This window comes from Ursus arctos, unplaced genomic scaffold (genome assembly GCF_023065955.2).
Source record: "Ursus arctos isolate Adak ecotype North America unplaced genomic scaffold, UrsArc2.0 scaffold_2, whole genome shotgun sequence".
Taxonomy (NCBI): Eukaryota; Metazoa; Chordata; class Mammalia; order Carnivora; family Ursidae; genus Ursus; species Ursus arctos.
The window spans coordinates 23,748,957-24,037,314 of NW_026622874.1; the positions used below are offsets into that span (position 1 = coordinate 23,748,957).

The 288,358-nt window shown below is 44.9% G+C and overlaps 4 protein-coding genes across 17 annotated transcripts; 3 read left to right on the plus strand and 1 right to left on the minus strand.

The window, feature by feature from the left end:
• Nucleotides 1-24,591: 24,591 nt before the first annotated feature.
• Nucleotides 24,592-65,138, minus strand: NPL (N-acetylneuraminate pyruvate lyase). Of its 12 annotated transcripts, none has more exons than XR_008960318.1 (18): nucleotides 64,847-64,983; nucleotides 62,823-62,877; nucleotides 60,806-60,891; nucleotides 51,682-51,755; nucleotides 49,887-49,974; nucleotides 46,399-46,456; nucleotides 41,627-41,702; nucleotides 39,963-40,055; nucleotides 39,096-39,244; nucleotides 38,917-38,963; nucleotides 36,560-36,644; nucleotides 33,846-33,885; nucleotides 28,841-29,006; nucleotides 27,059-27,183; nucleotides 26,514-26,864; nucleotides 25,875-25,941; nucleotides 25,556-25,716; nucleotides 24,592-25,457 (listed from the first exon to the last, which is right to left on the minus strand). XR_008960318.1 is itself a non-coding variant. In XM_026509190.4 (13 exons), exons 3-13 carry the CDS (start codon nucleotides 60,871-60,873, stop codon nucleotides 30,884-30,886), a joined length of 963 nt encoding a protein of 320 aa, XP_026364975.1. In that variant the 5' UTR covers nucleotides 60,874-60,993; nucleotides 62,823-62,877; nucleotides 65,123-65,138; the 3' UTR covers nucleotides 30,474-30,883. The 12 variants fall into 12 exon arrangements, 3 of the variants coding, with proteins under 3 accessions (XP_026364975.1, XP_026364973.1, XP_026364972.1); XR_008960317.1 differs by having other exon boundaries at nucleotides 24,592-25,460; XR_008960316.1 differs by having other exon boundaries at nucleotides 24,592-25,460; nucleotides 25,875-26,864.
• An 88-nt stretch (nucleotides 65,139-65,226) lies between these two features.
• Nucleotides 65,227-195,361, plus strand: RGS8 (regulator of G protein signaling 8). 2 transcript variants are annotated; one of them, XM_044387866.3, is made up of 7 exons: nucleotides 65,227-65,322; nucleotides 70,566-70,681; nucleotides 167,664-167,737; nucleotides 172,459-172,560; nucleotides 173,406-173,470; nucleotides 188,989-189,155; nucleotides 190,370-195,361. In XM_044387866.3, exons 2-7 carry the CDS (start codon nucleotides 70,580-70,582, stop codon nucleotides 190,550-190,552), a joined length of 693 nt encoding a protein of 230 aa, XP_044243801.1. In that variant the 5' UTR covers nucleotides 65,227-65,322; nucleotides 70,566-70,579; the 3' UTR covers nucleotides 190,553-195,361. The 2 variants fall into 2 exon arrangements, with proteins under 2 accessions (XP_044243801.1, XP_026364977.1); XM_026509192.4 differs by lacking the exons at nucleotides 65,227-65,322; nucleotides 70,566-70,681 and adding an exon at nucleotides 169,635-169,763 and having other exon boundaries at nucleotides 167,662-167,737.
• Nucleotides 195,362-230,511: 35,150 nt separating this feature from the next.
• On the plus strand, nucleotides 230,512-236,317 carry RGS16 (regulator of G protein signaling 16). Of its 2 annotated transcripts, none has more exons than XM_026509185.4 (5): nucleotides 230,512-230,699; nucleotides 231,611-231,721; nucleotides 232,496-232,560; nucleotides 232,844-233,010; nucleotides 234,468-236,317. In XM_026509185.4, exons 1-5 carry the CDS (start codon nucleotides 230,656-230,658, stop codon nucleotides 234,687-234,689), a joined length of 609 nt encoding a protein of 202 aa, XP_026364970.1. In that variant the 5' UTR covers nucleotides 230,512-230,655; the 3' UTR covers nucleotides 234,690-236,317. The 2 variants fall into 2 exon arrangements, with proteins under 2 accessions (XP_026364970.1, XP_026364971.1); XM_026509186.4 differs by having other exon boundaries at nucleotides 230,520-230,699; nucleotides 232,499-232,560.
• A 7,227-nt stretch (nucleotides 236,318-243,544) lies between these two features.
• Nucleotides 243,545-265,658, plus strand: RNASEL (ribonuclease L). The gene is given in 8 exon segments (XM_026509184.4): nucleotides 243,545-243,647; nucleotides 246,235-247,900; nucleotides 256,865-256,950; nucleotides 258,379-258,584; nucleotides 259,822-259,954; nucleotides 262,733-262,866; nucleotides 263,542-263,650; nucleotides 263,652-265,658. Coding segments are annotated over 7 exon segments (2,193 nt in total). The 5' UTR covers nucleotides 243,545-243,647; nucleotides 246,235-246,426; the 3' UTR covers nucleotides 263,703-265,658.
• Nucleotides 265,659-288,358: the final 22,700 nt, after the last annotated feature.

Below are 288,358 nucleotides of genomic sequence, written 5' to 3' on the forward strand. Positions count from 1 at the left end.
GACAACACTAGCTAGAAGGTATTGTATTAAAAGTGGACATAGAGTTTTAAGATCCTCAGTGTGAAATAATAGTCTGGTGTCACCCAGTTAAGATTCATATCCTGGTCTGCCACAGACCATGCATGACCGTAAGATACTCAACATTTCTTAGCCACAGAGTTACTTCATTTTTAAAATGGGAAGATGCTAAGTTGTAGCGATTCTAAAATACACTTTAAAAAACATTTTGCTATCTCTAGACTGAGATGGCATGTTCTAGATAAGGAATCCAGGGTGAGCTGCAGTGATCAGTATGTCCCAGAGCACAAAAAGTGATGTGCCACCTTTTAGGGACAAAATGTACCAACCCGGGATATCCCAGTAAGGATGCATATTTTGCCCACTGGACTAGTTTTGTTAACAAAATGACAAGTCACAGAATCTTATCTTCTAAGACTTAGTTTTAAATGTATGACTACAGTAACCCATGGCTCAAAAGCCGGGGAAGCTTAGGCCTAACATTAAGTTCAAACCTAATGCTATAGATCCAGAGAGAGATGCTGCTGAGTGTAACTGGGCATCCCCACTACCTGAGCTCACGGTAAGGAGCTGGACACCGTGAGGACAGGGCCTGGGAGATGCTAGACACAGCAAGTACAACACAACAAGATGAAAGCTCAATTTATTAAAAGTGGAATTAATAACGCTACTCAGAACAGCTTGAGATTTAAAGGACTGCTGACTTGTTTAGTGTGGTGAATGTCACAGATAAAGTTCATCATCTGGATTCCAGCAGAAAGGATTGTCTATTTTGACGATGAAAAATGTTACATATCACATATCTGATACCTTTAAAATTATTCTCTTCCTTGTTATATAGTCACCGTATTCATTGAAATGCCAATTGCTATCAGAATTCATTTTTTGTGGCTTGCTGTGCATATCGACCAGTAAAGAATTTGCTTTTTTTTTTGTAAGCAAACATGACATTGGAAATCATTCACATGTTATTTTTCTGTATCTGTTGTACCAATTTCTACCAAGCCATTTGTTTATTTACAAGTTTATTCAAGTTCATTCGATTTTGCAACTTGCTTCGTTCCGCTTTTACAATTATATTTGCTTTCTCTGCCTTTATTCTATAGGAATTCGTTTAAATTTCGTTTACAGTTTGGCTTGCTTCTTACTTAGGTAACCACTGAAAAGCCATATTCACGTTTGCTTTAATGGTTCCCATATTAAGGTGTGGGGTTTAATCTTCCCATGCATTTGTATATTGGAGCATTTTGTTGCCTGCTTATACCAGCTTTCATGGATACTAATACATTTCTATAAGATAATGAGATTTCACCTTTTTTCAGTATTAGTTTCATATATTCACAATTTATAATTTCCTATTGGATACTAGTACAGTATGTACTGTATTTTCATGAACAAAATAATATGGTTCCCTTTTCAAACTACTTTTTAAAAACTTTTTTTCTTTTCTTCTTCTTCTTTCTTTAAATGGGCTCCACGCCCAAAATGGAGCCCAAAGTAGGCCTTGAACTGCGACTGTGAGATCAAGAGTCATTCACCAGGGCACGTGGCTCAGTGGGTTAAGCACCTACTTTCAGCTCAGGTCATGATCCCAGGGTCCTGGTATCGAGCCCTGGGATTGAGCCCTCTGCTCAGCAGGGAGCCTGCTTCTCCCTCTCCCTCTGTCTGCCACTCTGCCTATTTCTGCGTTCTCTCTTCATCTCTATCAAATAATCTTGTATAAAAAAAAAAGTCAGACACTTAACTGAGCCATGAAGGTGCCCCACTTTACAAACTTTCAATGAAAATAAATGGGATATACTCACCTATTAAGAGAAAATGACTCACAGATTGGAACACATAGCAAAATACAAATTTACTCTATTTATTTATTTATTTAAAAGATTTTATTTATTTATTTGACAGAGATAGAGACAGCCAGCGAGAGAGGGAACACAAGCAGGGGGAGTGGGAGAGGAAGAAGCAGGCTCATAGTGGAGGAGCCTGATGTGGGGCCTGATCCCTTAACACCGGGACCACGCCCTGAGCCAATGGCAGAAGCTTAACCGCTGTGCCACCCAGGCGCCCCAAATTTACTCTATTTAAAAGAGGCATCTACAGTGAAAGATTCCAACAACTTGAAAAAAATGGAGCTCTAAATAAACCTACTAATGAAAAAAAATTTTTTTAAATGTTGAATACAGCGACTGCCCCACCAGAAGTGCCGTAGTGGGCGCTGTGGAAGGCCAGGAGGGCTAATGAGCCTCAATGAGGAGCACCTGGGGTGGGGGCTGGGGGGGTGGGGTGGGGTGTCGCGTGGGCAGGGGCAGGTCACGTGCCCCCCGCGGATTTCGTGACCGCTGAACCGGAAGTGCCGTTGCCGGCGCCATATTGGGTCCGGGTCCTAATGAGCCTAATTAGCAGCACCTGGGGAGGCCAGGGGCGGTTCACGTGGGCGGCGGAGGTGAGTGTGTCATGGGGTGGCACTCTGGGCTTCTGCTTCCATCTCTGGAGCCTGGATGCTGTCTCGCCTCCCTGGGGAGGGCTGGGCTGACCCTTGTGACAGTCTAGGAAGGTTGACTTAACCCGACGACCTTGCGGATGGAGGACGTGAGGCCTAGGGGTAGGTGACTCATTTAGCAGGCATGGCACAACCCCTGTGGCCAATGAGAAAATTTTCACTGTGGCCTAGGGCACTCCTGCAGGGCTTCACCATGTGGATTTGGAAGAATGTCCTGGTGTTAGGGAGGCTCACAACCCTGGGCCCTTCCTGCCCACAGGCTCCCTGTTCTCACCTCTGGGGCAGCCAGACAGCAGCACCCTTGTGGCTGTGCCCATCTTTCTGCTGCTTCCCAGCCTGACCTACCTGCCTTGTGTTCAAGCTTTCGCCAGGGTTGGTAGCCAAGGGGCGCCTGTGCCTGTGTATGAAAGTGTTCGTGTGTGCATGTTGGGGTGTGCGGTAGGTGGGGTATCTGGGCCAAACCCGCCTCCCTCCCCATCATCTGGTCCTGGATGGGGTGGGGGATTTGAAGCCTCTGCCCTGGACCTGTGGAGAGTTCCCCGGTTGTCAGGTGTGTTGGGGGCAGTAGGGCCCCAAAGAGGCTCAGAGGGATCCGGATTCTCCGGGACCGATCCACCCAAGATCCTCTCTCCTGCTTCTTGAGGTGCTCTGTGGTTTGCTGATTTTTAAACACCTTTTGTGAAAATATAGTTTGGGGTCTCTGCTGTGCTCAGGACCCCGGTGAGCGCCACAGAAAGCAAAACAGACGCAGGGCCCATTTGGAGTAAATCATCACCCATGTCAGGTTGTAGGAGGGGGCCCAGAGGAGACTGACCAAGTGTGGACTGGCAGCAGAAAGGATGAGAGGAAGTTGCACTGAGAGAGCGGGGTGGGGTGTGGGTGGGGATTTTGGGAGGGGTGGGGAGGTGAGGGAGGAGATGCTGGGCACACTTGACACGGAGCATGTGAATCAGGGTGTAGCAAGATCTGGTTTGTGTTTGGAGGATAGATTTTGGTGGTACGAGGGGACGGGGAGGACCCACCGGGAGGCCAGTGGTGGTGTCCAGAGGGTGGCGATTTGGTTGGAGTGGGTGGGAGAAGCAGAGAGAGAGCAAAGTGGAGGGAACTGCCAGGCCTTAGGAAGAGAAGCCGAGGGGGCAGATGAGACAGGACCTGGGGAACTGGAGGGGCCGCTTCCTCCCGTGGGAAGCTGGTGAGGCTGATTGGGACCCGTTGTGTTGGAGCCCTGGGCCACATCCTCGTGGGAGGGCCTGTGGGTCTGTTGTTCAGGGAGGAGTCGGGTGGGGCGGGGAGCTGCCTCCCATCTGCCAGTGGCACAAGTGTGGTTCCTGGAAGTGCCAGCTCCCTCTGTGGGACGGGGACACAACGGTCATCCTGTAGCCTTAAACCCACCATCACAGCTCACCCTGTAAAGGACGCCTGTCTCGGTGGAAGTGAGTTCTATGGGATCATTAGCCCGGGAGGCCGCAGGGGCAGGTGCTGGCTGCCCCGAGAACAGGTTTGGATCCAACAAGAGGCGAGAAGGCAGGCAGCACAGATGAGGCAGGGCGGCCTCTGGCTGGACGGGAGTGAAGCTTCCATAGGGAGCTCATGCTTCCTGGAGCTGGGCCTCCGAGGACCCTCCTTGGGTGTGCGGAGGCCCCAGCTGTCCTCTCCTGGCCTCAGGGTGAGGAGGAGCTTCTCTCAGAACGTGCCCTTTCCAGTGGCATTCTTCCCGTCCCTCTACAGTGTGCACAACGGGGACTTCCAGGTGCGTGCACAGCCCGCGGCAGGGGTTGGGGGCAGGGCTGGGGTCACCCACCTGTCTGGCCTGCCCAGGATGTGGGCTTCGGGTGAGAGTTGGGGGCTAGTATGGGGGCCTTCGTCAGTGCTTTGAGCTTTTTTGGTGTACGTAGTGGGTTTAATTGGACACGTTGTGTCTCAAATGCGTCAAAACAAGTTGCTTTATTCTCTCTGGCGGGTTTCTTTTTGTTTTGGGGTAGCAGCCCCTGTGAGGTCAAGGGTCATGTTATAGTGCAAACTACGGCGGCGTCTGCAGCTGCCGCGTGTCTCGTCCCGGCTTCTTCTCTGAGGGTGTCTGTGGGGAGGGTCTGGTGCTTGTGCTGTCCTCAGGGCCCTCCGTGGTCTGTGGGCTACTGCTCTGGTGGCACTGTGGAGTGCCTGGCCCCTCCTGGTTCCCATGGGTGGCATGCTGGCACCTGTGGCCACTGAGCCCAGTCCACATTTCCCCCTTTGTGGTGCCCTGGTGAACACCACCTGGAGGGTCTTTGCATCAGAGCCCTCCGTTCCCACTGGCCTGATGGCTCCTGCCCCCTGGGTGGGGAGAAGCTCCAGTGGGCGGTCTCGGGTTCTCCACTGCCGGCGGAGGATGGGACAGGATGCTTCCTGGGATCCTTCCCGGATCTCCCTGCCATTGCTGGGTTTCCCTCCGCCTCCCCCAGGTGTCTCTCAAAAGGGAGCCCAGAAAAAAAATTGAAAAAGGGGGGCCAGGTTTCAAGATTGTTGTCCAAAAGTATAACTCAAAGCTTAAAGCTGAGCATTTTGTCCTTGGTGGAGGCCACCTCCTTCTCCCAGGGAGTCACTGTCAGAACCCCTAGGCGATCGTCCTGGAGTGCTCATCGGGGCCACAGGCACCCAGCGCTCCTCTGTAGACCCACGTCACCGGCTGGGTTATTTAGAGCCCCCGGTGGTGGTTTGTTAGCCATGGGTCAGCTCTCCAGGGATCAGGGCAGACACAGAGGGTGAGATACGTGTGGTCCACTTGGTGGTGTTTCCTGGTCCCACCTAGGAAATCCTTTCCTTTCGGAGGTGGGAACCTCCTGTGGCTCCACGGAGAGGTCCGGGTCTGCTACCCTCAGCCCAAAGGTGCCGTTCCCAGCAGCGTCTCCCAGGGTGCGTGCTTGTGTTTGCCCAGTCTCTGTAGCTGATGGGAGTGTGTGGAGCAGCAACCAGGGATTTTCTCTGTCCCTGGCACCTGTCAGCACCTGTACCCTGTTTCAGGCTGCTGTGAGCACCAGGCAGGAAGGTAGGGGATTGCTGAGGGTCCTGAAGGGACTCGGGGTCCTGGGCTGAGGGTGGGCTGGCACATGGGGGGAAAGATAGAAGGTTGCAAGCACAGTCGTTGCTTGGACTCTGGGAGAGGATGTCAGGAGAGCTTCCTGGAGGAGGAAGGGAGGCTGCTTCCAGGGAGAATCTTGAACATGCTGCCTGAACCTTTCCCACCCCCTCCTGCCATGCTCTCTGTTCTAGACCTGGCTAGGGGCCCACAGAACTGGTCTGCTGCCGAGCCAGGACTGTGCCGGTTCCCCACGAAGAGCCTCGGAGTCTAGTGTCCGGGAGGCCATTGCGTGGCTGACCTAGGACCCAGTGGATCCCTAGCAGTCAGTGGTCCTGGAGGAAGAGTGGGCGGGCCCTGGCGCCAGCCTCCCAGAGTCTGTGCTGTTAGGGGGGCATGTGGTCCAGGGAGGGCAGCCACTTGCCTACCTGCCACAGGAGGTCTGGGTCCCCGTGAACCCCACCTGCCAGTTCCCCCATGCTCAGATTGCAGCAGTGGTGACTACTGGGCCCTGGGCTGCCCTGGGGGTGGCACCCCTCCACCTTCCCAGGAAACACACGGAGCTCTGGGCCCAGCCCAGCTTTGGCCTGTGACCTTTCTTGGGACCAGCAGAGCCTTGATGCCTGGCAAGAAAGTTGGCCTGTGAAAGTCGGTCACAGTGAGAGGCAGGTCCCCGCTGCACGGATCCTGTGAGGACCTCAGGGCCTTTTCTTCGCTCCTACCCTTTGCAGTCACCAGGTTAGATCTAGAACCCTGACTTGGCCAGCTGCAGGTTCTCTGAGAATGGAGACCCTGCACAGACATCCTGACTGGATGGAGGCAGGCAGGCAGGTGACCCCTCCTGCCTCCCTTCCCCTCCCCTCAGCAATCCACTGCCCAGCCCCCACTCCCTGGCCCACCACTTCCCTCCCTGCTGTCTGGCTCCATCCAGGCCCCTCAGAGAAGGGGGGTGTTAGCCCCACAGCCTGTTCTGCCCTCACCCCCTTAAAGGGCCAGCTTACTCCTGGCAGACACAGATGAGGTGGTGCTGTGACCTCTTTCCGTGCCTTCCTGGGGTTGTCTCTTCTACTGAGGTGACAAGAACTGGCTGCTGGCTGGGAGAGGGGCCCAGAGGAGGTGCAGGGGGATGGGATCTGTCTATTCTTGGGCTTTCGGAGGTGGGAGGTGTGGATGTTGGGTTTGAGCAGAGGCAGAAGAAGGGAACCCTGGCCAAATTTCCTCGCATGGCTCCGAGCTGCTGGTGACCCACCCTGCTCTTTCAGATTTTATCTGTTGTTTGATCTCTCTCCTCTGTGTTTTCAGGTTTTGTGAATATTTTATGTGTCTTGTTCGATTTATACTTAAGAACCTTCATTTTTGTACTGTGATTTTTTTTTTCGTTTCACATCCCAATTGTCCTACACATCATTGCTGATCACCTCAGTCCATCAAGGATACTATCAAAATATCACAGACCAGGTGGCTTATAAACAATAGAAATCTATTTCTCACAGTTCTGGAGGGTGCATGTCTGGTCTCTGGTGGCAGACTGCTTGTTTTACCCTCACTTGGAGGAAAGGCACTGGGGTCTCGTTTACAAGGAGACCTCACCCTCATGACCCAATCACCTGTTCTAACACCATCCCATTTTTCATGAGGATTCCAACACATGAATTTGGGGGGAACACAAACATTCACACCATCGTCCCGATATCCACTGACTTGTGTACATTTACCTTCTAGTTCGCTTTTTGTCATCTTTCCCTTTTCCTACCAAGGGACAGGACTGGTGGGCTGCGTTTCAGTTGGAATTTCCAAATGATGACACTAGAAACGCAGAACTCTAAATTTCAGAGATTCCCCAGACCCTTCCTGAGTGGGTGAACTGGTCACAGCTAAACTGTGAGTGGGTGGTGGGGATGTCCGCGGCTTCCAGACCATTTGGGGTTGTGCGAACAAAGTAGAGAGACGGTCCTCAGGCTGCAGGAGGGAGATCCATGGCGGATTCCCCAGAGATGTGTCATCTGAGGCGAGCACAGAACCCTAGGTGTTCGACTTACTCACAGGTTTATTTTTGCTTTCTCCTGTAGCATTTCAGCAGGACGTATCTTACACAAATGTCCCTTCGTCGGGGCTCTGGCCCTTCATAACCATGGCCATATGTCATAGTGCTTTTCACAGATTCTGTTTCTTGGAGAGGAGAAGCACCGAGAACATCCGCTGTAAGTGTGCATGGGGCTGGAGCAGGTGCGCGTGGGGCCGGTGGCCTGGCCACCCTGGGCCCAATGCAAGGTCCTCTCCGCTCCGTGTTGACAGGTGGATGCGCGTGGAGAAGTAGGTGTGTTAAAGACGGCAACGTGATTTATGTTTAATGAAATTCTTTACACCAAGCCTGAATTGTTGAAAAATTAACTTTTCTTTTTTGAATGGAAGGAAACTCATCAACCATTTTTTTTAATGTTTTTTAATTATATTATGTTAGTCACCATACAGTACATCCCTGGTTTCTGATGTAAAGTTCCATGATTCATTAGTTGCGTATAACACCCAGTGCACCATGCAATACGTACCCTCCTTACTACCCATCTCCAGTCTATCCCATTCCCCCACCCTCCTCCCCTCTGAAGCCCTCAGTTTGTTTTTCAGAGTCCATAGAACCATTTTTTTTTTCTTTTGTTCAGAAAGTCATGGTTAAATTGGCAGCACATTTCACTGGAATCCTCCATTCGAAGAACTCTATAAATACATCAAGCTTTGATAGGATCATCAGAACACTCAGGTGTTTCCTATGAACCCATCTGTTTCTGGGGAGTTTTCCAATGGGACATTTCTAAGCCTTACCGGTGATCTTTTCATGCTCCTTGGTCTGTTTCTATTTTCTTTCTATTAGGGTCCATTTTGTTTATGTGCATTTTTATTTAGAAATTACTCATTTCCTCTAGGCTTCCAGTGTTCTCTTATTTGATTTTTAGAATTTTTAAAGATGTTATTTGAAGTAAAATTGGCAATGCAGGGCTTAAACTCAGGACCCTCAGATCAAGACCTTAGCTGAGATCAAGAGTCCGACGCTTAACCTGTTGAGCCACCCAGGTGTCCCACTCTTATTTGACTTTGAATCTCTATTCTGTTTCTATTTTTTCCAGAAATATCACAGTTAATGAACCAAGATTGATAACTTATTACTAACTGAAGTTCAGATTGTGTCCGGTTTCCCTCTGTTCTGCCTTTGCTGCTCTAGGGTCCCATGTGGGACAGCACATGACAGGTGGTCATCGCGTTTCTTCAGGCTATTCTTATAGACTCTGACAGTTTCTGAGATGTGCCTTGTTTCAGTGACCTTGACGGTGTTGAGGAGGAAAGGTCAGATGTTTTGTGGATTTAGCTCCACCTCTGAGATGGGTGGCTGAGTGTCTACATCAAGCGTTTGGAATTCTTGTGCGTTGTTTTCTACTCATTACAAAAAAAAAAAGTCTATGTAATAAGTTATTTTTACCACCGTGAACCCTGGGTAGTTACTATAGGCTTTGGTTTTATTCCAGCAGTAGGCTGTGTATTTGATCAGTTTAGTCCTGCTGTTAATTAGAAACGATGACACTTCATGTGAGTACAAATATCAATTAGAAAAAGAAAAGGTAGGAAGAGTCCTGAATGTTGAAGTCATTGATGAATTAGACTAACGACAGGTTGTGCGTGCATGTGTGTGTGTGTGATTGATTGATTTTCAGGGAATGGTTCAGCTTTTTGTAGGGCCTCTGAGAGAACCCAGGTGAGCCTTTCAAGTAGTTGGTACCTGTTCTCAGAACTCGGGAATCTTTTAGTCCAACAGTCAATCCGGTAAACTTTGAGGTCTCGAAGAGTTTCAGTCCTCGGAGACCATGTCGCAAACCCTTGTGAATATAGGCATTCTAGGGTATGCTCAGAGCCCTCATTGGCTGGTACTACCATGTGACGATTTCAGACAGCATTTCTCAAAGAAGTACCTCTTGGGTCTGTGTCCATGTCAGTTCCCTACACTTCCTTACACTAGTTATGTGACCAGTGGGTTTCAGGATAATCCCCACATGTGATTTCTGCTCTTTCCTACCAGTCCTGTCTGTTTCTGATCTTCTTCCTTTATGGTAGGGGTTGGGAAGCAACCTGTGTGGTGTAGGAAGGGGTGTGGTAGGTGTCTGCCTTCAGAGGACCGGATGATGCCTAGAAATTGTACTGTAGTTTGAGATCCTCAGCCCTAACTTAGGTCAATTATCCATCCTCTGAGCGTCAGGAATTCCATCACTTGACTTGGATGCTCATCTGTTCTCCAAGTTGTCCTCAGAAATAAGGATGTCATCCATCTAGGGAATACTGGTTTATGCGTATGTTTTTGTTTTAGGAAAGGCCTGGATGTTCCTGAAAATAACACTGTGGAGCACCCTTTCCTGTGCTTGTTGGCCATCAGTAAATCTTTTGTGAAATATTCGTTTTTAAATAGACGGTCTTTTTATGGTTCATGAATAGGAATTCTTTCTTGACAAATCTTTGTCAGTGTGTGTATTGCAAATCTTTACTTCCCAGTCTGCGGCTCACCTTTTCATTTTCTTAGTGGTCAAAAGATAGGGAGAGATGTCACATTTTTAAGGGGAGTGTGAGAGGGAGAAGCAGCTTCCTGCCGAGCAGGAAGCCCAATGCGGGGTTCCATCGCAGGACCCTGGGATCACCAGAGCCAAAGGCAGATGCTTAACAGCTGAGCCATCCAGGCGCCCCCTGAATTCTTTTAAGTGGTTAGTACACTCTGTGGCCTACCCTAAGATCGACATGTTCTACATTTTCTTCCAGAAACTGTCTAATGTGAAGCTACAATCCATCTCAAATTTCTCAGTTTCATGTTTCATTCTAATAGGGTATTTATAGACTCTCTTGGATTTTCTATGGACACAATCCTATCTGAGTAGTCACAATTATCACCTCCATTCTTATACTTTTGGTATACACTGGGTAGATTCTCCAATGCAATGTTGAATAGAGTCTCATTGTTTGGAAATTTTAATATACCTTTCTCAATATCTGTTAGAAAAAGCAGACAAAACATTGGTAACAAATGTGACCTAATTGACGTCTATGGAACATTCCATAATAAGTGCAGAATACATTATTTTCCAGTGGTCATAGACTATTTACCCAAACAGATGTTACGTTGGGCCATGAATCATGTCTACGTTTCAAAATCCTGAAATTAACTAGATTATATTCTTAGGCCACCAAGGAATGGATCCCTAGTCCTAATGAAAAGAAAACCAGGTAGTCCCTCCATGTTTAAAAATTCAATGTAACTTTGCTGCATATCCTAAGGGTCAGAGAGGGAATCGCAGTGGATATTCTCAACCTTTTCTACGTCAGGGCTCACACACAATGGCCCTTTGTCTGTGAAGAGCACTCCCTATCCTAAGGTAGACAGGAGTTAAGCCTCCTATCAGAGTTCTGCGTGTCCCAGACACACCTGGCAGCCTTTGCCTGTGTCCCCCCCAGCTGTCCTTTCTGGTGTCCCTGAGTTAAGGGGGTCAACATAGCTATATGGAGATGGGAAGCTCCCCACTCCTAGTGATGATGGTGCTATTGTCCCCACCAGTCTAACAACATGATTTCTGAGAGAAATACGACACAATAGCAGCTTCTTGACCTTCCTTAAGATTTGAAAATTATCTTGTGAGTCATCTTTTAGAAAAACGGTTTCAACTTGTGTTCTTTTCTCTGGAAAAGAAATAGACCCAATGGTAATTATGGCTTCCTGAGCACCTGCTCTTGGGAGACACCATCCTGGCTCTGTGTAGCATTCTCCCTCTTAAACTTCTAAACCAGGGTGTAGATAGAATGAGTCCCATTTTCTAGATGGTTAGACAAGGGCTCAGAGACGATATGAATTACAGAGGATTTTAGTGTCAGAAACCTAAGTGGGATCTCCAAACTGACTCCAAATCCCTTGTTCTTCCATACAGGGTACCATTTCCCTCTTACTTCTGGTCTTCTCGATCTGGAAACCTAGGAAGTTTTAGGATTTTCTTGTTGTGTGGCCAACTGGAATGAATTTGGCTGCCCTTTTAACCTCTGCCCATCATGATCATGAAGATAATTATCTCAGTGGAGGACCTTCGAGTAAGAGACTTAAAGATCCCTAGGAGTAGAGATACTATAATATTTTTCTGATATTAAAGTAACTGAAAGAACTATCCTTTTTTAATTGATGGAGGCTCTGGTCTCTTCAGAGTGTGCTGTAAGGTCGGAAATAGTGTTTTAAAACACTCAGCCTCTTCTACAGAGTGAGACAATGCTTCTAAAGATGGCTAAAATATTCCCTTACCTCCGGTTATTTACTTCCCAACCATCATAGTGTTTCTGTGTTAGGACTATGATTTCCATGAGGCTAAAGTTGCAGAGAAAGAACTTAGTGTATCCAGGGACACTTTCGTGTTGTGACAGTGAGCTATTCTGTTGTATTCTGTAGTCCAAGGGAATGGTGCCAGACATCTCTAAGATGTCTAAAATTCTGACTGTAAATGATCTCTATGCTTCAGAGATTTGGGCAGGACCTGTGTTGACCATGGAACAGGTAACCTTCTGTAGGGGTCCTTTGAATTTCTTTGTACTATGTGAAAGGTGCTTTCCTCTCAAGTTCCTCCATTTGGTAGTGATGATAAGGATAAGAGTAATTTTTATTTCATACCATCTGTGGGCCCTGATCTTGGCCTCCCAGGGAAGCTATCCTTTAACATTTTACCCAGCTCAAAATGACTGGGCAAAACCTCATAGCATAGGCCCTATTTCTGCCCCCAGCACATATTGTCCATCTGCTTCGAAAAGAAAAAGAGAACCAAAAAATGCCTTTGCCAACATCAAGGTAAGAACACAAAAGAACCTCTCTGGCTCCCGTAAGATGAAAGTCATACTGACTTGTACATACTGAAAACATAAGAAAAAGTCTGTCACTTTCTGGAATCTTCTTCCTCATCGTGATGTGTAACTGTATGTAACACAAAACAGAACAAATATATAACCCTGCCCCAAATGTTCCTTCCCCGGAGCACTCCCTTCTTTGTGAAGATTGTGTCTCCCAGGCAGCTGTCCTGACTTGGGTTTGAATAAAACTCTCTTCCTTTCTCTCTAAAATGTTTTAAAAGGTTCATTCATTTAGTGTCAACAATAACAGTATGTTTTCTTTTTAAGTGAAAAATAAATATTCCTGGTTCATGACTGCAACAGCACAGAAGGCCTGTGTCCTCCTGGCTCCTTCCCTGCAGAACCAAGCATGTGTATATAGATTCCAGCACAAATGGGCTCATCCTAGAAGGATGCTTTGAAGGTCTGAGAAGCACTAGCCACTCCATGGGTGAGACAAGAAGGCGAAGCTACTCTCACTTGGAGCATTCCTTTTTGGGCTTAAAATTGCCTTGGAAATGCATGAAAGCATTGCGTTTCCTAAAGCCCAAGGCTGGAACAGTCTGAGAGTAGCTGACCTTGCCAGGAACCAGGCACACCCCTGCAGGGAGGGTTGGTGCAGAAGGGAAGGGGCAGGTCTCTGAGGGTGGTCTGCAGCTAGAGGGGTCTGCGGAAGGGGCCGTGTGTGTGTGTGTGTGTGTGTGTGTGTGTGCGTGTGTGTGTGTGTGTGTTTGGGGCCCTGCCCACGATCCCACTCACGCCTGCACAGAGCACTGCGCTAAGGAGGCACCTCCTGGACCCCCGGGGATCCCAGAATTGCGAGTCATGGGGGTGGGTTGCCCGGCATCCAAGGGGCTGGAAGCACCACACTCCTCAACCAATCACCGTGTGGGGGTGGAGCTACGTTTCTGTGGGCGGCCCGGAGCAGCCTGAGGTCGCAGACTGGGAGCCAGAGAAGGGGAGCTCTGAGAGAGTCGACCTGTGGAGTTCCTGGCCGAGTGAGTGCGTGCTGTGTGCCAGGGTGGGGGTCCGGGAGTAGGGGGCACCCCGGGTGGGACGCAGGGTTCTGGAAGGGCGTGTGGAGAGAGTTCATCGTGGAGACTCAGGTGAGTTTTCTTTTTCCCTTGAAAGTCTCTTCTACCCAGTCTCGGTCAACTGGCTGTATGCCCCAGACCCAGGAACTCCAGGGCGCCCGCTCAGCAGAGCTTTTGTGGGATGGGTCACAGACATTCCAGGGTTTCCCGTGTTCCCCAGTAAGAGCGAGAGTAAGGACCACACAGTCCCCAACTTCAGTGGGGTGCACTTTGTCCCCCGACACAGTGCAGGTAATGGACCTTGAGCAGTACCCCGAGTTCAGCAGGGTGTTCCCTGTTCCCTCAGGCACAGGTGTGGCGGTAAGAAGCCCCAGAGCCATTTGGGGGCTTCAGCATTGTGCGTCCTATCCCCCGGGACGGTGGGAATGGGCTGTGAAGATAATGACTACTAAAAGACAAGTCTGTGTTTCCCCTTCGCCCAGAAACCGCAGCAGGTGTGCAGGCTTTAGGTCCGAGGAGCCGCCTTCTCCCCGGCTGACAGCACTTCTCTGCTCTGGCTCCACGAAACCCGAGGTTTTGAACGTCTGCGTCAGTGAGGCCGCTTGACACAGGACGCCAGCGTTCAGAGAGAGCCGCAGGTCCGTTTGGCGAAATGTCATCTCCACGTCAGGACTGGAGGTAAAACCTCTCATTAACCGACCATCTCCGGGGCTTTTCTCTTTGCTCTAGTTGAGCCATGAAGTAAAACTTAAGTAGTACTTGTCAGCGTTCTGGGTTTGGTGAAAGAGGTACTTAGTTTCTGAGCAGGGAGAACTTTGCAGGGCATCCCATTTTCCCTGTTCATTTATTGCTTATGAATGTATTTTGAACAGCTGTTTCCTAGAAACACTCTTTTATTAGAAAGGGAAGGTGAGATTTACTCTTTGTGTATTTTTAAGATATACTTTGTTCCTCCATCTAACAGTTGGGCCTAAGATATGGTTGAGTGGCCACCATTTGGAGTTAGATGGCTTTTGTCATCAGATACAGACTTAGATGATGTCTTGTCATTTGTCAAAGGTGATGTTTCATCACTGATTAGTCTTTTCATCCAAAGAGTTACAATTAGGGTCGAGGGACAATTCAAAATTATTCAAAGCAGCCTTTCCTGTTTAAAAGTTGAGCTTGACTATCTAGCTTTACTAGATGTATCATCTCGATATTTTGAGGTGCCATATTCTCTCTGTCGTTTCTTTGGTGGTAGAGTCAGAAGGAGAGTCTTTGGGAATTCCTTTGGATAGAGGCATGGTAGTGGCTTCAAAGGGCTTGGTGTCAGGAGCCCTGGGCTGAGTTCTGGAACTGCTTGCCTGACGCTGGGTTAGTCAGGTTATCCCATAGAGTTTGTTTCCTCCTTATGAGACTGCTGGAAGGTGAAATAAGTCAAGCAGAGAAAGGCAATTATCATATGGTTTCACTCATTTATGGAACATAAAAAATAGCAGGGAGATCAGTAGGAGAAGGAAGGGAAGAATGAATGGGGGGAGGTTAACAGAAGGGGGAATGAACCACGAAAGACTATGGACTCTGGGAAACAAACTGAGGGCTTCAGAGGGGAGGGGGGTGGTTGATTGGGATAGGCCAGTGATGGGTATTAAGGAGGGCACGTATTGCATGGAGCCCTGGGTGTTATACGCAAACAATGAACCATGGAACACTACATCAAAAACTAATGATGTAGTGTATGGTGACTAACATAACATAGTAAAAAATTAAAAAAAAAAAAGAAATTGCTGGAAGGTCATCTCTATGGAAAGGCTTTTTACGCAGAAACTGTCCTGCCTAATGAAGAGCAACTAAAAACGAGGTGATTTGGGCTATATTATTCTGTAAATAATCATTTTAAAACTCCCTGTCCTAGGGATACGGTATGTTATTGCACAAGGAGGTCTGAGAAGGCTGCAATGAAAGATTGAGATCTCAGAGCACGTTCATGTTCCATGGATATGTCACTTAACAGTTTGCACATGAAGGAAGGTAAGTGGAGAGAATATGACAGAAGGGGATAGAAGGTGTGAACCATTCATTAGGTAGCCTTCTCCCCTTCTCAGGAAAGCCTTGGGCCAGTGTAATTTTGGAAGAAGAGGGGGAATCCTGGAGCTTTGCAGCAGACAGAGGAGTTCCAGGTCTGGGTAGAGGTGACAGGGGTCCCAGAGGAGATCTGAGTGCATTCTGCAGCAGGGTGGGCTCCAGGGGTGGCTGTGAGTCTCCCGTGTGACAGTTGTGACAGGTGAGGACTGCGAGAAGGTTCCTGGCTGAGGACAGGTGAGGCACAGGTGGAGAGCTGGCCGAGCCCCTTCTTCAGGGCCACCAGCCTCACCAAACACACACAGCCTCATCGTCTGTCCCTGTCACTCCAATTCAGACTGTCAGAGTTGCCAGGCCGAGAAGTTTGGTGGTGCTTCTTTCCTTGCATGCGTGAGAAGTTTCAAACCTGAGGTGATGGACATGATGGGTCCTCAGAACATCTGTTACTCTTTTATTTCCTGCTCTACTTTCAATCAGTGAAGTGAATCAGACCTGCTAGTGGAAGGGGCTATCTGTGCATTTTTATTTCCTGGTTTAATTAAACAATGGAAAAACAGTCTTCTGAAATATTAAAGGAATCCTTTGTGGGTGTTCATGTTTTTCTCTTCTGCGAGCCATATTCCGATATTAGAAATTATTTGTTAAAGGAAAACAGCCTCAGAGCTGTCCCGGGGTTTGGTGGCCTTTGTGAGAGGGAGAAAGGGAGAAGGAGTGTAGGTTCTTTAGGAGCTCGGGGAGTGCCATGTTGTGCTCCCAAAGGAAATGGAGCCTCCTGTCAGCCTTCCCGGGGCGGGGGCCGGTGCTGCTTACCTGGAGACTCCTCCTGGGCTCTGGAAGCCTGACCTGGTGAGTCATTTGCTACTTGAGCTGGGGAATTGATGAAGAAAACAGAATGAATGCTGGGGTTGCCTGTATCCTGTGGACTCAGACAACTCCATGTAGCAAAGGAACTCTTCACCCGTGAGGCGTGTCGGGATCCCTGAGGGTGTGGGGTTTGCTTCATGGGCTGAGGTTGTGTCTTCATCCTTATCTGGACCAGAGCCATGTTGTCTGGCTGTGGAGATCCAGACCCTTAGGTGACCATGTCATCATTATCATTATCATTATCATTATCATTATCATTATTATTATTTTAACAAAGCAATAGAGACATTGACTTTGAGATAAAAATACTGAAAGGAACAACACAAGGTTAAATATATACGTGATGATTGAACTTGTGGTATCTCTCATTGGTGTGGGTCTTGTAGGGCTGCCCGAATGAGAAAGACCAAGGAATTCTATGTGGATAGAAGTGTGCTGTGCACAGGGAGTGTTTTATTCCATCATTTGACTTCTCTCTCTGAAGGGAAAATAGAGTGGTGTCTGGAGCTTGGTTTCTGATTGGAAGGATTGTGAGGCCAGTGAATTGAAAGAGCAGTGTTCACGCTGACATGGTGCTCAGTGCCCAGTGAGTGAAGGTTGGAAGCTTGGACTCAGAAGCGTTGGTGTCCAGGGAGGATGTTTTCCGAGTTTGCAGCACATCGAGTCACTTGGCTGGTCTGCCTAAATAGGGCCAGTTTCTGCATTTCTAAGGGCAGCTTGAAAGTGGCTTGCAACCCTAGGGCATTTGCAGAGTGGTCTGCATGGGACCCCTGTGTGGGCCAGTGTAGACACAACCCAAGGAATTCCAGAGCTAACGATGAGCACGTTTGTGAGGCTGGAGTTTGCTTCTCTGTGAGAAGAATTGAGCTGGAGTGCAAAGAAGTCTCTGGGCCTTAGGACTCACTGAGAGGGTCCGAGCCTGGCAGGGTGGTCGGATCAGATGTCTGTTTCCCAGGACCTTGGCCAGAGGGAGATTTGGACCCTGGGAAGCATCTCTGCTCAGCTTTCTCAGATGAGCACCTCAGGCAAGGGGAGGAAATGTGTGTGCTCACCTGTCATCAAGGAAGGTGTCTGGTTTCAGATTTCGTGTGCAGGTGGTTTCCTCGTATGGCTCCCTTTCCTGATGGTGTTCAGGGTGCAGGAGGTGGGTGGACCCCTTGTCCTGGGCATCGCGGCTGTACAAGAGCCCTGGGGCACCTTTTCCCCTGGGGATTTGGAGCACGACATTGGCGGGGGGGTGTTGGTGAAGCCATCAGTTTATGCCTCAGTTTCTTCCCTGCCGAGATGGAGTGGAGACTCTAAGTGCTATGGAAATATAAAGCAAGAGACAGGGCTGGGGGTGCTGAAGGGAAGGTGGGGGTGGTGTTTGCTATTCACATAGGGGCCAGGTGGTACTTCACTAGGAGGGTGATACTTGAGTCAAGATCTAAAGAAGGTGAGTGATATCACATCAAGAGCATTGTAAACAGAAGGGAAAGCATGTGCAAAGGCCGCAGGCAGGAGCATACCAGGTGTACGCAGGAGCAGCAAGAAGGCCCTGTGGCCACAGCAGACAGCATAGGACATGACCTCAGGGAGGTGACAGAGTGTGACAGAAAGCCATGGCAGGGCTGTGACCCCATGGGACCCTGTTTCACTGGGCCATCCTTTCTGCAGGGTTGAGAACAGATGACAGAGGGTTGAGGATGGGCAAGGGAGGTCAATGATGATGCTTTTCCAGGAACTCAGGCAAGAGATGGGCTCCAGTGTGGACCAGACAGGTGGCCTTGGAAGGAGTGATTAGTCCTATTGTGGGTACATCTTGAAGATGGAGCTCACAGGATTTGCCAACGGCTTAGATATTGGGGATTGGAGAAAGGAGGAACTGGGGTAACTCCCAGCTGTTGTGGGTTGTCCTGAGCAAGGGGAAGGAGAAGGTTTCTGGGGGTAGGTGGTAGGAGGTAGCCCGTGTTCGCATGCTGAGGAAGGTGCCTTTCCCGGTGGATCTGCTGAGGTTTGTGTCTGGGAGAACCTTTCACATCTCCTCCCTCAGCAACATTCAAGTATTCCCCACTTTTTAAAAGTTCATGGGAGGACACTTGGCTTTTTGGAAAGATCTCCATTATTACCTGGTTTCAGTAATGGGAAGAAACCTGAAGAGGATTTTCCTCTTATGAAAAAAGCTGAACAGCGAGCATCGCGTTCAGCATCTGTTTTGGGGAGAAGCACGACAGAGACGGCGTGCACCCTAACCCGCTCCTTCCTGGGAACCGCTCTCCACGTCCAGCCACCAGCGCTTTGAATTGTGTCTGTGAGCTTTATCTCCATTTATTTTCGGCATCCGTTAGGAGTTGTGTCCTGAGGCCTAAGAAAAGCCAAAGAGAAGTCATTTTTGGAGTCTGAGCGTGCTCACTCATTTTTCCATATAAATTAATGGTCATTCCTTCTTTGCACCATTTCTGCTGTGAAAGGTTTCTTAGGAGCACCGTACTTTCAAAGAGCGGGGGAACCTGTACCTCATCCTGCAGGGTTAGCTTTAGTCTCCATGCTGCACAGAACATTCCATGACTGTCGGATTTTCTCACTCAGACACTGCGTCGTTGACCACCTTCACCCGTCCCCCCCGCCCTGTTCCCCAAATCAGGTACCCACCCATCTGTTCTCCATATCTATGCATTCAGTATTTGTTTATTCCACGTGGAATACACATGAGAGCATCTGGTATTTGTCTTTCTGTGTCTGAGTTACTTAGCATAAGGCTCCCAAGGTCTGTGTTTCTATGTCTGTTTATTGGGAATAATGCTGCAGTGAACATGGGAGTGCATCTGTCTTTTTAAGGTACTGTTTTTGTGCTCTCCAAATCAATACTACTCAGTAGAGCCATTACTGGGTCGTGTGGTAGTTGTATTTATTTTTCAGGAACCTCCATACCGTTTGTCACAGTGGCTGCACCCATTTCCATTCCCACCAACAGTGCACAGGGTCCCGTCATCTGCACACCCTTGACCACACCTGGTGTCTGTCTCTGGGACGATTGCTGTTGCAACAGATGTGAGGTGATAGCCGATTGTGGTTTTGACTTATGTCTCCCTGACAATGATTATGATGTTGAACAACTTTTTCTGTCTCTTTTGGCCACCTGTATACCATCTTTGGAAAGTATCTATGCACACATTCTCCCCGTGTTTTATACTGTTTGTGTGTGTGTGTGTGTGTGTGTGTGTGTGTGTGTGTGTGTGTGTTTATTTGAGTGTCTTGTGTATTTTGGATATTAGCCTCTTCTCACACATATGATTTGCAGATACTTTTTCTCATTGAGTCCTCTGCCTTTTTAAGTTTTTGATGGTTTCTTTGGCTTTGTGGAAGATTTCCATTTGATGTCGTTCTACTTGTTTATTTTTGCATCTGTTGCCTTTGCATTTGGTGTCCGATCCAAAGACTCTTTGCCAAGACCAAAGTCGAGAAATTTAGTACCTGTGTCTTCTTGGAGGTTTATGGATTCAGGTCTTATGTTCAAGTCATTCATCCATTAAAATATTTTGTGTGCAGTGTAAGAAAGTGATCCAGTTACATTCTTCTGCATTTAGTGTCCAGTTTTCCTGTTACCGTTCACTGAAGAGACGGTCCTTTCCCCATGGCATATCTTCTGCTGTTTCGTAAGTTAGGATCATCTAGGTGTGGGTTAGTTTCTGAGCTTTACTATTCTGTTCCACTGACCTGTGTATGTGTGTGTTTATGCCAGTACCATACTGCTTTGATGACTATGGCTTTGTAATCTAGCTTGAAATTTGGGAGTGTGGTGACCGCAGCTTGCTTTCTCCAGATCACTCTGGGTATTTGGGGTCTTTCGTGATTCCATAGGAACTTTAGGCTGTCTTCTGTGTCTTTGAATAATACCATTGGAATTCAGGTAGGGATTTCATCACATCTGTCCATTGATTGCTTTGGGCACGATGGACATGTTCACATAATTAACTCTTCCAGTTAATGAGCATGGCATACACTTCCATTTATTTGTGTTGCCTTCCAAATCTTTGACCCATACATCCCCCACCCACACACGTTTTTCCTTTCTTTTCTGCCATGTGTTGAGTGTACCAGGTCTTTCTCATTCTTGGTTCCTTTTATGCCTAGATTTTTTCTCGATGCAGTTGTAAATGGCATTGCTTTCTTAATTTCTCTTTGCAAAAGTGTGTCATCAGTATCTAGAAATGCAACAAGTTGGGGCACCTGGGTGGCTCCATCAGTGAAGCGTCTGCCTTCAGCTCAGGTCATGGTCCCAGAGTGCTGGGATCGAGCCCCACACTGGGCTCCCTGCTTAGCGGGTAGTCTGCTTCTCCCTCTGCCTGCCACTCCCCCTGCTTCTGCTCTTTCTCTCTCTCTGTCAAATAAATCCATAAAATCTAAAATGAATAAATAAATTAAATGCATGAATGCATGCATGCAACAGGTCTCTGTATGTTGACTTTCTATCCTGCAGGTTTACTGAATTTGTTTATTCCAACAGTTTTTTGGTGGAATCTTGAGGGATTTCTATATATAGCATCATTTCATTTGCAAATAGTGACAGTTTTCCTGTATGGAGTTCTATCTTTCTCTTTTTTTTCAATGATGTTATGATAGTCACCCTACAGTACTTCATTAGTTTTTGATGTAGTGTTCCATGATTCATTGTTCACATAGAACACCCAGTGCTCATCACAACACATGCCTTGCTTAATACCCATTACCGGGATAACCCGTCTCCCTACCCCCTCCCTTTCTGCAACCATCAGTTTGTTTCCCAGAGTCTCTCATGGTTCATCTGCCCCTCTGATTCCCCCCCTTCCTTTTTCCCTTCTTTCTCCTCATGTCCTCCATGCTATTCCTTCCATTCCACATGGGAGTGAAACCATATGATAATTGTCTTTCTCTGCTTGACTTATGTCACTTAGCATAATCCCCTCCTGGTCCATCCATGTCCAGCAAATGGTGGGTATTCATCCTTTCTGATGGCTGAGTAATATTCCATTGTACGTATGAACCACATCTTCTTTATCCACTCCTCTGTTGAAGGACATCTTGGCTCCTTCCAAGTTTGGCTGTTGTGGACATTGCTGCTGTGAACATGGGAATACAGGTGCCCCTTCTTTTCACTACTTCTGGGTCAATGGGGTAAGTACCAAGTAGTGCAATTGCTGGGTCGTAGAGTCACTCTGTGTTTGTTTTGAGGAACCTCCATATTGTTTTCCAGAGTTTCCAGAGTTGCATTCTCACCAACAGTGCAAGGGGGTTCCCCTTTCTCCACATCCTCACCAACATTTGTGGTTCCCTGCCGTGTTCATTTTAGCCATTCTTTTTTTTTTTTCAATATATTTTGCTTTATTATAAAGCAAATATATATTGTTTGTTTGGGATATATTGTTTGTTTGTTTTTTATAATAATTTTTTATTATGTTATATTAGTCACCATACAGTACATTCCAAGTTTTTGATGTAAAGTTCCATGATTCATTACTTGCGTACAACACCCAGTGCACCATGCAATACGTGCCCTCCTTTTTAGCCATTCTGACTGGTGTCAGGTGGTGTCTCAATGTGGTTTTGATTTGTACTTCCCTGATGGCAAGTGATGTGGAGCATGTTTTCACGTGTCTGTTGCCCATTTGTATGTCTTCTTGGGAGAAGTGTCTGTTCATGTCTTCTGCCCATTTCTTGACCAGATTATTTGTGTTTTGGGTGTTGAGTTTGAGAAGCTCTTTATAGATCGTGGATACCAGCCGTTTCTCTGTAATGTCGTTTGCAAATATCTTCTTTGTTTCTGTAGGTTGCCTTTTAGTATTGTCTATCGTTTCCTTTGCTGGGCGGAAACTTTTTATCTGGATGAAGTCCCAGGAGTTCATTTTTGGTTTTGTTTCCCTTGCCTTTAGAGACTTGTTTTGAAAGAAGTTGCTGTGTCCAAGGTGGAAGAGGTTGCTGCCTGTGTTCTTTTGATTTGGATGGGAGACAGGAATCCATTATCTTTCATTCCTGATTGTATTTGAGCCCTCTCTCTTTCTCGGTGAGTCTATGTTTTTGTTTATCTTTCCAAAAAAGGAAGCTCTTATTTTCATTGATTTTTTTTTTTTTTTTTGGTCCTTTTAGTCTCCATTGGATTTATTTCCATATTCCTTTTTGTTATTTCCTTATGTCTACTAATTGGGGGCTTTGCTTTTTTCCCCCTACTTCTTTACCATTTAAAATTAGGTTGTCTATGGAGAGCTTTCTTGTGGATTGAGGAAGACCTGAATTTCTGAGAACGTCCACCTTAGAGCCACTTTTGCTGCCTCCGGTAAGTTTTTGTAGGTTCTCTTTTTCATTTGTGTCAAGGTACTTGTAAAATTTCTTTTGATTTCTTCTTTGTTGGTTGTTCAGTAGCATGTTGTGAAATCGCCACCTATTTTTGACTGTCCCATTTTCTTCTTGAGATGGATTTCTCGTTTCATATGATTGTGGTTGGACAAGATTTGAAGCAGAAGGTGAAGGGAGCATTCAGATTAAAGGTTTGTTTCCTCGGGATTTTTCTGAGGGTAGACCATGAGTTGCATGGGGACAGAAGAAGGTTTTGTGAGATGGGGGAGGGGTCAGCCCTTGTTAGAATTACTGACTCCTAGCATGTTGGCCACGTACCACTGTTCACACCGTAGTCCTGATGGACTTGTACTTCATTAGAAATATTTTCTAGGAGGTGCAGGGGTAGCTTTCTCTAAAAGAAAGGTGCCATGTGGGCTCATGGCATGACCCCAGGTCAACAACCAGCAACCATGGCCTCCAGGGTATTGTCTTCTCTCCCATCTAGCTCTCCTCCTCTGTCCTGTGCAACCCGATGCCAGGGTAGCCTTCTCGAGAGGCAGCCCTGTCAGTCACCTGATGGAACACTTCCATGGATCCCCTGTGAGGGGAGGATGATGCCCTGCCCCAGAGGGGAGCTGCGTGTCCCCATCAGGAGCCACATCTCTCTTTCCAGCGTTCTCAGAATGGATCTCTCAGAACCAAAACTAGGGTTAGGGGTTAGGCCTAGGAGAATGGGAGTTCCAATAGGCTGGCTGTGTGGCTAATTACCCGAGGGGGGTGTTGATGGCATGGGTTGGGGTGAGTGTCAAGCATTGGGTTTGTGGCCTGGGGACCGGTGAATGTGGGGATCGTGGGGATTGACGCAGGCAGACATTCAGATTTCTCCTCCTCTGCATCCGTTCTGGAGTCCCAAATGATACCGTTTCCTTCTCTGTCAGCCTGAGTCCTTTGGTATTGCTAATGGATGCCCAGTCTCTGGATTTTATGGCCAGGCCTCTGGGAATGGAACCCTCAGAACCCAACTTGGGGTAAGGTTAGGGCCGAGGCCCATGGGAGATCTGATATGCCAGCTGCATACACACAAACCTGGATGCCTGAATCGAGGGCGTGGTTTGGGGGTAAGCGTCAGGCTCAGGGTTTTTGGTAAGTAGTGTGGTGAAAGTGGGGGTTCGCTGGGATCGGCTCAGGTGGGCATTCCAATTTCTCATGCTCTGGATTCTGTCTACAGCTCCCAAATGGCACGGTTTCCTTCTTGTGTCATGCTGATTCCCAGGTATGGCTCAGGTTTCCCCAAGCCCTCTGTCTTAGAGATAGGCCACTGGGAATGACCTCTAAGAACCCCACCTAGCGTGTGGGTTGGGGCCTAGGAGCATGGGAGGTCCAATCTACCAGCTTTGTGCTGATCGTCCCGGGGCCTGATTTGAGTCGGTGGGTTGTGGTGAATGTCAGCTCAGGATTTTTGTCCAAGGGTCCCCTGAATGTGGGAGTTGTCTGGGATCGACTCAGTGGGACATGCAGATTTCTCCTGCACTGAATAGTTTCTGGAGTCCCAAATGGCATGGTTTCATTCTGTGTGGCATGCCGAGGATCAGCTATGGCTCAGGGTTCCCAAATCCCTTTGTCTTTGGATTCAGGCCTCTGGGGGTGAACTTCTGAAACCCAAACTATGGTTAGTGTCAATGCCTAGGAGAATGGAAATTCTGATAGACCATTCTGTGGGCAGTCCGGGGCTAAGTGGAGAGAATGGGTTGGGGTGAGTGTGGGTCTCAGGATTTTGGTCCAAGTGCCCCATGAATGTGGGAATTCGCTGGGATTGCTCAATTGGACATACAGATTTCTCCAGCTCCTGATAGCTTCTGGAGTCACAGATGGTACGCTTTCTTTTTTTTTTCTTTTTTAATTTTTATTGTCATGTTAGTCACCGTACAGTACATCCTTAGTTTTTGATGCAAAGTTCCATGATTCATTACTTGCGTATAACACCCAGTGCTCCATGCAATACGTGCCCTCCTTAATACCCATTACTGGTCTACCCCAATCCCCCACCCCCTCCCCTCTGAAGCCCTCCGTTTGCTTCCCAGAGTCCATAGTCTCTCATGGTTCATTCCCCCTTCTGTTTATCCCCGCTTCATTCTTCCCTTATTTCTCCTACCGATCTCCCTGCTATTCCTTATGTTCCATAAGTGAGCGAAACCATAGGATCATTGTCTTTCTCTGCTTGACTTATTTCACTTAGCATAATCTCCTCCAGTCCCATCCATGTTGCTGCAAATGTTGGGTAATCATTCTCTCTGATGGCTGAGTAATATTCCATTGTATATATGGACCACATCTTCTTTATCCAGTCATCTGTTGAAGGACACCTCAGCTCCTTCCAGAATTTAGCTGTCGTGGACAATGCTGCTATGAAGATCGGGGTGCCTATGGCCCTTCTCCTCACTACCTCTGTATCGTTGGGGTAAATACCCAGTAGTGCAATTGCTGGGTCATAGGGTAGTTCTATTTGGCTGGGGGGGGGGGTACCTAACGAGCCTAAGGAGCAGCATCTGGAGCGGCGGTGTGTGTGTGTGTGTGTGTGTGTGTGTGTGTGTGTGTGTGTGAGTGACATGCCTCCCCCGGGGCGGGTCACGTGACCGCCCCACTGGACGTGCGGTAGCGGTGCCGTAGAGGGCCGGGAGGGCTAATGAGCATCATGAGGAGCACCTGGGGCGGCCGGGGGCGGGTCAAAAAACGCATTGCTGTGCTGCTGCCAACAAAGTAAAAATATGGGTTAAAGGTAAACAAAAGTGAAAGGGAAAAATGAATCCAAAGAGGCAAGAGAACTCTGATGTAAGCACCTACCCTGCCAGAGTCTACTGATCCCTGATGGACTGGAGCTTCCTTTCACTGAAAGCTGCATGGGGCTTAGGAGAAAGGAGACAAGGCCTGAAGACAAAGCCTGCAGACAAAGCTGCCCACAGTGCAGAGGCTGAGACGCACCTATAAGTCAGAAGGCCTTATACCTGCAGTGAAAAGGGAACAGCAATAGCAATAATAAAACAAAATCAAAAAACAAACAAAAAACAAAAATAGCAAAAAGCAAACCCGGAGGAGGAGCATATTAAGGAAGGTTGTCCGTTACAAACTAGATGCTGGGTAAGGGGAAGAAAGATTCACTTACTGTGACGCTCCCAAAAATCTCAAGTCAGTTAATTTAAAGCGGTCACTTGTCAGCAGGGATAAATCACCTGGAGGAATTAAAATCATATCCTCTTTGGTAGAATGCATTTTCCATCCAAACTTGAAATAATTACTACATATAAGGGTCCACTGTACATAAACACAGTTAAAAATCATAAAATGTGAGGATAAAAGGTACCATGAGCATCAACAGAAAAAAAAAAAACATAGCCAGCAAAATTGTTCATATTTTAAGTGTTAGAATTATCTGATACAGAATATGAGTGTATCTATCATTCCTTCACGTTTAATTCACCCGACTGCTAAATAAAAAGCCACTAAAAAAATATTTTAATTTTAACCAGAAAAATCATGCATACTACCCGAACCCAAGAAAACAAAAAATTCCAGACAGAAAAATATATCAATTTTTTCCCCACAAAATGAGTTTATGTAATAATAACTTGTAACAACATACATAGTTGTACATAAGCTGCAATGTAGTGAAGCCTTATTGTAAACTTTTCTTCTGCACCTTTTCCTTAACCCATTTTTCAATCTGCTGGTCGACTTATAGTTATATTACACTCAGAGTTAAAGCAGAGAGTAACATTTTTAGTTTAAAATTCCTATGACTTACAAGGCCTTCCAGCACCTGGCTCCTTCCTGTCCCTTTAAACTCTTTCCTTCCTATTCTTTCCTTGGTGTCTGAACTCTGGCCCACTGAGTTCTGCTCAGATCTTCACACTCCACAGACTCTGTTGTGGCTCAGAATTGTCAGATCTTTGGCTCCTGCCATCTGGAATGCACCCTCTGCTTCTCTTGTCTGGCTCCTTCCCAGGATTCTAATCTCGGATGAAGTCTAAGGGACACAGAGACACTTCCCTCACTGTTTTGTGGGAGTTAGTCTCTCTTCTGCACCGCCATCCTCCAGCACTTTCTTCTGGCCAGACCCAGTGATCTTGATGGAAGACCCACAGATACTGGAATTCTGCATAGACAAGTGAAAGAGCAAAAGGTAGAGAACACCCAGTGGAATGATTCAGGAGGGCTGCTCATATTGGGACCTCAAAGCTGACTGAGGTTACTTCCTTAGGGAAAGGACAAGGATGATACTCATTGGGTCAATGTTTTGGGGAGTCCAGATAGTGCAACCTGCAGACCGCTCAGACTTGGGAATATTACCTGCAGCTCTGAGCAAGAGATGGTTTAGATGTGCGCATTCCCTCGAGTCCTGAGGTGGATCACTTTTGTGCACGCAGTCCAAGGATTCCCGGGAATGTGGTGTGCAGTCCTTGTGCCACTTCCTCCTACCCAAGGCAGGGGACCTTCAATGGGGCAAACTGGACTTGGACTATATACAGATCACTCTCGGCCCCTGACGTGCTTGCCCTTCAGTGGGAGCCCACTCCCAGGCCCTCAAAGATGACTTTGTTATGTGTGCTTGTTGGTGGGCGAGAAGCCTGTCCCTCACACCAAAGGTTGATATTTGAAAAAATTTTCTGTGCCTACAGGGCCTCATCCCATTTTTGGCTCAAGTCTGGGAACTGGCACTGATGAAGGTCATTCTAGCTACCGTGTAAAAAATATTTTGGAGGTGAACATGATGTCCAAGCTCCTAGGTGGTCCATGTGGCATAGACCTCGAACACTCCCTATAACTGGTATACAGATACAGGTAACAGGCCCTGCTGGATACAGCTTCTACATATATTTTGTGGAATCCATTGATTATGTTTACTAATTCCATGATTAAGATTTAGGAAATTTCTGTAGGTTTTTCTTTTGATTGTCTAACTTAAATGAAGAAGTGTCCTATGTATCAAATGACCTCTCAAGAGTCACCAAAGGGGTTGGCAGAGAAAACATGATTTGGGTTAGTTATTTTGTCCACCAAGTGGCCATTTTTCAGCCCCGGAAACCCAAAGTGCACGGCGGTGCCCCACTTCTACCTAAGGCTTAGCTCTGCTGTCTGTGTGACTTTGATTCCAGATTCCTTCTCCATGTGACTGAAGGAAATTGGGGTTGAGTGAGCCTGTGATAAGGACAGCGGTTAAATGGGTTAGACCCATTCTTTGCTCTTCTTGCTTTGAGAGGCATGTAAGTCCCACTCCATTCTTCCTTATGTGAAAAGCCCCGGTGAGCCGAGGTGGGTGCCTGGTCTTGGACTGAAGTCATCTTAGAATGTCCTTATTTAGCCCAGCCCAACCCAGCCTTCCCTCAGGCTCAGATCCCTGACAGAAGGGATTTTATGTGCCCTTCAGGTGATCATAAAGAGGAAATTTCTCTCAAGTTGTAGCAAACAGCCTTTCTGGGGAAGAACATGCATTACCTATTCCCTACCTCACCAGTGCCCCACACACCATAGGATTTTCCTACACCTGTGAATAACTCAAGAGAGCCTAAGTAAAACCCGTCCCTGGAATCACCTTGTCCTTCCACCATCCCCAATGAATTAATCTCAGAATTCCATCTTGAAATAAACAGAGGTTGGGGCACCTGGGTGGCTCAGTTGTTAAGTGTCTGCTCAGGGCGCGATCCTGGCATTCTGGGATAGAGCCCCACATCAGGCTCCTCTGCTATGAGCCTGCTTCTTCCTCTCCCACTCCCCCTGCTTGTGTTCCCTCTCTTGCTGGCTGTCTCTCTGTCAAATAAATAAATAAAATCTTAAAAAAAAAAAAAGGTTAAAAATTCACTTTTGGGGCACCTGGGGGGCTCAGTTGGTTAAGCATCTGCCTTGGGCTTGGGTCATGATCCCAGGGTCCTGGGATTAAGCCCCGCATCAGGCTCCCTGCTCAGTGGGGAGTCTGCTTCTCCCTCTGCCTGCTGTTCCTCCTGCTTGTGCTCTCTCGCTCTGTCAAATAAATAAATAAAATCTTAAAAAAAAAAAAAATTCTAAAAAAAATCTGCTTTTAGTATTGTGCTGAGTGAAGTATTCACATCATTATTTTAGTTTTAAAATTAAAACCTAAATTCAGGGGCGCCTGGGTAGCGCAGTCGTTAAGCGTCTGCCTTCGGCTCAGGGCGTGATCCCGGCGTTCCGGGATCGAGTCCCGCATCGGGCTTCTCCGCTGGGAGTCTGCTTCTTCCTCTCCCACTCCCCTGCTGTGTTCCCTCTCTTGCTGGCTGTCTCTCTGTCAAATAAATAAATAAAATCTTTAAAAAAAAATAAATAAAATTAAAACCCAAATTCAAAGGTAACAGTAAATTCATAATACTCCAAAAATTTACTTTTGATAAAAGACATTAGTAACTACTGCTATATATAACACATTCATTTCCAAGGAGTTGGATGTTAGAACACACAGAGCTAAACTTAACCCTGGTCACTGAAAAAAAATCATCTTGTTTCTCTTTGTGTTTACAAGATCTTATTAGTCATCTTCAGAGTTCTCTAAGCACCGACTTCAGAAAAACAAAAACAGAAAAAAAAACCATCTTGGCTAGTGGATAGCCAAGATTAATCTTCATAGAAAAAATTAATTTGGCTTTAATATACTTAAGTAAGGATATGACCTCCTCAGAACCAAAAACCTCCCTTTTCTTCCTTTGTAAAGAAAAGTTTCAATGAGAGAATATAAGCTCACATAAACCACTGCAGTTCAATTTCTTATTCCGACACCTTACTCCTGAAGGAGACAGAAATATGAGACATAGCACGTGTGCACGTGTCATTCCTGAGCAAAAAGAGGAGTGAGGAGTCATAAACGTAACAACCCTTAACTAGCTGATCAGTTGGCAATGGTGACTGAATCCACAGATAATTTCAAATTCTCATTTTGAAAAAGTTCTTTTAAGAGATAAAATATAAAGAGTAAAACTGATAAGAATTTCAAATATTTTCCTTTTGTCAATGAGCAGACTCAGTAGAGAAGAAACAAGGACAAAATCCTAGGTAACGGATAGACTGGATAGTCAGGTTTCCAATCACCAAGGGTTGACTGGCAATAAACTTTGTTACTAGGAAGCGCTCACCAGTGTCTGTTGGAAAGGAGACTAAATAGCCATATTACCGAGAAAGAAAAGAATAAATAAGGTATGGAGGGAGACAAGAGTGAAATTGTTGGGTCCTCCCCAAATCTTCCTTCACTGAAGAAATGTGCTGGCAGCATGACCAGGAAATAACAGTTAGCCCCTGGGTTCACCATAGAGCGGACATTGGCCTTCACTTGCAGTCATTCAGGGTGCTGTGGGGGAGCCACGTTCTTCCTGTGGGGAAGCCATTCACTTCCTGTGGGGAAAGGGGAATGTGTCGTGCCCAGAGGAGAGCTCTTCTGTTCTTTAAGATTTTGAGCTTTGAAAAGTTCTATGTATAGCAAGAAATGGAAACTTGAGTTCATCTTTGGGGAGGGCCTTTTCTTTGTTCTGTGAAAAGCTACTCTAATGGGCCCTTGAGTGGTAAGAACTGAAGCAAGTCTTCACCTAATGCAGTGTTTTGGGGGGAAACTGACATCACAGTTAATCTGAAAGCAGATATTCTAGAATTAGACTGAGTAGCCAAGTGAGTTATAGTTGTGTGTGTTAATAGTTGTGTAAAGTTGAGTCATGTTGTAATTTGGCATTAAAGTAAGTGTACCAGCCAAAATGAAGTAGCTCAGTTGTCCTAGATTCCAAATGAATATTTATTAAAATGAAAGTACATTATAGTGGTTTAAAATTTAAAAAAAATTTTAAATATGATTAAGAATCAGAAATCAAGATAATGGGAGCTCCTAAAGGCAGATGGAATGAATCATTATAATTTTCCTCTTGATTCCATTTCATCCATATAAGCAGAAATTTCTCCACAAAAATTTTGTGAAATATTGAATGACTCAGGGCTCATGACTCCTTTTAGAATTTTTGCTCCTTCACAAAATAAAACATTTTTAGGATCTTAGAAGGTATTTAAATACTTGTTGATTGGGGTGAGATTTCATTTGCTAGAAAAGAGTTTAGTCCAAGTTCATCTAAAAAGTCCTTGAGAAATGAAGGCACCATTCAAGGTACACACTGATTTGACAGAGAGGCACTAGCTATAGGATTCCAAGTTTCCATCCTTTAAATCAGTGGAAGAAAGGAAACCCAGGCTCTTCAGCTTAGCTTTTGCATCATCAATAAACTCCCTGGAGGCTTTCTGCAGTGGAGGCCGGGGTGGGCCCATTGGAATCCCAGAGACCAGAGTCATGATGGCTTTGGTCTGCGATACTCCAAAACCTAGATGGGAAAAATAAATAAGGAAATGTGACTGGGACCGCCCACTTTGCCACAAACATCCTAAAGAAGAGATTATATTCTAGAGACTTCTATAATAGGATAAGGTGGAAGTAAAAGAGGGGAACATTTCTTATCACTATGGCAGACTGAGCAGACATAGGAAATCTCTCTTCCTGCCTCAAACATATAGAAGAGGTGGAAAATTTTTAACAAATTGACAAACTAAAACAAAACAAAGTAAGACTTGAAGTCAACCTCAAAAGCAAGAAGGAGGGACCAAAGGTACCAGGAATAAAGAGGTCAGTGTGGTGAGTTGCTAAAGCCAAGTGGTCCATGAGTATAATCTGAATCAATGACAGAATTTAGTTCAATCACATCTAAGAAGTCCCTGAGAAATGCACTACTTAAGATGCTGCTGTTTTAGGGCTCGTGTTATAAAGCTGGGGCAGGAATGCAAGATGAAGGCTTGGGTCTATGCAAAGCAGGGGGCTGAAATTAAATGCCCTGTGTAAAACTGGTAGTCAGCCTTCTATGAAAGGCAATAGGAGAAAACCTGGCCTGCTGGCCTGGGGATAGAGGCACAGAAGCTTGACTTCTGCCAGACTGTGGATGGAAAAAGATCATATGAAAGAAATCGCAAGCCTGTGCCATCTATGAATGCTGGGCCCTTATTTGCATCAGGCACTTGGTGTAAAAACTGGACTAAGAAATTAACCTAAAAACTGGTTAGAACTGGTGAAACTCTAGTGTCCAACAGAGGCAAATGTAAAACCACTTGTTAGGACACCTTATAACCTAGAGCACGATGGATTCTCCAGAAAACAACAGTTTCTGAAGACAAGTTCAAAGTTAAAAATGACAAAAACACACGAGAAAAAGAAGCTGCACAAGAGCTAGCAAACGCACAACTGACAAATCCCACATCCTGAGAATAGATGATACAGAATTCTGAAAAAGACCTCACAGAGATGACAGGAGGAATAGAAGCCATAGGCTAAATGAAGGGCATATAAATAAAGAAGAGGAGAATCTGGAAAAAGAAATACTAGAAATGAAAAAATATATATTCAGTGAAATGAAAGCGTAGAAAACAGAGCTGAAGATAGAGTGTTGAAGGTAGATCTAAGGGAACACTACAGCACAAAGAGAAAGGTATTTGTTTTAACTGGCTGTGGCTTTTGGATTCAAGGCGTGAGAAGTAACTTTCTTTTGCTAAGCTAACTAATAGTAACAATTGAGCATCTGGAAGGAAAATACTAGCATGACCAAAAATACACGGTATAGTTTGATGCATGCGAAATGGCCCTTCCAGACTTATTACAAATGGCAGAATAGAGAGCTACCCTCACAATAAGACTACAAGTTTATTACGATAAGTCTCTCCTTGCCTAAACCATGAAAGCTCCAACCTGCCAAAGAAGTCTGAAATGGTTTCTTTAAAGATATGTTCTTTTAAATCATAAAAATTATCTTGAAGAGTCTACTTTATCTATCTATCTATCTATCTATCTATCTATCTATCTATCTATCTATCTATCTATCTATCTGTCATCTATCTATGGGGGGGCAGAGAGAGAATCTTAAGCAGACTCTAGGCCCAACATGGAGCCCAACACAAGACTCGATCTCTTGACACTGAGATCATGACCGAAGCTGAAATCAAGTTGGATCCTTAAACAACTGAGCCACCCTGGCTCCCCGAGTCCACTTTAAAAATGCAGATATTTTGGCAAAAGAGTAAATTCTTTCAGCTAATATCTTAGAACTATATTTGGCAAAAATGTTGCCGTCTCACTGCTGGTATACAGAATGATCTTTTATATACACAGGTAAACTTTTAGTTGTAATTTTAATAGTTCAATATTTATTTAAATGCACCTTAGGAACATACATAACTATCATATCAAACCCACAATTTTGTGAAAAGTATTGCTTAGGACAAGGGAATAATAATAGGTAATTAATGATACTTGCGGCACGTAAATATGACAGAAATCATGAGAGTGAAAAGCAGATGGGAAACAGTGTCTTGGAAGGATTAAGAGAGCTAGCAGAGAACCCTGCAAGAATTCGGGCCATACCACATAATAGGTGCTTGGGGCTCGGGAGGAGTTGCCAGGATAAGGCAGAAAGGCTCTGAAAGGCAGGTGGGAGGTCTGCCAAGAATAAACCTAAAACTTTTTCTGGACTTGACCCAGGTTCTCAGGAAGGGCCAATCTCCTTAGAAGTGGAGTGAATGGTGGCATTTGTCATTTGTGATGGGATAATATTTAGGAGACTCTGAGAAGGTTTCTCTATGCAAATTCACTATTATTTCCCTCAAATTTTACTTTGTCATATTATCCAAACCTTCATCCATTTGAGCTTACTTATGTTAATAAACTCTTTTTACATTGCAAATACTCTTGGTAGAGCTGTCAGTCATTCACAATTTAGTAAGATCTATATTCAGACTGCCTTCCTCTAAGCACTCAGGCTGAAATCAGCCACAGATTTTTAATGAGCAGAGGCAAGTGCGGAGAGCGAGTGCTGAGAAGGATCAAAAGATGGTGTGCAGAGTGGGGAGGCGAGTAAAGTGCTAAGATGGAGGAACGAGATTCGTTGAAGGGTGCCAACTAGATTTACTTCAGCACATTATAGGGTTGGCCCTGAAGCTAGTATTGGAAATAAAACTCTGCTTGCAACAGAACATTAAAAGGTGTCTTTGTTGAACCCTCACGGAAAGTGACGGTGTACCATTTCCTTAAAACTCACAGCAGGCAAAGCACAAAACTTACCGAGTTTGAGCACAAAGTTGATAAATCTCTGAATACAAAACTGGAAAGGAGAAAAAAACAAATCTACAGTCAGTATTACTAAGCTGTGATAACAATTTAGAAATTTTGGAGGTCAAAGGACAGAAACCCCAAATGAAAAAGCCCACACACCTTAGTTTTCCGAAGGCCTGTCAGAGTGGAGAAAAACAGCCAAGGGAGGATGGGTGAGATCCATCCGGTATGAGGAAAGATCTTTTCATACATGTAAGCTTTATAAAAAGGGGCCATGCAGAAAAGAAGTGCCAAAGACAGAATTGCACAATAGAGTTAAGATGGGGGTAGGCACCCTTTATCCATCTAGCTGACCTTTACCATCTAAACTTATCAGATAGTGTGGTTGTTTTCAAACTGGGGTACGCTAACTTCTGGGGTACTCTCTAAGATATCTAGGGGGCACTTAGCAAGGCTAAGATTTATGGGAATAAAAAATTTCTAGATCCTAACTTCTGTAAGTGCTATTTTCTAAAACTGATGAGACTAAGGATTTGCATGGAGGTACAGGTCGTTCTTTTAGATTTCCTTTTCCTAAGTGCTTCTTTTCCCACTTTTGAAAAAAAATAGACATATCTCCTATATCACTGCCTTGGGACACCTCTGGGAACCAAATAAAGGAGCAGATCAAAATATTGGTATTGGCATCGACAAAGTGACAAAGCGGTTCCTCTCATTAATGGGTAACACGTCCTCCAAAAAATCACAGGGCTTTCAACTTTTTGCTTTCAACATTGCTTTCAATGTTGCTACTGAGGCTGTCAGCTGAAAATCACTAAAGCATTCTGCGATTTTTAACACAACTCAAAAAAACTGTTCAAAGAATTGAGTGACATTGCTGTAACAAAATTTCTTCTATTCTTACTACAAATTCATAGGAACAGGGTTTCATAGCATTTATTTCTCTAAAAATAAACAACAGAAATAGTACCGATGCTGAAATTTAACTCATCCTAGCATTAAGTAATATTTATCCATGAAATCATGAACTAATGCATAAAAACAGACTCCCATCCATTTCATTAAGAGATGCATTTTTAATAACATTTTACTCCTATGTTGTTTTAACCAATTATATACAGTCTGGTAACAAAAAACTCAGTGTAGAATGAAATTTTAACACCCAGAGCCTTAAAACCATATATGTGTATGTTCTTTTTCCCCCTCACACACAAGCTGTAGTACATTACATTCACAACTCTTTGTATACTTAATAGATCATGGAATCTTTCCAGATCCGTACATAGAAAATGATCTCACCCTTTTAAGGGCTGCATATAATTCCATTGCATAACGCAAACATAATGTTTTTAACCATTTCCTTATGGATGGGTATGTGGGTTGTTTCTGTCTTTTGCTCTTATGAACGTAGTATGGAACATCTCTGTACATGTGTCATTTCGCTTATGTAAATACAACAGATGGTATTTAAGTCCATGAGAATGAATAAATTCTGCCCCGACCTTTTGCTGGCCTGCTTCTTCACTTAACTGCAAATTCCTTTAAGCAGAGACCAGCTTGACTGAAGTTACGCACTTGGCTCAGCCCTCGGCATACGAATAAAGGAGTCAATGAGACCCACTCACACTAGCCTTCTGTAAGGAAAGCCAGAGAATGTGGTAAACTACATTCCTTACCAATACCATTTTGAGGGGGATGACTTATTTGAGTGGGACTCATGGGGGGAAGAGATGGAAACTGGACTAGTCAATAAAAGAAGTTGCTGAACGAAAGGGCTCCTCTCACGGCTGTGTTACTGTCTACTCTGTCCTGTGGTTGTCCTGTCCTACAACTCAGAACAGGTTGGAAGTTTCAGAAATAATTTTCCCTGGGAACCTAACTTATTGGGACTGAGCACCTGCTCCGATCTTGCTTATGCCTTTCACTCCCACTTATTTCCGTGGGGTACTCCACTCAGTTACTTTTACTATCTTGAAAATCCCTGTGCCTCTTGGTGTCCCAAAAGTCCTTCTCTTACTGTGGCTATGCTGTTTCTTTCCACCTCATTCCCTTTACCTCATGCACACGTATTACCCAGCTGCAAGACTGGTTCTGCCCTTCGTGAGGCTCTTCATTCTCTGGACAGCTAGCCTGCCCTCAGTGTAACATTAATGGCAGCCAGCCACCATTTCCCCTCGGGTCTCCCCTGTAACACACCAGCTCCCGCAGCTTTTCTCTTCCTCTTTCCAAGCTAGTGTCGCCTTTTAGATCACTCACTTGGCTCTTGTTTCTGCCTGGTAGATGCCTCCAGTTCCCAGCACATGGCAGGTGAAGATGACTGACCTGCTCTGACTCTGGATTAAGTCTCCCCATTTTGGGTTACCAGCTTCACAGCTTCTTCATATTCTCTGGAGACTTGGCTGTGAAGTCCTCAAGGGAATGGCATGTGGTCATTTCCCCAGAAATCTCTATTATTTTATAGTCACAAAAATACTTTGAACATAGAGTAAAAATAAGATCATTTCTAGGAGGAACACAGAGAGAGGTCATTCCCCTATGGGGCCTGTCCTGATTAGACATGGTGGGGACACAGACAATCGGGACAGGTTTGGCTTTAAACAAGAACAGGTAAGAGCAGGAGGAAAGTAAAGAAAGAGGCAGCGAGGCAATTTTAACGAGGGCAGGTATGCTAGGAGTGCTGATGAGAGAGAATAAGAATTATCCAGCAGGAAAGAAAAGTTAACCTGATGGTTCAGGGCTGAAGAGAAGTCCTTTCGCTCGAAAGCCTCCAACATCTGGTTTGTCTTTTTTCCCAGGTAGTTATAGGTACTGGAAAGAAAATGGTACACACTGTAGGATCAGTAACTCAGCGGGAGAGGTCTAGATCTTCAAATCCCTTTGATGCCCTAAAAGGGAAAAATATACCAGGCCTTCCAGAAGTCTGTTTTTTGGCCCTAATCTATTAGAGATCAGGTGTTTTCACTTCTGAGTTATCCAGCAACAGTAAGCCGTGCCAAGAGGAGGCACAGAATACCAAAGGGGATAAAGAAAAGAAAGAAAAGTCAGAAAAGGATAAAGTTATAAAAAAGGGAAAAGAGCTAGAGATGGAGGTGTATTTGGTAGGGACTGACTGAGGCCAACACCTGCCCCAGGGCACATGTGCAGGCACAAAGCTAGAGTCTAATTGTGGATAAAATGTAGTATCCGAGGTGAGGCCTAAAAGCCTTATGCTGAGGAACTGGGTGAATCCCAGGGCAAATCCCAGCAGATTATCTGAATTCTGTGCCAATTTATATATTACCTGTAATATATATGCTTCTACAATTTATGTTACCTAGAGACTACTTTCTAATAATAATATTAGTGAAGATGGTAAAATGAGAGAGCATTTATTGTCCATTGTGTTCCATAAGTCATATCTAATCCTCTTAAAGTGCTGGCTTCTGTTTGGTTGTGAAGAAACTATGACTTAAGGAAGGCTTCACAATTGTGGCAAAGGCTTTCATCACTTCATGCCACCATCTCCTACAATTCAGCAAAAATGAAAGTGAGAATAAGTTATTTGATCTGATAAAATGTGGACTTAAAAAAAAAAAACTCCAACCCTCCCAGTAAAGACAAATACCTCAGGCTAATCACTGAATTCTTAGAGAAATCAGCAAGGTGCAAGTTTACAGAAATTCTCAACAAGGATGTTTCCCCAGTTTCTAGCAATTTCTCAAATAGTAAGTCAGTCTCAGAAAAATATATTTATCTTGATGTACCAAGAACGGAATGTTGTTGGTATTTCATATATGGAGACCCTCGAGTGAACAGCAAGGGATTCCAAGAATGTGAAGTTCCCATTATCTTCTGGTAATAAAGTAAGGAAAACTAAAATATGATAGCTGAGATAAGTCAGTTACCGACGTGAAACACTCCTGAGTCACAATATGTCTGAGGAGTTTCAGAATACTAAAATTCAAATCCCAGGAGTCTTAGGCATATTTACTTAGGAATGTAATTATAATTAAGAAGAAATAAAGTCTAACGAAATGTACTTTGCTTACAGATTATGTTGACAGAATTAAAATGTCCTGTCTGGAGGCCAAAAAACAAAAGTCAAGAAAGTAAGAATTTCTGGGAGAAGAAAAAGAAGAATTTCGGGTCAGCAGATCCAGGCATTCAGGTTCCCGTGGTAGAAATGTCCCTGTAGTGACAGTGGATGTCGCAGGCCATCCTGGGTGGTGAATAAGCCACTGAGATTATCCAATTTACTAATTCTTCATCAAAGCCATGCTCACCAAGACATGTTATCAACATTCTTTGCCTCTCCTACACTTTTCCCATTGAGAGCAAATGCATCTTCAGTTACCATGAATATTTCCCTCAATCCCTTGCAGGCACGTTTCTAATGAATTAGGTAAACATGTGCAGTGGACATACTAATCGGATTGCCTGCCTTCCCTAAGCCTCTGCTGAGTAGGCGTCAGGCCACATAATTCTACTTTTCTGGCTGCAGCTGATTGGACTTAGGTGAGCCGAACAGGCAGGGCTGTCTAGTGATATCCTGAGGTGCCATGACCGGGCAGCCACGATTGGCCATGGCACGCTGAAGCATGGAGAGCGCACCTGGAGAGCAAGAGAGGGAAAGAGAGGTGTGCAGAGACACGCAGGGGTGAGAGTCTCCAGGACCACAGATGAACCATCTGTCCTGGCTGTTGAGAGCTTTGCAGTCCTAGGTTCTCATCTTCTCTGAGGCCTGGCTACACTTCCTCCTCTTGAGTTTTACCCAACTTCCCAGTAGTTTATAATGATGTATCTTATTCCACATTAGCTATTTTCAGTGGGTTTCTGTTATTAGTGACTAAGTAATTTCTGACATTCTGTGCATGCTCTTAGCTCAGGCACCTCACCTCTAATTGCAACAGATGCTTCTAATAACAGTGACGGAGTTGCTAACAAGCTGCTAAGCTCTACTTAATTCCTTTTTACTGCGGGAGAGAAAAGGCAGCTTTTATTAGAAAAGGTGTCCATGCAAGAAGTATAACCACATAGGTAGCGAATGCCTCCATGGGGGGACTTTACATTTATAACTGTGGGGAAAATGAGTCAGGCTTACCTGCCCACTGCTCCAGTTGCTCCCATCACCAGGGCGCTCAATAGTTGCTAAGCAAAAACAGACACAGAGCATGCACTTTTAAGAAAAAGAGTAAGAGAAAAGATGCTGCTATCCAAACAGCTTTACAAATTGTTCTGGAGGGCAAGTAACCTGCTGGGACAGGCCAGTGGGTGACTCACCTCATCCACCCCAAAAAGGAAAGCAAACTGTCGCTGGCGATTCTGATCAACACACTGCCCGAAGTCTAAGAGATCGGTATCACTGAACTTCAGCCCTTGGAAGGTGGGGATCTTATCCTGAATCCCGTCCAACAATTCCTCAGCACGAACTGCTCGAAACAGAAAATGCCTCACGAATCTGCACAGCTCCAGAAAATGTCAAGTCCCGTCCTGTAGAGGCCCTCACATCTGCGCTCAGTGCCAGGGGCTGTTCTCAGCTGGACGTCACTTGCCCTCACTTAGTAGTTCCTATGTACTTGTCAAGTTTCAGCCCCCACGCCTCCACTCCCCGAAGACAATAGATGAATCTTTCCAAAGCACAACTTCTATTTTTTTTTTCTTTTAAGTAGGAAGGAATAAAATCTGAAAAATAATCTCCTAAGAAATCTCATCTAATGCTTCTGGAGAAGCATAGTAACAATAAAAGAAAAGCCAAAAGAAAAGTGAGGAGGGATCAGAGCACCTTCCTATGTGCCAGGCGCTGAGAATACAGTGGAGTACAAGGCAGACGGTCTTTGTCCTTACGGGGCTTATAGGCTTGCGTCTTCTCATATAAGAAGTGGGTGTGTGGGGGACAGACCCAAGGTGTCTGCTAGAAATGCATCTTTCACACTTAAAAACTTTCATTATAAGGTAGTGTCAATGATTGATAAGAGTGACTTATTTTTGATAAGATTGACTTATTGTACAGACAACTGGAACCATCTGGTCAACAGTTTTATGCTTTTGTGACACGGAGTGGAGCGCGATGGAGTGGGAGTTCCTTAGCGAAACAGGGTAAGATGTGAGAGATGGAGGGAAAGACACATTGAAAGAAGCAATACTTACTCTTTACCCCTGTCAGGGCTGGAATGTGATAGTAATAAAATGGCAGTGCTGGGGCGGCGGCAGCCACCTCCTTTAGGAAATTAATCAAGACATCTGAAAGAACAGCAGGGAAAGCCATGGTGCGAACAAGTATAAAACACCGGCTTTCCCTGGTGTAAAAAAAAAAAAAAAAATTAACCATCTATTGAAATGCAACCATCCCTCTCAGAAGCTGAAAATTCTCAATCACTCTTACCATCCCTAAGATTGTTACTGCAACGTCTTTGCAACCTACTTCATTCAAAGGTTTACTTTCCTTTCCGTAGAAAAGCCAAAATAAGACGATCACTTTCCTGCTGTATTAAAATACTATTAAACAACTGATGCAAACCTTCCCAAATATTAACAGTAGCTCATGAAATACTCTTATCAAAGCCAGAAGCCTGTTGGTAGGACTCTTGTACTCTTACGCTACAAGGGTCAGTGAACAAGGAATTTGCATTAGGATCAGAATCGTCAAGTTGTAACAGAAAATTCTACAACAAAAAGGTAAACATTTGCTCAAAGAGGGAAGTTACAAGAATAGTGGCATATCTCACAATAGATCAACCAGAGGTTGGCACTTTTCCCATTTTGGGAGAAATCCAGATCTAGCAGAAGAGAATCCATTCTAGTTTATTGAGGATTTGCAATTTCCTGCATCATCCTCTATGAGCTTTCACTGCGACACTGCTGCAGAGGAGAAATAAATCCAGCAGACTTGCTTACACTGGATACTGGGAGAGAGAATCTTATGTACTTCATCTGAACACTGTGATGCTGTACTCTGTCCATGATAAATATTTGACAAAATTATTATGTATAACTCATGATCTTTCCTTTGTCTTTTGAGAAACATATTCATGTAAAATTTTTATAATCATGTGAAAAAAACTTTTAAAATGTTCATTCTCAATTCCCAAAATGGCAGCATTTAAATTACTTATCCTATATTAACAATTATTTTCTCTCTACCAATAATAGATGATATTTCATGATAATTTTGACCCACTTACATTTAGCTAAGAATTTATTTAATCATGCATGCAATCATGGATTGTCTGTTTTCAATCCTTCCAAAATCTGTATTTCTTTGTTTGCTAATCAGAAGGATTAAAAAGACTCGGTAGACTTGGAAACCACAAATAGGTTCCGTAGAGAAAGCAGAGAAGAAGGAGAAAGCAATTAACTTGGTATTTTGGAAGATAATGGATCTTTCTCTGAAATCTCCCTCAAATTCATTACTTACTCAACCCTGAATTGAACATGTAGTGTCAAGATGCCCATCACCTATATTCCTCTTTTTTTGAGAAAAATGATCCCATGCGTTGCCATGTGACTCTGATACCCTACACAACCGACTGGACTAGGAGTGGACACCTGACTCAAACCTGTAGGTTTGACCTGGGTTTTGGTGGACGATGACCCAATCAGATTACTTGGCAAAAGAGTTGAAGCCCTTCTTAAAGGAGACTTTTCTTTTATGGATCCAGGGAGACCAAACATTCTGGACAGGTGTCATACCGCTGCAGCTTCAGGCCATCAGTCCACACAACTTTACTTTCAGGAGTTCAGTGTGACCATTTTGAATGAAGGCAAAAAGAAGTGGACCACGTGAGGCACTGTGTGTTTAGACATCTGCTTACCTTTGTTCCATGGCTTGAGAAAGAAAGGGGCAATGACAGCGATGCCATCAGCTCCTATTTCTGCTGCGTGTCGGGCCTGTAAAAGAAGAAAGAAGACCATTATGGGTCTGGTCACAATTCCAGTGTCTGTGGGTTGGGGGGTGGTTTCCCCACATCAACAAGCAATTCTCTGATACCAGCTACATGTCCTGCAATTCTACTCAACTCTGATACTGTCTACCTGGAGACCGAATCAGATTGCACAGGTTCAGGGCTCAGTCCTACAAGACTACCTGCTTCCCTGAACTTTAGATGCTAGTCACAAGCCCAGGTCATCACCTGTGCTTCTGACGGACTGGCTACAGACTTGGAGGTTCTAATGATCTCCTCCTTGGGTCAATTAATTTGCTAGAGTGGCTCCCAGAGGATATAACTCAGGAACAGATGTGTAAGACAAGGTATGGAGAGAGGGCTTGTAGTTTCCATGTCGTCTCCAAGAGCGAGTGTGCCACTGTCCCCAAATTTTCACATGTTCATCAACCTGGAAGCTCTCTGAAACCTGCCCTTCAGGGTTTCAATGGAGGCCTCACTACCTATGCATGGTTGATTAGATCACTGGCCACTGGTGACTGATTCAGCCTCCAGTCCCTCCTCTCTCCCCAGAGGTAGAGGTCGAGTAGGACTGAAAGTTCCAACCCTCTGATCACATGGTTGGTTCTCCTGGCCACCAGCCCCCATCCTTAGCTGCTTTCTAAAAATCACCTCATTCATATTACAAGAGACACGTTTATTGCTCTCATCACGGAAAACAGCAAGAGTGTTAGGAACTCTGTGCCAGAAACTGGACAGAGAACAAATACATATTTATTATAAATCACAATACCACAACTATCTTGGAATAAGTGATTTGCTACATTCACCTATAGCTTAGATACTGACAGTAGCAACAAACTTCACATTTGCCAACTGATGCACCACTGGAGAGCAGAAAATAAGCCAAATTTAAGGATGAATGTCATTACCAGGAAAAATCCCAAACTGCAAAGTAGAGACCCCGGGTGGAGGTGGCCTATGCATTTAATCCTATTCTTCTTCAGACTTTGTCAGCACAAAAAAAACCTTGCTAATGGAGACATGAGTGTTTCACTGTGATAATTATAACTAGTAATAGAGAAACTTGCAAGTGTAATTTCTCCTCTAGTGTTCAGCCCATTGGATGATGCTGTCTTTCCTGTCCAATGATATAAGAGTCATATTTTAAAGTTTATTCTAAATTTATTAAAAAATTTTAAGTTATGGATTGGGAAAGCAGTTGAGAAAATTTGAGAAGAAAAAGATTATGCACATAAAGGAAAATACAGTGCACCACTATTCTGAGGTTTTCTCAAATTCTTCCAGAAAAAAACAATCATTTCCTTCTGCTGGGCCCTCAAAACATTCCTATCTATTTCAAGTAGAGTATCTAAAATCTACTACGTTGCAAGACAGTGTGTACAGTGACTGTTCTCAAATTGAATAAGTTCCCGAGGGCAGGGGTCAGATCTTACTCACTCTTGTGTACGGTTAGTTAATCATGGTGCTGAGCACACAGCGGGGACTTGCTGACTGCTTCAGAACATGTCCCCCTACTTAAAAGAGAAAAACGCTTTTCTCTGAGACTTTAACTAATAATATCTATCTCTAATAGATGTGATTAGCTTCCTGCAAAATAAGAGAGCCAAAGAGAAGACTGGGATATAGTCCAAAGACCAATCATGACATTGGGTATAATTTCATTAACACCGGTTGTATGTTATATATTTGAATCATTTGTTTAGCATGCTGTTTAAGACAAGAGTAGAAGGATAACCTTAGCTGAAAATAAGGAAAAAGGAAACAGCTAAGAGACAGTCGATGGCAGTACCCATTCAAACATCATCCAATGGAGTTATGGCTAAGCAGATGCCAAATTACAGTCTCGTTGGCAAGATTATCCCCATGGTAGGGGTTTATTCCTATAGCAGCGGATTTTCTCTACACTAAGATTATCTCTACACTATTTTAGGGTTCAGCCCGATGGATGACAATCTTTCATGTCATGACAATATTTTAAAATTTATATCATACATAGGAAAAGAAAACAATTAAAAAGAGATGAAAACAAATTTCCTATATCACACTACCTTAATTGAAAGCCCTACTGTAAGAAAAACAAATCATGCATAAGAAGGATAAATCAAGTCTCCAAGTTCTGATTCTAGGCTTATTTTTTTTTTAAAGATTTTATTTATTTATTCGACAGGATAGAGACAGTCAGCGAGAGAGGGAACACAAGCAGGGGGAGTGGGAGAGGAAGAAGCAGGCTCATAGTGGAGGAGCCTGATGTGGGGCTCGATCCCATAACGCCAGGATCACGCCCTAAGCCGAAGGCAGACGCTTAACCGCTGTGCCACCCAGGCGCCCCTGATTCTAGGCTTATTAAGCAACCACCTAGTAATACGCCTTCCCTTCTGGCTTACCTAAGAGTATTGAGTTGCAGTTTTGCAAATATATATAATACATCCCCTTTCTAAATTCAGTAATAGGAAAAACAAATAAAACCCATCAAGAAGATGTTGGGGTTAGATCAAGTCATTGTAATCTTTGGAATCAGAATATATAAATTCTGAAAACATGGTTAATTTAGTAGTGGTCCAGGTCCTGGGCTTTCTGGTAAATACCTCAATACTTCCGAGCTTTCTTTTTTTACCCAATTCACAAAGTCCTCAAAACCACTAGGTCATGTACTTTTCTACCAGAAACTTTAACTCCTTCCATTCCTGCCTTTTGCTCCACCTAATCAGCTAACCCCTAAACCTGGTGCAATCCAATTGTTGTGTTCTTGAACCTATGTTCTGCTTGAGGACTGTACTTAGAAATTTTCGTAACTTAGTTGAATGACGGTAAGACAAATTTATGACTTACAACTTCAGTTGGTTTTTAGCACCACTGGGCAATCCTTTTTTTAAAAATTAACTAATTAGGGGTGCCTGGCTGGCTCATTTGGTAGAGCATGTGACTCCTGATGTCAGGGTCGTGAGTTCAAGCCCCATTTTGGGCGTAGAAATTACTTAAAAAAAATTTTTTTTTTAATTGGGATGAAACCACATAAAATTTAGCACCTTAATTATTTTTAAGTGTACAGTTCAGTAGTTTTAAGTATATTCACATTATTATAAAACAGATCTCTAGAACTTTTCATCTTGCAAATCTGAAACTCTATACCCATTAAATAATTCTCTCTTCCTCTAGCCCCTGGTAACCACCATTTTACTTTCTGTTTTTATGAATTTGACTACTTTAGACACCTCATTTCAGAGGAATCATAGTATTTGTCTTTTAGCAACTGGCTTATTTTATTTAACATAATGTCCTCAAAGAGGTTCCCCTATATTACAGCATGTGACAGGATGGATTCCCTTCCTTTTTAAGGCTGAATAATATTCCATTGTATTGTTAAAAAGAAAAGCACAGGACCCAAATGGAGTCACTTATGTTAAGGCCCCATGTCAGCAAACCAAGACTTAATACCTAACCTGACCGCAGTTTCAATCCTCTGGGAATGTAACCTTTAAACTGTCAACATGGAATTTCCCGGTCAGCCCTAGGAAACTCACTGCCAGACCCCTACCATTCCCCTTAGGAGGGTGATCTTGCTTAAAATAATGTGTTCTTTGCTAATAATTTCCTTTTTCTTGCTCCCTCTCTGTCTTTAAAAACCTTTCCTTTTCCACAGCTTGATAGAGCTCCTTTCTATTTGCTAGATTGGATGCTGCTGGATTCATTCAATAAAGCCAATTTGATCTTTTAAATTACTCAGTTGTATTTTTGTCCTTTAATAGTATGTATATACCACATTTTGTTTATTTATTTATCCATTGATGGGCATTTGGGTTGCTTCCACCTCCTTCTATTGTAAATAATGCTGATATGAACCTGGGTGGGGACAATCTTCCTGTGTTTCAGTTTTCCCTCCCATTCCCCCTGGGCAGCGATTCTCAATTTTTACTGCTCTTCACGTCTCAACCCCACCTTCCATCTCCTTCATGGCCAGCAGATGGCTTTGCCTTTTGCTTCCTAGAGAAACTGAGGTTGGCTCAAGTTCTCCCTACTTGCAAACTGAGCTACATCTATACCCACCCTTACTTTGCTCCGAGGAAGAGGGGCCTCTGTCTTCTATTTAAGACTCTGCTACAGGAGTTACCACCTCGGGCTGCTCTCATTATGGCTCTGTGTCTGCTTCTGGATGGTGAGCTCTGAGGTCCCACATCTCATATCCCCCAATGACAGCATCCAATATATAGCAAAAATGGTATTGAGTTTAACTTCAGCATAAAAAAGGAGCCCCTTCCCTTATGCGGAATCTAAAAAAAAAAAAAAAAAAAACAAAACCCAAAACAAATGAACAAATAAAAAGTGGAAACAGACTCGTAAATACAGAGAACAAGCTGGTAGTTTCCAAGGGGGGGGTGGAGGGATGGGCAAAATAGGTGAAGGGGATTAAGAGGTACAAACTTTTAGTTATAAAATAAACAAGTCACAGAGATGGAAAGTACAGCATAAGGAATGTAGTCAATAATATTGTAATAACGTTATATGGTGACAGATGGCGACTACACTTAACCTGGTGAGCACTGAGAAATGCACAGAATTATTGATTCATTATGTCGTATACCTAAAAATGAATTAACATTGTATATGTCAACCAAACTCTAATAATAAAAGGAAAAGGAGGCCCCTTGAGTGGTCTCTCCCAAATGGACCTACATACATACCAGTTCTTGTGACTCTTTCAAGCTCAGGGCTCCTACGTGAATTACTACCTGATCCAACCTGCAAAAGAGAAAACGCTTTTGCATCTCTTGGAAGTTTACAGTAACACGGAAGGCCTGCCCTACCCTGGTTTGTGCTGGTTTTGGCTGTTAGCTAATGTCCGGCTAATCTCAACCTCACAACTCTTAAATTCTATAGTGGTCTATTTAAAATTAGTCTAACAAGGGATTTAAAAAAAAAAGAATGTCCAGGGAGCAAAAATTAAGGTCCAACCAAGCAGAATTTTGAAACCAAGAATTGATGAATCAGTATTTGAACACATACTTTGACGAAGGACTGTTTTAGATGGTGTATCTGATGGTGATATGTGCCTGGAGATCGGTGTAACATGGAGGTATTTTCAGTTGGAGATAAAAATAAAGAGGTTCTTCAAAGAGTACAGCCAGGAACAAACCATATGAGAAATGAATTTACTGTAAAAAACTTTTTCCTATCTCGTAAGTCCTCAGAATTTGGCCTCCTATGAGAGGTTTCCTCTAAGACCCCAATATTCATCTTTGGGGGTGCTCCATGTGGCCCCATGGGCGGAGGCCACAGTGAGCCTGTTGTTCTCAGAGGAGGATTAATAAAACTCAGTTGTGAGTCTGGTCACCCCAGCCACTCTTCCAAGGGACCCTGAATAATGCACATGTCATCTTCAAGGAATGGAGACACCACATTCTTGTTTAGGCCCCAGTGACTCTTGACTTGTCATGTCTCAGGTGAAATGGGGTCTCACTAAGGAAGTGATGTGATCAGGGTTGTATTTTTAAAGATTTTATTTATTTGAGAGAGAGAGAGTGAATGGAGGGGTGGGGAGGAGCAGAGGGAGAGGGAGAAGCAGACTCCCCCTCCACCCAACTGATCAAGGAGCCTGATGTGGGGCTCAATCCCATGACCCTGAGATCATGACCTGAGCTGGAGGCAGATGCCTAATCAACTGAGTCACCCAGGTGCCCCAGGGTTGCATTTTTTAAGGATAAGACCTCTGAATGGAGAAAGGAAGGCTGACTGATAGGCTCTACTCTTATCAACAGCTTTTCTGCACAACCTCCTTAAACCTTTCACACCCCGTCTCCTGGCTTAGGCTAAAAGAAGCCATCCATTCCGTCTTCTCTTCCACCCTGCTGCTAGAGAAAACCACCCTATGGCTTTCATCCCAACTTGTCCTTTACCAATTCAGGAGAACGAGGCTCCAAAAAGCTTTCTGGTCATCATGACTGACTTCCCTGCAGTGGCTAAATCTGGACTATTCTCAAGCTAATTCCGACCCAACTGCTTGTTCCTGCCAGATATGCTCACTTCCAACACACCAGAAATATACAGACTCTTCATACACAGACTGCCCGGCTTTTCCTCTTCTGCACCTCCATGCTTAGCCACACCCTCATCTATCCCTTCCTCCCAGCTCCCGGGCTGTCCTCTAAAGTCACACTATCTACTTTTGGTTTTGTTTCAATCCCCCCACCCCCAGACCTTCGCATCAAAAGTATCAGCTGTCTCCTCTCTCTCTCTTTTTTAAAAAAGATTTTATTTATTTATTTGACAGAGAGAGAGATAGGCAGTGAGAGAGGGAACACAAGCAGAGGGAGTGGGAGAGGAAAAAGCAGGCTTCCAGCAGAGGAGCCTGATGCGGGTCTCTATCCCGTAACACCGGGATCACGCCCTGAGCTGAAGGCAGCGGCTTAACGACTGAGCCACCCAGGCGCCTCTGTCTACTCTCTCTTAATCTCTTCTCCCGTAACAGTGTCTTTTCAGCAGAGAAACGTGCTCAAGACTTCCCCACTTTAAAACAAACGACCCTTCTTTTCATCTTGCTTCCTCCTCCCTCAACTACTCCTCCATCTCTCCTTCCCTTCACCAGAAAATGTTCTGAGAATGAGCTACGCTCATGGCCCCCACCCCTCGCACAACAGCATCGAACCACCCAACCCACAGTTCACTCCAGGCTGCTTCTGTTTCAACAACCCGACTGGCTCTGCTCTCTCTGAGGTCATCGGTCACGGTCACTTCAAACCAAGCGGACTTCCCAGTCCTCCATCTACTGACTTTTTCAACATCTAATGTTTATGACAAATGTGATGACGAACACAGCATCCACTGCGAACAATTACAATGAATTCCTGTATAAGACTTACTACTACGTGCCAGGCACTGTTCGAATCCTTACCACCACCTTATAAGATATGAACTTTTATTCCAATTTTATAGGTGAATCACAGGCAAGTTAAGTGACTTGTCTGAGTTCAGAAGGCTCGTAAGAGCCAGAGCCAGAACCCAAACTCAGGCAGTCTGGCTGTACAGTCCCTGCTCATAATTACCATGCTACATTGCACACTCTGAAACATTCTTCCTTAGGTGGCAGAATTCACCCCCGACCTCCTGCCCTTGAGGGCTTTCTGTCTTTGCCCTCTTCACTATCTCTGCATTTCTGGTGCTTTTTTTGTATGTTGATCCTTAACCTTCCTCGTTTCTCTGTCCACGGTCTTTAACCTTTTTGGGCCCACAGTCTGACTGGAAATGAGCTGAAAGCTGATGGATCAGCAGAAACGGCTTCCACGGACATGCACGCAGCCGTGGCATACACTTTCAGAGTACTCAAGGTGCTCTGAAGCCACTTAAGGATCCCCAAGGAGGTCATGGGCTTCACACTGACAACCTCCGCTCCAGGCTCACTGGGGACTTACCTCCAATGTTCACCTCCACCCAAGGCAACGTCAGTCATTGCCTTCTCTGATCCGTGTTTATGCTATTTATCAGAAGAATCAGTGTTAAATTTCATGATCTGACATCTCCATTGGATGGCAAGCAAGCTGGAGGCAGAGACCCTATTTCCTCTCCCCGGTGCCAGCACAGTGCATAACACACAGCAGAACAGACAACAAATAAAGCTTGGTTAATTGAGTGTGCATATTGAACTGATCCTGTCCTATTTGTCTACCACGGCATGAACTGAGCGTTACCATTACACTGAAAGGATGCCGAAATTCCCTACGACTACAAAAGGAAGCGCCATAGAGGGCGTGCTGAGTCGTAGGCACAGAGATGTAGGGAAGCAAGGGCTGATACAAGCATCAGGTACCCATCCTGAGAGGAGTTGTTCAGAAGAGCCAGGGGACAGCAGAGTCTGTCACCAGCCCCTCCCCCTCTCATCCCCTCGGCCCAAGGACAGGTAACCGGAGGGGACTGGCTTTGTAGATAGATAAGGGGCAGCTTTCAGCTTCCAGATGGACCCTCTGGGAGCCAGACGGGCCTCTCACTCTGGCTGCCCTTCCACCCAGAAAGGAGGGGCGCTTCTCTGCCTCAGCTCCTTGCCAGGGTGCCAGGATCCCCATGCCTCAAGCCTGACCTCTGACCAGAAGGGGGGAGGCTGTGCCATTGGAAAAGAGCCATACTCTATAGTCTACGCAGCTCTCTCGAAGAGTGCCTTTATCCTGGTGACGCCACTCACTTGTTCCGCCCTCTTGTCACCCACTCCTCTGCAACCTGGCGACGCTCTGAGACGCTCAGGGACAGGCCTTCGCCCGTGGTGCCATTCACTGTTCCAAACAGAGAGTCAGTTAGCAGGGCCAACCAATTCCTTTTGCTCCTCCAACACCAACACTGGAAGTACCGGGTCAGCACTCCCTGCTTCAGGGGAAGGGATGGGGGGAAAATCAGAGGATGGAATCTGGAGGGGAAATGCCAGGTTTCCATTTTTATCTAAGACACTGTCTTTTTTCCATCTTCACCTTGTTCAAAGCAGCGGGAAGGTTAATTATGACTTATAATGACAAATCTGTCCTTGCTATCAGGGACAGAAAGCGAGTATTTGAATGCAGACTGAGATAACTGCCCTCATTTTAGGCAAATATCCAATCACACCACGCTGTTCTATTATTTGGGCTTGAATGGCAGGAAAATCAACACCACCCAGTACTGGGCTTTCAAAGGGATCATAAGTGGGAGTTACTTATGAGGGCAGAAGTGCATACTACAGATTACAATGACCTCAGTCTATAGTTTAACATGATGGTAGCACTCCAGGACAATTTCTTCATGTAATTCATAAAAAAACACCAAGGATATTAATATTTCTTGTTTAAGCACCCTTACATAGTCACTTATTCTCACAGCAACTCTGCAAAGTACAAAGGATTCTTCTCATTTACAGATGAAAAGATGAGGTTCTGAATGACTAAATAAGTTTGAATCCAGAGGTCTGTGTTTCCAAAACTTTCCCTTCTAATACAATAATCTTTTAATGGATCACAGAAAGAATGCAAATGACCCTAGGATACATTACAGAGGCCTAATGCATATGGCAGCACTTTGGATCTCCAAATATGAGCACTCAGTTGGGGTAGAGAAGGGGGGATGAGAATAGGAAAGAGTGTTTTTGTCACTCCTTTGGGGTCTTGAGACACTTCCAGTATGCTCTATGAGTAGGGATGTTCCTACTTCTTCCCTATACCCAGGAGAGATCGGTGGCCCTTTGAAGAGTAAGAATCAGTCTTCCCCAACCATGGCTTGGAGCTGTAGGGGGACACCAAGTGGTTCTGTAATAGGTTCTGGTTTTGACATGTGCCCTGACCCCCTTTTCACAGAGGTTTTAACCTGCCTCGATTATGACCTTGTGCTTCCAGTTCTTGAGGGACCCCTGTTGGTAGAGCAGGAGCTTGGGAAAAAGCTGTAGGGTCCAGTCTAAGGGGCCAAGCACCCAGAACATCACACAAGGGGCAACTCAATCACAGGTAAGTATAGTTCTCAGGCCTAAAATGTTAAGGGTCTGATTTTTTAATATCCGTCTCTGAAATCAATGAGGGTAACTGCTGGACTCGTGATTCTTTTGTGTGCTGCATTTAGTCTTTCTACATTTACCATATGAAAGGTCTGGGTGAAGACACAATAAAGCCCATTCTTAAGAGAGAGAAGTCTGGATTTTGCTGTTATTTGACCATTTTTGGTTAAGTGCCTTTAGATACCCTAAATAATATATTTGAGCTATAGATTTTCTTCTTTACATTGGGATAAAAATAATACTTTATCTGTTTTGAAGGTATACCACCAAATTAAGTAATCTCTTGAGGTGCTTTCCAGGTCTAAAATTGATGAGTCTACAGATTCACAAATTTTACTTAGCTTAGTCAGGCTCAATCATAAGCTATGACACAAGACACTGTGATTTCCTAACTAGTAACCACGTGAGAGCTGCTTTCTAAGGACCGGGCTAGAGATGTGAAGAGAAATCTTTAAAGATGACTCACCAAAAATATTCTTCACTCCCTGTTCTTCCACAAGATAATCCACGTATTGACCAATGACTGAAAAGTTGATTTCTCTGAAGGACACAGGGAAAAAAATGAAACATATTTAGTCTTTAGATTATTTTTCAACCAATCCTCAAGTCTATAAACTGCTCTCTTTTGTTAATATTTACTAAAAGTCCACCCAGCCATATCATGCTAAGTGAAATAAGTCAGTCAGAGAAAGACAAATACCATTCGATTCACTCACATGTAGAATTAAGAAATAAAATAAATAAAATAATTAAGAAATAAAATTAAATTAAAATTAAATACATAATAAAATAATTAAGAAATAAAACAGATGAACATAGGAGAAGGGAAAGAAAACATAAAAACAGAGAGAGAGAGACAAACCATAAGAGACTCTTAACTATAGGAAACTGAGGGTTGCTGGACGGGAGGGGGTGGGGGGATGAGGTACTGGGTGATGGGCATCAAGGAGGGCACTGGATATAATGAGTACTGGGTGTTGTATGCAACTGATAAATCACTAAATTCTATCTCTGGAACTAACAATACACTACATGTTAACTAAATTGAATTAAAAAAAAAAGTCCACCTAGCCAATTTGTAAAATTCTTGCTCTAAATAATGTCTGGATTTTTCCTTGTATTTTGAGTCTGGTGATTTAATACTTAAAAAGTAAGCAATCATTTTTTAGGCTTACAAGATAGAAAAGTTTGATCTTAATAATTTAAGAATTTTAGCACTTCATATTTATGACAGCAAATGAAAGCTTCAATTGTATATGCTAGTTTTAAATCAAAGAGGATTAACACTGGAGAGGAACTTTGCTTTCACTGCCTCTCAAAGCATGGTCTGTGAAAAGCAGCATAGCCGTCTGGGGAGTCTGTAAGAAATGCAGAGTCCCAGGCCCCACAGAGTCCTACCCAGTCAGAACCTGCATTGTAACAAGATCCCCTTGTGATCTGCATGCACTCAGCAGCTGGAAGAGCAAAGACCTTGTAAGGATCTGACACTTGAGGCAATAAGGGCTCTTTTCCCTTAAAATCACGTTGATTTTAAAATCTAGAAACTGACTCACACACATCATATAAAGTGACATGTTCTCAATCAAAATGCAGGTGATGATGATGGGGGATGGAGAATGAAAATCCAAAGGAAAACTGTGGCTACAAGCAGCTAGCAGGTGTTAAATGTCATCAAAGCCATGGTTACATGGCCAAGAACAAAAAGTACTAGTTAGCTTCCATTTACATTTTTGTCAATGGGGGTCAGAGAATCTTAGTTTAATTTCAACCTTATTAACATCCTTTTCATCTTTACGTATTGTATTCCTTAACAAACAAATACAAAACAAAAAAATCTGATGCATATACAAAACAAGGACATCAAAAGGTAGTTGTCAAAGGTAATAGGAACACATGAGATAAAAGCAAAGAATGCACAGGTGATCCCTGTCCACAACATGCAAATGACATCAGAGCCAGCCACTTGGGAAGAGTGTGCATTAAGGCGGTTGTAAGGCCTTCAAGGGGAGCAGACTCCCTCCGTAACGGCTCGTGGTATTGTAACATTGCCCTCCCTGCCCGCCTTGCTCAAATGCCAAATCCTGGCCTCTGTCTTGCTGAGCAGGGAGGCTCCCTGAACGCACAACAGGAACAAACTTAGGTTGTTCTCACCTAAAGAAAGGACAGCCAAGTTATATGCCTAGACAATCTATTTCAACACCTCATTTAGGTCAGCTTGACCTGCTCAACTTGAAATGTCTAAGCCTCAGACATTCCTGACCATTTGGAATTCCTGGCTGCTTCCATCAGCCCTTCACCACTTGGGATAAGCTCTGAGATTCAGAGACAATCAGCAGCGCCTTTGTTCGCAGGACACAAACTCAGGTTTTGACCTATGATGCCCATCTACGAACGCAACCAGGAAATAGCTCGTGATCACGCTTCCAGATCACAGACTGGAGACAGGAAATAAACCCAGTGGGCAACACATCGGCTCCCAGGCCCTGTCACTGAAGTCTGGGTACCTCTCCAACCCCATCCCAACCATGTACTCAAGATCTCCTAGAGTAGGCCTGGCTTTTTCACTAAAGAGGAACGTGCGGAGCTCTGGATGGTCAAGGGCTGGGAGGTAGTGTAGTCCCTTGCTGTGTGTTCTTTTGGTTTAATCCAAAGCTTCATCATTTGGAAGGGAAGCTAGAGAGCTTGTTTCCATTTTCAGAAATTTACGTAAGGAGAGAAACCGTTTCTGTTAGGGGATGTATGTGTATATCCCCAAAGTGGACTCTCAACTCAGCAGGGACCCACACCGCCAGTCTCCTACCCGTGCTCAGCGCTCTCCCTGGCGCCAATAAAACACTCAATCATTACTGCCGTTAACTGCTCACCATCGTGAAACCCAGAAATACCTCACACCTCTATTACTGTGTCAGCAAAGTTCAGATCTCTATTATTACAAAGATCATTTTGTAAATTGTTTATGCCCACCCTCCAGGCTAGAGCGAGGACTTCCTGAAGCCAGGCACTGTGCCTTTTCTACCTGACAATCCTTAGTCTGCATCTGGCACAGTGCAGAAGCTCAAGGAAGATGGAACACCCATGATCTTTGCCTTCGGAGCAGCTTATCCCCACCTGCAGGATACACGTAAACTTCACTATTAACTGAGGAAAGGAGATGGCAGAGCATACGAGTAACTAGAATATTAAGGAATGTATGTGGAGGGCTAGGACTGTGTTAGGAAGTGTACAGGGGTTCAGAAGAGGGACTAATCATTCCAGTTAGGGAGGCTGGGAAAGGAGACTTCACGGAGGAGGTGGGTCTGGAATAGATAGGATGAAACCCTGTGCTCTTCCTTCCCTCTGATATTTTCGAGTTGCTGTCTACCTGGCCCTGTTCTGGTCCCTTCTCTTTCCAGGGAGTTGGCTGCACCCTCAGGCAGATCTAGGCTAGTATATGAAATTCAAGTTTTTTCTCCTTCCTCAGGGAACTCCACACTTCACTCTACGGCTTCAGTGGGTCGTGCTTCCATCTACACTGACCCCCTTCTTTAGGCTTTGCTGGATGACAGCTACCGTTTCCCTTGGGTTGGGGGTGATACATTATCTATCCTTTCAAGAAAGCAGTTTGTTGCTTCTTATAAAACGCCCCAAGCCTACAGGAGTGACACTAATGGTAGAATTTGGTGGCAGAGTCACCCCAAAATGTCCTTGGACAGATAGTCTTTTGGAACAACCAAATCCTCTTTAAGAGAGAAAAAGGTTGAAAAGAGATGGCTCCTACACGTGTTTTGAGTTTCACAATGTTAAAAATTTGTTTTCTTGTTATAAAATAATGACCGAAAAGCCAGAAGATCTAACACTTCTGTACAGCACCGAATGGCGGGGAGGAGCCGTGGCTGCCCCCGTCGGAGGCACAGAAGGCCCCCAGACCACCTCGGGATTGCAGGTCTCTGGCTGACTAGAGGGGCAAGTTTGCCGCCCTCGGCATTGTTGCTCAGGGGCTACAGTCACAAGAGAGCCCGGGGACACCACCCAGAGCTGTTACCCTAGTTGTCAGAAAAGTACCCAACAGCAGGGCCAGGGTGGGAGCAGGAGGATAATTCTCTCTGGGGACGTTGCTCCCTTCCCTGTTTTCCCACTGTAATCTACCTCTCCACGGTATGTGGGTTTATGGTGATCGCCGCAGGCTCTGTTTCAAGTATCTGGAAGGCACTAGCGATAATGCAAATGGTAAGACTGGATTCTTCTCCACCCCGCTGGATGGCCATCTGGGGCTCATCGCTCATGGAAGTGAGAGGTGGCACGAGCCAGTTCTCTTCCAAAGGTGGGACTGGCTCTTCATGGCATGTCTCTTCCTTTGTGAGCCCCAGCAACACGTCTAAGTACTGGCCACCTCGGGGCTGAACGACTCAGAACGAAATCCCATGCTTGCTGAAGTCATTCCCCTACTTAACTCCAATTTATTATCTTAATTTCAGTTCCAATGGGTTCAGATTCTTTGCCTTAGGTCAATGATTTTCTTTTAATTTTTCATACTATAGAAGCTATGTTGTTTATTTTTGACAATAAAAAAGGAGTGAAAACCCCACTCATTGTCGCCTTAGAGATTATCACTCTTATCAGTTTGATATTTTTCTATTCACAAACACACAATGCACCATTTTCTTAAATGAATATGCTCATATTGTACAAAGTACTGTAATATTTTTTCACTTAGCATGCCAAATTGAGTATTTCCCCACATCTTCAGATACTGTTCCTATACTGGCTATTCAGCATTTCATTGTATGAATGAACAGAATTTAGGTAATCCTCTACCCTTGGACATTTAGTTTACTTCCAAACCATGTAAGAGGAGAAAATGTTTATCCAATTATTTTTGCAACAAATTGAAGCCCTGAGTGAATACAATTTGAAACAGCATGTAGGCTGTATCTCTTCTCTTAGGACAGAAGGATAACAGAATTTTCTGAAGTGGCGTTTCAGAGAAAAATCTCTCTTGCTGTTCATTTCCTCTCCTGGTGTATGACACAAAGTGAAAGACTTTCACTTTATTTGAGAATACAGAATCACTAGGGAGGTCTTTTTATAACTGGCACAAATGTCAGAAAATCTGACGTTCCTTTTTTTTTTTTTTTTTTTTTTTGCCTTTTACATATGACTCTCAGCATTCAAAATCAGATGAAATTTATGTGTGCTTTTGGCAAAATAACTACTTGGCTACTTTAAACCTCCTTCGGCAGAGAAGTATTTGGGGACCATAACTGCCCTGCCTTGCCAGAAAACATTCTGTTCTGGGAATCTGGGTCATGTAGTCTCCCAACACAGTAGAAAAGACAATACACAGCTCCGACTCCAGCAGTCCAGGCCCCTTCTGACTGGGATAACCAGTCTGTTTTAGAGGCTGTTGTGAGGATTCCCATGCTGAAGCCAAAGGCATTTGAGGGAGAAAACTTTTTTTTTTTTTTTTTTTGACATTTTGGCCAATCTGAAATGGACTGACTTCCTTCCTTCCTTCCCTTTTTAAGATTTTATTTATTTGACAGAGAGAGAGAGACAAAGAGAGCATAAACAAGGTGAGTGGCAGGCAGAGGGAGAAACAGGCTCCCCGCTGAGCAAGGAGCCCTATGTGGGGCTCGATCCCAGGACCCTGGGATCATGACCTGAGCTGAAGGCAGACACTTAACCGACTGAGCCATCCACACGCCCATGAAATGGACTTTCTGTTTGAATGATTGTACTTTCCCAAGGGAAGAAGTGACTTCTTGAAACCACTAAGGAAAGCAAACATCTTCTCTAGTGTAAAAGACAAGAGCTGAGATGGGAAGAGAAAGACCCTTCTCCCCGGCTCCATGGCTAGGCGCAGTGTGATAATGTCTAGGATCTTAATCTCATCAACTCCAGAAACCAAGGTTGAGGTTCTCTCTCCGAGTTGTCATGGAGATGAATTCGGGAATACGCACATTAAAATGCCAGCACGATGACTGACACATAGTGTTTAGCCAATCAGTGTTAGCTTCTTTTCCTCATGAAATAACAAAAGTTACCATTCACTGTGCTACATGCTGAAGAAACAAAGATGAATAAGAAACAGGCTCAGTCCTTGTATGTGGCCTGGTATTCAATAAATATCTGTGGAATAAGGTGAAGCAGCTCAAAGCCTGTTGGGAGAGACAGGCATGTAACAGTTATTACAGTAATTTTCACTAGCAAATACTTCTGATGTAATGTGAAAAGGTATGCACAGGCTGCTATGGGAGCACAGGGGGAAGGACTCTGTCTTTTTTTTTGTTTAAAGATTTTATTTATTTATTCAACAGAGATAGAGACAGCCAGCGAGAGAGGGAACACAAGCAGGGGAAGTGGGAGAGGAAGAAGCAGGCTCACAGCGGAAGAGCCTGATGTGGGGCTCGATCCCACAACGCCGGGATCACGCCCTGAGCCGAAGGCAGACGCTTAACCGCTGTGCCACCCAGGCGCCCCGACTCTGTAATTCTTTATAGGAAATGAGGAAGAAGCACCAGAGACGGCTTTGATGAGTGAGCAGAAGTGTTCATGTGGAGTAGAGAGAGGAGAGGATGGTGGCAGAAAAAGGCAGAGGAAACAGGATGTGTGAAGGGAAGAAAGAACATGAGGTGCCTGGGGCAACAGAAATGTAGCAGGAGAGGTATCCCAGATAGTCTGGGCTTTAACTTTAGATCGGTTCATCTCAGACTTTAATGTGCTAAAGAATCATGCAAGGATAGTTAAAATGCGGGTTCTGATTTAGTGGTATGTAGGAGGACCCGAGATTCTGCCTTTCTAGCAGGTTCCTATGTGATATGGAGCAAACAGTCCATGGGCTACTTGATGAGCAGTAAGGCTTAGACAAAAGGGGGTCGGCAGAGAGTCTTAAAGAGGGAAGTGACACAATTAGATTATTTATGAGGATGCTCACTGGGCTGCAGTGTGCAGGTTGGAATGGGGCTATAGGTACTTTATACATTTTTCCTGGGTTCACTACAACATCCCTCATGACATAACACCAGAGGGCTGCACTCCAAATTCAAACGGGCCTTGGAGATGATATAGCTGAACCCTTTACAGAATATGAAAGAGAACTTTTAACAGATGACAAGACCTCCCCAGGGTCGGACAGCTTATTGGTGGTAAAGCTGGGGGTCAAGAACTCAGATACTCTAACTAAAGTCCATTTGACCATGTTCTTCCTGCCAACTTCCCCACTTCAGAACACCAACTTATATTCAAAATTGAATCTGGGTATTTCTTAGAATTATAAAGAAAAAAGGATCCAGGGGAGTAGTTCTTGTTCAGCCATTCTCAATCATAGAGACTGTGACTTACTTTATAAGCCAGGTTGGGAAAACTCCCATGATGGCAGGGCACCAGGCAGAATTTCCAGTTATTCAATTTCATGTGACCCTTCTTTCTGTCTCCTGGAAACGTGTCAGAAGTTCACATTCTTCTGTGGGCAAGTAGGCAAATGCCCACCTGCTCTCGGTGGGTGCTCCAATCTTGCTTGGTACCCACAGTAATGTTTGGATGGGGCAGGTGGTAGGAGAAAGGGGAGCTAATGTTACATGCCTATGCCTACTATGTGCTCTGTAGTGACATACATTTTAATTTAATTCTTAAGGCCATTGCAAAAAAAAAAAAAAGCATTCTTATTTTGATTGCAACAGAAATGTAGCAGGAGAGGTATCCCAGATAGTCCGGGCTTTAACACATCAGGAAAATGAAGGTCCTAGAAAGTCCTAGAAGGGGAAAGAATTGATGAAAAAAAGAAGAAACAGAGAAATAGAGGAAGCAGGGCCAGAGGTATTGGGGAATGGAGAAGGATCCAGAAAAGCAGAGTCATTTATCTCCATACATGGGGCCTGACATCCCTGGAAAACAGCAGAATAGGGAAGAAGAACACACCAACACTCTCAGTGAGTCCCAAATGAACAAACAAGACTGTTCAAGAAGTCTCTTCGAGGGGCGCCTGGGTGGCTTAGTCGTTAAGTGTCTGCCTTTGGCTCAGGCGTGATCCCGGTGTTCTGGAATCGAGCCCCACATCGGGCTCCTCCGCTGGGAGCCTGCCTCTTCCTCTCCCACTCTCTGTGTTGTATTCCCTCTCTTGCTGGCTGTCTGTATCAAAATAAATAAATAAAATCTTTAAAAAAAAAAAAAGTCTCTTCGAGGCTGAGGGGTCTGATTAAAAAGGTTAAAGCAGCATCAACCAGATGTAGCCTTGTGAGTCTGCAAACAGGATCCTTCTCAATAACAGGAAGTGAATCCTGCCTGCTCAGGCAATCACATGATTTATCTGTTTTATTGGCCCAACGAGTGGCTAACACATCGACAAAGAGCTGACATCAGTCTTTCTTTGGACTTCTGAAAATGGAGAAGCAACAGAAAAAAACAAAACAAAACTGCTACAAATCACTGAGTAATCTAAATGCCACCTCAGCAAGAATTTGATTTAGACCTAGTCAAGATGGGATTTTTCATGAAATTTAGAAGCTGGAGGTCTTAAACTCCAGTGATCTAAGGGTAAACTGTGATATGGCCAACTCTGAATGACAATACTAAGTCATAAGAAATTTCACCTATTGTAAAGGGGGTAGGGTTAAGGTTTACAAATTCAGGAGCAAAAGACCAAAAAAACAAAAGCCTTTCTTAAAGATCTCTTAAATGCCTCATCTTCCTTTTATCCCCATCTGATGCTACAATCGTGGCTCAAAGGAACATACTGACCAAAGTGCATCCTGACCCTGCGCTAAGCACAATTATATGGATTATTTCACTTTAACACTCAGAACTCACCACGCAAGTTAATTATCATTGTATTTTATAGAGGAAAAAAAAGGAGAAAGTTAAAGAAGCCAGAATTCTGACTGTTTTGGCAGACTGACCCCTCCAACGGGTCAAAAGCGTTTAGATCCAGGTGGATAAATCCCCTTTTTGTCCAGGGCAACGTCCAGAGAGGGGTTACACTCCTGTGGCACCTGTTAGCTGATAGTACGAGCGAAGGGGCTGCCATAACGTTCACTTGGGGGTGCTTGTCTGGGTAATGAGTTCTCTCCTCTGTTGTGACCTCCCACTCCTGCAGGCCCCCAACGTTTAACCCATGTTGAAAGGAGACTATAAACATACTAAGGGGTCCACCTTGCAGCTAACTTCCCCTCTTTCCATAGGGGAGGACATTTCATCGCATCTATGAATAGCCTGAGATGGAATCATGCAGCTATCTAGAGATAGGACCTAGAGGGGCCAGGCCAGGGTGTAGTTGCAAATCCTGCTAAAATGAGATTCTGCTCATCCAACTCTACTGGCCATATTTGGGAAAGCCAGGCAGGCCTCTGCTGACGTCCAAAGAGAATTTGTTTTGTGGAGCTATGGACACTGGGAGAAAGGCAAGATGTCATATCTTACCTTCTCTCTTTCTGCACTGTTTGTGATACAGAGACTTCTCTGACTTGGGATCAGAGACAGTACGGGCAGGGATGAGAAGCAGCCATTTGGCAACTGTACTACAGAGGTGCAGAATCTAAGTGACCGCTATTATAGAGAACTTCTGTCCATTTTGGTAGAGTGAGAACAGATCCCCTTAGGTCCCCAATGATAGTTACCCATGCTCAGTCATTGGTGTGATGGTTGCAGCAACGAGACCTTGAAGCTGCTTCTTCGGGGAGGCCATTGAGCTGCTGAAAAAAGTCTGCAAAACATACGATATAATTCCTCTCCTTCTTCAAGGAATGTCCATTAATGATAAAACTCCCAGGCAAAGTCCATTCCCAGTTTAGAATAGTGAAGAATGCTGACAAGTACAGAAACACACAGAGCAAATGAAAAGAATGTAAAATGTAGAGCTTAATTCCGCAGAGGAGGAGACTGTTTTTAAAGACAGGAGAAGGGGGGAGACAAGAAGGGAGCAGTGTTCGGGAAATGACTATCAGAAAGGCCTCCCACTTTATCTCTACAGGTGATTCAGGCAGTCTGAAACCTCAAAGGGCAGGGGTAAACAACAGCAGACCCAAGAAAGAACATGAATCTAACTCAGGGAGGTCAAATATATAAAAAAGACGACCATTACTGAAATTGTAATGTGGTCAGGGGAAAGGGGACATTCCTTTCTTTTTCTGTATCTTCATTCTTTTCAGCAAGAATCTCACCTAAAACCAGCACTAACAATTGTAAGGCTTCAGTGTGATCTACTTAACTATCTTCAGATTCCCCTAACTATCCTTTCATATTCTGATTTTGACCAGTTTTGCCCTGTTTTCCGACCTCTAGGGAACCATGTAAACTGTATCATGATTGTTTACTCACCTCTCCCACACTAGACCAAGCTCCCCAGGACAGGGAGTACATTTAATTTGCCTTTGCTTTTCCTGCACTGAGTTACCTGCTGGACACCTTGTGTTCAATTAAAAAGTGATGAATATGTGGGTAATTGAGTGAGGTATTCAGATTGTAGTTGGATGATGACTTCCACAGGCAGGGAGATCACTGCTGGCAGACTCAACCTGACCCCACTCATTTGGGGCAAAAGGATCCCTCACCATCTGACAGAGAGTACGCCTGTCATGCCAGTGGAAAAAAGTCTAGAGGCTGAAGAAAACAAGCATGAGAGGCAACAGAGTATCCTAGTCAATAGCCTGGATTCCACAGGCCGAGTTCTGGTTCAGCTCTCAGCTTTGCCACTTACTAGTTACAGAGGTGTTATTATTTTTTGAGCTGTAAGACATAAAAATTCAAAGCCACGAATGCAAAGTCTAACGACTTCAGAAAAAATAAAATATAACCAGAGTATATTTGGTGACAATTAGACAAAAGATGGTTGGCTTAGAGCAAGCACGGTGATGTCCACAGGTAACAGACAAGATGGGGTGTATTACAGTTTAGAGGTCCCTGGCATATTTAAAAACCCAATGCCCACTACACTTAAATTCGACCTACATAATGTAATAATTTTGAACTATCTCATTTTGTTTGCTTTTTATAACTGTTCATCTCAACTCCCTAAATGGGAGTATAAACTTACAGAGTACATTCATTGTATCTTCTACTTTTTCCGTATCCCTCAAGAGTTCTGGCTCAGGTGAGCCCCTGAAGCCAGGAACAGGACAAAACAAGGACAAAGACATGAAAGGGCACAATATGGCAAAACTTCCTGCTTTTGTAGAAAGCCAGCATGATACCTCCTCTGACAAACAGATATGTCCCCTAGCAAAACTTGCTCCTGAAATTAAGCCCAAATCTGTTGAGTAGCTTTGCTCTGCATGGAAGGGCAATAAAGGGGAACCTTACCTGATATATGGGATTCTAGGATTTCTCTGACTTTTCCTAGTTTGAAGATGAGACTAAAATCCTGTGGGAGGCTTTGAGAGATAAGTGGGTGTTCATCGGGAAAACACAAGGCCATGACACAGGCCCTGTCTATCCCAGAGGAATGTCTGTGCATGAACTGAGATGAACGCTATGCCTGCTGCATATCTTCACCAAGCACTCCTGCGAGCATCTGAACTCAAGATACCCGCCAACCTGTCCCCTAAGATTTCTTCCTTTGTTCCTTATAGTGGAGGGGTTGGAGCACTAGCTGTGGAGTCAGACATCACGGGTCTGCATCCTGGCTCCACCACTTACCAGCGGGGCGACCGTGGAACTGTTATTCACCTTCTCTGTGAGTCAGTTTTCTCTCCTGTAAATAATAGTCATCATATTTCATTGGTTGGTGAGAGTAAAATGAATGAATTCTTGTAGAATGATTAACAAGAGTGCCAGACACATAGGAAGTACAACTATGAAGTCTTGTCAGATGGCTACAGGACGTTAGCAAGTATTATTATTTTTACCAGCACCTTCTTTCCTGTCATCTCAGCTTTACTAGTATTGCTTCTCTGACCCTCACTACTCTGGTCCATTCAGGGACTAAGTCGTTTCAACGCTCTTATCTTCCTTCCCTGCAATCCTTCCCTCCCCTGTTACTAACCCTCTCAGAATTCACCCTTTGTTACCTCTTATCTAGAGCAATGGGCACAACCTCAGGTCCAAGGGGCCCAAAGGGGCTCAAGAAGGCATAAATGATAAAACGCTCAAGAGCTAGGTTCAGCACTAAAAGTCTAATTCAAACCCTACCCGGCTGTTCACTCTAGACTTCTGTATTCTGACCTTTTAGCTGTATTTATTTCACATTTAGCGCAACTACACTTATATTCTTAGGACTGTCAGAAGCTTGGATGGGTAGTTTTACATATGCTTTTGAGCGAAAGAAATAAAATTAAGTGCACGTAAATGCAATTTGGTTTAAAAAAATTTCAAAAACATAGAGCCTGTAGGGGTGTGGGGTCAGAGTTGGGAATTATTGCCCTAATCCCCACTCTCCTCCTCCAATCCACATAGGCTGCCAGGTTAATCTCCTGGTAGCACAGACATTTCTGGTCCTGCCTTTGCCCTGCTCAGAAAGTGCCAATAACTTCCCCCTGGCTTCCACAGGAGAAATACCAAACTCCCTGGTGTAGGTCTCTTTATAGATCTCTTCGTTTGATCTCAACTGATCTCTGTTGCTCCTCCCTACCATGTCTGGCCTGCTTCCTCTCTCCTGAGGCTCTCCCATCTGGAATGACAATTATCTCCCACTTCAGCCAACTTTTAAAACTCACTGAAAAGCTAGAAAACATGCTCTGTCCCCCAAGAGGAAGATAATTTCTTACTCCTCAAAATTCCCTCCAACACTTGCTTTTCCTTAAAAATTTTACCTCAGTTTTTAAGGTAGTTTTGGCTCTCTTCTACAGTGCAAGCCACCGGGGGGCAGAAACGGCTTCAAAAAAATTTATCTTTCTGCAAAGAGCAATACGCTATGAGCAAAATTTGCTGACTGTGAACACTGAAACTCCAGGAAGAGATGGCACAAAGGATCAAAACAAGGGTAACAGATAATGGTTGGTATTTCGTAAATTTGAATTTGAAATAAACTTGGTAATGTCTAGCTTTGGCATTCTTTATAGCTTGTATCAGAAGCAAATGGTTAGAATGTTCTCCAGCCTAACTAATAACTAAGGCTTAATGTAAATTCAGAATGTTAACACTGACACGCTGGGGAGGGGATATTACTCTTGAAATCTTGTACCTCTGTTCACAGACAACAGTACAAAGAATTCAAGTTGCCTAAGTCCATTCTCTTAAAAACGACAAAGTTTTTAAAAAAATCTCTGGGGGAGAAGGATGCAGCTCTGGGCATGGTGAATGACTCGAGAAATACATGGAAAAGAAAGGGAGAAACTAAAGAAATAAACACAAAAACAAAACGCGGAAATGTAACCAAGTTCCCATAAATAGAAGGGACTGGATCAAATGCCATCGCTAAAGTCTGTTTCGCTCCACCGCTACCTCGGGTCACTTTGAGGAAAGAAGCCTTACTGAAAGCTACGCGGTCCTGAAAACGTCCAGGGCAGGGATGCCTCTGCCCTCGGCGGTGCGGACGCCCAGGCGGAAGGGTGTCGCGTTCACACTTCCTCTAGCCCCACGGTCCCAGCTTTTCTGCCCTCCCCTCTCCTCCGGGCCGTCCCCGTCCCCCTCCCAGCCCGGAGTCTCGTCCCCACGTCCTTCTGTCCCCATCCCCTGGTGGGCTAGTGGTGTCCGTCCGTCCGCCCCGTGCCAGCCGCGCTCACCGGGTGCGCCCGGGTCCGCCTCGCTCGCGGTGGTAGCCGCCGCCGCGCCTCGCCCCGCGCCCCCGCCACGGCTTTTGTTGCCTCCGCGGCCGCGCGGCCCCACACCACGTGCCCCTATGTCTGGGGCCCGGGGCCGCGGCGCCCGCGCCTGGACGCGCGGCGCGCGGACAGGCGCGCCCCCGTAGAGCCGCGCTCGCTTCGCTCGCCCCGCGCCCCCGAGACGCTGCGCAAGCGTGCGGTTCCCTCCCCCCGCCCCTGCCGCGCTCTCGGCGTTACCTGGGCGGCGTGGGTGAGGCGCCGGGACTGCGAGCACCTGAGCTTGCGCCTCGGGACCCGCCGTGCGCGCTGCCGGCCGTGCGCCTGGATCCCGCGGGGCAGCCTCTCCCTTCCTCTTCTGCTCAGCCGGTCCTTCCGCCTGCGGACGCCTCCTGGGTTCTCTTTCGCCTTAACGTCTGTCCAGGGCCCTGCAGCAACAGGTACTTCGTGGTTGTGCGCTTTGCAGTTTGGGCTGCTGTTTCAGAAGCTTGCTGAGGACACCGCCTGCCAGTCGGGGATTCGGTGCTTTTCAGGCTGGGGCTACCGCCCCAACCCCGCCTCTCTCGTGTTCAAAGGAGATGACGGATATTAAAAGCGGATTAGTTACTAAAGGGGCAGCTTTCCTGCATATTCTGGAGAACAGTTGAGTTTTGAAAGGGAGAAATAATATTAAACAAAATATCTCTAATTAAAGGAATGTCAAGAGTTTATTTTCTAATATGTACTGTGCTAATAAATCAGAAACACAGCCATAAACAAGTCCTCAGCTCCCTCTTGCTTAGGTGAATTAACCTCAATTTTCCATAAAAGGCAGTGACCGATGCTTACTTCATGTAGGGAAAATGAATTTCCCAAAGGCTTTCTAGTTTGCACCGTGCTTTTCCATTATAGAAGTTCTTCCGTTTCACACAGCTCCAGAAACTAATTCATTAATCAATTCATAAAACAACCCTATGTGGTGGGTACTGTTTTTTACGTTCATATTTTACAGTTGAGGAAGCATCATCCCATTCAGCGATGTAGAGTTTAAGTGATTTGTCAAAGGCCATCGTGCCCTTGAGTAGTTGAGCGGTGATTTGGATTCAAGTCGCCTGGAAGGTGATACTTTTAATCACTACTCTGTTATCCTGCAGAAAAGGAAAGGGAAAATCCTAGGTTTGTCTTGTAGTATCGACAAGAATATTATATCCTAATGGGACAGTGTTAGTAATATTTTTTCAAAGTCACATTTTAATATATGGAAAATGAAATATTTCAGTACCCAAAAGGTATAGGACATTAGGTTTAATATTGTCAACCAATAAACCAATATGCTAAATGAATGAACTACTCTTTAAATAAATATGGTAATAGAAAGCAATGCCTTCTAGTAATGTGCTAAGAAACAGATGCCAACATGGGATTTGATGTGCAGAAAATTTATTGAGGGAGGGACTCGAAGAAGGCAGGGAGAACTTTGATTGTCATTCAGGGCTGACACCTGTGGAAGAAACTATGGAAAGAAGAGGGTGGGGAAGGAAGAGTCTCACTGGAATGGGGGAGGGGGCTCATCACAGTCTCCACTATATGCCCTGAAGAAACTCCCCGCTCCTCCAATGAATTGTGGGGAAGATGTTTATCTTTAAAAATATGTATGCCTGTGCAAAGAAATGAAACACTGAGGGAGGGGAAGACTTTAATCTGGGCAGAGGGGTGAGTGTGTAGGTATGTATGTATGTTTGTATATGATGAAGCAGGATGGTGTTTCTGAAACGTCTTCCTGGGCGAGGTGATGCCTGAGCTGTCTTAGAAAAGGAGTAGGTCTTAGGAGAAGGAAGAGGAGCAGAAGGCTCACTGCTGGCCAGAAGTCCTCTAACACTTGTCTGATAAGTGGCATGGGCTTTGTGACCTTTCTTCTGTTGTTATACAGTATCATTTAATCATCATTCCTTTTCATGCTTTTATTTCTTACCCCATAACTCCACTGTGAGGTGCTCGAGGCAGGTGCCACATCCTATTTCTTTGTTTTTCCCACAGTGCAGACCGCAGTGCTTGTCCTGCTGCAGGCCAAGAGGGTGGGATTTGGAGGCATTTACTCCCTTCAACTCTCCTTTGTTTTAAAAAAATATATTGGGGTTCCACATCATATTGTGTTCACGAAATTCAAGTTTGAAACTCAGTGATATGGGGAAAGAGCTTGGGGGATACAGTGCACTGTAATTGATCAGACTGGCCACATGTTCCATCCTTGGAGTGGGCAGTGGAGCCTTATCACAGCCTCCTGAACTGATGTGGGGAAAGGGTGATTCCCCAGAAGGGTTCCCTTCACCTTCTTGTAATGATGCTGAAATGCTCTAGTACCAATCCCGGTGTGTGGGTGGTGTTCCCCACACTAAGGAGGAAAAGTTCTCTGACACCAGCTGGATGTCCTACAACTTAACTCAATTCTGATACTATCTACTTGGAGATAGCATCAGATTCCACAGATTAAGGTTTCAGTCCTACAAGTCTGCCCTCCCCAACCCACCCTCACTTGAGACGCCACATCAGACCCAGCCTCCTACCTGTGCTTTTGACCCACTGGCTGTAAAGCAGACCCCTTCTTTGATTAATTTGCTGCAGCAGCTCACAGAACTCAAACATTTTACTTACTAGATCACTGGCTTTTTTAAAGGGTTATAAGTCGGCAGTAGCCAGGTGGAAGAGATGCCTAGGGCAAGGGATGGGGAAAGGGCTCATAGTTTCCATGTTTTCTTTGAGTATGAGTGCACCACTCTCCTAAAATCTCCATGTTCACCAACTGGAAGCAGTCTGAAAAAACCTCTGGGTTTTTATGGAGGCTTCATTACATAGGCATGATTGATTAAATCACTGGCCATTGGTGATTAATTCAACTTTGGAGAAGGTTGTGGGGGGACCTGAAAGTTTCAACCTTCTAATCACATGGTTGGTTCTCCTGGCAACCAGCCCCCATCCTAAGGTACTTTCCCAAAGTCACCTTATTAACATAACAGAAGACATTTATTGCTCTCTTCTCTCAGAAAATGCCAGGAGTTTTAGGAGCTCTGTGCCCGAAATGGAAGACCAAATATACGTTTTTTATTATAAGTCACAATATCACAATTATCCGTACCAGAAAAGAGGAAATGGATTGTAGACAGCCAGAATACTGCTACATTGGGGAACTTTCATGAAGGAAGGAGAATGTAATTTGAATCTTGGAAGTGTTGCTATCCATTGTGGGCCTGAAAAAGTTCTGTCCATAGGTGAGCAAGAAGAGTCCTTTGCATTCCTTGTAAAGATATACAACCAAGTCATAAGTATGAGAATTACGCCTGGAAATTCTGGTTGTGTGGGCATGTTGGTGGGGCTGATGGAAAAGCCAAAGTTTATTTTTTGCATCAAAGTCCAGAGATCTTCAGAGCAGGAAGCAGGCCATGACTAGAAGTGGAACAGATTGCTGGTCCCCAAGACAAAGACCCTTCCAGGGTTTTATTTCTGAGGCTGAATACCAACATCTCTTGAGAGAAGAAAACTCCTGTGCAGAAACTGGGTTTCTTTGGGGTCACAAGAAGGGATAGTCTTGAGAGCAGTCATGCTCAACTGTCTCCTGGCCCTGCCCTTTACTGAACACGTATTGGGTTCCAGCTCAAAGGAAAAAGTGAGCAGAAGATGTGCTTCCATATTTGGCATTCTTAACCAGGGATCTGTGACTCCAGATTTTTATTTTTAATAGCAATAATCTTAATCTTTTAATAATACTAAACTTTATTGAAATACTATTCAGTACTATATGATTCACCTATTTTTAGCATATTTCAATATTCTCTACTGTGATTTCACAGAATTGTGCAACCATCGCTACAAGCAATTTTAGAGCAATTTCATGATCCCCCAACAATCCATGCAGTTAGCAGTCACTCCCCAGTCCCTTCCTTCTTCCGGCCCTGGCTCTAAGCAACCATTAATCTTCCTGTTTTTATAGATTTGCCTGTCCTGGACATTTCATATAAATGGAATCATACATTATGTAGTCCTTTGTGTCTGGCTTCTTTCCCTCAGTGTAATGTTTTCAAGGTTCATCCATATTGCAGCAGGAATCAGTACTTCTTTCCTTTTTATGGCCAAATAATATTCCATTGTATGGGTATACTGCATTTTCACCAGTTGATGGACATTTCTGTTCTTTCTGTTTTTTGGTTACTATGGATAATGCTACAGTTGTGATGGCGGATTTTAGACCTCCTGGAATATTGTGGTATCTTTTTTCCAGTGGAGTTAGGTTATAGCATTCTGACCTCTGTTTCATTTTTCGGAAGCCCCAAGTCCTTACCCCAAGTCCTTACCTGTGCCCAGGCTGACTGCTACTCATCCTTCAGATCTTGGCTCAAATGTAACCCTCCTGTGGAGTTAGCTGGTGCAGACCCTCCTCATAGCACCCAGTGCTTTCCCTTCCTATCACAACTCATTTGTGTGTTTAGGTTTCCCCATTTGTTGATGAGTTTCATGAGGACAGTGATTTGTCTGTTCTCTTCCTTGGGACACATATAGTGCCTGATACATGGTAGGCACTCAATAAGTAGTTGAAATAGTGCACAATGCAGAATGAATCTTGATAAGTGAGAGCAGAATCCTAACTCTGTTGCCGGAACATAGACTTTTGCTCTGATGGGAGGAGAGTTCCTCCTTGTTGGTAATATAAGAGTCAGGACCCCTGTGGCCAAGAGGGATGGTGTCAACACAGAGAATGAGAACTAGGGAGCATTGAGGACACAGTAGCCATATAAAGAGGACTGTAATGCTGATGTGGATTAAACCTGGGGGACGTTGCCTTGTTGCTGACTTGGAGCCGCTCTTTCTGAATTGTATCTGTGGACTGACATGCCAGTGGGTTCCCCACATTGATTTATCATCCCCTAATAACTGGAAATCCCTTTGAAAATTTGGGCCTAGTTTGATGATTGGCAAGGGGGAATTATGAGGGTACTGTAGTTTGAAAACAGAAAAGGAAGTTAATAATATTCAGTTTGTTTGGCAGAGCTTCTTTGAGAATATAAAAATAATTACAGAGGCAAAACTTCCTTTTGAAGGAAGTTCAGCCTGTATTAGGTATTGCCTACAGGAACATTAAGCTGTTGGAAGGCACACAAGTGAGTCTGTTTTACTTGGCGACAACATTCTATAAGGTTCCCCAGGGATCTCGCAGAGAAATAAACATGTCTTCCTAAAGCATCCCAAAGCTCAGTAGCTGCTCATATTATAAATTAGGTGAAAACTCACCACTAGGTGACAGTCTGTCAGCAGAAATTGCTTTCTCATTTAATGACTTTCCCCAAGTGAAAGTTTCTGGGAATATCGGTAAAAATAAAAATATTAGGTAATCTTTTTCTGACCCCATTTCCCTAGCTTCCTTTTCCCAAAAATCTATGGAGCTGACATCTTCCATTTTAAACATGCGTCTGTAATCTCTGTCTCAAAATTAAAATAATGAAAAAATGATGTATGGAAACACAGAAATCAGACATAGAAAATTCAGTCCCTCATAAACTAGTTCTTTGGGTTTTGAAGATGAATATGGCTATGAAAAGAGTACACTCAGTGGTCTTGACTTTTTGAAATCTAGAGGATGCTTAAAAAAATCTGGTTCAGGTTTAGTTTATAAGTATTTTCTCCCTCATGAATATAACTCTGTGCTTCCTTTCAGCATTTGAGGTGAAGATGGAGCTCTTAGGAGAAATAGATTTTAGCTCATTTATGAAGAACTTTCATTTTATGTCCTTCTTGAGTGAAGGGAAAACTCCCTGGAACGCGTTCAGTGAGGTAAGTGCAACTTGAAATTTCCTTTGATTCCACCCAAGGCTGCTTCTAACAGCTGAACTCAGGTGGTAACAGTCTGGGCCCAGGGAAGTTTGGGCCCCTCCTGTCAGCTGGTAGCTGGGGGCAGGAGCTCAGATGGCTTCTGGAGGGGCACTGGGGGAAATTTCGTTGGTCCTGCCCCTCCTCATTCCCTCTGCCCAAGCCATCCAGGCACTACTGTCTTGGACTAGCAGACTCAGCTTCCCATATTATTCCTACTGCCCCCATCGACCAGGTTCTTCTGGGCCTCCCCGAAAGTTGCCGTAAGTTATTCTAAAGTCTCTTATTCCTGTGCTCTGTTTCTCAGGTTAGGTATCTTAGTTACAGCTAAATTATGTCAACTCTGAAAGAAATACCGACAATCTATTTTGGCCATACATTTGAAGGTGGGCCAACTGGTTAAAAAAAAAAAAGAAACAAACAAAGAAAAGCAAAGTACAGAACAGTATTTATTCAATTCTTCCATTTGTATTAAAGGAAAAAAAGTGTGTGTCGAGACATACCTGTATCTGTAGGTATGTTATCTGGAAGGATAACAGTGATATTCAAACATCTAACAACTGGGTCAGCTCTGGGAAAAGGGATGGCTGCTGGCTTTAGATCTGGAAGCCAGCGGCAGATTCTGAGTAGCTAAGCTTTAACTCTTTAATGACTGATTGAAATTCTGGGGGGCAGCACTCCAGGGGCTTCAAGCAGCAGCTGTTTACCAATCTAGAGAATCTGTAAACAGTTTAACGACAGGCGCTTATCCTAGTGGATGACGGCAGTTCTCAGCCGTTTCTCCTGGGAGTGGAGGGGATCTTTCTTTTTCAGTGTGCCCTTTAGTACTGTTTAAAATGTTTGGTTGTTGTTGTCATTGTTTGAATTCTATTCAATCATTGACTTGGAGATCGAATTTAATTTTGTTTGGCTCAGGGGATAAGTCTTATTTTTAGAATGTGGATCTGGACATTTCTGTCTAGTCATCCGACTCCAGTCTGCTTGGGGGGCATACTTGGGGCTGCTCTCTTTAGTGCCATCTTGTAGGAAGCTCCCCCACCCAGAGCTTTGCTTACATCCCTCTGCTCCCCTGGCTGACCCCCTTGCACCAGCACTCAAGCCTCCATCTCCAGTGTTTCAGCGCTGCTGTCTGGATCTCCTTTTGTTACTTATCCTGCACCTCTTGTCTCTCCACCTTACCAGACCTCAGTTCCATTACTAACTAGCATAGATATTGCTCTGCTTATTCTTGAGACCAGAAAATAAGTGCATTTTTGTGTCCACACAACTCTTGTGTATGGAGAACTTGCATACTTGGGGCTGCTCTCTTTAGTGCCATCTTGTAGGAAGCTCCCCCACCCAGAGCTTTGCTTACATCCCTCTGCTCCCCTGGCTGACCCCCTTGCACCAGCACTCAAGCCTCCATCTCCAGTGTTTCAGCGCTGCTGTCTGGATCTCCTTTTGTTACTTATCCTGCACCTCTTGTCTCTCCACCTTACCAGACCTCAGTTCCATTACTAACTAGCATAGATATTGCTCTGCTTATTCTTGAGACCAGAAAATAAGTGCATTTTTGTGTCCACACAACTCTTGTGTATGGAGAACTTGCCCTTCCCTAAGTTTTATCTGCGCGTCAGCCCGCATGGTAATGGTTATTGTAACCATGGTAATAACTCACAGTGCATTGGTTTGTGCCGCCATCTGCCTCGTGAAGAACCATCCCTGCCTCCAAGTCTCCCCCCCACCCCCGCCCAGGGTGTGTCTGGGAGGCAGGGTGGTACTTGTAGTGGGCCCCCTTCCATCCTTTGCTGTTCTGCTTTGAGCTCCTTGTTGGTGTCGCCTGCTGTGAAGCCACTGGGGGGCAGTGTCTCATCTCAGCCACAGTCACAGTCATTCTCAGCCAGGGTTGCTCTCTCCTGGCGCCTAAAGGTGTGGAGAGAAGCCCTTTCTCTTCTGCCTTGCCGCATTCTGTCACGCAGGCCCCAAAGCAGCATGAGTGGTATTCAGTGTCTCACTGAGCTCCCTCCCTCTCCATCTGAAGGGTCTGCCTCCCAGGGCTCAGGTAGGAGTCTACAGAGCAAAGGCAGGGAACGAAAGATGGAGACAAGGCATTCTTTCCTTTCCACCCCAAGGCTACCCTTCCTGTCCTCCTTTCTTCCACCCAAGGCTGCCACAAAACCGCCTTTAAGTAGTGGTTTCCTTGAGTCTAATCAACTCCTAACCAGTCAACTGTTTCCTTAGATTTATCAAACAAAGTTGACCCTCTGTGGTGGGCATGGCTGGGCCCTGGCCACAAATGTTCTATTTGCACTTATCTCACTGTGTAGTAATTATCTGTTGGCATGTCTGCTTCCCTGTTTGACTGCTGGTTCCTCAAGTATGAACTCCTAACTGTGTGGTATTCATCTTAGTATGGCCGGCACCCAATCCCTGCCTGTCACATGGCAGACCTTGGAAAATATTTTTTGGAGAATAATCAAACACAGTCATTTTGCATAGATATGAAAAAGAAAACCTCTCATCTTTACTACAGGGACACCCAGGCAACACACACACAGGGAGGGGAGCTATTCTTAAAGGGACATCCCCTACCCTACAAACTAGCCATTCAAGGCTCTCTGGGCTCCTTGGGTTGTCGGGGAGAGCAGCACTTCTGGGAGAGGCTTGCATTGGTCTTGTTTTGAGAGAATAGCATGTTGAACAACTGTTTGACTCATTACATCGTATTGTGCACCTGCCAATTGAAAAAACAAGGACAAAAACACGGCAGAGTACAGTATGGCAAAACGTATTGATTGGAGAGGGAAAAGGCAGATGACATACAGGGACAGAACATTTTATTTGTGTCATCCCAAATTCAGAGAAATGTGGTTAACTCAGCGCTCCAGTCACCTAAATGTTCACAGCGGAGGTGAAAGTGTCAGACTGAGGCATGGATCTGCTAATGCTGGATATTGGGTGTTGCCTCTCTTATTATTTACTAGAAGTAAGTCTGATGTCATGTGATAGACCACTAAGTGTAAACGACTCTTCAACCAAGAAAAATAAAGAAATTATGTAACTACCTGACTTTATTCTCTGAGAAGCAAACCCATGAATCACAGCTGAGGCAGACACTCTTCAACTAGCGTGTGAGACTAACAGAGGTACTAATTACGTTTATTATAATAATAACAATATTTAATGCTTACCTCAAGGCATGGCATTTGCAGAAATTAGAAAAAATAAGACTATTCCAGCAGGCTTATGGATACTCTATGGCAGTATTGCAAATAATCACAGTCATTGGAATCATTTCAGAGATGAGAAACAAGGGTTTAATTTTAGGGAGAGGTGTTAAACAATGTGTGGGAGGTCACACAGGTGGCAAGAAGTCTCTCTCATTCTAAAGCATGACCTCTTCCTCTGCACAGCAGCGCCTCCCTCACTGGACAATGTGACAGTGTAAAATCTTCAGATGAAAAACATGTGATTTTCATGTGATTTGAAAAATGATATTGTCTGGTCACATGTCTTGGTTTACCTGTTCTATGTACCTAGAAAAACTTGGAAACTAAATGACTTGCTGGGTGACAGAGCAGGTGGTACTGATGGGGAGTGGTGGGAAGGACCACAGCACGGAGCCTCCTGCCACTCAACGTCTTCCCTGTTGTGGGTTCTCCATAGCGCCGCCAACTTAGAGCCCATAAAGTCAGTCTACCCATATCCCAACCCACCCACCAACCAGTGAAGTGCTCAGCATTTGTCGAAAGCCCACTTTGTTGTTCCCAGGGCAGTGTTTGGAATGCCAGAGCAGCACCAGACAGGGCCTCCTGCCACCCTGGTGCTTGTAATCTAGGTGGAGAGACAAGGCAAAAAAATACGTGACACAATTACAGAATCTGACAGAATGTAATAAAGTGCTAAATTGTGTGGTACAGACAATTAGAGAACAAGACAGTATATAATAAAGTGCTAATTGTGTGGTACAGACAATAAGTATAATAGGAGTTCAGTGAAGGGATGGATGAGTGTGGGCTGCAGTCTTCAGGGAAGGCTTCTCATCATGTCAGGGCTGCCGTGTTTATCCAGTGCATGATGGGAAACTGAATACGAAATAGAGGATGGATGAACAGCAGAATAACTGTGCTGTACTTTGGTATCTCTTCTCAGTCTAGATGAGGGCAGAAAGGGAACGAATCCTTTGAGAGGTGGCATTCTCCATTTAAAACAAAAATCAAATAGAGAAATACCTTATCTTTTCTATTAATTGTGTTACAGAAAGTTTCCACAGAAACTTAAAATCATATTTTAAATCGAATGATGTTCTGCATTGGACTAGGAGAGTTCTGTTTAGAGAAATCATATTGTAAATCCTTTTCGTTAATGAAGAGGACTTTTGTATGACAGATAATCACTTATTAGTTTATGCAAGACACCTTAAAGCAGATAAATGGATATTCTTGTATACCAGTGGCAGGATTGATAAACCTTTTGCAAGGTAACTAGGCAGTGGGTACCTCAGACCTTGAAGACGTGCCTGTTCTTCGGTCTACCAGTTTTACTTTGGGAATTTATCCTAACGATGTAATAATCATGGCTGATGGCAAGAATAATTCCTCTACAAGGATCATTAGCACAGAGTTGAGAGAAACTGGGGACAATCTAAATGTCCCCAAATAGAGGACTAACGACATAAAGGAACATATTTGTAAAAATGGAATGTGTAGTCATTACAATGTTACCATGCAAAACCATTGAATGTGGTGGGAAATGTTCACAGTATATAGATAAGCAAAAAAAGAAAATTCCACAAGTCCTAGAGTATGATTCCATTTCTGTGAAACATATGTTTTATGCAGAGAAACATATCTCAGTGGTGAAGATATATGTTACTTCCACTTCTTTATGCTTTTGTGAAATTTCCAAATGTTTTCCATGCTACATGGTTTACTCTGAAATAAAACATGTATTAAAATCCTATGGTTCTCTGATTTGTTTTGAAAGTTTGGAGAGTCATAATTTGGACTGTCATCACCAGTGAGTTTCCTTCAAGTGGAGTAGACCAGCCCTGGGAGGATTTCTACAGACCTCGGAGGTGGAGGTAAAGGTAGAGATGGAAGTGGGGATAGGTTAGAGCTGTAGATCCCACGTAGCAAAGAAGTTCTGGGCCAAGAGACAAGCTTCAGAAGCATGATTCCATTTTCTATGAATTATAAATAATTTCTTGTGTACCTCATTTTCATGAACTCACATCAAGCTAGGAGATAATGAGAGGTATGCATACTCTTTAAGGCTTATACAACATGAATTTTTAGCAGCGGAGCCTGTCAGGGGGCAGAAAGCCCAGGGCATGGATCAACTTTCAGGACTTACGGAATACTTAAAAAAAAAAAAAAAGTATGGATGTACAAAACAGAGTTTCAAAAATTGTGGTGTTCTAAAAATGCTTATCTTGAGCAAATCAGTACCTTTAACCCAGAGAATACAAAAACAGGAAGTTAAATTTCATTTTGAGAGTATGTTAAAAGCCTGGATTTGAGATCTTTGGTGAATATTTGGGTCCAGGCTAAATTAGGCCCTGCCTGGAAACGTGTGGGGGATGTGGAATTATTGTAAAACATCGGAAAATATCTGGGAAGGATTTTGGAATTTTGGTCCAGGGGATTTTCCGCGTCTAAAGTGAAGACAAAATACTCTTTTTCTATTCTGAGAACTTTATTTAGAGCTATGTTGAAAGGGGCCTTTCTCTGAAAGATTTCAATACAAAAGCACTGTATTTTCTCATCCGATGACTTGGTGTCTCCCATTTTCTGGATTTTGACTAATTTAAGGTCTTAAAATATACATGTTTCAACCCCTTTTAGTTAATAATTTTCTATTTTTACCTTCCCATCGAGCTTCTCATCTCGTAGTTGGCCCAGTGAAAATAAAGTGCAGTAAAGTCAGAATTTTACTGCCTTTCCTATGCCCCCCAAATAGAGGGGAAATCCTTGGATACCCAGGTTCTTGGGAAGTTACACCTTAGCTAAAACTGGGACATGTTTGCTTCTCTTGAAGAATCCGTCCTGTAGGAAGACTTCCTTTTACCAATATGGGCAGTGTCCCCAGAGTAGAAGTTGTAGGGATTTGTTCCTGCACATTCCTTTGTCTTTCAATTAATTTGGTTGAATTAACCCCTCCGTGCTCCAGGCTTTCCGTTGAATGGCATAGTATAGTGCTCAACTGAAATATTTGTGACATATAGCAGCCTGAGCTGACATGGACAAGCCTTCCCTCTCACTACTGCCACATAGAAAGCCTAGATAAAATGTGGCAGAAATGTCAAATATTTATATACAGCCGGTCTTGAAAAAAGTAAGGAAAATAGACTTGTTCTTACTTTGAAAAAGGAACTCAGAGCCAGTGTGATAACTGTAGCTAATATTGCTGGAACTACATATAGGTCCTAGAATCTGGCCTACATATTGAGGCCATGAAGGGACAGAATATGTGGCCCCAAGGCCAAGTTTAGGCAGGGCACTGTGACTAGAGTTGTCAGATTTAGCATTTTTAAGTGTAGGATGCAGGGGTGCCTGGATGGCTCTGTCGGTTAAGCATCAGACTCTCGATTTTGACTCAGGTCATGATCTCAGGGTCTTGAGATCAAGCCCTGCCTGCTTAAGATTCTCTCCACACCACCCACCGCCGCATGCACTCTCTCTCTCTCTCTCTCTCTCTCTCTCTAAGTAAGTAAATAAATAAATAAATGTACAGGATCCTAGTTAAATTTGTTTACAGATAAACAATGAACACTTTTTAAAAAAATATATAAGTATGTTCCAAAAGTTGAATGGGACATACATATGCTAAAAAACGTTTATCTGACATTCAGATGTAACCCGGTGTTCCGTATTTTATCTGACACTCCAAGGCAGAGTTCTCTCAATAAACCCTGGGGGCAAGGTGGGGGCTTGCCTCATCCATGAAGGCATTGTGTAACTACCTGATTGTAACTACCTTGGGGAAACATTGACAACTGTTGTGGGGAAGCAGAAAGGAAGCTTTAATTGATCTGGGGCTATTGGTGGGAAAATGTAAGTGTCCCCCAGGCCTTACCATGAGTTAATGTAGGATTAAAATTTATATAACCTATGGGATGTAGAAATTTCAACCTGAAAAATTACCATAAAAACTGGTCCAGGACCTTTGAAACCTCAAAATTTCACCAGAGAGAAACAAACTGCTGTGTTAGGGGTGTTTCTACAACTTAACACACAGGTATCCATTCGGATAACTGGTTCTGCTGAAGATGAAGTATTAATAAAAAATTACAAACCATATGAGGAGATGAATCATCCTGATGGGGAACCTGGAGATAATAGGGCAAGTTAGTTTCCCCAAAACTGAGCTAACTTAAAAAATCTGAAAGAGGTTATGATATAGGTGTCTTTTTAAATGTCAAAGATGTAAAGGAAGGAATAGAATGAAAGAATAGCTTATTATGAAAAAAAGAGCAGGCTTATTTGAAAAAGAACCAAATAGAGGCGCCTGGGTAGCTCAGTCGTTAAGCGTCTGCCTTTGGCTCAGGGCGTGATCCTGGCGTTCTGGGATCAAGCCCCACATCAGGCTCCTCCGCTGGGAGCCTGCTTCTTCCTCTCCCACTCCCCCTGCTTGTGTTCCCTCTCTCGCTGGCTGTCTCTCTCTCTCTGTCAAATAAATAAATAAAATCTTAAAAAAAAAAAAAGAAAAGAAAAAGAACCAAATAGAAAGTATAGAAATTAAAAACATATTTGCTGACATTAGAAATTTAGAGGGACCCGTTAAATGCCGCATTAGACTTCTGAAGTGAACAAGTGAACAATGAGAAAGAACTAAGACATTCACCTAGAATGCAGCACAGAGAAATAATGAGGTAGAAAAATAGGAACATGAATAAGAAAAATGGAGGTTAGAATGGGTCATGTGTGGATGTGTGTGCGCACACACACGCCCACACACATACACATACACACACACTAAGGAAGGCATAAGGAAAGGGGAGAGTGGAGAGAACAGAGGTACAACTGCTAAGGTATAATAGAAGTTGCTTTAAAAAAAAAAGACCCTAAAATACAGAGGCCTAAAGAAGATAGAAATTTATTTCCTGTATAACAGTCTAGATGCCAAGGGCTGGTGAGTGGCTCTGTTATTTTAATCTGTGGATTCTATGTCAGGATCACACATGATTTCTTTAGCTTTGGTCCTTGGGTCTGGATCCTAAGCAGGGGTGGCAGTGGTGGGGCGGGTGGTTGTAGTGAAGGGAAGAGTCATGTCTGCCTGTGTCTTTTAAAAGCACTATCTAGAAGATAAACATAGCACTTCTCCTATCACAAACCCATTAGGGAGGCAGGGAGAGGTTCTATCTATGTTCCCAGGAAAAAAAAAGTGATTGTTCTTCTCCCAAAGGAAATAGAGAATGGTGGATATGAGAGGACAGCTAGCAATTATCCTGCAGAGGTAAGGCAATGCTAGCAGAGGTCATGACGAGGAGTTTTCCAAAGTTGATGAAAGATAAGTGTCCTAAGAATGAAAATCAGAGCATGCCCCAAGCAAGATAACTAAGAACAAACCTCACAGTGGACTGATCCTGCAGACTATTAAAGAAAAATAAAATGTTAAAACAACTAGAAAAATAGATTAATCACCAACGAAGGCCAAGTAGAGCAATAGAAAACTTTTTATCAGCCTCAACAGACACTAGAAAACAATGAAATAATATCTTCAAAGTGATGAAAAATAATGTTCAACCTAGGAATCTATATCCAACTGAACTGTCATTCAAGAAATGAGGAAAAATAAAGGCATTTTCTTCTTCTTTTTTAAGATTTTATTTATTTATTTACCAGAGAGAGAGCATGAGCGCAAGAGAGAGAGAGAACAAGCAGGGGGAACAGCAGGCAGAGGGAGAAGCAGACTTCCTGCTGAGCAACGAGCCAGATGTGGGACTCTATCCCAGGACCCTGGGATCGTGACCTGAGCAGAAGGCAGCTGCTTAACTGACTGAGCCACCCAGGTGTCCCAAGGCATTTTCTGATAAACAACTTAAAAATAGACTCTAGTTGAAAGAGCTATGAAAGAATATATTTTGGTAAGATGGACATTGAATACAGAAGGAAAGTGTGGGATGCAAGAAACAATTTGTCACTTCCTCCCTTTATAATATTCTTAAATTCAGTTAAAAACTCATCTGAAAATATAGAAAGCAAAAATGTGGCGGGATTATGAGGATGAGAGGTACCATGGAAAGCACATCAAGTCAGAAGACTTGGGTTGTGGTCTCTGCTATGACACTTTATGTTTCAGAACTTCAGGTGAGACTATATATTTCTATCATTTATTCTAACTTAAAAAAAAAAAAACCAGCAACAACTCAACTCTGATCTATTAGTTTTATGGTCTTGTGGTATAATCTTTCTGAGTTAGAGATGGGCTTTGGGTTATTACAGTTCTAGTTCAAATCCTCGCTCTCTCATTGACTAACTTTGTGATCATAAGCAATTTAACCTCCTAAAGCTCAGCTTCCATACCCTAGAAATAGGAAAAGTAATTGGATTAGCGTTCCTGTATTAGTCAGAGTTCTCTAAGCAACAGAGGCTGACTCTTGCTGAGTAAATGGAAAAGCGTTTTATTTAAAAATTATCAGGTGGATCACAGAACTGTTGAGTCACTGGAATTCTGGGCTTGAGGCTAGGTCTTGGCATGCAATACCCCAAACCAAGCCACAGATCGGAGAGGAAAACTCCTGCTGCTCCACACTGCTACTTCTGCATCAGAAAGATACCACTGCAACCCCTGGGAAACAGTCACCACAGAAAAACAGACACCTCTGCTCACCCTCACCAGTGAAGATGCAAAGGTGGAAGGTCCATGTAGAGCCTCTTTCCTTTTTTGCTTATTTCTGAATCAGTAGCTTATGATGGTGTCCCTGATGGGCAGTAACTAATCCATGGACCTGAATTCTAAGATTGCAGATTACATTCTGACTCCTATGCTGGAGTGGTGATGACTCATGGTTTGAATATTTCCCCAAATATAGGAAGGAGACTCAAAAAAGATAATAAGCTGCCATGAATAGGATAGATGCCCATAATAGTAATAATAATAATAATAATAATAATAATAATAATAATACCTACTGTCCAGATTGTGCACCCTCTTCTGTTTGGGGAAGCCACCAATTTGAGAGTCTTGCTGGGTGGAGGGTCTTCATCCTACAGCAGAAGCCGAAAGAAGGCCAGATGCTAGTTCACTTGAACCCTTGATATGAGACTTAGTATGTGCACATGAGACAATCTCTTGTCCTGAGCTGTCCAGCAGCGAGAGTGACAGAAGGAAGCAGGGGCAGTTTGGTCATCATTTTAGTGGCTGTGGTGTTGATGGCTATGATGTTCAGCTTCCAATGTTCAGTAGCAATGATGACAATAGGGTGCAGAGTCCACAGCTCCTTCTATCGTGATGAACATCTTTTTCTTTCTCTGAAAATGCACCTTACTTTGGAGGGTGTGCGTAAGCATTAATCAGGAGGTGCGTCTGAAAAAGGCCTCTGAGAACCATCCAGCTCCTAATCTGTGCTGCTCCTATCACAATTGCCAGCCTTGGGAACATAGCATAATATTTAAAGTTCAGAAGAAAAGGGACAGTCCATTGAAACGTTAAGAGAATAAATAAAACATGTAGGAGGAAGCAAAGAATGTTCATTCATTTGACCGTTATTATTCATTGACTGTTACAGGATTATAAATGCAACACTACATTCACTCCCTGGGTTAAATGACAGGTCACCTGTTTTGACAAGTGGGTTATTCCATCATTATATTAGCGTGCCATTGAGATGTTTGAATTCCAGCTGTAATATGTCTTTTGAGTACATTCATTTGTGGCTCCAGATAAGGCTGATTCAAAATTCTCTGTCATATTACGGTCACTCTCAGTTTAAAGAAAAAAAAAAACATGACACCTCATTGTCAGGACCTTGTGTGGTAGGAACGTACAATGAATTTACCAAGGTTTTTCATTTTGTTTTTGTGTTTCTATCTTCATAGTGCTGTACCTCTGTAATGTTTCCCATCCAATATTTGTCTTTTTGTGGCATTTGGAGTGGAAAATAATGGTGGGGGGACTCTTGAGGCCTTTTGGGCTCAACGAATGGTATGCTGGCAAGCCAGCTCATGGAGACGGGAAAAAAAAAACCCTCTAATTTATAGCATTTGTCAGTTGCCAGGGTGAAATACTCCCACCATGGCTAATTTCAAGCTACCAATGTGATGTCACAAAACATGGGGTTGGGAGGACATGTGCAAAATGAGTTCTAGCTAGCTGGAGGCAGCCCGCTTCCAAAGCACGCCACTGTGTGCATTGTAAATGTTTGCTCTTAAAGTAACAAAACTCCACGTAGGCCATAAATCACACTGTTTATATCTCAAAGCTATACTGGCCAAAACCCAAAAAAACAATAAAGCAGAGGCAGATTCCTAATAAAAAGTTTTATCCCAGGGAAACCTTGAAACGTACTGTCCTTCTAGGCTTCTTTAAAATGTGGTAATTTAAATGAACAAGAGGCAGAGACCTCTCCACCCTAAAGTGAAGGTGGAGAGGCCTCTGTTCAGGCGGGAGCCCCTTCTGGGAGTTGGTGTATGAAGGAGCATTTTCCAGCTGTATTGAATTGTGTCTTAAACGTTTATATGATGCTTTAAAGTTTTCTTCCTTTGATTCTCCATTTTGAAGTGGAGAAAGCTTACCAAATGAAAGGATTAAGACTTGATTGTTTTGATTCCAAATCTGGTGCTTTCCCTGCCTTCTCCAGGCAGCCAGAACTTTCCCTGGTTCCTCTCTCTCTCAGTACAGCTCAGACAGGATGTTTTCTGTCTTCTGCCAGGAAGCAGCTTCTTTCATCAATCCCTTTTTCCCACTTTCACAAGAGGAAGTTCCCTTGGCCTTCGATGGACTTGCTATTTTCAGTGTCTCCTCGGATCACATTCCTGCCAAAGCCTTTTTCCGCTGGCGGATAGACTGTGACTAAGCACTCCGCATCACCCCTCAGAACTGTGACCTGTCCCGTGTCCCCGCAGCCCTGGAGAAATGCAGGGCTGGAGAGCAGCTGGGGGAAATGTTAAGGCTCATCCTGAGAGGTGCTGTGGCTGGGCCGAGTCCTTCTGCCGGCTCCATGATAACATCGGTCCACTTTGTTAATGGTGCTAATGATGAATTTTTTGATGCCAATGACTAGTGTACAGACTCTAAGGCAGCTCAGAACCTTACCTTGATTGGCTTTAGAAGCACTCACAGCAACAGTGATCACTCAACATTTTCATGCAAGGACGGGAACATACTCACTGCATGAGAAACTCAACAAGCGGGGGCACCTGGGTGGCGCAGTTGTTGGGGCGCCTGGGTGGCACAGCGGTTAAGCATCTGCCTTTGGCTCAGGGCATGATCCCGGCGTTATGGGATCGAGCCCCACATCAGGCCCCTCCGCTGTGAGCCTGCTTCTTCCTCTCCCACTCCCCCTGCTTGTGTTCCCTCTCTCGCTGGCTGTCTCTCTCTCTGGGTCTAATAAATAAATAAAATCTTTAAAAAAAAAAAAAGAAACTCAACAAGCTTAAATAACATTTATTTAATGCATTTCTATGTTAACCTTATATGTATCGTGCATCTGTCGCGTTGACGGCTCTGTCGGAAGGCCTGGAGACTCTCAAGGTGAGGTGTTGGCGTTTGCATTCCTCCTGGTTGTGCATAGTGGCAAGGCAGACATACACGCACTGATGGCTGTAATGGAATGTGATGCGTACTACAGTAGAGACAAGGGCAAGCACGGAGGGGAAAGTGTGTAACTGCCCAGGGGGAATGAAAGAACCTTCCCAAGGGTTGAAAGCTGGAGCTAGGATTTGAAGGATAAGAATGACACCAATTATGGGGGCGCCTGGGTGGCACAGCGGTTAAGCCTCTGCCTTTGGCTCAGGGCGTGATCCTGGAGTTCTGGGATCGAGCCCCACATCAGGCTCTTCTGCTATGAGCCTGCTTCTTCCTCTCCCACTCCACTGCTTGTGTTCCCTCTCTCACTGGCTGTCTTTATCTCTGTCAAATAAATAAATAAAATCCTAAAAAAAAAAAAAAAAGAATGACACCAATTATGTAGTACTTACTATGTTCCATGAACTGCCCTGTTCTAAGCATTTTCCATATATTTACGTATTTAATTATCCAAAAACCCTATCAGGTTGATTCAGTTATCATCCCCATAGAAAACTGACTCACAGAGAAGTTAAATAACTTGCCCAAGGTCACCTAGCTGGGGAAACACAGAGATGGGATTTGAACCCGTGCTACTAACCTCTGCGTTACACCTCTGATTTGCTAGGTTGAGGGGGCGGTTGGGGTAGCAAGAGTTGGGGGGGCGTGGAGGACATTCCGGGCTGAGGAAACAGCATGGGCAAAGGCCCAAAGATGTGAGAAAATATGACATGTTCGTGATCCTTGCTTTGAATGTTGGTGGGAAGGCAACATAGAGCCATTCAACATACATGCGTCATTTTTCTTTCATTGCAGAAGCTTTCCTAGAGAATATTTGGAAAGGAATTTATCAACACCGTGTCTTAAAATTTGAGCATTTTAAAGTGGCTACTGTCCAGCTGTTCATTCTGCTGAGTTGTTGGCTGAGGGAGGTTTTAAATAACATCCCCAGAAGGATACACATTTCTTGATTTCCCATTATTCCTGAAATTGATTTATTCTAATGCTACTTGAGACCAAAATTGCAAATGGATTCCCACAGAAGGCAGTTAGCATTTTGGGAAGAAAATACACGACAAAGTATATTCTTGGTCGTGGCCAAAGTTCTTGCCAATGTCAGCGATTGATCGCCAAGTGTATTCCATACAGGACTTCAGCACCCCCTCAGGACATGTGGTGTGTGCTCAGAAGTGTGTAGTTTAGTAGCAAAACAAGTATGGCCATATTTGGCCCAGAGCAGCACCTAAGTGGAGGATCACCTGGCCAATTCCATGTTGCTTTGGTAGTTTTCTGCTCTCAATACCCTGAGATAGGTCATTCCTTTATTCATTCAGCATCTTTAAATGCCCCCTGTAATACAAGCTGGTAATAACAATTACCATTAATAGAACTTACCACGTGACAGGCACTGTGCTAAGCACCTTAAAATGATCACATTTCATCTTCCCAATAACCCGCTGGAGTAAGAATATTATTATCCCCAGATGAGAAAATGGAAGGATTAGGGAACTTGCTCCATATGACATAGCTTATTGAGCCGGCAGAGCTTTTCACCACAGATCATCTTAGTCTGGGACCTGCTGTGCTATGTCATCTCCTCGTGTCCAAGGTTCTATAGCAGGCAGGGTTAGGGATGCAGACAACAAGCTGTAATCAAGTGAGAAAGAGACAGGCATACTGGTTCTCAGTCTTTTGCCCACCAAAATGTATGCCACCTGATAGGCATGCACGGAATGCATTCTCTGGGATAACACCAGCATTGTACATGATTCCACTCCTTTCCCTTTTCGCCCCACCCTCCTGCCCCAGGGAAACATGTTAGAATGCACATGAGTAAGAGTGGCATTATTATATTAATGACATTGAATCAGAACTATTTATGAAGATGATAAATCCTTTGCATATTTTCATGCAGGAAGATAGTGGATATAAATCTCAGAGCACAAATGAAAGTGTCCAAGAAATATGACATTTCCTTTGTTTCTACAAATCAACTGAATTTTGGCTCTGGACACTCAACCCCTTGGACTGACGGGAAATTTAGCCTATGTCATTTTGGTCTAACCTCTCTTCTCTCTTACTTCCCATGAGCTTGTGTCAAGATTCTGGAGTTCTATGCAGGGCCAATGTTGTGTAGAACAATTATCTCTACTGGGTCCATGGAAACGGCCTCTGCTTTGTCCCCCAGAATCCCTTTGGCACCTTGGGCCCTGAAACCCATGAGGAATCTGGGAGCCCTGGGTGAGAACCCAGTTTCCCAGCTTCCCCAAAGAGGCACAGGGCCTTTTCCTCTGAGATCCCTTTGACCTGTCTCTCTTCCTAACGCAGACCAGTTCTTTTTCTCAGAGGGAAATCCCTCCCGATTTTCTCTCTGATGTCCTTTTTCTCCGATCAAATTCTGATTCTCCTCTATGGGTTTTTGCTCTCTGGCAGGGGTGGGGGGGCGGTGAAGCAAGCCAGGAAGTGAAGTATCTTTTCTGCTTGTTCTTGCTGCTAACTTCCTGCGAGGCATGTAAGCTAGAATCTGCTTGAATTAGAAGGGGAAAATAGTAATAAAAATAATAGGATCTGGTCATTAGAGTAGAATTCATATGGAAGCAGATATCCTTCATTTCTTTTTATTTTCCTCCTCTTTCCTTCTCTTTTTTCTTCTTTACAAAATGCAAACAACTTTGTTTTCAATGATAAAAGATGCCATTGAGCAAATTAACACTTAACTGCAGTGTGGTATATATTTTTTCAGACCTCTTTTTTACTACGCATATAACATTCAACAGTGTTTAAGAGATATTTGAGTTCTTGCTGTACCTTGTAAGCTTGTATGAGTAGGTTACATTTTATCGAGTGTCAACCCATTGGGGAGTCTGCAGGGCAGTCACTGAATCTTTTTTTACATGTTTTAAAGATGGTACCAGCTATCCCATGGAGGATGGATTTGCAGGACAATGCACTATTGTAGAGGTCCATATAAGAGATGTTTGGGATAGGGTGGGAGTGAGGTAAAGAGATAAGTGGGGATTCTGGATCTGGCTGGAAAGGTAAGTGGACAGGACCAGCAAGGGACTGGATATGGAGGTAAAGGGCAGCAAAGAACTGAAGATGATTTCTAGGTTTGGGGCTTGAGTAGCTGTGTGTGTGTTGCCATCTAAAGATAGGAAAGACTGGGGTGGGGGGTGATGTCCTTCGTTTCTTAAAACTCCACTAGAAGAACACTTGCTAACTCCCAGGACCTTCTAGAGTGTTGAGCGATGGATTTTGGGTGTGCATCTTGACCAGGAGCCACAGGATGATCCAATGGGCTGCAGGAAGAACATTTAAAATCGCTATTTAAACTTGTTATTTCTTCTCATCCTTTTAAATGTCTATTTCCACGTATGCTTTATAATCTGCATATTAGTACCATGAGTTTTATATATACACATTTGCATACTTATAAATAAATAAGAATGACTAAGTAAAAGAAAGAGGAAACTGTGAGTTGTAGCAGATAGCTAATTGTTCACTGCAGTCCATCCTTCATTCCAGATTATACGATTGTAGCTGGGAGTAGTTGTGGCTGTAGTTGCAGCTCAGCCAGAGACAACTTTCTCACACCTCTCATAAGTAGCTGTTACCAGTTCTCCCCAATGGGAGGTGAGCAGAAGTGATATATGTCAGTTCTGGACCAAAGCTTTTGAGAAGCAAGCATGCTTCCTTTGTACTCTTAGCTCTTCTGCTGGCTTACACGCAGAAAATGGCCTGGGAGGCGGGAGGGGGTTGGGATGATTGAGGTCTGAGTTTGGAAGGGGGAGGGGAACACGCACTTACCACGAACATCCACCTCAAGCTATTACAGGGCCAAGAAATAAACTTTTGTGTAGCTGAGCCATTACACACGTCTCGGTCCCTGTTATTTCTGCTAAGCATACAGGGAGCACGTGTAACATTTTTTTTTTTTTAATTGAGGTGCATGTGTAAAATATTTGGAAGCACTGGTCCTAGCACTTGCCTAATGCAAATGTCAGGGTTGTCTCAGCCTGACAGATGCAGGGGACAGCAGCTTACCGTTTCTAAGCCATCCCCTCACTTAATCAAAAGTTGTAATTATCATAGAATGATGTTTAAATCAGCTGAGTTTTAGTTTTGCAGAAAGTGAAGTTTTTAGGAAGGCTCAAATTCAGATTGCCATTAATTATATAAAAAGCAACTAGCCTTATTGGTATTCCAAGGGTCATCTTAGAAAACACGGAAATACTCAGTGAACATTATTGGAAGAAATCAGTGAAATTCAGCAAGATGGAACATTTGTTTGGCACAGATTTACCTAACATTTGCAAATACTTTCATGTGGTCAGATTTTAGCTTAAATTGTCTTCTTTCAAGGTCTATGGACTTTTAAGATCCAACTGTTTTCCAGTTACCTTTGCAAAGGAAATAACAGTTCTATGCATTTCCTCCACCCTCCTCCCCGGGGTTTAGATGGTGAGACTCAGAAAGTCTTCCTCAGAGCATTTAGAGAAGGAAGAGAATGATGTATCAAGGCAATATTCCTGGAAGCTGAGATCAACAGACCATGATTAAAGTCAGCTTGCAGTTATATTGGCTGAGAATGTTACGCCAGCTGCTTGCAAACCCCACAAGATGATGGATGTCTTACTGCTATCCCTACTGCTCTCCAGAATTTATCAGCAAAAAAAGAAAAATGGGGAAGGTTACAACTCCCAGAGATTCACAAATTCTTTTTGCAACAGTGAGCAGTGAAGGCTTGGGTGACAGTTATGAATGAATCACTGGTCGTTTGTGTGGTGGTGGGAGGAGTGTCTGAACCTTGGCACTGTAATCAAGAGCAGCAGGGGCTACCTGGACAGAAGGGGCAGGTGAGGCGGTAAGAGGGCTGTCATGGCAGATCCATTGTCATTCTAAATGGAGAATTTTAGCCAGTTGCTGTTGCGGGAAAATGGATTGTTAAATTAGGGAAACAAAATTGTATGGTCTTTAAGTCACTGTGGAGGAATACATGGTTATAGAGAATGGAGATCTTGCAGGGGTTCAGGGGCGAGGCACAGGAGTTCTGGTGTTGGAGAGCTGGGGGAAGCATATGTGGGAGGGAATCCTGGGGCTACTGGCTAGGGCAGCAGAAGGCTGGATTTGAATCCGTCATCTTGGGTCTTGTTGCTAATTTCCTTCCTTTCTTTTCTCCTCTCCTTCCTCCTCGTAAGGGAGCTAAGAATAAAAATGCTGGAACCTGCTGTTTTATTTTCACTCAAGAAACTGATTAATGAGGGCTGCTGGGTTTAATCAATGGTTGTCTATTTCAGCTTAGAAAACACTATTTTGGGGAATGGAAAAAATATTGGCAATCATTCACCTTGTGGAGAGCTGCATTATTCTGCATATGGTGAAAGGAATAGTCTTTGGCATGCAGAAGCCTGGGCTAGGATACTTGCGCCTCCACCTGTGTTAGGATATTTAACAGCTGCATGACCTTGAGTGATTATTTCAGCTGAGCCTTGGTCCCCTCACCCAGGAAATGGTGATAATAGTGTACTTGCGTCTTAAGTTTGCTGTGAAAATTGAGTAAGAGCCTTTTATGTCAGATAAATGTTAACTCTCTACATTATCTACCTATCTTTTCTCCTTTTATCTTTTCAGAGGCAAGATAGAGACTGTATTTGTTTAGGGATACTTAGGTTTTGAGCCCCTGCTCCTGGTTAAATTTCCTGCTGAGTGTTTTAAAATCTGACCACATAGAATCTTGAGAGTTACCCATCACCTGTATTCATTTCTGTCTGGAGTGATGCCCTCTTTTTTTCTTTTCTTTTCTTTCTTTTTTTTCTTTTACCTTAGGAAGTAAAAAAAAATGAACCGATACCAAAGGGAAGTTTACTTTAATTTCCTGAAGAAAGGCTGTGGACTAATAATCGAAAATTTACTTTTTTTTGAGCCTTGTTACTGTTAGGCACCCTCACCTAGTCTGTGCAGAGGTGCCGTCTCTGTTTTAGGACCATGTAATCTACAAGAGAAAGAGCCTAGAGGCCCAAAGTCAGCATTGTGTCCATGGACCAAGTGCACTAAATCCCAGCTATTGTATGTGATTATATGAGAGCTTCATTCAAGCACTGTAACTTCTGTGGCCTGTCTCGTGTATTTGGGAGACAGGGAAACATCAGTTAGGGTTCAGTTCAGGAAGTAGAAACTATCCTAGGTATTTTAAACAGAAGGGGGATTAACATAGGAGATTCGGTGCTTCCAAAATTCCTGGAAGAAGTAGAAGACAGTGTGCTCTAGGCTGAGCCTCCAGAATGACTCCTAGGACATTGCAGAACTGACCCATGAGAGAAATGAGGACCTCTGCTCCTGCTGGGAAGGGCAGCCAGAGGCTACAACCATTGACTTTCACAACCCAATGGCATAGATCTAGAGATCAGAAAGACAGCATTAAGAAGCAGCGACTGCTGCTGATTTGGGGAATCACAGTGGACTGTGGAGTCTGGTGATCTCGGCGGCCCAAGCACCTCTCAACATCCACAAAGGTGGGAACTGGGAGCTGACAACACTGAAATCTCTGTCTGCAGAAAACAGAAGGAGTAGCAGGAAGATGGCTTACAGCCCCCTAATTGCAATCTGGCCCCTGTCACATTGGAAAGCACTTGGAAATAAGCGAGAACAGATTCTGAGCCACAATTAATCAAATCCTGCGCGCTGCCTTACCTGAGCCCCATCAAACTGTCCAGTTCAACAGTATGTGCTCAGCAAAAACAAACCAGCTCATTGAGGGGAGAGAGATATTTAAATATGGTGAGCAATTGTCTTGAACACTCTGCTCCGGGAGAGAACCTCAGATCTGGTGCATGATAAGAGACCTGGGCTCTCTGTCTCCTTGGTGTACCTCGCACAGTCGGAGAACCGTGCTCTGTCCGTCTGTATACTCCGAATAAGTGAGCGGAGTGGTCAAAGAATTGGATCATTGTCACAGTCTGGCCCCAGACACAAGGCCAAATCCTTTGTTTTTATAAGATATGTTGTAAACTGTAAAGTCCTACCTAATATCAGACATAGTGCCTTACATGAATTGGGTGCATTTAACATTTTGCAAAATTTGTTCTATCATTGTCTCTCTCTTTCTCTCCCTTTCTCTCTCTCTGTTTCTCTCTCCATATATATAAAAACATAAAATTTAATAGGGATAAACTCAATAAGAATAATTGTATTCTACTTAAGTTGTGAAAATTAATTTGCAACACATATAATGAGCATTGTGTTCTTAATGGTATGTGAGAAGGAAAATATAAAAAAATGACCAGTTTCTGTACTAGGCCTCATTTAATAAAGAACAGTAAAAAAAATCACAGGTTTTTCATTGAATAGAGTCCCAAGTATGGAAATACCTAGAAATTATGCCAAATGTATGTTACATATAATAATATGTATATGTAAGTTTTTCTGAACTATTTAACAAGTTTCAGAAATCATGCCCTCTTGTCCCTAAATGCTTCAGTATATATTTTCTAAGAATATTCACTCAGGATATTTAACAATGATGTACTATGATATAATTATAGATATTACATTTTGCTAATTGTTCCCATAATGTTTTTTTTATAGCAATGCTTTTTTTTTTTTTTCTGGTCCAGGATCCAATCCAGAATCATACATCTGGAATGGTTTTCTGGCCCTTCTTTGATTTCATGACTGATAATTTTGAAGAATTTAGGCCAGTTATTTTTTAGAATGTTCCTCAAATTGGGTTTGTCTGCTGTTCCCTCATGATTAGAGTCAGATTGTACAATTTTGGCAGGAATATTAAATAAGTGGTTAATGTTTCTTGAGCTAAATTGAAAACACAATCCAACATAGATTCACTAAGTGATAGTTTGAAGATCACTGGATAGGGAGTCAGCCCAATGTGGAAGCCAAGTTCTGCCATTTAACCATGGGATATTGAGTTACAATAGTAAAAATAATGGTAGTGATGTTAGTAATGATAATGACTTTATTTGGTAATATGTAAAGATTTTTACATTCATTATCTCATTTTGTCCTTTATCTCATACGGTAAAAATGATTCTTACTTTACGGATAAGGAAACAGGCTCGGGGAGATCAAGTTCCTTGCCCAAGGTCACACAAGTGGAGAGAGGCAGAACCAGGGGTCAAACCCAGGTCTCAAAACCAGGCTTTGATGCTTGTACTTCTAACCCCACATTCTGGAGTGGAAGTCACATTGCCTTGTTTGGAATTCATCTCTAAAAGGAGAGGAGTGAATAAAACAAAATGCATAAGGTAGTACTTCCCAGCCCTGTGTATTTCATAGAGCAATAAAAATAGTTTTAAAAATTAGGGACTAGACACAGGGCTTATAATACTTTATACTGCCAAGTAAGAATATTAAAATACAAAACAAATCTAATAGCAGTACTATTTGATCAAAGGACTTTTCAATTAAAAAAGTATAAAAAAGCCATAATTTCAGAATAAAAAATATTCTCCAAAAGTAGATATATTATTTTGTAACATACTCAGTACCTTGTCATTAATTTTCCCAGTTCACTGGGACCTTGTAAAAGCTCTGCCCAGAATAGCCCCCATTTGGGGCCTGGCATTTGGGGAGCACTGTAAGATAGTGTCTTCTTCCTCTGTTGTCCAGTGACTTTATTCTACCTGAAAAAACTATGTGGGCAGGGAAGGGAATGGTGCACAATGAGATGGAACAGCATTGGAAGAGGGTGGGGAGAATTATAATATTGAGGCGCATGTATGTTATCAGCTCTTAGGATTTATGGATTGCCTTTGATTCTTCTTCCTACGTACTCACTACTTTTTGCCCTGTATTTACCACTGTTGTCCTTTTTTTTTTTAACCCCTTCCCAGTTCCTCTTCTTTTGCTCCTCCGTTCCTAAGCCCTCACTTTTAAGGGGTATGGAAGAGTTGACAGGAAACTAAATACAACATCATTTGGGTAGTGCAGGAATGGAATGCCACCTGTTTTGTGTCTGAAGTCTCAGGTTAGAAGGTTCCAGGAGAAAGGTTCTGTGAGTTAAGTTAGGCAACCATCCTGGCACAGACTGTATTTATTTTATTTTTGTGTGTTTTTTATTAATGCGTTAAATAACCAGACCTTGAAGTGGGTCTAACAACTCTTGTAATGTCAAAATAGGGATGATTATAAATAATATTTTTCAACATTATATCAACTGCTATGTGACATTATGATACATAGAAATTTGTGAATTTCTATACACTGACAACAAAGTAGCGGAAAGAGAAATTAAGAAAACAATTTCATTTATAATTGTACCACAAATAATGAAATACCCAGGAATGAATTTATTCAAGGAGGTGAAAGACCTGTACTCTGAAAACTGTAAAACTTTGATGAAAGAAATTGAAGAGGACACAAATGGAAAGATATACTATGATCATGGACTGGAAGAATTAATATTCTTAAATTTTTCTTTTTTTTTTTTAAAAGATTTTATTTATTTATTCGACAGAGATAGAGACAGCCAGCGAGAGAGGGAACACAAGCAGGGGGAGTGGGAGAGGAAGAAGCAGGCTCCCAGCGGAGGAGCCTGATGTGGGGCTCAATCCCATAACGCCGGGATCACGCCCTGAGCTGAAGGCAGAGGCTTAACCGCTATGCCACCCAGGCGCCCCAATATTCTTAAAATTTTCATACCACCCAAAGCAATCTACAGCCAAAGCAAATCTACCAAAGCAATCTGTATCAAAAAAGGAAGAATAAAACTGGAAGTATCACGATCCCACATTTCAAGATATATTACAAAGCTATAATAATCAAAACAGTATGGAACTAGCACAAAACTAGACACATAGATCAATAGAACAGAATAGACAACCCAGAAATAAACCCACGCTTACTCTGTCACAGTTAATCTATGACAAAGGAGTCAGCAATATACTTGGGGAAAAAGACAGTCTCTTCATTAGATGGTACTGGGAAAACTGGACCACTTTCTTATACCATACAAAAAAATAAAATGGGTTAAAGATTTAAACGTGACACCTGAAACCATAAAACTCATAGAAGAGAGCATAGGCAGTAATTTCTCTGATATCAGCCCTAGCAACATTTTTTCTAGATATGTCTTTTGAGGCAAGGGAAACAAAAACAAAAATAAACTGTTGGCACTACATCAAAATAAAAAGCTTCTGAACAGCAAAGGAAATCTTAAAGCTAAAAGACAACCTACTGAATGGGAGAGGATATTTGCAAATGACATATCTGATAAAAGGTTAGTATCTAAAATACATAAAGAATTTATACAGCTCAACACCAAAAAAACCCAAATGATCCAATTAAAAAATTAGAAAAATGGGCAGAAGATGAACACACATTTCTTCAAAGAAGATACAGATGTCCAACAGACACATGAAAGGATGCTCAACATCACTCATTATCAGGGAGATGCAAATCAAAACCACAATGAGATATCACCTCACACCTGTCCGAATGGCTAAAATCAAAAACACAAGAAACAACAAGTGTTAGTGAGGATAGGGAAAAAAATTTTGTGCACTGTTGGTAGGAATGCAAACTGACATAGCCACTGTGGAAGACAGTATGGAGGTTCCTTAAAAAATTAAAAATAGAACTACCATATGATTCAGTAATTCTACTACTGGGTATTTACCCAAAGAAAATAAAAAAACACTTCTCTGTTTATTGCAGCATTATTTACAATAGCCAAGATGTGGAACAACCCAAGTGTCCACTGATAGATGAATGGATAAAGGAAATATAGAGTGGGGGCGCCTGGGTGGCTCAGTCAGTTAAGTGGCTGCCTTCAGCTCAGGTCATGATCTCAGGCCCCTGGGATCCAGCCCCATGTCAGGCTCCTTGCTCAGCAGGGAGTCTGCTTCTCTCTCTCCCTTTGTGCACACTCTGTCTCTCAAATAAATAAAATCTAAAAAAAAAGAAAGAAAGAAAATGGAGAGAGAGAGAGAGAGTGTGTGTGTGTGTTATGGAATATTACTCAGCCATAAAGAAGAATGAACTCTTGCCATTTGTAACAACATGGATGGATCCAGAAAGTATAATGCTAAGTGAAATAAGTCAATTAGAGAAAGACAAATACTATATGATTTCACTCATATGAAATTTAAGAAACAAAACAAATGAACAAAGAAAAAAAGAGACAAACCAAAAAACAGACTCTTAACTACAGAGAGCAAACTGATGGTTATCAGAGGGGAGGTGAATGGGGGGATGTATAAAATAGGTAAGGGGATTAAGAGTACACTTATCATGATGGACACTGAGTAATGTATAGAATAGCTAAATCACTATATCATGCACCTGAATCTAATATAACACCGTATGTTAATTATACCGGAAATAAAATTAAAAAAAAAAAAAACATGGGCAGAGGACCTGAATAGACATTTTTCCAAAGAAGACATGCAGGTAACCAGCAGACACATGAAAATATGTTCAACATTACTAGCCATCAGGGAAATGCAAATCAAAACCACGATGAGATATCATCTTACATCTGTCAGAATAACTAGTATCAAAAAGACAGGAAATAACAAGTCCTGGCGAGGATGTGGGAAAAAAAAGAACACTTTCACACTTTTGGTGGAAGTGTAAATTGGTACAGCCACTGTAGAAAACAGTATGGAGGTTCCTCAAAAAGTTAAAAATAGAATTACCATATGATCCAATAATTCCACTACTGGGTATTTTTCCAAAGCAAATGAAAACACTAATTCAAAAAGATATATGCACCCCTATGTTTATTGCAGCATTATTTACAATAGCCAAGATATGGAAGTAACCCAAGGGTCCATGATTTGATGAGTGGATAAAGAAGATGTGGTATGACAAAAAATAAATTCAAAATGGATGAAAGACCTAAATGTGAGACAGGAATCCATCAAAATCCTAGAGGAGAACACAGGCAGCAACCTCTTTGACCTCAGCCATAGCAACTTCTTACTAGACACATTGCTGGAGGCAAGGGAAACAAAAGCAAAAATGAACTATTGAGACTTCATCAAGATAAAATCTTCTGCACAGTGAAGGAAACAACAAAAATTAAAAGGCAGCCTATGGAATGGGAGAAGGTATTTGCAAACATCATACCTGATAAAGGGTTAGTATCCAGGATCTATAACTTCTCAAATTCAACACCCCAAAAACAAATAATCCAGTTAAGAAATGGGCAGAAGACATGAATAGACATTTTCTAAAGAAGACATCCAGGTGGCCAACAGACACATGAAAAGATGCTCAATATCACTCACCATGAGGAATATACGAATCAAAACCACTATGAGATACCACCTCACATCTGTCAGAATGGCTAAAATTAAGAACACAAGAAACAACAGGTGTTGGCAAGGATGTGGAGAAGGGAACGCTCTTCCACTATTGGTGGGAATGCAAACGGGTGCAGCCATTCTGGAGAACAGTATGGAGGTTCCTCAAAAAGTTAAAAATAGAGCTACCTTATGATACAGCAATTGCACTACTAAGTATTTACCCAAAGGATACAAAAATACAGATTGCAAGGGGTACATGCACCCCAAAGCTTATAGGAGCATTATCAACAATAGCCAAACTATGAAGAGAGCCCAAGTGTCCAGTGACTGATGAATGGATAAAGAAGATGTGGTATATCTATATATATTATACACACACACAATGGAATATTACAGCCATAAAAAGAATGAGATCTTTCTACTTGTGACAACATAGATGGACCTAGAAGATATTATGCTAAGTGAAATAAGTCAGAGAAAGAAAAATACCATGTGATTGCATTTATATGTGAAGTCTAAAAAAGAAAACAAATGAACAAACCAAACCCACAGAAATAGACACATAAATACAGAGAATAAACTTATGGTTGACAGAATGGAGGGGGTTGGGAGGGTGGGCAAAATGAGTATGAGTAAAGGAGAGTGGGAGGTACAGGGTTCCAGTTATGGAATGAGTAATTCACAGGGATGAAAGATACAGCATAAGGAATATAGTCAATGGTACTGTCATAGGGTTGTATGGTGACAGATGGTAGCTACACTGGGGGAGCACAGCCTAACGTATAGAGTTGTTGAATCCCTGTGTTGTACACCTGAAATTAATGTAACGTTGTGTGTCAACTATACTTTAATAAAAAATTAAAATAGTAGTGATTTTCACAGATGGCAAAGTCACAGGTGCTGCTTCTATTAGGGAAGAGTGATGCCTGCAATTATAATAAAGGGAAAGGCTGCATTTCAGAAGTGAGAAATCAAGATGTAATCTTTTTTTCCACTCCAAGTTTATTCATTCCTTGAATTCTATTCATGGATCCCTTGGAGGAGGGGGGAAATACGAACCTCAGGTTAAAGTCCTGTTTTAAGGTCAGTACTGCCTGCCTACTTTCTTATCTTCCATTCAGTCTCTGATCTACAATTCCTCAAATCTCTGTTGAGTGCCAAGTTGGTATTAGGGTAAGCAAACTTTTGTATTCTGGTTTTTACCCAGATGGCCCAGGGTCACTGTTCTCACCAAAGTCACCAATGTTCCCCCAAATTCCATCTCCATATTGCTCCACCTTTGTGCACCTTCAAGCACCAAACCATTCCCTCCTTGGAACTTTATCCCTCGTAGGCTTCTGCAGTATCCTTCTCTATGGCTGTGACACGGTGCCTTTTAAAACCTCACAGTGGTAGACTCACATAGGGAGTGTTTTCAAAACACAGGGCCGGGGTTTTGTTCTCTGGGTCTGAGGGAGAAGGTTTGTGGTGGGGTCCAATCTACATAGGTAATTTCAATTTATACCAATGGTTGAGAATCACTTCCTAAGTGATGTATGAGTGCTTAACGTATGCTTTTCACCAATAAAAATAATGATAATAATAAATAGCCATCATTGTAGGAATTTTTTTCTCTTTCACTGAGTTTCAAAGCATACTTCTCAATCTTTTCTTGGCTTCATTTTTCACTTTAAAAGTGAAAACAAAACAAAGCTCCACCTTCTTTGATAAAGCAGTTTATATTAATGAGGAAATGTCTGCAAAATGCTTTTGGAATCAAATGTATTTTGTAAGAATAAAAATCATACTTTATTTTGGAAGCAAACTGGGAGAAGGCAGGGGTAGATTATAAACTGCAGGGGTGGTTTGTAAAGTGCTCATTTATTACAATGGTAAGCAATGCTAGTCTCCGTGTGAGACTGTGGGACAAGCAGATGTGAGGTTTGAGGTAGCAGACCTAGGGCAAAGTCATAGAATCTTAAAAGAGACATTGACTGTCAGAGTTGCAAGGAACCTTCATCTCCATCCTTCATCTCAAGCTTGAATCCCTGGGAAGACATCCTGTTAGGGCCACATTATGAATTTCATAGGTCCCAGGCACACTTGCTTTTATAGGCTTTTTGTTCCATAAAAAATAAAAAATGTTTAAAATTCTATTTTATGACTCTTTTGGTACTACTGACTATAATTCAGGCTGGATTCATGATTATGTATTCATTTTTCTTCTGATTTTAAAAGAAATTAATATTTAAACATTTCGTGGGTCCCTAAAGGAATCACAGGCCCTAGATAGTTTTCTCCTGTACCTAATGGAGACATTGCCCCTGCTTCCAAAAGGGGAACTTATTATCCTACAAAGCAGCTCATATAGTCTATTTAAGGATGATTTTATCTGATAGAAAGTTCTTTCTTATTTTGAGTTAAAGTTTTTTTTTTTTTAAATTTAAAGACTTTTATAATAGTTACTTTCCCTAGAGATAGTCTAGTCCCTCTGCCCCATGTGCTGTGTACTAAAGCCCGACTATTCAAAGGATGAGCCATATATCAAAAGTCTTGACATTACCTGGAGGCTAATTAGACATGAAGAATCTCAGGTCTCATTCTGTATCTACTCATTTGGAATCTGCATTTTAAAAGTTCCTCAAGTATTCAAATTCACAGTACTGTGAAGCTGGAGAAGCACAGTCCTGGACAGACTAACAATAGCAGATAATTACTGAGCACTACTTACTATGGATTGCTTATTGAATCTTTTCAACAATCTTTATTTTTCCCATTTCACAGTTGAGCAAATTGAGGCACAGAGAAGCTGAGTGACTTGCTCAAAATCAAACCAGGCAGTGTGACTCCAGGATCTATGCCCTTTCCCTCCATGCTACTTTGCTCATCCTTACATGCTTCTTTTGAGGAGAAGTTCCTGCTGCCTTGCTCACAGACGAGATTGCCAGGTCAGGAGCATTTTTTTTTTTTAATATATACCACTTAACTCCACCCTCTTGCTATAGCTGAGTGGAAGAGAGGTGGATCCCTGATCCATGCTAGGCCATCCACAGCTATACTACAACTTATCATTTGGGTGATCTGCTAAAAAGTAGTTGGTAAGCTGGACTTCATTAAAATTAAAAACTTCTGCTTTGGGAAGACAGTGTCAAGTGAATAAGAAGATAAGCCAGAGACTGGGAGAAAATATTTGCAAAAAACACATCTGATAAAGGACTGTTTCCAAAATATACAAAGAATTCTAAAACTCAATAATGAGAAAACAAATGACTTGATTAAAAAATGGGCTAAAGACATTAACAGACACCCCATCAAAGGAGATACACAGATAGCTCCGCATCATATGTTATTAAGGACATTCAAATGAAAACAACAGTGAGGTACCACCATACATCTATTCGAATGGCCAAAATCTGGAACACTGACAACACCAAATGCTGGTGAGGATGTGAAGCAACAGGAACGCTCATTCATTGCTGCTGGGAATGCCAAATGGCATAGCCACATTGGAAGACCGTTTGGTGGTTTCTTACAAACCTAAATATCCTCTTATCATGTGATCCAGCAACCTTGCTTCTTGGTATTTATCCAAGGAGCTGAAAACTATGTCCACAGAAAACCTGTACATGGATGTTTATAGCAGCTTTATTCATAACTGCCGAAACTTGGAAGCAACCGAGATATCCTTCAGTAGGTGAATGAATAAATAAACTTGTACATCCAGAAATGGAATATTATTCAGCACTAAAAGGAAATGAGCTATTGAGCCATGAAAAGACAAGGAGGAACCTTAAAAGCATATTATTATTATTATTATTATTATTATTATTTTTAATTATTTATTTATTTATTTTTTACTTAACACCCAAAAAACAAATAATCCTGTCAATAAATGGGCAGAAGAGATGAACAGACGTTTCTCCGAAGAAGACAAATGGCCAACAGCCATATGAAAAAATGCTCCATATCTCTCGGCGTCAGGGAAATACAAATCGAAACCACGATATACCACCTCACACCAGTCAGAATGGCTAAAAATTAACAACTCAGGAAACGACAGATATTGGCGAGGATGTGGATAAAGGGGAACCTTCTTACACTATTGGTGGGAATACAAGCTGGTGCAGCCACTCTGGTAAACAGTATGGAGGTTCCTCAGAAAGTTAAAAATAGAGCTACCCTATGACCCAGCAATTGCACTACAGGCATTTATCCAAAGGATACAAACATAGTGATCCAAAGGGGCACCTGCACCCCAGTGTTTATTAGCAGCAATGTTCACACAGCCTAACTATGGAAAGAGCCCAGATGTCCATTGACAGATGAATGGATAAAGAAGATGTGGTGTATATATACAATGGAATATTACTCAGCCATCAAAAAATGAAATCTTATTGTTTGCAATGATGTGGATGGAACTGAAGGGTATTATGCGAAGTGAAATAAGTCAATCAGAGAAGGACAATTATCATATGATTTTACTCATGCGGAATTTAAGAAACGAAACAGAGCATCATAGGAGAAGGGAGGGAAAAATAAAATAAGATGAAATCAGAGAGGGAGACAAACTATAAGAGACTCAACTATAAGAAACAAACTGAGGGTTGCTGGAGGGGGGGGTGGGTGAGGAGATGGGGTAACTGGGTGATGGGCATCGAGGAGAGCATGTGATGTGATGAACACTGGGTCTTATTTTTTTTTAATAATTTTTATTTTGTTATATTAGTCACCATACAGTACATCCCCAGTTTTTGATGCAATGTTCCATGATTCATTATTTGCGTATAACACCCAGTACACCATGCAATATGTGCCCTCCTTAATACCCATCACCGGCCTATTGAGCACTGGGTCTTATATGCAACTGATGAATCACTAAACTCTACCTCTGAAACTAATTATAGACTATACGTTAATTAATTGAATTTAAATTAAAAAAATTTAAAAGCATATTCATAAGTGAAAGAAGTCTGAAAAGGCCACATACTGTATGATACACTATTCTGCAAAAGGCAAAACTATGGAGACAGTAAAAAATCAATGGTCTCCAGGGGTTGGAGATGAGGGAGAAGAGATGAGTGGGCAGAGCACAGAGGATTCTTAGGGCAGCGAAACTAGTCTGTATGATACAATAATTATACATATCATTATATATTTGCACAACACCGAGAGTGAACCCTAATGTAAACTATGGACTTCGGGTGATTATGCCATGTCAGTGTAGCTTCATGAGTTGTAGCAAATGTACCACTCTGGTGGGGGATGTTGATAACGGCAGAGCCTATGTATGTGTGGGAGCAGGGGTATATGGAGAATTTCTGTACCTTTCTCTCAATTTTGCTGTGAAGCTACAAATGCTCTAAAAAAAATAATAAAGTCTTAAAAAAAATTAAGCCAAGCCGCTGGGATTCTCACTCAATGATATTTAAATGAAGAAACTTGAAAAGAATTTGCTAGTTGTTAGAGGAAGGAGCAGATGGGTGGCCTGTAGATGAGTCACGTGAAAGGTGACTTTTCTATAAAAAGGCACTTGAGCTTCTGCTACTGTAGTGTTTAGACCACCTTAAGTTCAAATCCACTCCCATTCAATTCTCCAGGAGGCCCAGGCCTCTTATGGCTCCGTCTCTTGGATTTCCCTGGGAGTCCCCTTACAAGCCTTGTAACTATCCCATTTTACTTGAGCTAGCTTGAATGGATTTTTGTAGTTTATTATTATAAAAACAAAGTACAATGACACACATTCACGTATTTGAAAACACCTATGCATCTCCTTGAGATACCCCTTTTCTAAGTGAAACACCTCCAGTTCTACCTGTTAATCTTCATGCCATGTGTCTACTCCCTCTCTTGGTCCCTTCTCTCTGGACCATACAGTTGTAGCCTTCAGAAATGAACCAGCAGGAAAGCTGGAATTGGAAGTTACTTTTGTGGAGCAATTGGAAGGGGAAAGGGTGGGTCCCCTAGTCTCAAAATTTCTTCTTTAGCCCTTGGAAAGACTCTTTCTCAGAGCTTTAATATTGGTGGTGGTTACAGGAGGGTCTTTAAAGGGGCTACAGTATAACCAAAGTAATGATTAGCAGCTGAGAACGAGGCCCAGTGCCGGCCTGTAAGAGTAGGTCCCTTGAAGGAAAGCAGTGAAAATCAGGGATGAGAGAAGGCCAGTGGGGTGTTTTTTTTTCAGCCTGTCCTGACTTGAAGGCATTTCAAAGGCGAGACCCTGATGGAAGACTTTGTCTCCCAAACTCTGGGGAAGGAACAGGTGCGCAAACTGGCCGGTGAGTAGTTTGCAGCAGTAGAGAGAGAAACTGTGGTCTCTTCCCCCTTGTGGTTGTCGTGTTCAGGTCAGTACTAACTTTAGCCTTGCTGTCCTCAAATGGGGACAGTCCACTAGTGGATTAAATCCTCCTTAAATGGCTAAGAGGCTGTTAGCCAGAGATCAGAAGAAAGGAAAAAAATTATTCCATCTATTCTCTGTCTGGTGCATGATGACTTCCGGGGAAGCCATTCTCCGGTGTTTTGTGACATAATAACACTTTCTATTCATATAGCATTGGTCTCTCAGGAGTTCAAAGTCCTCCGCAAGCGTTTTATCAGCTGCTCTCACTTGGGTGCCTGGAAGGGAGGCGGGAAGCAAGGACAGCATTTGGCTTGTTTTCTTCCTGATGATCACTCTTTGAGCTGAGACCTCAGGCCCCCTGCAAGAGAGTATGGGGAAAGCAAACCCAAGTACTCTCTCATTGTATAAATAGGCTCAACTATTGCCCCTCTAATGGCTTCGTATCGGGTGTCCACTTACCCACTACCATGTAACTATCCTCATTCCATCACTTATTTGCCTTCCTTCAATGTGGCGTAAACATCCTCATTTTTATTTACTTATTTTTTTTTTAAAGATTTTATATATTTGACAGAGAGAGAGACAGTGAGAGAGGGAACACAAGCAGGGGGAGTGGGAGAGGGAGAAGCAGGCTTCCTGCTGAGCACGGAGCCTGATGCGGGGCTCAATCCCAGAACCCTAGGATCATGAACTGAGCCGAAGGCAGCCGCTTAACCACTGAGCCACCCAGGGGCCCAAATACAGTCATTTTTAGACGGGGAATTTGAGGCACAGAGGAGCCATACAGGATGACCAAGTTCTCATGTCAGGCCACTGGTGAGTCTGAAGCAAATGTTAGCAAATGTTCTGCTACCAACACGTCTCCCCACCTTCTTCCTGCCTGCAGTGAGCAAGGGACTGCTCCAGAGGCGAGCTGGGCTGTGACTCTCTTAATCTGAGGAAGTTTGTCCTGACACAAGTTTGAGGGTGAGGGGGAGGTGTCACTGGAGCTGGCAGCCGCGGCCCTGGGAGGGTTCACTAACTTCAGACGTGCTTTCCCTGGACCCACATCCAGAGCCGTTCTCATCAGATCAGGCTACTCTCTGGGACGTGAGCATTTCTGAAAGGATCTGAAGGGTATCTCACATGGTGCTAGGACGTAAATAGCTATTGCAGGAGAATGTTGCCTCAGTGATGTGATGACTGAATCAGCACGGCGTTGAATTAGCAGCAATCTGGTGCTCAGGGTAATGGAGGGATGGTAAATGAGCATTATTACATTTTTACACTGTGAATGAGTCCTTAGTAAAAAAGATAAATAGCTTCCAGGTGTCTTGCCACAAGAGTTAAACAACTGAGTCACTGACACTTGATGAAAGAACAGCGGCAGCCTAGAGTCTCCTTATGAGTCAGCGGCAGCCAACTTGGATTATCCCCAGGTCCGACTTTACCATCTTTCTGCAGTCGCCATGGTACAGTCAGTTCCCCTGCTGGAGGCGCACAATGGGAGGAAATTTTAGTGAAGGAGACCAAGCCATGGTCTCTCCTGCATGCCAGGAAGGGCTGTTCCCGAGAGGAACCACCTGTGGATAGTCCGTGTCAAGGCGTGGAATCCCTGGCCATCCCCGAGCAGGCCTGATTGATGGGCTGACTCCTGTGGTTGCCCAGCGTGGAAGGTAATCCCTCAAGAATGTCCCCTCAGGTGGCTCAGCCCAGACTCTGTTGTTGTGGCAGGAGATGCAGTATCCTCACTAAGGTAGGGTCTCTGTGGCCCTGACAAAAACTGGCTGGCAGTTCTTCCCCTTATAGCGCTGGAAGGACTTGTGAAAACCACAACATTCTCTGTGTGGTATCTTTCGATGGAAGCACACGGAAATTGACTCTTTTCTGCTTGGGAAAGCTCCAAATTAAAGGGATAAAGGCGGGTGCTTTTACTGCTTTTGTTTTCACAGTTGCTGAAATAGCTCTGGCTCTCCTGGTTCAATTCATAACTTCAGTTGAAATTACATGTGTCTGAAGGTAGGACGTGCAGGTCAGACCTCCTGAATGGGATATTGTCCTTTGTTTAAAGGGAATCTGCTCATTTTAGCTCAAAGGAGTCCTTGGCCCACAAATGAACCTGAAAAGCCCATAGAAGTCCCTAAATATGAACGATTTCATTGATAGTCCCAACAATTCATATTATTGTGTTTGCATTTAACCGGTTATTTTAGCAAATAACAGGAGGCATATGTGGCCCTCTTTCCATTGGGCAGCTTTGTAATTAAATACCCACGTGGCAGATTTGTGTTGAAGGATAGCAGTGAATTGCGTCAATGGTGGGTGATCACAAACGTGGGTGGGTAGGTGGCAGTAGTGTTGGACTGCAGCAGAGAGAGGGTCTGCAAACCAAGTTGTAAGATGGGCTGGCGGGTGTTTAGCTCAAGGAAGAATCCCTAGGGAGGCAAGTTGTCTTCAAGTGTTGGTTGGAGGGACTCACTTGCCCAGGGCAGAAGGAAATAGGCTGCCCTTCTACTACCCTAGGGCATAGAACTTGAACTAAAGAAGGTAGATGCAGGGAGACAGTCATGTATATGTGGGAAAAATCTTTGAATTAGGATAGTTGGGAAGTTTACTATAAGGAACAACGTTTGAGGTTGTTTGGAATGATGAGGGGGAGGGAATGCCTTGAGCAATGATGTGCCAGGCTTGGCATGGATTTCAGCATTGGGTGAAAGGTTATACCGATGACCTTAAGTTCCATTCCGATTCTAAGAACTTAGATGGTTTGACTTAGATACTGATGTTATTTGCTCTTATGTGAATCAAATGCGAGAATTGGTTTAACAATGTAGGTTGGAGAAGAGCATATTTATGCCCTAAAACCTCACTGATTTAAAATAATTGAACAGAAAATCCAGTTTGGTTGATGAAGTCAATTATGAAATGCTTATAAATACTAAAAGGCCATTTTATGACTTTCAAGTCCATGGATGCATGGAATTATGTCTACCAAAGTTGCCTGATCAAGGTTCTGCTTTAATGAATAGAGAATGATTTGTAATCAGCATATCAGAGCACCAGGCTTGTTGGCCTCTGCTTAGATCAGAATTAAATCATTTGTAATTCAGTGTTTGAAAACAGTTGATCTCTTAAGGAAATAAATAGATCCCTCAGAATTTCATTTCAAGTATTTGTTGTCAGCCCTTCCTTTGTGCTGTTGATAATGCAGAGGGAAGCTTCTGATCAACTCCTGTCAAAACATCACAGTAAAAAAAAACCCAGAAATGTACCATGAATAAATAAGATTTTTGCTGTATTTTTGCCAGATGAATTCTTCGTTTTCTACATTGGATTGCTAGAAACTCAACCTAGCAAAATTGAGCGGGAAATTTTCTGAGGGTGTGTTAATATCTACAGGTGTGGCAAGAAATTGGATTTAACTTGTTTTTCTTTTTCTTTCATTTATCAGTATTTAAGGTTTGAAAGACCACATATTATATGATTGTATTTATATGAAATGTCCAGAATGGACAAATCTTATTGAAACAGAAAGTAGATTAGTAGGCTTGGCCGGGGGGGGTGTGTGGCGGCGGTGGTGGCGGGACTTTGGAAGGGGAATGGTGAGTGGCTCATTGTATTGGGTCTCTTTCTGAGGTGACGAAAATGTTCTGATATGGATGGTGGTGATTGTACAGCTCTGTGAATATGCTAAAAACCATTGAATTGTATGCTTTAAATAGGGGAATTGTATGGTATGGGAGTTACATCTGGATAATAATGGAGCTGTGGTATGAGCTAGTGCTCTGGACACTTGAAATAGAATCTTGAACAAGACAAAATCCCTGCCCTTGTGGACCTTGCATTCCAGTGGGGGAGTCAGGCAATAAACATGTGAGCAGACATGTAAAAACATAATTTCAGGAAGAAATAGTACTATGCATTAAAATAAAGCAGGACAAGGAAATAGTGATTTGTGTTTGGACATGTGTATGTATGTGTGTGTGTGTGTCTGTCTGTCTGAGTGTATAGCATATCTGTACGCATGTGGGTATTGTGTGTATGTGTTATAATGTGCATTGTATGTATATGTATATCTCTCTGTGTGTATGTGTGTATATACACATGTTCTCTATTTTAGACAGGGTGAATTGGGAGGCCATCTCTGGGGAATATAACTTTGAGCAGAGATCTGAATGAAATGAAAATATGAGCGATTTGGTTAAGTGAGATAAGTACCTGTCCGACAGTGCAAAGACCCGAAGGCAGGGATGCTGTCTGTACGGCCAAGAAGAGGGGACAGGGAGCTAGTCAGAAATCAAGCCAGTGGGGTTGGTAGGGGTCAGGGCATGTAGGTAATAGTCATGGTAGTATCTGTGAATTACTTTAGTAGCTCAATCTTAGCTACTAAAAATCACCACTAACTTTGCATGACATATGATGCCATCCATAAGTGCTTTTTCACAACTGTTATCTTGTTTGATGCTCACAACAGAAGTTGCGATTAGTCATCTCAGTCTGTGGATAAAAAAAATGTGGGACTTGTGATGCGCACCAGCTGTTGTATGGAAGTGTTGAATCACTAAATTGTACACCTGAAACTAATATTACACTGTATGTTAACTAACTGGAATTTAAATAATAACGTTAAAAAATTTTTTAAAAAAGGAAAAATGTGGGAAATTGTCCATATTCTCCCTGTTCCATGAGCCCATCCATGATCTCACCTCAGAACATGGCCTATGTCTTGCAATTCTTATATCCTCATCTCCTAAATCAGCACTTGGCCTAAGACTTAGAACAATAAATATTTATGGGCTTGACTTCTTTGAGGTCACAAAGTGAGTGGACAGCCAAGCTGGAACTTAAATTCTGGTCATCTCACTCCAAATCCCATCCTGTTTACCTTGACTCACGTGGGCCATATTGCTCTTCTCTTCCAATCACAGAATGATGAGGATGACAGGGTCGTCAGGGGTCTTCTTCCCAATAAGTTGGCATTTATATCCTCTATGGCCTGTAGGTGTATATGTAGGTTTCCAGGACTCTGCTAAAAGGGACTGTGATCTGACTCTCTTCTTACACAATCCCACTTTAACTGAGGGAGTAAGATTTTCTTAGCATAGTCAGGTGACTTTAGCATAATTCATTTTTATCTGCTAACTCTTACAGTTTGGCAGTTTTCTTTTTTTTTTTCTTTTTTAAAGATTTTATTTATTTATTCGACAGAGATAGAGACAGCCAGCAAGAGAGGGAACACAAGCAGGGGGAGTGGGAGAGGAAGAAGCAGGCTCATTTCGGAGGAGCCTGATGTAGGGCTCGATCCCACAACGCCGGGATCACGCCCTGAGCCGAAGGCAGACGCTTAACCGCTGTGCCACCCAGGCGCCCCTGGCAGTTTTCATCTCTGCCTTACTCAACAGGCTGCCTCTTAGCAAAGCCTACCATCTCTCACCCTTTATCTGCATAACAAAGTGGTTGAGAACATAAGTGTTCAAATGTTGACCCTGTTCTTAATTGATGTATGATCTTTGACTACTGGTCATTCTGAGTCTCCGTTTTCTCATCCGTAAAATGGAGATAATAATACTGTTGATCTCACACGGTTGTTTTGAAAGCTAAGTGTGTCTGTGCACTGCTCAGTGCAATGCCTGGAGCAGAGGAAATGTTCAGTCAATGTCAGCTCTTAGTAGCTGGTATGCTTATGCCCCCCTCTCTGGTACTGCTCACAGTAGAATTCTGGCCAGGGAGGCAAGAAGTAAGATAATTGGTTGTCAGTGCGTCTCAGTACACAGTATTTAGGACGCTATTATGAAAGGTCAGTTAGGTGGTCAGAATGCATGCTTGGATTGAACACAATGTATGCACAGGTGGAAATTAGGGTTGATTAGCTCCTGAGCTGGGGTGAAGGGGGTGGTGATTACTGAGTCTCCCCAAGTAGACTATTTCATATGAATTCTGTCGCTGTCATTGAACTCTCCAATTGGAAGCTATTCTTACCAGGTGGTGATAGAAATTGGGGGTTAGAAATTCAGGATAACAATGTGGGCAGGGGTAGAAAGCCATTGATAAAAAGAGCCATTTGCTTCCCTTCCTTTTCCATCTCTTAGATTCTGGGAGAAGCTGCTCTCTCTGGTCTTCACTTCTGTTAGCAGGATTGTCACTGTCGCCAGGTAACTGGCTGGCACATGCAACGGCTTCTGAAGGAATGGCCTGTGCTTGGCTGCCCGCTGTCCGGGTGACTGGGAGGGAGGTACAGGGGGTCAGAGTTCAAGGCCAAAAGGGAAGGACACATCAGCGCCTCCACTTGTATACCACAGCTGCTGAGATTCCCACCAGACTTATGGAAGAAGGAGAGGCCTGAAAATATGGAAGTCACAAGGAAATCCTCAGTACTTCCTTTTCCCATTCTTCATAATCTCTGGCGCAGTAAAAAGCCAGTAAATATAAAATACCTTGGAAAAGGAAGAAACAATTAGGCTTATTCTCCCCCCCCCCCGTTTTAAAAAGAGACCTAATTCCTCATAAATTCCAGAAAATGTGTGTGTTTGTACATGACTTCCAGTGGCTTAATACCTTCATCCAAAGCACGTCAGTCCCTTCATCTCAGTACTCAAGGTCAGGTGCCCCAGTGACTATTACCGTCTGCAGAGGGAGAAGATAAATTGTCTTACTGGGCTGTGCAGAAGCGCCTTGGAAAGCCATCTTTCAGGTGCTTTTTCTTTCCTGTGTTAAGCACCGATTCTCTCCCTAAAGAGGAATACCGTGCTGACACTGAGAAAGAGCAGACGGAGAAGTGAAACAGCTGCTGGCTCTAACCAGCATATTTCATCGTTCACCTGAAAGGTGAGGATCTTCAAGCACACAGGCGGCAGAATAATACACTTTCACATGGGCAGAAGCCGTGAGTGTCAGCTAGAAGGGACCCGGGAGATGATCCAATATGATTCCTTATTTCAGGGATGAGGAAAGAGCAGAGGTTAAGTGCTTATCAGGTTCAGGGTTGAGACTCCAGAGCAAACCTTCCATGAAAGAAAGAGAATGTCCTCTTAATTCTCCAGCCTTCACACCTTTCAGTGTCCTTACCATGAACCTCCAGCCTCTTGCCCCACGAAACTCTGCCTGGCTCTCTTAGTGATAATACAGCCTCTTCATTCTGCCCCAGCCACCTAAATTGACCTGCCATCCATCTCTGGACTATTTCCCAGACTCATACTTGGTCTCGGCGTCTTTCAGTTTACTCTGAAGTGTTTGCATCATCTCTCTCCTTCTCTCCAGCAAAAGAATTTGGTCTAGATTTATCTATTCCCTCATTTCCTGATTCCATATTTTATATAAACTACTTTAAATGTTTCCAAAAGGATTGACCATAGAAAAGTTGCCTAGAGTATAGCTGACCCATGGCCCATGGAGAGGGAGAGTCTGTCACAGGAGATGTTAGATTCTTTTATTTTTTTTAAAGATTTATTTATTTTAGAGAGAGAGCGTGTATGTGCATGCAAGCGGTGGGGAGGGGCAGAGAGAGAGACGGAGAAGCAGACTCTGAGTGGGGAGCCCAATTTGGGGCTCAATCCCAGGACCCTGAGGTCATGACCGGAACTGAAATCAAGAGTTGGAGGCTTTTTTTTTTTTTTAAAGATTTTATTTATTAATTTGACATAGAGAGACAGCCAGTGAGAGAGGGAACACGAGCAGGGGGAGTGGGAGAAGAGTTGGAGGCTTAACTGACTGAGCCACCCACTTGACCACCCCCCCTTTAAAAGTAATACCAAATGATTGGCCTTGGAGAAACTATAATTTCATTGAAAAATCTAAGATGATAAGTCTAAAATATATTTATTTCTAGTCTTAAAAATATATATTTTCTTAAGGCATATAGAAATCGTATAAGCTACTATTTATTGAGCACTTACTGCATTCCAGATCCTGAAATAGGTGCTTTATATGTGTCATTAAATATTATCAACAATACTATTATGAGAGTACTGTTATTGCCATCTAACACAAGTGGAAACAAATTCCAGGGAAGTTAATTAAGCAGCTTGCTCAAGGTCTTGCAGTGAGTGGGCTTTTTCTAATTCTATGGCTTGTGCTCTTGTCACAATATCAGGTCGCCTCCATTAATAAAATAGTTTTGACTTATCGTCTTAGGTAGATGTGAATACAATGTAATAAATTGGCATTTTTTGGGAAAGATTTTATTTATTTATTTGAGAGAGAGCGAGTGAGCGTGCGCATGAGTGGGGGGAAGGGGCAGATGGACAAGAGATTCCCAGCTGAACAGGGAGCCTGTCAGTAGGCTCCATCCCAGGACCCTGAGATCATGACCTGAGCCATCCAGGTGCCCCCTAAATTGCATTTTTATGAGCTTTGACAAAGCAACTGTTGGCTATCTACTGCCAGGTAACAACCTTCAAACCTCGTTGTTTATGAAAGTATTTATTATCTCACAGTTAGGTCAGGAATCTATGCACGACTGGTGACTGGGTTCTTTGGCTCAAGGTCTCTCCGAGACTCCCCTCAGGGCTTCCGCTGGGCTGCAGTCATCCCAAGGCTCCACTGGGGAAGGATTGGCCTGAACTCAGTTACCTCCTGGTTACTGGCTAGGGACCACCTTTGGTGGGCTGAGTGGTGACCCCCAAAGATATGAGGTCCTAATTTCTGGAATCTGTGAATGTTACTTAAAAAAATTAAAAAGCAGTTTTTAATTGTGGTAAAATACACATAACATAAAATGTATTATACGGTAAAGCTTTAATTGTTGAGACTAAGGCTTTTGAGATGAGGAGATGATCCTGGACCATCTGGGTGGACCCTAAATGCCATCAGAAGTATCCCTATTAGGGAGACGCAGAGGGAGATTAGACACAGAAGAGGAGGAGGCAGTGTGACCACAGAGCCAGAGACTGGAATGATCCAGGCACGAGCCAAGGGATTTCAGCAGCCACCAGAAGTTGGAAGAGGCAAGGAATAGATTCTCCGCTAGAGCCTCCAGAGGTAGCACACCCCCCGTTGTCACCTTGATCATATCCCACTGAAACTGATATCAGACTTCTGGCCTCCAGAGCAGAGAGGATCCATTTCTGTTGTTTTAAGGCACCGACTTTGTGATAATCTTTTACAGCCGCCCTGGGTACTAAAAGACTGCCCTCAGCCCCTTGCTGTATGGGCCTCTTCACATGGCATCTCACAGCACAGCACTTTGTTTCATTAGACCCAGCAAGCAAGGAGAGCCAGACGGAGCGTGAGCAAGATGGAAGTCACGGCAGTAGAACCTCATTGCAGATACAACGTCCCATCACTTCTGCTGTTTTTTTTTTTTACAAATTAGAAGCAAATCACTAACGTTAGGCCCACACAGCAGGGGAGGGGATTATGTGAGGGCTTGAATACCAGGAGACAGGGATCACTGGCAACCATCTTAGAAGCTTCCTACATAGCAACCTGCAGTATTTGGCATGAGATAAAGGGAAACCAGAATGCATCTCCAATTGCAGACTAGACTTTGCTGAGTGTTTTTCTGCTTCTTGCTTGATTCATTTGCTGAGGTAGCCTTTACCTGGAGGGCTCTTGTTAGGAATGACATAATTTCCTATAGAATCCATTTTGATTCGCCCTGCTTTGCTGGAAAAGGTTGACCACATAATCTCTACCCCTCTTTTTCACACCAACCTAAAATCTCACATCTTTCATGTAGACTTTCAAGATCAACTGGAAGTTTTATATAGATTCCCAATACCCTAAACGTAATAAACTCATGACCTTTATCTGTTCTGAAAGAGGAGGAAAAACAAGACACCCGTAGAAAGATTCCATCTAGGGCTGATATAACCAGCTTATTTATAATTATCCAAGTAATTTTGTTGCTGGCTTTCTGCGGAAGCAAATAGATTGTTACATTAAGCTCTGTTCATCTGGGAAGGTACGTTCCACAAAACAGAGGAATTGATGGCGCTGATGTTCAGATCCCTCCTCTCTCCCCATGCATTTCTTCCATATTGGAGTCCTACCGCTATCCCACGGTGTTGTATTCCGTGACATAGCTTTACATCTATTACTGGATTGTAGTGCTGTGTCTTAGGGTTCTGGGAGCGTGATTTGCTGACCAACTAAGTCCTAATCACCTGAAGAGCTTGATAAAAATGCAGATATTTAGGCCCAACCCAGTTTTGCTAAATCTATGAAGTCTGGTGTGGGACCCAGAAACCTATATTTTAAATAAGCTTCCCAGGTGATTCTTATGCACAATAAAGATGAGAACACTAACCTAAACCCTGTTCCCTGCTCAAGCAGTTTTCATAGCTATCTGTGAATGCTACCCATCTGTTCTATGATATTTATGTTTTCGCAGTCAGTCGCCTTTTTAAGTATTTGGAAATACTTAACCCAGTATTTCCTAATTAGTGATAATTTTACCACTGGTGGTAGGCAAAGGGCTTTCAGGGGTTAGGTGTGAGACCGTTTAAAATGTTAATCGTCGTTTTTGTTACTTTTGGAGTATTTATGGCAAATTGTATAGGAGTGATATAGAGTTTTTTAAATGAATTTATTCTTATAAAAAGAGTTAATTTAAAGAAAATATATTAAATAAGCAATATGTAGGTGATATGCATATTTGGCAGAAACAATGGCAGACATAATCAAATGGTTGAAGTTTGGGAAACACTCTCCTGGCCCAAAAGAAAAACTCTTTGTAGATTTCAGGTATCACAGTGGGAACTGGAGGAGGCATTCTGGTGCAGAAAGGCCCTTTGTAGGTCACTGCCCATGCTTTTATGTGGGTCAGGCCTGGTGATCAATAACCATCATGAAGCTGATCAGAGTAAATAGAAGAGCTGTACCTTCGCAAGGTATGTCTCTTGTGAATATAGAAGAGAGAGAGCCAGAGTAAGAAGTAGTTGCAAACTGGTGCAATAGAGCTGTACAGAGGCATACATTTATTCGATCCCAGGACTGGTTCTTGGTAAAAATGCAATGGAGGTAAAGCACCCTCCCACATCCCCCCACTGGGTCCTCTTTCTGTCAGGGGCATGGCGCTATGCTGTCCCCTCCTTCCTTCTCTTACCCTCTTCCTTCTTGCCCACCCTGACCTCATCAAATTTTGCTCTCAGGGCTTTTATTTTTTTCAGAGTTGTAAATGATCCATATTATCCCAAAGCATTGGTTTTCAAATTCTATTGAAGCATTTTAGCACAAAAATTAACTAATGAATATATTTTCTTGGAGATGAAAAAAACCTACTTTATATATAGATATATATATATAGATAGATATATGTATATATCAGTGACTTTTCTTTAGTTACAGATGATTATAATATTCTATAAATAATGTAATATAATATATGTTAGGGCAATTTGATGTTTTTGGAAATTTGATTCATCATATAATATATTTGTTAGGTGCTTTTTTTTTTTCCTATTTAAATTTCACTGCCCATTTGAGATTTTAGGACTGTGCTGCCCTGTATAGCAGCCACTAGCCACATGGGGCTATTGAGCACTTGAAATGGGAACAGTCTGAATTGAGATGTGTTGTTAGTATAAAATATACACCAAATTTCAACAGCTTAGTATAACAAAAAAGAACGTAAAATATACAATTAATAAGTTTAAAATATTGAGTATATGTTGAAATGATAATATTTTTAGCTATATTGTGTTAAAATATACTATACAAATTTAGTTTCACCTGTTTCTTTTTACCTGTTTTAATGTGGTTACTAGAAAATTTAAATTTACATATGTGGCTCATATTAGTGTGTTAGTGGTTCACATATTTCCATGGATACCATTGCCTTAGAAAATACTAAGTTCAACTTGCAATAAATCCCAGCCTTTTATTGACTTGACACTGAATGATCATGGGCTCTGAATTTCCCAACATCCTCTGAGTGCTGACAGTGCAAAGTTATGGCTCTTTGGTTCCTAAGTTGGGTATTTAGGTCAATTCCCTTACCTCCTTAGTTAATATTAGTAGATTCTATTACAGAAAGATCATCTTGGTCAAGCCTACTTCTTATAAAACCATACCTTATAATAAGACAACATAAAAATACGTAGAAAAGTATTTGGATCAACTACAAAGTCAAAGAAGAATGTAGGAGTATCAGGATATTGCAAATATGTATGTAACAAGTCCAAGATTCCTTCAGTTATTTTTTCCTTTGGCTCATTGATGAGAATCTTCCAATTTTTTTTTCTGGTAAGTATTACCCTCTTCTCAGGTAGAGTGTTTAGACTTCATAAAGCTCTTTTTGCTGCAGGTATCGTAATACTAAGGCATTGAAAATCATAACTATCATCATTATAATTGAGTTCTTCAGCTGCCAGTCAATTAGTACCCATTTATGAGTGTAGAGTATTAGATCATATTGTGACTGATCTGCTTTTTGTTTACCCAAATCTGAAGCCGAAATAAATAATTTTGTTATCCAAGCTGTAGCTTTTGTTTTGGCCATACCATTAAACAGAATACTATTGGCCTTAGGGGCCTCTGTCTGTTGATGTTGTATCTGCATATATTCCTAATTTTATTAGACAGTGTAGATGAACACGTGGTACTGGAGGTGAATCTGCCTGAGTCTTTCTTCATTACTCTTCTTTTCACCTTGAACCCTGGGTGGTCCTTGACATCATCCTTAGTTCTATTTGCTTTCCTTCCTCAAGCCTCAAGCTGTCCCTGGTCTCCCCATGCTCCAGTGTGGCTTCAGAGTTGAGAAATGGGTGATTCACTCCAATGTATTGTCCCAGTCCTGTCCTGGCCAAACTTACATCTGGGCCCAAATCCCAGTCCTAGCTTAGCTCCTACCTGTTGGCTATATTTGTCTTACCCTGTCAGAATTCCTTAGGCTTTCGATACCTGATGCCCTGTGTCAGCTAACAAGTTCTAGCAGTCATCAAAGTCAATGAATGTATAGCAAATGGATATTAAAATGCAGCATCAAAATTCTGCAATCTTTCATGAATTCCCCTAGGTAATTAATTACCTGGAATATTGAGCATGGCACATCACTCTTTCTTTACTTATTTTTTAAGACATTTTATTATTATTTTTTAAAGTAATCTCTACACCCAACATGGGGCTTGAACTCACAACCGTGAGATCAATAGTTGAATGCTCTACCTACTAAGCCAGCCAGGTGCCCCTTGAGCATGGTGTATCACTTCTTACCCAGCACACGTGGAACTATCTGAAACAAAGGACAAATAACCTTGCTACAAAATTGTGTCGAGATTTAATTAACAGAAAACACTGCATAACATGTGTATCAGATACTATGAGGAGTCACTGCCTGTAATTACAGCATTCGGATATCCTTGTGTCCTCTGTTTTGAAATCCATTCACCTCACCCATACTTTTGACATTGAAATCCTTTTTCAGAGAAGACTATAGAACCATGAGATACACTTCCTTCTGTGTTTAGGCTTCCTATATGTCTCATGCATTGGATATTTTAATTTCCCAAGTGACCTTTCAACTTGTATTAAGCTGTGATGGCTTCACTTTGTGATTTCTGGGAAGCCACAATAACATTTAGTTTTCTAGCCAAGACTCTACCTGAGGCATGTGCCACAAGAAATCATCTTTGGAGTTACCAGGGTGAAGGATGAAGGATTCTTGATTATTTTTTCTGTGGCTGCTATCTTACTTTTGTCTTGAAAGAATCTTCCAGGAACTTCTACTAAATCAGCCATTCCTTATTCTATAATAGCATATTCCTATTTGTCAATCATTACCAACATATAACATTCAGTTCCTAATAATAAAATTATTTATTATTACTAAAATAATTATTTTTATATTACTAATATAATAATTATTAAAATTATTATTATTATTTCTTAGGTGTTTCACAATGACCATCATTATTCTTAAGTTCTCTGCCATCTTGATAAGTCTGAGAAATCTTTTGCTGAAGCCATATCTTCTCCTGAGAGATTTTTTTTTCATTTTTGAAAAGTAGGCTCCTGCCTAATATGGGGCTTGAACTCACAACCTGGAGATCAAGAGTTGCATGTTCTACTAACTGAGCAAGCCCGGTACCCATCCCCCACCCCCGAGAGATTTTGGCTAAAAGATTTAAATTCTATTGATGAAATTTTAGCAGCCACCAGGAGAAAGAATTTGGAGTGATGATATGTGTACTTTCCAGGCTCTTAAAATTCTGCCATCTAGTTGTTTCCTTATTTGCTCATTGTTCATTTATTCATTCAAGAAATATTTACTTAATACCTGCTTTTGGATAGGTCCTGATCGAGGCACTGGGAATGTAGTAGCCTAGAAGAAGAGTCAGAGGATTAGACAGCCAAAGTACTGCTAGAGTGCTGAATAAGTGTGTGAGTGTGTGTGTGCGTGTGTGTGTGTGTGTGTGTGTGTGTGTGTGTGTGTGTAGGGGGAGGGAGGGTGGGAGAGAGGGAGAAAGAGAGAAAGGGCAAGGGAAAGAGAGAAAGGGAATTACATAGACTTTCACTTCTCATTTCATTTGGGTTAGTAGTTGTAGATCTAGCAAATATTATTCTGGGATAAGATATATGAGGATTGTTCTGCTTATCTTATAGCAGAGTTTCCCACATTTTTGGGGAAGATGGAATCAGTTTTCATAGAACACCAAACAACATCTGGGGAGTATAGTTGGGAGAGACACCCAGTTGATCATTGACGTTGGTTCTTTCTAAATTAGCCTTTCTAACTTTGTCAATACCCCTTTTCATTCCCACTGCCAGTAATTTATTCCTATTCATTATCTGCCCTACCTGGGCCATTGCAATAAAGTTTTCCATCTGGTCTTCAAGATTTTAGTCTCTCCCAATGCAGTCCATCCTCCATACTATTACTGGCAGCCTTCTACTGAGCAACCTTTAGTTGTAGGCGAGGCTCAGAGATTAGGTGCCACAAACAAGGTTGCATAGGTAACAAGTGGGAGTAACAAGAATTCTATTATATTGGTGTTTTTAAAACTGTGATCTGTAGAACACTAGCGGTCTAAGGACATTCCCAAGTACTCCGTGAGGATTTGTAAACTTTTTCATTTAAATCATAATCCCTTACCTTTGACCTAGAGCTAGACTACCCAAAGTGACCCCTCCCTTGCTAGGGACTGCAACACAGTTTCAGTTGTTGTGTTTGTGCTCATTGTAATGTTGAAGAGGGTAATGTTGCTTTAGTTGGGATTGACTTTTGAGGAAAAAGCGGATTGTGAAATTTTTTTCAGCAGTGGTTGCAAGAATCTTGATTTGGAAAAAGAGTTTTCCATCTTTTCTAGCTCTAAGGAAGTGTTTTAACTATAGCTGGAGGGTTTATTCTATTTCCTCTGGGGCAAGACAGACACACATGGGTGACATAAGGCATGAGGAATACGCAAAGAAGAATTATTTTACAGTATCAGGTAAATAAGAAATAGGAAGGACTCCAACTGCCAATCAGTCAATCAACAGGCAGAAAATTGGAGAAATTAAAAATATTAGAGTGGAGCCAGGTCTCTTTGCACAGCTAGGTGTGTGAGGGCTGAAGATGCAGGATTACTGGGCTAGTTTCTACCTAAATCTCCAGAGCCTGCAGATGTTTCTGAGTGAGTGCTGCAGGAGCTACCAGGTGGCAGGTGGATTAGTGCCCATGTGTCATGTCTGTGCTTGGGAAGGAAAGGACAATGAAAGATCCTTGAGAATTTTTAGAAGCAAGTTATGGATGAGGACAAGAGGACAGAATGCAGGTCAGAGACAATCTTCAGAAAACCTGCCCTGGTGGATTTCCTTGCAATGGAGGGAAGTGAAGTTTTCTCTAACCCCAGTCTTTCAGTGCAATGTACGCATTTTAACTGTGGGCTAGGGATAGGTTACATCAGAGTTGCTTATAATGCTCGTTAAAAATACAGCTTTCTGGGGGCTGACTCAGAATCTCGGAATATCAGGGAATGGGACCGGTCAGTTCTAGCATTCCAGAAAATTCTTAAGCATGTTAGAATTTGAGATCTACTCTCCTGGGGACTTTCTTTATAAAGTAAGGGACAGGGTTGCTGGAGGGACTCTAAAATTTTCTTTTTGAAACCTGGCCGAACTCTTTGAAAGAAAAGGTGATCACCTATTGGAATGATAGGGCATACAAGTTTTAATTTTTTAATTTTTTATTATGTTATGTTAGTCACCGTACAGTAAATCATTAGTTTTTGATGTAGTGTTCCGTGATTCATTGTTTGCGTATAACACCCAGTGCTCCATGCAATACGTGCCCTCCTTAATACCCATCACCGGCCTAGCCTTAATTCCCCACCCTCCTTCCCTCTGAAACCCTCAGTTTGTTTCCCAGAATCCATAGTCTCTTGTGGTTCATTCCCCCTTCTGATTACCCCCCCCATCATTCTTCCCTTCCTTCTCCTACCCATCTCCCTGCTATTTCTTATGTTCCACAAATGAGTGAAACCATATGATAATTGTCTTTCTCTGCTTGACTTATTTCACTTAGCATAATCTCCTCCTGACCCATCCATGTTGCTGCAAATGTTGGGTAATCGTTCTTTTTGATGGCTGAGTAATATTCCATTGTATATATGGACCACATCTTTATCCATTCATCTGTTGAAGGGCATCTCGGCTCCTTCCAGAGTTTAGCTATTGTGGACAATGCTGCTATGAACATTGGGGTACATATGGCCCTTCTCTTCACTACATCTGTATCTTTGGGGTAAATACCCAGTAGTGCAATTGCTGGATCATAAGGTAGCTCTATTTTTAACTTTTTGAGGGACCTCCACACTGTTTTCCATAGTGGCTGTATCAGCTTGCATTCCCACCAAGAGTGTAAGAGGGTTCTCCTTTCTCCACATCCTCTCAAACATTTGTTGTTTTCGCCTTATTAACTTTTGCCATTCTCACTGGTATAAGTGGTATCTCAAGGTGGTTTTGATTTGAATTTCCCTGATGGCTAATGATTTTGAACATTTTTTCATGTGTGTGTTAGCCATTTGTATGTCTTCATTGGAAAAGTGTCTGTTCATATCTTCTGCCCATTTTTTGATTTGACTATTTGTTTCTCGTGTATTGAATTTGAGAAGTTCTTTATAGTTCTTGGATACCAGCCTTTTATCTGTAGTTTCATTTGCAAATATATTCTCCCATTCCGTGGGCTGCCTCTTAGTTTTTTTGACTGTTTCCTTGGCTGTGCAGAAGCTTTTTATCTTGATGAAGTCCCACAAGTTCATTTTTTCTTTTGTTTCCCTTGCCTTTGGAGACATGTCATGAAAGAAGTTGCTGTGGCCAACTTTTAAACCTGCATAGGCTCTCAAAATGTAAGCCCCCCCAAGAGAGAGAAGGTATTAAGTCCCTACATGTTAGAATCACTAGTGTTTCTTAGGAACAGCAAGAGGGACCTGGGCTCCATTGTGAGTCAGGGTTCAAGATGTTAGAGGACAGTTCATTTTAAGAAAAAAATTAAAGGAAATGGTGGTGAAATAAAATTCAAACAAAATTCTTGGGCTTGCCCATTTGTTCCTACTTCTAAGGCCCCTTGCTTATTACCTCCACCATCTTTTCCAACCATGACCCTTATATGCTGTTGCCTTTGCTTTCAAGCTAGGGAAACTTTTCCCTTCATCAGCTCTTTTTTTTTTTTTTTTTTTTTTTTAAAGATTTTATTTATTTATGTGACAGAGAGACAGCCAGCGAGAGAGGGAACACAAGCAGGGGGAGAGGGAGAGGAAGAAGCAGGCTCCCAACCGAGGAACCCGATGTGGGACTCGATCCCGGTACACCAGGATCACGCCCTGAGCCGAAGGCAGACGCCCAACGACTGCGCTACCCAGGCGCCCCTCATCAGCTCTTTTTTGGATGTGTTTGGAATTTTGCCTAAACAAGGTCTGCCAAACCTGCTCCTGTGTTATCTTTAGTATCTCCTTTGCATACGTGCCCTGAGGAAGTGAGATCCTCCATGCATTCTTTCTTCTGATGAATATTTGATTGGCAACCTTAAAATTTTTCTTTGTGTTTAAATTATAAACTCAGTGCAAGCACAAGGCACCTTTCACAGTCTTTTAAACTACATGTCAATATGTGTTCTTGTAGAGCTATAATTACCTATTATTTCGTAGCTTTCTGAATTAAATATTCATTAAACAAAAGCTGAAATGGTATTAAATCTATATAAAATTTTTAATGTGCAAAAATTACTAATCAGTATGTTAATGCAGCTTTATCAGGATTTGACTTATGTGGCGTGGAAGGACATTACGTTTTTTACTAATGCTTTGCTTTTTTGAAGCCATTCACATTTATAAAATAAAGCACATTTTCCTAGAATAATGAATTATTATGTGAGGGAGTTTCAAAATGTAAATGAGAAATAATTTCACTGTACTGTCTTTGGGGAAAGGAAAGGATGTGATTTTTGAATGCAAATGGAGGTTTCCCACTTTTGCCAATGATCAGAATTAACACAGCAAGTAGAAAGGAGCATAGGGGATGGATGTGGGCAGAAGTACTGCTCATGGATGTGGAAGAAATCTCAGTCAGGACGTCACCAGCTCAGGCTGCTCCCTCTCACCTCAGGGTTTTCTGGGGGTGGAGAGAAAGTTGTGCAGAAGCCAACGTCTTTACCATCCAAGCAGGTATACACGTCCTAGGGAGATAATGTCTCTAATACAGTCAACCATTTCATTAAAAACTGTTTATTCAGGTAATACATGAATCTTGAATTCAAAAAACATCATGTAGAAAGCCTTTAAAAGGAGCAACGGTGTTTGCCTTACTCCGTTCTCACTCGCCAGAGGCAACTATCTTCAAGTGACTTTTTTAGTGTTTTTGGTAGTTACCTTTCTGTTTCTAATTGTCTACACAATTTTTGATGGATTATTTTAAGAGATATGTATTGATTACCCCCATCAGACACGAGTATTGCACTAGTCTCCTTTTCTCCTTCTAATTTTTAATGCAGTTGGTAGTTCTGTGGGTTTCCTCTTTTCAGTCTTAAAAAAAAAATGTTTTTCAAATCTCCTTTTCTCGTTCAATCCACTTTAGTAATGAATGGCCCCGTACGTTAGGTGAAGAATTGAGCACATTTACCCTTCCTGTATTTTTTCTTCCTCTTTATTAGCTCCATTAAGTTTTGGATGTCATGGACATTATCCATATCGTTCAATGTTTATCCTTATGCCACACTTCTCTTACCTGTGCTAGCTAGAGCGGGTCTCTATTCTTCAGGATCTGAAGAGTCCATATTGAAATGATTTACGTCATGTTATTTAGGTAACTATATGTCCTGTTTTCTTATGTACTTAATGTGATCTTGAGCATTTTCCTGGTATTTTTATTTTTAAACTATCATTCTTCATGGCTGCAGGCTATTCTAAAATGTTAGACACATTGAAGCTTGGCCTTGGCTTTGTTATTTAGCCAGAACACGCTATTCAGCTTTGGTTTGGGCTTAATTTTGAAGCCCTGATAGATGAATATCTACTTCAATATCATTTCTGACAACTCTGAACTTGAGTGTGAGCAGCGGTTGTGTAATTGCTTATTTGCCGTCATAAAATATCAATGTAAAGTAACTGTAAGATGAACACATCATGTTATTCGGGTTTATTGTTAATATTGGCATATTGGGATATTGGAACATTCGAGTATGGGTAAGTTTTATTTTAGATGTAATTTGAGTGAAAAATCTCTTTATATGCTTTATTTAATAAATCTCTTAGTCAAATGAAATATGAACATGTTTATTTTTGCAAGAATAAAACTGCAATAATTAATATGATCGCGAGAACTACAATTTTAACATATAAAAATAATTACTAAGAAATTTCAGGTAAATAATAGGGAAAGAATGTTAGTTATTATGCATAATAAGAGAATACATTAGCCAGATTACTTTAGAGAAAACTATATGCTTTCTGAATCTACAAACATTTATAACATTAAATTAATTATAGTGCAAGGTAGAGAAATATAGAACAGACAATATCAGAATTCTAATCTTTGTAGAATTATTTGGTGTTCTAAAATTCATAACATTAAACAAAGTAGCCTGTAAAAACTATATTTAGTTTTTAGTTATTTAATTTGGTTTAGGTCATGAGTCTCTGAAGAAAAGGTTCTATTTGAAAATTCTTCACATTTTATGTGAATAAGTAAAAAGCAGAATGTCAGTTTTACTTCTTGAAATGTCATGAAGAGAAAAACTGCAAATCGTGAAAATAAAAATTCATCATAACTCTCTTCAATCCAGTCAGAGTATTAATAGCCAATACCTAAATTGTACTGTTCTGCATATTCTCTCTGCATTCTCACTTAACGCTCCCAGTGGGCCCTTGGGTGTGGGTATTATTAACACATTCTAGAGAGGTTAAGCAATCTCTCCAAGGTCACACAGCAGGACATGAACTCAGGCAATCTGATTCAAATCTGTGCTCTTTACAAAGGTGTCATCTCTTAAGTAAGAGATACCTAAAAAATACTTAGATGGGGTTCCTGGCACGAAGCAAGCATCCAAAAAAAGTTAGCTCTTATCATTAGTTGCTTGCATGGGGTGGGGAGTGCTGGAGAGGGAGGGAGAAGAGCTGATGGGTTGTTCATCTTTTACTCTCCCAGCCTCTGGGGGGGTGAGGGGTGAGGGGTGAGGCAGGTGCACATGGCCCCAGGGAGCCAAGAAGCCAGCTTCAGCCAGGAGGGTCTAAGATATGGGGCACCTGGGTGGCTCAGTCGTTAAGTGTCTGCCTTTGGCTCAGGGCGTGATCCCGGCGTTCTGGGATCGAGCCCCACATCAGGCTCCTCTGCTAGGAGCCTGCTTCTTCCTCTCCTACTCCCCCTGCTTGTGTTCCCTCTCTCACTGGCTGTCTCTCTCTCTCTCTCAAATGAATAAACAAAATCTTAAAAAAAAAAAAAAAAAAAGGAGGGTCTAAGATAACACAAGCCTCCATCGAAAGCCTCAAGTCTGGCTTTTGGGCTCCTGAAGGGCAGGTACCTGCTGGAGCTCACAGGCTCCTGTGGCTGGGCTCCACCACCAGCTTTCTTCTCACTTCATAAGAGTAACCATGGAAATGGCTGCAACATTACAGTTTCTTAGCATTGGGTGCATTACTTTCTAGCTCTGCTGGGGAGGATTGTGGTGGATTGGAACTTTCAGTGGAGTGGTATGTCATCACAGCACTGGGTTTGGGGGGCTTCGTAGAACTAGCTCTTCCCCTAAATGAAAAGAGGTAAGGTTACCTGGGGTTGCTTAGAGGATACTTGTAAGCATTCTACAGAGCAAGCTTAGTAAAACCCAAAGCTGTTTTCTTTAGAACAGAGAAGGTTTGGAAACGTACGGATTTTTCTGGGATTAGCCCTACGTAGGCACAAATGAAATTCTTTCCTAAGGGCAATCACTGCCAGTTTGCTGTAATTAACTAAGAACTGCAAACTGCAAGCCACTGAGAAGCCAGTGAGTAGGAATTGGGGCCCAGATGTTAAAGATCCAGAGGAAATTGAAGCAGTGCGAAAAGCAGTTGTGGAAGCTGAGACAGCTGTTTCCCTTGTGCCTGTGTTCATAACGTATTAACTGTCTTCTTTGCAGGGCAACCTTTAAAATGTGTGCAAATGGTACTCACGAGTTGTGAACATTCATGTTTTGTGACTTTGGTGGGGTTATCCTTTATTTTTAAAGTTCCATTAATGTGCCTTTCTTTTGCCTGTGACTGGGGAAAGTCTGGCTGATTAAGTTAGGTTACCTTAACCTCAGGCACCACTGTGTAGCTGGGTCGACCAGATGTCAAGACATAGAATCTAGTAGAAAACACACTACTTCTAGAATACCAAGAATACCATATTTACAAAGTCAATCCTATAAAATGGTGGCACATATTACCAAGTTTCATTTGTAGGTCCTTCTCCCCCGACTCCCAGGGTTCCTAGCTACTCCAGCATTTCTGACTGCTCCTCCTTATAGGAGGTGGCTCTTGGATCCTATCCTATCACTCACCCGAATTCCCATCGCCATGTTCCCCTTCTGTGTGTTCCCTGTCATGGCTCTGCTGCATGACCAGTTGGTCTCACTGGTTTTGAAACTGGAAAGGTTCAGATGTTCTTCTTGGTCTAAGAAGTATACAAAGAAGTGTTAAGACACATCCAATGTGGGTCACAGAGGTTAGCAGCAGTCCTGCCGGGGAGTATGGTGAACATCTCCTACATTTTTGGGTCTGTTTTAGCAATTAACTGTATGACACACTTCTATCATACTTTTACAATTTAGAATCATTAATAATTCTGAATAAAATGCAAAATTAATCTGAAATTGAGGCACACAATGGAACAATTGTTAGAAACAGTTAAAAATTGCTGTCATGATGTACTGAGTTGCATTGTTACTGTGGTTGGCGGCTTCCAAGATGGCCCCAAGGACACCAGGCCCCTGGTTTTCACACGTTTGTGTCATCTCCTCCCACACTGTGCCAGAGTTGGTCTGTGGGACCAATAGCATGCAGCATAAGTAACAGTGTGTCACTTTTGACAGATTATAAAAGATTGCAGTTTCTGTCTTGGGTACTCTCTTACTCCCTTGCTCATATTTTTTCTCTCTCTATCTCTAAATCACTACTCTGGGGGTTGCCAGCTTCCATGTCATGAAGAAACTCAGGCAGCCCATGGAACCAAGCCTGCGTGCTGAGGAACTGAGGCCAAAGGACCTCCAGAGCTATGAGAGAATACATTTCTGTTGTTTTAACCCACCTAGTTTATGGCAGCCCTAGCAAACTAATACAGGGTAATTTGTGAGGCAGCAATGGATAACAGAGACTATTTTGTAACCAAGTCATTCTTACACTATATTCATTGACTTTTCAATGAATAAGTATGTGGAGAAGACCCTCGTTTCTTTGGGCCATTTTTCTGTGGTTTTGGCAATTTTGCAAAATTTTACCTGGAACTACCTTCTTCATCAGGGCAAGAGGGGTCAGATGTGTTAAGGACATGACACACTGGGGTGCATAAAGCACGCAACTTCAAACACAGAACCTATAGTACGGCTATGGGTTTGGGCCCTGCCACACAGCAATTCTGATACATTTGATTTTGTCTCTCTCTATCAAGGAGGGGGGGAAGATATTTTATAATTACAGGCACTGTATCAGGGAGTGCATATTTTGACTAGACAACAATAAAACCAAATTTCCTGCTTACAATTTTACATGTATATGATAAGAAGCGTTTCCCATAGACTTAACTGTGACTCTGCAAGCCTCAAACCTGGCTTCTCTACAACCTACGTAGTGTTGCTCACTTTCCTGTCATGATATGACCTCTGGCCCTGCATCTTTGTGTTGTAAAATAGAATGAGCTAGCACAGTGGGCGATAGGAGGCCTCCTGGAAAACCATTCCTATCCCAGGGTGGCTAGAAATGACTTGAAATATACGTGAAAGTGACAGAAAGACACAGAAAAGCTCAAGCTTAATGTATGCTCAACTTCCCCTTAGCAGATCCCCAAAATACCCTTTCCCCAGGAAAGAAGCATCTCTTTACTTTGGCATTATTGCCTCTAAGGTGATATAAGCATAATACTGACAGTGGCCATTTCTATCTGTCTGTGAAGAAGTCCTGCCAGAGAGTGAAGCATATCCAAGAAAAGCAGAATTAAGATAAGGGTAGGGGGCGGGAGAGGCAGGGAGATAAAGAGACAGAGAGTGAGAGAGACATAGAGAGAGAGAGATTTATTTCTGATGACACCCCCAGATCCAGTTGTGATTGAAGCCAAATTTCGTTTTTCAGTTACATGAGCCAAGACATTCCAGACTCCCCTGTTTCTGCTTAATTGAACTTGAATGGTTTGTCTTTTCCTTCTGTTTTCACTATTGCATCCTCAACTTCTAGAATTTGGCACATGATAGCCACTAAATAAATATTTATTGAATGAGTGAATAAATTGGATTTCTTTAAACCAGAGAAGGCCTTACTAAATCAGGAAGATTTTTAAAAATTATAATCGAGGTAGAATTTAAGTGCTATTGACCATGTGCTAAAGGCAGGCTATTGATAAGTATACATGGTTAAACAGGGAGCATACTTGGAGCACATTATAAGCTAAGGCCTAGAGAAGGGAACACACTGGGCATGCTCAGAGCCGTGAGTGCAGTGGTCCTGTTGGGTAGTGAGTTTCTGGAGGGTGTGGGCATGATGCTGAGAAGGTAGGTAGCTCATCTCTGAGAGATTTGGATGACCAGCTGAAGAATTTGGCATTTATTTGGTAGCCAATGGGGAGTCAGTGGGTAGTTTTTGAGTTATTATCCCTTCCATGGATAGTTTCATTTAAACAGAAAACTCAAAGCTTCTACCTAAAAGGATTTACTTTTACGTAATAGGAATTTAAGGTCATAAAGCAGGTTAGTGAAGATTTTTGTGAAAGAACTTTCAATAGTCTCAAATTATACCATGTAGGCCACTGCTGTCTTATGACTAGTTATTTTCCTGTGATAATCTGGGGTTAAGTTCAGTCATTTCACAAAAACCTAGTTGCAACTTTTAGTACGCTGAAATAGAAGCACAAAGACCTGAAAGGAGATAAAGGAAAGAAAAATGAAAAATGAAGAAAATGCTTTTTTCTCTTTGAGTACATTTTATCTTTTGGAAAAATTCAAAATGATGAATAAACTATTTAAGATAAGTTTTCAGCAGTGATAAAACCATCAGATGACTTAAAAGGGAAACATCTGAAGAAGCAGAAATTGCGTGAATAGCCCAGAAACTAAGACCAATTAAGCATACTCTGATTGGAGCCTAGAGTAAGTGATAGGAATCAGACTGGAAAAAGTAGGGTGTGGTCAAATTAGGCTGGGCGCATGGAGGAAAAAAACTATTTTGTGAGCAATCCAGTTAGAGTATGTAACATATTTTATACCCTTAGCTAACAGAAGGACTGTAAATTATGTAAATCTAGTGCCTTTATTTTGATTACTCTGCAACATGTTATTCCCTTCTTCTTTTCCCAATCTATATAAATAAAAAAAAAGCTTTTTCCTTTTGATGTAGAAGATTCAGGTATTTTATATTTGTGGTTTCAAGGTATTCTGTTATTTCTCTTGCATTTACATCAATTTTCTTCTTCTTTTCATGATATCACTTGTGAAAATGCATTTATTATTTGTAAGTACATTATTAGAAAGAGTTTAATTTTTTACTCTCTTCTAACTTAAAATTATATTTTCTGGTTTTGGTTTCTGTGATAGAGGAAAAAATGATCTTAAGTGTTGACATTCTCTTCCTAGGGTAAGTTTACTTGGTGCTGCTCAACTTCTGGCCCTTGTGGTGATGAGCACAGTAAGCGCTAGACATGGCCAGGACAGAGGGTTGGGTATAATAGTGAGACATATGGGATTGAGGGGGTCTAAGGAGCTGTTGAGACAAGAAAGAATCTAAAGGAGTATGGGAAAATTTCAGTGACTGCCGGAGGGAATTGGGGGTGGGGAAAAACTATTTGTATAAGAAATTTTAAGGAAGTTTTGTTTGGGGATAAAAAGTGTCACACCTATTACTGAATCCCTTAAAAATTCCCATAAAAGCATTCCCTTTCCATTTGTTGCTCTTACAATTAGATTTGTGAATATGCAAGTGTTTTTCTAATTTATCAGTGTGTTGAGATCGGATTCAAGGTGAGAGGAGAAGATGGCCCAGTTTTATTTGGGTTACTTTTTAAAAAAAATATATACCATTCTATGGTGATTAAAACTATAAAAAGAAGACTTTCTGTAAAAGAGGGTCATGACAACATCTATAAAACAGTGTTTTTCTTCTTCAGGCCCTCTCAAATTTCTCATATTGTTGTAGGGTTCCGGGTTCTGTGCTGCTTAACATGTACTCACGCACTAATCCTCTCATCTTCCATCTGGTTCCACCACTTTTTTCTTTTCTGGTCAGCTTAGATGATGTCTTTGATATCATGGCCACCATCATGTCATAAATGTCCACTCATGTCACCATTGTTGATATCCACCAAGGCATGGCTGACTTGACAATCCTGCCAAAGTCAACTGAAGGTTTTGCCGCCACTACCTTATGAAAGGGTTGCCTCTGAAGGTACCGGAATACTGCCTGTGTTTGATATCATGCCATCTCTGGCATTTCCAGTTCCAGGTGTGGACGCTGATTGACCACTGCTCCAACTATGGAATCCATTCTGTTCCCCTGTGGTTTTTACTTTAGTTCCCTCTCTCTACAACACAGATATGAGACCATGGTTCTAGGACATGCCAGGAAGAACCAGGCTAGCCTCAGAAATACTCCCTGGTTTGTTCTGGGATCTTTCTTATAGGTCTCAATGCTCTCTTACCTGAGGCCATGTTCTGTCCTTAGAGGTGCTTTGGCCCATCATGTGAGGCTCCTCACACCCTGGTCATGGACTCATCTTAATCTCAGCATGGAGGTCAGGCCCTCGTGTCAGCTATGTGGATAATAGTTTTCATAGTCCTTTCATTTGTATTTGCCCCTTAGGGAAATATAAGTGCATATATCATTAGGACACTTGGTTTCAGTCTCATACCCAATAAAAATTCCAGTATTGAAAGGGAGATGTGCTTGTCTCTGTTATTTAAATATCCATTCATGTATTTATTTATTAGTTCATTCAATACATATTTAATTAGTAACTGCTATACACCAGGGACTGTTCTGAGATTGAGGATATTCCAGTGACTAAGACAGACAAAATTTTTCCCTTCTTGGAATTCACCTTCCCATGGGCAGACAACAAGTAAACCAACATAGTGATTTCAGATAGCAGTAAGTTCTCTGAAGAAATACAACCAGAAAGGGAATCAGGAGTGATAGTGGGCAGAGATGAGGGGGACACTCTTTGAGATAGGGTAATCCCTCAGGGCAGGCCTCTCAGGGTCCTTTTAGTCCTTTTACTTGCCGGTAGTCCCTTCTGGGTGTCGTCATGAGATGAGCTGGGGAGGTGATTATATCTGTGTGCTAAGGTCAGAGGTATCATCCTCTTTCAATAATTTTAGTTCAGAGTCATTGGCAGGAAGGAGACACTGTTGGTTTCAGGAAGAAAAATGGGCCTGACTTGTTTCCATACAGAAGTTATTGATGTTTCCAGTGGCCTCATCTGCGCCCCACCTCCCAATCTCAGCATGACTTTCAGCTTCTTACACTAGGATACAGCGTGGCCCTCATTTAACTGTAACTGTAATGCAGCAGGTTATTGAAATAAACAAACGCACAAGGCATTTTCTCAAAGCTTATAGAGTCTTCCTAACTTTTGTACAGATGCGTGTCCTAGGTCACAGAGCTAGTACTAGTAATGAGAGCTACTCCGAGTGACTACTTGCGATGTGCCAGGGACAGCTGAAGTATTTTTACCACGTATTCCCTGCAATTTTTCTAGGAGACAAGCATTAGTATGCTCATTACGTGTTGGAGGAAGTTGAGGTTGGAGAGATGAAAAGACTGTCAGGTCACACAAGTACTGAGCATAATTTTGTGCCTGATTCCCAAACACCATTCACTTTCCATCCATCTATGATCATTCCTAAAGTGAAACCAGGCATTTGTAGGTGACCCCAGAACCTCTATGATCTGAGTCATGGAAGAGCAGCAGGTCCAGAATTCAAACTCAAGTCCCTAGATTGCATCGTATCTAAGAGCATAGGCCATGGTGGGGGTCACACAGATCTTGGTTTAAATCCAGGCTGCGGAACTTACCAGCAGTGTGACTGTGGGTGATTTATGGAGACTTTCTGATTCTCAGTTTTCTGATCTATAAGTGGGTGTAATAAACATCTACCTCAAAGGATTATTTGGGAGAATTAAATAATGTGTATTCTGTTTTTAGAGCAATTTTTGGTGCATATGAAGTTACCTTTTAGCCATTATCATTTTATTTCACTGTGGCAAACCCTAATATTCCCAGTCTACAACCAACCACCCACTTCCTTGCAAAGGAGACCACAATTCTCTGTAGCTCTCAAGTAACCACAATACGCGACAGTCTTGACCCTCTCCTCCTCCCTGGTAGGTAGATCATGATTGGTCTAAGTCAGAAGTTCTCAAAATGTGGTCAGGGGATAAGAAGTATCAACATCACCTGGGGACTTGTTAAAAATCACACGTTCAGGGGACGCCTGGGTGACTCAGCTGGTGAAGCATCTGCCTTTGGGTCAGGTCATGATCCCAGGGTCCTGGGATTGAGCCCCGTGGTAGGCTCCCTGCTCAGCGGGGAGTCTGTGTCTCCCTCTCCTCTGCACCTCCCCCGACTCTTTCTCTCTCAAATAAATAAATAAAATCTTAAAAAACAAAACAAAACACGCGTGTTCAGTTTCCACCCAAAGTCTACTGAATCGAAAGCTCTGGGAGTAGAGCCCAGCAACCTGTGTTTTCACAAACCCTCTAGATGACTCTGTTCATGTTTAAAAACCACTGATCTAAAGCAATCATGATAATCTTATTTCCCTTTCCAATAATTGGGTTAAGCATGGCCATATGACCCAGTCTTGGTCTATAGGACCTGAGAAGGAGTCAGCTGGGGAGGGGAAGTGTGCTGAAGTTTTCTTTGTGCATTTAAAGAGGTGCATTCTTCTGTGCAGGATGCTATTTGTGGTGTATGGAACACCTGGAATTATTCTGGCCACTTTGAAACTGTGAGGAAGATGTTTCTTAAGAAAGGCAAAGCAGAATGGCAGGAAGAACTGGATCTTTGTCAGTGTTGCTGAGCTGCTGAATGAGCCAACCTCTGGACTTTCCCTTACGTGCTATAATAGAATTATTGATCTGTAAGCTACTTTTAGCTGGTTTTCTTACTTGCAGTTGAAAACAAACTGTCTGATATTCCCACACAGCAGTTGTCTCTGTAAACCAGCGCTCTCTGAAATGTGCAGAGATTATGGTGCACGGAAAATGTGGGCTTTAATCACAGTCATTATTTATTTTAGTTTTCTTTAAAATTATTTATATTTATTTAGTTTTATTGGTGGTGGAGGGGCAAAGCATTCATTTTGTTTTTTTCATTACACTCTGAATGAGCCAAGAAGATGTCAGACAGCTCGATGAAGAGACACTTAGTTGTTCCCATGTGTCTAACGATCCGGATGTTTGGCTTCTGAAAATGAAAACATCGGGAGCATGAAGCAGTGTTTTCACTTTTCAGCTAGATTTTGGTATCGTCTTGAGACCGTTATTAGGAAGAGCCGGGAATAAAGGATTTATGCAAGAAATAGGATCACCCTAGAGCATCAGTGGCCAGGTATGCTGCCCGTACAGTAATTATGTCTTTCATGTTTTCAACCATTCAAAAAAACTGAAATCTGCTATGTTCACGGTACTGTGTTATGGGGGGGTAGTTATGACATCATATGTAAATATTATTTCATAGACAGAAAGACAGTCTTTGTCTTCCAGGAGCACATAGTTCAGCGGACAGCAGCTGGTATAATGAAATAGATTGAGGTGGTAGAGATTAGCAAGGTGTTTGTGGGGGTGTGGAGAAGGGGAGCCCTCATTCATTTCGTTATTCAACACATACTCATTGTTGTTTAATGACAAAGATGCTGTTTTAGGCTTTGGGGGTAGAGTGATAAGCATTACCAGCTCTGGTCTCTACTCTCATGAAACTTAGAGTCTAATGGGAAAGACATGAATGTAGAAACACAAACACACACTTATAAATTCAGATAATGTGATGAAAGGAAAGTACTCTGCTATCAGAGAGAGTAATTGGGGTGATGCAGTTTGCTTTGGGTGTTCAGGAGAGGACTGTCTGAGGATGTGACATTTAAGTGAAGACCTGAAGGGTGAGTGGGAGTGAACATGATTAAGTCTGGGGGAGGCAGGGGAGGAAAGGTTAGAAGCATCTTCCTACAGGAAGTAGCACTAGAGTGGAGTCTCAGAAGTCAAACTGGTGTGGTACAAAATGCCTCTATCTGTGCACATAGGGTAGACTGTAAGGACTATACCAAAATGCTAACAGGGTTTCATCTCTGGGTAATGGGATTTGTGTCTACTTTTAATTTTCTTATTTCTGTTTTTATTTACTGTATTTTTGGTATACTTTCTTGTAATAATAGTAATAATAATAAAGTTAATTTAAAAAGTAATCCTAAAGAGAAGGAGAGAAAAAAGGGTGTTTTCAAATAGGCAGTGATGGGGGTCAAGGTTTAGGTGTACGTGTCTATGGCCAGGCAGGGGTGGGGGCAGGTGGGTCGTATTGCCAGACAACAGCTTGCAATGTTTAAATAACTGCTCATTACTTGAATGTCTTCTTAGGACTACAGCATGGCAGTGGGGATGGAGGTGAGAGATGGAACAGGAAAGTAGGCAAGAGGTCAGGTCAGGAAGGACCTTTGTGGTCAGGAAGAGTTTCAAGTCCATATGGAGTAGGGTGATCAGATCTGTATTTTAGAGACACACCCCTGGTGATGGTGGAGAGATTATGTGGGACAATGGCAGTCAGCAGGGTGAGCAAGACAGGGCAGGGCCAGGGAATGGTTTTTTTTTTGTTTTTGTTTTGTTTTTTTAAAGTGGTACATTCAACAGAGTGACCTCAGCTGCTCTTCATGGCTTATTGGTAAATTTGGCAATTCTTATTTGTATGGACCAACGTGGCCAAGTTGAGTGATTAAAACATTAGCTTCAAATGATTAATTTAGGACCAGTCTGATGGGGTGCCTGGGTGGCTCAGGTTAAACGTCCAACTCTTGATTTTGGCTCAGGTCATGATCTGAGGGTCGTGAGATCGAGCCCTATGTCTAGCTCCCCGCTCAGTGGGGAGTCTGCTTCTCTCCTTCTCCCTCTCCCTTTGCCCCTCTCCCTGCTCTTTCTCAAATAAATAAATAAATCTTAAAAAAAAAAAAAAAAAAAAAAGACCAGTCTGATACCAAACAACTGGGCGGGTACATTTTTTTTTTTTTTTTAATGTCTCAGTTGCGTAGTTCCGTGTAGTACAGCCTCACTGTCTCCTTATCGTGGTCGTCACCATTTGTCCTGTGTGGGTCTTAGGAGGGTCAAGACCACCTTTCCTTTTCCTACCTTAGTGAGAGATCAGAACCAGGTTGTGTCTGTAGAATGATTGATTTCCTCACACACAAAAACCACGGAAGTATAAACAGTCATTATTATTTTCGCTGATGCCAACTTTTTGTGCAGGTTTTAATTTTGTCTTCATTTCAACCAAATCTGAGGTCTCCATGACTACAATAGAAGAACAGAAGGGAAAAGAATACTTCTGTCTCAGAACATCCTAAATGGCATTGTTTATTGTAAAATGTGGATATTTGAAAGGACGCCCACATTTTTAAAAGGTGTTAATGCTGTTCATATGGTGTTCTAAGCCAGGGACCCATTTTTATGTTCTAGTGTGGGTGATATGTGAACACATTGGGCAGATATATCAATAAAGACTCTAGAAACAGACTAGAGGTTTCATGATAGAATTCAGATGCAGCAAGATATGTTTATTTACTTAGCTTCTAGGGCAGGGTCTGGGCTCTCTGGGACCTGGGTAATAAGGTCAAGTATGGCCATAGATTGAGGTCCAAGTGGTTGTATGAGTTTAAATTCTGAACACCTGAGAAAAAACTCCAGGAAAAACTGTCATGTTTTCATGCATCCTTCATGGGTGTATGGCTAGCCTTCCCAGCATGTTTAGAACATGACGATAAGTCAGCACCTTCTTTTCAAGAGGCAATGAGTGTGTTAGAGGCTTTGCAGTTAATGGAAGAAATCAGAGAGGGAGACAAACCATGAGAGACTCTGGACTCCAGGAACCAAACTGAGGGTTACAGAAGGGAGGGGGCTGGGGAGCTGGGGTAACTGGGTGATGGGTATTAAGGGCACGTGTGGTGATGAGCACTGGGTGTTATACGCAACTACTGAATCATTGAACACTACACCAAAAACTAGTGATGTACTATATGCTGACTAACTGAACATAATAATAATAAAAAAGAGGTTCTTTAATTTGAATATGAAATTAATATTTTGATAGAGACTATATTTTAAATACTGAAAGGAATCAGAAGTCTGGGGGATTTTTCTTCAAAGGACAGAGGAAGAAAGATTTGCAAGTATTGTTAGATGATGTGGTTAATGAAAAAAATAAAGAATTTTCTCATTGAGACCATTCCTGGGGGGAAAAAAAAAAGGCTTTGCAGTTAGATCTGATTCCTAGCTAAGCCACTTATCTGTGTGACTTGGACAAGTCCTTTGACATCTAGGCTTAGATTTCTTTACCTGTTAAATGGGAGTAACAAAGCCCACTTTCAGGATTATTGTACAGAAATAAGATAATATTTATAAAGTCCCTGGCATTTAAGAAAGTCTGTAATTGTTGCTCTTACTGTTGTTATTATGTGCACTTTTAAGCTGCAGAGAGCTATGCATGCAGCTACTCAAGAAATTTTTTTTTAAGTAGGCTCCATGCAAGGCTCCAAGCCCCAGCGTGGGGCTTGAACTCAGAACCCTGAGATCAAGACCTGAGCTGAGATCAAGAGTCAGATGCTTAACTGACTGAGCCACCTAGGCGCCCTGCTACTTAAGAATTTTTATTTCTAAACGTAACACAAGTGTGAAGCGCCAGGGTGATGGAAAGCCAAGGAGGAAAGTGGGGCCTGACATGGTGGGAAGCCGGAGTGAGGGTTTCCTGGTGCTCAAGGAGCTGAGATCCCAGGCTGTGTGCAGCATCCGAGAATTTGGGCAACTTAGGCAATCTAAGCCAGCACGTTCTGACTGTCAGTGCAGATGCCAAGTGCTTGGCAAACAGGGGCGTTAGGATGATGCCTGCCTGCGGCCACATCACTAAGTTGGGTGGTCCAAAGCTGACGGTGGGGCGAATACTGGTTGCCCCCAGTCCACTGAGTAGCTGTCTTGATATTTGTCACTGGTGTGTGTCCCCAGCCACTTCTCAGTCCTCCTTTCCTTCCTCCTGGGTCTTGTCCTAGTCAGGTGTTCTGCTTCCTGTCAGGTACCCAGTCTGTGTCCTATTTTGGTTCTCCGCTTAAAGAGAGCAAACCTTTGCAAAGGTATTTGCTGACAAGGTGGGACCTGTGTTATTTGGAAAAGAACTCTCAGAAACTGGAAGAATTACATTTTAATGGCAGAACGATAGGCAACAGGTTGACGTTTGAGGTCTGGGGGCTCTGTCTAGCATTTGCGGTTAGAATATGTCATGATGCCGTGGCCACAATTTGGCTCAGAAGGCCACTAGTTGCCAGAAGTAGTGTTTTTAACTCTTACCAGGAGGAGGGAAATAATCAGGGCAGGGAGGTACTGGCTCATCACTGTTCACTCGCAGCCTGATGCATTTTGGGCTGACAGTGACTTTAATTGCAGAGCAAGGTGCTCGTGTGATGTACTCCGGGTGCCTCACCCATCTGCTCAAGTCAGGAATCCCACGCAAGGGGGTGTCATGTAAGGGGGTGTTCCCTCTGACTTCCTGATGCCTGTTGCCTGCACTGCTAGGAAGGTGCTGGGGAGACATGCCAGGGAAGGGGGCAAAAAGTACTCTAGAAACGTAGAAAATGCTACAGTGGGAGATTCTTCTCAGGGACTGCTGATTTCTAGGACGGTGTGGAAATAATATTACTACTACCTGCCTTTTTTAGATCACTTTCTGGTTTCAGGCTCTGTGTTGAACACTTTTCATGATGTGTCAAACACCTGTTGTTTGTGCTTTTCCTACATCCCTCCTCATCTTCTGGTAATACCACCTGGATTTTTCTCTTGGGACTCACCCATCCCCCAGTGTATGTGATCTTTGGGGACCTGCTTTATTCACCTCCTCTTCACCCCATTGGTGATGGTTATAGGGATGGCCAGATACATGTCACTTGACCCTGGACAGATGGGATTGACAGAAGTTTCTTAGTCATATACACTCAGTGGAGTGGAGGAGACTGATGTCACACAGAGCCACATGCAGATTGCACTTGGGAGTAGAATAGACCAGCAGGGGCTGTGGGAGGCAGACTTCATGGTACCAAGAAGATAGGGTGGCCCTTGGTTCTCACATGAGGATGTGATTGGGTTGTTTGAATAATTCCATGAGTTGGCAGGGAACTGAGACCAACTACTCAGGGATAAACAGGAATTACATGATACAGCCTCTGTTTGATACAAAGGGTCGTTTAGCTAGGAGACCTTATTTGCAGGAATGCAGGAGGAGACTCCTGGACTGAATTTGTGGTTAGGCCACTTGAGGTCCTCACTGTTTTCTCCAGATGTCAAGGCACACGTAATATTGGATCTTAATTTTAGGCCTTATACCACATCTGTGAATCCAAGGTCTGTGCCCTCCTCTGGTAACGAGGATGGGTATGTGACCAATTCTGGACCAATCAGGGTCTCTCTCTCGGTAATATGAAACTTGAGTTCAATGAAACAAGGTGGGAAAAATGAGTAGAGTCGATTTGTCCAGCTAGGGCTGCCCTGGGGAAATTGTTCATTTCTGGAACCAAGCATCTTGGTGTTTCCCTGGACTGTGCTTTTTCTGGGACCTGAGCATTCCAGTTTTTGCTCTTGAGTGTGGGAGTTGTGTCTTTGGTTAAGTTGTCCAGAGTTGAATTCTGTTGCTTGCAACCAAGAACTGTAGTGTTTCACATTTATTTGACACACTAGCCCTAAAGGATAGTGGTTTTTATTATCCCTGTTTTAAAGATGAAGAAATTGAAGCAAAGAGATTGTTAGGATTTCCTGAGTTCACAAAGCAAGTAAAGGGCAGTAGTGAGATTTGAAAAAAAAAGACAAATTAACTTGACAATAGTTTGCAAATTATTATGTTCTTCTTCAAGACAGAGAATAGAGATAGCTTGTCAGAACTAAAATTCCAACCAGATAGAGGAGTGCCAATGAGATACAGTGTCATTCAGTGGCAATGCCTGGTACCCACCCCCTCGCCACCCATGGTAGGTGCCCATCCAGCCTTTGGCCCTACAGTTCACCAAGAGCTGAGGAAGCTCAGGCCCTGGGTTCTAAAGGCAATTAGGTGTGAAGCGCCATACTGATGTGGAGACCATAATCAGACCATAAAAGAGAAAAGTCATCCTTTCAAATGGCTCTGATGAGTTTGAACCAAGCATATCGTGGCCTGAGTAGGAAGACCGTGTGTGTGCACAGCTCAGAGATTCTTGTGTCTTTTCCCTCAGTAAGCACGCATGCCTGGCCTTCGGTGAGCAAAGAGAGATGGACTGAAGAGACCAACATTGGTCAGAGTGTAAATGATGAGACCCCAGGTTTTCCCACCAAGATATAAGACCCATAAAATGGAGATTTTACAAGAGAGGTGTACTATGTCCTATTAAGGATTTAAAAAACCACACACACATAACCCCACACATACATAAAAGCACATTTGCTAAAGTAGGAGGAAAATGAGGAAAAGGAAGAGCCACTAAAACCAAAGAAAGAAATTAGGCGAAGGTATGTGGAAAATGAGAAAAGGCATTTTGGTTAAGTCACTCTTTCTAGGTCAAAGGATGTTGGCTGTCCCAGCATTCCACATAGGTGATTCTTTCCTTCCCCTGTCCTCTGCCTGTGGAGAGCTGCTGAGGGGAGCTGTGTGTCAGTGAGCACATGTTGGGGCAGCAGTGTCTCCTTGGCTATTCATTCAGAGGTCACCACCTGAGGCCTGTGGTCAGACAGGAAGTGGTTTCCTGCTGACACACGGCTCGAGAGCTTGTGGTGGCCCTGAGCCCTGCTCTGCACTGAGGCCCAAACTTACTCCCCAGACTTTGCAGTCAGTGGTTCTCAGCAGGGTCCAGGAGCCTCAGTGCAGAAGGACACAATCAGCCTCTGTCTGGAGCCAGCCTGGTGGCAGGAGAGATGGAGCCGTGTTAAGACACGCAGAGCTAAAATTATCCTGCCCTTATTTCTGCAGCTGAAAGACACATGCTGTGAAAGTCATGGGTATTATGCTGTCAGTCCATTGATGACTTCAAAACCCCTTGTCTGAGCCATGATTTCATCTCAGGGGTGGGGAGCCCAGGCACGCCTCCGTAGAGAGGGCTGCTTTTCAGCACAGGGCTGACAGTGGCTGTGAGCCAGGTCCTGTCTCTCCTTCATGCATCTCCTTGAAGGACATATAGGGCCCAAGCCAGGCTTTCCTCTCCTCTACAACCTGGGAGGTACTATGAGCAAAAATTCTTTTGCCAGGTCACATTGTGAAGGGATGAGGTCACTGAGTGGAAGACACACAGAAGGAAGGAGATTTCCTGGTTGACTCTTCACTAACCAGCACTTCTTCCCAAGAGTTGCTGCTGCCTTGGTTCACTTCCAGCTGCACAACTTACAAGCTATGTGACCTTGGCTTAGCCTCTCTCAGCCTCATTGTTATCATTGTGCAATGATAAACTTACCTCACACATTGTTGTGATGATCATAAGGAATGATCCACATAAAAAAATGTAGCACCCTGCTGGCGTAGAGCAAGTATCTAACACCTGCTACGTATTGATGGTGATGACCAGATGTCTTAGGTGCCTCTGCCCCTTGAACTTTCTCTGGCCACAGCATGGAGCTCATCTGGTCCCAAGTTAGGGGGTTATTGGAATGATTATCCTGATGGCAAGTGGAGGTATTTCAAATACTGAAATCAAATTCTTGATGCTTCTGGGCACACCCTACCCTGCTTCATACTTGGATTTGGACTTCTAGGTTCAAATTTCTTACATTCTTAGAAAGCTGGACTTCTAGATTCAAAGCCAGGCTCAAATGGCCAATGTTCACAGTTGCTCCAGTGTTCTTAGTGGGCAGGAGGCCATGTTCCTCAGCTGGACTGGTTCCGAGCAAAGCAAAGTAGAAAGACTGTCTTTGCCTCTCCAGCCACCTTCCTCAAGGCCCCGTTTACGATAGTGGTATCTTCCAAGGCATGTGGGGTCTTCTTGATCTTGTCTAGTTCCTATCAATACCTTATTTTAGAAAACGATCTGAAACAAATTCACACTGAGATGTAAGTGACTGAATTGTTACTTCTCCGGGGAATTTGGGTTTTCATATAAAATAATATCCTCCTTGGATATTTCAAGAGTAGGGAAGGCATTCTGGGGACATCAGGTCTTCCTACTTCGGTGGTTAATTACCTGCTTTATCTCCGTCTTCAGATCTCTCCTGTGTGGCTCAGCTTTTGTAGGTGGCATGGTTAGCACTGGTTGAATGGGAGAGCCAAATTATTATCCTGATCTATAGGATCTATTTCCAGAAAGTTTCCTGGAGATTCTGAGGCACTGAATTTCACCCTCTCACTCCCTGACTTGTTCCTAAAACTCTTCAGTTACAGGAGAAGCTATTAAAATCAATGGCTGCTTTTTCCTTGCTGAGTCAGGGGAATGAGAGGCATTTCTGGGAATTTGAATGTCTTCCAAGAACTGGAAATTGCTGACAGTTCTCCTATACACAGCCTTGTTTCAAGAGGAACCTCACCCTCCACATCCCTTGTCCTTTTATTTATGTTGTCGTTTGCTTGTACTTATACAAGTATTTACTCTTACTGTAGCATTGATTCAGTGAATATTATGGGATCATTTCTAAGGCTTTCTGCTTCATGCTCACCTATATTAATGCCGTATATTGTAGATAGAGTAGCGGTGATACAGAAGTAAGGATATCCGTAATGTATCTGTCATTTCATATAACAATAGTTACCTTCACTGTGTGTAAAAAACATTGTTAGACCTCTGAAATGGGATTTCATAGGTCCCTTGCAGTCAGGAGGCCAGGACTCATGTTGGCACCTGGCTTGCACGAACATCAATGGCCATGTGTATTGTGAACAATGATGCTAGAAATGTTGGCCCTTGGTAATCCTGGCTGGAGGTGCCTTTTGTGAATTCTTCATTCATTCCTTGCATGAGGACACTTTCTCTCGTCTCAGTCTACCAAGGTTATCTTGAGTCTGAGATTGGCTCCTGGAAATGGGGGCAGGAAGAGTGGATCTAGGATTCATACCTAACAAGAGACACGCACATAATCCACGTCACCAATTCCCTTTGGTGTAGTGGAAATAACAGAGAGGGAGTGGAAAGGAACCAGTTTTAGTGGGGAGAACCAGGGTGAAGGTTTAGTGCATGGTGCTGTATGTTTGTCCCACTTTCCATGTGGGTCCAAGACAGCCCTGCCCCCCTTACTTGCTTTTCCCAAATTGGCATGTTTTGCTTCTGTGGATGACTGAATTGGGGAGGGCTTCTGCCCTTTGAGGGAGTGTAACAGATTCCAGGCACACGGATATAAACCAGAGGGAAAGCTGTGGTGGGGCTTGCCAGGAAATTGTTAAACCAAGGACAATGTGAGACATCAAGTATTTGCTTCCTTAGTGATTAACTTGTCAGTAAATTCAGATGTGGAGTCTCAAGGGGAAACCTCTCTCAACCCATTATCGTGAACGCTCGTGTACTTTGGGAAGTGATTCCTGTGCTATTTCACATAAGCTGAGAAACTTGCATTTTATACAATCAGAGAAACATAGAAATCTGCAGTGTGGTTGCTAGAGGAATCACTATTTATCTGAGTCCCACTAGACAAAGCCACCTGGGCCCTGTGGATATTTGGGTTGAAAACAGTGCTTTTTATGGGCACAGGAGTGACTTAGTCGGTTAAGCATCTGCCTTCAGCTCAGGTCAAGATCTCAGGCTCCTGGGATCCAGCCCCACCCCGGTGTCAGGCTCTCTTCTCAGCAGGGAGCCTGCTTCTCCCTCTGCCCCTCCCCCCATCTCTCTCTCTCTCTCAAATAAAGAAATAAAATCTTAAAAAAAAAAACAGTGCTATTTAGGCTTATGTTTAAAGCTATAGTGAAATCTCAATTGTATAAATGTAAAGTCTTTATGTACTATTTTTAAGAAGGTGGCAAACTTGTTTAGGGCAGAGACTGTATCTCATCCCGACTGTGTATTTCCTGCAAAACCAAGTGCCATGCTATCCCATTTGTTGCTGTTCAATAAATATTTGTTAAGTGAATGATGCAACTTGGAGGTTTCACTCCTACAAATTTTTATCTCAAACCAGCTTTTCTCAACACTCAGCCCACTCCACAGCCCCCTCCCTGACTTCTCAGTCAATGCATGTTGAGGGAACGCCAACAAAACCTAATTAGGAAGGTAAATCTACTTTGAAATGCACACATATAAACAAATGTGGGCCAAAGGCAAATTGAAATGATTCTTCAGAATTGTCTGTGGTTATTATCCATGACCCTGTGCTGGCCCAATTTTTACAGATAATCAGGTTATAGTTGATATTGGTTCTGCATTTCCACTTTAGAACAGAGGGAAAAGATGGGAGGATGCTAGAGCATGGATTAGGAGAAAATAAACTTATAGAAACCCTGGAGTTGTGGTGAGTTGGAGACACAAGACAAAAGGGTAGTATTTTTCTTAGCTGAAGTCTATACGGATTTACCATTAGGCCACCACTGGATGATTTCTATTTGCTATCTCTCTAGGTTGTTCCGGGTGGGGGGTGGGGTGAAGGTGGTAGGTAGGATCCATGAGACCAGAGCAGTTTCTCATTCAGACTAGATGCCACAACTTTCCCAGCCGCCAGAGAACAGTTCTGGTTTATAGCTTCTCCTACCAAACAAGCCTCTCTCCCAGAAATTTGGGTAGCAGTTTAAAGTGGTCCTTCCCCTTCAGAGGGAAGGAGCTGAGAGTTTGGAGAGGTTGAAGCCTAGAGGTAGGGATTTTTTTTTTTTTTTTAAGAGAGAGGGAGAGCACAAGGGGAGCAGCAGGCAGAGGGAGAGGGAGAAGCAGACCCCCTGCTGAGCAGAGAGCCTGACATGGGCTCCAGTCCCAGGGCCCTGAGATCATGACCTGAGCCGAAGGCAGATGCTTAACTGACTGAGCCGTCCAGGCACCCCTAAAGGTAGGGATCTCTGCAAAATTTATGTCAAGGCTCTGACTTGGAATCATGTACTGAGTCTGGACCATTCTGGACGACTCTATCTTGTCCAGCATTGCAGAGTGCAGGGCACATAACAGGTTCTCTGATGAATGAGTTGAGGAGTGCATGAATGAACCTACTGGAAACAATCAAAATGCTTCTGCCCTTTCGTCATTTGCCTACATATCCCAGTGACCCACTGCATTCCCATTTAGAGGAGGTGACTTACTGGGCCATGTGCTTGCAATTAGACAACTGTGGTTTAAATATGCTAGGTATCATGAGACAAAAGTTTTTATCTCTGGAAATATTGGGTCATCCCCTGGTGACCCATGCCTTTGACCTGGCCTAAAATTCCCATCATTATTATCACTTAGGGGTTAGATAACAAAGTTAAAGAATTGAATTTCTTTAGGAAGTCACAGAAAAATGGGATATGTGCTTATTTAGGACATCACAGATAATGGAAATATTTTACTTAGGATTGGACCTTTACCCCTTTCCCAGGTTAGCTGGTTGATTCCTTTGTTAACGAGTGTATGAGATACAAGGCAAGTGCTTTAAAAGCAGAGAAGCTATCAGTGATGGAGGAAAGATTAGAGGACAGGTGCCACCTCAAGGATTTCAGCTCAAAGACTGACTGGACTTCTGTCTCTGCCTACTTAGATAGGAGAACCTGCTTCCCAGTTTCGTCCAGGCTCTGCCCCATCACCAGCTGGAAATCAAGATCCTTTGTTAGTAGCATTCAGTTTTTCAGGCTGCTGGATGTGACAGATGGCTCTAAAGACTATCTTGAGGTCAACCCTGAAATCTTAGCTCATCCCAGGAGCAGCTGCAGGAACCTCATTCATGGTACGCTTTGAGGGGCAAAAAGTTGCATTTGTCCCAAAGGAAGATGGGGCATGAATATGGCCCAAGAGAAGTGATAACTCTGATTTGCCTTGCTTCAGAGTCTAGTATCTTGCTGCCAGTTTCCTAAAGTACTGCTGTTACGAGGTCACAGCTCTGCTCCAGGACATCCAGTGGCCGGCTGTTGTCCATCAGCTCAAACTCCCACTCTTCTACCCTCTGCCACTGATTGCACTTCTTTGCCTCATTTGAGATAGAGCTGCAGGTAGAGGACGAAGGGGCCTAAGTGTCATGTGGGTGCCATTTAACAGGTTTGCAAGAAAACGTGACACCCATTTGGGTAAATTTATATGACAGTTTTTAAAATAATGATTCATGATCTATGTAATTTATTGATTAAAATTGGGAAGCTTGGAGAGGATATTCAGCTGGGATTGGGAAAACTCGAATATGAATCCCAGTTCTGCTATATTACTACAATAAATCCTTAGATAATTTAGTTTTCTTCTGGTGTCTCAATTTCCTCAAAGACACTTGGCCCACTGGTTTGTGGTGGTGATCAAATTAGTTGATTGCAAAAGAGTCCTTTCAAATATTAAATTTTAAATTCAAAGCACTTTCAGATATAAAATTCCATCAGTTAAAAATTAGAGAGTGCATTGATTCTTAAGTAAAGTGTTGTTTCAGGGTTGGGTCTTTTTTTTTTCTTTCTTTCTTTGTACTTAACAAAATGAGAATCTAATAAAAAGTATTTGGTCTTCCTGAGAAACCTATGACTTCCAGCCTCTCTGCTATGAAGGCTATGGAAATTAATCATTGGGAGAGCAATCCTACATCTTCTGCAGCCAGAGTCAGCCTGAGGAGAACCTGGGGTCTCATCCAGGATGTCACCCTGGGCTGGCACTTCCTTTCTCTTGAAAGAGAGGTCAAGAACAGTGTTGCCCTTTGTTTCATTTTAGGGAAGGGATGCTAAGGGGTCAGAAATTGGTGCACTCATTAAAATGTACAGGGACAAAGTAACCCAATCAGTAGAGTGTATGTGGGGTGGGGGGTGTATTTTGGGGGGGTCAGGTTAGGGTGAGTGGCTACACCTGCTTCCATCCATTTTCTAGGGCATATGGCTTCAGCTGCTGCCCAGCGACAAGCCAGTTCATCAAAGCCTTTGATAGTGGCTTTCAAAATGTGTCAGCCAATAGCCAGACAGGACCAGCCTAACAGCTGAAGGACACCCCCTCCCCTTCGCTGGAGCAGAGAATGGGGAAGGAGCAGATGGAGGCCCTTCTCCCCTTGGCTGGCTCTCAGGGCACACTGTTATACATTCAGGACTCAGAAGCTGAGACCGAGGCGTACTCTTCCCACACTTCTGCCCTTGGCCCAGAGCTCCAGAAGGAGTCTCACAAACCCCTCTGCAGTCCTCTTCATGGGGTGTGAGGTGTCAGATTTTATCCAGTGCAGGCACCCTGAAAGGGTTTGCTCTCCTATTAAATTTGCCTTTTCATGTGGCATTAATCAAACAGCTGAACCATGCCGGCGCTGCTGGAGCACAGCATTCATTATAGGCCCCGAGGGATCCCTTTCTCCAGATTTCAGAGCTTTGGCTCCTGGAATAGAGATATCCGTCCAGCCAGGAAGGCCCCAAGCATGCTGCAGCCCGCTCAAGAGACTTTCCTTCCCTGCATCCTCACTGCAGTCCCCATGGTGCTGTGAGTCCCCTCGGATTCCTAAAGTCCCCGCAGCAATGAAGCCGACTTTGGGGAGCCACCGCACAGGGAGAAGAGCCTCCAACAGGGATGTGCATGAGTCTTCTGAGGACACAGCCATATGGCGTGTGTTGAGTCTCTCCCATAAAATCCTTTCCATGCTCCCTGTGGCAAACGCCCATCCCCAGAGGCTGGAGTTGAGAAGGTTCTCAGGCCTGCTTCCCTTGTCCTCCTGCTCCTGACACTTGGGTCTCCAAGCTAGTCTTTGCTCCCTGGGAGGTGTCTGGAGCAGTTGTGGGTCTGCAGAAGCCTGCCTCCTCCCTGTACCCCACTACCTGCGCGCACGTACACGTACATGCAACAATCTTCTCTGTTTCCGAACACCGGGCTTTGCCAGTAGAAACTCCCACTGAGCCATAGCTCCCCTCTCAATATCTTTAATGTCAGATGGAATAAATGAGCGCTGTTTCTATCATGATGTGGAAAACCCTCTGGCCCAGGGATGGAGGAGCTCAGGGTGATGAAAGTTCAGCAGGAGGAAACACTGCCGGTCTTTTTTTTTTTTTTTTTTGAGATTTTATTAATTTTTTTTTTAGATTTTATTTATTTATTTGACAGAGAAAGACAGCCAGTGAGAGAGGGAACACAAGTAGGGGGAGTGGGAGAGGAAGAAGCAGGCTCCCAGCGGAGGAGCCTGATGTGGGGCTCTATCCCAGAACGCCGGGATCACGCCCTGAGCCGAAGGCAGACACTTAATGACTGAGCCACCCAGGCGCCCCTGAGATTTTATTAATTTATTTGAGATAGAGTGAGAGCACCAGTGTGGGGGGAGAGGGAGAAGCAGGCTCCCTGCTGAGTAGGGAGCCTGACCCCGGGGTGGGGTGGCTGGCTGGATCCCAGGACCCTGGGATCCATCACGACCTGAGCCGAAGGCAGATGCTTAACCAACTGAGCCACTCTGGTGCCCCTGAATTCCAGTGTAGTTAACATATAGCATTCTATTAGTTTCAGGGGTACAGTGTAGTGATTCAACACTTCCATACATTAGTCAGTGCTCATCATGACAAGTGCACTCCTAATCCCTCTCACCTATTTCCCCCATCTCCCCGCCCTCGTCCCCTCTGGTAACTACCCGTGTGTTCTCTGTAATTATGAGTCTGTTTCTTGGTTTGTGTCTTTTTATTTCCCTTTGTTCATTTATTTTGTTTCTTAAATTCCACATATGAGTGAAATCATATGGTATTTGTCTTTCTCTGACTTACTTCACTTAGCATTATACCCTCTAGCTCCACCCATGTTGTTGCAAATGGTAAGATTTCATTTTTTATAACTGAATAATAATCCATTATTAATATATATACATCTCACATCTTCTTTACCCAATTCATCTGTCACCGGACACTTGGACTGTTTCCATAATTTGGCTATTGAAAGTAATGCTGCAGTAGCATAGGGGTGTTTTTGTATTCTTTGTGTAAATACCCAGCAGTGTGATTACTGGATCATAGGGTAGCTCTATTTTTAACTTTTTGAGGAACCTCCATACTGCCTGCCACAGTGGCTGCCCCAGCTTGCCTTCCCACCAGCAGTGCACAAGGGTTCTTTTTCTCCACAACCTTGACGGTCCTTGTTGTTTCTTGTGTTTTTTATTTTAGCCATTCTCACAGGTGTGAGGTGATATCTCGTTATAGTTTTGATTTGCTTTTCCCTGATGATGAGTGATAGTGAGCACCTTTTCATGTGTCTGTTGGCCATCTGGATGTCTTCTTTGGAGAAATGTATGTTCATGTCTTGTGCCCATTTTTAATTGGGTTATTTGTTTCTGAGGTGTTGAGTGGTATAATTCCTTTATATATTTTGGATACTCTTTCTCAGATATGTCATTTGCAAAAATGGAGAGGCTGCTTTTAATATGGAAGAGTGAATCAGAATGCATGAGTCCTAGCTCTGTTTATGCATAACATCTTCGGCTTAACCTTTTGCAGGATTATTAAAAAAAAACAAAAACAATATAATTTCATCCAAATAAATAGTTTATGTTTCTCTGGGTGCTTTTTTTCTGCAGACATGCAGTAAGTCTTTGAACACTTACATACACATGCTGACTATATGGAACCACACATTCGAGACGGAGATGTGTGCACACAGTTGCTAATGGGTCCTGCACCAATTTCCTTGGTAAATTCTGTGCTTATGAAGTAAGACTTACTTCAGGGTTAAACAAAATAATGATAAGCATCTGACTCCAGCTGGGACTACCTTGCCCTTTTCTTATTCAGGACTGGTGAAATTTTGAACACTGAAAAAAGATTTTGCCCGGTAGCAAATTCGCTCTCACCTAGATAATATTGCTGTTTTTTTCCACCCACACAAAGGAAAAGTCCTGGGGAAAGGTATTTGTGACTTTAATCTTAGAGGGGAAATAATCATGCATCAGGGAAGGATGTAAGTTTTTTTCTAGGACTTTATGGAATTCTTTTTTGGCTTTCCAGAGAGAAGGGATTATTTTTTCTTCAAGGAAATTTCAAGGAGAAAGTAATAATAAATGACCTTATTGAGTGTTCTACGTGGCAGACATTTCTGTAAGTGTAAAGGTATCGACTCACTTATGATCCCTGTTTTACAGATAGGAAAATTGAGGCACAGCTGGGTTGAATCACTTGCCTAAAGTCACACAGCTCTTAAGTGGTGGAGCTGGGATTCAAATGAAGACAGTGTGGTTCCAGAACCTGCCCTCTTAGTCCTCAGGATGGATACAATAAAACAAAATCTAAATAAAGAAACAAACCTTACAATGACCCAGATGGTGTCAGCTCCTTATTCAAAGTCTGTCAACTAGTTTATAGAATCTGCATGGCTTTGGCTTCTTCCTTCTCCCTGATTTTATATAGTTCTTCATTCTATTATCCAGCAGCTACCCCAGAGGGTAGCAGCGGAAGGGAGAGATAGGGGAACTCAAATCCATTCACGTTCAATGATCATCAGCCATTCTAGAAATTGTCAAATGGGGAAAATGATCATTTGTGTCATCGTTCCCAGTATTACCTCTGGTTTCCCTGAATTAGAGACATTATTAATGCATTAAAGATTTTGGAAACTCTACCCTTTCTCATGGCCTTTCTTTTCTCCTACTTCAATTTGAATCATTTTAATAAGCACTCACTTGGCCTTTGGCAGTGAAGAGTCGTGGCCCACTACATTTTCTCAGTTATAAGATTCCATCAATTGAGAGATGAGTTATGTTTTTAATACAGCTTTATTTTTTGAGGGGCACTGATGGATGGGGGTCACCAACCTTACCACATTATATGCGTATGCTGATTAGCAAACATCTTGCTACAGAAATGTCAAAATGTGAGGAAAAAATGTGTTTTAGAATTGAGAAAATGTATTTTACTTCAACAAGCAATAAGCCTTAAGGTAGTATTTTGTGAGGGTTCCTCTTACGTGGTCTGCCCTCTCTGGGTATCAGAATTTTGATTACAGTAGTCAGCTGGAGTTCAGCCTCGTTCAGACATCTATTTTTAACAATAGCTGAAGGGTTGCTCTTTTTCAAGACAAGAGAAAGATTATTTAAGATTATTAAGAGTAAGGGAACTGACTCATGGAATGGGTCAGAACTTCTTTCTTGTTAGGAAGGGGCTGGCTTCAGTGGTTTCCCCCTAATGGGCTGGAAATTGAGTGGAGATACCTACCTAAGGCAGAAGGATTGGAAAGGTCAAGGGAGGTGGGCCGGGTTTGAGATCACCAGGGCAAGTAGAGAGATTGAAACTCTAGAAATAAATTCAGACCTAAGGGTTTGGAATAAGAGATTAGGTTTGGAGCAACTGCAATTGAAAAAACAAAACATGGGCTTATTAGGTCATCATTGAGAAAGGCCTTGGGATGTCTATGAGTTATCTTCAGGACTACCTGGTGGATTCTTAAATTAGATGGGTTTTTAAAAAAGGGATGAAGGCAGAGCAGGGAAAATGAAAACTAGAGAGGAAGCCAAGATTGTTTTGTTCATGGGAGTATTCCTAGCAATGGCATCCTTAGCACAATGCCTGGCCCATAGGAGGCGCTAAATAAACATATGTTGATTAAATTATAAGTAAATCGCCTCTTGTAGAGGTTCATTTGTTCATTCATTCACCCTTTCGACAAATTTTATATTGAGTATATATGGATATAGACGCTCGTAAGTGAGTAGATGCAGGTGTGGGATTCTGTGGAAGTTTTGAAATTCCACATCTACCAGACACAGGATGCATACAAGCAGTTTACTAAACATGTATCTTAAGCATGTGCACAACATGTGCATTGAACTATAGTGTGTTCTGCTATTTATGTCCAATGTCTCATATCTAAGGACAGGGTGCCGACTGGGAAATGTCTCTTCTTTCAGGTCGTAACTCTCTTATTTTTTCATTTGCTCCTACATTGTCTAGTGACCACTTCTGTGTCCTGGGCCATTCATGTTAGATATTAGGCTCGGAGGGAAAGCTTTTTTAAATGCCTATTTAAGAGTGATTGTAAGCAGCGTTGCAGTTTCTCAAAATTCAGACTTGGTCCACAGAGTCTCCTCCGTAGGATTCCTGAGCTCCATTAGCTGCACCATTCTGAGTGTGCTAGAATGCAAGAAGATTATTTTCCCTAACCTGTTCTGGGAAAATGTGAGTTGGCAGCTGTTTGTTACAGCACGTCCATTTTTGTGGTGCTGCAAATTTATCTCTCTCGTATCTGCTGCAGTGGTGGGAGGGGTCAGAACCTGCTCTAGTGTAGGCTTCCAAGTCAGTCTGGAAAAAGACTAACCCCTTTAGCAGAAGTTATGAATGCTAAGATGTCCTCTAAGTGTTGGACCATGTAATTGTTCTGTATATGCAGTGTTGTAGGCTAGCGGATCCCAAATCAAGTCCATCCATAGGTGCCAAAGATAAATCACTGGTCACAGAAAAATGAAAGAAAAAAATACCACAGTGTAGTGTGTGTGTGTGTGTGTGTGTGTGTGTGTGTGTTTGCATGCATGAATGTACATGGGCATATGCGTGTGCATGTGTTTAAATATTTCTTTATATTAACATTTATGTACATAAATGTGGGTGCAGGGTTGCCAACTGTACTTTCGTAGGAAGAATTATCCTTCATTCTAAGATTATGTCCTTTGTATGTTTTTGGCATCAAAATTATCTTTATTTTATAAAATGATGGCAATGGTAGATAATTTTTTAGTGTTCTTATTTGGAAAAATAAAAGTTTGACGATCTTGTGGTTGCCATTTGGGAATTTTATAAACTGTGGCTGGGCTATGATTTACAGGCCTGGAAATCACCGAAATCCTACACTAGGAACTGTGATGGGCAAAGAAGGATGACTGCTTGCTCTCCAACAGTAAGCAATTCCTGTGGAAAAATTAGACGCTTCAGCAAAATCGCCTGCACAATGTTAACTTCCAAAGCTGTGCTTGATAAAAGGACTATGCCTTGAAAGGTGAGTAAATTAATATACCTATTATATAATCACCCAGAGGCAAAGAAAGATTGTCCAAGGTTTCAGAAGAAACAAGCACAAATTGACTTTCTCATAAAGCCTGGATGTCATTTAGTTGCTTATGTTAGTTTTTGCTCTTTAATGTTAGAAATGAAGTTGGGGGGATACATTAAAATGACTAATGTTCAGGGAATGGAGCTAGGAGTACCCAGAATGGGCTTTGCAATCTGGGCTACTATACAATATATCAGTGAGCTTTTGCTGTGTAAAAAAACATCCTAAAGCTTCTTGGCTTAAAACAACAACCTTTACTGAGGTCATAAACATGTAGGTCATTTGGGCGATCTTGGTTGGGCTGGCTTAGCTATTCTTCTTCATGGTCCCCAGTCAGCTGGTGGATTGGCTGGTGGCTGGATTATCTAGTATGACCTCACATGTCTGGCAGTTGACTGGCTGTTGGTTGGTATGATAGTGGTGACTAGGTCATATATTTCTATTCATCCAGTAAGCTAGTGCGGATTTCTTCACCTGGAGGCTGCAGGACTCCAAGAGTAGCAAGAGACCGAAAACCCCACTTCACAAGTGCTTCCCAAACCTTTGCTTGTATCCTATTTGCTCTTGTCTGATTGCTTAAAGCAAGTTACATAGCCACACCTAGAATCAGTGCAGGAGAGAGTATCTAAGGGCCTGGGTACAGAGAGCTGTGAACAAACTGAGGGCCATCACGTCCACAGTCTACACTCCTGGTGATAGATAATACCTGAGTAATGGTCTTATCAAATTACTAAGCTTTCTTTGTCCACAGTCTTCCAAGGATTTATTCCAGATGAGCAGGAGAAATATAGTACAGAATTGTAGAATTATGGAAATGGAAGAAAATGAATAGATAACCTAGCTTAGCCCTGTCATTCAATAGAAGAGGAAATGGAGACTCAAAAAAAGTTGGCTGGCTTGCCCAAAGAGCTAGTACTGATAAATATTTTAGACTTCTATGCCTATACTCTGGGAATTTAATCTTGGTTAAGAAAGAAAACTCCATTTCATCTTTGACTTTTTGAACACATGGGATGAGGTGAGAAAAGCAAAGTGAAACAAGATATAGTTTCTGCTTTCAAGGAGTTTATAGTCTAATGGGAGTATGCAGACAAGAAACCAGATAATTAAAAAAAATACAGACATACACACACGGTTAAGTATAGGATGTAATGAGGAATTAAAGGGGGCATGAATCCTGAGGGAGCAGATGGGATATCCGTTAGTAGTCTAAGCTGCTTACATATAAACTCATTAATTTTCATAACATCCCTATGAGGCAGGTGCTATGAGTATCCCTGTTTTACAGGAAAAGAAATTGTGGCACAGAGAGGTTAATGATGTGCTCAAGGTCACAAAATTGGTACGTGGCGGAACTCTGTTTGTATATAGAGTACCCGTTCTTCATGAACCACAATCCATGTTCTTTGTCATTTCCATCTGCTGCCTGTGGAAATGGAGATAGGGGAGAAGTGGGTATAGTTGAAGGATCATTCAGACCTCCTACAGAATGATCTGGTTGAGAACAGAATTCCTGGATAGATATAAATTCTATTCTCTATAAATAAACTTCAGATATGTGCACGTTTCAAACTGTTTGATGCCCATGTGTGTTTGCACGTGAACACATACAGGCCTGTGCCCTACACACCCAAGTATAGGGGGGTTACCCTCTAACAGACCTTTGTATAATAAATTGGTCCATAGGGTGAGGTTCAGCAGCTCTCTTTGCTCCTTTGATTAACTGTTATCTATCCATTCTTCTGTTCTAGTTCCTTTCTATTCAGAATCTACTTCTTCTACCCGGGGATGGGGTTATTTTGATTTTGTTTCTGTGTTTGTTTACTTTCTTTTTTCAGGTTGGCAGTCTCTGCTTTCTTACTGCCAGAGGCTCTCTTCTGCTAAAGGAGGTGGCCCCCTCTCTACATTTCTTCTCTTAAGCCTTAGGCATTAACCGTGTTTCATTTGACAGGTGATACTATATGGGAGAGCAAAGAAAGCCTTCCTCCACAATGGCTAATCAATCAGAGAGATACAGCCACTTTTGCTGGAAGGGGAGGGAGCCTAACAAATCATTTAAGACTGAGCTCAGACATTTACTTGTGGGGTGAGCGTGTGTGTGTGTGTGTGTGTGTGTGTACACATGTATGTGTGTGCGCACACGTGAGCTTGCATTTATGCATGTGTGTGAGAATGACATACTCTAAGGGAGATAATTTAGACCTTACACTTCACTGAAATGAGGAGGTTATCTAATTTCTGATGTTGGCTCTTCAATGGTTTCCATATGTGTATATTATGCAAGACATGTCCTAGCTACGACCAAGGACAGCTCCTCTGTGTTATTTTCCACTGCTGCCGTGACAAATGATCACATTCCAATGGTTCTGTAGGCTGGAAGTCTGACTTGGGTCTCACTGGGATAAAAGCAAGGTGTCCACAGGGCTCTGTTCCTTTCTGGAGGCTCTAGGGAAGGACCTGTTTCCTTGCTCACTCAGGTTCTTTAGAAACCAGTTCCTTGCAGGTCAGGACTCCCCTAGCCTTCGAAGCCTGTTTTCAAATGAGAGATTGTAGGGTCATTCTCAACTCCTTCCCACCCGTCCCTGTTCTGGACTCCCCGCCCATCCCTCACATCAGATCAAGTCCGGCTGACCCAGCCATCCCAGGTCTCTGTACTTTGTTCTTTCCTCTCAGGTACGCTGTTTTAGGTTAGGGCTCGTCCTCTTGCCTGGGGGTTTACAACATAACCTTGATTGGATTCTCTCTCCTCCAGTCCTTCACCATTCAGTGTCTTCTCAAAGCACAGGTCTGATCATGAAAATGACTTGACCAACATTCTTTTATTTCAAGTTTTTTACCTCTGGTTACAATGTGCCCCTTAAATCACATCTTCCACAGTAGCCTCCTCCTATCCCGCTTCACTTTCTGCTCCAGCCTCCCTAGAAAGCACACTCACTATTCTGCAAACATACCAGGCACCTCAAACTCTGTGCCTTTGCCCAGGCTGTTCCTCTGTCTGGAGTTTCCCCCTGTTAAACTCAAGCTTGTCAAAATCCTCAGGTGACCTTCAGAGTGCAAGTCAGATGAGACCTCCTCTGGGAGGACATATGTGGTGGCTCCGGTGGCTGTCTCCCCCTTCCCTCCTCCCCTGCCCATGTTGCTGTGGCACTGTGTCTTCAGCTTACTTATCCATGCCTTAGAGTCACTTAATTAAATCTCTGTCTCCTCTGGATCACGTGAGACATAAGTCGGTTGTCTTAATTGCCTTTGAATCCCCCCAACACACAGTAGGCTCCAACGATGGCTCCTGAATTGACCTGATTTTGTTGAACTGCTGTGATGTTTAATGCATCAGTGAGATGCTGATCGTGACTGTCTGCAGAGGCAAGGTGGTGTGCCGACCATTCGCCATCCCCCAGGGGTCATCTGGGGCCGCACTGGTCAGGACTCTGGAGACAGGCCTGAGGAAGAGCACTAGCTTGCCCCAGCGATGGAGAGCTCCCTAGAAATTCACAGCACACCAGTTCTCCACTCCCTCTGCCTCCCGTCCCCTCCCTCCAGAGAAGGCCCTTCCTTGAGATCTCTCTCCCCCTCATTAGCTGAGCTTGGTGCGTGTTCCCCAGCTGCAGCTTCCTTTGGTCTTCTCCGGCTTCCACTGTTTGTTTATTTTCTTCCCTGTCAGCCTCTTCCTCTGCTGTGGTTGTAAATAGAGCCAGTGACTGTCAGCTCTGGGGCCTGTGCAGTGAACCCGCCACGTGTCAGTGGCAGGTCAAGTAGACTCTAGCATCAGATGCCATGGGGTATCCCTCAGGCTCAGAAGCTTCCCCAGACACTGGCCCAAGCTGCCCAGCAGATTTTGCTCCTGACCATCCAAATGGAACTTTACAGACAGAAGCACACATGACACACTCCATCCCCTCCCGGTGGGTGCTCCCTCTTGCTTCTGTTCTTGCTGCCACAAGCCCCTGGTCAGAGGTTGGGCAAATGACAGAGGGGGCACTCAGACTGCCTGCAGGATAGAGTGACATATGACACCAAATATTTCATGCATTATACTATATCATGCCAATTCTTTTTTCTTGTCTTTGAGAAAGTTGGAGCTGTGCTTGATCTAAAGTGTGTAGCCAATTCCAAATTCCTAAGACAGAGTGGCCTTGCTAGTTGATTATAGAAAGGGATAGAGACAACCTTAAAGGCAGGCCAGGCATATGGTGCTTCAGTCTTTCTCCCACACCACCTCATAAAGTGATGCTTCCAACCTGGTCTGTTTTTGAGCCAGAGCAGGTCATCCTCTCTCCCCCATGCCAGTTACCCCACTTCACCTCCTTTCCCTCTGTGCAATCAGGGGATCTCCTCCCTCCCCGCCTCCCAGCTCTGCCACCCCCTCTGCTCTCTGCCTCTCCCTGAATTCTCCAGCGCAGCTGGCCCCTCCGTGATGAGCTGTCAGCAGGAGAGCCACACAGGCAGTGCCATCCTGCTCAAGTCTTCGAGTCTTTGGTCCTCCCCCGACTCTGCGTGGCAGTGTGCATCATCTGTCAGAGTGCCCCTCTCCCTCCCTCCGCTTCCCCACCCCCTTCCCTTGCTGCTAGCTCTTTCCCTGCTCATGAGATGCAAAGCCCCGGCGAGCAGAGCCAGCGGGAGCCGGGAGCCGGGAGCCGGGAGCCAGCGGCATGTTGCAGCAGCTCTGCTAGGGGCGCTGAGGTGAGGTGGGCCATCCTCCGCCACCTTCTTCCATGTACCAGGAGGTGGCTGACTCTGTCACTCAGGGCCTCACCGAGCCATGCCCAGCTGGGGCCCGGGGCCAGCCACACCTTCCCAGCTGTACTGCCCACTGCCAGACAGGTAAGAGAGAGCAGCTCCTTCCAGCTCAGCCTGGATGGGTCCCTGGACTGGCCATCCCCAGCCACAAGTCTTGTGAGAAGGGCAGGGCATCTCAGGGCAGAAAAGGCACTGTCCTCCTGTCGGTCCCTGTTCATTCTCTAACAGAGCTCTGGAGAGGGGGGCAAGCCTGTCACCCCTGCCAGGAGCATGAGTGCAGGACTATGCCCATTCTTCCCACTTAGTGGGAGCTAAGCTGCAAAGGTTCCTTTTTTTGTTCTCCTTTCTCCTCAGTCCTAACTCCTCACGTCCCCTGAAGCCCGTTTTCTGGCCCCTGAGAGATGCGGTTTCTTCGCTCACATCCCTGCGGGGCTCTGAAAATATTGTAGGTTTGCTATCTGGACTGTGACACTGTCTCTTTTCGTTCCATTCATTTCTTTTCTGCTGCTGTTTTAAGCGGGTCGCCTGCACAGCGGTCTGGCTGCCCACAGCATCTGTTTTGTTTTGTCAGCGTGCAGGTTTCCAGCGTTGCTGGTGACTAACACTGGTGACACATTCCGATGCAGAAGGACTCACAATCCCAATGAGTTGGATGGAGATTAAAATACATTGGAGATCGCCAGGTTCTTCTGTGTCCCCCCCAGCTTTAGGGAGGTATAATTGACAAATAAAATTGTGGTATGTTTAAAGTGTACAAATTGATGATCTGATACACAGATACATTGTGAAAGGCTCCCCCACCTCACGTTAACGAACATCCATTGGCACCTCACGGATTTTTTTTTTCCAATTAAAAATATATTTTTTATTATTATATACAACCCTGAAATAACATCATAGTTAAATTTTGATCACATTCTGGATTGTTTTCTTAGACATATTCTTAAAACAAGACTTGCTGGGGCAAGGGTGTTTTTGTTTTTGTTTTTGTTTTAACTGAGATGTTATTGACATGTAACATTGTATTGGTTTCAGGCGTACAACATAATGATTTGATACATGTACGTATTGCAAAGTGATCACCACAATAAATGTAAACATCCATTACCACACGTAGCTACTGATTTTTTTTTTAGCAGGTCACCAATTGCTAAGCAGTGAGTTGAGGGCACCGCTGCCACTTAAAGGAGGTGATGAGTCCCTGGCATCAGCTAAATGGGTCCTTCTGAGTGCTGTCTCGGTAGTGACTTGTGGGAGGCATGGAGGAGGAGAGTGGCTTTTCTCTTTCTGTATTAGAGCCACTCATTCTCAATCCATTGTTTCACACGCATACTGAAAATCTGGCTTTCATGTCCTTGTAAGTCCTGATCTTGGGGTGCTTTCAACCCAGTGAAATAAGGAAAGCCTACCACAGCCTGCAACTTGGGTTAGTTTTGGATTATTTGTTCCTACAGATTTGAAAAACTTCAGGGTTTTCTTAGAAGATGGAGGGGGTGCTGGAAAGTGGGGAAGCGAGATAGCTGTTATCATGAGAGCCTATACGTGTTTGGGGAAATCACAAAGCTGTAAATGTGCAATGTGGTATTTATTATGCTATTGATGGCTGTTATTATTCTGGGAATGATAACCTCATGAGCACTCAATCAACCCAGTAAACTAGTTTTTATTAATCATTTGCTCAATCCTCAGAGTAGGTTTCCTGGAGAAGGTCGATAGGACTGGGGTGGGCAGGGATTGGAGTCCCCACCATGGCCAGGCATCAGTAAGCTCCCCCTAGGGACCTGGTCCGGCAGGCCCTTTTTTTCTTTAATTTCACCCAGTGCCTAACACACAAAGAATCTGAAAACTTTCTCCTAATTGTTGTCTAGTTGAACTAAATCTGCTACTGAGGCCAAGGTGTTTCTTTCATGGGTGAGTTAACTCTGACCTGTAGATCACGGTTCCTTAGCTAATGATAGCCATTTCACAAATGCCAGCTACTCCCAGGGGATTGAGTGAGAGTGGGTGGATGGCTGGCGAAGCCCATCATATTTCCATTAAAAAAAAACAAAAACCCTCCAAATGTGGATCTCAGTGATGGGTACAGAGCAGCAACTGAATCTGCCGAATGTGTGTAGAGTAGGGAAAAGCCTGGGGGTCCTGGGTTCAAGTCTCCCTAGGGCCATTAGTGGAATTACTCTGGGCCCTTCACTCAGGGCTACTGAACAGCTTTGCTTTTGTACTCTGTAAAATGGGCCCAGGAGCAAGCACCAAGCTTACCTCCAGACGTGTTTGTGAGCTAAACTAAAGGAATGATGGTAGCTCCCAGTGATCACAGTGTGCCGGACAGCTTGGCTAGGTATTTTCCCTACATTATGCTGTTTCATCTTCTCAACTTCCCAGAACAAACTGAGGCTCATGGAAGCTAAGAAACTTGATCAAATTCAGCCAGAGAAGTGAAAGCAGTTTGTAGGTTGTGACTGTGCTGTATAAAGGTGAGTTTTGTGATGTGTAATGACTTCATGGCTTATCATTTTTGTGCTGCCTATCCGATCCCAGGCTCTCTGTTTTGTGCTTTTTAATTTCCTCTTTGTCCAAACACCTACATCTCCAGACATGCTAGAAATGCTCCTTGCTCCCATCTGTGCCTCAGGGATCAGGATATTTTTCACTGTCCAGGCCGTGTCAGCCTTCTCATTAGGGCCTTTATTATTTGTGCTGTGTATGGAATTTCCAAAAGCCTTTTGAATTTTTCAACAAAAGGTCATAGAAGGAAGAAGGCCTCAGAAAAACTGAATGACTTAAGGTAGATTCCGACCAGGCCTTGCCTCACAAGGAAAAGTGTCAGAATTTGCTCAGCATCTTTGTGCATTAGAGCGCACCCACACAGCCCCGGCCCCTCCCCCTGCCCCCAGTGCAGACATTAATGTGCACCCCGCACAGGCACAAAAGCGAGTCACCTCCTTTCCCTGAGGGCTCTGTGCAGAGAGGAGCAGATCCCAGTGGGAGAGCTGTCCCTGGAGGTACCCCGGGCTCCACTCCACTATTTCCCACCACAATCCCTGCACCCGAGCCAGAGCCCATCCCCGGTCTGACGGCTATGGAGTTTCCTTTTTGCGTGACTCTTAAGTGGCTGGCCAGAATGGAGCTGGGAGGACATAAAAGCCATTGGCTGAAGTCATTGAAAATGGAGGATTAGCAAGAGCTTGTTTTATATTCAGAGGAGGGGAGAGGGCCGAAGCTGCTTTCTGCCCACAGCTGTAGACCCTGATGGCAAGTGGTAAAGCTTTTGTCACTGCCTAAGGAGGGGAAGAGATTGATAACCAGTGCCCTGGCACTGTGAGATAGGAGGAGAGAGCCACATTGCAATTGTAGCGGCCCCTCGAGCTGATATCACAGCCCCAGGGCTTTGAAAACTAGGTCCTGCTGCTCCTGTCTGTCTGGCCTGCTGCCCCTTCCTCGGCAGCCTACAACCCCGCCCCCCAGTTGGTGTTGGGCCCCTGCTTTCTGTGACTCCGATGCTGTCAGTGTGACTTTGTGTTTTCATGAGACCAAATAATGTACAATCCATGTTTGCTTATATATCTCACTGAATTCTTACAATAAAACAGGAGGTTGACATGGCCTTAGGAATTCTGATTTCAGGTAAAAAAGCAAGGCCTTCAGCTGAGGTGATCCAACCATGAATGGGCAGAGCTGGAACTTGAACCCTTGTCACCAGACACTGGAGCCTGTGCTATTTCTAGGACTTTAAGCTGCCTCTCCGTGCCAGCATCCTGCTCTAAACATGGTCTCACTCACCTGTTCAGTTATGGAGCATCTTCTGGTGTCAGGCACTGTGCTAGATGTTGGAGATGTAGAGATGAAAAACATAGCTTTCACGTATGCAATGTGCATAGGTAATGTACTATGCCCGTACATTGCTTGGCACATAGGAGATACCTAAATGTTAGTTGCATAAATGGATGAATGAATGAATGAATGAATGAATACACTTTCCTGCCCTTGAGGGACTTCAGAGTCCAGTTAGGAGAAGAGAGTTGCAGGCACCTAATCACACCATGTTCTGATGTAGAAAAGCATGTCTGGATCAGAGAGACCAAAGACGGTGAGGACAAGAACCAGGGACCATGAAGAAGGACATGAAACAGAGCAGTACTAGTAAGGACGGAGAGGAGGGGACAGATGTGAAACCTGCGAGGGAGATTTAATCAGTATGATTTGGTAATTGGCTGGCTATAGGAGATAAGAAAAAAGGAGTCCTGTCTATTTACTTCCCTATTCCCGACTTGAGTTACTCAGTTGATGGTGGTGTCAGAAACTGAGACCAGGAATTCCACAGGAAGAAGATTTGTATGTGTGTGGGAGGTGACATGGGGGATGGGGGTGGGGGATAAAATGGGTCAGGAAAAGAAGGGACTATGTTGTGCTCAATTTTTAGATGTGTTTGTACTTGTGCCTGTGGGATACTTGAGGGGTGTGTTTGGCAATCCATGGGCCATAAGAATCTATATAATTGGAAGAGGGACCAGAATTAGAGGAAAATATTCAGAAATGGTCAGTATACCCAATGTAGTTGGGACTATGGGCAAGGATGAGATTGCCCAAGGAGCATTTAAGGAGAAAAGCACAGGAAACCAAGGTTAGAGGGCAGGAGAATGTCAGCATTATGGGGTGGGCAGAGGAGGAGCCAGCAAAGGAGACCAAGGGGAAGGCCAGTTAGGAGATGTAAGGCTAAGGAGGTCAAGGGCGTGGAGGTGCCTGAACTGAGTGGTCGCCATGGCAATGCAGCTAAGAGGTCCACAAGGACAAGGACCATTGGACCACGGAGCCTCACAATATAGAGGTCGCTCTTTCAGCGAAATGGTAGGGATGGAAGCCAAATTGTAAAGGTCTGATGAAGGGATAGGAAGTAGGGAAACAGGAAATGTTTTCAGGTGGCTTTGCTGACAAAAGGAGGAAACTGCCGCCCCCCGCCCCCCAGGAGAATTTTTTTTTTAATGGAACCATTTTTATTTGTAAGCATAGAATAACATGGGAGAAGGACAGAATAAAGATAGAGGGTTGATAAAGCAGGGCAGGTGGGAAGGAGGGGCTCAAGGCCAGAGGAGGAAGGGTTTACCTTGAGTAGACACATCTGTCAGTGGTGGATAGGAAGTAAGCGTGTGTGTAAATGTGGATAGACTTGGAGGCGAGGAGACAGGGAAAGAGGTTGAAATATTTCAGACCTGAGGGCTCGATTATCTTGGTGAAACAGGAGCTCGGGCTGGGGGTGTGTGAAGAATTGTGCTTGTTGCCCTCTCTCCCTATATTGTGGCTTCCGGTCCTTCGGCTGCTGGCCACTAGAAAGCTAGTTTGTAAAAACCAAGTGTACTGTTTAAGGCTCTGGTTACAATAGGAATGGAGAAGGTTTGGGGAGGAAGCTGGCAGATTATCATTTGTATCCTCATCTAAGGTTGACTTATCGCCCTAGATTCTGGATGTGTGGGTGGGCAGCTCAGCAGTGGGAAGAAAGGAGCTCCCCTGGAGCTCTGGCTTGGAGTTCTGGCCATGACTTAAGAAATGTGACCTTGGGGGGCGCCTGGGTGGCTCAGTCAGGTAGGCGTCTGCCTTCGGCTCAGGTCGTGATCCTAGGGTTCTGGGATCGAGCCCTGTGTCAGGCACCCTGCTCATTGGGGAGCCTGCTTCTCCCCCTCCTCCCTGCTCATGCTCTCTCTTGCTATCTCTGTCTCTCTCTCAAAGAAATAAGTAAAATCTTAAAAAAGAAAAAAAGAAAAGAAAGAAAAAGAAAGAAAAAGAAAAAAAGAAATGTGACCTTGGGCAAATTCTTTACAATTTAATTTCTGTAGGTGATATCTAAGAGTCATACCCATTCTAAATCTCTGTGAATTTTGGCACCTGCTCCCTAGAAGTCAAATAAAAGGCTTTTCTGAAAACGGATTTATTCATGGGGAGGAAAACTTACAATACAGGAAATCAATTCCCATTCTAATTGCCTCTTTCTATATTTCAGTTTCCCTGCACTAAAAGGTTACACTTTGTAGGCTCATTTTACTGAAGCACGTATTGTCAGTGGTCACACTATTTATAACATTTTTACACACAATTTCAAATATACACAAGTCAAGAGAAAAGAACAGTGGGCACCCATGTACTACCTCCCGCTTCCTGCCCTAGATGATTTTGAAGCAATTTCCAGATAGCATATCATTTCAACTCTAAATATTTCAGAATGTATTTCTAACTAATAAGTTGCTTAAAAAAACAACCTCAACATCAATATCACAGTAATATCAATATCTAATAGGTGTGCAAATTTCCCTAAATTGTCTCATGACATTTTTTTATGGTTTTAAATTTGAATCAGGATCCAAAATATATTCCACATATTGCATTTGGTTGATGTGTTTCTTTAAATACATAGATGTCTAACGCTGGTGACCACTGTCGGAGGGACAGTCCTGTAATTCCTATAATCCTATAATGTCTCTTGATTTTGTGTCATTTTGCCCTGTGTTGGTGTACCTTTTAATTTTAGGAGACCTAAGGAACAATTTCAGTTTAGACTCCAAAGTCTCTGAAGTTTAATTTTAAAATTCCTTCTAGACGCACTTAAAAGGAGAAGTATAAAGATAGTAAAGAGAGAAAAGAGGTAGAAAAAAAGGCTGCAATGAGTGGCAAGGAGACAAATGAAGGCTTGAGAGGAACAAAAGAGAAATAAAAACGTAACAGAAACACATGTCACCCCCTCTCCACCTAGACACTTGAAAATCCTCACAAACGTGTTTCATTTTTGTGTCACCTCTGTTAGCAGGTAGTAAACATGAATCTTTAAATAACAACATTGTATTTATTTAATGCGTTTTCTGAAGCAGTTTATCAAATAGCTGAGCAGATGTCTTCCAAGTAATCCTCCGTGTGAAGTAGGGAAGGAGAGGAATTCTAATTCCCATTTTACAGATGATGAAGCAGATGAGACAGCTAATATTAGTGGCTCACACTGCACAGTCATTTGCCATTTGCCAAGCATTGCGTGAAAGCCTCAGTAAATCCGTATAACAATCCTTTAACAAGCCTACGGCATTGGTCCTGTGATCTTCATTTTACCTGCGATGACAATGACTCAAGGAGAGTAATGTGCCCATAGTTACAGATCTGCAAGATTACAGAGTGGGGATGAAAACTCAGGCCTGTCCAACCCGCTCTTCTTTTTTCCAGGTCAGTTTACTTCCTACTAAATCAGCAATCTATCTTTTTTTTTTTTTTTAACTTTTTGCATATACTTGCTTGTTGGCAAAATTCCATTTAAAGGGAAGCTCAGAGCATCACCAAGCATAATACAGATTTTCCTCGACTTAGGATGGGGTTATGTCCCAATGAACTCATTAGAAGTTGAAAATACAATCGTAAGTTGAAAATGCATTGAATACACCTACCCTACCAAACATCATAGCTCAGCCTAGGCTACCTGAAACACGCTCAGAACACTTACATTAGCTATCGTTGGGTAAAATCATCTAACACAAAAGCCTATTTTAAAATAAAGTGTTGCATATCTCATGTAGTTTATTGAGTACTGCACTGAAAGTGGAAAATAGCATGGTTGTAAGTGTACAGGGTAGTTGTAAAGGTGTATCAGTTGCTGACTCTCGCGATCAGTGGCGAACTGGGAGCCGCGGCTCGCTGCCACGAAGCAGTACCACGAAAGAGCATCCCGATATCGCCACATATCACCAGTTGGGAAAAAGAGCAAAATGCAGAATTCAAAGTGTGGTTTCCACTTAATGCGTCTCACTTTCTCACCACGGTAAAGTCAGACAATCACAAGGGGAACCATCGTAGGTGGAACCATCGTAAGTCGGGGACCGCCACTGGTAGGGTGTACAGTGGACTAGAACTTGCAAGGCATTCTCCTTCCCACAGACTTTTTCATTTCTTTCTTATAATCACTCTGAAAAATAGACAGGGCAGGTAATTTGGGTTTTACAGAAGAGGAAATTGAAATTCAAAGCTCTTCATTATGTTAGTGATCACATAGCTAGCTAGTTAAGGTAGTTAGTGTCACAGGGCTAGTTATCGGCAGAGTTAGCACCAGCGGCCCTTTCTTCCCATTCCAGATCGTGTACTTGTTCGGTTCTCTTTGCAAACCTCATGGGCCGACACCTTTGACTACTGACTTCTTTCCACGACCCCTCCAATGTTCCTTGTGAGAAGTTGAGCAGGGTTATTACAAATTAAATATCCGGATGCTTGAACTGATGAGCAGGAAATGAGGCTGTTAATACTCAGAGGAATGAAATCGAGACGTATTTTTTTTTTTTTTTAAGAATTTTGGGCCGAGTGGCCTCTTTCTGTCCTTCCCTTCCCTGTGTCCTTCCAATCTCCATGGAAACCCCAAATCAATGCAGCATATGTTGATTCATGTTTCTGCTGTTACTAGGAAGCTACAAAGTGGAAATTGCTTTTAAAAGATTTGTGGAAGAGCTTTAGCATGCTGACCAGAATTCAAATCTAATATCTGAATGACTGTTTTATTAAAAGCTTTTAATATGGTACTGTCCTAGGTGGCATGTTGATTAAATAAACACACAGGGGGCGTTTGGCAATAAACCTCCACCTCTACTAACATGGCTTTTAAAAATATTATATTGCAGACATTAATTCCCTTTATCTTCAATTTAATTACATTTTTGTGGCCTGTGTGACAATGCCAGGTGCTCCTTTTGCTCTTGATTAATTCCACTCTGCCCTGACCGGGTTGTGGGGAACAATAGTTTGCAAATGCCTTCGGTGCCCATGCTGCTGCCCCTGAGAGTCATTAGCATTAGACCGATTTCAGTCTTGACCCGGAGACTGCAGAAGTCTAAAGTGTTTCCGCCATAAGGAATCCTTGGTGATTTTTCAGATTTTTTTCATGAACTCAGAATCAAATGCAGCTGCCATTTATTAAATACCTGCTTCCTATGAGGCAATGGGAATTGATAGCAAGGTAAGTCCTAGAGTCTGTCTTTGTGGAACATGTAGTCATTTGGGAGGATCAGAAAACATAAATCATAAGGATCAACTACAGATCATGTTACGGGCTGTCAGAGAGTCACACAGCAATGTGGTGGTGTTAGGATGGAGGGATTCCTTCTGACCTGAGGCCGTGCTGAAAAGCTTTGGAAAGGAGAATTTTTATCTTGGAGGTATTAGGTTTAGAGAAGGAGCTGGGAGTTAAGAGGCAGATCCGGGGGCGGGGAGAACATTCTGGACAGAGGGGCAGTGGAGGAATCAGGCGTGTGTGTGCATGCGTGTATGCACGATGGGATATAAGACTGGAGAGGTAAATGGGATCGAATTGTTAGAATGTCAGGCAGGACAAATTGCTATCCCATCAAAAATTCCTATCAAGACCATTTATGGTACCTGTTCAATGGGTAGCTCTGGTGGTAGTGTAGTGTGCCAGGAGCTTTACAGGGAATAGGGGAGGCAATGACATGGAGGCAGGAGGGTCAGTTACTTAGGACGGAGTGGGTACCCAATAATCTCTGAATGGCAGTGTCAATGGATGGGAGGGGATAAAGTTGAGAAATATTTCAGAAATATAACGAGAAGTTTTAAAAATCAATTCAACAGGGCAATAGAGAAAAAGAAGCCAGAAGTACCTGTATTTATTACCCCGAGGGGCTAGGACCGAGTCATGTCATGAGCAAGCATAGGGAGCCCAGCAGGAAGGGAAGATTTGGAGGGAAAGGTGGTTGTTTCTGACACAGTTGCGTCTGAGAGTCTGAGAGGGATGGCGTTGTCTAGCTGTCCCCTGGAAAAGCCGGTCTGGAGCTAATGAGAGGCAAGACTGAGCACCAAAGCCTGAGAGATGCAACGGCCCAGGCCTGGGAAGGTTGGATTTCCCAGGAGGAGCAAACAGAGAGTGGGAAGAGCTGAGAGGTGCAGGGCAGCCTGAGAAGCCAGAGCAGGGCTTGTAATGCCTGTTTTCCTGGAAAAAACCATGTGTCGCCACCAGTGGAGACATCCTGTGCCCAGTTTCCAGCCAGAAACTCAGGAGCAGTAACCAGAAAAGAATCCAAATCTCTGGATCCTGGGCCAGGGCTATAAGCACAGGCACAGAGTCCAAACAGGTGAGTGCCTTTCTCACTAGCATTCCGGCCTGCTTGCCTTTGCCTAGCTGTCTCCTTCAGGAAAGGAGACCATGACGAATGCTTACCCCCTGGGCTCTGCTAAATTCCCACCAACCCCTCACCAGCCTCTGGAATTCTTTATGCACCTGCCTCTATAGAAAGGAAGATTTAACTTAGAGGCCTCCCCTGAGAGGGGGCCTGTACTAGGTCTGTGCTTCTCAAACGAGGGTGCTGTGTGGTTACGCTTTGGTGTTCGGGAATGTTTTGGTTAAAAAAAAGTTATAATTTCTTCTTTTGACTCATGCTAGATGCATATCCTCATACTCTTGTCCCTCTGCTCTTTATATTCCTGCTCTTTCTTAAAAGTTTATTGATGATTATATCTTTCCTTAAACATACGGGCTGGCTTATTGACTTCCTATGATTATATTATTTCTCCAAAGGCTAATTGAAGATTCTGATGCCCAGTTAATATTAGTCAGCCCCCACCTGAGACTTGGGCCCCTCTTCAGCCCTGCCCTATCTCCTCAGTGCCTTTAAATCCTGGATGCCAGATGGGGCAGCATGAGACTCGGAGGGGGGCCTTTTTCTTACTATTTTAGCACTGGACAAGGAGTGCCTTTGAACCACCTTTGTGTTAAAGCAAGGGGCAGAGCAAGGGTTGGGAACAGGAAGCTTGGTATCAGGCACCAGCTCTGCCACTTGTAATTGATTTGTCTGTTTCTCCATCTGTAAAATGGGGATGATAAAGATGTCAGCCTTGTAAGTTTGTTGCAAGAGTTAACAGCAGTACAATGTTTAGCCCAGCGTCTAGCACATTCTGAGGGCTTGTTGGACAATGGCTGTGTGCATGGAATCGGGGAGGCTCCACCTTACCGTATAACCTAATCTTGGATTAGGGAAGTGCTTATCAATGGGCTTTTATCCCGGTTTACATGTGAACCTGTTTCGTATGGTGCAGTGTATCAAGAAAAAGTCCAGAAGCAAAGGATTCTCTTTATGCTTCAATTCTAAACCCTGGCTAGCGTCGGCGTTCAAGGCAGGGGTTCTGAGAAATGGGAAACATTTCTTTTGCATCTCATTTCATAACACTGAGTTCCCTTTACCTAACAGAGACACGCTGTGGACATTTTGCGAGAGAGACAATGAGTCACTGTGGAGGCAGCATCAGACTTTTTATTTCATCCTATCGTCAGGCAACGTGGGGTTGCGGCAGACTCATGTCACTGCGAGAATGCAGGTTATGCCACCAATAGATCTGCCCATAATTCTGGGTCCTGGCATGACATGGTGGGGAGAGCTCTGCTGTAAGAGTTCTAAGAAAACAAGTCTGATCCTTGAGTTGCCTCAATTTTCTCATCTGTAACTCGGGGACAAGAATATTCTCTCTGGCTATGGAATAGGGTTGTTGGGTAACAATACATGAACATGCTGTCTATGTTATAAAAGGTTAAACAAATGCAATCTAATATTCTTAGTATCAAGCCATCACTTTCATAGAGATTTCTGCTGCCGCCAGCAAATGCCACCTTCCGGGTGTCCAAAATGACTTGCAGTAAAGGTTAGGTGCATTTGGAGCTAGTTCCTGAGTGGGAGCAGGAGACTGGAGTGGAATGGGGAGAAGGGAAGCTTTGTGGTTTGCACGCTTTAGCATGCATCAGAATCACCTGGGAGGCTAGGATTCCTCCCCTGAGTTTCTGATTCTATAGGTCTGGGGGTGGGGCCTGAGAATTTGCATTTCTAACACATTCCCAGGTGATGCTGACGCTGTTGGTCCAGGGACCATACTCAGAGAACTACTGTACTAGGGCAAGCAGGAAGAGACAGGCACTGGAACTGAAACAGGCAGTGTGAAGATCTATGTGGGTAAGATGGTTTGGAAGAAAAAAATTGCAGAAGACAGAAAAATTAGGGATAATGTGCAGATTGGGCAGAACAAAGGGAAAAGTCTCACTCCATAACAAATGCAAGCAGGGGGAAGTTGCTAGGTGATGGAGGAGGGAGAGAGGTGAATTTCCACTGTAGGAGAAACCAGGAGCACAGAGTTGGAAATATACATGTTTTGAGGAAGCAGAGGAGGTGGAAATTTCTCATTAAGAAGTGAGGAGTGGTGTGTTTGGTGCTGGGGGGTGGGAGTAGAGACAGACTGGGGGAGAAATGCCTCTGTCGAGTAAGGGGGACAGCTGAGATGTGGCAGAGGGGGTAATTTCAGGGCTGTGTGGTTTGGCTTGGTAGTGAAGCACAATAGAAATTGGGAGAAAGGGGGTGGAATTTAGATGTGTGACCTGCCCCGTAGCTTTCTTGCTCTCTGCATTTATCACATCACATCACACCCAGCAAGACAGCCCCCCTCCTCCTGGCTCATTAGGAGATTTGATTCGGCTTGGCTCCTGCTGTCAGCAGCTGTCTGGGGCAAGATCTTTATGCTCCCTGCTCCCTGAGCAGCAACGAGCCTTCAGCCAGCAGCAGAGCTCATTAGAAGAGGGCCCCCTGGACACTTTATTTTCAGCTTATTGGTGGCCGGAAAGAGTTAATACCTACGGCTTTGCTGCCCCCTGCACAGCCTCTGGGTGCAGAGGGAGGCAGCTTTGGGCTGTGGGGACTTCTCCCTGAGCTGCAGCCAGAGGAGCAAGGAAGCAGGTTAGTGAAGAGGAAGGTATGGGAGGAGTGCCAGGCGAGCTCTGCTCAGGGGCACCTCCTGCATCCTGCCAATGAGGATGGGCGTGCAGACCGTGCCCGGGAGCTGAGCCGCCGCCTGCTGGGTGTAGGCTGCTTCAGTATTTACTGGATGTGACAAGCAGAGAGAAGAGCTTTCAACGGGGCTGCTTGCTGCCCGGCTCAAGTGGTGGGAGGTGTGTTGTGCATGCATGCGTGTGTATATGTGTGTGTGCACGCACGAGTGTGCCTGTGCATTCATGCACATATGTTCTTCACCCATCAAGGATCTGACTGCTAAAAGAAAGATCTACTCTTTCCCCAGAACTCCTTAACCCGCAGCCTCTCTGACCACCCAGTTGGCAAAGACCCGCAGGCCATGAGGACTGGTCAAAGACAGTGAGTATTGCTTTTGCTTTTCTCTTTCCTCTTCAAGGTGCCCATGTGGGCTGATTGCATTATCCATATTTAATTAACCTGCCTCTCCATGCATATTGATTGCTTTCTCTCCGCTGAGACTCTTAGTTTCTCTTCCCCTCTTTAAAAGGGAGCTTTTTGCTCTTTGCTTTTAACCTTTGTTTTTTTCCTTGAGTACCCTCTTTCCATTATTTCCCATCCTGTCTGCCCCAGAGTCACCTGTCATTTGATGTCCACCTAACAGGGCACATTGCCATGGTCCTTCCTGGGGCTCTAGGGACCCCAAACTTCATCCCCCAGAAGTCAAGGACCAGATGGAATTAGAGCCCCAAGGTGCTGGGATGAATGAGGAAGCTAGGGCCAGAGTCTCCTGCAGATTCTGATCGTATCGAAGTCAAGGCTGAACTAGGTGAAGGGATGGTGAAAGGTCTGGGGGGCAGTGGTGGGCAGTGCTGGATTTGGGAGGGAGAGAGGCAGGCATGGAAGCAGTCCCGGCAAGCCAGGGTGAGCCAGCAGTGGGAACGGGAAGAGCGACAAGGCAGTGACTGCGGGCCTGGTGATACCTGCCCCGAATGACCTTGCCTGCTGTGTCTGTGGGGACACATCCCTGGTTCTGTTCAGCACCAGGGTCGCGAAGGCCCCTGGCACAGCCTTCCCCTCCTCCGGGTCACAGACCATCAGCAAGAGAAAATGAGGCATAGGTACCCCAAACTGTGATTTCTCGCAGCTGGAAGAGAACCTTAACCCTGGCAAGGGCTTCGGTTTCCTTACTCCTGGGCAGGCAGGTGGATGCACCATTAGGACAAAGATTAAGGAAATGTCCCTACTGTTAGGGAACAGAGCGTAAGCTCAGTCTCCTGGAGGATGAGCTTTGACACAAAGTCTAACTATTTTTTTTTTTTTAGTTTTAACAAAGCAATCTTTTAATTTTATTAAATTTGGTATTACTAGAGAAGGTATTTTTAAAAAAAGTATTTGTGAAATGTTCTGTATAATACAAAAATAATTTAAATGGAGTAGATCGAGTAGGGGCCTTATCTATCTAAATTAGGTTTCTTTTAAAATGGATTCTATGTTTGGTGTCAGGGTTCCCCAGGGGAGCCCTTTACGGATAGGCTGCTCTCTTCACGTGTTTCTTCCTATCATTTCTGTGGGAACAAAGGGTTTGAAGCACTGAGAAGGGGACCCTCAGGAAAGAGAGATGATCAGTCAACAAGCCCTCAACCTCAGTATCCCCTTTCCTGACGTCCTCCCCGCTTCGGGTCAGGAAGGGGCCAGTCCCCAGGCTGAGAAAGGTCGGGTGGCCTCCATCTGGGCAAGAGAGAGTAGCGTGCATATTCATTGCTTCAGCTTGTGCCTGTGATCCTGCAAAGGAGCAGGCCTGTGCAGTGATGGGGGCCTGACAGGTCTCCCTGGGAGTTACTCCACCCTTCCCCCTGCTCACACCCTCCCCACGCTCCAGGACAGGTTCCCCGAGAGGGAGGCGAGGATCAGAAGAGCAGCCAATCAAGTAATTCTGGAACAAGTGCTGACCCCCCCCCCCCCCATCCCTGGCTGCTGGTCACTTAGGCCCCGCTGGAATAAGACAAAGAGAGCAGTAATTTTTGGCTTGCCAGGCCCGTGCCTTCCTCCCCTGGGGCACATGCCCCACTTCCCCGTCAATGGCCAGTGTTTGGGGAAATAGGAGCTCCTGACCACCCAGCAGTTTGTCCCGGTTCATCCTTAGCTGGTCGCCCTTCGTCAGCACAAGCAGGCATTGGTGGGCAAGGGGCTGCGTGGGGGGAGGCGTTCTGTCAGCGGAAAGCCATCCGAGAGGATTTGTAGCACAGTCAGATAAGAGAGGGCTGCCCCCCTCTTACAGCAGATTCTTTGATTTTAGGTGAGAGGACGTGAAAGGGTAAATCCCTGTGCCCCGCAGTCCTATCTCCCGCCCTGACGTCCCTGCACACCGGCCAGAGGGTTAACCGTAAGCGCGTGCCTGTATGGCCGCTTTACTGATGCCACGCAGGTAATGATGCTCACCTGTCTCCCTGCCCCTGCCCTTCCCCCTCTCTGCCCCTTCCCACCCCCCTGCTGTGTGAGCCTGCCCCAGCCTTCGACTCCCACGGGTGGTCCGTCCCCTCAGGCCATTGTTGCGGATGGTGATCTCCTTCCTGGGGCGCTTCTTGCAAAGTTGTGGCCTTGCAAGCAGGACCTACCTCAGTGCCAAACCCTCCTATTGACTGGTGGGGCTCATGGGGTGGGACCGTGCATGAGCTTGCACTGAACCATGTAGAGACCTCTATACGGTCGTGAAACAGGGAAGAAGATGAGGGCAAGCTTACTTCTTTTTGCTTTTGCTTTTCCTTCCTTCGTTCCTTCCTTCCTTCGTTTTTAAGTAACCTTAACCTTTGACTCTCACTTCTGCTCCCATTATTTCAAACCTAACTAACAAGGTTATAATTCAGGTCTCATCTAGACAAGATGGAAAATCAAAACCGTTGGGCCCCAAAGAATATTTTGTGAAAGATTTTTGCAAACTATTTGGGAGAACCACCGTTGTCTTGGTAACGAGTATACCCTTTACACTGGCCCCTGCTAAACGTCGCTCGATGGCTCGTGTGGATTTGCCATTTGTTTTGAAATCCTCTTAATTGCTCTTGGGGGCTTCGACCTGACTATTTTGTGATTGATGACCCTGGGGCACCGAGGAGTGAACTGACTCACTCAAGTTGGGTTTTGGCCTTGGTGCAGCCTGAGTAAGACTTTTACTTGAATTCACAGAATGTGGTGACTTAAGGGCTCTTAATCAGTTGCTTGCATGGCCTGGTGGTAGAGCACCCCATAATTTATAAGAGTGAGTGGACATAAGAGGCTCACCATCGCAGGAGAGAGAACGGCTATCGCCAATGTTTTGAAACGCCACAAAATCAATGGCTGCGTCACGTGCCTGGCTGAGATAAGAGGTGGGAGCACAGGACGTGCAGCCCAGTTTTCTGCAGGAGAGGGGCTATTTCAGGGAACTGGGATGTTCCAGCTTTAAAAGGCTCTTGGAGATGGGCTGTGGAATACAAATGTTGTCCATCCTTGCCAAATATAATACCATCCCAGTAGACGTTTGTTGGATAAGATTTCTGTAAATAACCAGCTTGGGTCAGGGACGAAAACCCATTTGGAACAACAGGAAGAGATTGAATTGGATGGCCTCTAGCGTCTCTGGGGCCCAGGATTCACGAATCAGGGGAAGGGAAAGCCAGGCAGGAAGGACTTCCTTTCCACAGACAGAATAACATCTCTGGGACTATTTCTGTGGCACATGGTTACCAGCATGCACGTGGCAGTGCCCTTTTATAAGTCACTCTTCAGTCCTGATTTGATTACACCAAACCCTTCCCACTTACCTTTGCTCTCCATGCGAGGAGCTGCCACGGTTAAAGATCAGGGGCGAGAGAGTAAATATTTTGAGTTCTATGGGCCATACAGCCTGTGTTGCAACCACCCAACTCTGCCCTCGTGCTCAAAAGCAGCTTTAGACAATATGTAAATAAATGGGTGTTGTTGTGTTCCAATAAACCTTTATTTACACAAATGGGCATCTTGCAGGGCCATAGTTTAAAAGGTAAAAGGGGGCTAATGTTGGAAGTCGGAAAGAGACATTAGTGTAATTGCTCATCGGACCTTCCATAACACATAACATGTAAATGTCTGGTCCTTAGGAAAATAAAAAATGTGAGAATTTTAAACATACATGTTAACGTTTTGGACAGGTTGACTGAGAGAAGCCAAAATATAAATAGGAATATGAGAGCTTAGTTAGGTAAATTAAAGAACGGAGAGAGGGACCCTTTTTTTTTTTTTTAAAGATTTTATTTATTTATTCGACAGAGATAGAGACAGCCAGCGAGAGAGGGAACACAAGCAGGGGGAGTGGGAGAGGAAGAAGCAGGCTCATAGCGGAAGAGCCCGATGTGGGGCTCGATCCCATAACGCCGGGTTCACGCCCTGAGCCGAAGGCAGACGCTTAACCGCTGTGCCACCCAGGCGCCCCGGAGAGAGGGACCCTTGTTCTTAACTGCTGATTGTGCCAGCTGCTCTGGCTGTCACCTACAGGTGTTGGTCCTTGCTGGTTTGTAGCCGTTCATACATCTATATCCCCAGGTTTGGGGGATGAGTGGGGAGCACCTGAGTCAGCATTAATTTGCCTTAAAGCTTCATTTGTGCTCAGAGGTTCTGTGATACGCACCCCTGTATTATGCAAGCAAGCTTCTACTTTCCGTGCGGGTACCACTTCTGGGGCTCTGCAATTAGGAGCTGCTGCTGCTGCTACTTGGCCCTCCTGATGGGAGAGCAAAATGTGGATTGTTATTTTGTCTTCACTGTATTTCCTTTCCCTACAGAGAATCCTAATTTAGAAATTCTTCCAAGCTAATGACCTTCATTGACTTACTATCAACTTGAATGTTAGCTTTGAAAAAGCATTAAGCCTCTAGGGGTAGGGTACCTATTACTATTCCAGGAGTCAAGCTAGGGAGTGAGTATATATCCCTTGATCTTCTAGGTATTTCTCCTCTTGTTCATGAAATCTTCAGGGACCGCCTGGGGAAGGATGGGGGATCAGGGGAGGCAGCTCAGGCTCCTGCAGGAGCCGTTCCCGGGGCCCTTTATAGAGCTGACAGCTACGATCATGACAGTTCCCCGTCCTTCTGCCCCTGTGCCTGTTGCAGGAACAAAGGGATGAGGACCCGCCTGGGATGCCTGTCTCACAAGTCAGACTCGTGTAGTGATTTCACAGCTATTCTTCCCGACAAACCCAACCGTGCTCTAAAGTGAGTAGTTTGGCCACGTGGCATTCCCAGGGTGCTCACCGTGGGGCGCCCACTGCTGGGCTGTAGGACCTGTTCTTCTCTAGTGAGTGGTTGACCAGATGAGCCTAGGAACAATAAAGCCCTGCCACTTGGCGGCTCCTTTTATATCCCTGAACGTGATGCATGGATGTGAATTTTCCTTTCCAGAATGTGTGACCTAACTCAGAATAGGGACCCTCTTTTTGTTTTTAAGAAAACTGTGTTATCCACCACTCTTATAAAGATGTGCTGAAGGATGTTTCTTGGTTCTACTTAGTCGTCAGTCTGAGCTCTCAGTTTGGAAACAAACACTCACATATATTCTAAAGCTCTGCTTATGTTCAGATAATCTGGACTCAGTGCCTATACTGGGCAAGTACTGGGTTCAATGGTGTCATAGATGCACCTCATTTAACCCTCACGGGGTTCGGGGATGTGGGCACCGTGATCCCCATTGCAGAGGTGAAGAGATTAAGGTCACACTAAAATATGGAGTTAGGAGCTCAGACTACCTTTTCTGACGCTAAGGCCAGTTTCTTTCCATTGTTATCTTAACATCTTTATATCCTGCGCTTTTTTAGCTTGGTTTTTTAGACTAAAAGCCAATATACAAATACACTGAATTCCAGTACTGAGGTTTGCCAGAGTTACTTAAGAATGTCCACATTTACAGCGACAGAATTGCAGGAATCCCGTGGTTTTCTTTTGTGCCCTGCCCCCTGCCCGCCATTGTTCCAATTTGGTCTCCAGAACAAATCTTGGTGGTTGCTGATGGAGAGGGGGAGTCATTTCAGAAATATTCAAGAGAGTTGTTTTTTCTTTCCTAGGAGACTATCCACAGAAGAAGCCACGAGGTGGGCAGATTCCTTTGACGTGCTTCTGTCCCATAAGTGTAAGTAGAATTCAGGTTTCCTCGTGTTGCAGCAAATCGTCCATTTAGCAAAAGAGGCACCAAATGCCCACCATGATCCAGGTACCATGCTGGGTGCCCCAGACAGCCCCCAGTCCCTGCGCTCATGGAGCCTCCTGCTTAGGGGAGTATATAGATAACAAGATGCAATTTAAATGTAGTGGGAAGAGGGCCTTCTTTTCTGTGTTCTGGGTTGAAAGGATGGTCCCAAGAAGCCTTCGTGTTTTCAGCAGTTTTATCAAAAAGAAAGAATTTAGTTTAGGAAGTTGGAGTGATGGGCTCAGTGGGAATGACAGTCTAGTGTCCATCCTAGATCTTGCTTATAAAATTAAATGACCTCCCCCCAAGTCCCCGGAGAGCCTTGGTTTACTCATCCGTCAGATGAATATTCTGTGCATTTCGTTAGTCACTCGAGTTGGCGTAGTTTTGTGTTTTCTTGTTGCTTTTTATTTTGGGGGTTTACTACCCCAGCTGTATCACACTCTTCAGTTTCTGGCTGGGTAAGAGTTTTACTAGAATGTATTTCTGCTGTCCCTCCTCTTCTGTTTTCCCATACCTCCCCGTACCCCCCAAAAAATTGCAGAAATAATCATGCATATTTCCCCTGGGAAGGGCACTTTGAGGCTGGCCAAACTTTTCAGCTCTTGCTTTTTTCTCATCACAACCAAGTCCAAATTCATCGGGTTTTAAAATCGTAGTGACATGAAGGACATGTGAGTAGGAGAGCAGGGGTGAGGAAGAAAGAAGGATCTTTTGCAGAAAAAAGAAGGTTTCATGCAGACTTTCAGTACTCCTTTTAAATTCTTCCTGTCAATATTAGAAATCCTGATTGATCTGGGAGCAGAAGGGTTGCTTTTAGCATGGAGTCTTGTTTCCACTTAATTGAGGAACATGGTTTTGTACAACGAGGTTAAGGGCATGGGCTGGTAGTCAGACCTGTGTTCTTGGTCTTGACCCAGCTCAGCTTCTAGATAATTGAGCGGCCTTGATGGAGTCGCCCAATCTTCAGATGTCTTTAGAAGTGATTTTGCTTTCAGCTGGATGAGCACTTCCCTCTGACTAGGCCCCTGATCCTAATAAACTGGTTACCAAATGCTATAAATTTTGCATACATTAAATGCTATAGATTTTAAAATGAAATGCGAGATCTAAGAATAAGCATATATTTGTAGCATGTAGTTTTGTGAGACAGTCATTTTAGCGTTCTATGGATTACACTTAGGAAGGAAAACAAGGCAACAGAGAGATACATTGCGGGTGACATATGGCTTATGTCACAGACAGCAAGCTTATGCAGTGAATTTGCCAAGGTAATGGCATCCATACAATAATAGTTAGGATTTGACAGTAAGGCTTGTTCTTTATGAGGCTATTCTGACTTGTTTTCTGGAGTCCCAGTAGGCTAAACAAGTGTCACTATTAACTTACACCTTCTCTTCTGGCTCCTCTGCTGCAAGGTCATCTTGAAGTTTGGTTTCTATTTCAGCCTCATGACTGACTCACTTAGTTCAAGTCCCTGAGGCTATTTCCTCATTCCGAAATGGTGATAGAAATACCTGTGTGCTACCTGTCACCTGGGTAAGGGAATCTTCATGAGAGGACACCTTTAGGTGATTTGGGATTCTCTACTTAAAGGTGTTTTGTAAGAATACGGTGGTATTTTTTTAAATTATGCTTTTATTTCTCAAATGCAAAATAAACGTGGCTTGAGAATAAGTTTGCAAACTTTGCCGCCAATTATTAATGCTGAGCCATTATAGACAGAGTTTATGGTGGTTCAATTAGCGGAGGCAGTCTTTGGGTATCTTTGGATTGGTGCTGTGGCAAGACCTGGAGATTTAAGAGTTTCCATGTTATTTGATTCAGTGACTTTTAGACCTGAAGACGCTTGCTTCTGCTTCTGTCAGGGATGGCTTCGGTTTCCAGAAAGCAGGAACACTTTTCTGAGATGGGGATTCCACTAAGGGGTTACAGGCTGACAGCACATTGCTTCTTTGTTAGACCACTGCAGAAATAGGTTTTTTGAACTGTGAAGTTCTGTGATCCTGCTTGGAGTCTGATGTTCTGTTTTCATTTCTGTTTAGTACGGAAATAAAATGCCAATGGTGTGAATGTCTTTGAGAAGAAAGAGGCCTGTATTCATCATGGGTCACTGGCAGAATTTCAAGGTTTGAGAGCTTGACCGCTCTCTCCCTGTGAAGGCTAGGAGGAGTCGGAGCCAGGTTACCTTCAAGGGTGTTGACAACTTTCTTAAAGTCTAATTAATTTGGGCTAATATTGTGACTCAATTAGGGATGATTAAGCTTTTCCAAAGGGATTGCATGTGTGCTGGTCCCTTAGGAGGGACAGCAGTTGATCGGAGGTATGCAGGGTTTTCAATTAAGATAGCAAAATGTCCTAAAAAGTAAAGAAAGGAGAATCACTGAATGAGCTTCCAGAAAAAAAAATGTGCATTAGTCTAGAAACCACCCCCCTGGCAATCCTTTCTACCTAGGCAACTGTCCTCCCTGAGTTTTCTATTTCAGATAATTCAGATAATTATTTTTGTTCCCATTCTCAATTTATAGAGCATCTTTACCCTCCCTGCTCAGCCTGGCTGTTTTGGGCACTCATTTATTTAAAGAAAGGTGTACTAAGTGTTCATTATGTTTGAAGTCTGTGCTAAGCAGCTGGTCGGGGGCAGGGGCACCAAGATGAACAGGACAGTACCTCCCAGGTGGAGAATGCACACTTCGGAGACATGGACATGCATACAAATAACATAAGAAATAATCCAGTGTGCTGCCTACAGACGAGGGAATGTCAAGATTCAGATAGAATCCTAACATTTGGTCTTCCCCTTCAATTCCATTCTGTCAGTATTAGAAGTCTTCACTGACCTGACAGCAGCAGGTCTGCTTTGAGTTTAGAGCATGGTTTCCACTTAATTGGAGAACATGCTTCTGCACAATTAAGTTACGAACGTTAGCTGGTTGTCAGACCTGCGTACGAACGATTTTAACCCGCTTCTGCTTCCAAATAGCTGGGTAGCCTTGATGGAATCCCTCAATCTCTGGGAAAATCTGGTTCTTCATCTGTGCAACGAAGGATCTGGAAGAGGATACCTCAGAGACTGGATCCAGTCCTACCCCCTCATTCTAGGATGCTGAGACTGGGCCATTAGCAAACACGTAGGCAGGCGCTTTGAGTCCACCACGCTGCCTGCAGGGTTATGTAAAATCACTTCAAAGCCGAAATGGTTCAAGCAACCAAATGAGGGGCTAACGCACCTGTGTTATGAGGCTTTCTCTTCCTTGACAGGGTCCCGCTGTGTGGGGAGCACTTCTCAGGTTCAAGCCTCAGGAAAAGAAGAAAGCAACTTTATTTTTTAAACTTGAGAGAGAAAAAAAATCTGGAAAGCAAATATTTGGAGCAGTTTGATTTCCAATCACAATTGCTTACAAGGATAAAGCTGAAGAAGCATGCATGGAGGTCTGGGGGCTATAGCCACCTGCTGAGGGCTTTTTTTTTTTTTTTAACTAAGAAATGAAAAATGAAATTGCTGATGACTTTATTAGTTAGTGAAGGATTTCTTTTTTTTTTTTTAAGATTATTTATTTATTTGATAGAGAGAGAGAGAACACAAGCAGGTGGAGCAGCAGGCAGAGGGAGAGGGAGAAGCAGGCTCCCTGCCTGAGCAGAGAGCCTGACATGGGGCTCCATCCCAGGACCCTGGGATCATGACCTGAGCCCAAGGCAGATGCTTAACCAACTGAGCCACCCAGGCACCCTTAGTGAAGGATTTTTAATGTGGGTTAATTTGGCATCTTTTTCCTGCTCACCCAGGGACAGTTAGACTTGGTGTCTGTGAGCTGTGTACCTAGGCTGCCCCTGAGGGTGTGTGTGTGTGTGTGTGCATGTGTGTGTGTGCACACACCCAGAAGCTTTCCTGTCTCTGTAGCTCATACCCAGGAGAATGAAGGCTCCCAGCTTGCAGGGGATTTTTTTCTGATGGGTTGCTGGAGAGCGGGCACGAAATTATATGTCTTCGTGATTTGATTTCCTCATGAGTTCAGGCATATGCTTGTTATTGGTCCAACTTTTAGTGGGACATTCAGTCCTGAACTCTGAATCAGTTCAAACTCTGAATCTCTCTCCCTCCGTCCCTCCTTCCTTTGTGGGATTTTTTTTTATATATATAAAAGATGGATTCATTCCAGCTTTAAGGGGAAGGTGTAGACAGGGTTCCTTCCCCTTCCGTTCCCTTTCTTCAGCCTGATCCCACACCTGGATGACAGAGCACCTCACCCTGGGCATCCATTTGGTCCCTGGCTTTGTTCCACTGTTTGCACGGAGTGTGGAGGCCCTGTGCTGACCTGTCCCTGCCAGGCCCGGGGAGTGCCAGGTTAGTGGACTAGTACAATTAAATGCTCTTTTGCATTTGCAGAGTTAGTATCCATCTCTGCGAAAAGGAGACCAATAAAGAAGCTTTTACTTTTTTAAAATTAGCCCTTTTGGGGTAATGATTGAGATATGGAAAAATACAATGACTTGATCTGGTCACACAGCAACCAAGCAGAAAACCCAAAACAAGCAAAAACATGAAAGTTACGAACTAACGAAATTCCTTAATTATTCATCCAAATGGTCATTAGCTCTAGAATGTACAGTTTAACTATTGGGTGTCCATTTATTGCATAGCCCTCCACACATCCTTCAAGCCAAAAAATCCTAGAATAGTGTTACTCAAAGTGTGATCCAAAGAAAGCAGCACCAGCAGCTGCTGGGCACTTCTAAGAGGTGACAATTCTGGAGTTCTGTCTCAGACCTACTGGGCCAGCATCTCTGGGGGGTGCGGGCGTGGTAATCTTTCCTGAAGCCCTCCACTAATATTTATGCCCACCCAAGCTTGAGAAGCACTGCTCTAAGACACAAGGAAGTCAAGCGATGAATTTGGAGCATCTTGGTGAGGCAGGAGGCCTGTGCTTTCCAAGAAACCCACTGAACACTAGCTTACAGCCTTCCAAAGTTCTGAGGCGGCACGTCCCTTTGATGATACGTCACCCATGTATCACAGATGGCCCATCCGTAGCAGGTATGATGAATGGTGTTCGCAGTAAATAAACAAATACAGCAAGTGTGTTTTCTGGATAAGTTGAGGCTAAGGGTTAGAAAGAGATATGGGAGGTAGACACAGATTGAAAAGAAGCTTCTCTTTCTCCTTGCCAACCTGTCTGCATGGCTGTAATTTTTACTTGCACCCAGGAATGTGGATGTGTTTAGCCTTTCTAGAAGGAGTGCCTGGAATAGATAAGACAGCTATTCCAAGCCCGCAGCAAAACATTTGAATGAAAAGCAATTGAATGGGCCTCCAACACCCACTCCGTGGCTTACCAGCTACGTGACCTCCAGCCAATTACATAACCTCTCTAAACCTCGCTTTCCTCATCTGTAAAAGGGGAATGACAAGACAGTTGTTTTGAGAATTAAATGTGACTGTGGTTGCAAAATGCTAAGCATGATAACGTGACATAGAGGGAGCTCCATAAAGGAGAGTGATTTTAATTATTTTTGTTATGCTACAACATTAAATTCACTGAGAAAACTGGGACTTCACACTTCCTGTATGCTAGAAGTGGCATCAGCTTCCTTCCATAGGCAGCTGAAAGTTAAACACAAGGGTTGAGTGGGGACTATAATAGAATTGCAAGGAGGCTTATTCAAATCCCTAATACCTCACCCTCCTTTGTCTCACGAGCTTTTGGCATCCCTCCCTCATCCCTTCCCAGTTTCCCCTCGGTGTATTTCGAGAGACTCCGTCTGGGGATTTGGTTTTCAAAAAGCCCTGCAGGGGAATCTGATATGTTCCCTCTTTGAGCCTCCCTACAGTGTTCTTTTTTTTTTTTTTTTTTTTAAGATTTTTTATTTATTTATTTGACAGAGATAGAGACAGCCAGCGAGAGAGGGAACACAAGCAGGGGAAGTGGGAGAGGAAGAAGCAGGCTCATAGCAGAGGAGCCTGATGTGGGGCTCGATCCCACAACGCTGGGATCACGCCCTGAGCTGAAGGCAGGCGCTCAACCGCTGTGCCACCCAGGCGCCCCTCCCTACAGTGTTCTTATATCAGGCTAATTAAACGAATATTCTTGGACATTTACTTCTTAGAATCTTTTAGGTGATGGACTGGTGCACCTGGAGTTTTATAATACTTCTCTTGTATTAAAGGAATCATTTGTGAATGCTTTTACCCTACTAGGGACCCTTCTCTTTTGTCTCCCCTTTAATAGAAAACTCCTTGCTAATTTCTCACCATAGTTGCAGATTCAGGCTGTACCTTGGTTTTTTGTGGTTGCTGTGACTCGACCCAGCTTCTGCTTGATAAAATAGAAAAGAACATTGGACCAGGAGTTGTAAGACCCAGGCTGTCCTTAGTCTGCTGCTACCGTGTCCTGCAAATAAGAAGCCACCCAACCTTACAGCCTCACCATTCCCTGCTCCAGTGTAGGGCTTGACCCTAAGATCGCTCACGTCCCCTCTGGCTCAAAGAGTCTACCAACTGTCAAGTCCTACTACTATTATAACATACCATCTTGCTGTATGTACACTAACAAAGTGAAGATCATTGAAGAAAATTATGTTAATCACAAGACTGAAGTATAATTAGCATGGCAGTTGCTTCCAATAAATGTCAGTAACTGGAAATAGTTTATTCTCTAAATAATCTCCTTACCTAAACCTTGCTAAGCCTGAGCCATTTGTTGAAAAACCTGTATTTTATAGATAACACACACAAAAAGACTTTGATCCTAATGCTGTTCTTATCACAAATTTCAAAGTGGTGAACTCAGTTCTGAATGAAAGAGATTTTTGACTTCACCATTGGTATATGTATCCTGGATTTTATAAATATATTTTCTTTTCCTATCCTCTGTCTGACCTTGAACCCATTAACCAGTTTTTGTTTTTGTTTTTTTCTATCGATCAAGGATGCAAGAGGACTCTGGTCTTTGGAACAGCACTAAACAGAGAGGTTCCCCCCCACCCAAAAAAAATCTTTCTTGTGATCTTGTATTTTTCCAAGCCTGGGAAGTGAACGAGGCTCAAGCCCACCCCCATGCCAGCTGAATCAGGGCTCCTGGACCTTGAACTGTTACCTAAGCCACCCTCCCTGCTGCACCAGCTGCACTGCTCATTCATAGTGACCCAGTTTCTTTTCTTATGTAAGCACCCTGCATCACAGAGCGAAGAGGGAGAATGCCAGCGGCAGGCAGCATGTGTGGCCACGGGGATGTTCTTGGAGATTCTGTGCATGCTCGGGGATGCCAGGATTCTGCCGAGTGTTCCAGGAATTCTGGACACAAGCCTTTCCCTTCCTGTGACTAGATAGACACTAATTTTAAAAAAATGTGTAATGTTCGTAAAGCCTTGACTTCTTAGCATGCCATACAAAGAAAACCAAAGTGAACTGAAAAAATGAAACCAAAAAAAGGCAGATCCTCTTGTTTCTCTCGCATCTTCCTGAACTGTTCACCACCTACCACCTTTAAGTGACCAGGATTGTTTGGGGGGAATTAGGCATGTTTACTCTGCATGATGACTCTGTAAGCCACCAAAGTACAGGCATAATCGTCCTGAACACGCACAGAGCACTCACTGAGTGTTGGGCCCTACGTGTAGTAATTCATCTCACCCCCAAAGCCCACGAAGCAGGTCGTGTTAGGATCTGCATTTCACAGATGAGGGAACCGAGGCACAGAGAGGTTAAGGGTGGTGCCCAAGGTGACGCTGAGCTAGTTATGTGTCCGAGCCAGGACAGAAGAGCTTCAGGACTGAATCCCAGGCAGAGTAGCTGGAGGGATCAGAGAGAAGTCACTCTTTCCAGCTCCTTGGAATCTGTGGAGGTACTAAAGGGGGGCCTCCAGTCCCCTAGGTATCTGGGAAGGAGCAGGGTCTGGGGTACACACGGGCCCAGGCAGAGGAACACAGCTAATGTGAAACAGGTCACACTGAGAGATGCCAGGAAATGCTCATAAGCCTTTCAGAAATAAACGGGCAGCCTTCATTGTAACCAACCTCAGGTTATGGACAAGCAGAAGGGAAGGAGAGGGTCCTGGTGAAGAGAAGGAAGGGGGAAGGAAGGGCAAAAGGGGACAGAGGACAGAAGAAAAGGATGAGGGGCTGAGAAAGATGCTGAAGAGTCAGAGAGAGGACAGAAAGTTAGCTGGGAAGAGGTGGGAGAGGTTAGAAGGAGGAGGAAAGGCTATAGCTGAGGAGAAATGCCTGTGGTCTGGTCCCATTCAAGTCCTTTGTTGGGTCCCCTTAGCAGGAAAGGTGGGCCAGGCCTGGGCCAGGTGGTCTGTATACAAAGGCAGCTGCTGCCACCTGCTCTGGGAAGGGGAGGGGTTCCTGCAGCCTCCGGAGAGGGGGGCCTTCTACCCCTTCTTACTTCCATTGTTCTCAGGTAAAGTTTTTCTCTGCGCGGTGACCCCCCCACACACACGCCTGGTTCAGAGGGCAGGCTGGGGAGAGATTGTGACCAAGAGGGGTGGGTGAGCAGAGGAGGGGGCTGTGGACAGGCACAGTCTATGGGGGGCTTTGTGAGCTTTCTCTTTGCCACAATCTGTTCTCTAGATGCTGCAGCTTCTCAGGTCCAGACCTTCCTAGGCCTCCTCCCCACTCCCTTCCCCATCTCTCCTCAAGCTCTTCTTTTGAAATCCCTGACAAATTTTAAGTGCCATATTTCGCTTTGGTCCTCCTCACGCTCTTTCTGAAGCCAGCCGTGGAAATTCAGGGGACTGCATCTTGGGTTGAGGCTACCTCACATCTTTACAAAGTCACTCAGCCATGCTTTGTTACGGTGTCCCCAGGCCTCCATTAGGGAATGTGCCAGTCTGCTCGGTGTGACGCCCCTGCGCCTCAGGGAGGTGGCCGTCCTGCGGGAGAGGAGAGAGTTCAGGCAGATGCCAGGGTATTGGTAGCACCTAGTGGCCTCAGTTGTCACCACAGATAAGGTGATGGCAGGTGTCCTCCCGTGGGAGAATCTCTAGCTCTGTAAACTAGCCGTCACATTTACACTATGGTGATGTGCTTTCAGTGTGGTTGCTTGATTTGGGGTTTTTGTCCATCCCTCCTTTGGAGGAAGAGCTAACGTGAGGCTCAGCGGTGATCACGAGAGGAGACACAGGCTGAGTGGGCTCTCAAGTCACACAGACGTGTGTGAGAATCCGCTGACCACCTCTTACTGGCCGAGTGGCCCCACACATTGAACTCAGACTCTCCAAGTCTCGCTCTCCCTCTTTGTGAAAGAGCTTCCATACGAGCTAACATGTATTGACTGCTCGTAGTGAGCCATGGGGCACATGTATGTGGATTGCCTCATTTCGTCCTCATAACAATCTGGGGCAGTAAGTCCCAGTATTATTCCCATTTTACAGAGGAGATGAGGCAGGCTTCAAGATGTTAGGACTTTTTTTTGAGGCCGCACAGATTCAGACCCAGGCTGTCTGACTCTAGGACCTCTGCCTTGACAATAGGGTGGGTGTGAGGGTTAAATGAATTGATATACATAGATTGGACAATATAGAACTTAGCCTGGGACAAGTCCTCAGTGTATGGTGGTGACGATGCTGCTGAGGGGGAGAGTGGGAAACAATTGGCTGAGAGCTGTGTCTGACGCAGGCATGAGTTGCAAAGGGAGCACAGAGCAGAGCGCTAACTTCCCCAGGGAGAGTTAATCACATCCATCCCCCTCACTTTACAGTTGAGGATGCTGAGACCCAGGGAAGCTGAATGTGTTGTCCAAGGTCATAGAGCTAATTATGGGCCTGACTCTGATCAGAACGGATGCTCCCAACTGGGACAGTGGCGGTCCTGTCCCAGGTGGACCAGCAGGGTTCCATAGGCTGCTTCAGTGAAGCCAACAGGCGATCATGAGCTGGGTATGAGTCTGCCACACATTTTATTTCAAATCCCCATCCCCGCGTGAGTCAGTCTCAATCGCTTACAACGTCACTCAGTTGAATTCTGTTGCCCATGTCCATCCTTGTCTCTAGGTTGTTCTGCTACTCCAGGATACTTCTCTGCCTTCCACAGTGTCTCTTTTGATTTTTCCCCACCTCATCTGTTGCTATCAACCCTGGAAACATCACCGTCCCTGGAGTTACTCATGGCCCCTTTGTCTTGGGCTGAGACAGTACTCCCCTCTCCCCTCCCTTCCCCCCTCCAGCCATTGCTGGTGTAGGTGTCCTTTAGGCCCCGCCATCTTGCAGAGCCAGGGACTGGACCACTGACTCACATAAGAACGCAGGCTTTGTAGTTTGGCATCCATGCCACTTACTAACCACTCGGGCAAGTGATTTAACTTCTCTAAGCTTCCTTTATCTCACTACACAATGGCAATAATTCAGGACCTATAACATAACTTCGCTATGCGGAGCAAATGCCAGCGGTTCACAGAGCATTTAGTGTGGTGCCTGGCCCAAAGTACATACACAATCAGGGCCTGCAGTGGTCATTTTCAGAATTCCTCCTCTAATGTCAATCTTTTTTTTAACCTCCTGTTTATCCTTCTCCCCTTTTCCTGTGTTCCAACATTCAGATCCTAAATCCTTGCTGTCCTCTGGGTTCAAGCTTCCTTCGCCAACCTGGAACTGATGGTCCTTTCTTTGAGCAATGGGCACGTCCCCAGAGTAGAAGTTCTTGCTCCCTTCCTCATGCATCGTAACCTTGTCCAGGAGCTGGAACCTAGGACTTCACAAGTCTTTGCCTGTTTCTTACTCTATTCCTGCTCATTTTTCCGAAGTACCTGTTCTGAACCCTTCCCAAACCTCTATAGCACACACTGGACTTACAGTATTCAATTGATTATTTTAAATTATTGCTCGATGTTTGTGACAGTAGACTAGCTTTTGCGAGTCTTTCTGGGAGGTGGTGACTTCATCTGATTTACTCATGCCATATCCTCAAAGCCTAGCACATGGAGGCAGACTGCCTTCATGGGGCCTTTCCCCCAAATTAATGAAGACCAAAGCTGTTCAGTCTTATACATCTCAAAGATGCCCCTTCCCTGACTTGTTCTTTCTATCTTTACCCACCCCACTTTTTCTCTACTTTTGACTTTAAGGAAGACAAGTTCTCCTATTTCTTCTCGGTCCCTCTCCTTGTCTAGGATTTGCCTTCACCAGATATATTCTTTTGATTCTTTAATCTTTCTCTTCCCTTGCTCTTTTCCTTCTGCCTGCAAATATATCTGAAAAGACCTTGCTTTGGAGTCATACGGACCTGGTAACGAAACTTGGCTCCTCTTGGCAGCTGTGGAACTGGGACACTTATTCGACTTCTGTAAGTAAGCCTTAATGTCTTCATTTGGAAAACCAGAGTGCTACTATTTATGGATCAGCATTGTTGTGAAAATAAATTGAGCTGGTGTTTGCAAAATCCCCAGCAAAAAGTATGGCATATAGTAAATAAATAAAATTTCCTGCCCCAAATCCTAAATAAATACATAAAAATAAAACACTGCCATCCCTGTGTCCCACCACCTTCTCCAGCTAAAATCAGACAGGAACTCCTTCATTTCCCTGCACCCAAGCTAGAAACTTCCCTGTATCCACATGCAGCCCTTTCTCTTCCTCTCCATCATAATTCTCTTCTCAGACCTATTTCTGTAACTTCTGAGGGGTAACATTTTATCAGTTAAACTCTTTCCTTTAATTTCAACTCCTTCTAGTCAACCAGTCTTTTCTGATTAGATGAACATTCAAACATACTCAAGACCATCTTACACAACAACAACAACAAAAAAACATAAGAAAACACACAACAACAAAACCAAAAACCTCCAAACCTTCTTTCCTGACCTCCTATTTCCTTCCAGCTATGCCGTCTGATCTCTCTCCTCCCCTTCTTGCAAGAAACATCTACACGAACTGTTTCTGCTTCCTCTCCTCTCATTCACCCCAATGTTCACCACAGTGCCCAGGGCCCCCATCACACACTAGAGCTGCAACTGCCCATGGTTGCTGAGTCTCATCACCAAATCCTCAACTCTTTCTAATTATTCAAACATTCTTAATTATCGGCCTTTTCTGGGGTGACTCTCCCTTGCTGCGATTCTCTTCTCTGTCCCCCCTTCCCTTCCTCCACTTCGCTTCCTGCTCCTCCACTTCACATCTCAGCTTAAAGCTTCTCCCTCCTGCAAGTCTTCCAGCAACTCCTTAGGTCTGGCTCAGGCATCCCTCCTGGGCACTTTCACAGCAACCTACGCTTCCCCTGCCATTCCACTTACCATGTGTACTGTAACTACCCAATTATGTTTTCTTGTCTCGGATGGCCCTTCCCCTGCAGGTTCTGAGAGCTGAGTTGTGCCTGTTTTTAGCACATCTCACAGAATGCCTGGTGCCCTAACGGGTGTATGGAAAAGCACATGGATGAACGGAGGTGGCATTGTTGCTATACTGGATTGGGAGTTAGTATACTTTGTATTTTTAGTGCTGCACAGTATTACGGGCATGCACTCTGTCAAGCCTGTTCTCCAAGCATCAGCTTCTTCTCTGTACGATTGGGAGAAGTACAGCAACATTCCTGAGAGCACCTTGCAGGTGTTCTCTCTTTTTCAATCCACACAAAGGCTCCACAGAGCTGAGACTTTGATGAAGGGAGATAATGTCCATCTCTTGTCTCACATGGGGTTGGGGAGTTTCCCTAGCAGGGTTGTCTTCACCAATGCTATCAAGGGAGGCAGAAAGGCAATTTTCTCTATCTGTAACTGGATTCAATTTGCTCACAAACGCCTGTTTTTGCTTGATGGAAAACAGCACAAAATCTAACACAAACAACAAACTTCAGCTTTGCCATTCAAAGTATTTGGTCTCTTCCAGTTTAAAAACAAGAGGCCTTTCCAAGTTACTCTTCCAAGCCACTTTGAATTTACTCTTTTAGATAAATGCACAGTGTTTTAGGGTTCTTCCTCTGCCCTTTCCTTCCCATTTCCTGCCCACAGGAGAAGGCTTTTGGCCTGTGGTCCTCATGTCCTCCCTGCAGTCGCTGATAGCATCCATGGCTCTTGTCATGTGTGGACCAGTCACTGCTCAGAGACCGCCTTGCTGGACCAGCTCCACCTTGGCTCTCCTGGGCCCTGAGTCTCCTTGGAGGCTTCCACAGCTTCAAATGGTATTCCATCCAACCTCTGCCTGTGGCCTCTGCTACAGAGGCCCCTTCTGCAAGCAATGGCAATCTCCTGGCAGGCAGGCTAGCTCTCAGATCCGAGTTCCTCAGAGCCTCTGGAAAATTCTGGATTATGTCTATAAGAACTTGGAGGAAACAAGGTGTGGCAAAAAAAGAGCATCCACAGGGGATTTTATGGGCAGATTTTATGACCTGTTTTCTGATTTATTTTGTACATTAGTAGTTATTAAAAAAATTGTTAAATTGAATGAATGATTCTCTGGCCATCTCTCTGCCTAAGCATTGCCATGTTAGTGTTTCACGCTCTCTTCGATTCTCATTTTATCTTGGGTTTCTACTCCCTCCTTTCAGGGTTTTAAACCCAGTGTAGGAATGAAGGTGCGTGGGGCCCTGAGCCAAACTCTCATATGAGTCTAAACTCTGCTACTCTCCTCTTCCTTCCCTGGCACGGGAGCAATTTTATTTCCATCCCGCCTAATGGGAAACAACCTTACATCATGTTCTGCTTTCTCCATACTCCTTATGTTAGAGGACCATATGCCTTGTCTTAAGGTGGTCATATGTCCTGGGTTTTGTCGTGGCACCACGGTTTATGCCCATTGTTGCCGTGCAATTAATAGGCATGCCCCCCTTCACTCTCAAAAATGTACTGGCTTGGGGGGTAAATTTCGTGGCTACCCTACTTTTGTTAAACACTTTAAACTCAGGCCTCCAAACTTAGATTCCTTTTCGATTTAAAATTTAACTTTGGGAATTCCATCAAAACCCTTTTCTCTCAAGTTCCTGGCTCTTGCAACTAAAAGTCTTGGTTTTTTATGACTGTTGTTCCAGTGTAGGGCATTACAACATCTATTTTGAAAGACAAAGATACCCAATGACTTTTTAATTAGAAAAGAAAATGTTTCACAAAAGTCAAAACAAATATTTAACTATGGTGATAGCAGGGCACCACCAATCCGAGGGGTGGTCCGGGCTGCACGTTGTCCTAGTGCACACTGGTGGGCCTCAGAGGCTCAGGGGATCCCCTCCCTCAGAATTAAGAACTATTGACATATTGTCCTTTTAACAGGTTTTAGAAAAGAAAGAGAACATTCTAGCCAGAGTCATTTTTTCCCCCAAATTTTATTTATTCATTTGAGAGACAGAGAGAGAGAGACAGAGAGAGCCCAAGCAGGGGGAGAGGCAGAGGGAGAAGCAGACTCGCCGCTGAGCTGGGAGCCCTATGCAGGGCTCGATCTCAGGACCTGGAGATCATGACCTGAGCTGTAAGGCAGACGCTCAACCATCTGAGCCACCAGGTGCCCCACCAGGGTCATTTTTAACCAAGGCAGTCACTTCATTCTAAGCTGTGTCCGCCCATCCCTTGAGGACAGTTTGTAGAAGAGGCTATAGCTCTTATTTGAGTAGAGGAGAGCGTGTGGAGGGTTTAGATAATTTACAAAATATATCTTAATATAAAAACATTAACTGAATGTCTAGGCCATCAATGGATGTTGTTTTTCAAATCCGCGTGGTAACCCTGCTTATCTTATTCTGATTAGAAGCTCTGTTACATCGGAAACCGGGGATGTACTGTATGGTGACTAACATAATATAATAAAAAATCATTAATTAAAAAAAAAAAGAAGCTCTGGCAATATGCATGACATGATTTTAAAAAATGAAAAGGTGTGTTCATCATTAAAGCATTTGGAGAAAAATTATAATTAATCTTAATTAAAACATATAATTTGATAAGCAAGATCTTTTAAAATGAAGTATCCATAGCCTGAACTATTAAAATACAGAACATCGAAAGTTTTTTAAGAGCGGCTGGGAACCCCATGAAGGTAATAGAATGGCTTTAATGACTGAATTTCAGTGTTTACTTTCAGACATTCTTCTGGTAGTAGTGAAGGATGTGCCTGAGGCATTCACACCCTCCTGTCGTTTGTCTTGTAACAGATTGTTTTTTCAGGGTGGACTCGGATTAGGGTAGGGAATGCATTACAAATATTACTTTGGCCTAATTAGAAACACAGATTCACCATTGGACTCAGGGGACAGCAGACTCTGCATTAGGGGACAGGCAGTGACCACCGAAGGGCTTCTCATAATCATTACTACTATGGCTTCTTCAACATTTCTCCCTCACATTGCTACAATCCTTGAGCAGGAAGCAGAGCTTGCCTCCAAGGGTACCTGTGTGTTTAAGAGATAGAGTCTTCAAGAGGATGAGGGGCTGGATAATCAGGGCTGGTCTCCCATTATTGCTGCCTTTCTCTCTTGCTTCTATAGTTCATGAGCTTAAGCCTCTTCCTCTCTCTCTTCCTTTCCCCCTCCTTCCACATCCACAGATGGGGTGGCTGCGTTCCGCGCCTTCTTGAAGACGGAGTTCAGTGAGGAGAACCTGGAATTCTGGCTGGCCTGTGAGGAGTTCAAGAAGACCAGGTCAACTGCAAAGCTGGTCTCCAAGGCCCATAGGATCTTTGAGGAATTTGTGGACGTGCAGGCTCCGAGGGAGGTGTGTTGGCGGTGCCAAGAGTCTTGTAAGACCTCTATCCGTGGCTCCTGGCTCACATCACTCTCCTTGTGGGGGTTTGAGCCAGTCTTGATAGGTACTGTCTTCTGAACTGAGCCTTGACTCTCTGATGGCTCTTAATGAAAAAAAAAAAATCACTTTTAAGGTACAGAGCCCAGGACTTCTAAAAAAGGTCTCTGTTAGGAGTGTTTTAGCTGTTAGACATGCACCTGCAGGACCTGTGTTTCTATAGGGCTTCTGCAAGGATAGATGCCATTGAACCCATGTTAGTTTTCCTAGTGGAAGGCAGCATGGCTTAATGGGATGAGCACCCACTTCAGAATCTCGTTACTAGCTATGTGGTCTTGGCCAAGTCACCTAGTCTCTCTGAATCACATTTTCCCCAATGTAAAAGTGTATAATATCATGTATAATATCACCTACCTTTCAAGACTTCTCTGAGTATTAGGGATAAAGCACCTATTCAACATCTGTCACTGCTTCTTAATGAGTAATTACAGTCATTTATATTATCTTATGATAATTTATTATTATAATAAAATGAATTTCTGTGTATGGCTGTGCTGAGTTATAAAACAGAATTTTACTTGGGAAGGTTTTATAGAAGAAAAATATTTGCTATCTGTGAGTTTCAGTGCATTATATACCTAGAACTCTTCAGCTATCCTTTGACTCGTGATGTAGGAGGTCTTTGGCCAGTGGCCGGGATGCTGTAGGCTCCTTGTAATGCTGCTTGGAACAGAGATGTCCGTTATAACCATAGTCTCTCTTCCCAGGGCATTTGTTTCCTTAGTAGTTAAGAAAGCACAAGAGGGCAAGCTTACTTTACGGAATCCACATTAATACTTACCTTCAGTCTCAGCCTTTGTCTGACATGGTGAAGACCCCTGGCTTCGGAGTTAAGTGATTTGGGGTTTTTGCCTTGGCTCTGTTACTAACTTTCCATACTACTTTAGACCAGCTTTTTAGTAACTCCTTTCTTCAGTGTCCTTATCTGTAAATTGGAATGAGGAATATCTGGTCTTTAGAGCTCGCAGGATTCTTGCTGGGATCAGAAGGGATGACTTCCAGGAAAAGCATAAATAAGCTGACATATGTAAGATACTGTCCTTAATAATTATTACATAACTAGGAGCGGTTGCCAGGCACCTTGGCCCTTGAGGGCCTGTGACCATGCTCTCTGTTTGTGTCTCCAGGTAAACATAGACTTCCAGACCCGAGAAGCCACGCGGAAGAATATGCAAGAGCCATCCCTGACTTGCTTTGACCAAGCCCAGGGAAAAGTACACAGCCTCATGGAGAAAGACTCTTATCCCAGGTTTCTGAGGTCCAAAATGTACTTAGATTTGCTGTCCCAAAGCCAGAGGAGGCTCAGTTAGACCTCAGATGGGGACTCTTGGAGATCACTGGCTTTTCCCCTCCCTTTGCTGCCAAGACCATATTCTAATGTGACATGTCATGGGTGTTCAAAAGGCAATGGCATTTAGGTTGGGAGCCTGAGGATGAGAAATGGATGAAAGGCCACTCCAAAGTAAGATCCAGTCCCCAGAGCTTGGACTCTATTCCATTTACCTATGTTTGTGTTTCGGTTAGTGGTAGAACCTTGCTGCTGTAACCCTTCTTCTGGGTCAGCAACTTGCCCTCCATAATGCCTTGGGTCATCTCTGCTGAGAAGACAGATTTGCTATGCTGGGCTAATGTGTAAATAATGCAAATGCAATTTCCACCACTTCCACACCCTCCTCAGTTAAGATTTCTGACCCTAACTTGTACTACACCCCTGTGAGGAAGAGCTAGAAGGCTCTGGTTCATGTTTGTGATTTGCTGTCACAGTGTAATGGCCAGTCCTGGGTGCTGAGACCTCACAATGTAGGAGAGAGGTTTCTGGGGAATCCCAGGTTTCTAGCACTGTCATTGACAGGTGGCCTTGGGAGAGGGGCAAACTCCATGAAGTTGGCTATTTCTTCCATTTCCATTGGACCAGTATGAAAAGCTGTGATCACTGCCCATCTTAGCCTAGGAAATTCACAAGACTTTTTTTTACCCTCGCAATTCCAGGAAGGGTCTTAGGAGATGTCTTTCATGACTTCTGATGTGGAGTTGCTTTTAAGAAAGATACAGCTTGCAAATCTTCCTCGATTCTACCAAGAAGTATTCCAGAAGTCAAATGACCAGGGAACGTAGCACCAGTAGACTTATTGTGCAATGGGGCACCATATACCCTTTCTGTTGCTTACTGTATTCTCTGCCCTCACCTCCCTGTGGCATCACACATCATTCATCTCTTAGAATGACAGACAGCTTGACAAAGGGAGGTGAATTCCCATAGCATGGACAGCTCTCATGGTGCCTAATAATTTCCTTGTCTCTCCCTGTCCCCCCCTTCCATGCAGGTCATGTAATTATGATGGGGGAGAATGGGAACTTAGGCTGTAACTCTTCAGCTTGCTTCCTGGGAGCATGCTTTCTTAGAAAGGTCTCTCTCATGAGGGCCACCTTGGCTATTCAGCAACTTCCTTCTTGATCTCTGACCTTTTGGGATTGAACATGGAACAGGAGGTGAGGCTAAGATCACTGTGAACATCTGGCTGTGGAGAATCTTCCTAAAATGCTTTCATGCTACCCTGAGGCTGCTTTGGGAAATGTGTCAGGAAACTCTTCCTTGGAGGATGAGCTTAAAGCACTCTAGCTGCCTGAGAAAAAGTGGACTTTGGCACAAGTTTGCAGTGCCCAGGATATGAATCCTCAGCAGAGAGACCAGAAAGTGGAAGAGGAGTCTGGAAGAGGCTGATCTCCAGGTGGACCAAATCATAGAGAATGTGGTGGAGGTACTATTGGGATAATTCACAGCCAATGGATTTGGATTCATTGCAGATCTCCAAAACTTTCAGCTTGACTAAATGAAAGAGCTATGATTAGACACAAGCTCTGGAGTTCAGGTGATTGAGAACTGGGCCGAAGCATTCTCCCCTTGTGGAGTGATGGGCCCCTTTAGATGCACGGGATTCCAGTGTTTGCATTCCTGTCCAGTAACTTTGTGAATCTCTTCCTTCTTTGGCTGCAGCTGGACAAGGCCAAGGAGGCTCTTGAGTCCCACTGGGTGTCCCATTGCCCTGCCACGACACATTATATCTGTAAGTGAGGGTTGGTGAGTCTGTCTGAACCATCATGGAGAGAGAGAACACATGCCTCCTAGCCCTCACACGGAAGCGTCCTATGAAATCTCATGTTCAAGAACTCTGAAGCCTCAAATGGGTGTTCCTAGTTTGATCAGGTAGTATTCCCATGGCCCCACTGGTAAAAAAAAAAAAAAGAACCCATTCTTATCTAAAGCTGCCAGAATTAATTTGATCAAATTCTTGAACAGGGTATTTTAAACATTGTTTACATACGAAATGTGCATCTGCTGCCAGCTCTACTGTGGAATATGAGGTGCATGTGAATTGGAACAGCACAGAGTTATGGAAAAATGAAATGTTTGAGAGGGGCCTTTTTACCACTTCCACTATCCCCAGAAGTCTGCACAAGAGTGTTGGGCAGTGGCCTCACCTGAGGCCTGGTCTTGCCAACCGTTGGTGGAATGAAGGCCGCAGATGGTGGTGTCATGGCGTCGGGTGACTTCCTCCCACGATGGGGAGGCGCGAAGGACCACGCTTGGGTATCCTGAATATTGCCGCTATGTGAGGTTATGTGGGCGTGTGTGTGTGTGTAGAGGAACGTGATAGCTATTTTTATGGTACTCCCGTGGAGTGTCTGCGTGTGTGCGTGTGTATGTGACCACTGTGAGCATGAGTCCAGTACACCACAGAGATGGTCTTCCCATGGGGTGGAGCTGTCCTCACACCCTTTCTGTCCTGCTTCCCACAAAAGGCACGGAGCTCTCTGCTCTGATGCCGATGTTCAGGCACTTAGGTTGTGCCAACCCAGATTTTGGTCTGTGACGAAACAGAGAAATGTTTACAACATCTAGAGCAATATCAAAGCATACCTCATCCCTGACCTTCCATGTCTCCCAGCGCTACCCTCTCCCCTAGTTCCTCTTCCACGGGCCCTCGTCCACCTCACTAGGCAGGCATCTGCCACTTCTTCCATGTAAGGTCTTCCTTTGGTCCTCATGCGGGGCTCGTGCTGTGGACTGCCTTCCGGGCTCAAGTCTTGCTCTGGGCCTGGGACCTTTGAAGACCCAGGGCAAGCCAGGGCAGTAGGCCAGGCAGAGCTGTGATTTTTAGGACTGTTCTCTACCCCGCAAGTGGCCTTTTGGCCCCACTTGAGTGTCAACCTCTTTCTAGGCTGGTGTGAGATTACCTGTTGCCTTTGGCAAACCAAACAGAACATAATCAATGACAACCATTCATAGCCCCAGGGCGCCGGTGGGGTGAGCATGGCTAGGGCTTAGGGGAAAGCCTGTTACAAGTGCGAATTCCCAGGTGGCACACCCAGAGATGCTGATCCAAAAGGCCTGGGGGGGGGGGTTACCCAGAAAATTGCATTTTTAGTAAGTTCCCATGGAGTAGGCTTTGAAAGAAGATGGTCTTAGACAGTGGCTCCCAGCATTGGCTGCTCCTTGGAATCAGCTGGGGAGTTTTCAGACCTAAATGTCTAGGTCCCACCCCAGAACAGCTTGGGGCTGGGACCCAAGACAGCCATGGTTTTTAAGGTACCCCCGGTGATTCCCGCACGGAGTTAGGTTAGGAAGCACTGGCCTGGGGAGTGAGGAGGAGCACGGCTGAGCTTACACAGCGGCGTGGCCTGGAGGGCTGGAGCCCACCCAGATGCAAGCAGGCACCGTAGCCAGGAACCCGCCAGCCCTGAGTCGGACTCTGGGTGACCGCTGCTCTGTGCTGTCTCAGCCTGATGTGCTCCTTTGAGATAAAAAAATGTCTCTGCCCCAGCTGCATGCGGCATGAGGCAGCGGGTAGGCCGGTGGCCGGAGCTCTGGAGGGTAGTTGAGTCAGAGAAGTTTGGCTCTGCATCCGAGTCTCATTCGTAGTGCTTCCTCCAAGCTCGCCTCCTGGGCTTCTCCGTTTGTGTGTGTTCATGGGTTCTCTGTTGGGCCATTTGCATTAGGTTGTGCCTCTGTGTCCATGGCCGTGCGACAGGGTAGTTGGAACTCAGGTAGGGGGCGAAGGGTGTATCCCATCCTGGGAACATCATGCTCCTTGGGGCTTTCTTTTCCAAGGCCGCAGTGAGGTTTCAGTTCCTGCTCTAAGCCCTCATGATTCCCTTTGGTCTCAGGCTGGATGGGCAGCTGGAAGGTTCCTAGCTGATTTTCTTCTCTGGTGCTCCCCCCAGAACTTGCTGCTCTGGACAAACCAAAGCTGTGAAATGGCGTTCTGCCCGGGAGCGGGCCCAGCCTCTGGGTGCAGGGAGGGCCTGGGTGCTTTTCCTCGGCAGGGCCGGGGTGTCCCTGGGACCCTGGATCCTGGACTGTGAGGAAAAGACATGAACCCATTGTGTGGAGAGCTGGGGGAGGGTAGGAGCGGGGAAGACTGAAGAGGCAGGAACAGGGTGGGAAAGACAAGCGGATGATGCAGCATCTGCTTCTCCACGACGCAGAACGGACAGGTGAAAAGCGGCACATTCAGAGGTAAGACGGCCCACATCGCCATGAGGGCCCTGAACTCTCCTGAGCCTGTCTGTGCCTACTTCCAAGCAAAGCAAGAATCCCATTTTCCATCTGACTCTGTCCTGCAGTCGGCCGAGTGTCAGCCCTCTTTAAATATGTGTCTCTCCGGATTAGAAGCAAGAGAGGCGGCAAAGTCACCCCTGCCTTCGAGAACCTGAGCCATGTGGCAGGAGATCGTGGAGGAAGAAGCCAAGAGCAGAAATGTCTTCCTGTCCCCGTGGCCTCCCAGAACCCTATAGGATGCTGTGGACCGAGATGGGAGACTGCAGGATGGGGCCACTGGCCTTCCCAGGTGTGGGGTCCAGGCCCTTTCAGTAAACTGTGCCCTTGTTGGTTGTTACTCCCTTTGGACCCTTCTGCTGCCTTCCCTCTGCCATGTGCGGGACGCGGTGGCTGGGCTGGGCGTGCGCGCCAGCCTCGGTAGCGTAGCCGAGTCACGCAGCGTGCGCTGATGGAGTCCTCTCCGAGTTGTTTCATTACTGTGCAAAGTGGAATAATGTCATTCACCTTTACCATAGACAAGGCTGTGAGAACATAATAAACAGAACCTGAACACGCTGCCCTTCGCTCTCTGCCCACATTTCTGGCCAGCGGACTCTTCACGAGGAGACGCTTCCTGTAACACATGGACCCCCCCGGGGGGGGGCACGTGGCCTCGCCAGGCAGGGACTGGCACGGGGCTGGCCGTGGGGAAAAGCAGCCACGTGGGTGGAAGTGGGGTGGCGCAGGGGTGGAGAGCGACTTCGGGCGGCGAGGGTGGCTTTGGAACTGTCAAGTGCTATACAAACACGAGGCGGTGTTTTTATTAGCACCACCTACTGCCTGAAATGCAGGGAGCGAAAAGGCTGAGGGATGGTTTATATATTTGTTCAGCTGGAGCAATCTGAAAATGGAGTGGGCTGATCTTGCTTATGACCGCTCTTCGCTTCATACAATCAGCGTGTCCCTGAAAAGTGTGCTTCAGTCATCAAATCTGTGAGAGTCTCTGGTGATCGGGTCCCGTGGAGAGGACTGAGGGAGAATGAGGTGTAGTGTGTCTGCTTGTCAAAGCTCATTTGTCAGGTGTGGGGATAAGATCGAGATATATAAAATCTTAATAATCCAAATAATTAAGATGCACCAGAGAAGGTCTATCTTTAAAGGAAAGCTGATATTTCTTCAAAGGTGAATGCTTTGGGTTAAATGAAAAAGCCTTTTGTAATGCAAATGAAGGCTTCCAAATTCCAGTTTGGTGGACTGGACTATGAGTGGTAGCAGCCTGGGCTGGTACAGACGGGAGGCTGCTGTTGGGGAGGGCGTGTGACTGGTTCCTCTCTTTCCAGGCTCCCCTTCTTTGCCCCCCACCCCTGTTACCACTTGGGTTTTTTACCCCTTCAGGACTGAGAGAGCAGGGAAGGAGGAGAGGGAAGGGAGCAAGGGAGTCCTACCTGAAACACATGACTTCTGGGATAGGCCTCACTCTCTCTGGGTCTGGGAGACCTCTGCCAGGCCCTTCCTGGGTTCATTGGAGCCCTCCCCTCTTGCCTCCAGCTCCCCAAACAGGCTGAATGCTTTCCTACTCTGGCTGGTGGCTTGCCCTGTCCTGGGAAGTGCCCTAACTTTCTCTTCTGCCATCTGTTTGTCCCTCCAGGACACCCTTTTGGAGAGCTCCTCGTATGACCCCATGCCAGTCTCTTTGTCTCAGAGCCCCATAGCTGGCCCATTAGAAGCATTTGGGTCTTTCCTGCCCCCAGAATCACAAGGCAGCAGCTGCTCTGTCTTTGCTCTGCAGCCAGGGCCTCCAGCCAGCCCATAGCTCATGTTTTTAATTTTCCAGGCTGGGGTCAAGATTCCAAACCTCCCTTTCTGAGGGACTCACTGTACTCACTCTCCCTGGGGGTGAGGTGAGAGACAGGCCCTTAGCCCTGTGGGAGGGGGGTTGGACTCACCCTATGCTAAAAGCTTTCTCCGAAAACCTTCACAAATTCTCTCTAGCCCCTGACCTTTTTCTCTGTGGGACAGGTTTTGAATGCCCCTCACTGGTTTTCTACTCCCTCTCTGCAGTGTTTGCTTGGTCTGGAACCCTTTGGATCTGAGATCTGTCTCCGAGGCCTTGACAGAGGCTCTTTCAGAGGAAAACACTTAACACTATGCTGAGCATCTCATTAACATACAACTAATGTGGGAAAAACAAGCAAAATCCCTCCTGGTCCTTTTGTCTCCATCAACAACATGGCCAGAGGAAAACAAAAGAGAAGTCATTGATAGAACTCCCTCCTGAGGTAGCATTTCTTAGTTGAGGTCTGTCCTTGCCCCTTGTCCAGGAGGTATGGGACAAAGCCATTCTGAAGGCTAGAAGGAGAGTGTGGGGACCCTTCATGGGTGCTGCCTCCTGTGTCCACGACTGATTCTACAGCACAGAGGGGAGACCAAGTCCCTGCCCCACATCACAGTGGCTGCATGCCCAGCCATGGAGTCAGAAAAACACAAGCCTGCGAGAACTGTCTTTGACTGGGGTTCCATCAGCACACTCTTCCTGCTAATTTGGGCTCTGACGCTAGACTGCCCGAGTTTGAATCCCAGCTGCTAACTCGTACATGTGGTGTGAGCCTAGGAAAGTTATTTCCCTGTGCCTCAGGTTTCTCATCTGAAAAACTAAAGTAAGGGCAGAGTCGACCACTTGGGGCTGTTGTGAAGACAATGTATACAGCAGGCACACAGCAGGCGCTAGCTGCTGTCTTCTCTCTCACCGGGCTCACTGAGACTCAAGCCAGCACGTCCATTCAGAGCTCCCTTGCTTCTTGGTAGAAGCAAAAGGACACCACTCAAAGCAAATGATGTTACATGATCAGCGTCTCCTGCCCTGCTAAACCATCAACTTCCTCAAGACTGTCTGCGTTGTTCCCTACTCCAATCCCTAGATATTTCTTGAAAGAATATCGTAGCTACAAATGTTTTTGAGCAGCCTTTATAGATTAGGCACTCGGGTAGGCTGGAGGCAGAAATCTACCACCGGGGCCCTCGGAGAACTTACTGAGCTCTCCCAGGAACTCAGCCTTGCACAGCACTGGCAGAAGGCTTACCAAACGAGTGCTACAGAAAATGAGGGGCTTCCTATTTAGAAGTGGCCCAACTAATAGAAGACACTTAGCAGCCAGGAACTTTGCAGAGCAATTTAGATGCTCCATCTAGTCAAAACCCCACAACAATGCTTTGAGGTAGGGTATTGATTTGCTCGGCCTCCCATCACAATATATCACAAACCGAGCAGCTTAAACGACAGACGTGTATTCCCTCCCCATTCTGCAGTCCAAGCTCAAGTGCAGGCAAGATGAAGTTCTTCTGAGACCTCTCTCCTTCGCTTGTAGAAGGTCACCTTCTCACTGTGTCCTCACATGGCCTTTCCCCGGTGACCTTGCCCCCTTGGTCTCTTCCTCTTCTTGTAAAAACACCTGTCTGGTTGGATTCGGGCTTACTCTGAAGGCCTGTCTCCAAACTGAGTCACATTCTGAAGCACCGGGAGTTAGGGCATCAACATACGAATCTGGCGGAGACACAGTTCAGCCCCTAACAGGTAGATACGGTTTTGGTGCTACGATCCCCATATACAGATGAAGAAACTGAAGCACGGAGAGCTCAAGTACCATAGCCAAGGTCATGCAACCTGTAGGTGGCAGAATCGGATTTAGAAGCCCAGCTCTGAGAATCCAGAACGGGTGCTCTCAACTCCTCCTTTGCTGTGGACTAGAAGGGAATGCAGAGCTGGGGTGGGGTGCATGGGTGCAGGGGAGAGAAGGGGGTGCCAGAGCTGAGCTGGGCCTGGAGTGGAAAGGATGCACGTCAAAGCTAACACAGGCTGAGGTAGAGGCGTGGGGAGGCGTAGAAATGGGGGTCAGTTCTTTATCTTTTGCCCGCTGAAAAATCTGGGCTCCTGGAGAAGCTGAAGGCCTGGTGGAAAATGATGGTGGCTGACACGCACCGCAAAGCTGGCTGGAAATTGGATCAGCCAATCTCTTGTCCGAGCTGCTCCCGAGGGGTGCGGTCAGGGACAGTGGCCCTAGTTTGTCTTCTTTCTGCCCAGCCTGCTCTCTCTGTTGTCTCTCCATTCAGAGGGCGATCAGTCCGCTGCCATCTCACATGGCATGGACATGTTCTTCGGGGGGAGGCTGAGTCACAGCCCTGCCCCCAACCCTGGACAAGTGTGGTCTCTGCCTCCTGCAGCTGCCCCGGGGGCAAGCACATTCATGGGGTACAGGATCCAGGCATGCTCTTCCTGCCGAGGGAAAAGTAACCCTGTCTCCTCAGGCTCTGAGACTCATCTTGGAGGCACCCAAAGGGGCAGGGGCTCTCCTCTTAAACACGTGGCAGGAAAGAACATGGGGATTCGGATACCTGAGATTGAATCCTGAAACTGTGACTTACTCTGGGTGTGTGACCCTGGGGAAGGAACTTGGCCTCTCCTAGTCTCTGTTCTCCTGTTAGCGAAAGGGGGATAATAGTACCCACATTTCCAGGCAAGGCGGCTGTGAGGATTGGAGATGAGATGGGCAAAGCACCTGGGCCAGAGCTGGTCTGCGTAGGTGTCCCCAGAATAGTAGCCGCCACTATTGGAGATCCAGACTCTGGTTTGCAGACGTCCCAGAACCTCTCCTGAGGTGGTTGGCGGTAGAAGGTCTATCGCGGTAGGGAGGTCGAATATAAGTTGTATTTTAAAAACAGGACCTCTATAAACACAGTGCCTTTCATTCAGCAGGGTGATCTGCCCCAGCCAGGGTGTTAGGACCCCTCCTTACATGCCCTATGACCTAAATAGAACAGGGATCACTCTCACTTGTCATGCAGGCTTTCCAATGAAACACAAAATGCAAACAAATATAACTGAACTTTGAATTGGCAGAGTCTAAAAACAAAATCCTGTGTCTTGCAAAACAAAATCAACTGCTCGGCACTTTTGGTATGCTCTGGCCTAGTTTGTACTGCAGCCAGAATTAGACTTTTGCCTTGTAGCCTTTGGAGAAACATGGGAAACATAGCCAATGGTGGACGTTCTCACTCAAGGTGCAGAGTCGATCGAATGGAGCCTGTCTCAAATACAGAGTGGCTGTGTGTATGTTTGCTGGGCTGTTAAGGGAAATTCTTTTAATTCTGTGTTTTAAAAATGAAATGGTCAGGGTTTTCCAGTAGGTGCTTTCTCAGGTCACTTGTAACCAGTAGAAAGGGTGATTGAAATCCACAACTCCACAGGACCTAGGTTGGCAGCATCTCCCAGGAAATGGCAAGGAAGGGGTGAGGAGGTAGGAAGGGAGCTTCTAGGACCTTCCGCATCATGATTACATTCAAATCACAGAATCCCCCAGACGATAGCATGCTGAGTAGGGCAAACTTCCTCTCCCTGCATTGAGGGGAGAACAGGAGTTGAGTCCTGGGGAGATGAATAGACAGCAATTACCCAGGAGAATATAGTGGTTTGCTTTCCTGACTCAGGGCTGGCAGTTGCTAAGAGAAAGGGGTCTTGCAAGAGAAGAGGGGGAGATAGTGCCTGTGGGCAGCCAGGGGAGCTGTGGGACTCAGCCCCTCCCCCCGGCAAATGGCCCTTTTGAGGCAGCTCTGCGGAGGGACTTGTCTCAGCCAGGAGGAAACATTCTCACGCAGAGGGGTGGCATCTGGGCCTGCTTTGTAGCCACGGAGACAGTCTTGCTCTGTTGAGGGAGCAGCTGTTGGCCACCTGCTCACCAGCCTGGGTTAAGCCCTCTTTTGAGGAGTGAGGGAGCCTGGCCTCTAGAATAAAGAGTGCGTTCAGCACAGCCTGCCTGGGCCATTAGCTTTGGGAGGTGAGCCGTGAGCAGGGTGCAGTGGCCCAGATGCTTGTCACGTGCCCCACCCTTCCCCACCTAAGGTCCCCCACACAGGGCCCCCTCCACACTCTGGCAGCTGGCCCGTCTGCCAGCCTTTTTTGTCTTGGTAGCACCTGCCCCTGCTTCCACTTCCCTGTCCCCAGGGAAGCATCAGTCCCGGAGCCAGACAGGCTGGCAGCAGGGTAGGCAGAGGCCGGCCATGCCAGGCTGCTGCGGAGAGATTCAGGGGCTTTGGCCTACTGCCCTTGCCCTTCCACGGGGACCGGTCCGGCTTAGCCTACAAGGCCCCACCTTTGGCAGTGGCTGGGGTGGATGGGGGTGGGAGTCCGGGCTTGTGGAGGGGAGCTTGGCAGGGATAGAAGAACAGGGAAATAACTCTTCAAAGCTGTCGGAAAAAATGCTATATGTACCCATCCCCAAGCAATCAGGAAAGAGAGGAAAGAAACAGACAAGGTGAGGAACTAGAACACGTCTGATAATCGTCGAGTTGGAGCAGAGAACTCGATGAGGGCGCTCAGTTCTTTATGGAGGCATCACTGTTATTCATGAAGTGCCTACTGCAAACCCATGTTCTACAAACTCTTTCTCTCTTTCTCCCCCTCATCATCGCGAGACAGGGCTATCCTTGTTTTTGCTTCTGTCTTTTTTTAAACTGAGATATTATTGTCATCTAACATTTTATTAGTTGCAGGTGCACATCCTCATGATTTGCTATTTGTTTTTATTGCGAAATGGTCACCGCAGGAAGTCTGGTTAACATGCATCACCTCACATAGTGACAAGTGTCTCTTCTTGTGATGAGAACTTTTAAGATCTACTCTCTTTGCAACTTTCAGATGCACAGTACTGTATTGTTAATTACAGTCACCGTGCTGTACAGGACATGCCAGGGACGGACTTATTTTATAACTGGAGCTTACAAACGTCTTATTGTTCAATCCTCACCACAGCCCTAGGGAGCAGGCATTATTGTTCCATTTTATAGAAAGTACATGTGGCTCTGTGGGCTTGTTGTCATGTCTCCAGGTGAATGGCGGGACGGGATTGCAGACCGAACATGTCCAATGAGCACCGAGCTCTTGGCCATGGCCTCCCACCACTTCCTGGGGCTGTGCTTTGCCTTCTTGAAGAAAAGCCCTCTCTAGGTGCCTTCTTCTACAGGAGAGCTAAGCTATTTATTTAACTTTTCATCTGTCGTTCATTTTCTTTCTCTTTTAACCCAGAGCATAAGCAAGGGCAAGGGTCAAGTCTGAACCTTCTTGGAAGGCAGCCTCTGCTGTCCAGGGCTCTTATCTGATGCACAATGAGCGCCTAGATGTTCCCTGATGATCCACGGTACCGTGGGGCTGTCCTTCCTGTGCACAGATACCCCTGACCCTCTATCTATAGGGCTTTGATACTAGTTTTTCAAATTCCAATCTCCTTTAAAACGGATTGCAAATTCCATTAGAAGGTGAAGGCGTGGGTGAGGGCAGGTCTGTGGCCTTGGGAAAGAGTGAGGCCTCTGTCCAGAGGAACAGGATCTGCTCCTGGGGGCCCTCTGGGGAGGGGTTTTACAGGCCCTGCCATTACTTAAATATGCACAGATCCGGGAATCCTGTAAGCCTGAGGCCAGTGAACAGCTGTTCTGCCAAGGGCGTATTTGCCTGGTAATTCTCATTTCTATTTGAATGCCCATCTGCCCCATCACTGACATCAGAGCACAGCTGCAGGTCCTGTTTTCCCTTCCCGTTGCCTGTGCCTGTGGTGTGGCCTTGCACTCAGGATGATTAAATGGCTCTGTGGGTGGCCTCACTCTGTAGTGCGGGTGCCTGGGGTGGAGGGGGCAGGCGGGCCGGAGGGGCTGAGGATTGAGGCTCCCCATCAGGGGAGGCTCTGGCGAGGTGTCTGCGCTATGGGGAAGGTGGCCCTGGGCAGGGGCAGAGTCTGGGACCACCTTATGTCGTAGGAGGGAGGAGGTGCCGTGGGAATGGACTGCTTCTGAAACCCAGAAAGTTTGCCACCTCAGTAACAAAGCAGTCAGCCCTGGGGATTAACGGGCAAGTGACTTCATCCAGAACCAGGGATGGCTGGAGATTCTTCCAATCTCTGGAGCTTCCCAAGCCCAGCACAGGCCAAAGCCATGAGGACAGGTATGCAAAGTACTGAAAACAGTCAGTAATGATAAGTTCTTGTCTCGAGATAAGATGATAAAATATAAAGTTCCTTGTTATTCCAATGGCCCCCTACATCTCCTCTCCCCCCGTACTTCTTCACCTCTGTTCTTCATGGCAGTCCTGGATTCAAATCCTGGATCTGGTTATTTACTTGTTGTGTGATCTGGAACAGTTTCCTTAACCTCTCTGAGACTCAATTTCCATATCTGTAAAATGGGCCCAGCATTTCCACTCCTAGATATATATACCTCAGAAATATTTTTGTACATGGACGCCAAAAGAAGGGCCCGAAAGTGTTCTTAGTAGCACTAAGTAGCAACAGCAGCACTTAGTAGCAACAGCAAAAGACTGGACCCCACACAAAAGGCTCTCAAAAGAAGAGTGGATAAATTGTGGTACAGTCACACAACGGAATTCACACAGCTGTGAAAATGGGTGGCCTACAGTGACACTGTAGCAACAATATGGATGAATCTCAGCAAAGCAATGTTAAGCTAAAAAAGCAAGTCCTTTTATTAAAATTTAAATATAATCAAAATCAATATATTTTAAGGTTTCCGTATATATACAATATAACTAAAAAGAACAAGGAAATGGTAGGGGATGGGGTTGGCCTGTTGTAAGGGGAGGTAGGGAAGGATTTTTCTTAATCACATAGATAAACTTATTTATTTTGTTATTTTGAGAGATTATGGACAGGATAGTCAAAGACGGTCTTAATAGCCTCTTATGGAAATTAACTACAGGAGAGGGCTGGTGCATTACTTTAATTTGTGACAATGTAGGGGAAGGAGCACATGAATAGAGGTAAATTACCATCAGTGTTCTAATTCTTGGGTTAGATGTAGGTTCAAGGGTGTTCATCAGATCACTAAAGTAAATGATTGAAAAAAATAATTAGGACCCAAGCATGGACCAATAAAGATAGTATGAATGAATAAAGTATTATAAAGATTAGTTCAATTTTGTGTACAGAAATCCATTAAAAATATGATTGCAGAGATTACAGGATTGCATTAAATGAGGTAATGTTCATAACAGCCTACTAATGCACTGTCTGCAATCCAGTAGGTACTCAAGAAATCAAATTAATCTCTCAATTTTCCCAGCCCAACCACAGACCTGATCATGCTCCCCATAAACTGGGATCCTTTGTGCTTTGGTCCTTCAGGGATGGATCCTAAATCACTTACTAATTTCCTTCTGCTTCCTTCCTCCCTCCTACTACTCCCCTCTCCCCCACCAGAGCAAAGGAAACTCATCTATCCTATGGTACAGAGGAATGGGGACAGTAAGTATGAGAAGACTTTGAGACTGTTAAGTGGTCCCAGTAAACGGTTGCTTTCCTATATGCCCTGCATTGTATCAGTGGATGGAAAGAACAAGACACAACTCCCAAGCCTGGGCAGCTTCTGCAGGTGAAATAAACACGTGGCCATGCTGCTGGTGTTCAGAGAGGAGAGAACCCGATGTGGTCTGTAATATTCAAGGAGGACGCTGGGGGAGGTGGCCTCGGCTTGCACCGGGAGCGGCATCTGTAGTCTAATGGAAAGAACTGTTGACTTGGACCTGGGGCTGTAAACTTAGGTTAGAAACCTGACCTTTCCATTTGTTGGCTGTAGGTGGGCAAGTCCCTCAGCCTCACCAAGCCCTGCTTTCCTTGTCTGTACTATGCAACTGGGAATAGAAATTAAACACACACATACACACACACACACACACACACACACACAAATACAAGGCCTACCTGACACGCAGCAGACATCCAAAAACTGTTTGCTAAATCTGAAAGCTCTCCAGAGCTCCAGCTTTCCTCCAGGGGATTGATAGACTCACTCCAGTTGGAGTGAAAATGCCTAATTCAGATTTGACAAGAAAGTGTCATTTTGAGTTTCAGTGCTGTTAAGGTTGGTGGAAGAGCTGGGTGACATCTGTCATGGGGTTAGAAGCAGTCCCCTGATTTCTATCCCTGCATCCCTAGCCTCCTATCTGTCAGAAGAGGATGCCTGGAGAAGATGTGGCAATCACACGTACAGACCCCTTTTTTCTCAGCTCTTGTGTCCGGTAGAACCAAGGGAAGGAGACAACCACAGCAGTCCTGGAAAGGAAAAGAAGTCACAGGAAAGCAATCCTGGAGAACCCTAATGGTGATGGAAGTCAGGCAGATGGTGTGGTGCTGGTGATTTCACAACTGACAGGTCCTTCAAAAATCATCAGGCTTGACCTGAGGAAGTGACCTCCTTTTCCCTCAAAAAAGTCACTTAACCCAGCCCAGCAGCATGATTAGGTCTAGGTCTGTGAGACAGACCGGAAGCCCGGGGGTGAACTCTGTACTTATTTTCAAAAGATACATTGAACACTCATGATGTGCTGGGCATAGTGCGAGCTTTTTATACACTTCAGAAAAAATCTTCACAGTATCTAACCATCAGAATGTCTGCAACTATTCATTTTCTAGGTGTGAAACAGACTTGGGACAGTTTTAGGTCAGATGGGGTTATCCCAAGATCAATAGTGAAAATGTGGGGGCAGAAATGAGGCGTTGGGGTGGAGGTGGCTGCCACAGACAGGAAGTGAGGGCATCCTGTCTTTTAGGTCACACCTGCCTGTCTAGAGGCGGGGGTGGTGTCTGTGGATTTTGACCAGAGCACAGATATGAGACCCAAAAGGGAGACCTTGGAGGCCCCCAGTGTCCCCACCAGAAATATGTCCCCCATTGCCATTACTGACCTTCTCACACTACCCATCCTGCCTCACCACGTGGAAACTGGAGGGTGACTAGCATTTGACTGGGATAAAGGCCTTCACCTGAAGGTATAAAGCTTGGTGAGATCTTGAGATCAGTGGGAATTTGGGGGGGGGTGTGTGCTTGAAAAGGGGACTTTGAGCGTCCTCATTACTCCAAGGCGTCAGAATCTGTCCAACTTGAAAATGTGGCCAGCCTCCCCACTCCCCATTCCCTCCCATGTATTTGAAATGCTTGGGAGCTTTTTTTTTTTTTTTTTGGAGGTAAGGTATATGAAGGTGTTTTATAAATAGTAAAAGGTTACATAAGTGTAAGGTGATGCTTTTCTTACTGTTTCCTATGGAGCCTGCTGCCGGCAGAGGCCTCTGATCTCATTCCCACTGGGAGCCTTTCTCCCCTCCTAGGAACCTGGCCCAGATTTGAAGCCCAATGGTACATATTATGTAAGATTTGGCTAAACTGACTAGAGACTCTCTTCCCATTTCAAATTTGGTTAATTTTATTTCAATTAAAAATTTGTATTAAATGTTCACAAGATGCCCAGGCACTGTGCATGGTTGAGGACATAACGGAGAATAAAAGATTGCATAGTTCCTGTATTCAAGGAATTTATAGTCCAGTGGAGTGGCAAAAAAAAAAAAAGACAAAGTGGAAATATTTTGGTTATATGAAATTTTAATTAAAACCCCTGTACAGGGGCGCCTGGGTGGCTCAGTCAGTTAAGCGTCTGCCTTCGGCTCAGGTCATGATCTCGGGGTCCTGGGATTGAGCTCAGGCTCTGTGCTCAGCTGGGGGGGGTCCACTTCTCTCTCTCACTGTCTACCCTTCCTCCCTCCCCGCTTTTGCTCTCTCTCACTCTGTCTCTCAAATGAATAAAATCTTAAAAAAAAAACAAAACAGTTCATAAAATGAAGAGGGAAGCCTGCTTTGATTGAGGTGGAGACAGAGGAAGGAGGAAGCAAAGGAGCTAGAATGTCGGGGTCAAGTTGGCTAGACCTCATCATTTCCCCTCCAGGCCTTTCTGGAGTTTCTCAGAGTCCAGTTCAAAATGCATAAGGCTTCTAGAAGGAAACAAGAGAATACTTGTCTGGCTTGAAGACAGGTAAAGTCTTCTTAGGACACACAAAAGCGCTAAGCATAAAAGGGGAAAATGATCAATGAGACTATATAAAAATTTAAAACTTCTGTTCATCAAATAACATTGTTAAAATAAACAGGGAATCCAGACTGGGAGAAGACGTTTACAATACATATATTAGACAATAAGCTTGTAGCCAGAATATATAAAGAACTGCTACAACTCAATGAAAATTGAACAAAGAACAATTTTAAAAATTGGTCAAACACTCACATAGACACTTCACAAAAGGATGTATATTAATCACCAATAAACCAAATTAAAAAACTGTTTGACACCATCAGTCTTTGGAAAATGCAAATCAAACAGTTTGCCAACAGCTAACTTTGTAAATAGTGGTGCCAGCATTTGAGACAGCTTTGTGTCCTTAACAGTTGGATGGATTCCCAAGTGCTTCTTCATATTTTAGTTATAAAACTTTTTCTTATATCCTTTCTCTGCCTCCAAATTATTTTTATCCACAGCACTGAACCCATGAAGGTACAGCTAGATTTTTTTATAGATGTCAATGGTTATGTAATCTTTCACTTGTGGCCTCTGAAACCTCTTTTCTAAGTTCACAAATGACATATTAATATTTCTCTTTGCCAAGGAGCAACCTCTCAATGGGCTGCAGTTACCGCCCTCTGTAAACACAGAAACCCCCGGGACTATTAGCATAGTATCATAATGATTCTTTCTTGCCCATAAACAGCCACACTTGTGAAGGACAAATAACAACCCAAAAGAGGGTTCAGAGACCCCTGTCCAGAGCTCTAAGAGGCTCTTCTAGGGACTAGGGAACGTTCGGAAAAATTATGCCAAAACCAACAGTGAGGATCCATTGCACACACACTAGAATATGTGAAATGAAAATCCTAATCACAAGGGCTGGCAAGGGTGTGGGATAACTGGAATTCTTCTGCAGTGCTGGCGGGAACACAAGATGGTACAAAGCACTTTGGAAAGCAGTTTGACAGTTTCTTTAAAGCTCAATATCGATCTACCCTATGGCCCAGCTACTCTACTCATGAGACTCAAAATATATGTCCACAAAAAGACATGTACACAGGCGTTCATAACAGCTGTATTCACAATAGGCAAAAGCTTGAAACAACCCAGATAAACAGGATGATGGATAAGCAAATCATGGTCTATCATATCATAGAAAGCACTACTCAGCAATGAAAAAGAATGCACCACTGATAAACATAATTCAAAAAAGAAGCAGATGCAAAACACTGCATTCTGTATGATTCCATTTATGTGAAATTCTACAACAGGTACACTCATCTATGATAAAACAACAACAACAACAGCAACAACAGAAAGTGCCTGGTTGGGGATGGGGGGGAATGGTAGGAGGAAATTGGGAAGAGACCCGAGGAAACTATCTGGGGGTAATGAGAATGTTCTAGATCTTACTGGTGACATGGGTTACATGGGTGATATGTTTGCCAAAACTCCTTGAACTAAAACAGTTAAGACCTGTACATGTAGATTATATTTCCGTAAAAAAGTGTTAGGCAAAGAAATCACTGGTTTCCAATGTCGAGAAAGCAGTGTAAACTTTCTGTACTCTTCCTTTCTGGACAACAACTCATAAACAACTTGGAGAATAAGAAATAGCAAAATAAACTTCAGCTTGGTGAAACTAGGTAACATCTATAACCCACAATAATACATGGAGACAGCAGATGGAGAAATGACAAATGACCTACCAAAGAGGATGGAGGTCAAACCTGACCCCAAAAGGGTAGGGGTGAAGGGACGGGGTTGTTGACTGAGAAGAGGCAAGTTCATTGGCCCTCAGAATCCCGGAAAGGCTCAGGTACCAGGAATCAGGAGGGAGAAGGAGGGGAGGCTGCTGTAGCAGAAGGACTGTTCGAGAACCTGGTGAGAAGTATTCACCACACCCTCCCCACTACTTCCCTAAGACACCATCATTATGAACCCACAAAGCCCTTCTTTTACTTTTCTGCACACCTGTACCCTTCTTAAGGCTTCGAGTCAGAAAAATCTAAAGCCAGGAAGATCTGCAGACTTCTGTTTTCCCACTCTGTACAATACTTCCCTGACAAAAGAAGGTACAGAGTCAGTTATTTGCTTGAAGAGAGGAAGGGAAAGAGGAAATTTTAGGCAGTGGAAAAAACCCCTCAGATTAATATTGCCAAATATCCAGCTACACACATGCAGTACAGTATTCATCTTCTAGTATTATACCTTCTGTGGTTTTTCTACCACAGATGAATCTGTGAGGTAGTGCAGACACTATTATTCTCCATCTTACTGATAAGGGAAACTGAGGCGCAGAAGGAGTACATGACCTGTCCAAGGTCACACAACTTGTTACTATCTACTCAGAACAGGAGCCCTGGTCCCTTGGTTCCAGGATAAGTATTCCTCCACTATTTAATGATAATTGCTACCCCTCTTCAAAAATACGAGTGGACAGACAAAAAGGAGAATATGCTGTGATTCCCTTTATACGCAACCCAAGAAAAGGTAATCTAATTCTTAGAGACAAAAGGCAGATCGGTAGCTGCCTAGGGACAGGAGAACAGGGCCAAGTGGGAAGCAGAGATCACAAAGGGACTTGAAGGAATTTTGGGGGGTAATAGATTGCTCACTGATTTTTTGTTTTGCTTTGTTTTTAAAGATTTTATTTATTTATTTGAGACAGAGCACGAGGGGTGGAGGGGCCGAGGCACAAGCAGACTCCCTGCTGAGCGTGGAGCAGGGCTCCATCCCAGGACCCTGAGTTCATGACCTGAGCCAAAGTCAGACGCTTAACGGACTGAGCCACCCAGGTGCCCTGATTGCTCACTCTTTTAATTGTGATGATTTCACTGGCATTTACATATGTCAAAACATCAGATTTTATACTTTAAATATATACGTTTTATTGTGTGTTGATTATCCCACAATAAAGCTGTTTGAAAAAAATATGGGCAGAAATGAATCAGTTGTAGGGAGGCTCTACGTTGATCATTTCCACTTTTCAAACCTCTACAAAACATCGAAAAACATGTTAGACCTACAGAATAATATAGACTCTGCCTTTGTAGGGATATGCTTAAAGAGGAGGATGTCAAAAATGAGAACCAACATTTACCGAGCATCCGTTATGGACTGCTTGTTTTTGTCCCCTCCCCCAGATGCATATGTTGAAACTCTAACCCCCAGTGGATGATATTAGGAGGTGCAGGCTTTGGGAGATGATAGGTAAAGATGAAGTCATGAGGGTGGACCCCCATGATGGCGTTAGTGTCCTTAGAGAAGAGAAAGAGACCACAGTACTCACTCTCTCCGCCATATGAGGACACGGTGAGAAGGTGGCCCTCTATAAGCCAGGAGGCTGGTTCTCCGCAGAGTATCCACACCATGATCTTGGACTTCCCAGTCTCCAGAATTGTGAGAAATAAATGCTTGTTGTTGAAGCCACCTGATCTATGATATTTTTGTTGATAGCAGCCTGAACTAAGAAATATCTAATGTATTATCTTTGAGAACTTTCACTGAACGCTATGTAATGGCCATTATCATCACAGCCATCATATGGACATGCTCAAGCCAGTAATAGCTGGTGTTTCAGGGAGTCAATAACTAACAGTCCTTCTCCCCACCCCCCCTCACTTCCTGAGTTCTGAACTCTGTCTGACTCGGGAGTCAGGCGTAGAATGATGAAAATGTCAACTTTATTACTGATAAAAGCTGGTTTGGAAGGCTTGGCTGAGGGGTGCTGCCAAATGGGTCTGCTAATAGGCTCTCCTGAACTGAACTGAACTGAACTGAACTCTGAAATTGCAAGCTTCCCCCGGGGCCCCACTAAACTTAGCATAGAGTAGGGGTTGCAGGCTTCCTGGAGACAAGCCACTTTGGGCATGCCCAGTTCCTTTTTCCAAACTCACAGACCAGTAAGTTGCTACTTCAATGGGCAGGACTGAGTAAAGTTGGGGAACAAGTTGGGGACAGAAGCTATAAGTATAACTTTAGGGAAGTCCCTATAAAACACAAGGAATCAGAAAAAAGTATACCCCCACCAGTCAAGAGGGATTCAGACACAGGTCTACATTCCAAAGCATTTACTATGTCAATGAGTTTCATGCTAAAAGTTATGTGCAAAAATAATTTCTGTGCACGAGGTCCTAAATTAAATGGACTAATTTCAGTGCATCTGTTCTGCACAGGTGAGCCTGTGATGAGACAGGCTAAGATAAATGTCATGGTCCTTGTCCTCAGGGAGTTCAAGGACTGATCAGCCATTCTTAAGTTACAGGTTTGGCCTCAACTTGCCTCTTCAATATGTCTTCCACTGATCCATTTTGTGTCTCATATTACCACAAACAGGACTACTACGTGTGGCCCCAGTACACATAGCTCAAACCCTTGCCTTTATTATGTTATTCCTTTTGCCTGGAATCCACGTCAATGAAGTATTTAGTTCTCAAGCATCTTCTGTGTGAGGACTGCAGGAGTTGGAGCCACAAAGAGGAATCCTATCTGGCTACTGGATATTGCAAAGCTTGGTCTTTCAATGTCTAAACTCTATCCATCTTCCCAGGTCCACTTCCTTCAAGAAGCTTTCTCAGGTTTCCCAACCAGGCATGATCTCTGATCTTTGGTTCTTTGGCGTATTTGAATTGTAGCTTTGAGTGGTGCTTCTAACTGCTGATCAGTGACTCCTCAGCCATACCTACCAAAGCAAACACAGTGGAAACACTCCATAAGTCCATGACTCATCTCCATAGCAGAGTCCTTGAAAAACTAGTCTTTCATCCCTTTGTCCCAAATTTTGCTGGGTAGCTTACAATGGGCAGAAAAGGACATAGTTAATGGGTGGCAAGGCTACCACTTATTGGCCTGCACCTGAATCTTGCTTTGTCACCTCCTCCCCAGTTCACCTTTGCCTTAGTAGCTACTGACACTCCTTTTCACCTTTCTGTTGCTGTGGTTACTGGTCCTCTTTGCCTTCCCCTGTCAGTCCTCCCACCTCCACGTCTGTATCAAGTGTGAATGAACTTCAGCCATATGGCCTTGACTCCTCCCACAGCCCACAGTCTCTGTCCACTCTTTCAGCCCATTCCATAGTCCAAGTCCATCCGAGGAAGCAGAGCTGCTCTGGCCTGGGCCCAGAGCCAGATTCTATCTCAATGTAACCCTAAGGACTCCTTTGTGTTTTTTCAGGTTTAGACTTACCAAATGTCTCACCAGACCAGGGAATATGGTCATATCTTTTTTTTCCTGCCTGTACAGGAGAAAGGAGTGGGAGGACCTTCTCTATTACTAAAGAAATTTTGGTTTGCAATATAAATTCAACTCAAACCAGCATTAATATAGGTGGGGGGGTGTGGCCAGAGTACTCGGGCATCCCATGGAATCTAGACAGGGATGTAACCTGGTTATGATAGGAAACAGTGAGCAAAACCTCAGGAACCCAGAAGCCCTGTCTCTCTTCCCTCTTTGGTTTCTTTCTGTGTATCCGCCACCCTCTTTTCTCTGCTTGCAGACTGTTTTTCTGTTTCCTAGTTCCCAGTTCCCATGGCAAAAAATAGCCAATAGCTTTCATGTTTACATGTGAGTCCTAATACAAAGAAATCAAGAGAGAAAATATTCCATCTCTCAGTCTTGGGTCCAAAATTCCTGGGTAAGAGCCTGACTGGCTCAGCTTGATTTGGGTATGTTTCCTGGGTCAAGGAGGCAAGGAGGCAGGACACAGCAGCTTCTGCTGCTACTATCTGGAGGCAAGAGGGGAAGGAGAAATTCCCAGAGAAAGGGGTACTAAAAAGTGCCTAAAGGGGCATCTAAAAAGTGTCTCCTAGACCCTCCCCTGGAGTGGAGCGCATATCAACAACCACTGTCTCTAGGAAACAAGTCCCCCCATTCTGCGTCCAGCTACTGGTCACTGTTGCTGGTAATATGCTTATTTATAGGTGTTCCCTCTTCCCCAATCCCTACCCTCTCCTTAAGCTCCCAGAGGGCACGGACAGGCTTGGAGCTCTTTGTAATCCACACCCCCCCAACACACACACACACACACACACACACACACACACACACACACACACACTGCTTATCCAGTGCCTGCACTTAGCAGATTCACCTGGTGGCTGCTGAGAGAATACTGAGATGTACCAATAATTGTTTTGAGCCCCTTATACATTATCTCATTTAATCCTTGAAATAATCCTATGAGGTAGAAACTTTTGAGGAGACCGAGGAGGTTAAGTAACTTGTCCAAAATGACACAGCTAGTAGGCGGGAGAGCCAGGATTCAAACCCAGGCAGTGTGATGCTCAGGTCTGGAGTTCTAACCAGCAGACCCTACCACCTTTCCAGGAATGTTTGGTGAGTTTCTACATTGCTTCTCAGGTTTTTTTCAAGTGAGCCACATCTGTATATGCACAAAGGATAAGATGAAAAAGTAGAAGTCGGGAATTAATTGGCCCTCCTTCCTCAGGTGGAATGATCTACGCTTTATGTCCACACCTTACTTGTGTATAGGCAGGACCTGTAATTCTTTTCTCTACCGATCTGTTTATGCATCTGTTTAGCATGCATGACCAGTGGGGTTCATTTTTAGTATTTATTTAATATACCTTTATTTTAATTAAAAGCGTTCCTGGGTAATTAGTTTTAAGTTATATACATAGAAAAAATAATAAAAATTAGCTATTTCTTATTCCTCTCCTTCTGCCCCACTTCCTTTTCCAAAGAGAAATCACTTCCAACTCTAAGTTATTCATCTGGTATGTCCCCTACATTTCCAACTCACAGAGTGTGCTGCTTGCTTATCAATTTTAGACATTAGTTATACACTTCCTATAGTGATAATGAGGATTTTAAACTCATGTATATTCCCTCCTTCTCTTCTAGCCCTCCCCTATTTCTGGTTAACAATGCTTTTGTTATCATAATTGTATAAATATTGTTTACTATTAAACCAATTTATGTATTTTAATTACATATCAATTCTTCCACATATTTTTTGTTTTTCCTGGGGTTAATAATTGCCTTTAATTTTCCTTTGTTTAGTTTTATATCAACACTTGACTAAGTTCTCTCACATACTCTCGTAGTTCTGTGAGACACTGCTCAGTAACATTTCCACATTGTCAAGCCTGTCAGATATCCCACACGCAGATGGCTCTCCTAGAGTTCTCTGACTCGTTTATTAGAGATCGGTTGATCTTTCTACTGTCTAGCTGTTGTAACCCTTTTCTTTGCTGACTTCCTGAGAATTCCTTTCACTCTCTTTTGTCTCCTAATTCTTATCTCCCACCACATGTTCTGTTTTTATTTTGACAGAGCGTATTGTCCAGTAATACCTTTGTAAGAAAGAGTATGTTGGAGGTATCTAATTCTCTGCCTATTCTTGTGTTTGGGTAGTATAGAATTCCAGGTTGAAAATGGTTTTCACTTAGAATTTTGGAGGCATTACTATTATCTTCCATTTTCAATATCGTGATTGAGAAGACTGATGTCATCCTGATTCCTACTCATCATTTTTGGTCTGTTCCCCAGTCCCCCTCACTGCATTCTCTCAATTTTTGGGATCTCCTTTTTGTTCCAGGGCTCTGAATTTACAATGATGTAGGGCTTGATGTGGGGCTTTTTACATTCAATATGAACATATGGTAGGCCTTGCCAATTTGGAGATTTATGCTTGACTTTGGGGGAAATTTGCTTATATTATTTCTTTGATAATTTCTTTCCCACTGTTTTCTCTGTGCCCCCCTTTCCCACTCCCCCGCATTCCTATTTAGAAATAAGACTCCTAGGCTTTATCCTCTAACTCACCTTTATTGCTTTCATATTTTTAATCTCCAAGAGCACGTACTTTTTCTCTGATGATTTTTTACAAAACAAAACTCTGTTCTTATTTCACAAATGCAATATTTTCTCCTTCTCTAAGGATATTAATGATGGATTTTGTTTTGTTTTAATTTGTTTACTTTTTATTCTGTTCCCTCCATTGTTTCTGTTTCTTCCAGGTTCCTGTTTACCATTCGTTTTAGTCTCTTTCCTTGATCGTTCACTCATATTTAAGAGCAAAGCACTAAGAGTATCATTGGAAGCTCTGTGTGCATGAGCAGGGCTTTTAGAACAACTGTTGTGTTTTGTTTTGTTTTGTTTTGTTTTGTTTTGTTTTGTTTTGTTTTTCCACGGGGAGCTCCAAATGTCAGCATCTGTAAGTCTCCTTTATGGAGGAGTTTTGTCTTACCATTCAAAAGAGATTCCCCTAGGGCTGGGGCTGGAAGGAGTAAACAGCTTCTTGGTTTTCAAAGCAGAAGGAGCCTGTGATCTGTTTTCCAGGGTTGTGTCCAGGGAGCAGCAAGATGCTAGAAAGGAAGGACTGGGAGGGCAAGGGGTCCATAAGACCATACTATAAAAGGTTCCTGTTCAGCAGGAGAAGTAACAGAGCAGCAGGGGGCCGCTGGACCTGATCACAGATAGGGATTGTAGCTGTCAGAGCAGAAAGTTGAGTGGACACAGGATCACACATCAGAGGGCCACTCGTTCCCACTACTTCATGCCTTGGTGCTATAGAAAGCTTCATAACACTGATACCATTTGGCAGAGAGTTACCTTAGATAGATCTGATTCTTATTTTGTTTTTTGCTTCTCAAGCAGTCTGTGGAATGGATGTGCAAATTGCAAAGATTAGGTTAAGCTATAGGAAGTAAGGAAAATAGTTTATGGACTGGGATTCATATCTGATATGTGTACATTTGCATATAAACTAATGCCAAGTGTACCAAATAATATTGACATAAAATAAATTCCTAGGCCTCAAGTGCAAGAGTCCTGGAGAGGCTTCTGTTGGCTCCCTGGCTGCCCCCAGCTTCTACATGGCAAGTCTGCCTACGTCCATCACTGGAGGAGGCCGCAGAATGTGTCTTGCTGCTTGCACATCGTCAGGGGTCGCCAACCCTCCAACAGGAAAGGCATATGAACGCAGCTGAAACCACTGACATGTCTGGAGAGAATTTTGGTCCTTTGGCTTAGGAATTACACGTGTGTGTGCACACAGGTATGCATGTATGCACACATGAATTAGGCTCCTAACTCAAATAATCAGGGTACAGATGGGGGAACCAAGCTCATTTCCAGCCTGATCTCTGCCCAGGAGTCTCCAGGCAGAGCCCCAGTGCCTCCAGGGTTGTTATCACAGTCCCAGGTGCCTGGGGCAGCTGGGGGCCCGCTCTGCTTCTTATAGTCTGATCGTTCCAGAAAGTCAGGGTGGAGAACAGAGATGGTGTCAGGGCATGGAGGCACATGGGAGGATGGCAATAGGGACTGAACTCCCTCCTGAACTCTGGGAAGAAGCAGTCCTCCCTCCTCTCCATCTCCCCAAGAGTCCTCGTGCTGAGGCAATGTGTCACCGTATTTTCAGCAATTCTGCTAAGTTGTGTCTCAGAGAAGTGAAAGACAAATCTCCAGAGGTTTACATGTTTGATTCACACCTAACACGGCAGCTGTCTGCTGCCAGGGGAAATACTGCTGTGCAGATTTCCAGCAGAAGCCAGAGACTAAGTTTTCAACCTTACAGCCATTTTGCTTGTCTTGTTGTTGGGGCCTTGGGGAGAAGTGTGAACGATACAGTGCCAACCCTCCTCGCAGGGAAGGATTCAGGCACCAGCACTTTGGGAAAATAGAAACCTGGCCAGGGGTGGGGGCACTTAGCAAGCAGTGGCAGTAACCTCTTCATCACACCGATAGGTTCTAAGATGCTGCTCTCTTAATAGAGGCATACCGATTGCATCCTAATAATACTCTGTGCTTATCTCTAAGGACCTTAACCAGAGAGCCTCATGAAAATCTCATGACAGTCTCACGAAATATACAGAAGATTCTATGCTCTGTGTGTCAAAGAGAGAAACTGAGTCCCGAATGAGTAGCCGTGTGACCCACAATTAACCTGTAACAAAAAGGCCCAGAAATCCCTATTTATTCTCATTGCCTCTCTCTTTCTTTCTGCATTGTCTTTGAGCAAATTACCTTATCAACAGTATGGTTTATTGTTAGACCACTAAGTATATACATAGAATCTGATGCATTAAAGCCAAGAAAAAAAAAAGTCCGATTCATAATATGAATGTCTTAGGGGATGATCTTTCTTACCAAGGAGAAATTTTTTCACTTTAAGATGATTTCCCTTGGAAGTCCATTAATGGTAAGCTTCCCTGGTACATTTAAATACTGGCTGATGGATCTTTTCCCAGAAAAGTAGAGAAGGCCGAGGGGGATGCTATTGGGTACCTGGTTGTCAATGAGCAGTGAAGAGCAGTTGGAGATTAACAATGATTTCTGAAGTGATGGTGTCAACCAATGAGTATATAGAACTGATTCACAAAAATGCAACTCACACACAGTTTCAGGGCCATACGCATTTTATGAAAGTGAGTCTTGCCTACGGCAGTATAAACCCAGTATAAACCAGAGGGGCTTTAAGAAGGCTTCGTGGGGGTAAGGCTCAGGAGGGTCGAGGGGTCTGCCTTGACAAAGAAGACACCAGAGATCCCTGCCAAATGGCCTTCTAGAGCTTGGCTACCTGAAAGGCTGGGACAGCTGCAGTCCTGGAGTACCAAGACGGCCATAGGTGGGGGGCAGGGAAAGGGCTGTAGGGCTTCTGGTCCTAAATCCAGACTGAGTTTACTGTTCCCTCCCCCCACGTAGGATGTCTTGGATTCAGAAGCGGGGGATCACTTCAGTGCTGAAAATTTGCCTGAATTGTAATCCCCTTGACGTAGCGTGTGCTCCTGAGAGCGTAACAGACCTGCGTTCACATACAGGCTCAGCCACTTCCTGGACAAGACTTCTCACTTCTCCAAGCCTTAGATTAGATCCTGCCTCTAAAAATGGAGAGCGTAGTTACCTACCTCGCAAAGGGGTGGTCAGCCTTAGAGATGATGTCTGCGAAGGGTTTGCACTGAACAGGCACCAAACATTGGTAGCTATTATTTTTCTTGCAAGAGAGGGTGAAATCCCTCTGGGGGGAAAGAGAAGCCTGCCTCAGCCACACTGGGTTGGGAGAGGACTTCAGTGAAGAGCGGATGGTTGGGCAGCGCCCCTCCTGCCTCCACATCACGTGCCTCAAGTGCAGGCCCGCACGGCCAGCCACCCTGGGGCCAGTGCCAGAAGCTGCCCGAGCCTGGCCGGCATCAGAAGCAGCCTGGTGCCACTGAGGTACACCCCTGCGGGACCTTGACTCAGGAGCCGGCGATGCAAAGAAACGGGTGGTGGAGAACCCACTTTGGGGTTAGGGGTGGCGGCAGCATCCGGTTTCCAGGGCGGCAAGGGCGGCCGTGGTATCTGGGGAGTCCCGGCCGTGGTGGCACAGCCCGCTGAGGCCTCTAGCCTTCAGCCCTGGTACTTGCTGGGCGCTCACAGAGTGGTTTTCTGGAGGGATTTTTGGCTGCTGAGCCTCCCTTTGTTCTTATCTGTGTTCTGAGACTGCCTGAAAATTCTGCGGGTTACCCCAAACTCCTTTCAAAAATTTTTTTCTCGTTAAGTCCGAGAAAGTTCATTTCTGTCCTTAGCAATAGGAACTTGACTTGTATCCCTTTCCAAACCCCCTGACTTCATGAAGTTCCCCGTTTCTAGTTCCTTGATTGTGTTAATCACTATTGGCAATGACTTTTACCAATTTGGTATTTGTTCATGACCTGTGTTCCTTCCCTGAACGTAAGCTGCCTGAGGGACCTCCTCCCCGTCCTCATGGGTCCCCCCAAAGGCTGGGGGCCCCCAGCTGCTTGGTGTAGTGTAGCGGTGACACCACAGACGCTGGCCCTGGGCTGACTGGGTTTGAATCGTGGTGCTGCCACTCTGGGATTCTGGACCTCTGTGTCTCTCCGCTTCCCCGTCAGTCACGCGGGCGCGAGCCCGGTTCCCGTACACAGTTGTGAGAATTAAATGAACGCATATATGTGATGAGTTGCCTGACCCCGATTGTTTATGAATGAATGGAACTTAGGAGAAATTCAAATGAGAATGACAGTTGCTTTTCAAGATTTTATGACTCCTGTCTCATCACCTCCGCCTCCACACTCTAGAAGCACGCTTTCTCTAGGATCAGGCTGAAAGTTCACCAGAGGAGTATTTTGGGTCGCTGGGTCACAGAACTGAGGGTCCCGTCTCGGAGGTGTCTCTCCACTCCAGAACACTGAAGTCTGCCGCTATGTTGTTACATAAGCATCCCCACCTTAAGCATTCACAGCTGGGAAGTCAAGCTTTTCTGAAACCAGTGAGTCATGGAGGCTCTCCTCCCCCAGAGGCCTCTCACTGTCTCTCCCCAGCCTGCTGCGGCTAGTAGGACTGCCACTGCTTCCAGGAAGAGCTGGTCCCTGGGGGAGCCCCGGGCCTCGGAGGATAGGGGAGCATCAGGGCAAGGCACCTCACCCGGAGGGACAGAGCTGGGGCTGGGCAGACACCCAAAACACTGGATTCCTGGATGACCGCTTTTCTCTGGAATCAATGAGTGACTTTTTCCATGGCCTCGGTCTTCCGGCTCAGAGGGCTGGGTGCCACGTGAGCCAATTTCTCTGTGTGTGCGCTGTGTAAGTTGACTGATGGTGCAACTGAGCCCGGGGCAGAGAGTTCAGACATTCGCTGCTCTATTTTAAGACCCCCAGTTTTGTCTGTTTCCCAGCAATCATCACTTGGTCAGAGGAAAGGGAAAGCGGGGTGGGGAAAAGGAGGCGCAAGCCACAGTCACTCATTACTTCCAGCTGGGTGGAAATTCCCATTCTTTATGGACGCAAAGCACCTACCCTGCCCTAAAACCCAGTGACTCAGAATTCTTCACCGGTCAAGGTCAGGACAAAGTCTTGCTCAGTTTAATAACAAAAATCAGGAGAGCACTGCATTCTTTGCATATATCTTAGACTTCTCAGAGCTCATTCACACACTTTCCCCCCCTTTTGATGGGTAAGACAGACATTATTACTCCCTGTTTACAAGTGAGAAAACTGAGACACAGAGAGGTCGGTGGTTGCCCACGGTCACACAGCTGGCTTACTCACAGAACCAGTCACAGAGGCTAGATCGCCTGAGTTTTAAATTACGTTTTGTCATCCAGTAAATAGCATTTATTATCTTCCCTCCATATCAAGGTGCCTTTCCTGTGCTCATGAGCACCCACGTGATGGAGAACGAAGCACTGGGGGGAAGGAGGGGCTGGAGTATGGTACCTTCCTGTTCCTACGGCTTCTTGCTCCTCCAGTTCAGTCTTACAGGAGAGGACATCCATTCATGCAAATAAACAGTTATTGAGTACCTACTATGTGCAGCTAGCTAGTGTGTTTGTAGGTTCACAACCTATGGAAGAGACAGTTGCTAAATATAAAATTACAGTAAAATGTAGTAAAGCGCCGTATGGCTGCAAACACAGTGTTATGGGAATAGAGAGAAAGGGGTGATTCATTTTGTCAGAGGCAATGAGGAAACTATCAGAGATGAGGTCATTTTTTTCCCTCCAATGTATTATTGTGAAATTTTTGAAGCATATGGAAGACCTGAAAGATGATTACAACCGCCGTCCAGATTCAACCATGGTTTGCCATATTGTCTTTCTCTCCGGATATGCAGATCAGTGGACACAGACACATAGATGCTGAGGCGTTTATGTAGGCATGTCGCTGAATCATTTGACAGTAAGTGGGAGGTGTCATGACATCCGCTCCCAAGCATTTCAGCATGCATCTTCTAAGAATAAGGACATTCACAAAGGCGAAATGAGTTGGGTCTTGTCAGATAAATAGGAGTTTAACAGACATTTAAAGAGGAATGTCATTCCAGGTTGCAACGACAGTGCAAGCAAAAGCAAGTAGGTGAGCAACATGGAGTATTTGGTGGAAAGGTCAAGCATGACCAGAGCTGAAGGGGTAGGCGAGCCGGTAGAAGGGGAGGTTGGAGCAACTGATCGGAACCAGACTGTGGAGGAACCAGAATGTCCTGATAAGGAGTTTCAGGGTGACCCTGGGGAAGGTGGGACACACTGAAGACTTCGAAAGACTTTGGATCACTGATGGCGAGTGAGACTTCGTTCAAAGGCAACTGAATAGAAGCTTTACTGCCATTAATTAGCATCATTAATCTAGTCAAGTGCAGTGGTATGTACATAACACTGAATCCATTTTGGACAAGTTAAGTATGAAGGCACCTAACTTGCCTTGAACTCCAGCAGGGGTCAGAGAGATGGGTTTGGGGGTCATCAGCCTACAGATGTGGTTAAAGCAATAACAACTTACTCTGGAAGAGGCTATCATACAAAAAGAAAGGCAGGTCAAGGCCACAGCCCTGGACGGCATGTGCACCGGATGGACAGATAGAAGGCGAGAGGAGCAGCCCTGAGGTGGGAGACACGTCGCAGGCTCACAGTGAGTGTTACATGAGCTCATATGCGTGAAATTCCAAACTCCAGCTGAGGACTCGGTAGTTGCTGGGTAAGTGAAGAACCACTTCCAGAGTGGAGGAACATTCTAGATGAACAGCATGGCCCCAGGGTCAAAAGCTGCTGGGGGTCCCAAGGCTGGCCCTCTATCAACTGAGTCTTAGAAGCAGAATGTTCTTTTCCTGTGCCTCCTCTACCCTTCCCAAGAAGTGAAGACCAGATGGAACTATAAGAGAAGATAAAACTTCATCTCTTGAATCCTCTTGGAGCTGGAGAAATGAGCGTTTGGAAACCCAGGGTGGGAAAGAGGTCCCTGCAGCTCTGGAGGCGGGGGGGTAGTGTGTGGAGTGAGTGGCTGATGCTCGGGTGCTGGAGTCAGATGACCCCATACCAGGTCGTTGCTCTGCCTTCCGTTCCTTCTGCCGTTAACCGCTTGATGCCTCAGTTTCCCCATCTGTAAAACAACAACAGGAGAGTACCTTCTCCAGAGGTCAGTGAGAGGATTAAACGAGATGAAGCCTGGAGTCACCACAAATGTAGAGCACAGAAAATGCTCACTAAAGGCTAGCGATTATCACTGCTATTGCTGCAGCCTGCGGGTTCGGCAGGCCTGGGGGTTCGGATCCAGCAGGTTCCCCTGGGGCCACGCTTGGAGCAGCACAGCCAGAGGGCTGGTGGAGAAGGAGGGGCTCCGCCGGGCCCGGTCACACAGCTCGCCGCGTGTCTCCCTGCGCTCGGATGTGTGGGGCCCATTAGGGAGAGCTCATTTCTTTCTCTGCAAAACAGCACGCACCCCCCACTGCGCTCTTCCCTCTGTCCACCTGGGCCTGTTTCTAGGACAGCTGCTGTGTCAGGGGCTGATGGCCTGGGAGCTTGTGAAAGGACCACCTGTTCCCATTGCTCCCCCACTCCCCCCCCCCCCGCCCCCGCCCACCCCGACCGTGCCAGCTCCAGCCTCCAACTGCTCACACTGCACACCACGTTTCCCCCGAGCTCAGGTGCCGCGGGCACGTTGTGAGAGGCACGTTTCCTTACAACTTGTCCGGCGCTCACAGCTAGTGTGGCTGCTCCTTGATCCTCTGTCTCCTACGAAACTGCTTCTCCTCTGTTTCCCTGCGTCGGCCCTCTGCACCCTCACCCTCCCTCTCTCCACGGACATGGGGGTGCATGGAAGGTGACTCAAAGGAGGGGGGAGAGGCTGCACAGAGGGCAGGTCTCTAACTCCCAGGAGACGGCAAAGCCCTCCTGTAGCTCCGACCTGACATCTCTGCACGTGCATGTGATGTTCACATGTTGGGCTTGCTGTTCCACAGGCCTCACGTCTCATCTCGGCTTACGTCAGCACCCAGAAATCCCTAACTAGGGCAGTGTGGAGACAGGGGCTGAAGTAGCCCCAGCGTCCGGTGGGAGAGTTGCTCAGAAGCAAGAGGACAGGCACAGAGTAGCCAGGGGTTGGGACCTGCGAGGCAGAACTGGGTTCTAGTCCCAGCACCTCCATTTACTGGGTATGTCACTGTGGCGAGATAATTTACCCACGGCTGTCCGGTTCCCCGTCTGTGTGGTGTCTCTCCGGCACTGAGCTCGGCGTTAGATCGTCTTGAGGTCTACAAAGGGCAGTTAGCCTTCCTCCTAGACAGGGTTTAGAGCAGGGCCAGGTGTCAGCCAAGCCCCTGGAGTCTGTTCTTACTGGGTCCAGACCCCCGCTTCTTCCCAGCGCATGCCTCTCTCAGATGCCTAGGAGAGGGGGACAGGGGACCAGGTGTGCTGGGGTTTTCCTTGCTCGAGACCTTCAGAGACGTAGGATGAGGTGGTACAGATTCCATGTGTGTTTGGTGCCTTGTTTCCAGCTGAAGCTGGGCTCTGGAACATTCGTGCCTGCCAGACCCTTCCCTGACTTGATTTGCCCGCACTGGGGGACTCCAGAAGCCACCGTGGGAGGCACGGCTGTGAGGTGCAAAGTCATGTTTCACTGCGTAATGCAGCCTGTCTGTGACCCATTTCCAGAAAGCTGTCTGGTTGAAGTTCGGCCAAGAATGTCTGTGATCCCCAAGATCCTGGGAAGCTGGGTTGACAATGACCCTGAAGACATTCAGCGCATCCAGAGTGGGATGCATTTCCTTCATTCTTCATTCATCATGTAATGAGTCCCATGCTGTGTCGGACACTGCGCTGGCCACCAAGGTTCGGGGGCCGGGCCTCCCTGAGGCCGTTTGAGATCTGCCCAAGTGATATCCCTGCCCAGACCCGTATCTCAAAGGCAGCTTTCCAGCCAAGGAGAGCACATGGTGTGTCTCTGGAATCAGGGATCATCTGATGTGCTGAAGTTTCCCGAGAAAGGAGCGGGGTGGGTTGGGGCTGAAATTGATGCAGACAAGGTTTCTCTCTGTACGGGTCTTTCAGTCCCCTGCCCTACACACACACTCACACACACTCGCAACTCACAGACGTTCGTACACTCACAGACATACACACACTTGCAGACACACACTCTCACACACTCACACACACACACACAGTTTGAGAGTAAAACAATGCTTCCTCTGCACCTGTTCTGTATCCCTGTCCCCCCTGAAGCAGCAGTTAGGCTGTTGTCAGTCTCCCCACCAGCATATGCCTTCTCCCTATTCAAATTCAGCATAGGAGGCTGTCTTGGTTGAGAAATATGGCAGAATGAGGTGGTCAGAATCCCCCTTCCCTCCCCAACTACGGGGTAGGGTCTGTTAGATTCCCCCCACCCCCCAGTGCTTGTTTCCTGTCTGGAAGAGGCAGATTCCAGCACACAGCACCTGTTGGACTTTCCAGTTCTGGAATCTAAAAGTCCTCACTCCTCAGCCTGGGAAGGAGCAGGGAGTGGAAATTGTAAAGGTCACCTTTCAGTGATATGCAAATCCCAGACTTCCCTTTTTTTTCCCCTCTGATCTTTCATCCTAAGTGGTTCCTTAGGGCCTCGAAAAATTATTAAATGAGAAAAATTCACATTGTGATAAATGTGTTTCTATGTCTCAAGGAGTGGAAGTGAAATGCTCTCAGGAATATGACATTCATGACAAAAGCGAACAAAGGGATGAGGAGGGAGGGTGAGAAAGGGGAAGACATTTAGAAACCCAGGGTTCTTGAGTACTTCTCCTATTTTGCAGTATTAGGATGAGACAGGGCTCATTTATTGCCATTAATGTAGTTGGTGCTTTAGGGAATGCATCCAAACGGTGGCAGGAGCATTTGCAGGGAGAGTGGAGGCGGCGAGGGACGAGTGTGCAGACAGGCCGGGGACAGGCGCGCTGTGGGGAGGATGCTGGGCATTGGCAGTCAGGGCGAATTCAGGAGTTGGAGGCAGGCAGATGGTTGGTTAGGGTGTGGGGTAGGGCTGACCATCAACAGCCAGGAGGGCCAGCCCATGTGTGAGTGTCAGACCACAAACACCTAGTAAAGGGCCTGCGAAGGGCCCTAGCCAACAAACACTGAAAGGGCCATCCATCAGCAGTCAGGCTCCCAGGAGGCTGAAGACGAGCAAAGGTCCCCAGGGCCCAACACCTCCGCAAGACTTTGGGAGCTAAAGATCTGCCCTCCTTGGAAGCTGCCCCAGGGCTCCCTCCAGGTGGGAACCAGGGTCCCGCGTGAGCCAAGAGGGTTGGGGAAACACGGCTGGAGAGGGTGGCAGGAAAAGCAACGGAACTCAGTTTTCCTGCAGAGATAAATCAAAGCCCTGATAGTCATGGAAGGACGTCAGCAGAAAAAGGGGTTCTCTGCTGCCACACGTGGGAACTGCATACACAAGGGACCGAAGGAGCAAAGAAGTCCAGAGCCAGTGATGACACACACGAAGGGTAAAGAGCGCAGGTGGAAGATGTGTGCGGCAGGAGAAGAACGGGGTGAGCAACGAAGAGGGAGGGAGGGAGGAACCAAGAAGACAGCTGGAGGAGTTCGAACATCCTGTCAGGATTACCCAAGCTTACACTTTAGTCTTCTCATGGTGGAGAAGGCCACACCACAGGCTGGCATGGTGCGTGCTTGGGAACACAGGCCCTGGAGCTGGACTGAGATCAAAACCCAGCTTGACCATACGTAGCTGTGTGACCCGAGCCAGTTACTTACCCAGTCTCTGCCACAATCTCCTCAAATGTAGAATGAGGACAAGATGGCAACCATCTTGCAGGGCACTGGGGAGAGCTGGAAGGTCATTCAGGGAAGAACACACAGAAGAGGGCGTGGCACGTAGTAGGTACGCAACAAAGGCTAGCTGTTATGATCTGTGTTGAAAGAAGCTAGCCAGCCAGCCAGCATTTATCTAGAACACGCACTGAACTGCGTGTGGTGCTAGGGGCTGAAGACGGAGAGGTGACTAAGGCAACGGTCCCTACCCTCATAAGCAAACAGGCGCTCATAAGCAAACAGACTGAAAATCAAAAGTAGGCCTCAAAATTAAGTTAAAAAGTCAAGAAGAGTCCACGCTGGTCCTGTGGTTCTAGGAGTAACAATGGTGGTTGCCTTCCTCTGATGGGGGGTAGGTAGGACTGGCTGGAAGGAGCATGAAGCAAATTTCTTTTAAAATGAGTAGCACAGAGAGGAACGGGATGTGTAGGCCCAGAGAACCTCATGGTCAGGGCTTTGTCCGTGCAAGGCGGCGTGGAGCCATGGGAACCTGCCAACTGCTGAGTTTGCCCGGGGTTTAGGGTGTGAGGTGATGGGTGTGAGATCAGACGGTGAGAGCCTTATATGCGCCCCGGAGGAGTCTAGACAGGCTCCGCTAAGCCACGGGTACCGGGGACGACTTTCAGCCTCCTCCCCAAGTGGCTGAGACTGCCCTGCCTTGGAAGCTAGGGGTCCATTGGCCTGGTTGGGGAGAGAAAAGCAGGCTTCCCAAACTCCCATTCCCTCAGAGCTTCTCCCAGGCAGGAGGGAGGAAAGAGGAAGACAAGTGGGAGAAGCATAAAACAGCCATGAAAGTGAGCTGTACCCAGTGCTCTGAAGGCTCACGGGGAAAAACAACTGTTTCCTGTATCCGGCCCCCCTTTCCCGGCTTCAGGAGGGGATCTCTCTCGCCTTCCCGAGCTGCCTCGCCAGATGTGCTGCTCCTGTTTTCATGCTTCTATCAAACAGTGACACCCGGTTGGGCATCCTGCACGCCTGAGAGCCTCTGCTGCATATAGGGAGTTCCTAAATCTTCCTGCACCGCTGAACTACCACTGGCTTTCCCTAGCTGTTTCTCCCACGTGCAGCATGCTCGAACCCCACTCACTCCTCTTCCGATATTGCAGACCTGCCCGGATCTCTCCCCATCCTGGACTTCTGTTGCCACTCCTGTCAATAACTTCCTTTCACCCTTCCCTGCCCTGCTAGTTCCGTTTCCTCCAAGAGGAGGAATTAGAAGGTCATTAAACTCAGTGAAGAGCCTAAAAGCTGTGTGATTTCCCCACCGGCTAGGGGACATAATAAATTCCTAATAAATATTTATCAGCGGATCGATGATTGAATTAGGAACATCCAGACCCCTGTGGAGACCATCTGTGCCAAATCAGAAGTTGAGAAAGGATATCCATGTCCCCTGACCCTTTTCAGGAAATAAAGGTCCTCCGTGAACTTCTGCCGGGGGGGAAAGCATGGTGCTGGGGATGGGGTGGGCAGAGGGGTGGAGGCGGATGGAGGGCCATGTGGCTGGGAGGTGGGGGATATTTAATCCCCATCCCAGATGCCCCGGGCTGCGGAGCTGTGGCCCCACACCCTCCATGAAAGACAGCACAGCTGTGCGGCCAGTGCTGGGCAAAAAAACGAGGTCATGTTCATGGCAAAGCCAGTGCAGTTCACAGGTGGGCTCAATTTGCTGGATTTACAGCAACCGTGGAGTCATTACTGAAATTGCAGCCACGAACCAGCCTACCTGCTGGGAAGAGAATTTGGGATACATTGTGAACTTCAAAAAGTTTCTGCCTGGAAACTGAAGAGGTAACCATGGCAACTGGGAGGCAGGTTGAACTCAGAAAGGGCTCTTCCTCCTGAGCCGGGAGCTTTGTGCTCTTGGATTGGATTTGCCAGACTGCGAGCACCGCTTTGTCTCTCCTGCCTCTTCTGCTTCCTTTGTTGAGTGAGAGAAAGCCCCAGCTCAGGAATCTGGAGAGCTGGCCGCCGTTCAGGTGTTTTCCCATCCAGGGCACTTAAGTGAGGGCACCTTAGGCACTGGCTGTTTTGTTGTCTGCAAGATGGAAATTAAAAGGCTCCTCCGGCCTGTTCACGGGGATGCAGATGGAACAGGAAGGTTTAGGGAGACTCTATGCATAATCACGATTATTGTTGTTATGTGGGTAAGTCTGGGCTGATTCCAACAGCTTGCTCCTGAGGGCAAGACAGGGCATTCGATTCATCCATAGACTTGTTTTCGTCGCTTGCAGAGGAGCTGTCCCAGACACCACCCACAGCCCCACCTGGCAGCTGCATGACACAATCCTGCACGGGAGCCTGTGCCGCGCAGGTAAACCTCAGGCCTCACCTCCGCTGACCAGCTCCTCCACGGAACGTCCTGCTGGCGGGGCGGGTGGGCTGCTGCCTCGTGCGGACGGAGGATTATGCTGAGACACACAGACGTGCGCAAGGCACCCTTCCGCTGCCTGGGGGCACACCACAACCCTTGCCCCTCTCCCTGCCCCACGCCAACCAGGTTCTGCACTTGTGAGGCAGGAGGAAGCGGAGCTGGGGGGGAGGGTGGGCCGCTGGCATCTGGGGTGGTGCTACCAGTGCGTGAGCTGCTCTGCACCTGTGTCTGTCTACTAACCCCCTGGGAGGCTGGGGAAGGATTTGACTCTGCTCTTCAGAGTGCATTATGTTTTGACTAACTGGGTCATCTCCTGCAGGCCCTGGCTTTGACAGATGACCCCACATGTTGCTCTGATTTGGGCCTCTTTTTTTCTGTTTTGTTTATATATATATATATATATATATATATATAACTATATATATATAACTATATATATATATAAAACTATATATATATATATAGTTATTATTAGCATATAGTGTATTATTTGTTTCAGGGGTACAGGTCTGTGATTCATCAGTCTTACACAATACACAGTGCTCACCACGACACATACCCTCCCCAGTGTCCATCATCAACCACCCCATCCCTCCCACCTGCCTCCGCTCCAGCAACCCTCAGTTTGGTTCCTGAGATTAAGAGTCTCTTATGGTTTGTCTCCCTCTCTGGTTTCTTCTTGTTTCATTTTTTTTCTCTCGTTCCCTATGCTCCTCTGCCTTGTTTCTCAAATTCCGCATATCGGTGAGATCATATGATAATTGTTTTTCTCTGATTGACTTATTTCACTTAGCATAATATCCTCTAGTTCCATCCAAGTCGTTGCAAATGACAAGATTTCATTTTTTCTGATGGTTGCATTGTATTTGTTTTGGGCCTCTTTTGCTACACTACTATTTCCAGGCCTTCCTGTCCCCTCCCCCTTTGTGGTTTCAACCTTTCCTTCTCTGACCAGCTTTTCTGGGCTGTCTCACCCAGCTTGCTCAGCTGGGGACCTCTTCTCCTCTTATCTCTCTCTCCTGACCTTTCATTTCCAGGCCTTGCTGAAGAACAGCAACTCTTAGATGCCCCTCACGACATAAAAACCTAAATCCCGAGAGACACAAAAAACTGACTACTTTTCCTTATTGTCTAGCAATTCCTGTGTCCCTAGTAAATAAACCTGAGAGTTAACATTTACTGAGTGCTAGCTATGTGTTCACCACTGATTTAAGCACCTTGTTGGGGGTGCTATGGTATACTGCCAAGATGCCCTGTTTGGGACCTAGGCCCTCATTCTCCAGCCCATTGTCTGCTGTAGGCCGCCAGCACAGTCCCTCTGGCCTTAACAGAGGGGGTCTCGTTGCTTAGGATTAAGCCACGTTCTTAGGGAAACCACATCCAGTGAATGGCCAATGTGGTACAAAGGCCCTGGGGCCAACTATGGTCTCTGTTGCAGCAACCTGGCATTTAACTCCTCGCTCTGAGCAACCCTGTTTCCCTCACTCCCTCTCTGGTCTGAGAACTCTCCCCAGCAAGGCTCTGCCTCAGGGGAACTGTGTTTCCTGTCTCCTGGGGAACTCAAACTAAGAACTTAGGTAATTCTCACATCTTTATGAAATAGGTGTATCATATTTTCATCTTAGAGATAAGGAAACTGAGACACAGAAAGGTTAAGAAGCTTGCCCAAGGGATGCCTGGGTGGCTCAACTGTTAAGCATCTGCCTTCAGCTCACGTCATGATCCCAGGGTACTGGGATCAAGCCCCGCATCGGACTCCCTGCTCCGCGGGAAGCCTGCTTCTCCCTCTCACAATCCCCTTGCTTGTGTTCCTTTTCTCGCTGTCTCTCTCTGTCAAATAAATAAATAAAATCTTTAAAAAAAAAAAAAAAAAAGCAGCAGCTTGTCCAAGGTCTCCCATCAGTAAGTGGTGCAGCCATGATTCGATATCTGGAAATCCATCTCTGGATTCCACACTCTAAAGCTCACATGCATTCTCATTAATGGCAATCCCAAGGGGGGACCTGAGGGGCAATGGTGGGAGGCGAGGGGTGCTGTAAGGCCTTTATGGGAAGGTGAGGAGAGAGGGAGAACATTTCTTATCTTGACCTCAGAGATAAGGACACTGAACTAGGTGCTGCTTAAACCCAGGACCATTCATCAGTTTAGAGAGGTGTGCGGATTCTACTTCTGGCTGGGAGGGCAGTGGAAAATCGTGGTAAATTCGTATTTGAATTATGGCACTAATTGTGTAACGCTGAGCAAATTATTTAACCTGACTCTTGGTAAAAATGCCTGGCACACAGATGCTCAATAAAGAGCCCCCCCCCCGGCCCCCACCCCACCCGGGGCCATTCGTCTGCTAATTCCAACCCTCTGATCTTGGGTAAGTCTTTCTAACTTTCTGACTCAGTTTCTTCATCTCTGAAACGGAGGTGATGAGATGAGGAGCTGCGGTAAAGGGTAAAGGGCTTACTTAGCCCCATGGGCATTCGGGTGGGTGCACAGTAAGTAGTAGTTATCAGTATAATCATGACGCTGTCTCGCGCGGCTTGCACCGCTTGCTCCCGTCCATCAGGACCGAGTAGGTTCAGGAACAGGCTGTGATCCGCACGGTGTGTGCCTCCCCAACGCGCCACCCCCACGCAAATCCGCCCGCTACCGCTGAGTTGGTTTTCTGATTTTACTAGAGACCGACGGGTTTTTTTCCTACTAAACTGAGTGGGCGCTTCTCGGTCCGTGTGACTTCCCCGCCGCTTCTCCTTCCGCAAGCCGGCGTAGCCCGGAGGACAGGGCAGCCGCGAGCGCCCGGCTGTGCGCAAGTTGCGGGCGCCGCGCCCCGCCCCGTCGAGCTCCCGGGCCCCGCCTCCATCGTCCCCGCGCGCCGTCCCGCTCTCCGATTGGTCGTCGGCGCTCAGCCCCGCCCCGCTCCCTCCGAGGGAATAAAAGCCGGGGTAGCTGCGGGTCCCCGTTAGCAGCCTGATAAAGCCGAGGCGCCTTGGGGAGTGCCAGCCGCCGCCCCTGCCCCTTTGCCGCCTCACGTCCGAGGTGACCACTGGAGCCCGTCACCATCCTCTCCACGACTTCCTGCCCTGAACCCGCAGCCATGTGCCGGACCCTGGCCGCCTTCCCCACCACCTGCCTGGAGAGGTAAGAGGGGCTTGTCCGTGAATCTTGCCAGCTGCCCGCACGAAGTCCAAGTCCCACCAATCCTTAGGGAGTGGAGCGGAGGCTTGGGGAGCGGGCGGGCGGGAGAATGGGACTCTCGTGACTTGAGTGGAGAGGCAGCGGTCACCTTGGTTCCAGGTTTTCAGAGGCTTCCCTTAGAGTCTTAGAGAAGCGACGGGCCAAGAGAAGGGAGAGGGAAGAAGGGGAAGCAGAGGAATCACTGCATCCCCCCGTCCTCTGACGAATGGCAGTCCTCAGGTGACCTGCCGAAGCGCGGCTGCAGGAAGAGCACATTGGCTTCAGCAGGCAGAACTCCCTTTTCTAGTTTCTTCAGTGCTTGCTTTTCATTCTACAGCCCAGATCTAGGAGCATGGCCTTCCCCGGGCCCTGAGAAGGCAGGGAGGTGTTTTTTTGGGTCCACCAGTGAGGGAGGTGCCCACTTCCCAGGGAGCTACTCAACCACCTCTAGTCCTTGCTGGAGCTGGTGGCTGGGAAGCAAAAGGTGAAGAAAGTGAAAGCAGGAATCAATTTCCACACAGTTCCAGAAATATTCGTGACAAGCCTAGAGGGTGCTGAACTGCCTTCTGCTAATCAACAGGCACAAAGATAGATCAGTGTGACTTAAGTGGGAAAAAGCCCATGTGTGCTGTGCTCTAAACTCAGACAGTGTTTAAGTCCTACTGAGGAACAGCCGAAACATTACTTTCATTGTTTCTGGGTTGGTGATATTAAGAGACAAGCGGAGTTGAAGCCCTGGCAACAGCTGAAGGTTCCAGGAACCCTGGAGGCTGGAATTAGGGTGACACCAGCCTAAACCCTTTGGGACCCCATAAACCTTTTTGCCCTGGCTGAGCCAGTGGGGGATCCTTACGGGTTCCTGCTTCGTCTTCCAGAGCCAAAGAATTGAAGACACGGCTCGGGATCTTTCTTCACAAATCAGAGCTGGGATCTGATACTGGGAGTGTTGGCAAGTTCGAGTGGAGCAGCAAACACAGCAAAGAGGGGTAAGTCCTGCTAGCCACTAGCTGGCCTAGGGCCCTGGAGGGGAGGGAGCCAGATTTAGGAAAAGAGCCACAAGAAAGTAAATACAAGGAGAAATTAAGACATGCAAGGGTGGGCCTTGGTGATCCCTTCCTGGAGATTTTAGTGAAGATTCCTGCTGGTCTGCTATGGGTGACTGGGTAGGTGGCTCCAGGGTTCTGAGGTCACCAGGGTACCCAGGGTCGGAATGTCTAGTTACCAGACTCTCCCACCTGGAGATGTCATCGTCCATGCAACAGGGCGGGGACAGGGTCTAAGAACACTTGAGGTTTTTCAATCAAGATTCTTTTTCCATTAGCATGCCCTTTGCCTATAAGCCCTTTCATATTGGACATCAGCAGTGCCAGGTGCTGCTGTAGGTCTGGGATTATGGGTAGACTTAATCTCTATTCCTGAGGCCCTTATTTCCTTGGGGGAAGTATAGAAAACAAAGCTCAGAGTCAGAGGAATAGAAACAATTTTGGACAGTGAAGAGACAGACTTAGAGTTACTTACTGAGGGCCAGAAGTTCCCTGGCTTTGGCTTCTTATTACTGAATTGTCCTCTAGAAAAATACCTGTAGCCTCAACTAAGAGTTTGAGGAGTCCGCTCCAATAATCCCTGAGCAAGTGTTTGTGTGAATTATACAACTTCCATCAGAGCTCTGGCTAGGACTTAGGCTATGCATTAGTGTGTTGGTTTTTTAAATTAAAATCTCAGCCTTTTTAAAAATCTTTTTTATTTTTTAATTTTTTTAGCAGAAACTTCTCAGAAGATGTGCTGGGGTGGAAAGAGTCATTTGACTTGCTACTGAGCAGTAAAAGTGAGTAGGACCCTGTTGTGTCTGTCTGTGGATGGCACATGTGTACCCATGTGCTTTGGAGCCAGCCTGAGGGATGCTGAAAAGCGTGGGCAAAATAATAGTCGTAGTAATAATAATAATGATCCCCTAGTGTGCCAGCCTCTGTTCAGAATACAAAGGCAGGTCCTTGTTCAAGAAAATTACATCCTAAAAATAGAACCATTAACTACAATTGCTGTCTTTCTTCTTTTATTCCCCGCTGTCCTGCTGTCTGACCTGTCTCTCCCTCTCCCCTCAACCCCAGATGGAGTGGCTGCCTTCCACGCTTTCCTGAAGACAGAGTTCAGTGAGGAGAACCTGGAGTTCTGGCTGGCCTGTGAGGAGTTCAAGAAGCTCCGGTCGGCTACCAAGCTGGCCTCCCGGGCTCACAAGATCTTTGAGGAATTCATCCGCAGCGAAGCCCCAAAAGAGGTCAGAACCTCAGCATTTTCCGTGAATCCTCCAGACCCTGCCTGCTCCTTCCCCACCGAGGATTGGTGGGGGGTGGGGGTGGGGGTCCAGTAGGGGAAGGGTTGAGTTTAGAGAGTGATCTTATTTGACACAGGGGTGAATGGGCTTCTGTGGCCGGAGACCAGGAAAGCTCTGTCACTTCTGGCTGCTGTTACCCTCTTACCCTCAGACTCACTGATGGGGCTAGAGGCATTGGCGGGTGTTTTGGCCTCTGTCCATACCCACTTTTGCAAACTAAGGCCTTTTTAGAGGCTCAAAACACACAAGTGGGGAGACAGGTCAACCTAGGGACCTTGTGTGACCTGGTGCAGTCCCCAGGCTGACCTGCCTCAGGCTGGCTTGTGTGTGGGCGGTGAATTTTTGCACCTTCCCTCAGGTCTTGGCTGCCTGCCACCAGCGTTTGGTGAAGCGAGTGGGGCCACCTTGTGGAGAGAGAATAGTAATGCCTTGCTTTTGTAGCCTATGTTGTATTTTCTGGGCACTTTAATTTTTTCCATGTCATTCTGTAAAGATTTATTCAGCACCAATTACGTGCAAGGCGCAGTTATAGTCACTGGGGACATAGCAGGGACAAAAAGTCTCTACCCTAATGAGAGAAGATGACAATAACTGATTAAATGAGTAAATACATGTCAGGGATGGTGTGTGTTCTGATCCGAACAGAGCAGGGTTTGAAAGGGAGCACTGCCAGACGGGGTGGGCAGACGTGAGGTCTTTTTGTTTTACAAAGGGAAGTGAGGGGTGAGCTGTCCCGTAAGGTGACAAATGAACAGGTGCATAAAAGAAGGGAGGGAAGAACATTCCAACACAGGAAGTGGCAAGTGGAAAACCCACCAGGCAGTGGGCCCAAGTGGGGCCCAGAGAGTGAGGGAGGCAGAACAGGAGAGGAAGTCAGACTGGAGGCAGGGGCCAGATATGGACCCAGGTGGCTGTGCGGGCCCAGCACGCACGTTGGCTTTTCCTCTGAGTGACATGGGAGGACAACACTGCTGCTGGCAAACTGACTTGAGTTTTCAAAGGTTCGGTCTAGTCACTGGCTGGAGAATAGACCACAGGAGCAAGGGTCAAGGAGAGAGACCAGTTAGCAGGCTCTGCCACTAACTTCAGGGGAGAGGTGATGGCAAACTGACCCAGGACTGTCCCGAGGCAGGGATGAGAAGGCATTAGATTTGTATGCATTCTTAACACAACCTTGATAACTTTGGGAGATTGGAGGGCAGACCCTGGGTCCGATGTGCAGACAGGCCCAGAGTTGAAAAGCCAGTTAACGGTAAGCTCCGGAGACCCCAGGTTCTGGTTTCAGAATCTGGTACTCCTTCCACTGCTGCACCTGCCAGTTAGCCCCCCAGCCCTGGCCTGCTGGACCCCTTGCCTGGCCCACCCTCCCCTAACCCACGTGCTTGCCTTCCTTCGTGCAGGTGAACATAGACCATGAGACCAGGGAGCTGACCAGGGTGAACCTGCAAGCTGTCACGGCCACGTGCTTCGACGTGGCTCAGGGCAAGACTCGCACCCTGATGGAGAAGGACTCCTATCCACGCTTCCTGAAGTCCCCTGCTTACCGGGACCTGGCGGCCCAAGCCGCGGCTGCCTCGGCCTCTCCTGCCAGTGGCAGCCCGGCGGAGCCCTTGCACACTTGAGCCTCCTGGCGGTGAGGGAGCCGGCTGCAAAGAGAGGTGGAGTCACCCATCCCCGAGGCACAGTCTACCAGGCAGGCGTGAGAGGACAGTGAAAGAAAAAGCCCATCTGGCAGCCTGTTTCAGAAGCACCCTCTCCTCCAGATACTGTGGGACTGGATTCCACACCTGGGAGGGCCCCCCCACCCCCACTTCCAGGACCAGCGGATAAGGGCCGAAGATAAAGGCTGTGTGGGGCTCTCCAGGGAGAGGAGAGGAGGCGTCGGCGTTCGCGTTGGCTCTTGGCCTTCTCCACGGGGCAAGAAATATTCCGGGGTGGTTTGGGAGACACAGATGAAGGGAGCTTGAAAATGAGACAGGGCAGGACAGCTAGATGAGCTCTTCGGCCTGGTGAGGCGCTGACGCAGATGGCACCCTGTTTGCCTCGTTCGCAGGCTGTCCAGGGCCCGCAAGGGCGCTGCGAAGTGGTGCCTCCCGCCCTGTCCCCCTCACTGCCTCTGCGGCCCAGGCCCCTGAGCCCCCCTCCTGTGTCCCGCCTCCTCAAGGCCAGAGCACCAATTTGACCCTTGCCCCAAATGAGATTTTTTTTTATACCTCAAAAACTGCCTTTGGAGCCCGTTTCCGCATCAGTAGAGAGCCTGGAAAAGGGGCCGTCTTGTTCCTCTGAAACTCATCTTGGTGCTCGTGGTGACCTTTGCTCCCTGACCCCGTGCTGTGCTCGCAGCAAGGTCCACCTGTGAGCAGGGCCTGCGAGGGCTTGTCACAGGGGTGTGCCCTCTCTCGGCCCTGGGCTGCCCTAGACCGTAGGGCCCGTGAGGAGGAAGGTGTGGGGCCTCTCCGTGAGTGGCTAGTCCAGCTCTTAGGCTCTGCAGTATGGAACGAGAGAGAAAAGGATCCTAAGAAATCTCTTGGCAGTTCCCAAAAGTTCCGCTGAAATCAAGCCAGTATTTTCCGTGGGTGTGAGAACAGGAAAAAAGGGATGCCCAAAATGGAAGGGGAGCCTTATGTTTCTTTCCTGTGGATGTGAGGTGTCAGGGGAAGTTGGACCAGGGACCACGATGGCCCTTGGAAGACAGAAGCTGGGGGTGCAGCTGGAGAGAGAGGCTGCTTGGAAGAGCCAGACGGGGGAACTCAGAACCTGCTTGTCACTTCAGGGCGACACCAAACACACATTTTTGTGGCGGGACTTCCGCATGAGCCCGGGCCCGGGAGGCGAATGAACCAGGCGGCCCCCTTATGCCCCAGGAAAAGCAACACTGTTCTCTCTGCACTATGAGCTCCTCTAGGAGAAAATTATTTAAGTATAATGTGTTGTCGGCTTTGTGACAATTGTCATAGCATATTATTTTTATTACTGTCGTGTTGTTGCTATTGTTATTTATTATTGTAATTTCAGTTTGCCTCTGCTGGAGAATCTCAGCAGGAGCTGGCAGCCTGACTGTCTCCCTCTCCTCCAGACTCTACCTCTGAACGTGCTGGGAACCTCTTAGCGCCTGTCAGGGACTCCTCACTAAATATTTATTTATTGTTGACAATGGAGCTGGTTTCCTAGATAGGGATGATGTACTTTATCCTTGTTTCCCTGTTTCAGCATGTTATATTCTTGTAAAATAAAAATAAAACCCAAATATGAGATCCTGTCTGCAAGGGCTGTGCGGGTGGGAAGAGGGAAGAGGGAAGAGGGAAGGGGAAGGACCGGGGAAAGCCTGGGGGACGAGCTGGCCTCCGGAGATCCCTCCCTGCACATGGGAGAGCTCTTGTGTCACACGCAGAGGCCCAAGTGAAAGACCCATGTTTGCTAGTGACTGGCAGAGTTGATGAAAAGGGGATAGGTGCTAAGGGTGGCCACCAAGATTGGCAACTTCCTTTAGCCGATGACGGCCCCAGCTTGTGTCGGGCGGTTGTGTGGTGTCGATGGAACCCAGTCAGCCTGCTGTCATTGGAGAGCCCATGTCCCTTGCCCAGAGTAAATCATTCCCAACTTGGCCTCTCACAGCACAAGGGGAGGCTCCCCTTGGTCCTGCAGCCACAGGGGATCAGTTATCTGGTGGCTTTCAGGGCATATTCACTTTAGCCCATTTTTAATTTGCATTAGAATTTCATATAAATTCAAAGCATTAGTATTTTGCAAATAATTTCATAGACGTTTCTGAGAGGAGCTACGGGAAGTCACTCCATACGTGAGGCTGCTCCGTTCCATGGGCTGAGGGAGCAAGAGGGTCGAGCTGGGCTTGAAAGAATCTGGGGGGAGGTTTGCAAGGATCATATTTGCTCTTCCTTCGCCAATAGCCTATTCATTCTCTTTTCTTACCCTACTAATCCTCCCCCCGCAACCATTATCACTATTTAAAAATTCCTTTTCTATTGAATTATCTGTTTGCACTCTCTGATTTATTGACCTGGATGGGGATGATATCTAGTTGCAAATGTGGGACGGGGTGACCTCAGAGTCTTCCTACTGCCATCTTCCCAAGCACTTTTCTTGAATTATCTGTTTGTACACAGATCTGGATCTTCTATTGGCTTTTATTTCTCCCCTATTGTTAGTCTGAGTAAGTGACCAGACCCCAGGGATGTTGGGTAGAAAACCTGGTGGATTCATACTGTAAGCCCAGGTCTAAGGGACAGTGCTGTGGACAACTCCAGGAGGGATTCAGAATTGCGGGGCCTGAGAAGGAAGACTGGATCAGATGCCGTGGCAGACCCCGAGCTCACGGAGTCCTTCCCCCAGCTCCGTGAGGTAGGTATGTTAGCCTGTGATACAGGGAACCGAGGCTCATGGGGCAAGGAACAGGCCCCAGGCAGCTGGCTGGAGAGAGCAGCAGAGATGGTGATGCGATGGGATCCCAGTTAGACCATGAGGAGGCATCCGTTGTGCAAGAGACGCATGGGGGAAGGTGACTGATGGGGGAAGAAGAAAGCTGGGTACCCAGAGAGGGGGCTAGTTATTCACATTGTCCTCATTTCCTTCCTTTCTTCCATCTTTCCACCTTTTTACATGCATTTGAGTGCATCCGTGTGCCTGGCAGGAAACCAAAAGCAGTAACTGTACTTTCAACGGAAAGTAACCTCATTTATTGAATAGTGGGTGGGGATTCTGAATGTGGTTAGACAAGGGCACAAGTGTGTACTTTTTGAAGCAATGTGGGCAGCCAGTAGGAAAAGGCAGGTGTAATCAGTGAGTGATAGAGAAATGAACGGGGATGTTGGACATCCTGTGGCGGGGGTGTGTGCTGGTTGTCCCCACAGTCCAGTGAGGCCATCCTCAAGGCTCGTCCCCATCCCCCCAAACCTCCCTCTCACATAGAAAGTGGTTTTGGCTTCCGTGGTGTGGCTGAAGGTGGTAGGTCCACATTAGAAAGGAGAACAGCTCTTTGCTGACCTTTTACATGTCCCAGGTGTCAGGCTCGTAACAGTCCCATGCTGGGGACTGTTTAAGGGATTTCCTGAAGATCACACCGCTAGCAAGTGGCTCTGATATCTTTGGACTCCCCAGCTCTGCCCCCTCCCCAGAGCACTCTAGGCTTTGGCTCAGCAGGTAAAGCATTTCCTAAGTAGGTTGTGGGGGGCCTCCCAGGCCTCTCCCTACTCTCTCCCCTGTCCCTTGAAAACAAATCTGTCCCAGTTCCCAGAGTCACTGTCACCGTCTCACGTTTCCTTGCTTTCTCATCTTGGACCACCTCCCTGCTGTGTCCCCTCCTGTCCTCGCTGCTGCCCTCCACCTCCTTAATCAGCTAGAGAACCATCTTCCAAAGGCCAACTCAAGGATCTTTCTGGGGATACTTGCCTGAGCCTTCGGGTCTGATTATGGGTACCTCTCTTTCATGAACCACTGCTGCCGATGCTCACCCGAATTGGAGCGCTTAGGTCCCAGGTTTCTGCCTCTCTGCGCCTGACGGCAAGCTCCTGGACCTAGGCAGGTCTTTTTCTCCCCAGGGCCGTGATCACAGACGAGCATTCAGCAGATGGCTCTTGAGTTAATGATTAGTTTTAAATCCAGCAGGAGGGAAGTCCAGACTACAACTTTGAGCTTCCTACCAGCACTGTCCCTACGCAGGCACTGGCCACCCATGTTCAGGCTTCTCCATCTCTTCTGCGTGTCACCTCATCCCGTCTTGGAAATGGGTTGAGTCCAGCTTCTCCTCCCCAGGCTCACCGAGACTTCCTTAGAGGAGGCTTTTGTCCTCTCTGGTCTGAGCTATAAAGATAGCTTTCCACCTGGTCTCCGTCCACCGACCTCTCCCACTCAATGCCCACGCTGCCAGTGTTCTTCCCTAAAGCACAGATCTGAGCAGGTCGTGGCTGCACTGAAACCCCTCCTGTGGCTCCCCTTTGACTACAAGAGAAAGTCCAGATCTGACCATGGCATCTGAGGCTCGCTCTGAGCTGACCCAAGTCCCTCTCCTGACCGATCTCCTGCCCAGATGGCCTCTACGCACATGCTGTTCTCTGCTTGGAATGCCCTCTTCCTCTTCCTCTTTTATTTTTTAAGTGGGGGGGGGGAGCGAGGAGGGGAATGCCCTCCTCTAAATCCAGCAAAAACATCACCTCCTCCGTGAAGCCTTCCCAGATGTCTGCTGCACAGAGTTAATCTCTCCCACGTCCATGATTCTAGGACACACTCTTTTGACTTTGCCATCCATACTTCAGGGCGCGCTTCACATGTTTTCCTTCCCCTAAACTGGTCTCTTCGAGGTCAGAAACCATGTTATTTACCTTGGTAAGATGACACAGAACAGATTGCTGCAAAGTGGTTCACAGCCCTGGAGTCAAAATATTTGGGTTGGAATCCTGGCTCATTCGCTGTGTGAGGGGAAGTTATTAGGGTAGTTCCCTCATCAGTAAAATGAAGATAGAAGAGTGAACCCCTCAGAGGGGGCATTGAATGAAAAAAGTGTTTGGCACAATGTTATTGTCCCATGAATACTAGTTACTATTATTACCTGATTCCTAGTACTTAGCACATGCCTTGTACACAATAGGCATCAGTCAGTAATCTTTTATTGACTTCTTGAATAGAATGGAAGAACCAGTTTCCAAGTCCACGTTTCTTTCAAGAACAGTACAGCTGTTTCACTGTGCATATCATCTGATGTGCAGAACATTACAGAATTTCAAGTGAGGAAATCAAGGGTTGAGCCATTCATCAACTCCCTCAAACCCGGGTCAGCTAGTGCTCCTTCCAGATCGGTGCTGTTGCTCCCACGTGACTGGAGGGGCCCCCAGCTCTGGCCCGTCCTTCATCCTCTGCTGCCTCCCTGTGGCCATATCAGGCAACGCGAACTTTTTCCTTGATATTTCTTGACCTTTGTCCTATTTTGTTTGGCTCCTTCCTTTGGAATGATATCCAAGGGATATAATTTATAGCTTTGTTTACTAACGCATTTTAGTAAATATGTGAACGTTTAATATAAATGAGAATAATTAGCATCACTGTTAAGACAGCCAGTGGGTACAGGGTTTAAAAACAAGATTTCTTTAGTCAATAGGGCTAAATTAACTTTAGAAACTGAAGCTCCTAGGTAAAGAGAGAAAGTTGTTCAGGGCATATTAAGGGCTGATCTCAAGGTAATTCCCTTTCGCTGAAACTTTTAAAATTGGTCCAGCTCTTCAAATTGCTTTAGGGAAGAAAAGAAAGATTTGAAATTTAAATAACGGAGGAGAGATCCCAAGGGTGAGGGATGTAATGCCGTTAGCGGCTAGATAATGGAGTTTGAATCTCCATTATTTAGAAAAAATACCTCTTGACTTAGAGTGTTGATGATTCCTAAGCTTTGGTCACCAACGTAGACAAGGATTTGATTTAAACTTCGAGAAAAGCAATAAAGTGTGGATTAATCCTTTATTTGGATTATAATTTGGGCCCCCACTTAAGGGAGAGCGTTCTGTGCTGGAGAGTGTCATTGCCCTAACTTATCGCCAGTTCCCAGAGGCGGTTCCACAGACAATGCAGCGTGGAGCTCTGGAGAGCGGGCTCTGAATTCAGTCCCACATCTGCCACTTACTCGCCAAGTGATCTTCAGCTCGTTCCTGGATTTCTCAGAGACTCGCAGTTTCCTGTAATCTGTGAATAAGAATAGGACTGGCTTCCCAGGACTTCTGTGATGACAGAATGAGAAAATGCACGGAAAATATTCGGCACAGTGCTCCACAGATAAGAATCCACAAACGGAGGGGCGCCTGGGTGGCACAGCGGTTAAGCGTCTGCCTTCGGCTCAGGGCGTGATCCCGGCGTTATGGAATCGAGCCCCACATCAGGCTCCTCCACTATGAGCCTGCTTCTTCCTCTCCCACTCCCCCTACTTGTGTTCCCTCTCTCGCTGGCTGCCTCTATCTCTGTCGAATGAATAAATAAATAAAATCTTAAAAAAAAAAAAAAAAGAATCCACAAACGGTAGCCACGTGTGTGCGATAGGCACTATTCCACGTGCTTCACATATCTGTAATCCTCACCACATTCCTGCATGGTAATTGATGTAATTATTTAATATCACCATATTGCAAATGTAGAAACCAAGGCCTGGAAGGCTTAAGAAAATTGCCCAAATTCAAAGCGTTAGCCGGTGGCTATGTTAGTTAGCTATTGCTGCCTGACAAACCATTCCAAAACTCTGTGGCTTGAGATAATAAGCATTTCTTTGCTCATGAGTCTGTGGGTCAGCTAGGCACTTCTGCTTACCTGGGCCAGGCTCGGCCCATCTCCACTGGCTTGTTCTTGTGTCTGTGATCCACCGGTGGGCTGGTGGGAGCTGGCCGGTCTAGGATGGCCTTAGTCATATATCTAAGGATTGGTTGGTCGTTGGCTTGGGCAATGGTGGTATCTGGGCCATGTGTCTCTCTTGTCACCCAGCAGGCTAGTCCAGGTTTCTTCATATGGTGGCAGGGTCCCCAGCCCAGATTCAAAGAAAGCGCTGAGAGTACTTAATGAGTAAAAGTATGAAGTTAAATTGTGAAGAGCATGGTTATAGGGAAGGTTGAAAAAAATGGGGCTATTTTTTGTAATTATTCTATCATAGTGGGAGAGTCTGGATTTGAAGTGAGGCAGTCTGGTTCCAGGGGCCTTGCTCTGAAGCATTCTGAAGACTTAATGGCTTGATGTCTGCTGGCAAGAGTCTTGCTATTTCCTGCTCCTGCCCATGGGCACGGAGTGCCATGGCAACAGCCTCCACTTCCTCCCTAGTGCTAGGGACTTCCTAGCAATGCCAGCTGTTCCGCCTTGCCTACATTTCTTGCTACTCCTTTGGAATAAAGGAATCTGCTTTATGATCACTTGGGTCCTGAGCATTCCTGTTTTTGTTTGTTTGTTTTGTTTTGTTTGCAAATTTTCATTTCCTCTTTTAGCCACACTTCTGCTTCCTCATCTTTTTATTTTATTCTTCACAAGTCACAGAACAGGTACGATGAACGTTTACGACAGTCAAAGGAAAGCGGGAAAATCTGGATTTAATTAGCAAAATTGTGATGAAGCTGTGAGAACATCAGTCATATATCTGATTCAATTTGACCCCATTCTTTTCTTGTCAAGATCGAAGAAGAGCTTCCGGTAAGTAAAACACAGTTTATTCTCACTCTTAGAGCTGATCCTTGCAGCCTTAGGGATCTTTCTGGTCCAAAGAAGGGAAGGGTGGGGACACTGTGTCCCAATATCTAACATGTTGTGTGTAGAAAGGGGAAGCCAGAGGGGTGGCGGGGGACCTCCTTGTATTTAGCCTTGGCCTAGGCTTCTCTGCATGTTCTCCCCCTTGGTTTCCCTCCCACTCCTGAGCCTGCTTGCCTCTGCTCTTGGTGGTGGCTCCTTCTTCAGAGTCTGGAGCTCTGGACTCAGCCTCATGCCTGGGGTCTCTGTGGGCACACTGAAGTCTCCTCCTACCAGAACAGTTGTCACACTCTCCATGTCTCTTGGGCCACCCCTCTTTGATTCTCCTGGTTCAAGATGGTCAAGGGTTGGCCTCGCCAGCAAGGCTGGCTGTTCCTTGAGGACAGGAGTATCTCCCACCGCAGCATTCAGGACACAGCATGCATTGCAGTGCTAGGAAAGTGGCAAGCACAGAACTTCTAGAGCAGAAAGGAATCTTAAAAACCATGTTACATGAGAGAAGTGAGACTCCACATGGTTAAACCATCTCCCACCTGAGGTGACTCCCCTGAAGGGCCACAGCGCTGGCTGCAGAATCAAGTCCACAGACTGCCAGCCTGGTGCCCTTGTGGGGAGGCCTCAGTGCCTCCCCGGGGCCGGGGCAGTGAGTTGAGTGTGCCCAGATGGGTGAGGGAGCTTGGGCTCTGCGTTTATTTAGCCTCTCTGAGTCTCAGGTTCGCTGTACTCAGGATTGTCAGGGGTCAACAGGGGTCATGTCACTTGTGAAGCAATGGGCAGGGTGCCTGGGCACACAGTAGGTGCTTAATAAATACTTCTTTACGACTCATTTCCTCAAGAAGGTATGGGATTTACAATAACGTGGTAAAGATGAGACGTGTAGGCGCCTGGGTGGCTCAGTCAAGTGTCTGCCTTGGGCTCAGGGCGTGATCCCAGAGTCCTGGGATCGAGCCCCACATCAGGCTCCTCCGCTGGGAGCCTGCTTCTTCCTCTCCCACTCCCCCTGCTTGTGTTCCCTCTCTCGCTGGCTGTCTCTCTCTGCGTCAAATAAATAAATAAAATCTCTTAAAAAAAATAAAAATAAAGATGAGACGTGAAGCTGTGGACTGAAGCCTCAAGGGCGGGAAGGCGTGGGCCTTCAGATCGACCCTCTGCAGCAGAGCTGAGGCCTCGCGCCGTCCTGCAAAGGGTTAAAGGGGAGGTCGGCCTGGCGGCGGCTTTACCCTCCCCGCGCCTGCCTCGCTCCTTCCCTCTCTCAGCCCCGCCCCGCTGACTCCGTGACAGCCGAGAGGAAGTGCTTTCCTGCCCGCCCGCGATCTGCCCATTGCAGGCTGTTCACGGAAGAGCCCGGGGCGTCTGGGTCGAAGGTAAGAGAGACGCAAAGAGGAGAGCTGGGGTAGCTTGAGAAATCGTTCCCTTTGAGGGATTCCTTGGGCTGGGGCTCTGGAGAGGGAAGGGGGTGTGCTGCGGGCGGCGTGGACGCGGAGCGCTGGCCGCGGCTCTCGGGTGCTGAGCGCCCCCCGCCCCCGCGGAAGTCCACACGGGTCCCTAAGCCGGCCGGCTCGCTCTGTCCAGCGCCGCTGCGGAGAGCGAGAACTCGAAACCGAAAGCAGGCTTGTGCCCCACGGCGCTCTTGCTGGCGGTCTCTGCACTCAGGTATTCCACTTGGGGGTTTCTTCGACTGCCTTCTCTTCTCTGCTCCTTGATTTAGACCAGCCTGGCTCACGCCTGTTGTAGCAGGAACTTTGAGCGCAAACGTGTGTCTCAAAGGTTTCATTGCCAGGTGATTGTGATTTTGTAGCACAATCGATTTAGATCTCTGAGGGTGGGGGCTTGGAGACTGTTGCCGAAAATGGGGCGCTTTGCGGGTTCTGTAGCAGGTGTTTTACAAATCTGCAAGGAACAGTTCGGTGCTGTCTGATGCCTGAATTGCGGCTCTGTTGCCCACATCGGACGGAGGGCAGTTGGACTAACTCAACACGGCTCCCTTATTTGGGTAGTGTGTGTATGCACATGGATGGCGAGAGTAGGAATCGCTGGATTTTGTTTTTCATGAAGGGACGTTATTAAGTCTAGCATTTATTGAATGCCTCATATTTGCCATACTTTACATGCATGAATGTATTTATTGTTGCCCCCTTTTGAGGGAACGGGAAATTGAGAATAACCTAATGTTAACACAATTAGAAAGTAACAATCTGAAGTGAAATGACCAGGGGTTCAAACTTTAATCTTGTGAGGGCGGAGTCCAAGCTCTTTCCACTTCTCTATGCTACTTTGAATACAAGCACATATGCATAAAGAAGACATGCACAGAGCCAGCAAATGCACCGAGAGGTGTAAGAAATGCAAATAGATATAAGAAATGCAAATTGACACAAAGCACATTTTCCCCCCTATAAATGAGGGTTCTTTTCTTTTAAGAGACCATCTATTTCTAGTGAGAATATGTTAATATGACATTGGAAGAAATTTATTAACATAGGTTGAGAATTTTTAAAACAATGATATCCTTTTGTTACCGGACAGAGAACTGGTTCCAAACTCAGGTTTGGCTGCTAGCTGCTCAAAAGGGAAGGTTGTCTTATTTGGGAAGCTGGCAACCTGGGAAGATGGCAGACTAATGTCTCCAAGACCATCTCCCCCATCCTAGGGGAAGCAGGAGGGTTTTAGGGGGAAAGGCGTGGGAAAGAGGGTGGGGTTAGGTGGGAAATGCGTGCAGGAGTGGCAAGTGCCCAACCAGTTAGTCATATGTCTGTATGACCCTAAACAGTCAGGCTGGCATCTGTGGCCTCTGTTTCCCGAATGTAGTCAGGCCTTATCTTCTGGGAAAGTTTGGTCCTTCCCTCCTCAAGGCCAGTGGTCTGCAAATCTCAAGGGAAGTAAGTTAGTTCTGCTACAGATCAAGGGACTTAGGTCAGCAAGCAAAGAGTGGATGAGCTTGAAACAAATTAACACTTAAGACCTGTTGGCATGCTGTTACACTTTGACCAGTCATTCAATACTTGGAAATTTATCATAAGAAATCAATACGAAAACCAGCTTTACGAAGTTAAATTTACTGCAACATTATTTAGAATTGTTAAAAAAAAATTCTAACTTTAAAAATCTTGTTTAAAAATTGTTCTTAAAAATTGTTCTTAAAAACGGTTCGGTAATAGGGCAATGAAGTAACTGACTGGTGACATATTGCATAGCCATTAAAAATGTTTTAAAAGACTTTGTGATAACAGGAAATTATTTGTACTATGGCCATAAATGAAAGCAGGATATTTATACAGTATCCTCATAGCATGATCTCAACTATTTTTTAAAAATTTATAGAAATATACTAAAATAGGGGCACCTGGGTGGTTCAGGTGGTTGGGCATCTGACTCTTGTTATCGGTTCAGGTCATGATCTCAGGGTTGTGAGATGGAGCCTTGTGGCGGGCTCCGTGCATAGCGCAGAGTCGCTTGAGACTCCCTCTCCCTCTCCTTCTGCCCCTCCCCCTGCTCACTCTGTCTCTCTAAATAAATAAATAAATAAAAATCTTTAAAAAAAAGAGAAATATACTAAAAACTAAAATCTTTTTTTAAAAAGATTTTATTTATTTATTTGTCAGAGAGAGAGCACAAGCAGGGGGAGCGGCAGGCAGAGGGAGAAGCAGGCTCCCCACCGAGCAGGGAGCCCGATACCAGACTCCATCCCAGGACCCTGGGATCATGACCTGAGCCAAAGGCAGACGCTTAACCGACTGAGTCACCCAGGTGTCCCCTAAAATCTTAACAATGTCTATTTCTGGGTGGTGGGACTACAGTGTAATAGTTTTCTTGTTTTTAATTTATATATGTTCATAATATTCTATAGTAAATAGTTCTATATAAATAAGTAGATGTATTTTGAAAAAGTTGCTAGTAAAATTAATTTTTCTAATTCAAATGCTTTCTCACTATTATAAAATGACAAAATAGCTCATCTCCAGGTGGACTATCAGAAGACTGCAAGAGTATTTCCTTCCTCATATTGTTGGTCCACAGCCAGATAATCCCTGTTTACCCTGATAGTTCAAAGAGCTCCATGTCTCTTTGATCAAGTCCCAAGGAGATAAGTTTTCATTTTCTCAAAGAAAAGGCACAGAGGTGTAGCCAGTGGTAATTACCATCATGGAGACCGAGAGCCATAACAGTCTTCAGGAGAGACCCACACCCTCCAGCAATGGGAGGACATCAGTCGATGGCGATAAGTTAATCAAAGCTGTTAAAGACGGAAACATCAACCTGGTACAGCAGTTGCTGGAAGGAGGGGCTGATGTCAACTTCCAGGACGAGTGGGGCTGGTCACCTTTGCATAACGCGGTACAAGGTGACCAGGAGGACATGGTGGATCTTCTGCTTCGTTATGGTGCTGACCCTTGTCTGAAGAAGAAGAATGAGGCCACTCCCTTCATCATTGCTGGGATTGTGGGAAATGTGAAGTTGCTCAGACTATTCCTTTCTAGAGGAGCAGATGTCAATGAGTGTGATGCTAATGGCTTCACAGCTTTCATGGAAGCTGCTGTGAATGGTAGAGTGGAAGCCTTAAAATTCCTGTATGAGAATGGGGCAAAGGTGAATTTGAGTCGAAGGACAAAGCAGGATCAAAAGAGGCTTAGAAAAGGAGGGACCACAGCTGTAATGGATGCTGCTGAAAATGGACATGTAGATGTCTTGAAGATCCTCCTTGATGAGATGGGGGCAGATGTCAAAGCCTGTGACAATATGGGCAGAAATGCTTTGATCTATGCATTTAGGAGCTCTGATGATAGAAATCTGGAGGGCATCACTCGCCTTCTGCTGGACCATGGGGCTGATGTCAATGTGAGGGGAGAGGAAGGGAAGACACCCCTGATCCTGGCAGTGGAAAAGAAGCACTTGGGTTTGGTGCAGATGCTTCTGGAACAAGAACATATAGAGATTGATGATACAGACAGGGAGGGCAAAACAGTGCTTCTGTTGGCCGTCCAACACAGACTGAAGGACGTTGCTCAACTGTTATGCGAGAAAGGCGCCAGCACGGACTGTGGGGATCTGGTGATGATAGCGAGGCGCAACTATGACCCTTCCCTTGTAAAGCTGCTTCTCTCTTACGGAGCCAGAGAAGTTTGTCCCCCTCCTGCTGAAGACTGGAAGCCTCAGAGCTCACGCTGGGGGAAGGCCTTGGAACATCTCTACAGAATATACCGCCCTATGATTGGCAACCTCAAGATCTTTATTGATGAAGAATATAAAATTGCTGACACTTCTGAAGGGGGCATCTACCTTGGCTTCTACGAAGGGCAGGAAGTAGCTGTGAAGCGGTTCTATGAAGGCAGCACCCGTGGACAACAGGAAGTCTCCTGTCTGCAGAGCAGCCGAGCAAACAGTGACTTGGTGACATTCTATGGGAGTGAGAGCCACAAGGGCTGTCTGTATGTGTGTCTTGCCCTCTGTGAGCGGACACTGGAGGAACACCTGACCACGCACCGTGGGGAGGCTGTGGAAAATGAGGAAGATGAGTTTGCCCGAAACGTCCTCTTATCTGTGTTTAAGGCTGTTGAAGAACTACATCTGCGGTGTGGATACACTCACCAGGATCTGCACCCACAGAACATCTTCATAGGTGAGTCCCCAGTCTTCTCTCAGAAATCACGGGGTCTTTATTTACAAAAAGAAAGGATTTTCATTATAGGTAGGAAAGGAGTAGAGGAAATGCGGATTATTCAGTTTGAGGATTAATGTAACAGAGTCGTAGTTACAGTGCCGGCTCTCCTGCTACCAGGTGTAACCCTTACCCCACAGGGAGGTCGCAGATGCCAGTGAAATACCAGGCCAATCTCTGTTTCGTTTGGCAAATATAAGTATGAAGGTTATGTCTTGGATGGGGTCAGCTCCAGAAATTTGAATTCCTAAAGTAGCCTGCAAGTCAGAGAATCCTGAAGCTGTGTTCCTTCAGCCAAGATGGTAGCCACTGTGAAATTCTTTTTTTTTTAAGATTTTATGTATTTATTTGTCAGAGAGAGAGAGCACACAGTCAGGGGAAGCGGCAGGCAGAGGGAGAAGCAGGCTCCCCACCGAGCAAGGAGCCCGATGTGGGACTCAATCATGGGACCCTGGGATCATGACCTGAGCCGAAGGCAGACGCCTAACTGACTGAGCCACCCAGGCACCCCTCCACTGTGAAATTTAATGGCAAAACCGAGGTCAAAATTGGGCAGCCAGGATAAGATGGAATGAGTGAAACAGACTGCAAGTGGGGCGAACGAGTCTGCACCCACGGGCCTCACCCAAAAACAAAGTAAATGAAAGCAGCATTAGAGGCAAGAAGCAGGGCTAATGTGAAGTCCCGCAAGGCCGTGTGGTGCAGCAGCAGGGGTCTCGGCTTCAGCCACGTGGAGGGAGGCTTGCAGCCTCGTCCTGCCACTTCGTAGCTTTGCAGCCTCGAACAAGTCACCTGGTTCTGTGAGCCTAGTTCCTCACTTAAAGTAAGTAATACCTCCTTCATAAGGTTGTTAGGAGGTCTAAGTACGGTGCGTTAGACAAGTTACCTGTATGTTGTAGGTGCTCAACAAAGGCCGGGTACTTGTCTAGAGGGCTGAGCAGAAACAGATGCCTTCCTACAGACTGCACTGAGATTCAAGGTAGGTGTAGGGGAACAAGAGGAAAAGAGGGTCCAGGTATTGAAAGGCAGAGAACGGTATTTAAGGTCCTGGACAAGACCTGGAAAGAAGTAGGTAGACATCAAAGTACACCTGGAATCGGCTTTTAGTTTGAGGACAGGTGCTGGTGGCACTCCTTCTTGGTTTTAAGCAACTTTGTTGGGGAGACTGACCAAGGCCAGAAATACGTACAGCTGTACAGAGTGAGGCAGAGTCCTCGACATGCAGCCGAGGGCGGCGTCCTTCCCAGTTCTAACGCTGATCTTGATGCAAAAGAGTCACGTCTCACGTGCTAAAGGAAAATTACTTGTCACTACCTCTTTTCTGGCACTTCTGGCACCACCTCTCCTATTCTTAAGCTCGAACAATAGAGAATTGAGAATTGACTCTATTTTGGCCTTCCGGTGGTGAACCTAACACGTATTACAGACTATTCCTTGTATTAAATCCCTAAAATGATAGGAGAAGATTGTTAAATGAATTCCTAGCTGAGATCAAAATAACAAAAGAAGTTTTACAGAACAAAATCTTTGAGGAATCGTAAAGAGACTGAACACGATAGGCTGGGATTAGAGAAGGACACAGGAGCCCAGGACAAATGCAGAATGCCACAGCTAAATATTACTCATGGGAATGGGAACAGTGCAAAGAAACACCACCCAGGAGGCCTGGAAGCCAGCAGCAGGAGAGGACAGAAGACCAGCTAGCGGGCAGATTGTTGCCTCCGTAGAAACTAGGAAGATCACACCCTGTGCATTCCGCACAGACCAAGCATCTGTCCCAGGCCCGTCTGTCTGCAGACAGGGCTACTCCTTGAGATGCTGGGCGGTTAATGATCTCAAGAGAAACAAAGAGCAGTCAAATCCACAAGATTTCTGCCAAAGCACCCTACTAAGTGCTTACCCCCAAGTTTCACTGACTAAAATGCAAAGCAGAAGTTCTGACAACTGCCTCCATCTCTCCCCCATGCTTAGTGGCATTAACAGAAGCAACTCAAAGGGCATCAGGGATTCTCAACTGCAAAGTAAGGCTTGCAGTCAAATCACTGAAGATATTTATGAGGTGCTGATACCATGAAAGAGACATGAAATAGAAGAACTTAGAGGCAAAGTGTGTTAGTTTCCTATGGCTGCTGGAACAAATGATCACAAATTTGGTGGCTTACAAGAGTAGAAATGTGTTCTCCCATAGTTCTGGAGGCAAGAAGTATGAAATCAGTTCCGCTGGCCCCAAATCACATGTCAGCAAGGCCAAATTGCCTCTGTAGGCTGGGGGGGGGGGGACCCTGTTCCCTGCCTCTTCCCCCTTCTGGTGGCCGCTAGTATTCCTTGGCTTGTGGCATCACTCAGTCTCTGCCTCTGTGGAAGCTTTCTCTTCTGTTGTCAGATGTCCCTCACCTCCCTTGCATGGGGATATGTGTGATTGCATTTAGCACTCACCTGCTAACCTGGGATAATCTCTCCTATTTCAAGATTCTCTCTCTCTCTCTCTTTTTTTTTTTTTCTTTAGAGAGGGAGAGAGAGCGTGAGCAGGGAGGGGCAGAGGGAGGAGAGAGAGAAACTTAAGTAGGCTCCATGCTCACCACAGAACCTGACACGGGGCTCAGTGTCACGACCCTGAGATCATTACCTGAGCCTAAAGCAAGAGTCGGATGTCTAACTGACTAAGCCATCCAGGCTCCCACTGTTTCAAGATCCTTAATCACATCTGCAAAGTCCTTTTGTGTGTGTGACTATATAAAGTAATATTTGCAGATTCCAGGGGTTAGGACATGGGTATTTGCTTAGTTTGCCGTCTGGAGTAACCACAGTACTTTAAAGTAAGTATAATTAATAAAACCAGAGAACAAAGATGGGCTATTTCATCCAAGAAGCAAAGATAAACATTGTGAAAAGAACCAAATAGAGAATGTGGAAGTTTAAAATATAATTGTTTAAAAGCTTAAAACTCAAGACTGGCTTGGAGATTAAATTAGCAAGCTAGAAGATTTGCCCAAGAAATTTTCCTAGGAAATAATAGAAAAGCATAAAGGGATGAATAGGGAAAAAGGTTTAGAAGTCAGGATTTAGATCCGGAAGTCCTAATAGGCATTCCAGAGGGAAGAAGAAAATGAGGTTGAAGCAATTTTGAAAAAAAAAAAAGTGAGAATGTCCCAGAGCTAAAGATAGATATAGTTCTCTTACTGAAAAACTCACCAAGAGCTGAGGGTAAGTGAGGAAAAAAACCCTATTGAGTCACATCTTAAAGGAATATCAAAACATCAAGGGAAAAAGAGAAAACCTCAAAAGCTCCCAAAAGAAAACAAATTACCTACATAGAAACCAGAATCAGATTGGTAAGAGACTTCTCTCATCAGCATCCTGAATACAAAAAGGAGCTGAGGAGAGAGAACCTAACAGCTGAATCTTAGTATTCCCCCAGAATTCACAGGTTGAAACCCTGATCTCAGTGCGATGGCGTTTGGAGATGGGACCTTTGGGAGGTGATCAGATCGTGAGTATGGAGCCCTCGTGAATGACATTAGTGCCTTTTTTTCATAATCAGAAACACATTTTTTATTTTCCCCAGCTTCATTAAGATACAATTGATGTGTAACATTGTATAAATTTAAGGTATCCGATGTGATGATAATTACCACAGTTCCGTTAGCTGCCACATTACCACATATAGTTACCATCGTGTGTGTGGTGAGAACTTTTAAGATCTACTCTCTTCGCAACTTCAAGTATACAATACAGTGTTGGTAACTATAGTCACCGTCACCACGCTGTACATGACATCCCCAGGACTTATTCATCTGCAAGTTTGTACCCTTTGGCTGCCTTTAGCCATTTCCCCCAGCCCTACCACTGGCAAGCCCTAACCTACTCTCTGCTTCTATGAGTTCAGGGTGTTTTTAGGCTCCACATATAAGTGAGATCACATAGCATTTGTCTTTCTCTGACTTATTAAACTCAGCATAACGCCGTCAGGTTCATCCGTATTGTCATAAATGGCAGGATTTCCTTCTTATTTATGGCTGCACAATATTCTGTGAATATATCCCACCATTTATTTATACACTCACATGTCAGTGGACACAGTGTGTTTCCCTGTCTTGGCTAATATGAATAATGCTGCAATGACCCGGCAGTGCACAAAGCTCTTCGAGGTGGTGATGGCTTTTCCTTCAGATACACTTCTGTTTTATCTATTTTTAATTTTTTGAGAAACCTTCGTGCTGTTTTCCACTGTAGCTGCACCGATTTACATTCCCACCAGCAATACACAGGGTTCCCTTTTCTCCACATCCTCACCAACTCTTGTTATCTCCTGTCTTTTTGACAGTTATTCTAACAGATGAGTGAGATGATACCACATTATAGTTTTGATTTGCATTTCCCAGATAATTGCTGATATTAAGCACTTTTTCATGTACCTGTTGGGTCTTTTAACGTCTTTGGAAAAACGTCTCTTCATTTGACCATTTTTTAATCAGAGTATTTGATCTTTACTATTGAGTTGAATGAATTTCATCTATATATATTTACTCCATATCAGAGACATGATTTGTAAATATTTTTTCCATTCTATACACTGCCTCTTCATTTTGCTGATGGTTTCTTTTGCTGTGCAAAAGCTTTTAGTTTGATGTAGTCTCACTTGGTTTTTTTTTTTTTTTTTGCTTTTGTTTGTGCTTTTGGTGTCATATTTAAAATATCATTGCCAAGACCAACATCAAGGTGTTTTTTTCCCTATGTTTTCTTCTAGGAGTTTTATGGTTTCAGGTTTTACATTTAAGTCTTGAATCCACTTCAAATTAGTTTTCGTGAGTGGCATAAGATAGGGGTCTACTTTCATTTCTTTTGCATGTAACTATCCAGTTTTTCCAACATCATTTTTTGAAGAGATTGTCTTTTCCCCATTGAGCATTCTTGGCTTCCTTGTCAAATATTAGTTGACTGCATATGTGTGGGTTTATTTTTGGGCTCTTGATTCTGTTTCAGTCATCTGTGTGTCTGGTTTTACACCAGTACTGTATGATTTTGATTACTAGGTCTTTGTAATATAGTTTAAAATCAGGAAGTGTGATACCCCCAGCTTTGTTCTTTCTCAGAATTGCTTTGGATGGATTAGTGCCCTTATCGAAAGAGCTGGCTAGTTGTCTTTTTACCGTATGAGGATACAGCAAAGAAGATGGCTATCTATACACCAGTGCGAGGGCCCTCACCACGAACCCAATGCTGCTGACACCCTGAGCTCAGATTTCCACTGTTCAGAGCCATGAGAAATAAGTTTCTGTTGTTTAAGCCATACCCGTCTACGGTAATTTGTTAAAGCATCCAGAATGGACTGGACAACTGCCAAATTATGATTGTTCACACACGATTCAAAATAAATACATATTTTTGATTGAAGTATTATTAACATACAGTATTATATTAGTTTCAGGTGTACAATATAATGATTCAACAATTGTATACATTATTCAGTGCTCCTCATGAAAAGTGTACTCTAATCCCCTTTATTTCACCCATCCTCCCACCCACCTCCCCTCTGGAAACCACCCGTTTGTTCTCTGTATTTAAGAGTCTGTTTTTTTATTTGTCCTCCCCCCCCCCCCGACTTTGTTTATTGCTTAAATTCCACATGAGTGAAATCATGTGGTGTTTGGCTTTCTCTGTATTTAAGAGTCTGTTTTTTTATTTGTCCTCCCCCCCCCCCGACTTTGTTTATTGCTTAAATTCCACATGAGTGAAATCATGTGGTGTTTGGCTTTCTCTGACTGACGTACTTCACTTAGCATTATACTCTCTAGGACCATCCCTATTGTCACAAATGGCAAGATCTCATTTTTTTTTTTGATGGCTGAGTAATATTGTTATATATATATATATATCTATATCTATATATATGCACTCATCTGTTGATGGACGCTTGGGATGCTTCCATATCTTGGTTATTGTAAATAACCAGTGTTCCACAGCACAGAAAGGTGCATATAACTTTCAAATTAGTGGTTTTGTTTTCTTTGGGTAAATACCCAGTGGTGGAACTACTGGATCGTATGGTAGTTCTATTTCTAACTTTTTGGGGGAACCTCCGTACTGTTTTCCACAGTGGCCGCACCAATTGACATTCCCACCAAGAGTGTGCATAAGGGTTCCTTTCTCTCCACATTATTGCCAACACTTATTATTTCTTGTCTTTTTGCTTCTAGCCATTCTGACAAGTGTAAGGTGATATCTCTTCATGGTTTTCATTTGCATTTCCCTGATGATGAGTGATGTTGAGAAAATTTTCACGTGTCTGTTGGCCATTTATATGTCTTCTTTGGAAAAAATGTCTGTTCAGGACCGCTGCCCATTTTTAATTGAATTATTTGGGTTTTTTGGTGTTGGGTTGCATATGTTCTTTATACATTTTTGATATTTACCTGTTATCAGATATATCATTTGCAGATATCTTCTCCCATTCAGTAGACTGCCTTGTCGTTTTGCTGATAGTTTCCTTTGCTGTGCAGAAGCTCTTTATTTTGGTGTAGTCCCAATGGTTTAGTTTTACTTTTGTTTTCCTTGCCTGAGGAGACATATCTGGAAAAATGTTCCTATGGCCAATGTCAAAGAAATTACTGCCTGTTTTTTTTTCCTAGGGGTTTCATGGTTTCAGGTCTCATTAGGTCTTTAATCCATTTAGAGTTTATTTTTGTGTATGGTGTAAGAACGTGGTCCATTTTCATTCTTTTGCATGTAGCTGTCCAGTTTTTCTAAGCACCGTTTGTTGAAATACATTACTTAAACATTTAAGGATCCAGGAAGACTGTCTACCCACAGACCATATATGAAAGAACTGCTAGAGGGTCTGCATGAGGAAGGAGAGAAAGAGCCTGGAAGAAAACAGTGATTTATAAGCAGCAAAGAATAAACAAAAAAATTTAATTGTTTAAGTAACCTAAATATGTGTTATTTTTAAGAATTTTTAATGAAAAATTATTTATGTTTTTCATTTAAAATTTTAATTAAAAATATCTTAGATGATATTGCTCAGGTGGGAGTGAGGATGAAGAGGTTCTTGATTCACTGACAGTGGGGTGGAGTGCCCGAATTTTATCCTAACTCTGCCTATCACTGTTAGCTGTCTGCGATTCCGTAAGTGCAGAAACTAAGTGTAAGAGTTTAAAATTTTGATCGCACCTTAACGGTGTCGATTGAATCTAAAAATAAAAGTAAAGCCTGGGGCTCGTTAAAAAAAATCAAGTGTTAGAAGAGATGTGAAGAGTTCCATTAGGCACTTGCAAATTTAAGTAGCAGAGAACTCACAGTGGCTAACACAGTGAAGGGGATTTATTAGTTTGAATAGCTGAACACAGTCTCTGGTTTACAATCTGCACCCTCTGCCCCTTCAGCCGCATGGCAGGCTACTTTCCAAATTCATCCCTCCTCTCCCGGCGCTTGGGCCTCCTTTCTGTCCAAGTGGAATTCCTCAGGTTCCTTTCTGCCTTGGGAATTCCTATCTGGAATTCTCTCTTCCCTGTTCCATTCACCCACACGAATTCTACCGATCTGTCTAAGGTCCATCCTTAAGGAAGACTTCTCTCCCACACACAGCCATGTGGCTCTTGTTAGACACTTCCGGAGCATCCTGCACTTCTGGCTAGCATTTTTAAAGCTGCAGTTAGGGGCGCCTGGGTGGCTCCGCTGGTTACGTGTCTGCCTCCAGCTCAGGTCCTGATCTCAGGGTCCTGGGATCGAGCCCCACTTGGGGCTCTACGCTCCGCACAGTCTGCTTGTCTCTCTCTGCCCCTCTCCCTACTTGATCTCTCTCTTTCTGAAATAAATAAATAAATCTTTAAAAAAAAAAAATAAAGTTGCAATTAATTTTACATTCTCTCAGTATCTATCTCCTTGCTCAGAGACTCAAAATTCCACGGGGCCACTGTGCTCTGTTCTCCTCCCTCACTGTCATTTTTCCCCTCGCTAGACCCTTGTTGAATAATTTAATGGGTTTGTTTTTGTTAGACTGTGGGTTTCCACCCAACTTTGATGTCTAAGTCTAATTGGCCATAAGTTGTGCTGACTGTCCTACTGTCCGGAGTTACCGTGTTTGCTTTCTTAGACTCTTTCTTTTTTTTTTTTTTTTTAAAGATTTTATTTATTTATTTGACAGAGAGAGAGACAGCCAGTGAGAGAGAGAACACAAGCAGGGGGAGTGGGAGAGGAAGAAGCAGGCTCACAGCGGAGGAGCCCGATGTGGGGCTCGATCCCATAACTCCGGGATCACGCCCTGAGCCGAAGGCAGACGCCCAACCGCTGTGCCACCCAGGCGCCCCTGCTTTCTTAGACTCTTTCAAGCCAGAAGCTGAAGCCGCTTCTTCAAGGACAGATCACTGACTTGCTCTCCTTTTATCTTGTTTCTGACCTCGCCCATCCATGCATCCTGGCTTCTTTAAGGGAGAGCGGCTCTGCGGAGGGCAAGGAGGCAGTGACTCATTTCAGGCACACGGTTAACCCGTGGTAACTGTTCACAGCGTCGTGGGGGCTGTGGTTGGTGGGCTTGATGGAGTGCGGTGCCGTGGCGAGCTGCTCTTGAATTTGGAGTCTCTTTGGTTCGTTGTTATTGAGCCTGAGGAAGTCAGCGTGTCTCCTGCCAGCAGTTCCTTTATAAATCTGTGCTCATTGCCGCCAGGAGTTGCCTGAATGGGTAACTGGTTAAATTTATCCTCATCCTTCCCCACCCCCAGACCTCGAAAAAATGAAATTAAATCCTGCCCTTGGCAGATACCTCATAGTTCAGGTGACACACGTGGCTGTTTCGAGGAGTAAACAGCCACGCAGATACAGGCTTTCTTACTGCCTCCTCGGAGATGGTAGCGCACTGTGGTACGTGGTTAGTTAATTACAACATGAAGAGAGACGATATTCACTGCATCTCTACAAATTATCCTTTAGATTCCAAGAATGCTGTTTGCCTGGCAGATTTTAACGAAAGCATCAAGTGGGCTGGAGAGCCGCAGGAAATCAGGAGAGATCTACAGGTAATTTCTACCATTGGTTTTCTTTTCCATCTTTCGGCTTCCTTGTTTCTCTCATTCTTTCCCTTATTTCCTATGGCCAATTAGACATCATTTCTATTTTAACTCTTCTAACTAACTTTCAAGGCATTCTCTCGGGGCTCACTTTCTTCACCCCCTTGCAGACAAGGGCATTTCTCTGGGCTGCCGGGGCTCCTTTCTGCATCTCTTTGGCTCGCTCTCTTCTGCCACCTGCTAGACAGTAAATGAATTGAGCATGCCACACCTCTTCTAAAATTACCCCCAGGAGGTAGGTCCGAATGACCTCCAAAATTCCTGCAGGAGGTATTTCCTGCCTGAAGACAAAGCAAATGGGATTTCTTTTCCCATTCTGTTCAAACTTGTATGTTAAACTCCAAGGAGCGCCAGATATGAAGGCCCTCTGGAACCCATGGGAGGGATGGGATTGATCCCCAGCTTGGAAGAGACTGCTCTTGGCCGCAAAGGTGAAGAGCTTGAAACAGCTGTTTCTCCTGGGAGGAGACAGCAGAAACAGAGCCTGACCCCTGCGGACCAAAGCTCCCAGATTGACTCTGACCCTGTCTGGGCAGCTTTGTCCTGGGGTGGGGGGTTCTCCAGGGTGCAGAACGTTCAACCCCGAGGCAAGAGCTCTCCATCCACGTCTGGCCTTTGCTGCTAAAATGCTCTAGATTTTAGCTGCTTCCGTGACTGGTGCCTTACCTGCTGTAGGAAGTGCCTATGCTGGCCTCCTTCTTGGCCTTTCTTCCCTGTCATAGCCTAACTCCTGGGGCTTGCCATGTCCCACTGGACCTGGACTGGCTCCTTTATCTGCCATCTGACATAGTCCCAACCCAAAGTCCCAGTTTCCAGCCAGAATCCTGGCATTTCCTTTGTTGAAAACAGTTTTCCTCTCCTCTGTTTATCAACATTTGATCCATACTTTAAGGTCTAGGTCAGATTCCTCTTCCTCGGGGTTCCTGGGTGGCTTAGCCGTTAAGCATCTGCCTTCGGCTCAGGTCACGATCCCAGGGTCCTGGGATCAAGTCCAGCATCGGGCTCCCTGCTCGCAGGAAGCCTGCTTCTCCCTCTCCCACTCCCCTTGCTTGTGTTCCCTCTCTTGCTGTCTCTCTCTGTCAAATAAATAAATAAAATCTTAAAAAAAAAAAATTTACATTAAAAAAAATTCCTCTTCCTCTAAGCAGTTTGCCCTGACAACTCTGGCCTAGGATTATCTTTTGCTCCTTATAAACCTAAATTGTGGGGACCCTACTTGAGGCGTTCTCCATGCAGAACCTGTGCCTTCTCTCCCTAACAAGCCTGTGGATACCTCGAGATTTCTCCCACTTCCCATTTGGTCGTAACCTGCACCACACCTCCATACAGAGTGATAATTCATAGACGCCTTTGGCTTGATTTCTGGCTTCCCTGCAGGCCCTTGGACGGCTGGTCCTCTATGTGGTAAGGAAGGGAGCGTTCCCTTTTGAGACACTGAAGACAAAAAGTAATGAAGAGGTGATTGAACTTTCTCCAGATGAGGAAACTCGGGACCTCATTCGTGAGCTGTTTAACCCCGGAGACAACGTGCAGGGGCACCTGAGTGGCCTGCTGGGTCATCCCTTCTTTTGGAGTTGGGAGAAGTAAGTAAAACTTGATTGCCTATTCCAGGCCTCCAGAAGGGAGACATGATATATACATCATGACTAATATACACTATACACTAATATGCACTAATATATATACCATATATATATATAGTGTATCCAAATGATAAATATAAATATAGATTGATTTATTTAAAAAGATTTTATTTATTTATTTATTTATTTATTTATTTATTTATTTATTTATTATTTAGAGAATCTTAAGTAAACGCGGTGCTGAGACCAGAGCCCAACATGGGGCTCTGTTTCAGGACCCTGAGATCATGACCTAAGCCAAAATCAAGAGCCAGATGATTTAACCAACTAAGCCACCAAGGCGCCTTCCTTTCTTTCTCTTTCTTTCTTTCTTTCTTTCTTTCTTTCTTTCTTTCTTTCTTTCTTCCTTCCTTCCTTCCTTCCTTCCTTCCTTCCTTCCTTCCTTCCTTCCTTCTTTCTTTTCTTTTCTTTTCTTTTCTTTTCTTTTCTTTTCTTTTCTTTTCTTTCCTTTTCTCAAGGAAATTGTTCATGCAGTATTAAGGCTGAGAATTCTCACAGTCTGCCCCTGCAAGCTGGAGACCCAGGAAAGCCCACAGTGTAATTCTGCCCAAATCCAAAGGCCTGAGAGCCAGGAGCACTGATGATGTGGATTCCAGTAGGGGTCTGAAGGCCTGAGAGCTGGGAGGCCTGAGGACAAGAGAGGGTTGATGGCCCCGCTGAAAAAACCAGACAAGAAGGGGTGAACTCCCTCTTTTGTTCTAGACAGGCCGTCAGTGGGTTAGATGAGGCCGGTTCCCATTGGGGATGCTGACCTGCCTTTCTGCGATCACCAGTTCAAATGCGAATCTCGTCTGGAAACACCTCACAGATACACCTAGCATAGTATTTAATCTGGGCCCCTTGTGGCCAAATTAACACATAATGTTAACCATAGCAGTAGGGTGGGGTAGGAAGGAGTCAGGCTAGGCACCAACAGACCCCAGCTCTCCCCTCAGCTTGGCATTTCCTGGCCGTGTGTCTTTGGAGCAGTGACTTAACCTCTCTGGATTCTGGTTTTGTTTTCTGAAGAGCAGAAAAAGAGAGAGAGAGGAAAAGATGCCTGTCTGCCTCTCCCATCACGCAGAATTTCTAGAGACGTGGTTTTACTACTTTTATCAAAAAACAAATTGTAACATTGATTTCTTTCTGAAGAAGAGAGGGCCGAGTGGTATGACCATGCTAATTCTGTCATCCTCAGCCGCTATAGGACCCTTAGGGATGTGGGAAATGAATCTGACATTAAAAGGCAGTTGGAAGAAAGCAGGATTGTCCAGCTTCTGCAACCTGAAAAATCTGAATGTTCCAGAAGTTTTACCTGGTGGACTTCCAAGGTATGAACAGTTCCTATGGTCTGGAAATTATTCTAGGAATGAGGATTTGTGTAATGTGTTACGTTAGTTTTTCTAACTTTTTTTTTTATATTGCTGGCCTGGCTCAACCAAGGGGGGGAAGAGGTGATTTTCCTGCCTTCCTCCCCATCCCAGTCCCCCTCTGCCCTGTTGGGTCCCTGCTCCATCTTTCAGAGGCCAGGCCCTCCTGACAGACAGACTCTGATCTAGACTCCTTTTTAGGATGGCCTCGTCCCAGCCCAGGAGCTTTCTCCTTTCTTAGGGCTCTTTCCCTCCACCCTTGGCTCAAAGAGAGGCCTGGCCGACAATCCTATTACTGTTGTGACAAGAGCAGCTGATTAAATGAGTTTAACCCCTGCGAGCTGCTCCACCATGAGGCTTCTCGGTCCAGGGAGAGATCGGCTGCCTCTGCTGTCTGGACAGCCCCGGTCTGAGCAGCCGTGCACACATCTACCCTCTGCCCGACAAGACACACCATGAAGAAAAGGTGATCTTTCAAATTCCTCCTCTTCAGGAAAGGGTCCACCCAACATGAACGGAATATAGTAAAACGAAAAATCAGTCATCATCTTGATCTAGTCAGTGCTATCAGAACTTTCATTTTTTTAAAAAAAGATTTAATTTATTTTCAGAGAGAGAGAGTATGTGTGTGTAAGAGTGGAGGGGAGGGGCAGAGGGAAATGGAGAGAGAGAGAGAGAGAGAGAGAGAATCTTAAGCAGACTCTGTGCTGAGTGTGGAGCCTGGGGCAGGGCTTCATCTCTGAGATCATGACCTGAGCCGAAACCAAGAGTTGGATGCTTAACCAGCTGTGTCACCCAGGCGCCCCCCACGAACTTTCATTATTATTACTTAGCAGCCGTCTGTCAAGTACCAGTTACCTGCTGGACCCACGCAGGGCCATGGGCATGTGAAGCAGAGTACAGCATGGGCCATGGAAGGCCGAGAGGCCCACAGAAACTTTGCCTGTGTGATGCATGCTGGGCAGCCCAGAGACTGTGCAAAGCACTATGGGAGAATCCATAATCCTCAGCCCTTTGACCGAGACCAACAGCAGCCTTATCTTATGCCTGATCTAGGACTGCTTCTCCCACACCTCTTTGTTTCTGGGTCTCGTTTTGCTTTCCTTCCCCCGCTTGTCTCTAGATGATACATCACACTCATAATTGCTGCCTTGCGTCCGTCTTTCCTGCTACCCTGTAAATTCCACCCAGGCAGAGACTGTCCGTTGTCTTGTCCATTGCTGAATTCCCGGCACGGAGTGGGTGCACCATGACTCTGCTAATGAATGTCTATAAAACTTCAACTAAGGGGCCCCTGGGTGATTCAGTCCATTAAACATCTGCCCCCAGCTCGGGTCATGATCTCAGGGTCCTGGGATCGAGCCCTGTGTCGGGCTCCCTGCTCAGTGGGGAGCCTGCTTCTCCCTCTCCCTCAGCCCCTTCCCCCTGCTCGTGCTCTCCCTCTCTCGCTCTCTCTTTCTCAAATAAATAAAATTTAAAAACAACAACAACAACAACAAACTTCAGCTGAAACTTACACTTGTAGAAACAGAGAAGTTTGAAACCAAAGCAGATGACAGTAACAGCGGACAATTCTGTAGCTGACTATACGGCAGTTATAGTTCCCAGGACTTTATGAGAGTTTCCACAGTTAATCCGTATAACAGCCTCTGAGCTCATTACCTCCATGCCACAGGTGGGCCCACGAGGCACAGACAAATCTTTTTTTCCGGCGGTCCAGGGCCAGCCCCAGGACCTGCAGCTGGGCAGCCTGGCTGCCGAGGCCGTGCGCTAAAGCCGCTTGCTGCAGGGAGCGGCCGTGCCATCGAGTCCCGCAGCTCGTTTCCTGGCACAGCACTGAGACTCAGGCGTGCGGCCTCAAAGAGCCAGGCCCGGAGAGGCGGCGAGCGGCAGAACCAAGAGGGAACGCGTATTCTTTCGTTTCCCAATCCATCAGTTCTTTCCCCTAAACTTCACTGACTTATATTGAATTTTGACAGACTTCAAGTCTTATCTTTTAGTTCCCCTGTGAGACTTTGATTTTCTGTGGCTTTTTGTGACTTGCCCAATGTCACGGTCAGACGTCCAGTCTTGCGGCCGCATGGAGGAGCGAAGTTTTCCAGTGTATGCTGCTGCCTTCTCTCCACAGGCCGCCCCGTCCGGCCACACAGACACGCTTTCTAAATAGGACAGCCATCGACAAGGGTGCACGCACGAGGAGAGAGGCATTGACTGGAGAGAAGCTTCTCTGGGACACTTAGGGGCAAGGAGAAACATGAACCCTTTGGAAATAGAATTCAAAACAACACCGAACAAAAACAACCACACTTCACTTTGGCAGTGGCTGCTAGGTCTGACGTTAGTCTGAACGAATCCTCTTCAAGGGGGACATGTAATCAATTACCAGCTTGGACGGGTGGCCACAAGGATAAAAATACTGCGTAGTAGGATGAGCAAGTTTCCTAGGATAGTAGCCAAAGAATTCCTAAACCATGTTGAAATATATTTAATTTCTCATGAAAAGTTTGCTTGGAAAATAGAGACTGGAACGTAGAGTCACTTACGATCCCACACCCAGACACATACAGTTAGCATCCCGGTACAGTATTTACCTCCATCTGTTTCTTTCTATTAAGTTGCTTTGTTAATTAGTGGTAATTTGGGCATATGTTCAAATTTGTATTTTGCCTCTTTGTATCAACATCGCATGAGGGTTTAGTCTGGTGCTACCATATTTTTGCATAATGTTTTGTGTTTTAGATGGACAAGTATGTTATGGATGAAATGAATAAGTTTTATAGAAATAAAAAGCATATTTATACGGACAGTCTGAGTGACCTGCTAAAGTTCATCCGGAATTTGGGAGAACATATTAATGAAGAAAAAAATAAAGAGTGAGTATTATTTGTTCCTTTAAGTCATATACGAAATGAGGATGGTTAAAAAAATTCCGTTCTAAATTCGTATCTGCTATTTGTTAGAAAGAAGAAAATTTATTTTGATGAAATGGAAAGTAATTCCTTCCCTCGGTTTGGAAAAGAGCCAACACACGGGTCTTACAATGAATGATGGACGTGCCTGGCAGGCTCTCCTCTTCCTTCTTAGCTTTTGCTGAGCCCTCTGGAACAGAAGGGTAGTGACTCCGTCATGGGACGCAATGCAGGGGACTGGGCACCTGGGTAAGGTGAATGTAGCGCTGTAAACGTCTACTTTTAGGCTGTAAAAGTAGACCCATGTTAGTGAAATCAGCTTTTGTTGCCCAAAACGGTAGCTGCAAACTCACAAAAAACTTGCAGTTTTCAGGGCTCCTTTGGATTTTGGAACTGTAGGTAAGAGACTGTGGAACTGCACATGTCCATGTTATGGGCACAAAACCGGCATTCACAAAAATTAAGTTGCCAGTTAGCTGAAGAGTTGTTAGGAGATGAATCTTGTTCTGTCGGATTCCAAAGTCCTTATTTGCTCTGCTCTAGAACTTGACGGAGCAAAGAGGTCTCCGGGCCCAGATGCCATAAAGGGGGAAGGTGACCTGGGAGCAACCATGCTAATACAATTATGTTTCATTTCAGGATGAGGTCGAGAATTGGAGAACCTTTCCAGTATTTGCAGAGCACTTTTCCTGATCTGGTCATGTATGTCTATAAGAAACTACGGAACACAGAATACAGAAAGCATTTCCCCAAAAACTCACAATCCAGACAAGCATTGGCATGATGAAGGTCAGCCCTGAGTGGTGGCTGAGGCTTTTGAGTTTATTTAGCTGTGGGATCCTGGGCACGACACAACTCTCTGGGTCTCTTCACTAAACCAGTGCTTGTTAGGACGAGTTAGATAGCGGCCGTGTCAGGTCCTGGCACAGTCCTCGGTATTCCCCATGTTTGTAACCAAAAAAGTATATGCTCAAACTACCCTCCTTGTCCTTCTTACAGGTGAAGATTAGTGGCAGGAGCTGGGGGAGGGGGCATCCTGCTAAGATTCCTCTTATCAGTTGCCCCAAAAGAGTGAATGCCTAGACCTCTAATGCTTGAATATCTCATTTGGTTCTCCCAAAGCCCTTGCAAGCTACAGTTGGTTATCTCCATTTAATAACTGGCAGACCTGGGACCCCTGGCTGGCTCAGTCGGTAGAGCATGCGACTCTTGGTCTCAGGGTTGTGAGTTTGAGCCCCATGTTGGGTGTGGAGATTACTTAAAAATCATTTTAAAAAAAAGAAAAGAAAGAAAAAGAACTGGCGGACTTGAGACTCAGAGAGTTTGAACTACTTGCCCAAGATCAGTTTTTACAGAGCATTATATAAATGTGTGTGGTGTTATTGTTATCCCTCACGTGGGTCCTTTTGAACTTAATTACTATCTCCCATTCCTTCTAGAACCACCTACACTGGTTTTCCATGACCTCATGGCAGTAGTTCTCAACTGGGGGCAGTTTTGCCCCTGAGGGGCCATTTGGCAGTGTGCAGGGATGCTCTTGGTTTCAAATCTGGGAGATAAGGGGGTATTATTGGCATCTGGTAGATGGAGGTCAGGAATGATACCAAACATTCTACGATGCACCGGATAGCCCCCCAACATGGAATTATCCAGCCTAAAGTATCAGTGGTACCAAGTCTGAGAAACCCTGCCTTAAGGGATTGGGACGCCTTTGAACTGACTTGGGGCCCAGGACTGTGGATTATGTGGGCCACCTCACAGATGAGTGACTTGGATTCGTTTCCTTGCCTTTGAATTTGTAGTGACACAATTCCAGTGTCACCTCCCCAAGAAGTCCCCCAATACCTTTACTTTCCACACCCCAGTGCAAGTGCTCTGTCTGGCTCCCTAGCACCCATAGCCACATCAGAGCACGCTCCTCTCCACCTTCTCTTGCTTCTTTCCTGCTGCAATGTAAGATCTCAAGGGCAAATGAGATATATATATATATATAAAATTTATTTGTACCATTAATGACTAGCAAAAAGTTTGCCACATAAATATTCCTTGAAAAATGAATGAACCTTCTTCATACATGAATAATAATGCTATCTTACATTTTAGTGATGCTTTATAATTTTTAATTACACTTGCATATTTTCTCTTTTAGTTTTTAAAACAATCCTGGGAGGTAGGTTCTACTGTTCTCATTTTGCAGATGAGGTTAGAGACGTGTTGATTTGCTCTAATACACAGCTAGGAAGTACCACTGTCTTGATCTGAACATATTTTCTGGCATTAAGTCTGATATATTTTCCACTTATCCTCGTGGTGGTCCTGGTGGAGCTTTGGAATGGGAGGATGGGAGGATCTGGGGAAAACAAAAAACGAAAAACACAGTATCTTAGGTTCTTTCTGAAGAGATGGTAGCCTGAGCCAGGTGTCATTAAATGACGGCAAGAAGTGTTGGAAGTTAAACTAAACAAAATTGACATTGATGTCTTCCGCTCTCACCTGTGATGGGATGGGTCACTCCCTCCTTGCTCAAAAAAAAAAAAAAAAAAAAGAAAGAAAGAAAAAAAAAAAAAGAAAAGAAAGTACTGGAAGAAAGAAACTTAAGACTATTCTATAAGGTTTTAGGAGTAGGAAGATTGCTTTAGGTTTTAAAATTAAGTTTTGATTTTCTGATTTGTAGTAAGTACCTGGATATGTCAATCAAAATGCTCATTTGTAAAACATATTCAATAAAACTTGGAATCATCTTATTTTTTTTTGAATCATCTGATTAAGTCTGGTTTTCTCAAAGTGATATTTTCACTCTAAAGAGTAGTGATAACTATAATAGAAAATGTTCACTGAGTAATGCCTGGGTAAGTTTTAAGAAAGGGCATCTTGCTCTTTAGTAATGGGAAAGGGAGCCTATTTTCAGCCCTCCAGTAATTCTGGAACAATAGGCAACTTGGGTGTCTTTGTAGAGAGGGAGGGAAGGAAGGAACTGAACATTTTCCCTTTGCTTTAATTCTCTGGGGGTTTCTGTGGATATTTCTCATACAGTCGCCATTATCACAAACCTTTAATTGAGTTTGTGGCTCATGTTAGGTACTGTGTTAGGTGAGGTGATTCTGTGCCTGGGCTTGTCAAGCAGAAGTGCCAGTTACATAGAGAAGAGGGGAGGTTGCCCACATGGAATGCACTGGACAAGCAACATAGGAGAGGAAATTACGGTAAAGTAACAATCACCACTTCTTGAGCACCTGCTGGTTTCCAGTGCCTAATGCTTTTATACATGTCGTCCAGCAACACCCAGGACGATGCTATGAGAGGCAGTCATTCCCATTTTACAAAAGAGGCAACTACTGTGCAGAAGGGATTGATAAGTTGCCCAAGTTCACATAAGTGGTAAGTGGAAGAGCCAGGATGCAAAACCCAGGTCTGCAGGTCCCCAGGGTGTGGTCTTGCTGGAGTGCCAGAGATGGTGAGTGTGGGCGGGTTGGATGACCATTGTGAGTAGGGGTTATTGGGGCTTTCATCTGTTCCTCCCAGTGAAGCCTAGGCGGTGCAGGTTACCCATGACCTTCATAGCGCCAAATCCAAAGGCGCTTCTCTGTTTCCGTCAGTCTACCAGTTGCCTCCTCTTCTGCTTTGTCACCTGCCCTTAGCACCACACTCACCTGCTTTTTCTCCCCATTGATGGCTCCTCCACAGGGTCCTTTGCCAGCTCCTTCTCTGTTCATCCTGTAAACATTGAGTGTCCCTGACTTAATCCTTGAACAACTCACTTTTTTCCCTTTCTCCTTAGATGACCTCTTCAAATACGATGACTGATACCATCATAAATTGGCAGCTGATACCCACGTTTGGAAATTCAGGTTCTGCCTAGGGGTGTTACTACCATCATCTACCTACTTGCCCCCAAATTATTAGTCTTGTTTCTTTTTCTCCACCCCCAGCATCCAATCTATTAAGTCCAGTTGGTTCTCTCTCCAAAACAAATCCCAAATCTGCTCACAACCTTTCGTGTCCACTGCCTGGGTCGGACCACCGTGACTTTTCATTTGGACTGAAGCATGAGCCTCGTAACTGATTATTGGGCTTCCATACTTGTCCCCTAACAATCCTTCCTCTACAAAACGACCTTGGGCGGAAAAAAAAAAGGAAATCAGATCAGATCACTCCCCTGTTTAAAATCCTCCAGTGACTTTTCATTGGGGTTAGGATAAAACCCAAACTGTTGCCATCGCATACTGGGCCCTAAACTCTGTGCTCTTTCCTTCCACTCTGCTATCTTACAGGCTCACCTCCTCCCACCCTGGCTTTATCTCTGCTCCTCAAGAATGCAGGCACCATTGCCTCCTCAAAGGCCATGGCTTTTGTGGTCCCCTCTGCCTGGAGTTTTATCCCGCTGATCGTGGCGTGGTCATTCCTTTTCATCTGCTAGCCTCAGCTGCTGTCCTTCGATGCGCCTTGTCCAAAGTTGTTCACAACTGTCGTTATTTTGGAGGACATTGTAGCACTAATCACTATCTGAAATCATCAAGCGTATTTGTTCACATTTAAAAAACAACTACTTCCACATCGTGAAGAAAACCAGGCAAATCTTATCAGGGAACACCTGGCATCTGCCTGATTCCATGGTTTAACCTACACAACTGTGCGTATTTCCCCTGGAAGGTAGAGCTGGAGGTGTCTGGGCTTCCTCCCCAAGGTGGGCAGGGTCGGGTTGATGGGGCACCTGATGAAGAGACACCAGGGAGCCCCGGCTGCTGGAGAAGCCCGGGGCCCATCTGGTAGGCAGTCCACAATGCAGGGGTCGGGTAGTGGTTCACCGCTTCAATGTTGGCACCTTGGAAAGATTTTCGTGGGCAGGGCTCTCTCTACCCCGAGGCCAATCAAGCGCTTCGGGTCAGTCCGGAGCTTCACAGGCCTGGAGTGCCCCCTGCAGGCCAGAACTGGCTGACAGTCCTTAGACTGCATAGGCATGAGGCCTGCGGAGAGAAATAACCCGGCACGTGGATCGGGGCACAGTCGGAGAGGCGCGGTCACAGGAGCGGCCTATTAGGAGTACGAGGCATCTGCCTAATTCCAATAAGCTACTCAAACGTGCATTTCCCTGAAGGCAGAGCGGGAGGAGGCTTGACTGCCCTACCAGGACTCGATCTGGCGGGCTGGCCGGGGTAGCCTCCGATAAGAGACACCTGGGAGCACTGATGGCAGCTGAAGCTGGGACCCTATCAGGTAGCCAGTCCACACGGGGCCTGATTGTTGCCCATGCCAGCGGCCACGTCAGAGCAGTTTGGCGGGGCGAGGGCGGGGGTGGGCTTCCTCCCCCGTAAGGCAGTGCAGGTGTTCGGGGATGAGCCGTGCTTCCAAAGGCCCGAGGGCCGCCGATGGGGTGTGTACGGCTCATGGTGGCAGGCGCCGTCAGGCTTGCCAGGGACCTGGAACAGGGCAAGCGTCAGAAGACGCTCGGTCGCAGCAGAGCCGTTGGAGGTCCAACACGTGGGCCTGATCTCAAGGCCTATCTAACAATGTGGAAGGTTCACGCTGATGGCAAAGTGCGAGGTTTTTCAACCGCCTTGTGAGGGCGGGGCCGGGCGGGCAAGAAAGAGCATCCTCCTTGGGGAGACACCTGGGAGTCCTGGTTACCAGAGAAGCCCTGGACCCCATCGGAGAGCAAGTTCACATGGGGTCTGTCGCCCATCCGCCGCTGCCGCCTCAGAGCAATTTTCACCATGTTGGGGCCCTCGATGCCCGAGGCTGTGCAGGTGGTTACGGCCTGGCTGGCGTTCCGGGTCGGCCTGAGGCTGGCTAAGGGGTGCTTATTGCGCATGTGTGGGCGGGGCGGGGCAGGGTAGCCAAGTTGCTGAAGACCGCAAGCTTCTGGAGGGACCGGGTCACTGGAGCGGGCGCTTGGGGTTCCAAAGCAACTGCCTAAGTGAGTCTATTCCCGCGAAAGGCCAAGCCAGCATCATCCGGATTGCCTTGCCCGGGCTGGATCCCATGGGCTGGCTGCCTGTCCTAAATACAAGACGCTGGGGAGCCCTGACTGCTGCAGAAGCCTGGGACCGCAGCACACAGTAAGTCCATGTGGGCACACATTTTAGCTGTGACCTCAGAGCGATGGGTGTGGGCTCCCCCCATCCCTGAGGATCTGCAGGTGGATGGGGATGGGCCCTAGCTGCACAGGCCTGGGGGGCCTCGGCTTCCTGAGGATGGCTGGTGGGGTACAAAATACACAGGTGTGAGATGCGTTACTCGGGCAACCTGGAGACCTGGCACAGGGCAAGTGTTGGGAGAGGCTGGATGAGAAGGGCAGGTGATTGGAAGTACCAGGCATCTGCCTGATTCCAAGCCTCCACCTGCACGAATGGGCATGTTCCCGCCGAGGACAGAGCCAGAGGGTCTGGACCGCTTTGCCGTTGGGGGCTGGGAAGGCTATCTGGTGCAGCCTTCGGTAAGAGACACCTGGGAGACTTGATTGCAGGAGAAGCCCGGGACTCCATCAGGCCTCCAGTCCCAGCAGCGACTGCCTCTTGCCAGTTTCAGCCTGCCGCCTCAGAAAGATTTGGGGCAGTGGGCTTCCTCCACCCTGAGGCCATTCAGCTGGTCGGGTTCTGGGCAGCGAGTCTGGCCGACAGTGCGCAGACCGAGCAGGTTAGGGCACCCGGGCACCTGGGGTAGGGCAATGTTGGGTGAGGCTGGGTCACCGTAGGGAGGCATTGGGGGTCCAAGACATTGGTCTGATGCCTACCTAAGGCCTACTTACCCAGTGTTTCCTATTGCACCTTAAGGCAGAGCTAGAGGTTTTCCAGCTGCCTTGACAGGGAGCGGCCAGGCAGGCAGGGAAAGGGTAGCCTCCGTTCAGAGACACTTGGGAGTCCTGGTTCCTAGAGAAGCCCAGGACCCCATTGGCTACGAATCCACAAGGAGACTAACTATCAGCCCTTTGCAGCTCTTGGCTCAGTCTGATTTTCAGAAGCCTCCATGCCAGAGGCTGTGCAGGTGGCTGGGACCCGGCCAGAGTTTCACAGGCTGGGCTGCACGCTGTGCATGTGAGGGCCTCCCAGGTCTGGGTACTTAAAAGGCATCTGCCTAATTCCAAACTGTTGCCTACACAAATGGACATATTCATGCTGGAGGCAGAGCTGAGGACTCTGGACCGTCTCGCCCAGGGTGTGCTCCGGGAAGGGCCACCTGCGGCCTTCACTGCGGCGAGAGCCCAGCCCACCAGCAGAGAGCCGGTCAGTCCAGGTGTGGACTGTTAACAGCAGCCGCCAGTTTAAAGCTGATGCTTCAGGATGCTTTCTGGGTGTGAGCTCTCTTTACCCTGGAGGCTATTCTAGGGATTGCCATTGGCCTGAGCGCCACAGGCCAGGAGGACCCCGGCCCAACAAGCCTGGGGGACAGGGTGCATACTATTCGTGCCAGGGGTATACATGTCAGCACAGCCAGGGACGTGCACCTGGGCAATATTGGGGGATTCAGGTCTCATGCATGGGCTCTTGGGGGGTCCGTGGCATCCACCTAATTTTAAGCCCTAATGTACACAAATCCACATATTTTCCCTGAAGGTAAAGCTGGAATCATCTGGACAGCCTTGCCAGAAGGGGGTGGCCTGTCCAGGGCATATCCTTCATTGAAACACCTGGGAGTCTTGATTATGGGTAAGCCTGGGACCCCATCAGGCAGCCAGTCCAGACGGGGCCTGGCTCTTTCTAGTTTAAAGCTAATGCCTCAGAGATTTTCAGGGAGTGGTCACCCTCCACCCTGGAAGGTATGCTGGTGGTTGAGGACCATCCAGAGACGCCCAGGCCTGCAGTCCCTTGGCCGCCCAAGGTTGGTTGATGGAGTGCCCTCTGTGCATACTTGTATCGAGCGTTTAGGGGAGCCGGGGACTTGTTACAGGGAAAGTGTCAGGAGAAGGCTGATGGCAAGAGTGACTGTTGGGGGTGTAAACATCTGTGTATTTGAAGCTCTAACCTACACAAATGCTCATAGACCCACGGAAGGCAAGGCTGCAGGAAACTGCACTGCCTTGCCAGTGTCCATTTTTTTTTTTGGTAAATTCGAAGCTCTAGTTGTCCTTATCAAATGATTTATGAATTGGGCAGCATCCCATTGAGCAAGCAGAGGGGAGCTCCACTGAGCTAAACAAGAGGAAGGATTTTGAAGGCAGAGAGAAGGCATTAAAACAAGGGATTTATTAGCAAGGAATGCATTGTTGAAGCAAGGTTGCCTTCCTAAAGGGAGTGGAAGGGGTTTATTAGTAAATTTCCTGGTATTGACCAGGAAATTCCATGTTGACTGGTTAAAGGTTACATTTTCTGGGGTGGGGGTGGGTGTTGAAACTGCAATTAGGTTACATACTAGGTCTTGGTTTCTTGGTTTACTGACTTGATGCCTTAACCTAAGTGACGCCATTTTGAGCCTTTGGTTTTCTTTTTAATAATCCCCCCCTTTTGATCAGCCCCAGCTTCACTGAAAGATGTGATCAAAATTTCAGGCATTAGCACCACTCTCGGTCGCGGCTCTGTAGTTCTTGATGCTTCCGTTGTTCCTTTGTGTGGTATGCATAGGTCATGACTTTTTTGCTTACACTCTGTGATATTTACACGTTATGACTTGAGGTTTACTTTCTTTAATCTGGCCACCCTCTCCGTGCCTTTTTTGACATTTCAGGTTTAGGGTGATCATTTGCTTGGTGGGTAGGGGCTATACACATGCATTTCAAGCTTTTGAGGGGTCCTGATGATTACTATAACCATGATAATGCCCAATGTTTGGAGTCCATTTTGGAGCCATGGTACTCAAGACCCAAACCAATTAAAATTAAACAAGTCAAAATAACCCCCTGCCCCCGGGGGGGAAGGAGTCACCTCTTGAAGCCAAGTGGCTTGTTTTGTGATCTGACGTCATTGAGTTTTAACCTCTCCAGAAGTGTTCCGGCAGGCAGGTCTAGCCGGTGCTGCTGGCCACGCACAGACACCTGCTTGCTCGTTAAAAGATAATCAAGAGCTATCCTGTTATCAAGAACAACTTTGGCCAATCTAAAGATCTTTGTTGAGCAGCTTTATTTGCAGTTTCTGCAATAATTTTAAGAAGTAAGAAGGTTTTTATTATAGCCTCATTTATATTTATCCCTAACCAGGGAGGTAGGAACCTGTCCAAAGGAATGAATCCTGTGAGGGCCTCCCACTAGGTCTTTTTAACTCAACAATGTAAATTCAGGGGAGTTAAATACCTTACTTTGCTTTTCCCCTAGCTTGAAATAAAAGGTTTTATTTAACTCCAGAGGTTACCCCCCTAGCATGGGCCTGGGAGATAAAGAGGATGGTGTTATCTTTCCAGGCCAATGCCAGAGTAAAGGAAACAAACAAAGCAAAAAAAAAAAAAAAAAAAAGGAGGAGGGGTTTTATCTTCTTGGGTAGAAACTGTCTACTTCAATGTCAGCTACTCCTCTTCCTCCTTGATTTGGTTTGGAGGTCTCCTGTGTCTGTACAGGACCAGGTGCAGATGGAGCCTTTCTTAGGCACGTGATGTGTACCCAAGGCTTAATAACTTCTAATTTTGCAGCAGTTTCGGTGGTCAGGAGCACTGGGTAAAGTTCCTTCCCATGGGGCTCAAGAGCTATTTTTCTCTGTTGAAGTTTATAAAATATCTAATCACCAGGCTCTAAACTGTGGCCAACAGGATCCATTGAATTGGAATCTGGCAAGGTTTCTTTAACCTGTGGATGATAGGCGTGAACATAAGACATGAGAGACTTAAGTAGCTGGTCATATTAGCACGGGACAATTCTAAGAAGTTTGTAAGGTTTTGTTAAGGCTTGTATGATTTGCCCAGTGAAGTGGGTGCCTCAGTTACTGGAGATTAGAGGTGCATATATACCCTGAGTGGGAAACATTTTTTAACAGTCCGTCCCCCCCCCCCGCCCCGAGGGCATCAGCCTTGTGGCAGGGAAAGGCTTCAACCCATCTGGCAAAACATACCAACAATAGAACAATAACAAAAATATATTAGTAACTCGTACTAAGTGGCAGTTGACTGAAGTCTAGCTGTAGATGTTTAAATGTTCCAGAGGGAGGAGGTCTGATGCCTCCTGGAGACAAAACTAGTTTTTCAGGATTATGGACCTGACCAGTCAGACATTGTTTGTAGAATGTTTTTGCAATCTTATAGAAGTTTCCCCACTAATGTGTATTTATAGTTTGAGTCATCTTAAGTGCACTGAAATGGGTGAAGGAATGTGAACACCAAACAATGGGGTTTGTTAGGGAGCTGAGAAGAACCAGGTGACTGTTGATTTTCCGTGGCCAATAGCCTTGGTTTTTCCTTATGCAGCTTAATTTCTCTGATTCAGGGGCACACTGTTGCCATATTATAAGGACATTAGGCTGGCAAAAGTCTGGCAGTGGGGGCCATTTTTTTTTTCCTAGAAGCTGGATGGATTTTACATGTGCCACAATCTTTATAGATTCTGTTCTTTCTGTCTTTACATGAAAACCAGCTGCTGACATATTAAAATTTCTTCTTAAAGATTTATTTTTCACAAAACTTTTACAGCTTTATTTTTTACATTCTGATTTTCTTCTCCTCCTCCTCCTCCTCTTTCTCCTTTTCCCCCTTCTCCTCCTTCTCCCCCTCCTCCTTCTCCCCCTCCTCCTTCTCCCCCTCCTCCTTCTCCCCCTCCTCCTTCTCCCCCTCCTCCTTCTCCCCCTCCTCCTTCTCCCCCTCCTCCTTCTCCCCCTCCTCCTTCTCCCCTCCTCCTCCTCCTTCTCCCCCTCCTCCTCCTCCTTCTCCTCCTCTTCCTCCTCCCCCTCTCCTCTCTCTCTCCTCCTTCTCTTTCTTCTTTCTTCTTTTTTAAATGACAAGTCTCACCCTAGAACAACATTCCACTCTTTACCCTTAACAAAAAATGCATCTCCATTTCTTATAACTTCTGTTACTGAAAACACGTCCTACTTTCCTGGCACATGGAGATGTTTCCCTTATTATTTTTAGTAGTCTTAATTACGTACATTAATTGGAATTTTTAACCGTTAGAAGCCTTAACTTGGTAAAATTCACTAGTAAGCAGTTGTGAACTGTTACACCAGTATTCTTTAGATTTGTAAATTTATGAATACATTTTACAATTTCTAGAAACATATGCCCCTTCATAGTACAGTCTTTCCATAAAGCACAAAACATGTTTACTAATAGACCCACATTTATTTTTAGTTTCTCTGTCATGGAGGCCAACAGTAGACAAACCTATGTTCCATAATTAATGTCGAGTAATTATGTGGAAACATATTTATGTGGAAACAATCTAGGTATTTAATGAATTTAACTCCTCACTTAATTTAGTAAAACTTTGTTTCAGGTTACCAAAAAGATTTGGGGAAACTGTTTTTAAGTACATATACCATAAAATATAATAGCTGAAAAAATGTATCCATTAACTCTTGTTTTACTTATGTCTAAATCATTTGCTCTCAATAATTACATTTCAGTTACCCATGAAGATTTTATGAGACATCAGACAATGTCAGCCATTTTTCCAAGCTATTCTTTTTTTGTTGACAGATCTTGTAAGAGGTAACATAAACTTATTGGCTAGTAAAGTCAAGAATAAGAGTTTTATATTTAATATTGGTAAGTCTAAAGACCTGTTTATTTTAATCAAACCAACATTAAATTAGCCTTAATATCAAATATTTTCCCAGATCATGTAAACATTTGTAGCTGTCCAGTTTTCCTAACACCATTTATCGAAGAGACTTTTTCCCCACTGTATATTCTTGCCTCCTTTGTCATTTATTAATTGACCATGTAAGTGTGGGTTTATTCTGGGCTGTCCTGTTCCATTGATCTATGTTTTTTTTTTTTTTAATTATTTAAGAGTGAGAAAGAGAGAGCACAAGCAAGAGAGCACAAGCATGAGTTGGAGTGGGGAGCCCGATGCAGGACTCAGTCCCAGGACCCTGAGATCATGACCTATGCAGAAGTCAGACACAATCAACTGAGCCACCCAGGCACCCCTCCATTGATCTATGTTTCAGTTTTTGTGCAAGTACCATGCTGTCTTGATTACTGTAACTTTGTAGTATGTCTTGAAATCTGGGATTGTGAACTTCTAGCTTTGTTTTTCTTTCTCAAGATTACTTTGGCTACTTGTGGCCTTTTGGGTTTCATACAAATTTTAGGATTATCTGTTCTAGCTCTGGGAATAATACTATTGGTATTTTGAGAAGGAGTGCATTGAATCTGTGTATTCTTTGTGTACTATGACCCTTCTAACAATATTAATTCTTCCAGTCCATGAGCATGGTATGTCTTTCCATCTGTGTCACCTTCAATTTCTTTCATCAGTGTTTTACAGTTTTCAGAGTACAGATCTTTTACCTCCTTGGTTTATTCCTAGCTATTTTATTCATTTTGATGCAATTGTAAATGACATTGCTTTCTTTTTTTTTTTTTTTTAAGATTTTTTAAAATTTATTTATTCGACAGAGAGAGAGACAGCCAGCGAGAGAGAGAACACAAGCAGGGGGAGTGGGAGAGGAAGAAGCAGGCTCATAGCGGAGGAGCCTGATGTGGGGCTCGATCCCAGAACGCCGGGATCACGCCCTGAGCCGAAGGCAGACGCTTAACCGCTGTGCCACCCCGGCGCCCCAGGACATTGCTTTCTTAATTTCTCTTTCTGGTACTTTGTTACTAGTCTATAGCATCACAACAGATTTCTGCCTATTAATTTTATAGCCTGCAACTTTACTGAATTCATTTATTCTAATAGTTTTTGGTGGACTCTTAAGGGTTTTCTATGTACAGTATCATGTCATATGCAAATAGTGACAGTTTTACTACTTCTTCACCAATTTGGATACCATTTAGTTAGTTAGTCTGATTGCTATGGCTAGGACTTCCAGTGCTATGTTGAATAAAAGTGCAGAGTGTGGATCTTCTTGTCTTGTTTCTGATTTTAGAGGGAAAGCTCTGAGTTTGTCACGGCTGAATATAATGTTAGGTGGGGGTTTGCCGAATATGGCCTTTATTATGTTGAAGTATGTTCCCCTAAACTCCTTTGTGGAGAGTTTTTATCATGGGTGGATGTTGAATTATGTCAAATGCTTTTCCTGCATCTATTGAGAAGATCTTATGATTTTTATCTTCTGTTAATGTGTGTATCACATGGATTGACTTGTGAATATTGAGCCATCCTTGCACCCTCAGTATAAATCTGGGGATTTATCATGGTGATAAAGCCTTTTGATCATGGTGACTGAGGCTTTTAGTGTATTGTTGAATGAGGTTTGCTAATATTTTGTTGAGGATTTTTGCATCTATGTTTCTCAAGTTTATTGAGCTGTAGGTTTTTATTTGTTTTTGTTTTTTTTATACTGTCTTTGGTTTGGTATCAGGGAAATACTAGCCTCATAGAATGTATGTGGAAGTAGGTCAGCTAGGGCACCTGGACCCTGATCCTATCCATGCTGTCAAGGTGGAGGGGGAACATAAATTGTGCCCACCGGGCTCTCTGACCTGGAGAGCATTCCAGCAGCAACCCTGCCACTTGGTGAAATTCTAGGGTTGGGTCTTTTTATAGTCTAACTGGTTTTTTTTTCCCCTTTACCCAGGGTGTCTAGGCTGCTGTAGTAATGGGACTTGCTCCTGTCTAGCAGTTTGTATTTTAAAAAAGGCCTCTTTTTCTTTTTTACCCTTTCAGTCTCAGGGGATTGTGGGCTTTGTTTACATTTCAATGGCATGATAAGATGTATAAGTTCAACCCACAGAGAAAGAATGTAAGTTCTAAGAAGGACTTTGGTTTTCTAAGGCCAGTAATTTACAAGCCTTTTCAGATAAACACAGGAAGTTTTGTGATTGGTAAGACTAGGTAAAGTTTGAATTGCCTCCAGAGCTGACTTTTCTTTTGCAAAAGATTTGTAAGATAAGGACAGTGGCTCTCAATTTCTCAAGAGACTTGGATTGTAACTTAAATTACATCCTAAGTTGATTCCCCTATCTAGCTTCGTTATTCTTAATGTACTTCTTTTCCACTGGGTACATAATTTTAATTTAAAAATTTTCTGGCAGTGTTGAATAACTACCCCCACCTTGGGTGTAAGATGGGTCCCCAAAGAGGGTATAAAAGATATTGTGTTCCCAAAATCCAGAGTCATTCCCAATGAGAGCCAAAAGAAAGAACCAACAACTTGCACATGCCAGGCAGGCAGAAAGCCAAAACCAGTTATGTAAAATGAGACCAGCGAGAGGGCAACGACTATCTCTGAGAGAGAAAGGATTAATTAACCAGTGGGTTTGGATTTGGAAAGGAAAGGACAGTGTAAAATTTTATTTTTACTGCTTGCCTGGATGCTACACACAGAGATTCAGAGGAATCGATTCTGGTGAGAATTTTTACTCTTTGTTGGCTTCTGTCAGTTTTTCTAGGATCCCGTCTGCAGGCTCTGGTATCTACCAGAGCTCCCCCTTGCCTATTTAAGGAATAGGAATAATGTAGTAGCTTACCAAAAAATCCCTCAGTGTCTACAGATAAAAGACTGGGATCCAAGATCTACAAAGAACTTCTCAAACTCAATACACGGGAAACAAATAATCAAATCAAAAAAAGGGCAGAAGATATGAACAGACACTTTTCCAATGAAGACATACAAATGGCTAACAGACACATGAAAAAATGTTCAAAATCATTAGCCATCAGGGAAATTCAAATCCAAACCACCTTGAGATACCACCTTATGCCAGTTAGAATGGCAAACATTGACAAGGCAGGAAACAACAAATGTTGGAGAGGATGTGGAGAAATGGGATCCCTCTTACACTGTTGGTGGGAATGCAAGTTGGTACAGCCACTTTGGAGAACAGTGTGGAGGTCCCTTAAAAAGTTAAAAATAGAGCTACCCTATGATCCAGCAATTGCACTACTGGGTATTTACCCCAAAGATACAGACATAGTGAAGAGAAGGGCCATATGCACCCCACTGTTCATAGCAGCAATGTCCACAATAGCTACATTGTGGAAGGAGCCGAGATGCCCATCAACAGATGACTGGATTAAGAAGTTGTGGTCCATATATACAATGGAATATTACTCAGCCATCAGAAAGAACGATTACCCAACATTTGCAGCAACATGGACGGGACTGGAGGAGATTATGCTAAGTGAAATAAGTCAAGCAGAGAAAGATAATTATCATATGGTTTCACTCACTTATGGAACATAAGAAATAGGAAGATGGGTAGGAGAAGGAAGGGAAGAATGAAGGGGGGGTAAACCGAAGGGGGAATGAACCATGAGAGACTATGGACTCTGGGAAACAAACTGAGGGCTTCAGAGGGGCGGGGGGTGGGGGATTGGGATAGGCCGGTGGTGGGTAGTAAGGAGGGCACGTATTGCACGGTGCACTGGGTGTTATACGCAAACAATGAATCACGGAACACTACATCAAAACCTAGGGATGTACTGTATGGTGACTAACATAACATAATAACAAATTATTATAAAAAATATTTTATGCATGATTTACATATGCAACATTGTATATAAGGTTAGGAATATAACCTCATAATGTTATTGCTGGCTTGTCTTTTCCTTAGTCAACCTCTAACCTCTAGCCTCCTAACTTGCCATTCACTATAGACAAATACACTCAGAATATGTGTGTAACAAAGATTAAAAATTTCTAAATTTAAAAATCTAAAAAAAAAAACAAAAAAAGAAACTATCAGTGTCATCAATTCTGGCTGTATGAGGACTGTCCTTTGAAGGTAAATATGGGGTTCTGTGTAAGGCCATTAACTTGGAAGACATTTGTTTATGGTTGTGTAGTCTTTCAGAGTGGACAAACGATTTAGACTAGAGTGAGCACGCAAAAGAGGAAGGAGGGGAGTAGTAGGAGTCACGTCGGTTTTGTAGTCTTTTCTTTCAGGTACCTCTTATGTCTTTAATTTTTCTTTAGCCTTTTGTAATCTTTCAATGAAACTATTTTGGCATTTTGAAACCTTCTGGAGGCTTTTCCTTGCCAAATTAAAATAGGTATCCCATTCTGTTTAATTTAGGAGGCTTTGCTTTTACATACTTTTTTAAAAGATTGTATTTATTTATGTATTTGTGAGAGAGAGAGAGAGCGTGCACCAACAAGCAGGGGGAGTGACAGGCAGAGGGAGAAGCAGGCTCTCTGCTGAGCAACGAGCCTGACGAGGAACTTGATTCCAGGACTCTGGGATCATGACCTGAGCCAAAGGCAGCCGCTTAACCCACAGAGCCAGTCAGGTGCCCCCCCCCTCCTTTTTTTCTTAAGTAGGCTCCATGTCCAGCGTGGAACCCAATTCAGGGCTTGAACTCACAACCCTGAGATCAAGACCTGAGCTGAGATCAAGAGTCAGATGCTCAACTGACCGAGCCACCCAGGCTCCCCTTAAGTATGTTTTTAAAATGACCTTATCTGATTGGAATGTTCCCCATCATGGCCATTGTAATTTGGGTTGTTTTTAGTAAAATTTTGCCATTTCTATAGATACTTACAGCTCCCAGCACCACAGTTTTCAGACATAAGATAAGCAGATATGCTCTCTGGATTTTAAGGATTCCATTAATTAAGCTTTGTTTACATAAAGCAAGGGAGACAAACATGTGCATCTTAACACAGCAGCAGTAACAAAAGATGTCACTGCAGACTGGCCGATAGAAGCCCCATGCGTTCCACTAGCAATTCCTAGCACGGATGAAATCAGCAGACTCCAGCAAGTGGAGACTGTGGATGGGAAATGGGGAAGGAACTAAACCAGCAAACCACTGTAAATGGAGGCTGCAGACCAGAAATGGGGAAAGGACCCAATGTGAAATCGGAGTCCCAACCAAGCTCTGTTGGAGCCTCCTGGAGCTCAGACTGAGTGGGGCTTACCAACAGCCCTCAGAAATGGCTGAAGTGTTTATGGGATGCCACGCCTGATTTTCTTGTTGTCCCCAAACGCCATCAGAAGTTCACTTTGAATCCTAAACCTGTCACCAAAATTCAAGAGAGTAGATTTGAAGATCTAATTGGCTTTAATCATGATTCGTGATTTAGGCAGCATCCCCCCCTAGGAAGCAGAGGGGAGCTCCACTGAGCTAAACAAGAGAAAGATTTTTTTTTTTTTTGGAAGTTAAAACATTTATTTTATTATGAAAAGAAAGCTTAAAAAAAACTCATATTATTATTAAAACAAAATCTTATTCTAAACAAAGACCATTTAGTTGCTAGTCAAGAAAAAAAAACCCTACCCTTTCCCACCTAACTGAATCTCAGTCTTTCCTCTATCTACCAAAAATAGTTCTTTTTTTATTTTTATTTCTTAAACTTTTTAAATTTAAATTCAATTAATTAACATATAATGTATTATTAGTTTCAGAAATATAGGTCAGTGATTCATCAGTCTTCTGTAACATCCAGTGCTCATGACATCACATGCCCTCCTTAATGTCCATCACCCCGTTACCCCATCCCTCTACCCCCCTCCCCTCCAGCAACCCTCAGTTTGTTTCCTATGATTAAGAGTCTCTTACGTTTTATCTCCCTGTCTGGTTTCATCTTGTTTTACTTTTTCATCTCTTTTCCTATGATCCTCTGTCTTGTTTCTTAAATTCCACATATCAGTGAGATCATATGATAAGTCAATCAGAGAAAGACAATTATTATGTGAAAAATATTTTTTAAAAGATTTATTTATTATTTTAGAGAGGGAGGAGGGGTAGAGAGAGAGGGAGAGAGAGAAACTTAAGCAGACTCCCCACGAAGCACAGAGCCTGATACAGGGCTTGATCCCATGACCCTGAGATCATGACCTGAGCTGAAATCAAGAGTTGGACACCTAACCAACCGAGCCACCCCAACAAGAGAAATATTTTTAAAGGCAGAAATAAAGCCTAAAGAAAAAAAAAAAAAAAGAAAGGAATTTCTGAGTAAGGAATGCATTATTAAAGCAAGGTTGCTCTCTTAAGGAGAGTGGAAGAGGTCTAGCAGTAAATTTCTCGGTGTGAGCCAGGATATTCCATGTTGACCGGTTAAAGGTTGTATTTTCTGGGGGGTTGTAACTACAGTCAGGTTAAGTTGATTTACTGACTTGATGCCTTAACCTAAGTGACAGCTATGGTTTTCTTTTTATTTATTTTTATTTTTTTAAAAAGATTTCATTTATTTCTTTGAGAGAGAGAGCATGAGCAGGGAGGAGAGGGAGAAGCAGGCTCCCTGCTGAGCAGAGAGCCCAACACGGGGCTCGATCCCAGCACCCTGGGATCATGACCTGAGCCAAAGGCAGATGCTTAACTGACTGAGCCACCCAGGCATCCCTATGGTTTTCTTTTTAACACCAGTGTGAGTCAGGCCAGCTGGGCATTTTGGGTATTCTTCACTAAGAAACATCTGGGAGTCTTGATTACCGGTAAGCCTGGGCCTCCATCATGCAGCCATCCAGATGGAGACTGCCACCAGTCTAAAGCTTTCACCTCAGAAAGATTTTCAGGGATGGGCTCCCTTCAATCTGGAGGCTATGGGTAGTTGGGGATGGGCCTCAGATGCCCACAGCAGGGTGACGGGGCTCATACTATACATGGTCGGGTCACACAGGTCAGGTAAGCCAGGGGCCTGGAACTGGGCAGGTGTCAGGAGAGGTCAGGTCTAAAGAATGGGTTCCAGGGTGTCCATGGCATCTGCCTAATTCCAAGCCCTGCCTTACATAAATGTGCCTATTCCCCCTGAAGATAGAGCTGGACGATACTGGCCTCCTTTGCCGGGGCAGGGCCAAGAGGGCTAGCTGGGGTAAGCTTATTAACGTATCTAATAAGTCCTGGTTGATGGAGAATTCCAGGACTCCCTCAGGCTCTAAGTCCAAATCAGGACTGATGGTGGCCAATCTGCAGCTTCAGGGTGATTTTGGGGGGTGGTCCTCCCCCCACACCAAAGCTTATGCAGGTGTTTGGGGCCAGGCCCTGCTCCATCAGCTGGAGGGCCCTTGAAGCCTCAGGCTAGCTGAAGGGGTGCTAACCACACATGCAGGCGCAGAGCAGTTCTAGACAGCTAGGAATCTGGGGAAAAGGCACAGGTCCGGGGAGGCTGAGTCATGGAACGAGCTCTTTTGGACCAAAGGCATCTGCCTCAATTCAAGCTCTAACCCGCACCTTTGTGCATACTCCCTTTGACGGCAGGACTGGAGGGTACTGGTCTGCCTTGCTGGGCAGGGTGGGTGTGCTGGCTGGGGTATCCTCTAATAAGAGACGTTTGGGATCCTGGTTGCTAGAGAAGCCCAGGCCTCCGTCAGGCAGCAAGTCCAAATTGGGACTTCGAGTAGCCGGTTGCAGCTGAGGACTCGCGGAGAGCTCTGGTGGTGGGCCCCCTCCACGCCGCAGCCCGTGCGGGGCTTCCAGCTGTGCGTGCCCGGCAGTGCGGGAAACTGGAACCGCTCAAGACTTGGGAGAAGCCAGATCTCAGAAGTGGGCTGTTGGGGGCGCCTGGCCTCGGCCTAAGTCCGAGGCCTAAGCTGCACGAACGCTTCTGTCTTCTGAAGGCGGAGCTGGCGGCGTCCGGACCTCCTTGCCAGGGTGGGCCGGTCGTCCCGGCCAGGGTACCCTTCAGTGAGAGACTCCTGGCGGCCTTGATTCCTGGTGAGCCTGGGAGGTCCGCCGCGGTGCGGCCACACGGGGACTGACCGTCAGCCATTTCAGCTGGTGCCTCCGACGGAGTTTTGGAGCGTGGGCCCCCCCAGCCTCGAGGCGGGGCAGGTGCCGGGACGGGCTCTAGCTCCAGGTCGGGGGCGGCCCGAAGCGGCGGAAGCGGGGCTTGCTGCGCGTGCGTGGGCGGTGAGGTCCCGTCAGTAGGGGCCTGGAAGAGGCCAAGTATCCGGGGAGGCCATGTCCCTGGTGCGGACTCCTGGTGGGACGAGGTGTGGAGCTAATTGTAAGGCCAACCTACCCATTATGCAATATTCTCCTAAAGGCAGAGCTGAAGGCTTTTCAGCTGCTTTGCCAGGGAGAGGCCGGTTGAGCAGGACAGGGTACCCCTCCGTGAGGAGACACCTGGGAGTCCTGCTTCCTCGTTCAGGCCGGCACCCCTCAGGCAGCAAATCCACAAGATGACTGTTGCCTTTGCAGCTGCTGCCTCAGCGCTTTTGTCTGGGGGGTGGGCTCCCTCTGCCCCAGAGGATCTGCGGTGGTTGGGGCCTGGCTGGAGTTCCAGAAGCTTGGAGGGATGGGTCTGCACAAGGCTGGCTTCTGGGTGCGTACATGTGCAGTCTACGCAGGTAACCAGGGACTATTACAGGAAACATGTCGGCGGAAGCTGCTCATGAGAGCGGGCTGTTGGGCTTACAGGGCATCTGCCCGATTCCAAGCCCTAACCTAAACAAATGTGCTTATTTCCCCTGGAGTCAGGGCTGGAGGAAATTGGATGCCTTTCTGGGGGAGGGCCAGGCAGGTGGGCAGGGGTATCTTTCAGTACGAGACACCTGGGAGACTTGGATGCTGAAGAAGTCCGGGACCCCATCAGGCAGCCAGTCAAATGGGGACTGAGAGTTTCAAGTTTAAAGCTGATGCCTCCGTTGGGGCGCCTGGGTGGCTCAGTCATTAAGTATCTGCCTTTGGCTCTGGGCGTGATCCCAGGGTCCTGGGATTGAGCCCCGCATTGGGCTCCTCCACTGGGAGCCTGCTTCTTCCTCTCCCACTCCCCCTGCTTGTGTTCCCTCTCTCCCTGGCTGTCTCTATCTCTGTCGAATAAATACATAAAATCTTTAAAAAAAAAAAAAAGAAAATTCTTTGTAGAGAGCTCTCAGTTGTCTTATTAGTATAACAGCTAGCATTAGGGATTCCCTTGATAAGATGAAAGAACAGAAATGAGACTTAAGACCAAATTTAATGTCCACATCCAGCTTGAATCCCCCTTCTCACAATCTGGCACCATCTGCCTGTTTTGACTTCCTTTTCGCTGTATGATCTACAGAGAGCACTCTGGCCTAATCTGAGGCTTCAGAGTACACGGATGACTCACGTACATGCTGAAAGCTAGGAAATGAAAACCACACAAGCTCCTGAGACTGCTAGTAAGGCTGGCTTTCTCCTAATTTCCAGGGCTCTGTAATCAGGCTCGGCCAGCTTCAGGCTTTCCAATGCCATGCCCTTTGCAGATGCACCCTAGATGCCTCCCACCCCACCACCGCCACCAAAAGGAAATTTTTGTCCCCTAAACAGCAGCAGGTCTTTTCAATCATAAAGCCCTTTTACCTCCCTTTTCAGAAAATCTTCCCAAATTTTGGGAGAAATTAGAAAGATTAGTGGCCATTCACAACACCCCTGACAGAGAAAACAGGTGACCAAAATATCTCCTAGGTTTGCCCACAAATCATCAGCAGAAGATTGATGTTCAGGGACTAACAGAAGCCAAGGTTGAATTGTGTACTTAGAAACAAGACTTCTGTTAAAATGCTTTATACAGACTTTACAAAGGGGTAAGTCTTTTGATTCTTATTCAAGTTAAAATCTCCCTGATATAAAGTAGCAAGTTTGATTAAAAAGGTGGGTCAGTCCCTTAATACTTAGGCTGTAATCCAGTTATCCAGTTCTTTGAGGGAAATTAAAAACGACTGCCTTTGCCTTGCAAATCTCTACAACACCAGAACTGCAAGTCCAGAAACAAGTCAAAGCCCCTCTGTCTTCACTAACCTCCAAAGCTCGCCTGTTTCTCTCAGAATGCTTGTAGGTGAAGATCAGGATATCGGGAAAAAATTATCCTGTACTTAAAAAGGGTAAATTATAATTACCCCAGATCTCTTAGAAAAATAATTTGCATTCTTTCTCTGTTCCTTAAAGTTATAAATCTGGGGCACCTGAATGTTCTAGTTGGTTAAGCATTGACTCCTGGTTTTGACTCAGGTCATGATCTGGGGGTCCTGGGATCCAGCCCTGTGTTGTCATCAGGCTCTTGCTCAGCGGGGGTGTCTGTTTGAGGGTTCGCTCCCTCAGCCCCTCCCCCTGCTCACGCTACTGTGCGGGGACGCACCCACACTGTCTCTCTTTCAAATAAATAAATAGATCTTTTTTAAAAACCTCGAAGTGATAAATCTTATCATGTCTTTGAAATATAAACACAGCCCACAGTAACCTGAGACAAAAAAAAAAAAAAAAGAAAAAGAAAAAGAAAGAAAGAAGGAAGGAAAGAGGCCTTTTAAAAATACAAACTGCTAAAGTGAGTCTTGCACCCAGACTCTAGCACAGCCTCCTTAAGGTTACTGCCAGGGACAGATGCAAATCGCAGAAATCTTCCCCTCAAGTAGCAAAAGACTTGAGTCATCTGAGTGAACAGTTTACTCCAGCCATTATTTATAAACTAGTTTCACAGTGTTTTGAGCAGAAGCTGCCGCACCTCCGTGCGTGTCTACACGTATGTGTATATATGTACGTTATAGGTGTAGACCTTAAAAATGGTCAGTTATTTTATCAGCAAAATGAGTTTATTTGGGCACAGCAGCAGAATTGTAATTCAGGACAAATGAACCATGGAAAAACCTAGGCAAGTCTGAAGAGAAAAGGGAAGGTTAGCTTTTACTAGGTTTTTCATAGGAAGTGGGAGGTGTTGAACAAAGGTTTACTGGAATAGACCGAGTGAGGTTACGGCGGTGTCTCGTTGGCTGCAAGTGGCATTGTTGATGGGGCAGCAGAGATCTTCCTTCTTCTTAAAGGTGGGAGATGAATTTTCCGTGGAAAGGGTCCAGCATTAACTTCCCTCTTCCTGTTGGTTATGCAGGCCGAGCTGATAGCAAGTGTTCCTCCTTCAGGGCTCGCGCTCCATTTTATTATTTTAAAAAAATTTTTAAAGATTTGATTTATTTATTTGAGAGAGAGAGTGAGTCAGAGAGAGCATGAGTGGGGGAGGAGCACAGAGAGTGGGAGAACAGGGAGAGGAGAAGCAGGCTCCCTGCTGAGCAGGCAGCCAGATGTGGGTCGGGCTGATCCTGGGCTTGATCCCAGGCTCGATCTGAGACTCTGGGATCATGACCTGAGCTGAAGGCTGGAATTTTCTGTTGACCCATTCAAGCCATGGGTCAGAGGAGTTGGCATGGCATTCTCTGAGAGGCTATCCCTTCCTAGAGGGGTCTTTTCTAAAATCCTCGTAAATAGGTATAAACCCATTTCTATTTCCCTTGGGTGCAGGGAGCAGATAGTATTTAGGTAAGAAAAAGAACGTGTGGGAACAAGGGTCACAAGCTGGAGGTGTCTAGGTGAGCTAATATGGTGCCTGGGGAAAGGTTGAAATAAGTTATAGGAACACCTGGTCACAACAACCTAACCTGGTAGGTGACTTCCATAAGCTGATATATATTTTCAGCCGTGGCAGGTGGGACTACAGAGAAATTAGTTACAAGACCAAGGGTTCTCTGACAGTGTGAATAAATTGGAGTTTCTGGTGACAGATCTAACACTCAGAGAGGTTTTCCCTTTTTGCAACAGACTGAGAAATGCAGAGCAGAGCATTCTCTCTCGAAGTGAAAGAGGGGGAAAACAAGGTAAGAAGGAGCAATACAAAGAGGGCATACAGGCCTGTTCTGATCAGCTTGGGGAAGCTGTCTCCTCCAGCTGTCTGCTTCAGTTCCTGGAGCTCTGTACTTTGACGTCACCAGTGGGTGTGCAGGTCTAGTCAGGGTTTGGTGCTTTCTTTAGATGTGACACACGAATCCAAGAGTCTGTTCTTTGGAGTTTGGTGGCACAAGGGTTGGTTTAACAGTACCTGATGAAGGTCTTGCTAATGGGATTGAAGAGACTCTCTCTGAAGATGTCTTTTCCAATAGATAAAGTCACCAGTTTAAAAAGGTGATGTTTTAGGTTTCTGTCTTCCAGAGTGTGCTGTGGAATGATTGTTGTACAAAAGCATGATTATTTGTAATAGGAGCAATTAGACCTTTATAATATTGAGGTATATCTCCTTTTATCAACTGTGGGTCAAAGCAGGGATTAGGAGTATCGGGTGTCTGTTTCAAAGAGAGCAGATTCTCACTGAGAATTATGCAACTTATGTAAATGCATACATCATCATAAATAATAAGGCTATTTAAGAGTTTAATATTTAATAATATGAAGTATTTAATAAGAATTTAATAATTAATATTTAATAAGAATTTAATAAGAGTTTCAGAATTCTGGAGGGATCAAGTAGGGAGTAAAAGTTAAATGCTTTAATTTTCATTTAAAGATATACTTTACCACATTGCTGTGAATTATAGATAGCTTATAGAAGAAATAAAACAGAGATCCTTTAAATCTGGAAAATGACACATTAAAGCAATCTATTTTTCCATTAGTTTTAGAAATTCTTACCCAGTTCAGTGTTATGATCTTAAATTTATTAAAACCTGTCAAATCTTTCTCATAAATCCCTTTGAAGATGAAGTACTTAAAACAATAACTGTAAATGACAAAAGACTTAAAAATAGCAATGGTTAGAGATCTCATGAGAGTTTATGATGATGTAATTGGCAAGGGAGTTTGGTTATTTCTGTGACATACTTCGAGATACGAACATAGAAGAACATCAGATTTTTAGGAGCTTCACACAATTTATAGAACACTTATTTTAACATGTATCTATACAAATATAATCAAAGAAAGCTTAGCATCACTTCTTTGACACTACTCGTCATGGAATTTAACATATCAAATAAGCCTAATTAGCGTAGTGTAACATTTCCCTTTTTATAAGCAGAGGAAACAAACCTTTTGAGAAGTTCTAAGGATCTTGTAGAAATACTTATAGTTACTTTTAGGTAAAAAGACTTTATGTATAATTTAATTTTGGGAAGTTGGTCAAAAGCATCAAAAGGTGTTGGGTGATTGACCATATAAGATTACAGATCATTATGAAGCAGTATTTAATTATCTATTTGACCAAAGTGACAATAAAAGATTTCAAAGGCAAATACGAAGGGTCACAAAGTTGTAAGAAAAACTTAGCTGTCTTAATATCCAGAAGACTTGGTTTTCTTGAGTACTCACAGACCTGATGAAGACACAACATAGACTCTTTGTTTTCTATGCAGATCACATTAAAGGTGAAGAAAAACATTTGTTTACAATTTTTTATTGAGATGAGACCTATAAGAAAACTTTGTTCTTTTAACTGAAGGAAAATTCTGATTATGCACCAGTGTATTTTTGATATTAAAACTTTTTTTAACTTAAATCCATTCTAATTTTAGGTTGACTACGTATAGAGTTCCTTCTTCAACATTTCTTTTCCATAAACCTTCCACACACCTTTATATATCTAAGATTTTTAAAAATTAAAAAAAAAAATTCTGGAGCAATCATTTTACTTTAGAACAAAATTACCTTTTCTTTTTAACTTTACCACCACCACCACCAGCAACAACAAACCTGTCCTTCATACCTTTCCTTTTCTAAAACACACATTCTACTTTTTTAAACCTATTTTTCATATGCAATCATTTTCTTTCC

What these genes read in the sequence shown, in the direction of transcription:
- NPL (XM_026509190.4), bottom strand. Translation starts at nt 60,873, where the DNA reads ATGGCCTCCCCGAAGAAGCAGCTTCAAGGTCTCGTTGCTGCAACCATC. An exon ending in GTGACAAGAGGGCGGAACAA is followed by an intron (nt 46,457 to 49,886) that starts GTGAGTGGCGTC and finishes TCTCTTTTGCAG; the next exon opens with GTTGGATCAGGTAGTAATTC. An exon ending in CTTCAGCCCTGAACCATCAG is followed by an intron (nt 33,886 to 36,559) that starts GTTAACTTTTCT and finishes TCTCCTTTCCAG; the next exon opens with TTTTGTATTCAGAGATTTAT.
- RGS8 (XM_044387866.3), top strand. Translation starts at nt 70,580, where the DNA reads ATGGAGCTCTTAGGAGAAATAGATTTTAGCTCATTTATGAAGAACTTT. An exon ending in CCTGGAACGCGTTCAGTGAG is followed by an intron (nt 70,682 to 167,663) that starts GTAAGTGCAACT and finishes CTCTTTCCCCAG; the next exon opens with AACTCCTTAACCCGCAGCCT. An exon ending in CGTGCTTCTGTCCCATAAGT is followed by an intron (nt 173,471 to 188,988) that starts GTAAGTAGAATT and finishes CCACATCCACAG; the next exon opens with ATGGGGTGGCTGCGTTCCGC.
- RGS16 (XM_026509185.4), top strand. Translation starts at nt 230,656, where the DNA reads ATGTGCCGGACCCTGGCCGCCTTCCCCACCACCTGCCTGGAGAG. An exon ending in CCCACCACCTGCCTGGAGAG is followed by an intron (nt 230,700 to 231,610) that starts GTAAGAGGGGCT and finishes TTCGTCTTCCAG; the next exon opens with AGCCAAAGAATTGAAGACAC. An exon ending in CTTGCTACTGAGCAGTAAAA is followed by an intron (nt 232,561 to 232,843) that starts GTGAGTAGGACC and finishes CCTCAACCCCAG; the next exon opens with ATGGAGTGGCTGCCTTCCAC.